We start from the raw sequence: 237,500 nt of genomic DNA on the forward strand, positions 1-237,500 counted from the left end.
TGCGACAGATGAGACCGTAGAAGAAAAGGTAAGTTGTCTTCCTTCAGCATTTTCACAAAGAAAGCATACATAATCGCGACTAAATTTTGATACATATATATATAACGCGATGGCGTTTCTTAAATGTACACTGAGCTCAAAAACTGGGCCGACGGAGCAATTAGAGGGCCAGTAAGTCTCGATATTAATAATCCAGTTTTTTCGTCACCATTTGTATTTAATAAAAAAATAATCTTCGTTAAGTGCTTGGATATTCCCTGCTATGTTATAAAATAACCCCCCCCCCCCCCCCCTTTAAACACAACACGCAATATTTACGTTGCAAGGTTGATTCCGAGTTAGGAACAATTCGGAAACATGCTTCTAGTTCCAGATGTCGATGTTCAAATGCACCTGACTCACACAGTGCCATCTCACTTGCAATTTCCCAATTGCAAATTTCGCTCGTATACTGAAAAAGAAAGTGGTGAGAGTTGTATTGTTTACTGTCGCATTTGCGAAATCGCGAGCGAAATGGCACCATATGAATTGGTCTGTTGCAGAATCGCTCCTAACTCACAATATGACTCGCAATGTAAATTTCCGCTATTCTCTTTTTTTTTTTATTATTATTATCGTGTGCCACACGCGTTTAATAAAACACTCAAATGACCCCGCTTTGTTTTTTTGTTTTTTTTTTGTTTTTTTTTTTTTTTGGGGGGGGGGGGGAGTGTTAAGTGTTTCTTTAAGCTCAGCACACTTTCGATGTGTGCCACAAGGCGGACATTCTTAAATGACGACACAGCTTGACGCCGGTTCTAGCCCGATTGTTTGAGGAACCTTCGGTAGCCCGTGTGCGTCGACGGCGTGTTTGCCAAAGCGGGCTTTGAACCGTCAGCGACTGCTCCTCCTGAGCAGCGTCCATCATCTTCGAGTCCGCGTGTAAGCCTCGACGACACGGTTGTTGTCACTGACGGAATGAAAACGACACGGAGGTCTTTCCGTCGTCCCGCCTTTAGAGCCGCCGTCACTGGCAGCATGAGAACTGCAGGTCGCCTCTTTCCGATGTCCGACCTCCAGCACGCGCTCGCTGCCTTCGGTTGTGCTTTGGCTACGCGTGCACGCTTGAAAGCTCGCGCTAGAGGCAGGATCATGCTGAAAGACTCCGTTCTAATCCTGTCGGTTGCTATAGCTTTGATAACAACTTCGCGTCGTGGGCTTCGAGCGTGCACGCGCAACCAAAGCATAGCGGAAGGCAGCGAGCGCGTGCTATAGAGGCCGTGCGTCCAAAAGAAAAGCCCTGTCATTCTTATCCTTCCAGTGATTATAGTCATAGCTTCCCCTATACTTACAAAGCCTGGCAGTTGGACGACGGAGCCACAGAGAGCACGGTCGCAGATTTGGAGCGCGAGGATCTGGTAGCACAGAGCACCAAAGAGCCATTACTCGGGGAGCCTGGACGTCAGCGACCAGCGTTTGCAGCGGCGAGGACCCGAAACACACTCGTGCGCTCGGGAGAAGTGTGTTTCGGCGTCTCGCCGCAGCGGGGCGCCAGTCACGTGGCTCTAATCTCATCCGTTGTCTGCCGCTCCGCCTTTTTCTATTTCGGCGGCCGCTTCTCGTGGCGATCTGCCAGGCTTTGCCAGTATGTAGGAAACCATGTTATAATATTCCGGGGATCATCAACAACAACCCACTTGGGAGAAGAAATTGGATACAATATCCTGCGACTTGGGCGTATATTCTGTTACTAAAGAAAACGTCTCCGAAGTAGATAATCGCTGGGTAATTGTATTTTCTTTTTATGTTTTGAGTTGAATTTTGTAGTGATATGACTAGCCGAAGTAATTTCGGAGCAGCCAATAGTACATGTTCAAAAGTGAGAAGGTGTTTTAGAGCACATGCATCGAACTCGATAATACGACTGAGAATTGGTGAGTTTGGGAAGAGTTTTACTTCAACTTTTGCCAATGGCCCGTGCGAGAGAAAATTGTACGTCTGTTTTTTAACTATGCTTCGTTACGGTCACTCAGGCAACATCCTTCACTGAAATGGCACCCCGCTTGATTTCCGACTCCAAAAACAAAAATTGTGTTTCTTTGTTATTTAGCTGTGTCAAAAGTTTCGGTTGTGTTAGCGCACCGCTGTTCGGAGCACGGGGGACGGGGGACGGAAGCTCGCGCTGCAAAACCCGGGGATCTTGGGTTCAATTGTTCAATCCCCACCCTTGAGCGTTTCGAACACTAGCATCGTACCTGCGTGCGGTGGTGAATTACTGTCGCCTTATTCACGTTAAAGGAGCCATGAAACGTTTGTTTCTACTTTCGCGAAATACTACTTAGAATCACTCCGTAACGTTAATGACCGAATAAACTCGCCTTAGTTTCTTTTTTTCTTTTTAAACAAGTTGCAAAAAAAATTGAGAAATATGAGCATTGTTTATTCCCTCAACTCTGAGCCAGAACAAGCGGCCACCGTCATAGAGTTATTACAATAAACGCTAGAGGCTCAGCTGGCGCTAGTGTCTACGGTACTTCCGGTTGCAAATCGAAGCAGACAGCAAACAGTCTACTTTTCCAGTCTTCCTGTGTATTCCTATGGGAAAACGTGCGTGATATTTTTCTCTTCGCCGGGGAATAATAGAAATCAGCGTAGTTTCTTTACTCGTAACGGGTACTATGCAGCTTTACTCACATTATAAAAGTGTACTTTATTCAGTTAGTGACTTCTTTTTTTTATTCCTGAGCGATGTCTAAATCAGCGAAACTTGAGGCCCAGGTCTATGTTCTCCAGCATGGTATGTCAATACAAGCTATCATTTTAAGCAAGAAGAACAGCAATCGTATTTATTTCAGAGCAACAACACTCGGTTACTGCTTTATTTTGATTACTCATTCATAGTTGGTTGCTAATACAATACTTGTTCTTCATTCCGTAACATATTCCTCATTCTTGTCATCTGGTTTTATTGTTTGATTTGGCATATATCAGCATCCTTTTGGTGTTTTGTCGAGCTGATTCACTCTGTGTGCTTCAGAGTAATCGCGATATGCGTAAATACGTGCCCTATAATAGCAGTCTGCCACGTCTACACATATTATGCATGTGCATTGGGCTATTTTAGTGCAGTGTTCAACGCCATGAATTCTAAAGAAAAACCCACTGACACATATTTTTATACATCCGATTGTAAAACGTTCCACACTTTTGATTCTGTCACAACACTAAGCAATATTTGCTTTTATAATCAAGCGCGAAAACGTTTTCCGATAGGAATGCATTACCGGAAGTCAAATTTAGACTGGTTGCTGTCTGCTTCAAAATGCGACAGCACACAAGCGCCACCTGAATCTCTAGCGTTCATTGTGATAACACTATGGGCTCCGGGGGGTCCGTGGCCGTGTGGGCTAGCGCACACCAGCTCGGAGCACGTGGAGCGAAAGCTCGCGCTGCAGAACCCAGCGATCTTGGGCTCGAGCCCCACCCCTGCCCGTCTCAATCTGGATGAGCATCGTACCGGCTTGCGTTCGTGTATCACTACTGCGTGGCGCACGTTAAAGACCCCAGGCTAGCGGCTGTACCGCACTGGCTAAATTGCTCATATACAGTGGGTAACAATGTCGCCATGTTCTGGCAGGCTAACCTCCTGCTGTATAAACAACTAACGACTAATTTGACTTGATTTGTCTATTGTATGGACCACGTGGCCTGGTACCTATCCTATACCGCCAGCGTTAGAGCCACTAAATGAGCTGTGCTTAGAGTATCGACACTCCGTTTACCGACATTGTTGTGGGCACCGCCATTTTGGTGCTTGTGTAGAGCAGACGCAGCTGCCGATCGTCTTGATTCAAAAGTGCAACTTCCTCAGCATTAGATTCGGTATTAGGAAACTCATGTAATATTGATTTACTCTGTCGCGAACTGTTTAAACATTTCTGGAGGACGGAAACGGGTTTCCTGTGATTTCAGGTTAAGGTTATGATAACTGGCCACCATGGTTTTAAGGCCATTATATGGAAACGTGTCGTTACTTTGAAGCGTAGCTTATTTAGTGAAACTAGCCAGCGTTAATCATAGCCACGCTCTGGGGTTGGCGAAGTAGAAGAAGCGTGCTGAGCGCCAGGCACTGCTAGAGTTCGTCAATTCTCATGACCGCAGTGGTTGGACACGAGCCACTACCGGAGTGTCCGCCGAGGCATCGATTGTTACGACCCGAAAGTTGACGGCTCACGCAGTTCTCGTGTCCAATCCATGAGCCGCGCTCGACCGTCGTCAGGCGAGTGCTTTCGATACAACAATCACGTCATCGAGCTTTGCAAAGGCAAGACTGAAAGATATAGTGTCTTTTTATCCTCGTAATTTCACCGCGACAAAGAGGCTTCTGAATCAGTGGCGGTCTGCGCGAGAACACTCGGGCTCAGACTAGGACAAGTACGGCTATGCAAAGTCCCAAATATTGCAACCCAATATCTTTTCATGACCCCTTTCGAAACGCCAGGCTAGCAGCGGTATACTGAAGTGGCGAAATCCTTCTCATCTACAGCGGAAACGCCGGACGCCCACCGGGGCTAACTTCCCGCTGGCAAAACACACACACAGCACGATTTTACGAAGGTCCCTACCTTTACAGGGACATTGACAAGGCCATATTTGTGTAAATTACTTCCGAAATGCAATTTCCTCAAGTATGGTGGACGGCCCAGGGGATTAAAGTAGAAGTTTGGGCTAGTTGGTATTTCATTATTAAAGATTAAAACAGCGCAAGGACACGGACAAGAACAAGAAGGTAGACAAACAAGGCGCTGTAGCAAAACATTGAAAAGGGCCCGATGTATTAGAAATGAAGTTGATTAAAGTAGAAGTTTGGGCTAGTTGGTATTTCATGATTAAAGATTAAAACCCATCGGCTTAAAGATTAAAACCCATGGAGCCCATGGAGAGATTAAAGATTGAAAATTAAAAATTAAGAATATTAAAGATTAAAACCCATGGGATTAAAGATTAAAACCCATGGAGCCCATGGGCTCAAGGCTCGCGCTACAGAACCCAGGGATCCCGGGCTCAATCACCACCCCCTCCGATCTCGGAGGGTTCAAAAAGGGAGTCTGGTACCTTGAGATGGACCGTCACGGACGCGACCAGCCATTCCAGCCAATCAAGCACTGCCAACTTGTCACGTGACAGAGCGCCCTACGCGTCGCTGTGTCTCTGCCGAAGCCCACGTGACACTCAAACGTCATCAGGCTGGTTCCAATGGCTCCTCCTAGCGTCCTCTGCCGTTCATCGTAAGATAAAAACGCAATATGGGGACGCTGGTTGTCAGCAGACCGTCAACGGCTGCGCTACGGTGGTGCGACTCTGACAGACAGGAGCATTCCCTAGCTCGCCGCACGCTGGTCTATGTCTCGTGTTTGTTTTCGCAGCATGAAAGCGTGAGAATGAGTGAGAGAGAGAGTGAAGAAAAAAAAAAGAAAGAAGAAACACTCACCCACGCAGTTTCATTCGAATGAAAAGAGCTTCTGTCAGCCTTTGTATGGCCCCGCGACTACCAGTTCGCTCCCTCCCCCTTTCCGCCCCCCCCCCCCCCTTTCCCCCAGTCCAAGGTTGTCAGAGATAGAAATCTTGTGGCGTCGGTCGACGACACCATAAAATGCGGGAACGTGGGCCCGTCCAACCACAATGGGCAAAAATATAAAAAAATACTAGATGAAAAACAATCGAAAATTACGACCGCTACAGTAGTAAAAATAACAATGACGCATTCATTCATCGCGTGCACGTGGCTGACAGCTCACAGTAACGCCTGTTGTCAGCTGTTTGTATGACCGGGTCACGTGGATACCTCTGAATGGTGAGCGTGATCATGCGTACTCTTTTTTTTTTTTTTAAATACAGAATTGCTTTTTATTGATGTAAACTCTGAAATAGCTTTGGAAAGGGAGGCATACCACTTATGAAGAGAGTTCGCCGGCTGCCAAACGCATGAACCGCAATTCATAAGATTGTCATCCATATTTTCGCATCGCCAGCCTCCCGCTTGCTCCACGAGTGGTAACTTTAACGCCCCCCCCCCCCCCCCCCCCCTTCTTGCTTCATCAAATCAAATCAGTTTATTTTCACCTTGTACAAAGATGAAGGAGCTGTGGAAAAAAGCTGCAGCATTGCAGCTTGACGAGTCCACAGACCCTTAGTTTTGGCAGCTAAGCAGCATCCTGCTAAAGTACTTACAAAAGAGAGAAAAAAAAAGAGAAAAACAAAAGAAAAAGGCGGGAAGGAAAGTAATCTTAACAATACATTGCAACAACACACTCACCAAAGAACAAAACAAAAATATATCAAATATATATATCAAATATACGGAACCTATAGTTTTCGATGACGCTACGCAAGTTTCTACTTCAAATCATATGTATATTATCAGTAATAAAACGCTAATTAACAAATATTAGTTATTGTGGCGGTTAGCCGCGTATATCATGTCCCTCTGGCTGTATCGCTGCACCTGCATAAACGGCATTTGTATGCATTAACTAACTTGTGCCAAGACTTAAAAAAAAAATGGTGGTGTACGCTGTGCATGTCGATCCAATGCAGTATTCTTCACAGTCCTGTTGAGCACGTCAAAATATTTATTGGAATGGGACAAACCGACAAATCAACACGCATTAATTATCTATATTAATTCGTAGACAAACACTTCAATGCGAAAGTTGTAGAGCGTGATCAAGAACATCCTCCCGCGCGGATTCCATAAAGGCAGCCCTTGTGTGCCTAATTGTCTAATGGTCTAAAGCTTAAAGGGAACCTGAAACGGTTTTGAATTCGGTTAAAAACACTCGGATTCTTTTTAATCCCATTTCAAGCTTCACGAATATCATTAAAATTAGGCTGTTTCATGCCCGTATTATCTGAAAATACGCCTTTGAAGTGGCGTTGAAACCAGGCCTTTCCCCGGAAGCCGGAGAAGGGAGCAAAAGGAGAAGGTAAAAACATCACGTCACAAAATGACACTCGCGCGTGCTAATCGGCTCGCAGAGCGAGCGTCGTGCGTAAACGATACTTGCTGCGACTCCTTGTAGCTGAGCTAGTTGGTAAATCATGTTTCTGAGAGATGCCAGCTGCACGTAGGAAAATACACAAAGAGAGAGAAAGAGAGAGAGAGAAAAAAAATAGATATACATACTGCTGGACTAGCAAACATTTACTGAAGATATATCTTTTCTTCTTCCACGCCCATTCGTTTCATATCCCGGAACTAATGGGTATAGAAAAAAGATGATTGATTTCAGTAAATTGTTGCTAGTGTATAGCAGTGTGTTTCTTCCAAGCATCTTTCTATATGCACATCCGAGGGGCTCACTCGAAGCGTAGATGAAACGAGGTAAGGAGTGCGAGTCGATCGTTCTGCGAAGGATGCACCTTTTATGACGTCACGACTCGACCAACTAATCACGTCCGGTGGCGGCAAGCGGCTGTATGCTTTTCCATTCTTTTTTTTTTTTCTTTTTTTTTTACGTTTAGTGTTGTTTTGAGGACAAATTATGGTGATATTTAGATTCTCCTGGAAAACATTCCAACTGAATCTCGATATCCAGATGCAATGTTTTTCACTTTGCACGAGCTTGCGGGCACTATGGGACCCAGGTATACTCGCACGCCACGTCACTGACCAAAAAGAACCTCTTTGTTGCGGTGTATAATGTCAAGAGCAAAAGCGAGTGTTTTCTTTCCATCTCTCCTTCGCAAAACGTGATGACGTTGTTTGGAGGTCGTAGTGTCTCCCAGTGACGACATTCGAATGCGGCTCATAGATTGGACCCGAGCATTGCGTGAGCGCTCGATTTGGGCTCGTGATAGTCATTAGATCGACGAGCGTTCGGGTAAGTGGTCCGTGTACGATCACCGCAATGACGAAAATAGCCGAACCATAACATTGTCTGGAACTCAGAGCGTGTCCTGGGCTTTGCCGACCCCAGCGCGTGGCTACGATCAACATTTGGCAACGTTTACGTAAATGCGATCGTAGTACATGACATCGGCGTGGAAAAAAAAAATTGTTTTTTCAATTTACAAAACTTAGAAAGAAAACATCCTGTACACTAAATGTGGGTGGGTGAGTTGCGATCGAGCTCATGGAGCGAATGACAAGGCAAAAAAATGTCGGCGGAAAATGTCAGGAAATTGACACAGGTGATACCATAGCCTCCTCTATACTCACAAAGCCTGGCAGTTCGACGACGGGGCCATAGAGTGTCCGGTGGCAGATTTGGAGCGCACGAGGATCTGGTAGCAGAGAGCACTCCTCGGGGAGCCTGGAGCTGCAGCGCCCAGCTTTTGTAGCGGCGAGGACCCGAAACATGGTTTTCAATTTTCAAACCCGACGACAAAAGAAGCGGTAGCGCGAGGAGCGCGAGCGGACATTCCATCGCTCGGGAGAAGTGTGTTTCGGCGTCTCGCCGCATGGGGGCGCCCGTCACGTGGCTCTTCTCTCATCCGTTGTCTGCCGCTCTCCCTTTTCACTTTCGGCGGCCGCGTCTCGTGGCGATCTGCCAGGCTTTGCCAGTATGGAGGAGGCTATGGTGATACTCATATTGATATCTCTCCGTGTGCCCAGAAGAAAGTTAAGGCGCGGTGTGCTCGTTCACTCCTGAACCGACGGTGCGGTGAGAGCTACGTACTCGTTGGACGCCTCGGACAATATCTGCCGACTGCCTTTTGTATGAACAGTGTGTCCGCATGTTTAGGGGGAACGGAGTCGAGGCCCGCAATACTTGATCGTGCAATAACGCCATGTGTCACTCAGATGCAGATAGGATCAGATTTTAATGGCGCAAGAACGCCCAAGGCTATATACTTTGTGACAAAGAGGCGTGTAGCTATGACAACCAACATAACCGGCGTCTATTACTGAGAGACTATTAGAGCCCCCCTCTCTCTCCCTCTCTCTCTTGAATGGAATAAGCAGTATGTTTGAAAAAAAATGAAACCAAAAATTCAATTTTAAGTTTTTTTTTTTTTTTTTTTTAACAAAGCAAGTGTTTGTCTTTGTCTCCCTTCGTTAAAAAGCTTTTGTCTATTGAATATCTATACCAACACGATCTAAAAACTATCCTCGTTTAGGAATTTTTGAGATTATATTGTCCAACCCCGTTAAACGTCTGTAATGGTTTCCAGTTTCCGAACCTTCGAATTGCGACACAAATACAACGCAAGTTCGAGTGGAAATGCTGCACATGTTCCTCGAAAAAAAAAAAACACAAAGAACTATTGGACAAAAAGCATTTGAAATAATCACGGTTCAGACAATCTCTGCAGACTGTAGGGTGTATTAACAGTGTAACCACGTGTTTATTTCTGTTAGGTACATTGTCTGTCATGCGTTCACACAACCCATTCGACGGCAACAAAGAAACTGTCCCCAAAGTTGCGTGGTCAAAATGCCAATGACACAACGCCCCCGTAAGAAAAAGAAAAAAGAAAAAAAAAATTGAGGGAATAGGAGGGAGGATTTTTGGCAATTCCGCCGCAAAAGCCAAATCGGCACGCGCTCGAGAGCGCGTCCTGATCATCGTCGTAATTAAGCTGCTCCGGACGACGTGCTTCATGTTCGCGAACGACTAATGCCCAACAAATTATCGCGTACTTATACTAACGAGTGAGCGTTCGCTTCGGCCACGTCTGTTATCCCCACCGACCGGCTGCGTCCGTGCGGGAGTCGAACTACGCTCTCTGTCCACCCACGCTTTTGTCAAGTATACGCCTCAGCCTTGGTTAGCTGGCATCGGAATTACCCCATTTAAATCTTGCAATCCCCCCATACAAAAATCATCTATGAGTTTGAATTGAGTTTCTATAATGTTCTCTACAAGATTACAATAAAAACTCAATTGAAACTTAATGATAATTTTTGTAAGGACGCGTTACAGCTCACTTCCGTTTCCGACCGCTTCCCAGCAATGCGCCTGTTTTCCCCATAAAAATGACATCAAGCGGCGAAAGCGCAAACTACGATTGGCGTCCGGAGAAAGTGAGTTGCGCTACCTTTCCTGCCTCCTCCGCGACTCGTCTGACTCTCGCAAGAGGCGACAGGTAGCGCAAATCACCTTCCTGAGACGCCAACCGTAGTTTGAGTTTTTGCCACTGCGTGGTAAGGGGCCGCGCATGCGCAGAACTCTTCTCGAGGAAGGACCGCTGGAGCTAGCACAAGGTCTGCGCGCGTGTGCAATCATATACGACCCGCGGGCGCCACCATCCTGCTGCACGGTGTGCCTGAGGTTCGTCTGAGAGTCGAGACATGAACGGATAGATGGATGGATGGATGTTAATGGCGTAGCGGGTGGTAGCTTGCGCCACCTAGCCTAAGTTTAAAGAAACAACCATATGATTCCTCCCGCCATTCTAAGCCAATTTTCTCCCCCTAACTATCACCGGGCAAAGGTAACGTCGTTATTTTCTAAGGGCGCGCCCACTGTTGCCAGGTTGGTGTCCCAACGAAGCGTTTACCACCCATTGTGGCCAGACTAGAAACGCAGGGCGTGGTGAGTCACGTGCATCTAATTACCGATCCGCATCCGATGAGAAAGCACAAGAACCAATCACGAAGCAACAAACTTGAATGCAGTATGTGTACGGCCACTAAATAAAGAGGGAGGTGCACTAATTTTTATGTAAGCAGTTTTGCTTTTTTTTAAATTTCAATAACTCTTTTTAATGACAATGGAGCACTCGGCTACATTGTAGATTGGTCAACATCTCCATTTATTTAATATTTTTTCCCCATAGTGAAAATGAGATTTTGACTGAGAATCGTATAGTGCAGGGGAAACTGCAATCTTTGAAGCACGGTAACGCATAATGATTTGGTGTTATTCAAATGGGAGAACGAGCGCTACTGCCCCCTCGGGCCAATCGGAGCGACGAAGGCGGACCACGTGACCGCCCTTACCAAAGGTAATTAGAGAAGGCGACAAGGAGGACCTTGACTTTTGCCCAGGCTTTCTTTTGTTTATCCAACATCTCTTTTCTTCACTCGAAACTCGAACAAAAGTGTTTTCCCTCTTTCACGCTCGTAGCAACTGAACGGCACAGCGCGCACTTCGTGAGATAGAGTAGGGTCACGTGTCTCCTTCCAACGCGCTGATTGGTTCGCTAGGACCGTAGCCTTCGACGTCTGCCAAGTTACCACGAAGGGGAGTACAGAAAGAGCTCAAGCACGCCGCATTCTATTGCAAAATGGCGAGTGACTCGACAAAACACGTGCCGTATTACAAAACGCTGACGATCTCATGAGAGCGGCTGCTTACACTTTACGCTGCAGAAAACCAGCATCAAATAAGTTACTTTAAAAAAAAAATAATTCTTTATAACATGACGACAAATAGCGCACGAAGGGCATGACCACATCATACCGTCTCAATGCCAACCGGTCCAAATCACCTCATTGCTGCACCTTAATTCGTTACAGTTACGTTTAGAATACAAATTGACAGCGACCTTTACCATTCAATGTCTATAATGCGTGAAATGCATTACAGGACTTTGAATTTTCATTTTTTTTTCGCTAAATTTAGCGGGGAAACTACATTGGTGTATAGTTCACGTGAGGTTAGGTTACGTGACATCAAATTTCCCGCCAAATTTAGCTGGCAAACAGAATTGGAGTATAGGTCACGTAAAATCAATTTCCCCGCCAAATCTAGCTGCGAAATCGAATTGGTCTATAGGCCACGTGACGACGGGTCTCGCGACATAACCTTTCTGGCCAAATTTAGCGGGAAAACTGAAACGGCGTATAGCTCGTGCGACGTCAATTTCCCCGCTAAATTTAACGGGAAATGCGCGTACGGACGGACAGAATTTTGGGATATGAGGTAGCGATAAAATGCATTTCATTCTTTAAATTGAAGGAAGCGACGTTTCTGTTACAGGTACCACAATGAAAAAGTAAATCGTTGCTGTTATAGTTACTTTTAAAAAAATAATCGAGCTTACCTTTTAGTTGCTCTTTATTCCAGGTGCGTAAAAAAAAAAAGTTTGATTCACATAGCGCGATTTCGCATCTGCGACGTCGAGGTCCGCAGCTTCCCGCACGTTTTTTTTTTTTTTTTCTGCCGAACGAGCCGCGTCGCAACAGCGAAATCGCAAGTGAAATCGCATCAAGTGAATCAGGCTTAACAGTAGAAGTTTTCGCGTCAAATTCACACGTGGCTATAGCCGGGCCGGGACTCGTGAGAAACTACGTATTCGCCAGTTAGCGCGGACGCGAGCATGACACTCAAAATGTCGGAACACGTCATTTGGAAGGAGAAAGTGATCGCTAGACCGTATGCTCGTTGAACGATATCTTAATCCTTAAAAAACTGCAAAAATTGACGGCAAGGGTAACGTCGCTACATGCATCGTCACTTGAGAAAAAGTAAGAGAACTACCAGTTGCTAGTTACATTATTACAACAAAACAAAATTAGCTATATTAGAGTAACATTGTAGTGCGTTGCGCTATCCATGTTAAACAGATAGCCACAAAAGGAACCCTCCAAAAGTGGGAAAGCAACATTTCTGCGAAAAATCTCACTTCGGTGCGTAGAATAAGCGAGGAAAAAATAGCCACGCGTGCGCAAATACGTTGCTGCCTCATCCTGCCGTTGGTGGCGCATCAGAGATGTGACACTTCGAACGCACAAGTGATCAATAGCGACTCTGAGCTCATTTCCATACAATGCTAGAAGAACAGAAACGCGGTAACAATATATGCTGCAATAACGATCGCGGTTTCATGACCTCTAATTGCTTTCCGCTCATTCGCAAAAAAAAAAATAATAATACTTATTAACTTCAGCAGTTATTGATGTTCATCTGTTCATATCGGGAACCAGAACCCTTCAATGCGAACAGATAAAAATTATGACTATTTACCACTGCGCGCGCTCACACACCCAAACGCGCCGCACACGTATGCGTACACACAAAAACACACACAAGAAAACAAAAAGAAAACAACGTGTAAGATGATATGTCATTTGGATGGCGTTTGATTCATCTATATTAAACTTTATTTGGTCAGGCGTGGATCATCCGAAGAAATATAGCGTTTAGCAGTTACCGATGCTCACCATGCTCCTATCAATAACCACAACCTTTCACTGCATGCAAGTATAAACTATAATGATTTAGCAGTGCAAAAGACACAAGAAAACAAATAGACAGATATGTAATTTTGGTGAAGCTCAATTTAACTATCGGAAATCGTATTTCATCAGGCGTGACTCATCCGCCAAAATAGTATTCAGCAGTTACCGATATTCACCTGTTCCGGTGTTGTACGGAACTGAGTTCCAAAGAACGACGTTCCTTTTTAAAAGGAACGGCGCTGTTCCATCTCGCATCGGTAAAACTGGAGCGTGAACTCGTTACATAATTGAGGGAATGGCAGAAAAAACGGCCTTCCTTTTTTTTTTGGTCGATATACCTGCAATTTGGACCCGAATTTAGTAGGCATCTAGATTTTCTATTATCGACTATTTCAATCTACGACTTCAAATTTGGATGGGGAAGTTCCAGGGGGATAGCACAAAGAAAGTAACATGGAGCAAATGTGGTCGTGGCGACACTTAGGTCTACGTGGATGTTTCCCCTTGCTCGCTTCATTAAAGCATGAAATGCTTTTTAACGCTACCCCCAATGCCAAACCTTTGTCCGTCCACCCGCCCGTTCGTGAATTTTCCGCTAAATTTAGCGGAGAAAGTGGCGTCACGTGTGGTCACCTGCCGTCACGTAACCTTTACTCATTAAGAAGATTGACTGCACGTGACCTATACGTCAATTCAGTTTTCCCGCTAAATTTGGAGGGAGATTGAGGTCATGTGACCTATAGACCGATTCAGTGACCCGCTACATTTAGCGAGAAAATTCATGTTATGTGGCCTATACACCAGTCCAGTTTCCCCGCTATGTTTAGCGGGGGAAATCGACGTCGCGTGACCTGATGTCACGTTACCTATACAACCATTCTGTTTCCCCGCTAAATTTAGCGGGAAAATATAGGTCACGTAACACACCAATTCCCTATAGTGCGTTTCATGGACTTTAAAGATTAAGGTCTCTGCCAATTTTTTTTGTACTTACGAATCATTTAGCGCAATATTTAGTTAAAATGCGTAAACATAATTTTAAAGTAACGAGGCGTTCCAATTTTAGAAACGCAACAGGAACGCGCTCGTTTAGAACCGCCGAAACTGGTAACGGGAACTCGTACCAAGATTGTGAAGGGAAAAGAAACAAGTTTTTGTTGCTGTTTTTATTTTATTTATTTGTTTTCTGGATTTTATTCATTCGCAGAGGGGGTAGAGATAAAGGCATGATACCTGACAGCGCTTCTGACCCCTGCAATTTATAAAAGGGAAATAACATTGCAACAAGTCACAGTGAGAATAAATAACAAGACAGCCATTGTCATAAAAACAACTAGAAACAGTCGTTATAGAAATGTGTACAACACATTTCTATGGAACGTGTACGACACCGATCTCTTCCTATCGGGAACCAGAACCTTTCCCTGTCTACTGGCATAAACTATGACTATTTACAGCTCCCGACAATTTAAGAAACGCTATATATAGACCAGTACGCAGTTAACAAACAAGTCCACGTTCGCCCACACCAAGTGGGGACACTGCTTGTGCGCACAAGCCAGATCTGGAAGAAGGGAAGCTCCTGCGCATGCGCGGTGCCGACAGCAGCGCCGCCGCAGTCGCGTGACGTCATAGAGTTGAGTTGCTGCATATAGCACCGCACAGAAACAAATAAACAAATCGTGAGCCATTCCGCTTTGTGAAGGTGGACGACCAGCCAAGCTGTTTAGCAGACGACACAGACCCGCCCCGAGGAGCCGGTGGAAACTAGACACGCGCGACGGGATCGCCACCCCGGGAGAGCGGAAAGAAACTAGGCACCCAAGCGCTTGGAACGACGACAAAGAGAGGGCGGTGCGAGCGTATAAATGGCCGACGCGGGTAGCACAGCGGCTAATCTTTGAGAAACCTTTATTATCTACTTGAGAGCCTACTGATAACTAATCTACTGAATAGACCTATTGCTAAATTACCCAAGCATCAAGGAGGACGTAGGGAATGGTGTTTCCACGCGCCGCACGTGCCGGCGTCTGCAACAGTAACTGTTCTAAAGCAAAAGCCTAAAACAAATGGCATATCTTGCACGCGCGTTCGTCAATGTTTTATTTCGGTTATTCGAATCTTTAAGGCGTGCGCATGCGGCGCGTGCGTCGGTGCGAGCGTAGAGTTTTTAGTCACTGCACACGAAAAATCCACGGAACCCATCGCCATAAACAGCTTCGCTGTAAAACGAATAGAAAGGCCTGTAATTTCGATGTAAAGTTTACTTCATCGGGCGGTACAAATTTAGCAGGCGCGTTCATTAACACCGTGCGCGAGGTGCCATCTCCGCGTGTTTACTCGACTTGCGCAAATAGAATGCGCGAGCAACCCGCTGACTCGGAAATGCGTAGTAGTGAATTTTAGAGCAGAACGCTTTCCTGCCGGCGGAGATTTCCCGACGCCATCCACAGGAATTATTGAGTCCGAGTGAATTTGGTATTGCAGTTCTAAATCAGGCCCATTCCAGTTTTTCGAGGTAGCGTACAAACTTTACGCCAACACTCTGTATTACACCATGTGGGGCTATATATATCTCCGGATATGCATGAACGAGCATGTTGGGATCCCTTTTCGTGAACTGCTTGTTGTTGGATGGTGTACGGTTATGGTGAGCGGCAGCGCGATCAAATCTTAGCTTCAATTTTACTCTCCGCGTGAATTCAAGCAGATAACGCTGACGGTTTTTTCGTTTAAAATGGCCGGACTGTCGTATTAAGCCAAAACAGCGAGAAAGAAAAAAAAGAAATATGTTAGGTTTTTTTAATCTACCATACACTCCAAAAAAAAAAAAGAAGCCTGGGCGTCTACTTTCCCGCACATCACTGGAGAGCCGATCACCGCAACTTACGGAGACAGCTAAGCGAATCACGATGCGGAAACATATGTTTAGTCCGAAAAACGCAGTCTGAGTTGTGACATTAAGCAATGCAAAACGTCAAGCTTGAATTCCTTAATATCACAACTCAGACTGCGTTTTTTTGGTCTAAACATATGTGTTTCGGACTCGTCATTCGCTGAGCTGCCTCCGTAAGTTGCGGTGATCGGCTCTCCGAGTGTTGTGCGGGGAAGGCTTTTTTAGATTGTACGCTCTACGAAATGCCTGCGCGTCTACTTAACCGCAAAACATTCGAAGAGCCAATCTCTGCAATCTACGAAATCAGCTCAGCGAATGATGAGGCGGAACATCCGTTTATACCTCAAAATTAAGTCTGCTCTGTGGAATTACGCAATGCAAACCGTCATGCTTGCATTGCGTATTGCCAAAGCGCAGACTTCATTTTGAGGTCTGAACGGTTGTTCCGCCTCATCATTCGCTGAGCTGATTTCGTAGATCGCCAAGATTGGCTGTTTGAGCGTTTTGCGAGCAAATAGACGTTCAAACATTTCTTAGAGGTATATGTTATTTACCAAAAGTCGGTTCGCTCTCGCGAATTTTTTTTTTAAATTTCCCAATTGCATTGTAAAATAGAAAATTTAAAAAAAAACTAGCTTTGCCAAGTATACCGCTGTAGATAAAATATGCCACCCAGAGTAATATTGTTTCCACTACCAAGTATAACTACCAAGTATATATATATATATATATATATATGCCTTTGGGGAGCAGTTTACTTGCTCTACATACTTCGAGTGCAGTCTCTAACTCTCGTACAATACCTAACTCACACGTGACTATAGGGACCCTAACATTGCTGTTCGCTAACCGATAGCCACTTAAAATGTTTTTAGTCGTTTTTTTTTTGTTTTTTTTTTAAATCTCGCACACTTTTGTCAAAGATATAAAAAATAAAATTAGAGACGCGAAGTCTACCTTCAGGAAAGCGACAAGATGGGACGTTTCTCAGCACGCTCCGCAACTTGTGTACCGAATGATTTGCGCGCAAATAAATATTTAAAAAGTTTGCTAATAAATCTGTATTCATTGGCACGTCGCACAAATGCGTTGACTCGCTCAGTAGAACTATGAACGGTACTGCGTTTCTTGGACAGGCCTGCACTGGTACATGTTTTTTTTTTATTAGTTTAAGTCTTGAAAGACGTCCGCCGCAACGCAATGTATACTCGACTGGAATTGCCTCGCATTATTACCATTTAGTCGGGGTAACCGCAAGTGCACACTAACCTAAAACAACGTAATCCCCCTTCTTAAAAAAAAAAATGGACAGTGACTTTTTTCTGCGAAGTCATATACTACATGAAATGCGGTATTCAAGGAGAGATTGTTTAGATGTATTTAAGGCATTAAACAGTATTTTCAGGGAATGAAGAACCTATATCTTTATGATTTTTCTCACTAAATTTAAGGGGGCGGGGGGGGGGGGGGGGGCGGAACTGAGTTGGTATAAGAACAGGTGACGACAGTTCCCCCTCTAAATTTGGCGAAAAACTAAATCGGTGTTCTTAGGTCACGTAAAATCAATGACCCCGCTGAAAGTAAATTGATCTACTATAGGTGTCGTGACGTCAGGTGACGTCACATCAATTTCCCCGCCAAATTTGGCGGGAAAACGGAATTGGTGTGTGGGTTAGGTGACTTCAAAGTTCAATTTCCCCTCTTAATTTAACGGAAAATGCACGGACCGATGAGCGGACGGACGGGAGCACAACAATTTTAGATTAGAGCGGCTCTGTTAAAAAAAAAAAATTTCATGCTTTAAAAATCCAGTTTGGAGCGTCACGAACCTCGTGTACAAGGCACGCTTACACGACATCTTCAAAATTGTTTACCTCATTCCGGTTTTTTTCCTCAATGATTATTCCTTCATTTTAGTGCGCAGAACAGGGAGTAAAGATAATATTCTTCCGATCGACCACATGACAAATACGAGTCAGGCAATTGCAAGGCCGCGCTTACAGCTATAGTCTTTGCAATTGGTTTTCGTTTCATACGAAGCACGAACGTTCCGGTAATTTGCGGTTTATCTCAACGTAAAGCAGTCAAATGCCACTAAATGCTATATACTGTGTGCAGTCTTAAGTAGTAACGCGTTACTAGTAACGCGTTACTGTAACTTTGTTACTTTTTTGGTAACTTGCAACTGTAACGAGTTACTTTTTAAAAATGTAACTTGTAACTGTACTTCTATTACTTTTTCTGAGGTAACGATGAAAGAAAAGACGTTACTTTTGGCGCTACTTTCGAGTTGTTTTATGAATAATATATTATTGACCGAGTAAAATCTAGCTATTCCTTGCACTTTCCAAATTGTCTTTTCCGACATTTCGAGTGTCAAGTTGGCCTTTCACGCACTTGTAAATACGTTTTTTCTCGCGAGTTACGACCCGAATATATCCACGTGTAGATTTGATGAAAAAAAAAGAATCTAGTTATCGTTACGGACGCGCTTGTATTTTGTGACTGAACACTTACATCTAAGTATCTTGAAGCACTATCTATGTTGCGGTTGTTGCTTTTTCTGTGCAAACGCTTTTTAATCGGGTGAATCAACCGTGAATCAACAATACACGCGGAGGGCTCTGCACATGTTTCGTATTTTGGCTAACGTCACTACTGCGCATGTTTCGTATTTTGATGTGCGCCACTACTCCGGCGTGGTGTCAACAGTCGAGGCAAAATTTACCGCCGTTTGCGCGGGTTTCTTTTTCTTTTTTCTTTTTTTTTTTTCTGGCTTGCCGGGTACAATCTGAAATATGCCCAGCAACTCTATGAATCCAGCACAACCGTCAACGAGCTAGCAATATGCTAGTGCTACCAAGGATAGGGCATTTGTATTGAGTCCGCGTTTGCAATTCCTTCCAGCGCGCCAGTTGAGCGCCTGTTCAGCAAGGGCAGGGACGTGTTCGCCATCGAACAAGGGGAACTTTCAGACAATACTTTCCAGAAGCAACTGCTGCTAAGTTAGAATATAAACTAAAAACTTGGCGAAGGGCGTTTTCTAGTTTTCCCTAAATTTTTTTTTGTAGAAAAGTAACTGAGAAGTAACGTCGTTACTTTTTAAAAGTAACTGTAATGAGTTACTATTTTATTGCGGTAACTGTAACAGTAACTTCGCTACTTTTTCTGAAAGTAACTGTAACTGTAACGAATTACTTTTAAAAGTAACTTACCTAAGACTGACTGTGTGAAGGGCCCTTCAGACAAAACTGGGTTAATGTGGCTTTGATAGACCTCTGCGATGCCGTTACGGAAACTGTTCCCTGCTGTGTTTTCCATTACAAAAAAAAAAAAAGAAAAAAAAATAGCCCTTGAAAGGTTTTTTTACGCCCCAAGAACTCTTTCAGTTCGTGAAGAACGGTTTCGCAGCAAGCACTATCGCTCCCCGGGGCCTTAGAAAGACAACTGGGCGATAAAGAAGGTTTTCGATTAAAAAAAAGCAAGTTAAAAGAACCTCTTATAGGTTTTTCACGAAGAACCCTTTTGGGAGGTGCTTAAAATAACTTTTTTGAGTGCAATATATAAGTTTTGGGAAGTACTTGAAGCACATTTTACTTTGACTATTACTTCAAGTAGACGTAAAAAATTGTTTTTGAAGTACATTTTCTGAGTGTGTACTTATACTTTACTTTAAAAATATTGTTTTTTTTTTTTTTCTGGTAAGTGCATTTCCCAAATTTGAAAACAAAAATATTGCATACCGTCATGTAAAAACCCACTGTTGTCTTTCGAGACGTCATCTGGGCTAATGGCGGCTATAAGACCGATACAAATGAGTGCATACGTTGATTATGTTCAATAGTTCATCAGCGAGAGTAAAACGACTACTCAGCGGCAACTTAACTTTATACAATATTTGCCGCCGTTTACGCGAATAACTGATACACCCCCATTAACCCTGGGGCGATGCATACCAGATTGAAAAAGAAAAGGTTGTATACGGAAATGAAATGGCATCATGAAAGATTGCGTTAAAAAGTATTTGTATTTTACTTTGAAGCTACACTGTACTTATAGCACTTTACTTCTGGTACACGTATGTCTGGCGTACTTACAACTTTACTTGAAGTATACATAACCTCTCATTTACTTTGTACTTCACTTTAACTAGTTCTTATATGTAAGTACAGTGGTAATCACACTTGTCTATAACGCGCGAAGAACACATTAATTCTCTATTACTGCCAGTTTTTTTATTTAAATTGTTTAGGACATTTACGCCGGCGACGGCCGATACAGGCCGCAGCTTCGATATTGGCGAGAAGATGTAACGACAATAGGAGGCGCTTTGTCTACCTTGTTTTCCGTACAGCTCGGTGTTATGGGTTTCTCCTATTAGGCTTATGTCTCGGAAGTCCAAACTCCGTGACGTGACGCTTAACCGCGCAAGCGTGTTTGTCATCACCAGACACGTTGACGACAGTAAATAGTACTATGCACATGACGGACGCTTGCCGAAGTCGGAATCGTGTGACGGTCGTACGGTCGGTCTAAACCAGGGTGTAAGATAGACAGGTGGGGAAACGAGAGCCAAATGAGTGACCGCATTGTGTCCCCATCGGTTTTCTCTTTTTCTGTGGCGCCATCTATCTGGAGCACCGCAAACTCCCACTCCGGGCGGCCGAACGATGGCGACCCGCTAAACTGACGAAGAAGATTTCTCGCGAATTTTTAATAGAGGGCTGTCGTGCTCTCGGTTTATTTGGTGCGCTCTCCCATAAAGTTCCATGCAAATTCGATTCCATTTTTTTTTTCTTCTTGCCGGAGCGCCATCTGTCGCAAATCGGGGGTACCCGCAAGCAGACGAGTACACAATCCGGTCACGGCGCTGCGGTAGGTTTCTATGGGCCGTTTCCCCACCTGTCTATCTTACACCCTGGTCTAAACACGGGCCGTCCAATAGATGGTCGCGTTTCCCCCGAACGTTCTGCCCCCCGGCGCGTTCCAGGCTCCCTCGCGAGATAGCCGAAGCTGCCGCGCCAGGAGCCCCGAACCCACGGGACCCTTTCCCGTGGCTCTCGCTGGCCTGTTGGAATAACCGGGGGCTATAAGTGGTCAATAGGAGCGAAGTTGCCCGTTCCTATTGTTCGGGGATTCGAGGATGTTCACCCGTAGCGGCCAGAGGGGGGGACAGGCGACCAGACGCGAGTGTCATATGGCAAGAGTTCGGAACGAACGTCCCCCCCCCCCCCCCCCCCCCATATACACACACACAGTGTTTACCGAACACAAGGCACGTGAGCTGGGTTTTTCACGTCACGTTCCTCAATCCAGTGCGTAGCAGTAATAAAGAAGACTGCGCCCGTGTTTGTTTGGGACTCGTGTATACTCGGTGCTTCGCGGATCGAACATGAGCTCTGGACGCTTACGTAAACATCGGCCACGTCAGCCCAGCGCTGCCACGGAACACAACCAATGCCATAGCCTCCAATGCATATTGTTGTCTCCGTGGGTTTAATTTTCAACTTGACCGCTAGAGGCGGGACGGTTGAATCTGTTCCCCAAGAGAAAGGTTATCACGACACGGGGTAAAAAGTAAATAAATAAAGCAAAAAAAAAAAAGAAAGCTGCTGCGTCTTTTTTTTCTTTTAGTATATCTTGTGTCAGTAAGAGCTACATGGCACGCCAGACCGAACCAACCTTTTCCCTCTCTCTGCGCGTCGGTAGAGGGGCGGGAGCGTGATCACGTGGTGAAATATCGGCGTATGATTGGTCCAACGAGCGCTTACCTTCCGCTGTATAGACTCAGCGTGACGTCAATCCGCCATTTTTATTGTTAGATGTCAGCGTGATGACACTCGCAAGCTTTTGTCTCTCACAGATTTGGGAGTGTGATGTGAATCTTTGGGGCGTTCGCCTTCTGCGCGCGCCAGGCTGCTCGTAAAAACGAAATGGTGGACGAAATTACGTCGGCAGAAACACCCTATACAGACGTTTTCTGATTCCTGTCATCCTCAGTCGCGTGGTTTCCGTATCTGGTATGCGGGACGAAAAAAATAATAAAACGTTTCAACCTGGAATATGCGACAACATATAGGGAGGCAAGACAAGAATGTGTGACAATCACGCATTTTTCGCAAACACCTTTCAGAGGCCTGGAGAGATGATGTTTTACCGCATAGCAGAAGATAGGACACTCAAGATGGCTGCGCCCTTGAGAAAAAGCTGTATGGCGAGCGCCCGCCTATACTTAGTTTCGCTTTAGGTCCTGAAGACGCTGAGAGCTGATGTGACCAATCAGACGACCTGAAAAGCGCACAGTCATGGTGTCTGTCATATTTGAGTACCCGTTTTATCATCACTGAATCAATCATAAACAGAAAAATCCGTGTGCTTATGGCGCTGCTTGATTAATCCCATTACATCGTAGCGTCGGGTGTGTCAGGACTTAAGCTGAAACGAAGCATACTTCGTTTCTAAGTATAGTCTAAGTATAGTCTATAGTATAGCGTGGTCTATACACTATACTTAGTTTCACGTCGAATCCAACCCAGGGTGTAAGGTAGGTAGGTGGGGGCACGAGAGCCGATTGGACGACTCGATCGTGTCCTCGCTTCAGGGAGGTACGTGGCACTCCACATAGATGGCGCCACGCAAAGGAGAAACGAAAATCAGAGTAACCTCAATACTTTTCCAGTGAACGCGACCTACTGTCACTTTATTTCGTAAACTGTGCATGGACCACGCAAGTTTAATCGAGAAAACTAATATATTTAAAGGAGCCATGAAATGATCTTTCTACAAGTGTTGCTATGTTGAAAGAACTGTGCTGTCTGTCCTTGTCCCTAAGTGTTTTTATTCTTTCTTTGACTCCTGTATTTTCACCAACACGCTCTTTCATCTTTGATCTTTCTACTTTCGCAAAATACTACTTAGAATCGTTCACTAACGTTATTACCCGATTAAACTGGCCTTAGTGTTTTGTTGCTGTTTTTTTCTAAGCAGTGGCAGTCGTTAATAAAATTCGAGAAATATGAGCATCGTTTATTCCCTGAACTCGGAGGTAGAACAAGCGGCCACGTGGCCTGGTGCTTACCCTATGCCGCCAATGTTAATCATAGGCTAGCCACGCGCTGGGGAGGGCAAAGCAGAAAACGCGCGCTGAGCCAACACCACCTAGACAGAAGGCCTCCGCATGGTTTCCTCTTCTTCTATGAAACAGTCGGATCGCGCTCGGTCGGATCGCGCTCGGTCGGATCGCGCTCGGTCGGCTATTGGACCCGAGCCCGACCTTCGACGCGCTGGTTGGCCACGAGCCGCAGCCGAACACTGACGCAGCACTCGTGCGCAATCTCTCGCCTAGATCGATCCGACTATGATCACGCGTCTGGAGGCCTTCTGTCTAGGTGGTGTTGGCTGAGCTCCGGGCATTGTTAGAGTTGGGCTCTTCTCATCACCGCTGTGGTTGGACCCGAGCCACTGCCCGAGCGTCCGCCGAAGCATCGATTGTTACGAGCCGAGGTCGAGCGCTCACGCAGTTCTCGCGTCCAATCCACGAGCCGCTTTCGACTGTCGTATCAGGCCGATGGTTTCGATCCCACAGTTACGTCATCGAGCTTTGCAAAAACAAGGCTGAAAGGAATAGTCCCAGCACCAGTACTTCTTGGTAACGCAATTTCAGCGTGACCAAGAAGCTTCTGAATCGGTGGCGGTCCGTGCGAGCGTATACTTGGGCCAGACTATAAGACCAGTTCGCTTCTGCAAAGTCACGAACATTCCAACTCCGTAGTTCTTACATTACAATTTAAAAATAACCGAAGGGGAGCGCAGCGAGACCAAATGAAGGCGAGCTGAGAAATCAGCCGAGGCGTGTCGTGAATGCGCTAACAGCATCGATTCAACTCCGCCTGCAGATGCATGTGTTCGGCGATCTATAGCTATAAGTTTCTGCTGTTTGCGGGCAAGCGAGCTATAGGTTTTAGTTCGACGTGGCTGGAAGCCAGTGGTAATAAAAGTGCATCGTTGCGGCGTCCGTCGCCTTTGTACGGTTGCCATCGCAGACAAATCCAACCATGTGACAGTTGAATACGCGCGCGGCGATTCCGCGCTTTCTTTCTTCGTGTGGTTGGTTTGGCCCATAGCCCCCTGTATACTGACAAAGCCTGGCAGATCGCCACGAGAAGCGGCCGTCGAAATGGAAAAAAAGGTGGAGCGGCAGACAACGGATGAGAGGAGGAGCCACGTGACTGGCGCCCCGCTGCGGCGAGACGCCGAAGCACACTTCCCCCGAGCGAACGAGCGTGTTTGGGTCCTGGCCGCTGCAAACGCTGTACGCTGACGTCCATGGTTCCCCGAAAAACGGCTCTTTGATGCTGTGTGCTTCCAGATCCTCAAGCTCCAAATCTACGACCGGGCACTCTATGGCTCCGTAGTCCAACTGCCAGGCTGTGTGACGTCATTAACGAATCGCCGTGACGATTCGTCATTGACGTCACTGGATTGCCCCTAGTAGATCGTAGGGTCGGCTCCAGTGGTGCGTCCTCACTTCCATTTATCCGCAACGGAGTCCACAGATTGTGTACGCGCGTCGTCTACAAAACAATGCGGGAACGATTAGGCTAAAAATAAAACCTGGCGACAGGACGGCGTCGTCGCAAGTCGGCGGTGCTAACGCGGGACACAACGCCTTCAGAGATAATCAAAAGCGCACGGACGCTGACGCCAGAGACGTTCTTTTGTCTGCGAGCGGACAACAAAGGGGCGCTTTTAACGATCTCAAAAAACCAGCCATTTGTCATAGTCCGCCTGTAAACAAGTCGCCGGCAGGACTATGAGCCTATTTTCGTACGCCACCGCGCACAAGACGGCCGATTGTTTTGGGCACGGTTAACCGCGATCGTGTAGTCCTAATTTTGTTCGTTTTAAAGTCCCGCACACATGAGCGTAGCTCGTTTTCGCCGTCGCATACATTCCAGCGTATACCTAAATATACAGCCGAGGTGCAATGCGGGAAGGTGACGTCTTTCGAACGTCAAGTCACGTGGGAAGTGACGTGGATGGGCCGTCTTTGATTGGCTGCAGCTCGTCCGCTCGCACTGGTCTCTATAAAAATAGCTAGCCTTGTATTGCGTGCGAAAAAAACGCTGTAGCTCCACTGAATTAGGTGCTCGTTCCTGGTTCCTACACTGCGCAAAAGTGTTAGTGCGAGCACGACACCGGCGCTTTTCCTAATTTATTTTTCTAAAAAAACATTGTAAGGAACGATGTCTTACCTGTTACATTAGTGCCCCGATTTTCCATGTTTGGGTTTTGCACCAAACCATTAATTTTGATAGCTTCCCTTCGATGCTAGAAACAAAAAACGAAAAAAATGGCAATTGCTTGTTTATGCTAACAGTCTTGCGCTATTTAATGCATACATAACAAAACAAAATAATAAAAAAACTGAGGTGGACAGACGCAGCAACAATAAAAAAATTAATAAGGTCGTACTTTTTCATTATTTAGGTTCAGTAAAAAGATGAAATATTAAACTTAAGGCAGTGATAAATTGCAAGATTATGAAACCTATTTCAACCAAACATTGGACGGATACAGATACACACAGAAGGAACAAAGCAAATTAAACGCAGAAAACTACAGAAAACAAATCAATCTAAGTAATTCGTGATTCCCGGCGACTCCGTGGCAAAGCGCCGCCCTACGAATCTTAAGGTGTCGGGTTCGAATCCCGGCCGAGGTTCCCGCAATCTGACGGAGGCTAATTGCGGAGAAGGCGACGTGTAGCCGAGATTTCGGATGCGGGCGAGAAATGAATCCCTCAGTCCTCCAGGTGGCCTTGGTTGGTAATCAAATGTATATTTGACTTTACAAGACGACCGGCGCGCCAACCAAACGAGCCAGGGAGGACGCTTAATAATCATAAAGACATCATCACTCGAGAGATCTTAGAGGGGCGTGATATGCGAAGGTTAGGGCCACAATGTGCTTAGCGCACACCCACTGTTGTTGTCGGACAAGGAACCTGTACACGTATATTTTAGCCTTTTAGCTGGTGTGTTGTTTATGTTCCTTGGCTCGTTTTGGTTAGCGTCGTATAGTAGTTATGCCGGATTCCTACAGGAATAGAGCTTCGGTTGTAAGCAGCATCGTGTTTGTGTCCCTCTCTTGCAATGTCCTTGTCTCTTTGCGCTGAATCTTCTGTTTTGCTAGTCCTTAGTTCGAACGTTTTTGCCGACTCACGCTCGCGTATGAACGGAAGGTTAGCAGCTCGTCTGTTAACAGAGAGCGCTGTATAAAGGCCAGAGCGCGATGACCAATTAAGTGACGCAGTTCGACTAATAATTCATCACGATTATGACAACGGATAATGAGCTTTCCTGCCGAACACTGTTCTCCTCCCTGTTATTCTAAAGCAGGAAAACAAATCCCCATAATCTCTCCGAGCAACTGTGCCTATTTTCACCCAAGTTAATCCCCTCACCTTATCCAAGTCCCAACATTATAATAACACCTACAAATGCACGCACACATAAATGAACTCCCCTTCGTCCGTCCCTGCAATCACAGTAGAGAGCCCCGTTTGGAATGGTTGACAAATTTCGGTGACGTTTCAAACAGTCGCGTAGGTTAATTTTTTCGCAGACTTTTTCACCTACGCTCCCCTAGTGAACGAAAGCAGTTGGTTCGTTAGCTTGCTGGACTAAATCCCACCAAATCCCAAACGTCAAGTAACGCGCTTTAAATTATATACAGAGTTCGGAGCTGGGTGACACTCGTTAATTATCGACTCGGAGCAAGAGCATTTATTGAGTACCGTCACAGTCTCGTGTTTTTTGTCGGCCGAGCGAACCCACGTACAGTCTTGCCGCCGTTAATGGGGACCCCTTTAATGTGAATGCCTATACAATGTACACTAAACCAACTCTGTGACGTCGCGGCACTAAGGTGGCGCTGCTGTCGGCATTGCGCATGCGCAGGTGGTTTATCTCACGCGAATTTGATTTCTGCGGACGCACGGTGCCCAACCTGCTGGTTTAAGCAGCGTGTCGGCCGTACATACAAGGTTTTCAAGGACGAACTCTGTAGATTCAGGCATTTCTGTCTCCTTATTACCGACTAATCGTTTAAAAAGCGAGAAACAAGACACGAAGACAACGGGACAAGCGTTATCGTGTTGTAGCGCCTGTCCTGCTGTATTTGTGTTTTTTTTGTTTTTTTTTCGGTTTGTTCCCGCTTTTTAATGTCACAACGCAGTCTCAGTTGTGACATTAAGCAATGCAAAACGTCACGTTTTGCATTGCTTAATATCACAACTGAGACTGCGTTTTTTGGTCTCAACATATGTTTCGGCATCGTCATTCGCTGAGCTGCGGTGATTGGCTCTCCGAGTGTTGTGCGGGAAAGCAGACGCACGGGCTTTTTTTTAGAGTGTTCGTGTCGAACACGGGGGCGCCATAGCCGAGCAATAACCGTCAAATATCTGCAACAAATTGGACACTTTTAAGCCTTAAGCTCCCGATGAGCTCCGGCTTTGGTTCGAAGGATTACACGTATACCATGGCAGAGTGAGCACTCCCAAACGCAATCACTCCCGCTCGGATCGACAAACGTATACTGCCGAGGTAAGGGGGTAACGCCCCACGCGAGGTTAAATTTGGCTCCGATTGCGTCATGCGTGGCGCGACAACGGCACCATCTGCGCACGCGACGCATGCGTGATCGAGTAATGACTTCTTTCCTCTACACAACAATACCAAAGTAAGGCGCGCGGGTAGTACGGTTGCATAGCTATGGGCGATATTAGTGTAACATGTTCTCGCAAGCAACTTTAAGAAAAAACCGTGACTAAAATCTAAAAAAAAAAATTCGCGTTAAATAATTTTACGACAATTAAAACTTGTAACGTTCAGAGGGGTCCCAGTTGTTTTCAGGTAGAATGGAAATGTTGAAATTCTCTCTCTCTCTCTCTCTTTCTTTCTATATATATACATATATATATGACTTTTCAAGTCCCGCTTGAGGAAGAAGGGTCCCCCTTCGAAACGTCGCGGTTCCTGTATAGCTTATACAAGTTGAATTAAACCTTCGAAGTTTGTTTGACCCTCGGTGGCTTCTCCTGTTATAAAAATACGCCTACAGCCTGCTTAGCCCCAAGATGTCCTATTTATATATATATATATATATATACATAGAGAGAGATAGAGAGTGAGAGAGAGAGAGAGAGGCACACAGGTCGATCTAGAGAAGGCGGTATTCAGCTAGCAGCTTGCACTCGTTATTTTAACTATCACCCTGCATATACAACTAAAGTGTTCAATTTTTTAATTAAAACGTTTATTTTTAAAAAAAAAAGAAGCGTAAAAGGAACACTAATGCCGTTTGTGCAGGCAAGTTATACGTCCAGGGAGACATTATGGAGGCGGCTAATCTTCACGATAAGTTCAATGATTACGTAAACTCTCTTCCTTAGCTTTTTAATTAGTGAAAATACACCTGTATGGTTTCAATTAGAAACTTGCTGAGCGTCATCAAAAACCAAGAAATTAGGTAATTTTTACGGAGATTTCAAGCACGTGGGAAACGCGGAGCTGCGCCAAACGCTACCCCTCGTGGCACGTGCACCAGCCGCAAAGCTAGCGGGAGGGAAACGCGATTAGGTTATCATCCGCGTTTCCCCACCGTAATATTTTTTTTTTAAATACTACCTAATGCATTTTTTCGTTGTTGTTGAAGTTTTATATATGGTATGAGAAGCTCTACTTGCGACACTGAAAACGTGACGTTAAATGTTGTACAGTTTTATGGTGTCAAAAGAATGCTAGTTAAATTCACGCAAGGAAAAAAAATGTCCAAAATACTGTGTTCTTTTCAGACTGCCTGCGTGACTTGCACGTTATACGACATGTGGTGTCACCCGACTGGAAAACCTTAATGTTGGTTTCGGCATAACTTTCATTTGCCGATCTTGAACTTAGGAGATAATAAATAGCATGCCGGGAGGTGCAAAGCATGGGTACTCCGAAAATGCGTTCATTAATGGGTAGTTTAAAAGACATCAGGTAGCTCCCCTTTAAGAAAAAACTGAAGCAGTTTGGTATTAGGAAAGGAAAAAATAACCACTTAAATCGTCTTTTTTTTGGCCTTCAGGATTACGAATATCAAAATTATATTTGTGACAAAATACGCCAAAGCCACAACAGCGCTTTCAAAATTGCACGGAAGCCCCTCCTCCCGGCGCGTTCCGGGCAAGAAGGAAATCATGACGTATCATACAGGAAGAACTCAGCTCTGTTACGTCACGGCGCGGTGGTGGGGGCGCGTCGGGCGCACTTCCGGTCTGAAGCTGTGGGCCGAAGTCACCAGAAGTCACCATGCGGGACGTGCGTTCCTGTGTTGCTTCGAAAGAAACCAGACAAAAACCTACCTTCTCGTTAAAACGCCGCGACTGGCGCTGTACCAAAAAAAGTCGGGAAAGGTTTGAACGTCAGCTTTTACATGTTTTCTGCCTGCTTGGTTCGTCCGAGAACGTGAATAGGTGCCATGAAAAGGGGGAACCAGATGCTGTCGGACCGCGATTGCTTGTGCGGGAAGCACTTTGGGTTGAATTCATGAATACTTGTGGTCGTCCGATATATTAGTTTTGTACCAATGTCAACGCGGGAAACCGCCAAGTCGGACCACCTGCGGTCTACGTTCAGTGCGTCTTCAAGTTTAAACGGCCGCCTGATTGTTCGAACTGTCGTCTGCTCTTACAAACGTTTCTGCATGTTCAAACGAGCCGATCGTAGACCACACGTTGACCCGGTACTTGCGATAAGAAGTTCAGGCCTCAAAAAGCATTCCAGTTTGAAAATTGGTTGGGGTAAGTATTGGCTCGGTGTAAACAGTAGATACAAAGGGATGTTGATCATTGTTACCAGCGGCCATGACCGACCTGCTATGCCCGATTCACTTGGTCCGATCCTGCTCGCGATTTTCAGTATCGACGTCGAGCTACGGTTCACGCTTTTGCAGCCCGAGCGACGTCGCGACTGAAAATTGCGAGCGGAATCTCATCATAACGTCCATTCTGCGGCGTCCACGCCGAATGAATCGTTCCGTGTCACATTACTCACGCGAAGTTTTGCGGTGTAACGAGCCTCTTTAATTTCGCTGAGGCCGCTCAAGTAGACAGACATTACCAGGAAGACGTAGAATTAACAATTCGAACGCGAAAAAGAGCACGGGGACTCACAGCGACGCCGATAGCATCGCATTCCAATGGTTTGCTCATGGGCGACGGCGAGCTTCTTGCCCACACTCCATAGCGCATGCGCGGCGACGGTGGCGTCCGCTAGGGGCGCTCCGGTTCAATTGTAAACATGAGTCGGTCTATACAGATATCTGAACATTTCCCGCGCTTTCCGCAAGCCTTAGCCGAGCAGTCAACAGCCCTGCACGCGTTCCCTCACAAGCGGCCCGCACAAGAGACTTGAAACTTCTGGGTGTGACGTCACACGCAGCAGTTGGTATTCCGGTTTTTCTCGCGTCTTTTGATAAGTTCGGCTAAAATGCTTGTGATACTCAAATTAACTGGCAAATAATACGCAGGAATGCACCTCTAACTCTTTTCGTTGGTTTTCAATCACCTCTTCAGCTTGCTTTAAAACTGTCAGGGACGATAGTCAGCTCGCGCTGGAGGCGAGAGTCTGCCGGACCATTTACAAATAAGGGGCCTTATTTACGAAACGTTTGCCGCGCTCTCAGGTGTACGCCGCGGAAAGCTTCCATCGAACTGATCTCGAGATGCCGCCGCTTTCTTTACGCCGATAAAAAGATCCGGAGAGGTGTCACTCTAACCAGCGAGCTTCGCGTCGTCCGCGTAGTGTCCGAAGGTGCGCGCTACACAAAGCGGCAAGCACCGTGGGAAACTGGAGGCGGAGTCAACGCCTCCGTATTCGGTCATCCCACGCCGTCTGAAGCGCAAACATTGGCGGCGCATAACTGCGCTCCCAGCTGCGTGCTTTTGTGTTTGCGCACGACGCATGTCCAGTAGCCCGCATGTATATACGCTATATTCTGCTGCCCCGCGAGACAGCTAAATTATAAACAAACCAGAAAACAAGAAGGAGGAGGGAGGCGGTTACACTTATGAGAGGGGGATTATACGGGCAAGCCGCGAGAAGATGTAGCCTCTATTCCGTTTCACGCATCTAATGACATATTTCAACGCCCGCTTCTTTTATTTTTCTTGTTTTTAGCGGAGCTGTTAAGGGTTAGTTTTTCCAGGATCGTGTCCCCCGCAAAGAAATGAAGACGCCGAACTCCGGACACCTAGCGCCATCTATGAGCGACGGCGGTAAGCTTCGTATCTGGTTGCCGCCGTCGCTGGCGGCAGCCTTTCCACACTGGCTTGCCGACTTGCGCCCGGCCATTACTTTGCATTGAAGAACTCCGCTGGTCTTCCTTCTTCACCACAGTAAAAAAACTGAAAGTTTTTTTTTTTTGAGAATAATTGCATGGACAAGTTGTCTGATTATTGTTGATAGCTCAAATATAGAAAACGTTCGCCGCAAATTTAGGAATGGCGCCCTCGTGAAAATATTTCGTAACCGATGAAGTTATTCCTTGTTAGGTGATTTTATAACGTGAAACATTCTTCGGCTAGTTACTCCGGGAACGTTCTTCGGCTAGTTACTCCGGAAATGTTCTGTGGCTAGTTACTCCGGGAACGTTCTTTGGCTAGTTGCTCCGGATTTCTCGAGGTCGCACATCGTGAAGCCGTGGATTCTGACATTCCATAATGCAACGCGCGCAGTGCTGCATTATGGGACGTCACAGACCTACACTCCAATTCAGTTGCTCCGCTAAACCTAGCGGGAAAATGGACGTCACGTGACGTACACGGCAATTTATTTTCTCCTCTAAATTCAGCGGGAAAATTAAAGTCGCGGGACCTACACACCAATTCAGCTTCCCCGCTAAATTTAGCAGAAAACTGGACTTCACGTGACCTAACGTCACGTGATACCAGAACGTTTCTCGTATGCGATGCAATGCGGTGAGCAAGTCGTCTGCTTCGTTTGCAGCAGTTGTGGTGACGTCAGAACGACGGCAAGCTCTGATTGGGTTCGACTGGAAGGATAGTGGGTTGACCTCAATCCTACAAGTGCTTCGAGGTCTACCCACTATTTTTTTTTAATCGGCCAATAATAGCTAGGGGCTCTGATATCATCGCAACCCCTGTACAAGAAGCAGACGAACTTAGTCTTCGCATTGCCCAGCAATTCGCCATACAATTTCTATCTTTATTCCTCGTTGTATTTCCGTTCCTAGTGTGTGTGTGTTTGTGTGTGTGTTTGTGTGTGTGCGTGTGTGCGTGCGTGTGTTTGTGTGTGTGCGTGTGTGCGTGCGTGCGTGTGTGTTTTTGCGTGCGTGCGTGTGTGCGTGCGTGTGTGTGTGTTTTTGCGTGCGTGTGTGTGTGTTCTTGCGTGCGTGCGTGCGCGCGTGTGTGTATGTGTGTGTGTATGTGTGTGTGCGCGCGTGCGCGCGTGCGTGCGTGCGTGCGTGTGTTTGTGTGTGTGTGTGCGTGTGCGTGTGCGTGTGCGTGTGTGTGTGTGTTATTGAAATAAGTGTTACTGTGCAGGTGAGCTCGTAAACGATCATAGTGAAACAAAAATAGTTAAGACTAGGGACTAAAATTCGACAGTACAACTACATCTCAAATGACAGGGTGTCGTGTTCTGTTGTGCAGTTTTTGTCCCTATATATGGTCCCAATGTTTCACTTTTTTTTCTCTCACGATGATGTTTTTTGGGTATTTTTATGCTGTTCACTCATGCTTGAACACGGAAGAGTCCGCGGTATTACTGAACACTTTAAACGACTTTACTTTCGCGGGCTCCGTATTTCGCGGGCTCCGTATTTTGCCCATTTGGGGAAGTGCGGTTTTCCGGAAACGTTTCGCTGGCACGAAATTTCGCAAATCGGGGTGGTATACATGCTATGTGTTTGCTACCCTAGGGTTTTGAAACCTGGGCTAGTTGGTAGTTGTTAACCACAATGATATAAAACAACGCAAAAAAAAAGGTGCCAAAGGAAGAGAGAAACATTGTCACCGTTCTGTCCCATGTCCGGTTTGTCTCTTCCTTTTGTACCTTTTTTGCGCTCCTTTATCTCATTGCGTTTAGCTACCATAGGGAAACATAGTGGCGGGACCTATTTTTCGCAACATTATACAAGTCCCAAAGTCCACGAAATTTAGTTGTCTTTACAGTAAAGAAATAAACAAAACCTTAGTTCTGACTGCAGCCAATAACTTCGATCCGGCGAAGCCAAGGAAGGCCTACCAAAAGAGCATCGTCACCGAGTAAACAAATCACACACAGAAAAAAAAGAAAACAGCATTACTGTAGGTGATTGGTTTACTCGACGATAAGAAAGGCACAAAGGCACAAAGACGATAACCGCCATGACCATGCAGTTTTGCAATGCTTGATCGGCACCTCGAACAGTAGCGTCGTCTGCGCGTCGGACATCGGTCAATGCGGCAACCTCATTGGCTGCCATGCGGGCCAATAGGATGATCGGGACATCGTCACACCCCTGTAATTGCTTTCATATTGCGAAAACAATTGCTTTTTATTCTTATTTTTTTAGATGTACTAAAATATGAATTATTGCTTCCGCGGACAACACTGACCAAATGTCGAACTTATGTCGAACCTTAGCGAAAAGGTCGAAAGGTTCGCCGCACCTTGCGAACCTCACTTTTCGACGTGGAATCCGACGGCAAGCTCTAAAGCGCTTACGCATTTGCTAAGAGAGGGGGAAACAAAGGAATTTTGAGTATTTGATAGGCCTGAAAGCGGCATGCTCAAATTCCTATGTGGTCACGTTTCCCGTCCATTTCGGGAAACGTGGGCGTATTATTATTTTTCTTCCGCGAAACAAACGCGTGCACTCCCATTCGACGACCCCGATTATTCTAAAATCGGCGCAGACAATTTTTTAACGTGACTGAACAAGATGCTCGTATTTTTTTTATTTTTTTTAACGTTATATGTAACGGGTTACACGTAGACGTCTGGGGCTTTTGTTTCTGCGACGTCTGAAAGAAGCGAACAATTTCAGAACATTTAAATACTGGGGGATTCGGATATCCTGTCTGATGTCGGAAACGAAATAGCCGAACCAATTAATGGATACATGGTATTGTCGCAAGCTAAGGGCTGGTAGCTTATGCCACATAGCCCGCTGTGTGTGTGGGTGTACCCACGCAAATTTGTGCGCGCGCGCGTGTGTGTGTGTGTGTGTGCGCGCGTGTGTGCGCGTGTGTGCGCGCGCGTGTGTGCGTGTGTGCGCGCGTGTGTGCGTGTGTGCGCGCGTGTGTGCGCGTGTGTGCGCGTGCGCATGCGCGTGCGCGTGTGTGTGTGTGTTCATAATGGAACAGCGCGAATTTTTGCAAGGACAGAAGAAGGAACTGGACAGGACGAGCGCTGACTAACAACTGAAAGGTTTATTCTCAGGAAACCACGAAGAAAAACACATAACACGACTCTCTAATCACGATGGAAGTGCGCATGCGCCTCACAAAATTGGGTGCTATCAGTTACACAATGTTACATGCGTCATCCCCGATCTAAAAATTCGACCTCATTGTCCAGCAAAATCAAGGAAGCCTGACTCACGCAGGCTGACCCCTCCTTCTTTATTCTATGAGCTTCAACAATCTCTCGAGCTTTTTGGTCCCGGTGTTTGTACAAAACAACGGCCTTTTCCAGTAACGGGGTGCAGGCGCAGTCCCTGCAGTGTAACGCCAAGTGGGAGCTTGCCGTACCTGTTAAAGAACTACGGTGTTCCCGCAGGCGAATGTTGAGGCACCGCCCCGTTTGTCCGATGTATACCTTCCCGCAGGTGAAGGGTATCTTGTATACTACACCCAAGGTGCATGCCACGAACTCAATGCGGTGTTTTATGCCGCACGGGCTCTCCCCCTGTTTCTCTACCTTGTTAACGCGCTTTTCCACTGCAGAGCAAATACTGCTTAGCTTGTTACGTGCCGAGAACACAACATCTACCCCGAACTTCGAGGCTGCTCTCTTAAAGCCGTGTGACATGTGGTGCACATACGGGATGACTGTGACCTGCTTTTTTACTTTTGTTGCTACTTTTCCCCGTGCCTCACCCTTAATGTTCTGTCCTTGCAAAAATTCGCGCTGTTCCATTATGAATCCATACCAACTCGCCCAGTTATCCTGTTTACTATGTGTGTGTGTGTTTAAGAAACGTTTTTTACGAGGTTGTGACCGGTTACATCTGGTTATATCCATATACCCGTGGCGTTAAAAATACCTTTTCAGCGTGTGCTTCGGACTAAAATTCCAGGACAAACGCGCTGTGGCATGAAAACAAAAAAAAGAAAGAAAAGCGACCATCTCTCATAGCCATGTCATAGATTTTATCTCGGAAATACCGCGAAACCTACAGTGTAGTTGTACGCAGATCGTAGGTATGTGTTCTAGGCCTGCCCGATAGGTGGCACCAGTGTGTGTTCTTTGGCTTTATTTTTTGGTCGCAAGCGGTTACCAGGGGCAGCAGTATGCGTGGTTGCGCTCACATGCGAATGTGTGAGCCATTTTTAAGGAAAGACACTACCTTAAAATTGTTTTGCTGGACGTTTTCGAACTTTTTGTGAAAAGTGCGACAAAGGTTCGACTCAGGTTCGACTTCTATGCGCATGCGCGACAGGCTGGCCAGTTGGCTTCGGATTGGATAGTGATGGCTAAGGGATGAATTAAGGGCAGCACTGACTGGTTATTTCCGTTTATACAGTAAATTTATTTATTTATTTATTTATTTATTTATTTATTGATACCCTTCAGGGCCCGAAGGCATTACAGAAGGGGGGTGGGCATAGCAACAATATACAAACAAAAGAAATATACCTAACTAGTGAGTTAAACAGGACAAAAATATAATTTGAAACAATATATACACAAACAAATTCACTTAACAAGGGAGTTATAGAGGATGCAAAAAATAATTGTAGACAGCAATTCGAAAATCAGAGCTCTCGGCAATCTCGACTACAGCTGCGGGAAGGCGATTCCAGTCCAGTGACGTTTTGGGCAAAAAAGACTGAAAAAAACGTGATGTGTGACAGTGAGCAATGCCAACTTTATATCGATGGTCGACGCGCGATGATATATAAGACGGTTGTATTAACAAAAGCTGGCGCATTGACGTGTTAAGATAATGGATCTTGTGAAATAAGCACAAGCGTGACACTTTCCTGCGAAGAGAGAGATCAGGTAAGCAGAGATTGAATTTCATTGCTGATACGCTGGATGTTCGGTGATAGTTATGCAGTATGAATCGAGCAGAACGGTTTTGAATGGCTTCAAGTGATGACGCAAGTGTTATACCAGGGTCCCATATATACCAGGGTCCCATATAGTAAAATAAAAATTAAGTTATTAACTTCTTCAGTGATTAGAATAAGTTGATGTGAATTGCAAGTGTTCATAAGATAAAAATAGCCCTTTGAGTAAAAAATATTCTCCAAATTCAGACATGCCTGTATCAAGGTCTGGCCACACTGTACACAGAGTCGAATTAGTCGAATCTGGTTAAAAGGTCGAAGGTTCGTCGAACCAATCGAACCCTGAAAGTTCGACCTAAAAATCCGGTTCGGCAAAAGTTCGCGACATCCCTAGTACAGAGAGAGGCGCGGGCAGAGCCAGGGCGTGCACCAGACGCAGAAAGAGGGCTTGACATGTAATTTTGGCTAACCAGAAGCCGAAAAGAATCCCCTAGCGGTGGTTGCGAGAAACAGTTTTGATCGTTTTAATAAGCGCGTAAGAATTAAATGTAGTAACCCTTTATGGTTGAAAATAGGGTGGACGGGATGTTTCGATTATGATAATGTAAAAAGATGTAAGAAACGAATGTGGCCGCTCAAATCTGCTTTGCTCGAACAGAGTGTGACCTCTCGAACGGCAGATTCCCGGCCCTTGGCGCTTGGCGTACGGATTATGTCGATCGTTTCGCTAGTCGCGCTCTTCCACCGTGATTTTGCATGACCGCGATTGAAACATCACGTGCATCATATTTTCAGTCAGCGAGAATTACTCCGACGCACTTATTAAGTTTGTTTATCGCGACCCCCGCCAGGGTATTATTTCCGGATTCTGGTTGGCCCCATTTGAATTTGCAAAAATGTTCCAAAAGCCGGGTGAATTCATGATTGAAAAGGTTTACTCCGACTTAACATAACAAATTAATAACAAAAGGTATATAGGTATATTGTGAACGAAGAGGAAAGAAGGTGATTATTGAATTTATTGCATTAAAGTTAGGGAAGGGAGCTGGCGAAAAATTGGGCCAGGAGCTCCTGGCCCAATTTTTCGCCAGCTCCCTTTCCCTTTCCCTAACTTTAATGCAATAAATTCAATAATCACCTTCTTTCCTCTTCGTTCACAATATTACCACGGCTGCACTTGTCAATCTTCACTCATTCCCATTATATATATATGTTATCTTTTTTTTTTGCTGGCGTTAGGTTGAAGATTGAAGATACTGCAGCTTTTCATAACGAAAGACCATAAAATGCAGGAACTATGCCCACAGCCGTGTTCCTTACAGCATTTCAGTACAGAAACTTCGAAAACTTGCTTCACACATCAATTCATTACCATTATAATTACCAAATCCATACCATTATTATATTGTTTGTGCTGACTTTTTTTTTTACATATACTGTAACACATATACTGTAACACATATACTGTGTTTTTACATATACTATATACCTATATACGGAACGTCTGCACCTTTTGTTATTAATTTGTTATGTTAAGTCGGAGTAAACCTTTTCAACCATTTGAATTTGTGAAGACGCCCTGGAACACGCCCAGCACGCTTTCGGCGAATGGCGCCTTTTGATTTGTCTCGTATACTTCCCAATGAACGGCCCAAACTCTCTACATACATACGGCTCTGTTCCATGGGTGCCGCCATGTTTGTCTATGCTGACGCTATTCATGACACAGTCATGAATGGCGTCAGCATAACAAACTGCGCTTTTTCCATGACTCAGTTTTCTTTAGAAACCTTCACACATATAGTAGTGGAAGAACGTCAGAAATGTATAGTCACGAAGCTTCAAGAACAACACCGATGCCCAGAATGCTATAAAAAGCAAAACAAGAAACAAAACAAAAAACTTGTTTTATGCGCAGCTTCGCTCTTCATCTTGGAGCCTGCGTTTCAGATTATCATATCTCATTTTTTATCGCAGGTGGTTAGGATATCGAGCACTGGTCTATGCTTTTATCGGCTGACAAATATCATCATGGATGCTATCAGGAAATTTCACACTCTAAATGAAGTTCTTCTCTTATTATTAAATGAATTATTTTTGACATGCCGGAACGATCTAATGTGCAGCTTTCTGAACTTGCAAACGCGTTTATCTCAGTTTCACTTTTTTGGCATCGTATCTTGGTTAGAGAAAACTATGTCTAATTATTTATTTATTTCACGTAACCTTCTCAGGAAAGGTACTACAAAAAAAAAAAAAAAAAAAACTCCTGTTATTAAAAAAAAAAGTCAGCACAAACATTATAATAATGGTAAGGATTTGGTAATTATAATGGTAATGAATTGATGTGGGGAGCAAGTTTTCGAAGTTTCTGTACTGAAATGCTGTAAGGAACACGGCTATGGGCATAGTTCCTGCATTTTATGGTCTTTCGTTATGAAAAGCTGCAGTATCTTCAATCTTCAACCTAACGCCAGCAAAAAAAAAAAAAAAAAAAAGATAACATATATATATAATGGGAATGAGTGAAGATTGACAAGTGCAGCCGTGGTAATATTGTGAACGAAGAGGAAAGAAGGTGATTATTGAATTTATTGCATTAAAGTTAGGGAAAGGGAAAGGGAGCTGGCGAAAAATTGGGCCAGGAGCTCCTGGCCCAATTTTTCGCCAGCTCCCTTCCCTAACTTTAATGCAATAAATTCAATAATCACCTTCTTTCCTCTTCGTTCACAATATACCTATATACATATATATATTAATGATCTTGTGCTGTATTTTTTTATCCGCGTGAAACAGGTGTCATACTTATACTGTATGTTTCACCAAAAGAACTGGTCATTAGCCTTACCTTTTCTAAATGATAGTTTTTCTCAGGAAGCGCAATGTTTGTTTTATGTACTTTTGCGTAACTCTTTTAAGGATAAACTCACAAAGTTAAAACTTTGTCATTCTCTTTCCCAGCTACGAATATGCCCCGCAAACGTCATACAAATACGACTAAGGGACAGGCACGTAGCCAGGGGGGCGGGGGGGGGGGGGGGGGGGGGGGGCTCATGGAATTTGCCCCCTCCCCCCCCCCCCCCCCCCGAAATCTTCCATTTTGCTGGGACCTCCTCTCCCCTTCCCCCCGAAACAAAATCCTGGCTACGTGCCTGCTAAGGGGTAACATTTTCACCTTCCCCGAGTAGTGTCATAGCGCACACGAAGACACCCTTTAGAGCGAAAGAAATACAATCTCCGATGTGATCGAATCATCAAACGAAGTGAACCTTGTATACTGAACGCTCCGATCGACCCATGCGAGGTTCGGTTAGTTACACTGGCTTCCGCACCCCTCCTCATGTACGTGCGCACGACACTCGGACATTTGTGCGGGAGATCACTGGGAACAACGACGGGGTTCGTTTGTTCAATCGAACCGCTTCGGACGTCAGGCATCGAATACCGGTTGCATTTCGCCTTTAGCGTTGCGCTGTGGCGCCATCTCACGGGCGCGACGAGAAACAATGTGGTTGGCCTCGAAGTGCAGACTGCGCACGCGCAGTCGGATCTTGCAAAAGGCGATCGCCTTTTGTGTTGCGCTGTGGCGCCATCTCACGGGCGCGACGAGAAACAGTGTGGTTGGCCTCGAAGTGTAGACTGCGCAAGCGCAGTCGGATCTTGCAAAAGGCGAATTGCAGTCGCACCCGTGCACCCGTCCCCGCTGCTCAGACGCCAAGAACGGTCGGGGTTTCCGCAACTTTTAAATATCGGCATGCTCGTTTTCCCAATGCACACATCGACGTGTCTCCGTCACCTGTAATAAGCCCCTGCCCTGACCACTTGGCATTTGTAGACAAATGAAATATTTTTAGTGCACTGCCCAGCGTCAGCGATACCAGTATACGGTCCATGCGCAAAGGCGCCTTTCTAAAACTCCCAAATAGGAAACGGAGAACACAGAAAAAAAACTCGAAATAAGAATCTATCCGTCCACCCTTCCTCGTTTAAACCCGCAACCAAACATCGCCCCAAACCGGTTCTTTTTCCTTTCTTTTTTTAAAGACCTCAAAAAAAAAAAAAAAAAAAAAAAAACGTGCCACGATGTTTGGTCGCTATTTTAATAGGAAGAAAGGCCACGCGTACGATCGTGATTTTAATAAGCCAAGTGTAGGTTCATTTTTCGATGACGACTGCGTATTTTCCGACACAATAAAAACGCATAAAGTCGACTGAAAACAAACAAAAAAAAACACCAACAAGTAGTTAATAAATTGTGCGTCGATTGTTAGACTTAAAATCAAATCCGTCTTTCTGTTTGTAATGATGAAAAGCAACCATTTTGGAGTTACGATGACTGTGGTATAGAAGGCTACAAGCTCTATAACGATCGACGAGCTGGGTTCGAGTACTTAGGGTCACCTTTCCCTAATGATTTCCGTTGGAACACAGATGTCGGTAGCGCATCATGGAAAGTCAACACGACATTCTGATGCATGTTCAGTTTCTCAAAAGAGACAAAAAATAACGCAGCATTTTCCCAAAGGGGCACTTAAGCCACTTTCTGCGATAGTCTATTTATGGCCAGAACTCAACCTATAGCCTCTAAATATCCGAGAAAAAAAAAACACTACATCCATGCAGTATTTTTTTTTTTAGGATGTTTAGAGCGTATGAATCGGGTTATGACCACAAATAGACTATCGCAAAATGTGGTCCAGTGCCCTAGGTTAGACCAAAGTCCCTCGATGCTTGTTTTAACAAGTAACGACAACCAATACTAATGACAAAGTCCCTTTCGCTGAAACAAAATGGCATCATTCAGTTCAGTCCTTTGCTTTGCGCTACAATTCGCTTCCTAAAACACTGCATCATCACGCAGTCGGCGCTTTAAAGAATGTCGCTACTTGCAGGAAGCTCTCATCTGGGAACTTTAGGTAAGACACGTTATTGGATGATCCAAAATAGCACGGGACTCACAGTTAGGTCTATTTCCATTAGAGTCCCCCAGAGCTCCAGAAACGCAGAGCGCGGTGAACCCCGAGCTTCTTCTTCTCACAGCCAATGAGATTGAAATCGCGAAGCCACGAGCGAGAACATGTATAAGCCACACCCTCCGCTCCTTCAACTGTGTGCGTGACTCTAGTTGAGAGAGAGAGAGAAAGAGAGAGAGAGCAAATGGCGGCGCGTTCTAATCGAGAAACCGCGACATCGTCGAATAGCCGTTGATAGCGCACCAGCGGGCTTACCTTTTTTTTTCCCCCTGTCGCAGGTAGTGTCCCTAGCGGCATGCCTAGCCTCCAGAGCAACGGACGCCCGCAACAACAGGTCTCCGCCCAAGAAGCACAGACGCATCCTGTGAGTATATATACAGAAAAAAAAAAAAAAAAAAAACTCGCTTGTTACAAGCCGCGGTTTTTGAAAGAGCCCGCTCTAGTTGGAGGAGTTACTGCTAATAACTCCAACAGGAGCGCGTTGTATATTAGAGCTCCGACTGGTGGTAAAACGAAGTTACGGACCATGAAAACAACCGCCTTCCGCGCGGTGCACCACCTGGTGTCTACTGGGCTCAGTGAAAGGCGTTTTGAGCGAGCGCATTTTGGCTCTCTTCCGCAAAATATCAAACGCCTGGTAGGCGCCCACAGCCAAGTGACTCGGCAGTTTTTGCCTGACACGTTTAGCGCTGGAAGGGTGTATCATATCGGATACATTAAAATGGACCCGTAACTAAAGCAGACATTGTACGGTACTGAATACGAGTGATCAAATTACTTGTAACCTATTACTTTCTGGAGTGATTTTGTAATCATTCGAATAGGTGCAGTCACCAGGCCCGATCTAAAATGGACCATAGAAATCGACGCCTGCACGGAGCAATCTAAACTTCCTGTCAAAAGTGTATTTCACAAGTTCGTTTTTTTTTTTTTTTCTTAAATTACGAAGCGTGGCTCCCATTATGTAAACAATAAGGCCAAAAGTCTTGACACGGCCAACGGCGCGCGACGACGCAGACGACTGAGTCGAGCGGCGGGTCGCGTTTGGCGCACGTATTCATAGACGGCGCTACCTCCTTAACAGCTCGCGACGACCGTAACTTACTAAAATAAGGATGATCTTTTTGTAGTGTACCTTTGTTTTTTAAACATAAATCGGGAGAATAAAAGCAAAATAAGTAAGTCAAAAAAGAAATGCGGGCAATAAAAGCAAGACTTGAAGAAAAAAAAAAAAAAGCGGTTACCCGGTGGCATAAAGCGCGATCCAAACCAACGCTTCTTTTTGCGCCTGTAGGTCGTGCGGCTGCGGATGTGACGCATTTCCGTGACGTCGCGCCGCTTCTTCGCTCCTTCCGGGCGCGCACGAAGAAGTTGGATGATTTCAACTTCTCTCTGGACGCGCACAAAAACGCGCGGTGACGTAGCAGGGCGCGCCTGTGTCCCGGCCAATCGGTGGAGGGCAAGCTAGTTCCGGCTCCGCGTTTCTCGCCGTCTGGCTACCCTCTCCCCCCCCCCCCCCCCTTTCATTCTCTTCCAACATGACAACGCGATCTCTCTCTCTCTCTTTCTCTCTCGCCGTCTGGCCGGCCAGTCTGTCGCAGTTGCACTTTGCTTGTGCGCTCGTGCCGAAGTTTCGCCCGTCCAAACCAAAGCGCACGGTTCTGACTCAGAAAGCGCGCCCGGAAACAGCAAAAACGCCACGAAATGCGTCACATCCGCAGCCGCACGACCTACAGGCGCAAAAAGAAGCGTTGGTTTGGATCGCGCTTAACGACGGCGTTCTTGCTGCCGACGGATTTCGTCTGCTTTCTTTCGCTGGTCGGCTACAGCTTCCGACGTAGAGTACCTCAATGTTGTTGGCCGCACGCGCAGCGGCCAACAACATTGAGGTACTCTATTCCGACGCAGGTCCCGACGCCACCTATCGATATGCGCGCCAAACGCGCCCCGCCGTCCGACTTGGTCGTCTGTTTCGCCGTCCGCGCCGTTGACCCTGGCAAGTGTTTTGGCCCAATTTTTTTCTTTTTTTTTTTTCTTTTTTTACAGAAAGGGAGTTACGTTTCGTAATTTTCCTGGAAAAAAACGACCTCTGCAAATACACTTCTGACGAAAAGTTTAGATCGCTTCGTGCAGGCGTCGATTTTCAAGGTCTATTTTAGATCGAGCCTGGTGACTTTAGACACCCTGTATTAGGAAGTAATTCCGAGGGTAATTCGATTACTTTTTGAAGTACTTGTAACCGTTGTTATTTGTTGCTTCCCCTTTCTAGTGACGTCCTTTGTTCGTACAAGTTTCCTACCAAGGAATTCTCGAACCAGGTATCTGACAGGATGGTTTACGAAAATTGGCGGAGTTAAAAGATAATTAGTTCATAATACGGTGGTTCTAACCCAATAACGGAGAGTACAAAAGACACGCTTTCAGACCGGTCGATAACCCTGTCGTTTTGAACGTCTGAAGTAATCGAAAAAGCCACGGTTATTTTTTCAAGTAAGGGCCAGTTACTTTTCTTTTCAAGTAATTTGATTGAATACTTTTTAACCAAGCTTCATTCTAGTCGATTATTTTTTCGAGTGACACGTATGAATATAACCAGGTCTCAAGCGAGCATAAAACCCCACTGCCAATACATCATACAAAAGACAGTCTGCAGCCAATAGCTGCATTCGATGTACCTGCACCGGTGCAGAAAGGTGTAGGGCAGTCTACTTCCGGTATGCGTATTGAGACAGGACCGGAAGTACACCGCCCTACACTTCTCTGCACCGCTGCAGAAGGTACAGGTTAGTCGAACGCAGCCACTGTCTGAAGCGTGTTGTTCCTTGGACGACGGTTCTGTCACATTGACCATAAGAAAACATTCTGCAGGCATGATCGAAACATACATACGAATTAAAAAAAAAAAAAAAAAAAACATAATTTGAAAGTGCTAGAGCGTGGCCTCATATATACTGACAAAGCCTACCTGGCAGATCGCCATGAGAGGCGGCCGCCGAAATAGAAAAGGTGGAGCGGCAGACAACGGATGAGAGAAGAGCCATGTGACAGGCGCCCCGCTGCGGCGATACGCCGAAACACACTTCTCCCGAGCGAACAAGTGTGTTTCGGGTCCTCGCCGCTGCAAAAGCCGCGCGCTGACGTCCAGGTTCCCCGAGAAATGGCTCTTTGATGCTCTATGCTACCATATCCTCGCTCTCCAAATCCGCGACCGGGCACTCTATGGCTCCGTCGTCGAACTGCCCGGCTTTGTGAGTAGAGAGGAGGCTATGCCACGACGCGTGGCGTTAGTGGTGGCGTAATGAAGCTGGCTGTGAGATCGGTTTGTTCTGTCATCGTGTCTGTAGCGAACGCCGTGTCGTTTGTACGGTGTTTAAGCGGTATGACAGCGGCTTTTACGCTCTTTGAATGGAATCGCTACACCCAGGGACCTGCCGATGGCGTGGGCACGGGCCCGGAGACGCGACCCTTCCCTGTCTCCGGTCATCTTCGACACGATGCCCTACTCCAGGCCAAGCGAGTGCTGTCCCTCGGTCACCGAAGCCATCCAACCGCTAGGCGGCGTCTCCATCACCGGCCGAATCCTGGAGCTGTACCGGGAAGACAACGCCACGCAACGCTTCTACCAGACCTCTTGCAGGGACCACGTCAGGGGAAGGCCCTGCCGGTTCATGCGCTCAAAGTACGAGCCCCACTCCCGCTGCGTCCAGACCTACAGCTACATGTACGCCCTGGTCCGAGAGTTCCAGTCGGACGCGCCATGGAGACTGGATTACATCCGATACCGGAACGGCTGCACCTGCCAGATACAACGGCCCAGGACCTACGCTCCTGGTTCCATGGGTAGGCCTTGATGGCCGAGGACAAGGCCGCTTCGTGGGGGTAGTGTCGGGTGGTGATCTGTGAATGGCTTCGTCGTGGTCGATGATGTAGAAGCTGACGGGAGGTCTACGGTAGTGCACGTCGAGTCGTGGTGACCTGAAGGACATATTTCAACGCGAAGACTGACTGCTACTCGTGGGGGTCAACGGTAACGATGTCGAAGCTGACGGTACTTTCAGTTTCACGGTAGTTTACGTCGAGCCGACGTGACCCGAAGAACGCAGTTCAACCAACATGAGGACTGACTGCTACTAGAGAGGATCATGGGAAACGGGGCCTCCGAAATCAGGAGACCTAGCAGACTTCAATGGCAGGAAGAAAGGACCAGGTCCCTGGCGCGGTTGAAGACTTCAGGCTGTTCGCGACCAGACTGTGTTATCATGATAGCCTGGTGACGTTGTCACGAATACATTCAAAAAAGTCTATCATTGAGGGTTCGTTACCAAATTTGTTCAGCGTTCGATCTGGTGATTGTAAGCTCTGCGAGGACCGAACTGCGGACTGTGATGACCAGAAGAAACAAAAAAAAAAAGAAAAACTTTCTAAAAACAACGTCGATAAATTGTTTTTCATTATTTTTAAGCTTTTGTTTCAGCGGGTGATCAGGAAGAGCACGGTCGTGTGTGATGTAGATTTGTGTGAATAATGTGAACTTCAGGACCTGGGTGCCCCTGCGTTTTCTGAACCTCACTTCCTCAACGGTGTTACCTCCAATTAAGAGCCAAAATGAACAGCCCCAAAGTGTGTGTATAGATGTGCGTAGAAACTCTCCACGCTTGCTGTTCGAAACTACTTTCTGCAGCAGCGCGGCGCATGTCGCGAGTGCGCCACAATGACCTGTGATGTAGGGAACGTCGTGACAGCGTCCTGTAAAAACCGAGCGAGTCCACAAAGTGTTCAAGTTCATGAAGCATACTATACCGATCAGTGTTTCAAATAAAATTGACACATTTCTTTAAAGCGTGTGTGCGCTGTGAAGCCCTGAGCCTGGACAAGGAAGCGGCCAGAAACTTCTCTTAGGTTTGTGTTTAGGTCATGTTGTTTGATTGCGGTCCGGTGCCTCCCGTTAGAACGTATCTACGGTAATGAATATCTGGAGGGCGAGCCGTTCGTAGTACCAGCTTCCGCCGCTAGCAGCGCTTAGCGGCACTTTTCCGACTAGGTCTGCCAACTGGCATCGCGTGTACTTAGGTTCTAGCGGCATGTTGCGAATTATATTCTCAGACGCATCAAAATCATTCTTTTTTTTTTTTGCAATGTCTGACTTGAAGGACCTTTTACGTCCACATAAACATTTTTCTTTCTTGATCTTTTTTTTTTTTTTTTTCTCACGGGGCGAGGTTTGGTGAATAGGAGGGATGGAGAAGCAGTGTTGTTCAAAAATTGTTGCACTGACATGGCAGTTGGGTCATTGTCGTGATGGAACTACCACTCCCTCCTCTCCCACAAACCGGGGCATCTCTGCCTGACTGAATTGCGCAAGCGTCGCGAAACTCCCAGGTAAAACACCTGATTCGTAGTTTCACAAGGAGGTACAAACTCGGTGTAAACAATGCCCGAATTTTCTCGATGTTGTCATCATTTGAGGGGGTTGAAGATCGCACTGAGCGAGGTTGGTCGTCGATCAATAAATCACCGGGCTTGACGCGAAAAAAGTACTCGCAGACCTGCGATTTCTTCGTAGCATCTTTTTTATAAGCTGTCTGTAGCGTTACAAGGGCTTCCGCCGCCGTTTTCTCTAAACAAAGACAGCATTTCACGACCGCACGCTGTTCCTTCAAATCAGACATTGCAAAAAACGAGGAACGATTTTGAAGCGCTTGGGTAAAAAAGTCGCAGCATGCCGCAAGAACTTTGGCAGAAGACGCCGGTTGGCAAACTGGGGAAATGATTTTGAAGCGCTTGGGTAAACAATTCGCAACATGCCGCTAGAACTTTAGCAGACGACGCCGGTCGGCAAACTGACTCGGAAGTGGTGCCGCTAAGCACTGCTAGCGGGAGCTGGTACTTCAAACGGCCCGCCCTCCAGAAATTGACCCCCCCTACCCCATCGTTTAGAAGCTTCCAGGCAGCTGTCATGGACGCCGCCATAACCGACCTTCAGTTTTGTTTCCTCTCATTCCGTTCGCTCCACTTTATCATTGCCACAGCAGGACGTATTGCCACTTTAGGTGCTACTGTGTCCTTCTCTGCATAGGCCTTCGTGGAGGCTCCTCAACGTCCGCCTCAGTGGCTCGGCATATCTCGGTAAAGGCGCGTTCCCACCGGCGATGCGATCTAGTCGCGCGATTACTTTCATCGCAAAAGCGACCATCGCGGGCAAAAAAGCGACGCGATTTGAGCAGTCGCTTCCTGACCCGACTTTTTGCGATGCGATCTAGTCGCGGAGCGGTTGAGCTAATCAACGGCGTTCGGAGCGAGAGTTTTCGAAAAACGAGTCGGCTACGAAGGCGTTGGACTCGCTCATCGCGCACGCCAGTGTGACCATCAAATTTTTTTGCGATGCGATCTAGTCGCATCGCGCGACTGCTTACATCGCCGGTGGGAATGCACCTTAAGACAAGAGAAGGTCGGCAACGGCGGCTCTAATCTGGCACGTGTTTAAAGGGCTACTTCAACGAAATTTTAAATATGCCAATCGTGTTCAGAAATAGGTTGAACATGATCCACAATATCCGTAAATGGCACGTTTGTATTTTGAGCCTGGATGGCTGTATTTTTCGTTATAAACGGCCCACTCTGGCAAGCGCTCGGAGAACATCCAGCGGACAGCACGTGACATCCGGCGCAATCTGTCTCGGGATGAGCAAAGCTGCGGCTAGGCTGACGTCGGCAGGATGCCCTAGCCGTTCCAGCCACCAAAGCGGTCGAAGCACGCCAGCCATCGGGCCACTGCAACTAACCGCAAAGCTGCTGCTTGTGTGAATTTTGAGTGGCGGGTGGTTTTGAGTGGCGGGGCTTCTATAGACCTTTTGTACAAGGGCGCCGCCATCTTGAATTGTCGTCACTTCCAGTATGGGCGAAAACATTGTTTCGCCGTCGCCACGCTAATAGAAGACATTTAGGATATAAGCCTAACCGTCACACATTTTCGTTTTGGCTCCCCTCTATTTTCTTGCTAGTTACAGGTTGAAACGTTTTATTATTTTGTCGTCGCCCATACTGGAAGTATGGGCGATCCAATTCAAGATGGCGGCGCCCCTGTGGACAATGTCTATAATCTTGTAGAGGAAGAATAGCGACGGTCTGGGGCACACTCATACAGTGGCCCGATCGCTGATGTGCTTCGGCTGCTGTCAGCGGATGCTACGAGCCATCGGGGCCTATCCAAGGCCTCGTGAATGTCACGTGACCTTGGAGAGGGTGCACAGCGACTCGCGGAAAGCGTATCACGCGCTGCGTCCGCAGACTGGGATTGGCTGGGATAGCTCGCAGGCGTCCGCTGCGTCCGGACGTAAGGTCCCGAGACAAACTACGTCACGATTGCGGCGGATGTGACGTGCTCTCCACTGGCTGTTCTCCGAGTGACAGAGTGGGCCATTTATAACGAAAAATACAGCCATCCGGCTCAAAATACAAACGTGCCATTGTCATTCACGGATATTGACTGGGTCATATTCAGCCTCCTTGTGAACACGACGGGTATATTTCGAATTTTTTTCAAGTATCGCTTTAAAGCGTCTATAAACTCACCAACACAGCGCGCTGTGGAGATATAGCATTAGCCACCATAGTGAAAATTGCCAGCTGCTTGCGCTTCCGTTCGTGGCGATGCTAGTGGTCAACCTAAAGAATAGAGAGGATATTTTTTCCCACGGTAAAACCGAGGGGTTACACTGCGTGACACTGTTAGCGCAAACAATTCGGCACTTTTTCGCTTATTACTTTGAAAAGGCACTGGCTGATATCAAAATTTGCACTTTCGTTTACCCCAACAGAGCACATCCAGCGCTATAGTACAAGGTGGGTCAATGGGCTCAATGGCTGTTTGAAGGGACCGCGAAAATCGGTTTGTGAAAGCATTGAGGTACTATCGGGGAAAAATGAAATGCGAACAGAGGAGCGCGTGGCTCGCGGTACAGGCTGCGCCACCTGGAAGTGAGCCTAGGGGCAAGGGTGCGTGGCCTACTCCGATATGTTCACGCCCCTCGCTCAGGGCTCCCCAAGCTTCTGCAGTGCGCCCCTCAGTGCGTTGAAAGCTATCACCGCTATCTTTGCTCGCTCGGCGTGCGCGGCGAGCTTCTTCTCACCGCACGCGCTGAGCCAGCAAATATAGCAGTGATGCTTGCAGCGCACTGAGAGGCGAGCTGCCGAAGCTTGGGGAGCGCTGAGCGAGGGGCGTGAACACATCGGAGTAGGCCACGCACCCTCGCCCCTAGGCTCACTTCCAGGCGGCGCAGCCTGTACCGCGAGGCACGCGCTCCTCTGTTCGCATTTCATTTTTCCCCGATAGTACAATTTTCTCCAGAGGTTACCGAAGAACGTGCATTACAAATATAAAATTTTAACAGAACCAACTGACCTCAGTAAAGAGGTAGAAGTAAAGAAACTTGAAATCCCTACCTGCGGCATCCGTGTGCTAAGGAAAGGCGTCTGATTAGTAAGCCAGGTGAGCCAAGGCACTTTTAGATCGGGGCGTGTACTCTGGAAGGGTGCCTCTGGTTCCGTAATAGAATAAAAAGGTTCATTTCTGAAGTCCACGACCGTTGAGAGGTTCCGTATTGCCGCCACGTCTTCCCCACATTGGCACCGACAGATGGCGGCACGTAAGATATCAGGCGGCCATTACGGGCGCTTCCCTCGATCTCGGTCTCGGCCATAGCAGACGACGTTTCTGAGCCGGAAGCGATGCGTTCTTTTTCTGTGCAAATTGTCAGGATAGGATTATTTTATTCTACTAATAAAACATAAAAAGATAGGGTAAAACGAGAACAACGAAACAGATGTGTTCTCTAGTTGTGTGTGTGTGTGTTTTTTTTTTTCGACAATAATTTCTGGCTACATATGTCGCCTGCTTTGCACTGTCTGGTTGTTGCCATGTCTCTTTTCTTGTCTGAAACTTTCATCCGTGCTGTTTTGGGGTGCGAGTCATTTCTCTCTGGGACGGGGAGTGCCATACGACTAGGAGAGGCCCACCGACGTTTTCGGGAGGAGTTTCGGCAGCGACTTCAGAGCTCCTCGACAATCCTATGCTGGGCGAGGCGTTTCAACGAGAACGGAAACCCTGAAAACATGCCACCGGCAACAGAAACCGTGGCTTCATCACCGGAGCGGACGCTGAAGAACGCGGTGCTCGGTGCCCTACTTGTCGACGTGGAAAGCACTGCCAACATCTTCCGGCTCTTGCGCCAATCAGACACCTCTGGTTAGCACACGGCCGCCGTAAATAAAGATTTCAATTTTTTTTTTTTTTTTATTATTACAGCGAAGCTATATATGGCTAGGGTTCCATGCATTTTGGGTATCCATGTGCCAAAACAGAAGCCAGAAATTGCACGTAAAAGCACTCCATTGTATGGAAATCCATATACGCCTGGTCACTTCGATATTCATTTTGAAAAGGAAACACGTCCAACCCTGTGATAATGGAGATACATCCGAGACAATGGACCTTCTTTTACTCAAGTAGTCTGACGTTACGTCACTGCTTTACATATCTAAAAGCAGCCGCTTTTATATATGTAAATCACTATATGTACAGATTTAACTTTAGCAAAGAATCTCGCCACAGTTGTAATGGAACCCACTAGTGTATATCGTAGTGATCAGAAAGCAATCGTCACCACCGTTTTAAAATGATGTATATGTATATAATGAAAATAAGCATTTGGTGAAGTACTTTTCTGTGTCTCTTGGTGAAACACTTGTGGTGGTGCTCTACAGCTTCCCTGGCCCACCACCATCCAAAGAGTTGAATGGCTCACAATTTCTTTTTCTAACTTTTTACTCAGGTAGATTTGTTGAGTGAAATATGTATGCCCTTACTGTATGTCCCTCAGCCACTTCTGTGCAAAGCCTTAGCACGATACGTTCAGAAACCGATTTATTCCGTCCCTTCAAACAGACATCAATCCCTTTGACTTACCCTGTAATTATAATGATGGTCTTCCAAGACTGTTCGCGCTAACCGTGTCATAGATGTACAAAGGTCAACAACCGTAACACCCCGTCATTTCAGATTTTTTTTTTCTACGGTTATGTTCTTATGTGTTTTTTTGTTGTTTTTCGATTTCTTTTGCTCTGAATGGTTGATTACGGCGGGGATGGTCGGAAGCAAACGTCATTCCATTCGGGGTCCGACCGCAACGGCGGAAGTACCTCTTATCAAAGTGGCGTCGCGGTCTTGGCGTCCGCCAGCGACATCCGACGCATAAACGCAGGGAGAAGCACACCGTCAGCTCGTCTCGTCGTGCCGCAAGACCAAACGGCGTGCTGCTTACCGTTCTCACGATGGCGGAAACCAAACTAGACGAGCGAGCCGGTAGTACTCCGGCACCGATAAGAGTTCTTACTTCACGCAAGAACGCAAGAACGCACATAGTGTTCCAAAGGGCGGGTTAGGTAGCACCCGAAGAGCTATTTATATTCCGTTTCACGCTAAGTTTCAGCGCAGCCGACGATCAGACGGAGGCTATCAAGCGTCCCAAAAGGTGCAACTTCGCGGCGCCCGTGGTTTCTGTCAACGAGCTCGAGTATTACCTTAGAGCGGTAAACCGGAACCCATGGCCTGCAGTGGAAATGGCACTCTTGGGTAAAGGTCTTGTACCCGTTGCGTTCGAAAACCTACCCGCGTCCAGCATTGATGTATCTGTCTTGTCACGTGACTTGATCCACAGAAATAACTCCGATCCATTTGAGTAAGATTGGAATAGAACCCCAGAGGGCCCATCTGCCGACCATGATCATGGTCAATCTGATCTGGCCCGCCTCTGGGCGCAGCCATCTTAAAGGGGCTCTGCAATCATGTTTAAGCGTTTACCTTTTTTGCGGTTTCCACGTCCCTTGGGGTTGGGGCAAGCCAGCGGGCACGGAGAGAGTAACTAAATATCAGTGCGTCATATTTTAACCGGACGACGCGGAAACCTCCTCCACCTGGGCGACCCGCGTTGCCGAAAGCGCGCGAAATGTGACGTCTTTGGTCCTCGGCTTACTACTAGTCAAAGCCGCTAAAAGCTTCTTTTAAGTCGAAATACAAATTATAAGTGGCGCGAGCCGTTTCAATTATTTATAAAAGTAGCCTTTGTTCAGCATTTTAGATCAGAAAAGAAACAAATGGAGTTTATAGAGTATGGAAACAAGAAATTACCAGTCGACATACCCGCCACCAAGCGGTGGAAAAGGCGGCGCATACTAGAAAGGTCTACTGGGATCAGGCACCGACGAGTAACGAGCGTAGAAAGGTCCCGGATGTACGCGGCGGCGCTGCAGTCGAGGAACCGACCGGTTCCGAGCGTTCCGAAGGCCTTCGGCGAGCAGCTTTCGCTTGCGGTTTGGCCCTTTGGCGGTATGGCAGCGCGAAGTGGCTCCCGTTTTCAACTCATCTTTACCGCCCCCCCCCCCCCCCCATCCCCCCCGGTTTGCTGTCGTTTGTGGCCAATGAAGTGTCATGCCGAATTAGTTTACTATGATCGCGCAGCAAATGCAATGCGAGCCGCCCTGGCTGCCCGCTTCCTACAGCTTATCCGGAACATGCTTTAGTGGCGCCCTCTCGAGCCGTCAACACGGAGTGCTACAGCCGTGAGCGCTCGCTGAGCTCACTACCCCTCCTCTAGTTCACGGCCACTCAAGCAACCAAGGACGTCATGAAGGAGGGTATTTTTTGCTCGTTTTTTGTAATTTTAATTTGCTTATAACTTTTAAAATAAATCGAAATTCGAGAAGAGAAAAGTTTCATTAGGTTACTACGTTCTCTGCGCTCAGGTTCGGTGCAAATTAAAACCAGTAATAAAGTCCTTGCAGGGCCCCTTTATCGTCGCGTGATCACTAATGCAGCAAACAGGCAAGATGGTGGCAACCGGGGGGGAGTGCCCATTTTTGGCCGCTGGTCTACCGCTCTAAGTTTACTCAAGCTCGTTAGTTCTTGTGCGTATGCTGGATAGATGGATGGATGATATTGGCTATGCCCTTTGTAACGGTTGGTAGCTAATTGCGCCACATAGCGTGAGAAAATGCGTTCCTCCCCCACTTAAATACACAATTTCTTTCCGTCTACATCCCCAGGGGCGGATGCAGGAATTTCCTGAGGAGGGGGGGGGGGGGGGGGGGGGGGGGTCAGCGTACAATCTGTTTCGGAACCCCCTTCCCCTCTCCCTCGTTTTACGCCCTAAATTTTACACGTGCAGACATCAAGAGGGGGTCAGAACATCCGGACCCCCCCCCCCCCCCCCCCTCTCTCTAAATCCGCCCCTGTACATCCCTGCAACTATCACAGGGCCAGGGGAACGAACCACCAGGCTGACCTTTTGGGAGATAGAGAAAATACAAAAGAAAAAAAGAAAAAAAAGGAAGACGCAGCCCCGCTGTCAACGGCTAAACCAGGGCCTCGAAACTCGTCCAACACAAAGTTGGGGCCGAAGTTGACGGAGCGCACCGATAGGCCTACCACGACGACGACTTCACGCTTTTTTCGCCGACGTCCAGACGGCGCGCTCCGCGAACTTTCGCCTACAACTTTGGGTTTGACGAGTTTAGGGCCCCAAGGGTGACCAAAGTGCGACTCACCAGCCGCGGGTCCAAGCGCCACTCGCCGTAGAAGGAAAGAGAAGAAACACAATACAAATAGTCCGGACTGCCTCGTGAAGCCGAGCAGCTTGCCGGCCAGAAAGTTCGATCGATATTCGGATACTGCCGCGAGCCACCCTCCTCGGCAACGTGCACGCGGTAAGATCAAGACAGTATGCAACCCCGACGGACAACAAACCCGACTGAATAGACCGATCTCACCAGCTAGTTTGAGTACGCCACCGCTGCCGCCATGCATCGTGGGAGCTGTAGTCTTTCTGCATGCGCAACAACCTTGCTGGAGGTCTGCGCGAGCAGAGCACGAGGCGGCATGAGCTGTCGCGTGAACTGGCGTCTGCCTCCTACGAACTACAGTTATGGCGGCGTCACGCATGCGTGGAACGCTTGGTGAGATCGGTCTACTGCTCGGGACAGCAACGACGTCATTCAACCTCAAGCAGCTTGTTCCGAGAATAAAGAAACACACACAAAAAAAAAAACATAATGACCAATCGTTTTATGAGTATAAATCGCTGCAGTCATCAAATAAGATAAAAAAAAAAACTCTCACGTCTATTTTTTTTTTTTTTTGCCGCTTTTTACTTAGAATTGTTCTCTTTTATGGCTCTTTAGCCAGACCGTGACGTATGGCTTTTACGGCCAAACATTCGTCTGGCCATCCCTGGGTTAAACCAATCGCGCAGAGTAAACGGGCCGTCATCGTGCGTTTCTGTCGTGCACGGATTAGGTTTAGCAGGTTATAGCAAACTCGCAAAGACGACAGGCGCCGTGATGATGCACTTTTTGGCGCGCGGGTCCTGAATTGCCTCTGTCAGATCGCAACGTAGGCTGCGCTCGAACGCATCGTGAAGAGGAGTACAGCGATGCTGCGTCAGCCGATAGTGGGCTGCAACGCTATACGCCCCGATGATCATTCTGACGATCGATTATTTATGTAGAGTGAGTACCTCGCTGGGGAGACCCTAAGTTGAACCACACACTGACGGGGATAGTCGGCGAGTGTTCAGCACGCTCCCAACTATGTCCCCCGCTCTCCCTCGGTGAAACACTAGAACTTCCAAAATTTTCCCTTTTTTCTTCTTTTTTTTTTTTTTTTGTTATGTTTGCCGGGTAACAACACCGCCCGGAACACGCTTGAACGAGTACAGGCCTCAGGTAATCAGACAAACAAAAAATGTCGCGAGTGTTTCTCTGTTTATTTCCGGCTTGCCAAAGTAAACAAAAAAAAATTGAAAGACGTTTACAATTCCCTGTAATGCCGAATTAGAGCGCAGCTCTTGAGGGGGAGGGAAGGGTACGGAGAGGAGGGTATGGCCTCTCCTCCCCCTCCGTGCCCTCTCCTCCTCTCTCCTCCTCCACTCATTCACCTCCCCTCCTCGTCCCTTCCCTCCCTCCCTCGTGAGGCCACTTGTGAAGGCCTCATGAAGGTCGTGACCTTCACTGTGAAGGTTGTGACCTTCCTCGTGACCTTCGTGACGTCACTCGTGACCCTCGTGACGTCATTGTGGGAACGTCCTATAATACAGCGCGCGGTTGCATTATGCGACGCCGCTCAATGCGACGCCGCTCAAGCCGGAAACGAGCATCAGAGCTGAATTGCCCAGAGATTCTTGAGATATGGGAACAAGTCAAACCATGGAGTGCGGAATTCGTTTGCAAGAGGGCCTTTTCAAAGGTACGCGCCATCACTGCGTGGTCACGTGCTCTGAGCATGATTTGGACACGAATGCTGCCTCGGCGTTCGGCGTCAACTCGGATCCAATCACGCGCGCGCCGCGAACCGGTAGAGGTTCGAGTTCGACCAGTTTCGGCTTTTTCGAACTTTTTGTGAAAAGTTCGACTCAGGTTCGACTGTTATGCGCGTGCGGGACAGGCGTGTCCGTTGGCTTCGGATTGGATGGTGATGGCTAAGGGATGAATTAAGGGCAGCACTAATTGGTTATTTCATTAAGATAGTAAAACAAATTTAAGTTATTAACTTCTTCAGTGATTACAATTAGTTTATTTTAATTGTAACTGATCATAAAATAAAAATAACCCTTTGCATAAAAAGATATTCTCCAAACCTAGACATGCTTATATCAAGGTCTGGCCACACTGTCCACAAATTCGAACCGGTCGAATCTCGTTAAAAGTTCGAAGGTTCGTCGAACCAGTTCGGCCAAGTCGAACCCTGAAAGTTCGACCTAAAAATCCGGTTCGACAAAAGTTTGCGACACCCCTAACTATGGTATACTAGAGCTGGGCAGTGTGTCGTCCGCGCCGAGAAGCAACGGAGGGAGGAGGTCGGCGCAGCGATGACGGCGCGCGAGGAGGCCAGGGGGCGCTGCGGGTAACAGGCGTGCTCCTCCCCGCTCGGATTGCCGTGTGGTCGTACTGCTTGTGATCGCGTGGTTCGCGTCGTCACCTTGTTTTGCTGCAGTTTTTTTTTTTTTTTTTTTTTTTTTTTTTTTATTATGGTTGAGTGAAATGGATTGTGATCGGTGCCGTTCAGTAAGGTGTAGACAACGCGTGCAATGACAGAAAAACGGCGGGACAAGAGAGACGGGACGTGTTTTGTGTCGGGGCAGTGATTTCCCTACACCCCTCAGCGGGGGTGTACTCCCCCCTTGTTTTTCCGAAAGCACCCCTTTAATTCGCAACGACTCTTATATTCTCAATGCCCCCCCGAACACCCTCCCTAACCTCAATTCCTGGGGCCCGTGCCGGGTTGCAACAGTGGCTACCGGTCCTGCAATGAAGCCCGTTCTCTTTTTCGTGCCCCTCTCGAGTTCAATCGGCGTCAGTCGTCGTCCCGCAACATTAAAAGGAGTGACAGGGAGACTGTGCTTCATGTAAGGCAGGCTGTCATGACAGTCGTCCTCTACATTTTTTTTTTTCCGGACTTTTTGCACTCTAAAGTATCTGCTAAATCGGTTTTATAGACACTGGTTTGGGCACACCGAAGGGTCCTGTGCACGCTGACTGCATTAGAAAGGCTTGGAGAAGTGACTGTGAAAATGTGACGTTAAAGGTTATGGCCTCACATGAGCAAATTATTTTTTTTTCCTAACGGCTTTAAAAATATGAGGGTTGGCCCAGCACTCCGTCTCTTCAATGAGGAGGTGCTAAGAGGCCTCTTTCCTTTTTTTTACCGCAAGAAAATTGAAGGGTCTTATGGCCCAGCGGAAGATACTGTCATTTATCCTGAAGATGTCGAAGCTCATCAAGATCATGACCTCACGTTGGAGAATGCAGAGGTACAAAACGCCATAGGCGCCGACTACGGGGGAGCTCGGGAGCCCCCCTCTCCCGAGCTCTTGGGAAAAGCAAGTACCATCGCCTCCGGAATCCTTGGGTGTACCTCATTAATCTCATCTGTGCGCTGGCGCCCAGTGTATAATTAAAAATTTATCTGTGTGCCCTGGTGCCCACACATATTAATATAGCTGGTGCTCAGTGGATAAATAAGGATATATACACTGTGGTTACTACCAGAGCTGGTGAGTGGATACATTTTCCTAACTATTCGCACAATCCTGTTTGAAGTCCCCACGTAGTAACAGCAAATACGATAAAGGCTAGTACTGGAAATTCCATCGAAAGCCCGTGGAAGTAGTTGCGTGAGTCGGCAGTGGCACCTCCATGCAGCCTACGGAAGTAGACGATATAGCCCGTTTTGTAAGCCCCATTTTGTTTTCCCAAACATTGAAACAATTCATTAGGGTTGTGAGCTTCAACCCCGGAATTCATTGATCACAACTACAGTGACAGCGAAATTATAGGGTCACAAAAGCACACATTTGTTTAGGTATCACGCCATCAGCATGCTTATCCTACGTTATCCAGGGGATTACACACGTTTGGGACGTCTCTTTCAAGAGACTTCCCCAACGTTTCCCTGGGGGATGGATTTCCCGCAGCTATTCAGAACGCAACATTGTCAGCGCGAACAAGCGATCGCCGGTTTTTCTATGAGAAACCAAAGGATCTCAGCAAAGTTCGAATTGCTGAGGAAAAAGCTCATTCGGGTCTATAATGCAGGTGATAAAAGTTCGTCCTCACTAATACTCTTTCGAAGTAAATCCGAGAAAGCGCCAATGTCTTGTTCGCGCTAGCAGTGCCGCGATGTGTACTGTGGCGTCCTGTCCGAAGATGCACGTCTCGGGTAAAGCATTTGGCAACGAATTAGTGCGATAAATATTATGTGAAACAGCAGAAATAAAGAATACCGTAAAGAGTTAGCCAAACAATACGAAACAATCGAACCCGTGCGGAACGCCAAGCCAGCCAAGCGCTACCGCTGCCTGCGCTCCGCACTCCGGCAGCACGCCTACTACACGTTGCGCCCTCTCGCGGCCACCGATCCGGTCATCGCTGAAAGAGCCCCCCCTCCGCCGGCGCTCGCTACACTGCCCAGTCTTCTAGTACACCGTACCCTAACGCTCTACTTGCCCTACAAAATGGCGACCATCAATGTTGCTCGACAGACTTTTGAAAAAGGCTATATTTAACGGCGGACGTTTCCAGCGAATATAAAGTTAAAAACTGAGAAAACAAAAAGTAGGCGAACATTGAATTAGTAAAAAGGAATAGACCGATCTCACCAAGCGTTCCACGCATGCGTGACGCCGCCATAACTGTAGTTCATAGGATGCAGACGCCAGTTCACGAGACAGCTCATGCCGCCTCGTGCTCTGCTCGTGCAGACCTCCAGCAGGGTTGTCGCGCGTGCAGAAAGACTACAGCTCCCACGATGCATGGCGGCAGCGGTGGCGTACTCAAACTAGCTGGTGAGATCAGTCTATTTCGACGGTCAGCGATGACTCGGGTAGTCAACGCCAAGATCTTTCAGTCAACTATTGAAAGTACCGATTGATTATGATTTTTGTTTCCTCCATATTGTGCTGTTTACTGACCCTGTATTTTGCTGTCTACTACTTGCGCTTAAATTGTCTGCAGTGTCATAAAAAAAAAAAAAAAGAATGCGATTTACCGCCAGAAAAAAAAAAACAGGAATCCAAGAACTTGAAGGACGCTGGATGAAAACTGACAAAGCAGCCGTCCCTGAAAATAAGCGCCACTGAGATTGAAGTTTCCAAGATTCGGAAACTGCGGAACCAGCGGATGTCGTGAACTTTACGGACGATATGCTTACGAGTTCACGCCAGCAGCATGACTGCTGTCATGACATTACAAACATAGTTTAGAAGTCGCCACCCGAGTTAAACAGTTCAGCCGAGCGGAAAGTTAGAAAGATTCAGCCTGAACCATCCGTCTTTCCTGTATAAAGAACTAATTATCAGCATAAAAAAAATTGCTAAACGACTTTCATCATTAGAGTTCCGTCATATCCATGGTACGTATTATTTAAGCGATCGTATAAATGTGTTTCTAAGGCCACATTAGGTTGTGCTTTCGGGAAGTAACGAAATATTACTATTGTCTATTGATTGGTATCATCCCCTTCAACAACATGACACCATGCACTGCGGGAGAGTACCGGCACGTGAGCCGTAGTATGAGAGGTGGGGCATTCACCTTTACGCCAGCTGGCACTTCCGGTACACGCGCCTAATGCTAACTGCTGGTACTGGGAACACTGGCTAGATGGCGCACGCCTCCGCCCGATTTGTAGGGTTCAGCCGTACGGATCTACCCGTCTATTCTGCGGCAGATTCAGAAATGACGACAATAAATTCACGACACCCCGGACCACTGGTCTTCACAAGAGGCTTGGATGGCGCATTGAGAGAACAGGTATGAAGCCACCGGAAGTGAGCGGGTTGCACCGGAAGTGAGCGCTTGATAGGCTTTCCCACTCTTACGAGCGGTGGTCGAAACAGTGTCCAAGGCGCATGGTTTGCTTTTGTTATGTCAAGAGATGCAGGCCCGAGAAGTCTTCCTGGAAGCCATCTTATGTGTGATAATCTCGAGATTCTCACACATGTATTACATGCACATAAAATAAAACCGACTGCTGACTCTGTCCCCGCCGTACCTGCAACCCTCCAAACTGCTAATCCCCAAACGCCACCCCCCATCCCTGAAAACAAACTCTTTTTATTGCAAGATATGATTTTGATTTCACTAATGCTGGGGCTGTGGAGGAGGGTCCCAGACTATCCGTTAAAATGAGTGGGGGGTTCGAGACCCCCTGAGACTTCCCACACTTTAAGCCCTGGTGACCTTTGCTCGAAAGAAAAGCAGAAATCCTCTTAAATTGTCGGCCATGGCCCGGCAAATTCAGGCAATTTATCAATTAGTTCTGTACTATTTTTACTAAGAATTGTTTACAAATTGAAAATCGCTCGCTGAGAAGCACATCACGCATTATGGGCATCTGGGTCCGCAGAAGTTATACATACAAAGGGTAGTAAATCATAGCAGGTGTATTCCTAATTTTTTGGTACGTTGAAGTGTCACCGACTTACTAGACTTAGGACTTCGATCGCGAGGGGGTCTCGAACGTTTCGCGTAGACCGGAAGAATAAACAGGTATTCAGTTAAAATGATTCCGGAAGCCAGCCACCGCTTCTTTCTGCCAGTTATTTTGAGGAAATGCTCGTTTACTGGTTAACGAAATTTCAAAAGGAATCAACTCCAAAATAATACGACACCAGCACTCACAGAACACGTTGGAACCAATAGGATGCACGGAGTCATTTTCACTGAAGTGTTTACTACACACGCGAAAGGTTGTCGAATTTCGCTTTCCTGTTTTCAATTTAATGAGACATTTCTTTCTTAGATTTATTTTGTTCGAATCATAATAAAAAATACACCTTATTCGCCGTGGCAGAAGTAGTAGCGGGATAAAGTGCTGGATATTCTATTTTCATCGTCCAGCTTTTTTTTTGTACTGGGGTGAGAACAGCACAGGAGCATCCCAGTGCTTCGACACCTCAGTGCCAAAGGTGTTTGTTAGCGCAATTACGCGTTCCACGGTTTCAAACTTTGGTAAAATGTCTTACTACAAATATCACTTCGCCAAATAAACACAACGCGTGAAACCGGCTTGGTCCGCGCGTCACCCAAACAGCACATGAAGCGAGCTGACGAGTTTAGGGATCCAAGATCTGCGCCGTCTAATCCAGTATGTCCTACCCGTGACGTCATAAACGATGATGATGATAGCTAGAGAAGCGCCCTCTCTACTTCGCACACGCCGCCAAGAGTAGAGGTCAGTGCCCCCGACGCCTCAGATCCCGCCCGGCCCCACAGCCTTGGCTGCAGACGGGCAGGACGCGAGCAGAGGCAATACCCCCTAAAAGACAAGGCCTCCCCGTGACATCATCGTTAGTGGCTCCCGACCCACCTCAAGCGGCAAACACGCTTCGACAAAAGTACGCCGCGAAGCAGCAGGCGCGTTCGGTTTTGAGCGTCGCCGTGCTCTAGCGTCGCGCTGGCAGCGACGCTGCCTGAAACCACAACCGATGACTTCGGGGGAGGAATGGTGCAGGCCCTGTCTTCTAGGCGCGTTGGTTCGGCGCAAGCTCGGATAGATCCTCGCCCACATACTACAATCCGTTCACCCCTCTAAGCTGACAGTGCGATGGAAACTACGAGCTCGGTGGACCAGTCATACGTGTGTATTTTGCCACGTAATCCAGCTCTCCCCTCATACCCTGTGCAGGGATGTGTGTTCCGTGGTGAAAGAGAGAGATAGGGAGGAAGGGGGGAGGGGGGGCATGACCTTAGGGGGGCGAGTGCGTAGGCCTTCACCTCACTGTCAGCTTAGTGGTCAACTTTTTTTTTTTTTTTCGAATATTTGAAGGGCAGAGAAAGGGGCAAAGCAGCTTGGCCTTGTTCCAAGCTGAGCCTTTCACAAAAGCCCCGGACCCTCCCGGAACAATCTTCTTTTCCCCAAACCACTCATCGCACTATCACACCTGTACTACTGCGAGGCAGCGTGTCACACAAACTGGTCTCGACACACCCCTTCACAATCCCTCCTTATAAACGGAGTCATAATAAGCGGAGGTGTTCTTCCAAACGATTTTGACAATGCGGGGTCTATCTAGCATCCGGCCGCTCGGTTTTTCACGCGACCACTTCTGTTGCAGACGACACCTGGGTTAGCGGACGAACGGCACCGGCGCCATGAAGCCGCCATGTTGGTTACTCCACGTGCAGCGGCGCGTCTGACAAGTTCGCTACTCGTCATTCTTCTCGTCGCAGCGGGCGTCGAGACGTCGCCTAAGCCCGCGTGCTCCAGGGCGACCCGCGAAGACCTGGAAAGGCTTCTGGGATCAGCGTTCAACGCCCGCTACATGGCCATCGACAAGCCAGACCCGGAACCGACGTCGAGTCGACTCACTGCCCGGCATTCGGAGGACCCACTCAGCGACCAGGCCGACCTAGAGGCAGGCGGTTTTAGCGTCGACGCCGACTTCAGACAAGACTTGCCGGGTGAGCGAAGACGTGTACGCGAGAAGAGGTCGGAGACGGCCAAGCCCTGGGGCTGTACATCCAGACTGGAGTGGGAAGACCTCGGAGACGATCGGTTCCCGAGGTACCTACGGAACGTCAAGTGTCTCGGAGGTGACTGCTGGTTTGGGAAGTTCCGTTGCAAGGCGCGGGCTTTTACCGTGAAGGTGCTCAGGCGCAAGAGTGGCAAGGAGAAAGATGGCGATTGTGTAGTGAGTGCGTCGACGGCTGATTTGCCCGCGGAGCTTCGGGAACACTGGGAATTCGAGGAGCGCGCGGTGGCGTTCTGTTGTGACTGTTCGGTGGACGACTGAGCCCTCTTCTTTGGAACTGCCTTCTACGATGACTTGCAGTTTTCATTGATCGGGCGAAAGGATGTGTTGCCCGCAGTGTCCACCAAATACACGGTGGCATTCTGACCTGTGCTCTAGAACTGTTTTCTTGTTGGGCAATTTGAGCGGCGTCTTCTGTGATGACTTGCAGTTCTTAATTACGTAAAAGGATGTGTTGCGAGGTCGTCCGGAGGGTGCACTGGGGGCCGCTTGTTACTTTTCCTTGAATAGGTATTGAAGGGCCAATTTCATTTTGTGCTTCGTGCGTGTCCTTTTCTTTTTTTTTCTTTTTTTTTTTTGGGGGGGGGGGGGGGTAATTTGTGCATTGAGTAGTCACGTTACTGGTACCGCGAAACTGTTAGAAAGATTAGCCATCGATCTGCGTGCCAAATTTCGATGCAGTTTAATAAAAAGTATACTGTACGGTGCACGACTCATCCATGGTGTACTATGACCTGCGAAGAAGTACTGCATGCTGGTTTTCCTGCCTTACCCCCGAATTCATAGATGTAACTTAACTTGAAGCCGCGTCTCGACTTGCTGAAGACCGCCTCAAGACCCGCCTTGACTCGAACGCGCTCAAGTTGGCTTTGCAGTCTTTTAGACCGTAGAAGCACTAAGCGCATCAAACTCCTCGTACTGCTTTCTTTTTTCTTTTTTTTTTTCAGCCTTTGTTTTAGGGTTTAAGTTGTGACGTCATAACTTACCGATTGCTTGTGAAGCTTCCACCCCAAGCGGAGGCAAAGACCTACCTTCTGAACTGAGCGCTAAAGAAGCATGAAGCCTGAGACTTTAACTGAATGACGGCATGGATGGATGGACTGATGCACACGGCTGAGCCCCTCAAATCGGAGGGCCGCATGCGCCATCTAGTTCGTGTTTTTAATAACATTTAAAAAGATTGTCCAGTAATTCTCTTTTTTTTTTAGAAAACAATAAATAATATTCATTGCTTTCAGGAATATCATCCGCACAATATCCGAATTTTGAATGTCCCGCCGCACAAGTAATTCGGTTTTAAACAGAGGCCAATTGCTCAGATTGCACCTGCAAAACACAGCGTTTTCGTTGGCAACAGCGGAATCTCTGACGTAACATCGGGCAAAGAGAGCCACCTCAGCGTTTGACTACTGTCTCAGTAAAATAACTTCGTTCTAAGAAAGGCGAGATTTACGGTATTGAGGAACGCTCACTTCGCCAACGATCTTTGTACGCACCATCAACCATGTTGATTAAAACCGGGAAGAAACCAACGCCCGCGACAAGGGGTGTCGCCAACTTTTGTCGAACCGGTCGGCGAACCTTCGAAACCAGATTTGACCGGATCGACTTTGTGGACATTTTGGCCAGACCTTGATACAAGCATGCCTAGGTTTGGAGAATATTGTTTTTTTATGCAAAGGGTTGATTTTATGAACAGTTGCAATTATAAAAAACTAATTCTAATCACCGAAGAAGCTAATAACTTAATGGTTTGTACTGTATTAATTGAAATAACCAATCACTGCTGCCCTTAATTCGTCCCTTAGCCATCACCATCCAGTCCGAAGCCGACTGGCCAGCCTGTCGCGCATGCGCATAGCAGTCGAACCCGAGTCGAACTTTTCACAAGAAGTTCAAAAAAGTCGAACCTGGTCGACTTCGAACCTCGACCGGTTCGCGACATCCCTACCGCGACCCTCACGTTCCAGTGCCTGATGTGACGTCACGACTCACGACACGACCATTCACGCATACTTCCGACATGTGGCGTGAAGTTTCGTATTGATGTTCATAATTGATTCAACGAATATTGGGGCGTCTTTTAATGAAATAAATATCACGTATGACTATATATTTAGGCCTTCTCTATGTGACCAGCGCAAAAACTTAGCAGGCAGCTTTAGAACAGCGCACGCTGAAGCTCTTGTGTAAGCATAGAATAGCGTCGTCGCAGCTGCGTATGCGCCGAATGCTAACTGCGGTTTGCGCTATTTTAGTGTAGGCTATTTTTTCCGGAAATTGCGTGCGTACGCAAAGAGTCGTTGCGCTTTTCCAAGGAGGAATCGGGTTCAGAAGTTGGCTAAAGCCAAGACGAGCACATTTAAAAATGGTGGCACGTGTAAGCCGGGTACGTGCGGGAAGGAACACGATATTTCTCTTGTCGAGGCGACGCAAGCCGACACGACCTCTCGCGTCGCATTCTCACATTTAAACATATATGTAAAATGTTACTCCAAACTGAAAAAAAAACAAAAAAAAAAACATTTTTTTCTTTTTTAAAGTACAATTATTTGCGGGTAAAATAAAACTTGTTATTGTAGCTTGGTGCCGTTGCAAGCGCGAGATGCTTGGGTTTTTGCGTCGCGGCGCATGAACGCTATTCTAAAACTCTCTTTATTAGGAAGCACCAACGCAAGCGCTAAATTTAGCGCTAGCGTGCGCTAAAATTGCGTACGTTATTCTAAAACTCCCCACTAACTTCCGGACATCACAGGACAACCCCTGTAAGCTAGCATATAGAACGTTCATAATAGTAAAACTCCTACAGCAACTCTGTCACTCTGATGCGCCAAAGGGCGACGCATTCCTCGCAAGTTGTAACGCACAAAGATGTTCCCACTCCTAATAAAACACTGCACATTACTCCGGAGGGAACGATACCTTTAATGATTATACTATCATCGCTATCACACTAAAGGAGCCTCATTGACGGCCCTATCTCGGTGGGTCAGTGTCCTCGACGACCAAACCAGAGCACCTGGCGCAACAGCCCCCCGCGGCCACCGAAGTGACCGACGAAGCATTCCTTCTGACGGTCGACGCCTCAAGAACAAGCAAGTTTTCCACACGTGCTCCGTGGCACTAGCTGCGTGCAGCACAGGCGAAGGCAACGCTAGGCGAGGGTAGAAAGGGCCAGCACTAGGAAGGCTAGGGAGGAGGAGAGAAGAAGCCTTACTGTCCTCCCTAACGTTCGTCCCCTCGCCCTTTATAGCCCTTCTCTCCCGGCCAGCCTTCCTAGTGCCAACTAGTGCTTGACCTCTGTCTCTTCGCCCATGGCGTTGCCTTCGTCTGCGCTGCACACAACTAGTGACACGACTAGAGAAGCATCTTTTACATAAATTCGTTCTTTATAAGATAACGAAACGATGTATTTTGCGTTTGGGTAAAATAACGAAAATTTTTTAAAATCTTAAATGCGCAGAAGTATCTTAACTCATCACATAAGGAGAATATCAGTAACGTTCCGCGAAAATACGAACTTCCGAAAGAGGCACCGTGCCGTTCTCATTCTGCCATTGCTCTCGATGCGGTACGGGTGAGCGGCGTTTGGAGACTTCCGGTTCATTAGAAGTTTGTTTCACTGTTGACAAACGACAGCGATGAGCTGCAAGCCTGCGCAAGCATAATTCTGAAAGCTCCAGACTGTAGTTTCCAGGACTATGCTTCTACTTCGTTTTAAGTCCAGACGTAGCCGATGCTACAAGCGCGAACATGTGGCCCTGAGAAGTGCTTGCAATGCACGAGCGCGTGTTTTAGGCAGGGACGTTAAAAGCCCCGAGCTCGCGCTTGGAGCATCGGCTACGTCTGAACCAAGTACAGACAGGTTTGCAGATCATCGTCGTCGTTTGTCAGCAGCTAAACAAAATTTTCTAACGAACCGGAAGTTGCCAAACGCCGCTCACCTACTCAGACATTATCCAGTGCCGCAAAGAATTCGTATAGTCAAGGTCTCCTGTATACTCACAAAGCCTGGCTGTTCGACGACGGCGCCATAGAGTGCCCGGTCGCAGATTCGGAATGCGAGGATCTGGTAGCACGGAGCATCATGCAAAGAGCCATTTCTCTGGGAACTTGAACGTGAGCGCGCAGCTTTTGCCGGGCAGAGCCAGGGCGTGCACCAGACGCAGAAAGTGGGCTTGACATGCTCCCTTGGACAACCAGAAGCCTATTGGCGACGTGCGCGACCGAAAGCGTCGCTGTGGTCGGCCTTCCACGATTGGCCCAAAAGCTGACTATGACGTCGGAAAGGGTATACCATCGACGGAAATAAGAGGAATGAAAGAACTTTAATTTCGACGGTGTTGGCAGTGTTGCTTTGAGAGCGCAATGATTTCAGGCTTCCACCATGCTATTTACAAACACCATCGAACTTGTTGTTCGCAAGGTAATGACGTCACAAGGGGGAACCATAGGAGGGCGCCACCAAAACATCTCGCCGCTAATAGAAGAATCCCCTAGCGGTGATAGCGAGAAACTGTTTCAATCAAAGGTATATGGTTTTAATAAGAGCGTAAGAGTGAAGTGTAGCAACCCTTCATGGTTGAAAATAGGGTGCGCGTGATGTTTCGATTATGATCATGCAGAAAGATGTAAGAAACGAATGTGCCGGTCAACTCTGTTTTGCTCGAATAGTGAGTGACCGCTCGGACGGCAGATTCCCGGCCCTCGACGCTTGGCGCACGGATCATGTCGAACGTTCCACTAGTCGCACTCTTCCACCATGATTTTGGATGACCGTGATTGAAACATCACGTGCACCATATTTTGACTCAGCGAGAGTCACCCCGATGCACTTATTAGGTTTGTTTCTCGCGACTATCGCCAGGATATTATTTCCGGCTTCTGGTTAGCCGCATTCGAATTTGTTGAGACGCCCTGGAACACGCCCATGCAGCCCGCTTTCGGCGAATGGCGCCTCCTTATCTGTCTCCTATACTCCCCAACGAATGGCCAAACTCTCTACATATACGGCTCGGCGAGGACCCGAAACACAGTTGTTCGTTCGGAAGAACCGTGGTTCCGCGTCCCGACGCAGCGGGGCGCCAGTCACGTGGCTCTCCTCTCATCCGTTGCCTGACACTCCACCTTTACCATTTCGGCGGCCACTTTTCGTGGCGATCTGCCAGGCTTTGTCAGTATATAGGAGGCTACGCTGCAGCGTACGATCTACTGTACCGCAGCCAATGCCACAAGCACGAGTGCTCGAGGTCGCTGCTTTGAAGCGTTCTTCCGCAAAACGAGCGCAAGCTAGCTCGCGTTTTAAAGTTTCAGCTGCAGTCTCAACTTAAAGGTAAACGGAGTATAAAACTATCTAATGCCATACAAGGTATCAAACCGCAGGAATGACCACGCCGTTCGTCCCTCATCGGCGTAGCGTGTGTGCATATGTGAATCGCCACCACGGTTTAATAGTATCGACATCGATGAACCAATTAAACCGTAGGACCACACTGTGTGCAAGGTAAAGAGGAACAAAAATAACATTCCAACCGATCAAGTGCATAGCCGGAGTGTCGCGCGCTTTAGAGCTCTTTCAGCACGTCCCGAAGTAGAGTTTCGACGTTCCGCAAGTACATCAGCTTGGCCAGTGCGACGCAGGCCCGTTCCAGGTCGTCCTTCTGGAAAAAAGAGTCCATCTGCTCGTTGAGGAGCGAGATCTCGACGCGGACCGTCTGCAGGAGTTCCCTGGCCGTGTCCTGGTCTCGGGCTGGGTCCATGTCGGCCACCCGCTCGTTCAGCTCCATCATGCGGTCCAGGAACGGCGCGTCCAGTTCGATCGCCTGCAGGTCGATGCCGTGCAGTTCGAGCAGGTAGCGGGCCCGCTTCTCGGGCCTGGATAGGATCTGGTACGCCTGATTCACCAGGGCGGACAGGTCGTCCGAAAGGTCTTGCTCTTTCTGTAAAAAAGGAAAAGAACGTGGGAAAGAAGTACGAAGGAAAGGTCAATATATTTTTAGAGCGTATCTCTTAGGCGCCCGTTTCCGGCTCGCCGTCACCGTCGGCGTAACCGTGCGGTGCATTATGGGAAACGTCCCATAATGCACCGCGGTGACGCGCGTTTTGCATTATGGGACGTTTAATATAACGCACCGCGCGGGAGGGAGGAGGAGAGAAGATAGGAAGAGGAGGAAGGGGGAGGAGGCGAGGAGCACGGGAGGAGCAGGTGAGGAGCAGAGGGTACGAATGAGGAGGAGGGGCATACCGTCCTTCCCGTACCCTCCCCATGCACCTCCTCCTCCTCAAGAGCTGCGCTCTAATTCGGTATTACAGGGGGCTCTAAACGTCTTTCATTTTTGTTTGTTCGTTTGTGGGGAGAGGGGACCCTTACTACAATGCGCGGTTTAGGATAGTCTAACGACTTAGAAAATATATAAGGTGAAGGAAGATCGCAGTTAAATCGTACAGAATTCGGGACATGTGACAATAGTTCTGTCGTGGTAACTCGCAGGAGGGGGGTTTGCTGGATTCCCCGCGGCGCCCGAAATTCGACCGGTTCGTCTGCAAGCTGGACACGCAGGGAGCCCTCGCCTGGTGCTCAAGACCGGCCTGCTAAAAGTCAGCAGCACATGGTGGTCTCGCGAAGACCGCTTCTAGGCATAAGACTCTTCAGCGTGTTTACCATTCCGTCATCATTATCATCATCATCATCACTTTCATAATAATAATAATAGGTTAGAGCCGCCAACGCTACGAGCCAATAGTGAGTTTTCGTGGATCGTTTTCGCCGCCCCGCAACGCTCTCCGCAACCGATACCCGGAACCCTACAGCCAAGCCCATCGGCGCGCAGGCGCAGTAGCGGCTTCTCCATTGCAGAGGGGAAAACGCGGTCTACGAAAACTCCCTTTTGCGTACGCACATGCTTTTCGAAAAATAGCGTATACGCAAAAATAGCGCACGCAAAGCGCGACACGTGGTTAGCGTTGGGCGCATGCGCGGTGGCGACGACGCTATTTGCGTCGTCGCCTCCGCGACGAGGAAGTTGCTACTGGTATCGTAGCGGGTTGCGGAGGGCGTTACGGGACGGCGAAAACGAAAACTCCCATTCTTAGAAGCTTTCTCGGAAGCTTGATTGCCCCTTATGGGGTGCTAGGTTTCAGACTTTTTTCTGTTTCTTTGCCTGTGTTACAGCCGACTGATATTTCCTCTTTCGCAAGCCTTCTCTCTCTCTCTCCCATCAAGAGGGAAGAATCCATCGTGATGTCACGTTTTTGATGATGTACTGTATGTTCGTTTTTGCGCTGCAACTAACATTTGGGACTGATTGATTCCCTTCTTTAGGGGGCAAGGAAATTAGGAAACGAAAATGGGGTGTAGTAGATCAGTCTACCTTATTTTCTCCCCTCCTTTTTTTAAAGGGGTAGGGAAGCAATGATTGCCAGTTGAAAATTAAACGTCATTAACTGGACTGTCCATGCTATACCGCTGCGGCGGCATCATTTCGGTGTCAGACCGAAACTCGATAATCTCTCCTTCCCTCCTCCTCCTCCTCCTCCTCCCCCCCTAGCTTAATAAACAACACCCCTCACTCCTTGAAGTGATGTTGCCTACGTTAGAAGCACATCGAGTTTAACAAACACTCCAAAGGAGAATCTCCAAGGCGGTTCTACGGGCATTCAATTTGCATTTCTCATCGGAGGCCTTCGCAAAAAGAATAGCGTATGCAATTAGGACGTCGCCTGCGCTACACCTACATCTTTGCTTCTCGCACGAGCGCTCGCGCAGAACGCTCGGACTCGTGCAGCCCGCCTCAGCCCAAACTATAGACACCACTAGACGCCATATTTATGGGGGCTGTTTAGAGCGCATGCTCAGAACGAGCTCACATCAATAGGCTGCTAAGACCGGCAATCTTGATGGTGCGGAATGCACGGTGCAAAAGAACTGTGCAAGCTTGCCATCAGCACGCGCTTAGCATTCGCGCACACAGCTATGGCCCCCAGTGAATACTCCCTGTAGGCAGGCACAGATTAAAGTCACTTTAGCTCAGACTTTTCTGCATAGCCACAATGTGACAAATTGATACAGAAATCTCAGTTAAAAGCCTGGAAAAACCTCAAAAGAAAAACAGCAAGAAACACTTGCCCTCGATTTGGAGGCGAACCTGTCGGGGTGTAGGCTCTTTTGCATCTCGTGCAGCCTCTCTTGAAGTTTGGAAGCATCGATGTCGTAGCGTGGCGTTTCACCCATAATCTCGAAGTAATTGAGTTTGCCGTATGTGTCCAAGAGGCTGTCACATTTCTTGCAGACGACGTCGGTTCGTGTCACCGGTCCGCGGCAGTTCCAACAGACCTGACCGAAAGGTCGTTGCTTGAAGCGGACCGACTGATTCCTGAATAGTTGCTCGCAAGATCCGCGAAGCTTCGGTTTGAGCATGCACACCGAAAAATGTCGATTCGCGAGCGGCGAACTGCAAATTACGCTTGGTTTAGCGACGGAAAAGGAGGAGACATATTTCGAAAATCCGGAAGAAAGCCCGGGTTTCTTGAAAGCAGCCGACAATCGCATGGAGGCCGCCATGTTTCCGCGTGCGATCGTCGCGCGATAGCGGTGGCTACAAACACTAACCAGACCCGTAAACAATCGAAAGCCCGCCGGGGTTTCGGAAGATTTAACTTCGTATAAAAGTAATTTGTATAATTATCGCTTGTAAAACAATATAACCTATTATGTATTCATCCAAGAAGCTGTAAATTATATAATTATTACAAAATCGAGTAAAGTTTTCTGTTATACAAAATCAAAAACAAGATAGGGGCGAGACCAGACAAGACTGACAAGATATTTGCGTGCGTCAACAAAGTTGATGCGTTCTTTTAGTGACTGCATTTGAGTAACCAAAGTCATCGAAGCGAACAAAATGTCTTCGAGACCATCTAGACCAGCACCGCCTCCGCCTAAGCCAGGTCAGCGAAAATCTGTTGATTTTGCACTTCGCGCACTGAAAACGGTACCCCCTTGCAAATGTTTGAGCTTGATCGCTGCGCTACATCAATGCAGTAATAGTTAAATGACCATAAAATTGTTCAACGATATGTCCACCGGTGAAGCTTGTCGTCATCCAGTATTTCTGATGAGTTATAATTCTGCAGAACAAATAAAAACAAGCAGTAAAAGCCACGCCCCGTGCCAACAAAAAGTAACGGTAGATCAGACAATCTATTGCTGAATATTGCTTTGCAAGAGTTCTTACCGACTATTTTTTTGTTTGTTGTTTTTCAGGCAGCGTCAAAGTGTTCAGGGCACTCTACAAGTACACCGCACAACAGGTAGACCTGGCTCTGATTCATTTCAAACTGTAATGTCACTGCCCAATTTTCTAAGCATTCACTACCAGAGGTCGCCACCCTAAACCCACATACCCCTGAGATCCCACAATGGGGATTGGGAAGTTTAATTGGAGTTTAATTGAGCGAAAATTGCTGTAGATCAAAGTATTTTTATAATGTTCTACAAAAGTAAGATATGCTAAGGGTAATGATCTCTGTAGAAAAGGAACAAGGGGTACAGAGGACAAAAACAAAGCTATTTTTGGAGACTATGTTTGTCCTTTTTTCGCCTTGTTCCTACTCCGAGGATTACTATCATTATTCTTGTCCAGCTCGCTGCACCTTTGCGTAAGTTGAATTGACATCATAACCTCAAAAAGCAGGTGTTCATCTTGTTGCTGTTAGACTGGTGGAAGCTGTAAAAACCCATTTGCTCTACTGATGCCCAACTCCTTGTCAGGTCAGTTGGTAGAGTGCTCCATTGAAAGTGGAGGGGTCCCTGGTTCAATAACAGGACTAGGCAGATTTCTTTTAGTCACTTAGCTGTGTTTGGAGATTTTGTGTTTGTCCTTTGTTCACCTTCTCCAGGGATTATTATCATTATTCTTGTCGAGCTCACTGCACCTTTGTATTAATTACATTAACATCATGCTTAGGATGCCATGGTACCTCTAGGCAATGGCAGAGATTTCTGAACTATTAACAATTTTTCTAGGTCAACTCAGTTGTGTAACTCCCACAGGCGGGAATACCCCCTTTGCCCCCCCCCTCAAGCTCGCCACCCGTCGTTTGAAATGGCATCTAGAGGCTGTATTTCAGAACTGTATTCTTCGGAGACAGTATGGTGAAGCACCATCTAGACGCTGCATGTGCTTCAAAACTAAAGCGACTGTAGTTACCGCAGCAGCCATTCCCTCAAAAAACGGTGGCACATAGAACAACGGAAGGTGGACGATGGAGCAGAGGGGGTGTACTGCTCGTGGAAGCACGTCTATGGGCAGTTCCGTAACTGAGTTATTCGAGTAACGTTGACTATAGAGTGCTTTCACGAGACCATTGTGTTCGCCATTTTGTCATTATGTTCTTGAATGCCAAATTGCAATGAAAACTTTAAGCCTCTGTGCACTATGTATTTGATAGTGTGAGATGCATCTTTGGAATGCTTGCCATTTTGTTATGAGCGGTCTGGCATGTGCCAGACCGCTCATAACAAAATAGTGGAAATAATGAGATCAATAAAAACTCCCTATAGTTGGTGATAATAAGAATTCAGTGGATACGCTGCCTCGAGCGCGAGTTGTCTGCCTTTGATAATGCAGGGCATATGCAGCCAAAGCCCGGCAGAAGGCAACAAATTCAGTACCTCGGCTGGTGGCCAAGGTACTGAATTCTACCCAATTCTTAGCTTGTCACCACCGACTATGGTGCATGGAGTACATGGATATTATCTTTGCAACTGCACAGGTGTCGACTCAGGAGTAATTTTCTCTTCCCAGATGTCCTATGAGGTTTGTAATTTTGAAGCACTGATACCAACCTTACTTTTGCAGCCGGATGAACTCTCTTTCGAAGAGGGCGACCTCCTCTACGTCTTCGACATGACCTCTGACCCGAACTGGTGGAAAGCACGATGCGACCGAAAGAGCGGGCTTATTCCAAGCAACTACGGTTAGCCTAAATTTTATTCTTGCGATGTACAGTTCACACTTGAGAGATAGTTGGAGATAACACAGACTATGGAATCACAGACAGGCATTAAGTGACCGGATCTATTGAACAAGGTTGGTTCGCTTTACTGCAAACACCAATGAAACGCCTCCAGTTTTATGCCGTGGACAAGGTGTGGCTGTATATCACAACTCACACTTCGTTTTGCCTTATTATGAACCATAACTGAAACTGTGGACCTTCGGCCCAGTCACGAACGAGTTAGAAACTATGTGGTGTAGTGCTCCGACACGTGTAACATTATGCCGAGCGGCACTAATATGCACCTCGGAGAAATGTACCGTGTGGTTTATAACGGGCTCATGATAATAATAGTAATAATACTAATATTTACTTTATTTTGGGAGAGTCGCAGTGCCTCAGTAAGGCGAGTAGCTCACACCAGAAAGGCCTTCAGGCGCCACATCTCGTGGCAATGCAATGAATACTATGCACAGATCGCCTTCATGTACTTGTTGAAGCAGTAAAGCAGTCAAAACTGGCGACCTGCAGCTTTGGCGGTAGTTTATCGTAAAGTTGAGTGAATTATAGAATGATTGAATGATCATCTGAATGATCACAATAGCCTCAGTGATGGCACACAATAATGATAGGTTAAAAGTAAAGGAATAATTTGCATTCTGAAATATACTAAATTTTGAAGGAACCACAGTAGTTTATCGTAAAGTTGAGTGAATTATAGAATGATTGAATGATCATCTGAATGATCACAATAGCCTCAGTGATGGCACACAATTATGATAGGTTAAAAGTAAAGGAATAATTTGCATTGTGAAATATACTCAATTTAAAGGAACCACAGTACGGGAAAGATACAAAAGGAATGAAGACAAGACAACCTGTCTCATCCAAATCAAGATCTCTCCTTTTCCTAAAACAGCAAAATGACACAAACAAAACATTGGACCGATAAAAAAAAAAGGATTGTTAGATGAAGGATGGTGTTGATCCAGTAACATACTTGAACTAGCTAATGTCCCCAGATGAACGCTATGCGAGGTAGCAACAAGCCCTCCTTCCCTGCCCTCCTCTCCTCGCTCCTGTCGTCTGCTGGCGCGCGGTCCACCACGTTCTTCCCAACTCACCCACCCTGGTTGTTTTCGAAATCTTCCGAGTTATTTCGGCGGGTCATGTCTCGTGACAGTCCAGATAGAGCAACGCTGGACACGGGCCGGTTTTTGAATGCTAAGGTACCAAACCGTTACGCGACAGTAAAGTTGAATCAAATCCCGGGCACAGACCAACAGGAGAGCGCGGCGGCACATCAATCAATGTCGCTATTTAGCGGAGCATTAATCAAGGGACTTTAGAACGAGCAACGTCCCAGGCGAAAATTTCTAACTGGGACCAGTTGGCACCTCAACTGGTTTCAACTGGGACTAACTGGTCCCAACTGGGAATCAACTGGGACTAACTGGTCCCAACTGGGAATCAACTGGGACCAATAGGAGTCCAACTGGGGCCAGCTGAGGGGTCAACTGGTTTGAACCATTCCCAATTGGGAGACAACTGGTTTGAACCATTCCCAGTTGGGAGTCAACTGGTTTGACTCCCAGTTGGGAATGGAGTGCACTGGAACCAGTTAGGGAAGTAACTGGTTGGAGCGATTCCCAGTCGGACTTCAAATGCCTTTCCCGTTCCCAGTTCACACTGGGCAACAATTTGGACAAGTTGGGGGTGTATCACTAACATTTTTAGATTTATACAAATAGGGAATTTTTAATTACTGGGGTATATTTATAAAAATAATATAAAAATTTTAATCAATTAAATAATTTTTTAATTGGAAAATATAATTAGTGACAAAATGTGTTCACCTAAATGAACATTTAGTGCATTATTAAAATATATTAAAACATTTATTTAAATACCTACAGTATTTTTTTTTTCTTTTAATAAATAAAGTTATCTTTTGACTAATCAGAGCTAGCCGGCCGCCGTGGCACGCGGGTGCGGATTAGTGGTACGCGCTCTCGACAGATGGCGCTGCCTATGCTGACGCCGGTTAAGAATCTCAGTTAAGAAGAAAGTTAAAGGGATACGGAATCGAAAGTTGAAATATAGAGAAAACATCAAGAAATGAGTTCAATATGATCAGCTAAGCCTGTAATGAATAATCGCACGGTCGTATTTTGAGCAGATGGCTATATTTTATGCTCTAAATGCCGCGATTTTGGCGAGCGCTTCAAAATCAGCCATGGAGGAGCGCGATGCATCTCGGGAGATCCGGCAGACGTCTTGACGTCATCATGCCTCGGACGACCAAGCGTACCGTAGTGACGAGTTTTGCCACTTGGAGGCGTCAACGCGTTACAATCTCGCTTTGTCGAAGTACCCAAGGGCTGTAGATATCGCGGGGCCAGCACGCGCACCAAACCTGAGAACAACCGAAGCACGCGTTTGCACGTCGCGCGAGAGCTGAAACCAAGGTGGCTCACTTCGTTTTGGCTCTTTCCACCAAGACGCCTCGGTATTGCGTTCAGGCCTAGGCAATCTATACCAGTGAGCGGACATACCGCTGCGGCGCTGCTTTCAGAGGCATGTTGTCGTCGTCGACATTCCATTGAAGCTTCATAACCAACTACCAGGTGGTTTTTGATTATCGTTTAATTCACTTTAAAATATGTTTTCTTGCGTTTTCTAGCGCAATATTTATGTTTCTGTGGCTGTGCTGCTACCTGCGTCGTGTTGAAACAAAGAAATGAGCTCCAGAATTTGGTTTCCGTACCCCTTTAAGGCCACAGAAAGAGATCGGTGGCTAGAGGGAATGCAGACAAAGACTGCTCTGGAAAGCTATAGATTAAACAAAAGAGTTATTGCCAAAGAAAGCATTTATGACAATTCTAGGGGAAGCTCATTGCTGTTTGAGGCAAGAACGGGTGTTCTGCGAACCAGAACATACAGATTGAAGTACCAGGAAATGGATACAGTGTGCACTGCTTGTGGAGAGGAGGACGAGACGGCTGAGCACTTGATACTCTACTGTAAAGGGCTTCACCCTATGCCTACCGAAGACAACATAGATTTAATAAAGTCATTGGGTTTTAGAGACAGCGAAGGGAGAGTGGATTTCAAGACTGTAGAGATTACCAAGCAAAGATTAAGTGAATGGTGGCAGAAATCGAGAGAAAACTAGGTATTTTCTTATTCACTGATGGCAAGGGGGTTTCATAGCCTCACTTTCTTTGCACTGCGGAGTGAATATAGATTTCACATTTAAATATTCTAAGCTTAAATGGTAAAACAAAATGGCTAGGTGGCGTAAGCTACCGCCCGATCCAAAGGGCTCAGCCGTATTCATCCATCCATCCATCCATCCGGAGTCGGACGGACGCCACGGACGCGGTAGAGAAGAGTCGCCATCGCCCAAGTTGGCGTCGTTATGAAAATGTCAAAACTACAGCTGCGCTTCGCCACCGTGGTGTGTACACACACCACGGTGGCGGCGGTGAACTTCGAGGATGGAAAGATGCAGTTCAGCGATCGGAGGGCACCCAGGAAAGACCGGACGGAAGAGAACACGCCGCGGAGAGCACAATGGCGAAAATGGCGGGAGGTCTACCTCGAAAATGTTCGACTGTTGTGACAGAGATTGCAAGGTGGGAGCGCTACCGCATCTTATCAGGACTTCACCTGCGCAACGCAGGATCACGGGTGAGCACCTTTCTTCGCGCGATGGGAAGAGAAGCTGAGGATGTCTTCACTAACAGACGCCAGCGGCCGATCTTCCTTCATCTCATGATATACCACCTCTGAAAAAGCGATTTAACCGTCGCAAGCAAGTGGCTAAACCCGGAGCGTGTACGTCACCGAACCTATTTAGTTTCATTCTCCAAGTTTTTGACAATAAAGTCTTGTCAATCTTCCATTTTGTGCCGTGTTTCATTGTTGCTGGAGTTGGTACCAACTCCAACTGGGACCAGTTGTAACTGGGACCAATTCCAACTGGGACCAGTTGCAACTGGGAATTGTTCCATAAACCAGTTGCAACTGGGACCAACTGGTCCCAGTTGGACGACTCCAACTGGGACCAGTTGCAACTGGGAATTGTTCCATAAACCAGTTGCAACTGGGACCAACTGGTCCCAGTTGAAAATTTTCGCCTGGGGTAATTGATGAGATCACTGCATTGATCCCAGGATATTAAACAAACATTTGTGGAGAAAAACAAAAATGAGACGGATGCATTAACCAAACGGCAACGGAAGATTTAAATCCTCACTAATTTTCTCAGTGCACACGACACCACAAATACGTGGCGTGAAAAAATACGGACTCTATTCGGCCGACAAATGTAGGGCTTGGCAAGTCCCCAAGCATCTTATCATTGCTCGGTAGCCAATCAATGTTGGCGGAGACAAGGGGAAGAGTTGTCAGATGTAGCTTGACTTGCCCCAAGACCCAAGCCCCTCCCTGCGTTGCTGTCAGTGACACTTTCTTTTTACGTTGTCCTCTTGTTTGTTCGGGACAGCTAGAAACAACCATAAAAGCGAAGCACTTAACAAAAAAATATATTTCAGTCGAAGAAAATGCCGAGGAACTGCTCCACCCCCTCCACGACTCCGCCAAGCGAGGGAATTTGCACTTCCTGGAAGAGTGTCTCGCCAACAAGGTGACTCGCTCATAAGAAATCTCGCTTCTGTTTGTTGCTTTGCACAGAGTCTTAAATTTACGGTACAGTGACGTAAAGAGCTCGACTATTACTTGGGGGCATTCGAGTGTTCGGCGAGGTAAGAAACGTAGCTCGAGTTGCAGATCGCCACAATCGAAAGCCAACACCAGTTGGTAAACTGTATCACTTCGTTTGTGCTCCCGCTCTACTTGTATGTACCTAAAACGACTAAAGTCGCCAAGGGGACGAGATATGGGAGGGCGTCTCGGATGCCCGGCCGAGACGTCGCCTTCCACCGGTTTTCTACTGCACACGCGCGCTCAAAGCTCACGAGATGCCAAAGCGTCATCTAAGGTAGAAAGCTCGCGCTACAATAATCGTCGTTCCCAATCGGATGCGATTTGTGATTGGTCACACTTCGGTGCCTGCCACCACCAAACAAAATCTCTTAATGAGATCGAGATGTAGATACCTGCAAGAGTCGTTCGCACTTGTACCTCTATGTTTTTGATTCTAACTTTTCGGGGAATCTTCACGAACTTGAGCTTTGCATGCACGCTGTTCTCAGATGCCGCATTACCGAAATAGGCGTCTCAACTAGGAGCGTGCACATACTGCTTCGAACTGAATAGTGCGGTGTCGCTCCTAGCTTTGCCATTGCAGAGAGATGATGTGATCGATTTGAGCCGAAAGTGAGAAAGCACTCGTCCGTTTGTAGGTTCCCGTAAACAGCCTCGACAAAGCGGGCTGCACCGCGCTACACTGGGCGTGTCACGCCGGACATGTGGAGTGTGCCAGGATCCTGCTTTCTGTTCCCGGAGTACACATTGACGCTCAGGTACGTACGCAATCCACGCAACATCATTGCGTGAGTACACGCGATAGATACGCCAGGACGCTCGAAATGTCACGGGAGATGCCGACCCACAGTCAAACACAAAGTGCGGAGGAACCTTTGAAGCAAGGCACCCCGCGACGCGGCCCACACTTTAAACCGGACGGTCTCGCTGAGTGTCGGCAAAGCGCGTGTCCAGGTTCCGAGGTTTTGAGGTTTCTGGAAACGAATTTGTTTGATTGCGTCATTCGTTGGCAGAGTTCAGCCTGCTTGAGCAAAACTTTAACGAGACGCACCGCGTCTTCTTGCAGAACAAGCTCGGCGACACGGCACTCCACTCAAGTGCATGGAAAGGACACGCAGACATCACCAGAATGCTTCTAGCATCAGGCAGGTTTCCTCAGTTTCCCTCGAGGTTTTGGGGTACCATAGTCTATGACAAGACGAGAACCGTGGGGTGGCCTCCTGCACGTGCTCACTGCCCTTCGCCGTGCACGGCTTGCGAGGTGCTGAAGTCTTATTGAAGCTAGGAAGCACGCACTGCAAGCAAGACGCTTAAAGGAGCCTCCTGCTGTCCCCATCTTGTCGGCGACTACGGCGCTTAAAAGAGGCACCTTTTGGGAGAAATCTGACACTTGGACCTTGACAGGTGCCGACAAGACCTTGAAGAACGGGGAAGGAAGGACTCCCCTGGAACTCACGACCGATCCCGAAACCGTCGCTCTTCTTAGGACGTCGACACGGAACTGTGAGCATGGTGCCCAGATTCGGCGGGCGTACCATTTCGTAGAAGCGTTATAGTGAACGAAACTTTTGGGCATTTATGACAGCAACGCATGAACTGTTTAAATGTTTTACCTTCGAGCCAAATATCGACGTTTCTGGTCAACCCCATAGACCGATCTCAAGAACTGTAGTCTGCAGGAAGTGGGTGCCACTGCACCAGATGGCTCTTGCCATCGTGTGCTCTGCTCACGCAGACCCACGGCGGGGTTGTCGTGCGCGCAGAAAGACCGTTTCTTACGACGTGCGGCGACCGTGGTGGCGTAACGAGACTGGATGTGAGATCAGTCTACTTGCTTATTATGAAATTTCTCGGTAACTGAGTAACTCTACGCCGTGCCAAGCCTGACAACCACGTTTAACCATTAGCCGTCTCTAGAAATAACCATCCCCGTTAAAAGAACCGAGAGAAGAAGAAACATGTTCTGGATTGCAGTCACTACGGTACTTCTCAAAACTGGAATGACCCAAGTTTGTTCAGAATATGAAGCTTGGCATGCAAAGAAAAAAAAGTTATTTAAAATGACCGTTCACTCAACGTCTGCCGTCTCATTTTCAGCTACGTCCGCAGATGCCGAGGAGTACCTGCAATCTGACGAAGACTCGAGCTAACCTCGCGCACCTTGCACCTTCAAAGAGGGACCCAGTCATTCCAAGAGCGAAAGCCTAACTATATTTTTGTACTTTCCCTGTCTCCAGAGTGGGTCAAATTAAATTTGTTTTTAACGAGTGAATTGTATTACTCAATGCTGGGGTGAACCCAGTTCAAAAATAACCCTTTCATTTCATTTGATTACCTTAAAGACCCCTGGAGGGGTATTGCGTAAGGGTTGGGTATAGACCAACACGAGGCCGTGATGTCACGCACCTGTGGTGGCGCTGTTGACGGCACAACGCATGGGCAGACGCTTCGCTTCACGCGAATTCGGTTTCTGCGCAAGCGCAGTGCCCACACCTGGTGTGGGCAAATGCAGTGCTTGTTTGTAAACAGCATGTTGGTCTATATAAATGGGGCATAGTACATAGATGCCAAACGATTTTAAAGCCAGACATGTGTTGTTACCTCTTCCATGAATGTTGATGGGCAGGTGATTTCAGTAGTGTCGCGAAAAAGGTTGTTCAAGTCCAGATCGGCTCGGGAGGAAAATGAAGCGGAAAAGGTAGTAGTGCGGCTGCTTGGGCGGGCAACCGGGAGGGAATGATCGGTGCGCTGCGATAAAGCGGCAAATGAAATATCTTATTGAACAAACAAAGGCTGGTGCTGCGGCAACGACTGAAAAGAGGCGGGAGCTCCGATTCAGCTTTTAAGGATGATATTGTATGAATCAACCAAGTAGCACGATTTTGAACAGCTTCGAGTGCTTTGGTTAGATATATTTGGCGTGGGCTCCAGATTACAGATGCGTATTCTGGCTTTGACTGCTTGAGCAATTCATAGGAAAGTACTTTTACGTGCTGCGGGGTGAGGTCTGGAGATGACGCTTCAGGAATCCCAGCGATTTGTTAGCGGATGAGATGGTGTCAGTAATACGCTTGCAAAAGGCATAAATTGCTGCGCAGGATGCGACCAAGTTATTTATACGATTCGACTAATTATACGGGGGTACGAGTGATGGCAGAGGGGAATAGGAGGCGGTTACGGCAAAGGTGGAGAGGCACAAGTTTGCATTTACTGATGTTAAGTGTCAAGAGCCAATGGTGGCACCATTCCTGAACATCGTTGAGGTGAACTTGTATGGCTTGTTCGTCTGAAACGTGGATGACAGAGTAGTAAATAATGCAATCATCGGCAAACACCCGGATATGAGAGGAGACATGAAGTAGTAACTCATTGATGTGTATGAGGAAGAGAAGGGGACCAAGGACCGACCCTTGCGGGACACCTGACGGTACTGCAGATAACTGGTTATTAATGAGGACTGGCTGAGAGATTATTCGAGAAATCTTTGATCCAATTTAAGTTATAGGGATTTAGATTCAGTTTGAAAGCTTTAGAAGGAAACGTTAATGAGCTGTTTTGTCGAAGGTTTTTGTCAAATCAAAAAGCGAAGAATCTTTGTTACCCGATTTAGAGACTGGAACGACTTTTCCCATTTTCCAGTCCTCTAGAATGCTGCCTGTGAAAAGTGACCGAAAGAAAATTAAACGCAGATATGTGGCGGCAATTTGCTAGACTTACAGCCCCCCCCCCCCCCCCCCCCCCTTTCTTTTAATGCCACTATAGTGCACTCAAATACATATGCAAGTGGAAGGGACTTGTCAGTTTCAGATTGCGTAAACGAGGAACAACTGAAAAGTATTTTTAGTAAAATTCTGTCGAGGCATTTATGCTATTGCAAAGACAACTTAATAATTCAATATCAATCTAAAATTTCTAGTTACATTCCACGCAACAGACCACGAAAGATGCATTTTTTCTATGGTTGGTGACAGTTTAACAACCCAATAATGTTCTGGCCCCAGCACGTGCTCATAACTTTATGCTTGGCTACACTTGTGGCAAAGTGCTCAAAGCGGAGCTTTTACTGGGTCCTTCACTCGACTAAGAATTGTAGGAGGCCCTTGTAGAAATAAGTCATACTCAAATCACCTCACTGGCAAACGAGCTTGTTACCTCAAAGCCATCGATGAAGCATACGGGTAGCATACAGCGTGCAAAAGAGTCGATGCTAACACCACGTCCGCACGTTACTGCATTTTGCATCGAAAGGGTATTGGCAAGCATCAAAAATTCATCATTTGGGTTTGGTTCTTACGCGAGCTGTATCGATCTTCAGCCAAGGCTTCTGCTGGTGCAACGCTGGTGCACGGTATCATTGAACAAGTGACCAACAGTTTGATTGTTTGACCGGCTCATGCTCTTTCGAGGATGAGAGTGGCAGCCCCAGTGAAGCAGCCCCAACTGAAGAGATGTAGACGGACAAGATGCCGGTCTACTATTTTCTTCAGACTTCTACAACTGGTGCAGCCAGATGCGACAAAGCAGCTGTTGTGACCATGCACAGCACCGGTGGCAGGCCACCAAGCAGGGTCACATCAATGCCGCCCTCCTTTTTCGAGTGCAGACCCTCTCACTCCAAAGGTATGCACGGAGTCAGAAGCGTAATAACTGGCTCATAGTTCTGCGACACACGGGGCAGCGAGCCGATTCCCCGACGAGCCTCGTTCCAAAGCGCCCATACTCCGCTTCACCTTTCAATAGACCACAGAAGATGCCCCGAGCCACCCCAGCAAATCCAACGCTGCGAACTTATTGCGCGATAATGGGATTTGCGCAAGGGTTCAGCCAATCAAGGAATGGTAATGCAGCCAGAGTCTTCATTCCTAGAACACAAAAGGAGCAGAATTACCGAAAACTCTAAGTAGGAATAGGATGAGGGTGTTCATTCCGCAAAATTTGTTCAAAGCAAGCGCATCGCTGCCCCAGATGTGCGGCCTGGAGAAGCCGGCTGTCGTCCGCACACCTCGGTAAATTCATTCGTGAACTTCTCAATCACCGTCACGCACAATCGTGCACGACTCAGAAATACTTGATGAACTTGGAAGAGTAGACCATTCAGAAAAATCCCACAAGGCCTCTTGGCAACCCCACATTGCACCGCACGGTGCGGGGAATTATGGGGTCACTTCGATGTATGCTCGGGCAGACTTGCAAGCTCCGCACATACTGGAAGCGGCACAATCCCTTCTCCGTTATTGCTGAGTGTCCAGTGCACAAACAAAAGAGAATGAACAGATAACAAAGCCAACACATAACTTATTTTGTTATCATCCTACCTTCTCTGCATTCCAATATAGCAAAATGCTTAACCAATATGAATTACCTCTGTTCACGGGTACTCTTTTACGAACTATACGTTGGACTGCCATGATGCATCGAGACAGTGTGGGCGCTGCATATTTACCCGATTGTCTCTTCATGCGACAGTGAGTTACTCCGTGAGCTCGGAAAATTTACAGCATGATAACGACTTGTGAACTCCAGAGTTTGCTGTGGTAAACGACCTTTTGAATTTGGAATCAATAATGATGTGGACGAGTCCTTGATGCTGATCAACTTCATGTGAAGAGCCCAGGCTTCTGCATGTCAGTGAACTTTATAAATGAGATGCAAATGAATGTGATGGGCTTCAGATTTAGTGAAGTCGTGGCTTGGAGCAATGTTCTCAGATATATCGTGTAACAAGCTCTACGGGGGAGTGTTGTTTGAAAACTGTTGTTTGTTGCCTGCATGTTAGCAGGTCCAGGCAGATAGCATTCCACCAGTGGCAACAGACAACCCTTTTCCAATGACACTCGTTTTGCGCAAACTTTACCATAAAAACCACAAAAGAATCGGTGCCAGGCATTCTGAAAGTTTGTCAACACACTTCGATACAGCAACGTTGGCTTGGAACCTATGGTTGCTCACTCCAAAGCCCCAGAAACTCCGGATAGAACTCCAATTCCCACCGAAGTACCACCTTTCCGGTCAGGAGTATCAAGAAACAAGCGTCAAAACTACTTTTTGGTTGTGGTCGTGCCACATACAAAGGTCACGAGCATCTAAGGTACCAAGTTGACACGAGATACTTTCTGGATCTGTAATATTGCATCACGCAATCAGACACTAAGGTAATCCAAGCACAAAGCAGAGTAGAACCCATCCGAGAGGTTTTATCCCATTTATTTTTACGAGAGCTCAGTTGCGCGGTCCACCCCTGAAGGGTCCCAGTGGTGTTGTCTGGAGGCCGGGGATGTTGTTCATCTCCTGTAAGCACAAAGAGAAAAAAAGAATGTCAGCTAGAATTTTGATTATAAACACCAACAATGAAAACTTTCTTGCCAAGACTCTATGGAGAGACTGAGTAAATTATGATCAAAGCATGCAGTTGGGTTACCTACCGTATTTGCACGAATATAACGCAACCACGAATATAACGCGAGGGCAGGTTTTGATGCCCTCAAAAAGAAAAAAAATAAATATTATTACTATTATAACGCGAACCGATGCCGCGTCAATTTCTCGCACTCGGGGGCATAACAGATGTGAAAAGTCAATGGAAATAGAAAAAATATCAGTTTATGTTTTGACTGCACTCATCCTCACAGCTCAGGTCCTTCCGTTTACAATCCACTTGGTGACTACGCAGATAAGCAGCAGCACGGCACCTGCTTGTCTGGTAGTTCCTTTTTCTTATGTGCGAGCTCCTCGGCAGCCCCCAATCCAAACAAAACACGAAGAAGAAGCACCAACACACAAACACCGGATCACTCTGGAGCAGAAACTAAGCAATGCGCAGCAGAAAAAAAGACTGCTGAATCCGATACACGATCACACTTCTTGTTCTGGTCCCTCTGCATAAACAAATAACTCGTTTTCCCAGTTTTGCACGATTGCGTAAACCTTAGCGTAAACGCGGTTAGTGGTCTTGGCTTGGCTTGACTTGACTTGGCCCGGCTGGGATTGGCTTGGCTCGAATTGGCCGGTGCCCGCATTCCCGCATGGTGTGTGCGCGCGCGCACGCGCTGAGTTTCTGCGGCGTGCGCGCGTTGTACAAACACAAAAATGATAAAAATGCTTTTGTATGTTTTCTATTCGTCCCTTCACGTGGCCCAATAGCTAATAAATTCCCTTCCACACTCCCACTTCTTTTCCCACCGGATATTTTGCATTGAGCCGAAGGGATGGCTTTCTGCTCTGGCTTTCTCCAGACTCGCGCGCCTCGTGGCTGAACTCGATTCCGAATATAACACAAGGAGCGTTTTGGAGCACGTAATTTCGGAAAAAAACTCGCGTTATATTCGTGCAAATACGGTAATACATATCAAAAAAAAGAGCTGACACAACAAAATTGTTATTTGAAGGTCGGCACCTCACGATTCTCCAACTTATCCTTGCACTTTTGCGCCGTTTTTGTTTTCACAGTGAAGTCACTCCACACACAGAGAACTCATTGATACTTAAATAGAACCTATGCGATTGGCAGCAGCCTTACTGCTTACACCTATAAATTTTAGATTTACTGTAGCCTATGAACTGAAGATGAATGAGCAACAAGGTAAAACTAAAAAGTGGATGTGGGATACTCCACAGATTTATGCAAGTGAAACTTGAGAGGTTACCACATTTCCTGACATTTGTATATCCGGTAAAGGTTCAAATCAATCGCACTTGTTGCACCGCTGCATGAATCTCGACTAAGCGCGTACAACATCTACGATCTGCGAGGCTGCGAGAAGCTGCGTTGTGCCGGGCAAAAACGGGTGTTCTCACCAGAGCCTTCATCATCTCCATGGTGTCTGGGTCCACCTCGATCACATCCTGTTCCAGTGCGGACACCTGCAGACAAACATACGGCATCCAGTGAGACGAGTGGAGAAGACAAGGCTTTGAATTTAATATCAATACAAAGTGAGCAGCAGGAACATAGAGGAGCGAACATGTCGCAGCCACGCCAGTTGGGGTGCATATCGAAAAGGGAGCGATGCCCTGTTACGGTGGCAATTATGCGAGCAGTTGTTGCCGTCAAGCGTAGACCTCTTAGTGCATGCCCGGTTTGTAAAACTGCGGCAAACAAATAACCCCCAAAAAGCTATCAACCCGATAAAACTGATTGCTGCGAACGCAAGGCACAAAAGATTTAGGACCTATCGTCTGTTGCAGGTAGCAGGACAAGTTCTCCTGCAAAGCCTTTTTCTATTTCCACTTTAGCAGAAAAAAAGCTGGAGAGGAGGAAACAACCAATAGGTTTATCAGAAAGCTTTGTGGGAGGAGCTTTTCCCACTAATCCAAACCTGCAACAGAATATAGACCATTCCACTAAGCGCCGTTTCCACGCTCTCTGGGAATTTCAACGGATTTGGCGGGGTAAAAGAGACAGAGCGCAGGCGCGCAGACAACAAACCGGCTGTCCTCAACATTTGAGTAGTACCTGTGGGTTGTAGCAAACATCTAAAGATCGCTCGCTGCTGCCGTTGTGAAATGGTTCGCATTTCTAGACGATATGTGGCTACCCCAGGATGGGCCTCTTGGGCTCCGCTGTTTTATTTCAGTAAATGATCAGCTAGCGTATCTTCGTTCAGTTACTTCAATAGCAATAAAGTCAGCCGGCAGTACTACCCTCAACCGCTTTGTATGTTGCATCCACAGAAAATAGAATCCTAATGGTACAATTTACTTTGAAAAAATATTGCTTGGCTTCTGTGAAATGCCGTGCAAACCTGCTTACTTCGAGGTTAGGAACAATACGACGTAGAGCAGATTTCCTTGCATGTTCCCAGCTATGGGCGATAGGATTTTGTTGGGTAAGGAAGCACCATCACATTGAGATTAGCTGCCTCTTTTAGTGTACAACTTTTGCCGAAAACATGCTGACGTTGCTAAGTTTTCGGCGGTGCACTAAAGTCAATTGCACACCCATTAGTCGCTTCCCAAGTACCACATACGCGTAAACATCACATGTTATTCTAGTTACAAATATCCACCACAACAAATACAAATAAACCACCACAAATATCAATCACAATGCAAGCCCTCTGACGTCTTTATATCAAAGGCTAAGCAGGCAACAAATTCTGCGCCTTCATTTTTCACCTAAAAAAGAATATTTCCTCTAGTTGATTTACTATTTAATAAGCAGTTTTTTTTTTCCAACATTTTTTACAGTTGCTAAAGGCCTAAATCATTGCGAACTTCTATCAAGAAGTTGCTACAACTGCACAGACTTTTTGTCAGAGACGACACACCGATGGCAGCGTTTAGTTGTTTTCCCTTTTCGTTTTTGATATGCAACGCAGCTGACAGCCGAATTGTGTCCGGTTACTCTCTTTATCAGGTATAACAATGTATGATAACCAGTGTGTCTAATTATCAATTTGAGGTGCAAATTTTGCACCTCAAATTGCCAAAACGACAAGATGTTAAACTGTATTTGCACGCCAGACGGGTGTATGGTACTGCCCAGTCTACGGAGCAGACGACGCGCCGAGGTGAGAGAAGTCATTTGCCCCTCTCTGTACTACACCGGTGGAATGGTCATAGGTGACGCAAGCTACTACCCCTTTCAAAACGTACAGATGCAACCACCTACCCCATACAAGAGAGAAAGGAGGTTCTTACCTCTGGGACGTAGTTGTCCCTTCGCTCCCTCTCCTCTTCCTGGAGCTTGATGGAGATGCCACGCACAGGACCACGCTGGATGCGCTTCATCAGATGAGTCACAAACCTGCAGAAGAAAACAGATGCCAGCATGAAGCAAACATGCACATCACCATACAAAGCTTATTCCGCAGTTAGAACTGGCAACGACACCGTCCCACACGTGCCCTGCTTGATGAGATCGCACCCAATACTGACAATGTCAGGCAACGGCAGCATGGCTCCGGGTGCTATGCACCTAAATTTGGATAATTCAACTTAATGTCTGCTTCGGTGGAAGCAAACTTGCGCAGTGGACAGTGGATAGTGTTAATAAAGGACTGGGGTTTCTATTGCAGTGTTCAACCTTTTAAGGGTACACAATGTTCATTTCAACAAGCCCCCATGTTTAGAATGCAAATGACTGGAAAGCAAAGTGATGGGTAGCACTGCCTTCACACCCCATGGGCCACATTTGCTTTGCCCAGTACCCCCTGAACATACTTCACGATGGGGTTTCCGTTTATTACACAGCAATGCAAACTAGCATTAACAGTGGTCATTGATGACTCTTGGATACTGGACGTGCTGATATAATTGCAAGATTTGCTGTAGATTCCTCCAAACTTGCTTTACATAGCAATGTTCTACCAAATACGACTATATGTTTGTGGCTTCAACCTTGCATCCATGTGTACGCTTTTCCAATGCATCAGCACAGTTATCGCTCAGTGACAAAAGTTCTCCCGGTATCCAACAACTGTTCCGAAGCACAGTGACGCATCAACTACACCACTGGCTGCTAATCCGCGACAAGCTTGTTTGAAAATCTTCATCATTAGCCCGTTATAACAGCAGTCTGAACGTGTATGGATGTTACCGGTGAGTGCAGATGACCAGTGGCCAACGATAGCACGGCATGCAGAGTCGGTTGTTAGCGCTTCTGATTCCAAAAATTGGCACAAAAAAAGAAAAAAAAGAGGTGCCACAACTCCAAGAGCATTAAGAGCAAGAGATTGACATGGTGGGTGTAACAGCTTCAAAAAACGAGGAAGAGAACTTGAAAGACCGCCCGAGTTCTCAAGCAGCGTTAGGATTTCTCGCAGAAGACATGGACGCGAACTGCAAACGCATTCGGCTCTGTAGGAAGTTAGACGACTTACCCGGCGATTTTGTTTTTGAGCTTTTTACTGGGCACAGCAGCGATCTCCTCGCAGATCCTCTTGTTCGTGTGGAAGTCAAGGGTCAGCCGTGTGTAGTACTTCTCGATGATGAGGCGCGAAGCCTTCTTCACGGTTTTGGTCCTGACACGACCCTAGAAAAACCAACATACTACCGGTTAGAATGAAATCGAGGGAGCGTCACAACATGCACAGCAGCCGCTAACAAGAGCTGCCAACGAAAACGCCGTGATCGTCTCACCATGCTTGCAGCGGATGAATTTACTAGTTTATCTGCTTAAGTTTCACGGAAACTATTAATGATAATGAATGGGATATGTATCCGAGAAACATTCGACAAAACGACAAATCAATATTTATCTTATTAACGGCGATTAAGCGCGATTGTTGAGATGGATTAGGAAGAAAATACCAACCATTTTTGCAGCTCGGAGAGAAAAGGCCTCTTGTTGCCAACACTCACGTGGGATTCCGTCGTTTGAACTACAAAACCGCTAAAAGCAACTTTGCTTTCTTTATTTATTGGTAAAAACACAAAAGTAAAGTTAGCTTCAATCAAAAGCAGTAATTATTTAAATTCACGCTTTTTAATTCTTGGTAACAAATATAAAAATAAATTTAGGAGTGATTATCAAGCATTGCAGTTTGATCCTTAAAAGAAACTCTATGGACGTCCGTTAGGGCTCAGAAATACATGCGTCCGATTAACGAATCAGCAATGGACTCGAGTTTGGGTTTCAAAATGGCGGCTGAAGTGTGTTTCCAAAAAAGATACACAACACATCGAGCGATTTTGTTTACCTCATGCCAACTGTGAACTGAGTGAGCAAAAACCCTGCCCGTGAGTAAAAGCCGGAGCCAGCCCCAAACGAGCGACATTGCACGGGTTGCCGACGCGTCAAAGGCACGCTGGCGCGCGTCGTTCCAACGTTGATCTTCGGACCGCGTTAGGCTTAAGGGCTCCTAGTGTTCCTGCGATGCCGTGAGCGGGCAACTACCACGTTCAACGCTGCAAGAAAAAATAATATCCAAAGATTTTACAGACGCTGTATGCACGCTTATCTACGTGGACAGTCCTCGAAATTGCGATCGGGGTGCTGCTAGTTTATTTCCCGCCGTACACGAACGCGGTCATAGCGTCCGAGGCACCGACGTTGCGGTGAAGTGGTGATGCGTGAATCGTGATCGACTCCGCTGTGGCTGCGGCATTCGAAAGAAAAAAGTAAAACGTGATCTTCCGATCCCGAAACCGCAAGGATGGCCCTCAACGAACCAAACCTGGTCAAGAAACTGACGTCCGTGACGAACACGCAAGACAGTGTTCAAACGTTGGCACTCTGGATTATCCACCATCGTGCGCACCACCGAAAGATCGTGGACATTTGGGCAAAGGTGCTCAAGAAATGTAAGCAGGCTATTTTTGTATAGTCCAGTCTCCTTAAAAGAGCTGACCTTAAGGTTCGATAGCATTGCATGAGATCGGCTGTAAGGCAGTATGAAAGTTCTGGCGACCGGGTTCGGGCCCCTGCCTCGATAACCCAGCAGACATCGTTTGCTAGGCACCAAAATATACGAGGCTGCAACGGGTTTTATTGCAGCTATCAGTGGCGTAGCGTTTGGTTATTTTGTGGCGCTTACGCAGTTTATTATCTGTAGTCTTGCGGGGAAGCTGTCTTCTCAGTCATTGATTCCACAAGAAAGAAAAAAAGGTATTGGATAATTCACGTGGAAGTTCTTTGCTATTCGAGGCGAAAGTCGTATAGGGCTAAATTTCGAGAGATGGACACATTATGTTACGGAAATATTCTCTGGAAAAGGGGAACAAAGGACAAACACAAATTTCCAAACACAGCTAGGTGTCTGGTGCGCGACCGAAAAAATCCGCCTGGTCCGGGTATCGAACCCGGGACCTCTCCGTTTCCAGTGGAGCGCTCTACCAACTGACCTAACAAGGAGTTTGACGTCAATAGAGAGAACGCGTTTTAAAAGGGATTATTTTCGTCATTCTTGTCCGGCTCGCTTGCACCTTTGCATTATCATCATAACCTTAAAAATGCAAGGCATTCACCCTTACTGGTGTTGAACTGGTGGTAGCTGATAAAACCCGTTTGCTCTATTGGCGTCTAACTCCTGGTTAGCTCAGTTGGTAGACCGCTCTACTGGAAACAGAGAGGTCCCTCGTTTGATACCAGGACCAGGACACTGTCTGGTGATGGTTACAAACAAATGCAGAGGGGAAGCAAATTGGCTTCTAAGGTGGATGGCAGGAATAATACTTCTGGTCTGTAGGCAAGGTGGCACAAGCTACCGCCCAGTATAAAGGGTACAGCCATTAGCATCTGTCCATCCATCCTTACTGCGTCGAGCAAACACTCGTAATATTAAAGGGGGGAAGGGGGGGTGTTGATTCGTAAAACGTGTGCAATTAGAACATTGCCTGATCACAGTTGTTTTGTTTCTCGTCAAGCTTATGTAGTTGTCGGTGGCACACGCAATTTAAATTCCCCCCGCCCTCCCCCCCTGAAAAAAAAAAAAAAAAAAATATATATATATAAATTGTGTAGGTGTTAACTTATTAGCCCCGAGAGCGAACACAAGCGTCGCTGCGGTCACCGCGCCCTGATTGGGTGAGGTGTACCGTGACATCAGGGCGATGACTCCGCTCCGCGGTCTCGCATCGGCTCGCTTCCCAGCACCGGTTTCCTGGTTTGCCGTTGTGTGCCGCAAGCTCTTTGAGGAGCTGGACTTCGTTTACCCGGTGTACAGGACGTTGAGTTGACATGCTTGATATTGCCGATATTGACATGCTTCCGTACATTTTATAAGCCTGCTGGTCCCTTTTACCTTTAAAATTGGGTTACAAATCCCGAAAGGTAGGGGCGGAGCCTATTCCTCCGGTGAACTTCCCCGTCCGTCCACACCACACAAGGCGATTTTGCGAGGGATTGGTGAAGCGGTGGCGCAAGTGTTTCAGACGCTAGAATTCTGTTCCTTGCATGTTCATGATTTAGAAAGATATTACATCCCGCTTTCAAGGCATTTGAAGGGGCATTTATATCATGGACCTTTGGGCGGTCGGCAAATTTGCTCGCGACCCCGACTTTGCGCTGCCACTCTGCATGCGCTGGTTCGCAGATGTTTTAAAGGCCCTGTGTCTGATTATCTTTGAAGTGCTCGTGGAACAGGGGTGTTTCACATAAATGTAGCTTCTTCGTGAATTAATTATATAGTTTATACACATATGCAGGCATACTTAGAAAATGCACAATTATTGGAAATTAGTTTGTATAGTAGCAAAAACGGCCGAATTGCCCCCAGTTGCCTCTATGATATGTATTGAACTGCCCAAAATATGCACAGCAATAGTGCCAAAATTTGGAATGTTTATACTTTTTATGGACGTTTTTATTCCAGCCTTGGGCATTCGGAAAATACACTGTTTAGTCTGAATTCTCATTTCCAATTAAAAGAGACACTGGTGCAGGTCTCCAAAAGCTTCCTCAGCCTCCAAACTTCCTACAGCTGGACTCTCTGACAACAGAGGAAAACAGGAGTAAAAGCAAGCATTCAATTGTCTGTCCAGTAGTAGATACAGCACTAGTAGCATAAAATGTGGAACCTGTGAAGGGCGACAGTCTGCGTGAGAAAAGCTTCTGGTATTTTAGCTTTAGGACAATTCGATTTAAGTAAAATCTCAATTTTAGGGCTTAAGTGACTAATAATGAGCTAGACACCTTCGATTACGTTTGTTATACATTACTTGAGGGTTGATATAAACAAGTCCACAGATACCACCCGTGTAGTCCATTGAAGTACTATCCGAATCCAGCAAAGGTCAAATGCGAGCAATGTATATAATAAATGTTCCTTGTTTTGTTTTTTTTTACTTTGCCCGTGCACTTGGGTTGTCTTACTTGTGATTATCTCCCCATGGCCCAGACTGTATTTAGCATGTTGCTCGAGCAGCATGCATCTTTTCTGCTTCGGCGATCTTGTTTAAAAACAGAGATAGAAAAAAATAGTATACATAACCTGCCAATTCACTCAGACCATCAGCAGCATTTATTGTGCGAGATGTAAATCTATAGTGATGCTCCTGCAATTGTGGCCGTATTTCTTTATTTTCATATACCACTCCGATTCATGCGTTGCCTGCCCTGTCAACCATGCTTAAAATGTTGGTTAAAGTTTCGCCTGTAGCTACAGGCTATATATACCTCAATAAAGGCACATATAAAAATTTACACTTCCTACGAAAAACACGCCAGAAAAAATTAAATAGAAACGAGCGCGCCGACAGCTAGCGTCGTCACAGCCTCCACAGGGCGAGCGGCGCGAGTTGGGGAAAAATTCTCTCCTCGCCGTGACGTCACCGCGGTTTGCCGTAAGGGGGCGCCACGCGAACTTCTCGGGGCTAATAGTCTCACTAGTAGTTGCCACACGTAACTCGTGTAGTTTATGTGACATGACGGAACCTAAGAGAGGGAAGGGAAAGGAAAACACGTAAAAAGAGGGGACAACACACTTCCGTGGTCTATGGCTGCTTCACGCAGTAAACCAAGGTACCAATTTTTTTTATGAGATCTTTGCCTGAAGTTGCATGGCGTCCTCCACATTCTTCATTGCCTTTTGTCTCTCCCCCCCCCCCCCCCCCTTTTCCCCCTTCAAAATGTATAATTTTGAATAACATTTACAACTCATTGCACTTTCCACCTTGTTAGTTTTGTAGCGCAGAAAACACGTAGACGTCCGGGCTACTTAAGTAAAAACCTATTTAATTGTCATTACAAATTCGGAGCTAGCTAGCTGACCGAGCGCCGAGATCAGGTGGAATGGGAATGGCGGTTGGTCAGAGCACCAGCTTCAGAGGCGCGTGTTCATGCCCCAGTGGTCTTTCTCTCGTGCAAAAGCGCACTGATGCTTGTCGGCAATGTTTCTGCTTTACTGCCATCTGTTGGGCCTTTTGACTGCCACAGTTTTTACACCATTTGTCTGGCCTAAAAAAAGACAAGCTTCTATTAAAATACCCTTTGCATGATTAAAACAAAAAGAAATTGTTTTTATTGTAGCTGTAACAAAAAAATATTTTGTTACAATTGCAAGCGATTCTTAGAATGATAAACTTTAAAAGTGGTGCTTTTACAATGGGCAGATTTTCAATGATATAAATTTCATCAAATCAGTCAATTCTCAGACAAGCATCGAGAAAAGCTAGCAGGTGGACGGTATTGTACGACGGGCGAGATGTCGGTAAAATTCTTACAGAGCCAGTGCTGTTCACTAGAGTTCTGGTATATGCTCACAGACAAGCTCCAAGCATGGATCGTATTGATTTCTCCCCCTCTTTTCCAAAAAAATTCAAAAACTCAATTTTCCCTCTCGCTCCTCTGTTCAGAATTTGTGAAAACTGGCATAAATTCCCAAGACATCCAGGCCTGCCTTGCTCTGTTTCACGTAAAAGTACAACCAGGGAACAAAGACTTCAGGTGCACATCATAGTTTATCACTACTTATGACACGACGTGGTTATGGGAGCCGCAGTTCGTGCAATGAGAGAATACGGGGAGTCATAATGTGATGCGGCCAGTCACATAAAAATACCAATGTCTGAATTAGCCTTCATGGTGAGACCGAGTATACCTAGACTAGATTTTCCTGCATCTAATAATGAGGAAAGTCTAAATGTTTTTCGGCACTTATTTATTTTTTAAAGAGACAGCGTATTTCGGTGAGTTGTTCGATACAGACAGTAAAAACTGTGATATCTGGCAAAAGAAAACTAATAAAAAACTGAGAGTTTGAGTTTATTTCGCGATTTGAATGCTTCTTCAGGAAGCTTTATGGCTCTCGTAATGCAACAGCACTTGCAAAGCACTGGCAACAAGACCGAACACGGACCAAAGTCCGAGTGCTCTTTACCATAGTTGTCCGGAGCTTTTAGTTTTTTTCGTATCCTGCTAGAGCTACTGCTCTGTGTGATGACACAAATTGAATTTTTCTTGAGCGCAATGTTTCTGCCAAGAGGAAGGCAAGCAGATCTTGCTTCTTTCGCGAGATTAGTCCAGTGCCGACCGTCGACGTACAGTCGTCCAGCTCTGATCTGAATTGAGCAAAGACCCTGCGACCATTCTTGTTGACCGCAGGTTTGTTTCACTTTAAGTCTGACCGCAGCCAATACTATTCGATGGAGCCAATGAGGTAGTGGCAAAAGTTCATGGTCGTGGCACTCATTGTCTTTGTGGGTTCGCCATCACCGGCCAAACCAGTCATGCGCAGACAAAAAACGCAGGGTCACGGAGGAGAGAGGTTGTTGTTAGCAAGGAGGAAGTAGGGGAAGTAAAGGAGAGTCAGTCGTGAAACGAGCCTCCACGTTGGGGCAGTTCCGGCGGAGCAACCCACCGTGACTGCCCAAACGATGAGAATGGCCAGTGCCCTTTCCCTCTTCTATCCCGCCAAATTGGCTGGACCGTCCGCGCAGGATGGCCAGTTTGTCGCTGGGATGGGGCACATGGCCTTCCTTGCTTTTATCCTGACAATTCCGTCAAAATGTCTAGACGGCGTCGCAGTCGAAGAAAACGGCGCCGCCCAGAGAGCCCTTAGCGGAACGGCCTACAGCCAAGCTCAACAGATTGCTGTGGAGGTTCGGGACGTAAACGGCTAGTTTGGCGCGACTCCCCAGACGTAGGAACGGTGAGCGAGCGTGCGCATTGTGCCCGCAGCCAAGCCCAGCCACCGGCTGACCATGCTGTACCTGGCCAACGACGTGCTGCAGAACGGGCGGCGCAAGGGGGTGCAGCAGTACATCGAGTCCTTCGGGGAGGTGCTCCCCCACCAGGTGCCCCTCTTCCGGGACGAGAAGATCCTCAAGCAGGTGGACCGGGTCTTCACCATCTGGAGCGAGCGCTCCGTCTACCCCTCGGACTTCACCCTGGGACTCAAGGACATCCTCCGTAAGTGCAGTGCCCGGCGCGTGTCCCCGACCGGCGCGCTTACCGCTTTTCAAAAAGTGGTCCTTTGATTTCTGTCAGCTCGGTCTCGTTGTGCCTTCTCGGTGCGCTTTTCTCTTTGTCGGCTTGCAACAGAGGGAAGTGCTCGTAGATTTTTCTAGTGCTTTCTGGCAATTTGCCTCTCAGTCTTCATTTATAATTTTGTATAGACGGAGGCTGCCCCCGTCTGGCCGTCGAAAACTGATGGCTAAAGTGCAAGCTGCTGTAGAGACAATTTGTCGTCGTTCCTGCGGCGTGCTCCGCAGATGGCTGGATAGTAGAATGTACTGTAGCCGACTTAGTTTTAACGAATTCTCTATGATTTGCCAAAAATTCATGGCGCTAACAAATCGGGCAGACTTTATTTTCTTGTAACGAGAACCCGAGGACGGCACTAAGGAAGTGCTAATCTGCCTTTCATTCTTCCAGACAACAATACTTCTGTGGTTGAGCAAAAGCATGATGCTCTATGGAAGCGTTTGAAAGCCTTCTGCACCTTCCGTTTCGCAAAATTTAGTTTAAAAAACTTTAGCTTGGGCCGTATATACAAAATGTTAACCTGGGGAAAATATGTAATTTGGATTACTACTTAATTGCCTCATTTTACACCAGGCATGTTGCAGGTCATCAGTTTCTGCCTGCCTGAGGCATTTACAGGGTTACTTATCAAAGCATGGTTTCCTTTTTTTTTTTTTTCGTTTATTCTGCAAAAATTAAGCTCTTGGCTACGAACCGTCACACTTCATAGGTCTTCATCATATTGTGTTTTATGGTCCCTGTAACTTTAAAATCTACTCACCGAAAGACTTCTCGGCTTCTGGACACGTGATGTCCAGAGGCAAACAAATTCCGTGCACCGGACAACCATTGTCCTCCACAGAAGAAGATTGTAGCACAGGATGAACTTGTACTTACCATCTTGATCTTGTATTTTCTTTTTATCTTTCTCAGACAAAAGGACTGGCGAAAAGCTGCAGCAGCATCACCACCATCATCACCATCATCATCACTCTTCTACCGGTGATGGTGAGACTTTCCCTGCACAGCAAAACTCCTATAGTGACGGGCCGAATGAGAATGGTAGGGCATGTCTTTCAGATGCCCGGCCTCCCGTAAGTGCTTCGTGTCTTCCACTGTGCTTTGGCTGCGTGCACGTGCACGAGACGCCGAAGCACTGTTGAAGGTAGGAAGCTCGCGCTGGAGGAAGGAGAGCTAGAGGTTCCTCCCTGCCATCCTTACCCTGTCAGTGATTGTAGCCAGAACCAACTTGGAAGACCTGTCTTGCACCGGCATGCAAAACGGGTCCTTCCAACAAACGGACGTCCTCATCGGGTTCGGTTTCCAATTTTCTCGTTTCAGAAGGAGCTCAGCCAGCAAAGGAGCCCAGCAGAAAAGGTGAGGTGGCAAAAACGAACAAAATAAAGCCAGGCAGACTGCTAACTGACGCAATTCTTGCATCGCAGATAGCGGCAAGCTCAAGACTCCAGAGGTGGAGAAGATCATCCTAGAGTTCAAGGTGAGAGACGTCACGGATAGAGCCCATCTTTGTTATGAGTGCGTAGTTGTAGATACAGAGTGTTTTTGTTTCCCTTTTGCAGCCCGAGAAAGTCATTGAGAAGATCAAGAAGTTGAAGAAGGTGGAGAACGACTCTGTCATCAAGTTGGCGGCGCTGACGAGTCGCAACATGGACGTGTCCAGCTCTGAAGTTCTGCGCAAGTTCAAAGGTAAGTTGATATTATGAGGGCGCCACAACATATCGTGCCTCTGAAATTTTCGGTGCAGTGCGCAATCGACCATAGGGGACGACGACTGTCGAATAGAGAAATTTCTGGGAACTCGTAATTTAAATAGTAGATCTGCAATAACTTGCCCGTATATTGGTGTATTAATTGACAGGATAGGACAAGAACGACAGGGCATGCAGGGTTCACTGGCAGAGAGCAGTAGCGAGTTTGTTTCACAAACAAGTAGTTGTGAGTAATGCCTGCTTGAGCGCAAATGTGCAAATAGATAAAATACAAGTTGATCCACAGAGTCCATCTTCAAGACTCTGATCTGCATCAAAACTACTTTGTGCCAATGGGTCGTGCAGAAAGTCTGTTTGCTGCTCATTGGCGTCGAAGTTTAAATGTCCTTCAGTGCGTTTGTCACAGGCCTACGGCCGGTTATTAGCAGATGAGAAGTTGTGATCCATTAAAAAGCTCTAGATGTTTGGATGGAGTCATCCATGTATCGTTTTACATTGTTGCGAATCTGCAGAGTTAACCTGGAAACATTGGTGACAGTTTATGAAGAAACCATAGAATTGACTGGGTTTGTTAGTTTGTTGCACTTTGGAGCATCTGTAGCAAAAGCGAATGCTGCACAACCCTGGGATCACTCCTCAGTTCGATCCCCGCCCTTGCGCGTTCTGATCTGGACGAGCATTGTACCGAAGTGCGGCCATGTAATCACTACTGCTTGATGCATACTAAAGACCTCAGGATAGCACGGTGAATAATTGGGTCAGTTGATTCGTCACAATGTTTGGGAACAGCACTGTTAAAGACAAGGACTAAGTAAATTGAACGATACATGATCCCAGGTTAGCAGTCGTAGTTCAGTGGCTAAACGGCTCATTTACGGCTTGAACTAATGTTGCCGTACCTCAAGGGCAGATCAACCTCACGCCGTATGCTCATCGTCTCATTTTTCTTGTTATTTTTTTTTTTTTTTGCCTTGCACATGTGGGTGATATTTTAATGCGTGTCACAACTGGAAGTAACAGCTGTTGTCTAATCTACAGAATGGCCGTTTCATTATGGAAAAAAAAAATCCAATATGCATCGTGTATTATGTAGGGAGTTGTATGATAAAAACATTTTCTAAAAATTGCTATAATAATTATTTTTTCTGGAAAAGGGGGGGGGGGTGCAATTGTAGCACAATAGTATTTAGCGAACAAGGTAACTTCATAGATATAAATTTTACGAGGCACATCCTAATTGGAGGTTCGTAGTGCGCCGTCAATAGGTTGTGGCAGTTGTTAGATTCCAAGAAAACCAAATTCTGCTTTGCACTAGTTAGCGTGGAATTTATACTAAAGAGCAGGCAGCGTGCAAAATCCCCACCCCAAAATCTTGGTTGCAAATGTGCAACCCAAGGATATCATATCACTGCTAGACCCTAGCAAGCTTTGTTGTTTTTGGGGGGCAGGGCTTTTATGCATCTTAGTTTTTGTATGGTGGGCTACTGACAGCCAAGGCTCGCCATAGAAAAGTGTGCAGCAGAATGTAGTTCTCAGGTATAACAACCGTTACGGCCTATTTCAACAGTCGCCTACAGATTCCTTGTTGGCATGTGCCAGCTAGTATGAATGTCTAAGAAGTTAATGACGGGATGTGAGGTAATTACTAGTTTGCTAGCTGTCACATTATGCTCATGCAATAACTTCTGTCAGAGATATATTCAAAGGAATCATTTCTTTTTCTCATGAGTTCTATATCTAAGAAATCATTCGAGTAGAAAAAAAGTCACTCCAGGATACATCCTACTCAAACTAGTTTCCACCTCTGAAATCAGACTTTGTGTATGCTGGGAAACCAGTGAAAATACACCAATCTTTTCAGAACAGATAACTAAAACTGCTATTGTTTTGGCTTTTTTGTGAGCTCCACAACTCCCGAGTTGAATTTGAGCAAGCAGGTGCGTCGGAGCTGTATTTGGCACTAGAGCCCTGCATATCCGTGGATATCCGCAATCAAGTGGCGGATGCGGATAAAAATGAATCCGATTTGGCAGATTTGCAGATCTGATCTGTAATTGGGTCCAAATCTCCCCCGTACCTAGACCGCAGTCACGGACAGCAGTTCCAGAAGGACTTTGAAGACGCGACCCGCTGCCTGGAGGAGTACATCAAGGCCTTGGAGAGGGAGATGGCCGAGCGCACCGAGATGACGGAGATGCTGGAAGAGGCCAAGGTGTACTACGACAGTCAGCACGGCGAGGCACGCATCGTGGCCACGGTAAGCAGCCGGAGTGGAGTCCCTTGATGGAGAATCGATGCCCTTTCTGCTTTATCTTGTCATCCAGCCGTCGTATTTTAGTTTTATCATTTAGGTCAGTGGTTCTCCAACCCGTTTTCAGGGGTCGCCTCAACCCTCAACCCCCCTTTTTTTCTATAAAGGAAATTACCTTGCCTAAGTGGCGCTAGCTACCGCCCGTTATAAAGGGTACAGCCGTTACTATATATCCATCCATTGATCCTTTTACTTGGTGCTTCTCACTTCTCTTGTCTATAAAATAAAAGTAAACGATGCCCTTTCCACACTGCAATGAGTTGAATTATTTTATACTCCCCCCCTCCCCCTTCCACTTCCCCAACTACTACTTCCACTTCCCCACTTCCCCTAGGGGTCCCCAACGCATCCATGCTTGAGAACCGCCGATTCAAGTACATTGCAAGAGTCATTCCGACTTGGAAGGGATTCTGAATTGTGCTTCTATTTCGGGGTCGAAGTCTCGAAATAGAACCGTGTTTCATTACCTCCAATGCAAAGTGTGTCGCGCGGCATAAATATTTCACTAAAATATTGTTTGTCTTTTTTTGCGAGAAGAGTTTATTTTGTGACGTAGGTGTCCCATCAAACCGGGGAGCTCAGTGTACCTTTAGAAAACTATTCGTAAAGAAACTTCAGCTCTCTTTTGTCCCACCCCGTTCCCAAAGAGCCGTGTGCTGTCCCACTCCCCCGGTTTGAGGGTGCGTTGACCGTGCAGGCGTACAAGAACTTTGGCAGCCGGGTGAAGGGTCTGAAGCGCAAGCTGGAGGCCAAGATGAAGACGCTGCCCAGTCCCGTGCCCTCCCCCACGCCTGACGCCCCCTCGCCCACCAACTCGGACGACGACGCCCTGCTGCTGCCCCCGCCCCAGGACACAGGTCAGTCCCTCCATGGCTCTCACTTCCAACAGACGTTCTTGGTTGTGTCTGGAGACTCCGAGACTCGCAGAACGTGTCGCAAATGAGCTAGGCACGTACTGTAAGTGTGATGTCACGTGCTGTGTGCTTGACGTCACACGATATAATCATAATCAGGTCACAGAGTCATACGGCGTCCTTATATCGCAGGACACTGTTAACATCATGGCCGTGACGTCGCTTGGCATTGGAACTTGATGTCCTGTTACAATACCGTGCGATGTCAGAGTTGCGTGACATCGGGGATTCACGTAACACATCGACATCAAGGTCATAAAAGCAATATAGCCCCTATGGGGCTATATTAGTCGTGTGACCTTGCCCCGTGTGTCGGTTCAACGTAGCATGTCGCTTTGATTTGACTCCTTTATTTGCATGAGGTACTGAGTACATGACACTGAAGGCGTGTGAAAAAGCCGTGGGAAGGACAACTTTTCTCCTAAATCCGGCTGTATGACTCATTTCGCGTGAATAGCTACGTTTATGCCTGCCATAGACAACCTAAGAACGGGACACGTCAGATGTTGTATTCTGGTGTTGGGATTTGCTTACTGGCGATGTAGCCTTCGGCATTTGCAGTGTTAGCGTTGCAACCGAGTATTGGTGATTTCCGTCGCATATTTTTGGACCCGCTTTCGCAGCTTCGTGTTTAGACTGCCAGGCACTCTGAGAGCTGGTAAGCGAATCTACCACAACAACTCTGTTTTCAAGCTGCAAGGTGCCGTCGATTTCGCAGAATCGGCCAACACACCTTTCCATAGCTCATCACGCTGGCAAAAAACGCCAAGTGACTGAACAGTGGACACTTGCGCGACAACTGGTCTCCCTCAGGAGAAAGCTACCGCACGTGCTTAGAACGTGCTCCAATGCCCAGTGGGTAAGGATGGCAGCATGAAGAAGGTCATTATTGGAAAGGTCTATAGCCCCCTCCAGCTCGGCCGACACTGTCCGAGAGAGGTGGCATTGGAATGGACAAGGAAAACTTGCTTCCCCCCCCCAATTACTACCGCCATCTCCCGAACAGTTTTGACGTTTCTGTCCGAAAGTGTAACGACGACCGGACGATTTCCAGTTTGAGCGGCGTTTCCGTTCTAACCCGGGTGGCTTCCTTGACGGTGCAGAGTCCAGCCTGGCTCCACCCCTGGCGGAACCGGTGGTCGTGGACAACGGCGAGGCGAGGGCGGTGATGGGACTGGATGGCTGCTCCCCGCAGTCTGCCCCGTCCCCGGAGGGGTCCCCGGTGGGGCTCAGCCCGGTCCTGCCCGGGAACGGGGCCACGAACGACGTGTCGGGGGGCCCCGACGGCGCCGAAGGGGGCGCCTCCGCACTCAGCAGCTTCATGTCCCAAAGTGAGTGCTTTGGAAGGTGGCACGCCGGTCGTTGCACGCGGCAGTTGCAACCATTGATCTCTATTGTAGTAAGGTGGATCGAGGCTCGTATCGCCGGGGTCAAGTGGCACTTGACGCCGGCTATTGTATGGGACTCGACGGGAGAAACGGGGAAAGCCGAAATTTATTGCCTCGGTAGGTTGCTCTCGACAATTAAACTTTTATTGCATTTTTTGGGAATGACAGTTAATGTTCTGGGCGCAAATATCGAAAGCGTTAGAATACCGTTGTTACTCTTACTCGCATAATGAACACTTTTTTTTTCCCGAAAAATTTACACTTATTTGGGGGGCGCGTTCATTACGCGAGGTAAAATGTTTCCGTTTACACACTTCATGCAAATGTCATTGTGGGTGCCAATATGACACGGCAGGGTTCTGTGGCACCTCTCCACTGATGGAGGTGCACCCACGGCTGGTCACGGGCATGCCACAGTGACCATGCTTTATAAATTGCAAACCTTTTTAGGGTGCTTTCGGCGTGCCTTTTGCCGAAGGAAAAGCGTCCTACGATGCTCATTCGGCACGGAGAGCAATGCGACCGTTCTTACGCCTAATCACTTTTACGATTTCCCTGTCCGAAAGCGGACCGCAGACGACGGCATGTTTGTTGACATCAGTGCATCCGATAGGCAAAGAATGTGCGAGGCCGGGCAATTTCTAGACCCAAGCTTCGTCAAGTGGGCTCGCCCCTCAGTTTCACAGTTGATCACTTCCGCCACTAAGCACTTGCAGCCATTACGAGAGCGGCTGGGCTTGGCTTGACTTGGCCCGGCCGCTTGGCGGCAAAAGAAAATTGGCTTGGTGGGCTTGGTGGCTAGCTAAGCTGGATGCAATTTGAGACTCGCGGAGCTGAAAATTGGAGGTGCGTTCAATACGCGAGAGAAAAAAAAGACAAAATATTGGTACCCGTTGTGGGGGGTGCGTTCATTATGCAAGTAAATACGGTTTTAGCGCTTTTCGATAAGCGTTTTGCGGTTGAGGGTCAAGGGTCGCAGCTTTGTTGGGCGTAAACTGTGATGCAGTTCAATGAGATGAGGGTTGCCGAGCGTCAATGCGGAATCGTTTGTGATCTCAAAGTCCTCAGAGCTTAGCGGACGATAAGTTAGAGCGCACTTACTGGGGGCATTCGCATTGTTTCAAGCGCTCGTTCAAAGCCTTTGCTTTGAACTGTAGTGAGGGCCTCTTTTGACAAACTAAAACTTGGAGTTCGTTGTTTATTTGTTGTACAACTCATATATTTAGCCACTGAACCAAGCGACGCAGGCACATTTGATTCTTTTTTTATTCGGTGTTCGAACACTTGAATAATATTGATTCCATCTCCAAACACCCGATATAATGATCACAGCACTTCTTAAGATACTTGCCTTTGAGCACCACATAGAAGCTTCGGTATTCCTATTTTTGCGTGTTCCTCCCGTGGACTCGCATGTATTGCCTGGTGTCAAGCAATGGCCGCCGGCGGTGCCACCGACGGGCTCCCAATCCGCGATTCAGCCTACTACATTAAAGATCAGTGGTTGCTGCAGGCGTGTCTATCTTATCCCCTTCACATAAGCCACCTCGGCGGTTCCGGCACAAATCGTCAGCCTACAGAGCCCCCAGGGGCAGGGTTGAATCCCGGTCGCAATCCGACAGAAGCTTATTGCGGAGGAGGCACTTTGTAACCGAGGTGTCGGTTGCATGCGAAAAAATCCCCACGTAGTCTAAAAGAGCCCTCGCCCTTAGCTTTTCTGGCACGTAAAGCCCCCAATCTTGACCTTTATCCCTGCCCTGTCATGTGCGTGTGTTTTGTTTTTCTTGGTGGAGAATAACAGTTTATGCCGCATCGAAACGTTAGAATGATGATGGCAAGCCCGTCATGCAGCCAGAGATAAGGTAGTTTTTGATGCGAGCTGGTCCGATGTGCAAGCGCTAATTTTCCGGATATGTTTGGCATGCTAAAAAGCACTTGAAAATGACTACACACAGCCACCAAATCTACATGGAAATCTTAGGTTGTTGTAGAAAAGTTAAGAAGAGTTGATATATTTGTGTCTGCACATTTTTTTACCTTTCCCTCAAAACTTGGATATTCCATCCTGCAATATACAATAGGTACATTAGGCTCGTGATAATTCGAACTTGGATATTTCATTGGATATTCTATTCAAATTTCAAAACTTTGGTTGTCCTGCTATGTTTATAATGTATTCATAAGCCGCTTTAATTCGAATAACTCAAGCAGGGCAGACGTGCTACGAAAACGGGCACCATGCGGGAATTTCCGTGGCAACTTGTGCGGGTGCTGCGACGTGGCGGCATGGCATGGGTCCAAGTCACAGCATCCGTGCAAGTTGCTGGGAAAACTGCCGCACGGTGCCCGTTCTCGTTGCTCATGTGTTCTCCGCTTAATAGTTCATGTAAGACAACTTCTTGGCCCGATCAACAAACTTAAATTTTGTTTTGAGTTGTCATGTGCTGTCTAAACAGTTCACGATAAACATTTTTGAGGGATAAAGAAACTTATGTCATACATTTCACAAATGTTTCATGTGCGGCATACCTGCTTATGATCAGAGGAAATCATGAGATATCTGCTTTCTACAAGTAGCCATTCATATGGCAAATCATAATTTTATCTTTCATCATACTTTTGAAGCAGTTTGGAAAGCTGTGCACATGGCACTCATCGTTTCATCCATTATTTACCGAGATCCACACCTTAGCTACCGTGCCTGCTAAGAAACACACTTTGTCCACTACGTTGCTCGCACGTCACAAAGAGTTCTCCACCCAGGCCCGTCTCTGATCTCCTCGTGGCTGGACGCCTTCAACCAAGAGTTCCAGGAGAGCAAGGCGGCCGACACGCTGGGAGCTTCCCTGTCCGGAAACACCCTCCTCTCGGTTCCCTCGCCGTTGGCTGCCGCAGTGCCAAGCACCCTGGAGAGCCGCCTGTCCAGCCTGATGCAGAACATGAGCCACCTCCCCAGCGGCCTCTTCTCCTCGACCAGCTCGGCGAGCAACACGCCCAAGGGCCAAGACTCGCCGCTGCCGTACGCGACCGCGGTTCAGCCCTCGCGAACCATCCCACCGGAGCCGCACAGCACGCCGCTGAAGGACGAGAACAGCGGACAAGGCACGCCAGTCCTCGACGAGAACCTGGCCGGCAACTCGGCCAAGCACCCGGCGAAGAAGACGGCTCCCGTCGCGGACACGGACCTACGGATCCACCCGCCGACGGGCTCCAAGACGGACTCGTCGGAGTCTACGCCGACGCAGTTCGGTTCGGCCGCGTTTGGATCGAAGATCCCGACGTTGGGCAGTCCGGCGAGCTGGCTTCCGGAGGGGTCGCCGAAGACGAGCGCTCCGGCGTTGGCGCCTCCGCCAATCCCGCCGGCGTTGCAGGCATACCTCGAGCCGATCCGCACGGTGACGACGACGGGAGCGGAAGAAGTGGGCGCGGACCTACTGCCGTCTCCGTCGGCGGACTACCTCATACCGGTCGCCGAGAACTTCGACGTGACGGATATGGAGCTGGACGACTCGGGGGACGAAGGGGACGGGATGTCGCACCGAAAGAAGGCTGCGACTGCAGCAGCCGCTCTGGCGGCGGCGAGCAACCTGATTACGTTGGTGCAGCCAGACAACGCGGCCACTCGTACGGCAAAGGAGGAGAGTCTGGAGAAGCCCAGGGAAGAGCCGAAGTCGACCACTCCGGCTTCTACCCTGGCTTCGACTTCGTCTCCGGCGCTGAGCTCGGGGATGGCAATGGGGGCGGCGGCAATGACCGCGCAGGGCGACTCCAGGCACCTGCGCCAACTTGCAGAAGGTGGAGGGTACCCGTCTTCTCCGCTAACGCAGCCCTCGAAGATCGAGACGGTGCAGACGAGGGCAATCGAGAGGTCGCCCCCACCGGACGACGTAAACATCTGGGAGAGGAGAGACTACTACGACGTGCTCTCGCGGTCTCAACAGCCGCCCCCGCCGCAGCACCCGCAGATGAGCAACGGCGGTAACCGCATGCAGGGGAGAGGAGGCTACTACGGATACGAGATGCGACCCCAGCCTCCGCCAGAACACTTCCGCGACGACTACGACGGCTACGGGAGGGGCTACGAGCCGGATTGGCAGGGGCTGCCACCGAGCCCAAGGTACAGGCACTTCAGCAACAACGGTCCCCCGCCACCCCAGCAGAGACCGCCCTACTTCCACCCGAGGTACTGACGTGCGCGAGGACTTCTGGTTTCGTCGCCGTATTCGGCGGAGCGTAGTGTACATAGTCACGTGGGTTCAGGGGGAGGGAAAGTCGCAGGCGCAAGGAACGTCCTAGGTCGAGGATGCTCGCACCACGGGCTTGTGACGAAGGGAAACGACGAGTGCTTGTTTTTGCGGAGTCCGCATAAGCAGTGCGTGTATTTCGTGTGCGGTACGGAGGAAAAAGTTCAAAGCGAAGTTTAGCATCTGACACAAGGCCTTTCATCGTTTTTACATTTTGGGAGCACCCGCTTTGAGTTTTGGGAGAGGGGGAGTTCACAAACTGTTCGAAAAGTTGCGATTGAGTTCGTGTCGGGTCAGCGTCTGAATTAGTGAGCACTCGAGTCAGTCATTTCTCTCCGTTTCGGAAAAAAATTTTCGTCGAAAGATTCGGGGTGTTATGCCTGCTGCCATACAACAAGCTTTCCGAAACGTCTTTCGCGTCCACGGGGTTGGAATCGAGTCGTTCCGTTTTCTTCGGGTTCCCCACCGACGACCATGCATCTGTGCGTTGCTTTGCACCCCTATCGTTTGCATCATGCCCCTCGAGTGTCGTTTTCTCTGTGCATAGTTCTGCGGACTTCTGGTTTTTGTTTTTGCAGCCACGAACTGATGAGGCAAGTCGGGTTGCCATCGGACACTCGAGAGAATGCAGCGCTTCTCTCCCTTTCCTTGCTGTGTATTACACAGAAATACAAGTTGTTTCTTCCATTGAATTTTTGAGTTTTTTTTTTTTCTTGGGAGCCATCGGACCTACTTTATCCCAACCTTTTCCTTCTCGCTAAGTCACACCCGATTTAATTTTGTTCCATTGGGCTTCATGCATCGATCACAACGAGTCTCAAATACATTGCTTGAGCTCTGTACTCTGAATGCGTTACTTTGTATATACTTGTAGATAAGCTGTTTAGATTCATTTTTTGTTTGTTTGTTTGGTGTGTGTGTGTGTGTGTGCACGCTTCAGATGTATGCGTTATTTTGTGGGTTTAGTAAAAGATTCCCTTTTGACCTCTTTGGGAAATTAATTCCTTTCCGCAGTGCTGCCGACACCGCATTCAAGTATACAGGGATGTCTCGTTAATATGGCCAGCTCCATTCTTCCGAAGATTGTCCCTAATGAGAGTTGTGCATGATAATGAGACAAAAATGCATGTATTTGCCCACTTCGCACCGAAAAGATGTCTGCATAGTGAGGTATCCCTAATGAACAAGACACGTGCATAGTTCTGCCGACATCTTGCACCTTATATCTCGATTCTCCAACCTGCTTGGTTTAAACTCGTAAAAGATCTTTTTGTTTCATTGCCTGGTTAGCACACACTTCACAAATTACACCCCCTAGCCCCCTCAGAAAAAAAAATAAGTGCAATTTCATTTTACGAGTTTCATTTTGAGTTGGGAGCAGCCTTGGAATCTGTTTCTTTTTCAGGAAGTCGACCCTGAAATACAAGCTTGCTTTGGAATTTCTCAAATAAGTTCCAACGTTAATATTGTGCTCATCTTTTTTCCTGGGGAAAGTTTGTTTTGTTATATACAGAGTGTATACTTTTGGAAGGGGGTGAGGGGGATTCAGTATGTGGCAAAGCATTTATGCACTCCCAAATTTTGACAAAAAACCCACAATCTAAAAAAACTGATTGAAAATAATGTTTTTTCACAAGGAAACCGCAACACTCACTCGAAACCTCCCTCACCCATTTACGCAGCTGTGAGTGATGGAGGTACAAAACTCGGAATATTCGAGAAGTACCTGTACATTGGTGTAAATAATCGAATCCATGTAACAGTTTTGGTGACCATAAAAACGCCAAAAACACATCAATATAGAGGAACTTCGAATGCGTAGTTGTGGCAAGCGAAAGGACCCAAGTGACTCCCAGCAACCCCGGGAGTTCCCGGCATCGCATTCCTCCCAGGGGATCCTCTGGATATGGTTTGGCCTTGTACTTTTCTGAACAAATTACATTTTGTACAGAAGGGCAACGATGGTCTGCTGCAGATCAAGAAACCGGGAGAAGCTCCTTGCAAAGCCCTTCACTCTTTCCACTTTAGCAGAGCAAATGCTGGAAAGGAGGAAGGTGCCTCCTCACCTCCTCTCCAGTGTGCACTTTGCAAAAGCACTTGTCCCAATTTCTTAACCTGCCATCATTCCTATTCTGTACGAAATGGGATGTGCTGCCGTTCCAGGGACTCGTAATCTTCCGATTAATACGCTAGGAGTTGTTAGTATGTGTGCACACCCATCTGTGGGTTTGCCTGCTAGATGCATTCCTTCTGCCGCATTAATTTTACATGCCGCAAAGCCACTACTTTGTGGCCAGAACTGAAGCACTCTGTCCGAGACTCGTTCGAGGCTTCCTAGGTAGGAAACTAAGCAACAAGCAGTGCCACTAGGCAGGGAAGGAGAGTTTGTGCAAACTTGGCTACAAAAGCTAAGCCACGACGGAAGCAAAAGCAACGTGTTGGGAGTTCGACCTAGGTCACTGTAGCTCGATGGAGTTACGATGATCTGGACTGAATCTAGCCTCGTAGCTCAAAGGAATGCTCGCACTCGCTGGGGCCACGCCCACACAACTTTGTACCGCGAAACTCTCAAACCGGGAATTCGGAAGACTGAAGATTCGGACCCGAAAGGGCTGCCGAAGTGTTTAGTCATTGACGAGGTGGGAATGGCGGGACACCTCTTTCGAAAGCCTGTGCTCCAGCACGCGGTCGTTGCCTTTATTCGTGCTTCGAGTTCGCGTGCCTGCTCGAGGCTCACGCAATGCCGAAGCACTATTGAAGGTAGAAGCTGAAGATGGAACTGAAACTCCTCCCTGCAATTCCCATCCTGTCAATGACTATGGTGGACATCACTGAACATAGGTCAGAAGACACTTTAACCGTCCTCTGTTATACATTCCTATTTCGTGTTTCCGCATCTCTATCAACACGCGCCTCGTTTGTAGCAACCTTGTTTTTATAGAACGTTCCACAATGGGCTATGTTACACTATAATACACGCGAGAGGGGGCGCTTCACGGCGTTGACGTCTCCATAGCAAGTCTCTTCACTTCCCCAGCAAGCTCCCCACCCTGCCTGCCAAAGGACAAGGGAGCCCTGTTCAACTCCAGCCCGTACCACCTTCTAAGGGCGTCGCGTGCCGCCATCTCTTGAGCAATCTCCACAGTCTCGCCGACGCTCGAACCAAGGAGCTTCTTGTCAGAATAGAACCCGACGCAATAGCTCGCTTCCAGCGTGGTTCGGCCCGAGTCCCACAGTAGTCTAGGTTCAGCAGGACTCATCCCCTGCCCTTGAAGTAGAGAAGCGAGCCTCTCAATCGGCTTGTCCACGACCCACAGTTCGTTCACGTCTTTGCCGACCAACTGCGCCAGTACGAAGTCCCGCACAAACAAACAGGCCCGGTCCTTCCCACAGTCGCGGGCCAGTCCGCCGACCAAAGCCATCAGGACGTTGGCAAGAGTCGTCTGCTCCGGCGGGAAGTCGGCGCAGAGGATCAAATCCGAGGTCCCGATGTTTTTCGAAACGTGCGACAACACTTGGTCGGACATTAGGTGCTCCTTCACGGCGTTCACTCCTTCGCGTGGGAGTTGCGGAAACTCTCTAACCAAGTATTCGTCGGCGTAAGAGTCGCAGAGCTGGCGGCCCGCGCGGGCGAGGTCGGTGTTGGGAGTTAGGCTTAGCGTTCCGGCGTCGCCCAGCGGCATTCCCAGCTCGCGACGGTGTTCGGCTTCGCGTTCGACGAAAGACTGCTGGACGAAGGCGGTGCGCAGCGTTTCGTCGGACCAGGTTTCGCCGAGACGCTTGGCAAACGCGTAGATCTCGCAGTCGTAGTTCCACTCGACCCAGACCGAGCGGTGGCGTAGCGGCTCCGGTCCGGCCTTTTTGCGGCGTCTTTTCATTTCCATCAGCATGGGAGGCAGTGACCTTTTGTAGCCGTACGTCTGCATGATGCTTGGTCCCGTTCGTGCTGTCAGCTTCGGCAGGGTCTGCGCTGCGCCTCGCAGCAGAAATCGTGCAAACGAAGCCATGATTTTCACGTGCTTCGTGTTTGTTCGAAGAGCCACCGACGATGAGTAGGTTCGCTCGGGGGCTTTCAAGTTTCAACTGATTTTTTTGTACACACCCTGAATGGATGAAATTTATTCTGTGACGTCACAGATGTAGGCGATAAGTCGGCAAATAAAAGCTTAAAAGAGTCACTCTTGGTGCTCTTATTAGCCACGGATATACCTTGGCAATGTAAAACGCACTGGTTGAATATGCCGAATATGCATAAAATAATTAATAGATATAAAAGGCAAATAAAAAACAAATCGGGCAAGGATGAAAAAAAAAAATACAAAAACAATGTGAGCGTTTGTACCACTAGGGCCGCTAGTGTTTCTGTCGGCCACCTTGAATACAGGTCAATATGTAAGATATTATATTATCTTGAGGTTTGTCCGTAACGCTTGCGATATTAGACGGCAAATAATTACTGACATGCTCAAAAATGACGTATTGAACGGTGAGCTCAAAATGTTAACAACTTGATAATTGCGTCCAATCGTAGCGGCGAACGTCGCGCTTGATTCTGACGTCATCTTGCGGAGTTGGCAGTTGGAAACCGCCAAAACGTGGCATGAGCGTAAGAATAACACGAACAAATCGCCTCAAATCGCTAAACACCTCCCAGCAAGATATTTTCACACGTTGAACTTTATATCTTACGACATCCTTAATACCTCACTAGATTCAAGCGCTTTAATGAAGCGTAAAGCCACTGACGACCTTAAAAACCTCACTCAAATTTTTGCCTCTCCTTTTGAGACGGCAGCAATTTCTTTTTCTCTCTTCGTCTTTCTTTTTTTACATGTAAACAAAAATTGTTTGGCCCGTGTTGTTCCGTGAAATAAGTGCACCACAACGAGGACAACGCACTCGTCTGCAAAACACTGAAGCTACGAGGCTCAATAAAGACTTAGGAACAGCTCCCCCCGGTAAGGAAATTCCCTTACAAGAACATCCACTCGGCGCCTGTACTCTTTATACAAGGTCGCAACAAAAAATTAACTGGGTTAACTACCGTTCCCCGTTAAAAACGAAAAAAGTAAAAAATCTATTGTCCTTAATCTTTTTAAAGCGAGACATCAACAACTGGATCATCCTACGTCGAGACTTCGACGCTAACTGATCAACATAACCCGTTCACTTCGCCACACGCCCCAAAAAGAATTGATATGGGTTGCGCGGCTTGCTGAAAACCCTCGCCCATTGATTCGACATATCCGCGTAACGAACATTATTATCTGCTACGAGAATCTCCCTACTTCACGTTTGAAGTGTTCGCGAATTGGGAATACCTTCCCCAGTGTGCAGGATCCAAACTTTTACTCGTCATATCTCGTCGTTTCGAAAACTACTGACAGCGATTTAACTTCGCGAATTTTTAACAAAAAAACATATGGGTGGGATTCGATGCAACACGTGTGGCGGTGATAGTGATGTTCCTTGTCGGCGGGTTAGACTCACGGGATCTGTCTTTTAACCCACAGGAGTCTGCTTTCTGAGGGTTTAGTAAGCCATAAACTCCGTCATGTCGTTCGGAGGCACTCTCAATTTCCTGGACTTCTTCGAGAAGGAAGATCCGTTCCTCAAAGACAGCGGTGGATTGTTCACCGGCGATCTGCCTGAAACCACCTTGTTGGTGAGTCGGACATCTTTCTACTGTTGGTCGGTGTCTTTTTGATCTGGTCTATCATGCTAGACTTTATTGTTTTTGCACATAACGCATTGCTGGTCTGCGAAAGCCGGCGCCGACATTTTCTCTTGATCGAAAATGCCGCATTGCACGTGGCTTGGTTGGCGACTGTTCTTAAATTATCTTGTTTAGGTCGGTTTCTCAAGTTCGGAGTTTTAAGTGCTCGATATTAGCTGATCGGTCGAGTCTTTAACTGGTTATTTTTAAGGAGCGAATACTTCGATCGCGGCCGGCGAAGGGCATGTTGGTGGCATACTCGCCAGATGTTGCGTCACGTGGAGAAGGATCGTTCGCTGTTACAGAGCAAGATTAATGTAATATTGATAACTGGGTCGATCGTATCTTGATTACAACATTGCTTCATCGAAATTGCCCAATAACCACTCGTGAGCACGCAAAACGAGCCCAATGTGACCAAGTGTAACCATTTTCACATGTTTGTATGAAATGCCCAGCAAATCGTGCTAATAAACTCCTATTGACAGTTCGCAGATGTCCGCATGTTATGTGATCTGGTCACTGTGTAGTCGCACCCAAGAGGTACCCCATGTTGTTTATGCAAACATGCACCTTTGTAATTCACTTGAGAGTAGGCCCCGAGCTGACCTCATTCAAACCACATCAAAATTAGTACATGCAAAAAAAAAAAGATTTATCAACTGGCACCTGCATAATGCAGTTAGCATGAGAAATACATTGGTACTTTATTACGAGGTAGTGTCAAACCAGTTTTTACAGCCTTGTTTGGTGCTTTGGACAAGTGTATCCCCCACCATACTAAATTTTAATAAAAACAAAACAGTAATTTCTTGCTGATATTATTGGTATCATACACTTAACTGTACACCTGAGGAATTTGGAATGTAAAGCGTCATACCTGGTATGGTGGTAGTGTTTACCAGAGTTCAATGCCCCCCAGTGCAGGCTAGTTAAATAAAAAAAGTGATGCGCAAGTTCTTTCTTTTCTTTTTTGTGCAATTTGCCAAGGTGTAAGTAAAAGTAAAAGCGGGTAGTTGTAGATATGAGTGCCTGCAAAAATAGCTCGTGTCCTGGCATATCAGTGCCACGTTTGCGTCTTTTCTCCAAGTGCCTTGCATACAGCTTGAAATGTCATTCGTTCTGAAGATGTACCTTGCTTAGCCGTTGGGTTTTTCAACCAAAATAGCACGAATTTCGTCAATGTTTTTTTTTTTAATGACACATAAAAAACATGATGTAATATGAAATAATTTTGCGTACTTACAGGCATCTTACTCGCACACCTTAAAAAAGTAAAATTTAAATTTTGAGAAGGTGTGAACCCGCATATGGCGTGGAAATTTGCTACGATGCCAGATATAACATATTGCTCATGTTTCAATGACCTCCATTGTTACGCTATAGCTTTTTTTTTTATGAGTACAGAGGTCTTTCTATTATAATGTTCACACACCCAGAACTTTTTTACTCCAATCGTGCAGACATTGCGCATTGCATAACATGGCAGTACATAAGCTATGAATGCAAAGACGTGCTCTGCAAGGCATTTGTGACTGTCCCTGTTTGTAATTTCAGTTTATTGTGTGCTACACGAATAGTACACAATGTTGCATGCATTACGTCAGAGCTAGAAATATATATAAGGAGAGCACGTCTTTTGTGTTGTAAAGCTTGTAAAAGCTTTACAAGTAATGAAAGCTTAAACCAGGCAGTGTTTGCATTTTGTTGTAATAAAACAAACCTAAGGTTGAGTAGGGCTGTTATAATATTGAGAATACCTTATAATACCTAGCAGAGGTAAAGGCAACGTCTACACCAAGTTCCAGCCCAAACAAATGAATTCTTGCTGTGCAAACAGATGAAACAGTCAATGAACTGATCTTTCCGGTGGCTTTGCTCAGGTTAGTGGGGGAGAGAGGAAGCCTTTTTAGACTTTATTTTTAGACACCTGCCAAACTAGGTGGGGATGTTATATTTCTCTGATTCCAAGCAGAAGTTTAGGTTTTGGGTGGCTCAGCTAGTAGTTGTGTATTTTGCTAAATAAATATTTGTCTCAAATTATTTCTTAAATGCAGCTAGCATACTGAGCTTCCTAGTAGGAAGTGAAAACCATCATCTGTAGGAAATGTTTATTATGTTTTAAAGCGACACTGACGTGCCAAAGATATACTTTTTTTTTGTGCAAAAGCTTGGTTACGGTGTTAAGATGCTACTCAAAACTTTGTGGTCATAAATATTATGTTTCGGGGATTTTATTTCTTGTATTCGTAACTATATATGCCTTAGATGACTTTTCGGGTATAAATCGTGCACTGTGGCCTCAGCATGGAAACGAGTGTGGAAGCAGACCTGGAACACCGGATTCTTAAGCGGCAGTTTTCATACAGAGGGAAAGCCAGATTTTGAGCCGCAAATGTAGGGTGTCTACAATGAACCTTGGCATCGTAAAACGAGCCTGAACAATTGGCAGCCGCGCTGAGAAAGCTGTGACGTTCACCGAATGTGACAGCTTTCTTCCTGTGACAAATGAGGCCAACAAACTTCCCAACCGAATACAAGGATCTGTTTGTCAAGATTGTTCATTATGACGAAACGCAAAGAAATTTTGTGAATGGCAGAGTATGCAAATATATCAGCTTGAACTTTAGAATTATACTTAAACATGAAGAAAGAAAGAAAGGGCAGGATATATTTACAAGGATGTACTATCAAGCTCAACTCTTAAACGTTAGAGTGTGTTATTGATGATTTATGTTTGACAGGTTCTTTTTGAGTAATAAAGCGGGCATTTGTCGATATTTGCCGTGTACGATAACTGTTACATGCTGACTAGGCACTAGGTGCATACTATGTATCAAATGCGAACAGTATAAGAAAAGACAGATTTTTTTTAGCAGAAATTTGCTTTTGCTGGTTACATCCGGGGTGCAAACTATAGTCCAAAAACTATGTCGTAGGGCTCTCGTAGATTGTGTTTTCATTAATTTCTTTTATTATTTATTTTGGGGCCCAAAAGCATTACAGAGAGGAATGGTTGCTGTAACATAAATATAAAAACATTGAAAAGGCATGAAATAGGTACGAAAAATGATTTAACAAATTGGTAATCTCAATTCTAAAATGGGCGTCGTCGGTGATTGGAGTTATGACCGCGGAAAGGCGATTTAAATCGGTGCAGTCTTGGAGCAACAAGGAGGCATTAACGTGCTGCAGCGGGGAATCCTAACTCTTAGTTGACGATCCATGCCGGATATGCAAGATGGTTCCGAAAATAGCGATTGGGGAAGTGTTGTGTTAGAGCAATAAATCTTGCGAAACAAACATGGGCGAGATTTTTTTTCTTCGAAGCCAAGGATAGGCAATGCTTGCTGTGCCGTGACAGTTAGAAAGTAAACATACCAATAAGCAGCATTAACGAGGCGAGGCGAGCTTACATCTTGCGTGCCCATCCGTTTCGCACAGCCCGAATTGGAGACGGAGAGCATAGACTTCTGGACCAAGTACCTGATCGGAGACACGACCCTGCCGACGCTGAAGGATGACCTCGTGGCAGACCTGGTGCCCGACCTGTCGTCGATGTCCCCCGCGTCGCCCTCGCAGGAGCACAGCTACAGCCTGTCTCCCGACGGGAGCGTCACCAGCCTCCTCTCCCCAAGGGGCGGGCCGGGCTCGGACTGTTCCGACCTCTCGTCCACGTTCGAGGGCCCGCAGGTGAGGGACCACCCTCGCGCAACTGCGGGAATTGCGGCGGGTTTGCGTCGGGGAGTCTGCTCATTAAATGCTTGCGTTCCGTCGAAAAGACGAGGCTGGTTTGCACGGCCAGGCATTAAAGGGATACTTCAACAAAATCTGAAATATACCCGTCGTGTTCAGAAATGGGTTGAATATTATCGACAATATCCGTAAATGACAATTGCACGTTTGTATTTTGAGCCTGATGGCTGTCTTTTTCGTCATAAATGGCCCACTCTGGCAAGCGCTTGGAGAACGGCAAATGGAGTGCCTGTGACATCTGCTGCAATCGTGACATAGATTGTCTCGGGACGAGCAAAGCTGTGGCGAGGCCGTTGTCGTGAGGATGTCCTAGCCGTTCCAGCCACCGAAACGGCCGAAGCACGCCAGCAGTTGGGCCACCGCAACTAACCCCAAAGCTGCTTTTGTACGAATTTTGAGTGACGGGTTAGTCTTGTGTAATTTTGTAGAGGGACAATAGCGACGTCTCGGACACACAAAACAGAATTTTTGCGAGAGGGGAGTTCCTCTTCCCTTCTTCTCTCATGGTGGCCGGAGGCAACAGTTATCGTCACTACCTGTCAAGGTTCCTAGATGGGCATTACACACGAGGAGGTAGTGACATCCACGAGGTGCTCTTTGCTAATCGTATAATTTGTTTTAAAATGCCTTTTCGTGTCTTTTTTAACGAGAGATTGGCGTGTCTCGTGTGATACTGCTCCCTTGAACATGAATAGACCAAGAAATAAGCGCCGAAATTTCGTTGTACTCATCCCTTTAAGATGTGATGCCTGGAACGCTTCTCCAACTGGTGCATTTATCGCATCCTTAAAAGTGGACCTGAGGAACCTGGGCAGGTCTGAGAGATGTCACGAGTGTCAAGTTGCAGTGTCACGTGACGTCGTGGCGTCGGGTGACCTCATCGTGTGACACTGCGTCACATTCTGCCGCTTTAGAGGTGTAGGGATAGTAATCTGGGTACTTCAGACTTAGATGTAAATCAATTTCGATCCTCGGGGTGTGTTTTAAAGTTCGCTGGTCTGTCGGTGTCATTGAGAATTCTAGATCCTCTAGGGACTACCGTAGCTGGGGGCTCCGAACCGCCGTCGTGGCACGTGGCCCATCACTTCGTGGAGACTTTTGGAAATCAAGCGTACGTGATTTTTTTTGTTTTCAGGAGGAAATTATGGAGTTTGACGACCCTTTGTACGTGGACGTTGTCGGAGTCACAGAGACGGAGTCTGGTCCGGAGTCTCCTCTGTCCGTCATCGAGCAGTGCAGCAATTCGAATCCGTCGACGCTGGATGACATCGGTGAGCAGCACACTCGTCCTCTTTCACGCGTGATTGGGCGTAGTATGGGCTTCTTCCGTTTGTGAATATCATTGCTTAATGCTGTCACTGGTCCACACTCTGATTCATTTCTGTTCAGCGGCCGACGTTGTGGTGGCCACTTCCGACTTGAAAGAGGAGGAGGAAGAGGAGCCCGTCGTCGTCGTCGATGTAAGTCCAACACTCGTGCCTGTCAGTGTCAGAATTGTCGCAACTTTCATATAATTATCAAATGTTCCGCAACTGATTTAAGGGAACGGTACAGCTGCAACGGAGAAAGATTAGCGTGACTGACCGACGACCAGAGCAACAAAATCGCGACACGCGGCGCTATTGTTTTCGAGCACGTCAATAGCGAGAGTGCCAGTCACATTCCATGTTTCAATGCGGGAGTGGTTGGCAGAAAGCAGCCCATCTTAAAGCCCGCATTTTGGAAGCTATCGTATCCCTCAATTTTCTCCCAGCCACCCCACGTTGAGACATGAAATGTGACTGGCACTCTCACTATTGGCGTGCTCGAGAACAATAGCGCCGCGTGTCGCGATTTTGTCGCTCCGCTCATCGGTCACTTGTGCTAATCATTTTCCGTGCCCCCAGTTTCCCGTGACGGGTTAGAATCCCAGCCAAAGTTTCTGCAATCTAACGGGGGCTTACTGCGGGTAAGGCTGCACAGAGATTTCGGTTGCACGTCAAAATCTCCGGATGGTCAAAATGAATCTTCCCTCCTCCGCTGGGGCGTGGCACGTAAAACCCTCGTATCAGTGAGGAGCGCTCACGTGTTTGCTCTTTCAGTGCTTGCACAAAGTAGTATTACAAGTGTAACTGGGATCATAAGGAGAAAAATCTTTGTAAGCTGGGATTCCATTGGCAGTTATGAAGGTTTGAGTAGTCGGTTGTAATGCCACACAAAAATCTCTTGCAGGACATTCTTGTTCTTCCCGAGGAACCCAAGAGTCCCTCGGTGTTTTCATCCTGCAGCTCCACACACAGCTCGCCTGGCGGAGGCACAAGGACCTCAAAGGTGCCTTCCATTGCCATCACCTATGAGTAGCCTCAAAAGTTCCTATGAGTAGTCTCGAAAAGGAATTGCGCAGACCAGAGGGGCACAAGTTGAATAATTCGGGAATGCCAACCAACTGATTGGGGAGGTGCATTTTCGGTCTGTAATGCAGTCGCAACAACATTGTGGTTTCTGAGCAGATCCATTTTTGCATGTTCCACTACTGTAATTAGGTACTTCGAAAATCGTCCGGCCATCGATAGACGATTTAGGACATGTCGGTATCTTGGTAATGTCTGGTTAGTCACAGACAATCATTGTGTTAGTTGTGCAGTACGAAAAAGGTCTAAGAGGGTGACTATGGTTCAAACTTTAAATCCTCAAGCATAGGATTGTGTTTTCTCAGCATGGTGCCTACACCGCTTTCACCTCCTAGAGTTAAGCAAGCTGTCTCAATTGAGAAAATTTCTGAGGCTTTTAGTCTATATGTTACCTTCTTGTCATGAGAAGACTTGATAAGTTGTGGCTCTATTGGAACAGATATTTGAAAGTAGGTTTTTCTTTCTCCTATAGAAGTCTGATGAGGTGCTTCAGCTCACCGAGGAAGAAAAACGCCTGATGCGCAAGGAAGGCATCATGATTCCTACAACAATGCCCCTTACCAAGGTTTGTGATCAACTCCCAAATTGCTTCACCTTCTTTATCGAGGCTCTGTTATAGAAGACTGTGTCCATAGTACAACATGCACAGTCCCGTTTTATGTTAGAACGGGTTGTGCCTCTTGTGCTACGACTAAGAGATGACATATATTGCGACATGCGGTAGAGGGCGATTGATACATTCCCAGTGGTTCTGACCATCACTGCCGATCCTCCTAGGACTAATTTATCACTTTACTGTGCTGTGTGGCAGTTTTTGGGTTTTCCAGATCATTGCATTTAGAATATGACAAGCTTGATTCTCAAAATGTGAATATCAACAATTATGAAACTCGCCTTGCTCGTGATGATGGTAGCCCATGGCTACTGCAGCGTCTGGTGAGACACCGTACTGCTTGACACCAACTGGCTGAAGCCAATGGAAAGTGACTAGTCATCATGACAAAAACAAAAGGTTCAGTAGTTGTCCTAGGCATCCATTAGCATTCATGATTCTTCCAAGTTTCTGTTGATTTGATTTTCACATACCCTGTATTTCGTGCGTTCAGACGTCTACCAAAGATATGTGACGGGTCAAGTAGTAACATCATTTCTGCATCTAAGTTTCTGCTGTGCAACTTTTTAAGCATTCTTTGGACGTGATGCAGCCTTGTCCTTTCTATACCTGCAGGCTGAAGAAAGAGAGTTGAAAAAGATTCGCCGGAAAATACGCAACAAGGTGAGTGGCCAGCTTCGGTCAGCAAATTCTTTTTGTTCATTGTCCGTTCATATCAAGTTAATTTATGATCACGCTTACCTGTAAGCCATCATAAAACCTCGGTGAGCATAAATACCCTGTCAGTGTCCCTTTAAAGTAAAGCACAAAGTAAATGAAAGGTTGTGCATTTCAAGTAAAGTAGTAAGTACACCAAGTGCCATGTTCTTGAAGTAAAGCACTGTAACTACAATGTACTTCCAAAGTAAAGTACAATTACTTTTTGACAGAATCTTTCATGGTGCCATTTCACTCCCTTATACAGTGTTTTTTTTTTTTTTTTAAATTGGTGTGCAGTTATTTTTTGAAACGGTAGCAAATATTGGATAAGGTTAAGTTGCCACAGAGTAGTTGTTTTACCCTTGTTAACACCCTATTTAACATAATACACTTATAAGGCACTTATTTGTATCGGTCTTATAGCAGCCATTAGCTCACTCAAAGAAATGACCAGGTGACGTCTCGAAAGACAATAGCGGGGTTTTACATGACGATATGCCATGTTTTTGTTTTTAAATTTGGGGAATGTAGTTTGAAGTTGGAAGTTTTACTTTCCTCAGAAAGTAAAAAAAAACAAAAAAAAAAAATCATAAGTAAATTACACACTTGGAGGGTGTACTTCAAGCAAAGTACTAGTTTTCTAAATCTACTTTAAGTAGTATTTTAAGTACAATGTACTTTAGGTAGTTCCCAACATTGAATGAATGGCTCAGATCTTTCTCAAATTCTTAAACTGTATAAAAAAAAAGTTTTTTTTTTAGAGGACAGTTGAGGAAATTCGAGAGCTTGAGGGAACCCAGTCTGGGAACCCATGCTCCAATCGAAACAAGCCTAGCAACTCGGGTGCGCTATTTCAACCGTAGAAGACATACTCATAGTGTTGGTTACAAGTCACTTAGTTCTGTTAACCAGGCGCAAGAGGACTAATACATATGTTCACCCATTCATACGTTCCAGCAATCTGCCCAGGACAGCCGAAAAAGAAAGAAAGAGTATGTGGATGGCTTGGAAAGCAGGTCAGTTGGACGACAAGTGGCAACTCCCACACTTCAGAGCTTGCTTTCACGCTCACCGACTCTTTTGGTTGTTCTGCTCATTCCAGGGTGAAGTTATGCACAGCTCAAAATGCACAATTGCAGAAGAAGGTGGAGCTTCTCGAGAAACAGAACGGGCAAGTTCTACTTTGTTTGTCCTTGACCGAGTTTCTGGACGTTCGGAAGGTTCTTTTGGCCACCAGAGTGGCCTTTTTACGTTACATCTGTTTGCATAGCTTTAGGTGACTGCAGGACTAGCAGCGTGTCATCAAACGAAATCGCACGGTTTCGTTTCCTGGCTCAGCCGTGGCCATGCAAAGATTCTTCACCAGCTTGCCTACTTCATTACTCTTATTTCAATACAGTCACGCCCCACTGACATGGACGCTTCCGTTTCCCAGACAACTCGTCTACAGTAGCGACTCAAGGCAAAGATCACAAATGACACGGTTCACTTAGAAGGAAAAAATGCTGAGATTCATTTGCACACACACTTTGGTGTTAACAGTTAGAAACACAATCTGCAATAGGTTCGAGAGGGGAGACTTGTTGCTCCTATTTTTATTGCTACTTGTGGTCCACCCAGTATGCAGTACAAATATATACTGCATACTGTCTTTGTTACATTTTTTTTTTTTTTCTGAGTACATAATTGAAGTTGCTGAATAGCACTATTCGATTCGAACTTGGAATATTTGGAAGTTTTGAATACTCACACAAATCTAGATATATGGTATGTTTTCTTCGAATTGATTTCCCCGAACTCCTGGCTACCTCCCGAACATTTTATAATTTATTTTAGTGTCCATATAGTTCCTAACATTAATTTTTAAAAGCTCCCCTTTCTCTTTGGTGGCACCGTAGGAGCATATTCAGTTGCTAAAAGTTGGCGGTGTGCGTCGATACGCTTTGTTGTGCAGTTCCCTCGTGCTCCAACTGAAGCGGCTTCAGACGTTGGTCGCCAACTCCTCTGGCCGCAACGCACAGACGAGCACTTGCGTCATGGTGAGTCTCTGTTCCGCAACATCCGCAAGTCTATGTTTCGCCATCTTGAGAGTGAGAGCTTGCTCAGTGTATGATGTCCAAGCCAGCTCGTGATGTCACGCTTGGTACTGCCTGGTAGAGGTCGCAGCTGATTACTTGGGCATGCATTAGCTGTACCTCTCTCCTCACGACGCTTTCGTACGTATTGGTAGGACCGCAGCACCAGAGTGCGATTGAGTGGTCATACCAAGTAGCTGTAATGAGAGGTTTAGAAACTGACCTATCTATTGTGTTGATTTTATTTTGTACGTTCATTCAAGTGAAACAAATGGCTGCGGCACTTCCGGGAAGGATTGAAGGGGTACTCTAAAGTCGATTGTGAGATTGTCCGTTTGTGGTGACAACTCAGTCTAGACGCTCTAAGCATCTTAACGAAACTGAAATCACAATCGTGCATAGCTCATAGCTCCTCGCTAAAAGCGTATTCAAAGATCGCGACACACCCTTTTTGGGAAGAATTTTCTTCAGAGTGAAGTGGTTGACAAAGGGCGCTTGTCGGCGAGTTGCAAGCGATGGCTTTGCCCGTGGAGAGAAAGAGGAGTCTTTTCCAAATGTGTACCTATCGGACTCTCTTCGAAACAAGTTATAATAAAATTATGCGGAATCTGGTGTATCATAGGGCTTTCATTGGTCCACAGTGTAGTCCGCGAGAAAAAAAAGAGTCCACATGTTTTTCTCTTGCCCCGAGAGGAATATGCGGTTTCGTAATATAGGACTTGGTATTTGTGGGAATAACACCTTTTAAACAATATAAGATAAAAAACAACCTTTTTCAAAAATGACTTCAGTGCCCCTTTTATAGACCGATCTCTCTAGCCTGTTTTGTTATGCTGCCGCCACCGCCGGCATGCACTGTGGGAACTGTGCAGTGCCTCCTGCCTCCTGTAAACTACAGTTATGGTGGTGTCTTGCATGCATGGAATGCTTAGTTAGATTAGTCTATTGTTCTGCATATTTTTTCTTCTTTCCAAAAACACTTACCGTAAAATACCGGGCAAGCATTCACTCATACTTTGGAGATAATCACAAAAAAAGGGGGGATGGGGACTTGTCCGGTCATCAATTTTACATATAAATGTACTATGCGTCTTTTCTCAATCTTACAAATTTGGTAATGGGCGCTTAATGTGGAATGGGTGGATGCGCGGTATTCTATGGTAGTATAACTACACCTTTTTGCGTATAGCGTAGACGACTTCCCCGGTTTCTAAGAGTGCCCGAGACTTCGAGGACGATCCCATTGATGTGGGGTCCATTCAAGCGAGGGCTCTTGCTGCGGATGCGGAAGTTCCAACCTGTGGTCTTCTCACTTCTAGGTTCTGTTGCTGTCATTTGCTCTCCTGATCTTCCCCAACATGCGGACAAACTCTTCAGACAGCAACGCCGATCTCATCCTTCAGTCATCCTCGGAGAAACTGGCTCCGATATCCGGTAAGTCCCAAAAACATTGGTTGTAATTGGTCGATTGCGCGCACAGTGTTCCGGGGTGCTGCTTTGTGCCTTTTCTCAATCGTTGGTTGGTACTTGCCGGCAATAGCGTGCCCTCGTGGTAGACATACGTGGAAATGGCCGGGCTAGATTAAAAAGACGCACTCTCGTACAGCCTCCAGATGGGAGGTAGTTTCTTTTCGGTGGGGTCGTTGTGACCTCACCCCTTCTACCGTTTTATTCCTTCTAGAAAGGCACCCAAATCTCACCGTGTTGGCCTCGTCATCCCAGGGTCGAATTGGAAAAATTTCCAGACTAGTTAGATCTACAGGCCTCGAGGTCACCTGCCTGCAGGGACTTAGGCAAAACAGCTCTTGCACTTCATCTTCTCAAAAACTAATTTTCCGTATGAAGCTTTTGTCGTAAGTGCACTGCAGTTATTTCACGAACGCATTGGCGCACAATTTCAGTCGCGGTAGTTGGAGCAGTTGTTCAGGGTGGTTCGGCGGTATTGGAAGGGGGTGGCACGGGCGCGTCGTCACGCGGCTAGGATAAATTCTATTACGTTTAATTGAGAGCAAAGGCCACAAGGAATCCGACTGTTTAACTGGGCTGTGGCTTGGGGTGGAACTTACCGTAGACAGCAAGCATTGTGCAGGGACAGAGTAATTGCACTCTACCCAGTGGCTTCACATGTGCTACGCCGCTCCAAAGGTGGCAGCCTTTGTAGTAGCAGCTTAATTTAAAGAATTGAAAATGGTTCCACGCAGTTCCTCTACAATGGCTCATAATGAGGCTGGAGGTAATCTCTCGCTGCTTTAGGTAACCCGTTTCGTTTCCCCCCAGGTCGCTCCCGCTCGTTACTCTACACGGCAGAGCCCAGCTCCTTCCAGCAGGAGTACTCCGACGCCGTGAAGTCCGGCCAGTACATCGAGGAAGACATCGACACCTCCGACGACGAGGGCGACAGCCACAACCGCTGGGCACCCTCGCCCACCAAGTCGACTCCCGCCAGGGGCTGGGGCTTCGGCTTGGGACGCGGCTACAAACGACGCTGGGACACGGCCGAGGACAAGATCTCGGTCGTCACGGCAACGGTGCCACCGGACAAGAAACAGCGCCACCTGGCCAACTACAGCGCAACGGCACGACCGGTGGTGCTCCAGATGCAGCGGCAGGCCTAGCGGGGTCATTGCGATTCGGCGGGGCGGGATCGGACGCGATTTGCGATCGGCGCCAGTCACGAAGGTTTGCATCGTAGCGAGTCTCTCGCGATCGGTTCTTCGAGGTGGCGGTTTTTAATTCGCGACGCGTTTGACTCGGTCCCGACTCTGAATTGGGTTCATTAAAGTCGTTAAAAGCCTAGAATGGGCGGCTCAAATGAATGCCTGATGGTTTGTTGAGAATAGGAGAGAAAAACAAAAACTGAGTCATCTCCGGTTATAGGAAGACAACAATTTCTTTTTTAAATTACATTTAGAGTTAGAAGGGAGTTTCGTAAGGTATGCAATGGGATATATGATTTAAATTATCGCCGTGGGATATCAAAAAACGACATCGAAGGAAGATTGGCCGCGAGAAGTAAAGCAAACGTTTTGGTCGAGGAGTGCGGTAGCAAGCTGTATATCTACACACGTTGAGATCCCGTCATGAATTGGTTAATACTATCCACACCTTGCTTTACCCTCCCCGAGTGCTCGAGACCACAAAGTCAATTTTTGAAACTTCTGGAATGAAATGATTTTTTTTTATGCTTTTTCGTGAATGGTAATTGTGTTCAGAATATTTGATGAGAACTGTGTGAACATTATACACATTTTTTTCCCTATCGAAGCTCACTGCATGCCAGCCAGGATGTTATACACAAAGCAACTAAGACGTTATGCGCTAACGTAGCTGCACTGGATTTTGCACATCACTGCAGCCAAGTTCTTTCCCTCTTTAATAAGGAAGGAAGCTGACTTCTTCATTCCTGACATCCCTCCAACTTTTCTTGCATCGTCTGCTTAATGTACCGTCGTCTGCTCCTCATTCGTGACGTCTGCTAGAATCCAAAGAGCCAGTTTTTTTTACCTTCATAAAATTTGGGCTTTAGATTTTCTATTCAACCTATCGCTTGCGTGGCACGTCTGCTTTTGAAGAATCCATTCTCGACGTATGTGCAATGTACCATTAGTAAGCAACGTAGCAGACGGACCTTTTTGCAATCTCTGATGTAAGCAACGACGTGTTTGTCTCCTCTCTAGTTTGCTAGGAAGAGTTGCGTTTCGTGAAATAAATGTGCGGGTTCTTGTTGCCATTGTCGCTTGGAAGTTCCATTTTGTGCCGTCATGTTTATGGTACTTCTGTATGTTGACTTTATACCCTTTTTGTTTAAATGGTTTACTGGTATGTGTGAATGCTTCTGTGGCATATATGACTGCACTGAATTACAGACCAAGGGTTTGGAATAAACAAAGTTATTGTATACCGAACAGCTGTGTGTGTGTGAAGTGCATTGCTGAAAAATTGCACAGGGCACTGTTGATGAAATAAATGCAAAGTTGACGTTTAATTACCCGGTTTTAAAATCTTAAGCGATGGGAGTGCTGCGCTGCTTGCGCCAAAATGCGCCAAAGTGCCGTTTTTGCTAAGAATTGCACCCCACCTGTGTCAAAATGAGCTTAAAAGCAAAAAGTAAACATTATTTTATTATTGGTCGACCCTCATATTCAGTAAAGCAGGAGGAAAGAAAGATGGTACAAATATGTATTTCGAAATATCTCTACTCGCCGTATAGTTTGTTAATTTTGGTCGGAGCACCAGTCGAAGACTCCAACACGTACAGCATGAACACACACCCTTCAGTTGACTCATTAATTCAAAGTCCAGGAGTCCACAGACTTTAGTTTGAAATATCAGAAGTTTAAATGATCAGAAATTCATCTAAATATTATGCGAGGCAAAGTAGCCATTTGCTATAGAAATAGCTGCACATACCAAGCAAATTTTTTTTACACTTTTCTCTATACAGGCTTATTTATAAGCAGGCACACACACACAAAAAGACACTGGTAGAGGTTGAAGCAAATAGTTGTTTTGGCCAGATATTTTTTAATCTAATATCAAATAGTTTCCAAGTTTTTACTACAGTTTTCCCGTGCTGAAACGAAAATTCATCCTAACTCTTGAAGGTTGCTCCCAACCTTTGATTTGTCCATTTCTAAGTTCAGTTTTAATATAACTTCCCTATATCTATAAACCGTAGCCTCAGAAAGTCCAATGCCTACATTGGGGTGGCATGCAAATGACAGATTGGACATAAAATTAAACCTAAAGAGACGCCCAGCAATTCCAATCGAGGGGATTTATAAATCTGCTTTCTATGTGCAAATACTTTTTTTAAATCTCGAATTTAACGTCCTCAGAAAAAAAAACAAAAAAAACAAGCATGAATAATGAAAGTAGATTGTCCGTGCAGTTTTGCTTTCCATCGAGCGTACTTCTCACCGAGCACCTGCGTGCGCACTGCAAAAAAGCAATGACTGCGAGCTTTGCGGGTATTACTTTCCCGCAGTACAGATGTGCTCCTTGAGAAACGCACTCAACGGGGCTAACCCGCTGCGATCAACAAATAATATGAATTAAGCGAAAACGCTGGTTGAATTAAGCGGCTTATAAATGCATTGAAAACACAGCGTGACAATCAAAAGTTTTAAATTCGTTCGAATTAACCGGAAGTACGAAATATCAGGGTTTGAGTTATCACAAGTCCACAGTAAAAGCGCAAGTTACGGGACACGCTCTGCACTTGATTGGTTTCGCCAACGAAAGAACATGCACAGGCAAATGAACAAATGCCACAATGTTGCGCTTTGATGCTGTTCGGTTGGTACCATTGGCCCATAGCGTCGACTGCACTTTAAATTCTGAAACAAGGTATAAAGATTGCTCGTCAAATGCCCTGGCTGGTACCGCCGACGTCTACATTTCCAGGCGATGTCGGCGACGTCGGGAGCAAAAAGTTGCGAGAAAATGCAGCAAGATAGTAGGATGGCAGCTACTGTGATAAAATAGAGCCAGGGTCTTGGACCCCTGATGAGATCACTTGATTATCATGTCTGCCATATGCCTGCATGCCGCCTCTCATCAGCGCTTGCGCGTTGAGCTTCTCCACTTTGCACCGGAGTGCTAGAAGCAGCAGCTGACATGGGTGAGCACCTGGGTTAGCGCGGTAGGCTCAGAAATTATACTCGGTACTATTACGAGTCTACCTTCTTTGGTCTTGATTGTAAATTGAGATCTCTAATAAAAACATTAAAAAAAATGTGCCAAGAAAGAGAAAAAAAATCTGGGTCTATATTTGAATAAATACGGTAGTGGAGGTAGTTTCCGTGCCGCTGTCGATCGGAAGAGAAGCAAACTTCGACTTTCCTCTGGTTCCAGCGCCGCTGAAGTGCAATGTCACTTTTAAAGCACAATTGTAGGTTTTCGTAATATTTGTGGGTGACTGTTTTTATAGTTTATAATATTAGAGTCTTGAGTTCGGTAAGTTCATAAAACTTGGGGGGTGCATTTTTATCGAGGCGTGTTAGCAGATGTGCTGGGTTTTGCTGGCATTTTATAGAAATTATTTATGAGCTAAATAAAATACCGGGTGTAAAAGTGCGAGAGGAGAGAGGCTTTATTCCAATTAAGTGGTGCACTATGATAAATTTTTCAACATTTTTTTTGTGATAACGTAATAAGGTGGGCAAGCTGGTTAAAGGTAAACATTTCTAAAACACAAGATGGAGGCTACAAACAGAGGATAAACACAAGACTGTCTCAATTTTTTAGTGCCCATTGTTTATGGAACTTACTCTGACCGGAGCTTTATTTATGAAAGGAAGGCTCTGTGTTTTTTTTGCACCCTATCTACAGGGTCGTCGAGATAAATCCAGACTTTTTCCAGATTTCGTCTCTCAACAATACAGTGAAGCTAACCGGCTGTATTGTGCTTATGCGGTCACATGATTCGACAGCGGGCCATCGCATGACGAAAAATTCCCGACTTGCTCAAAAAAGAGCAGGGAATACAATCGGAGGGCAGCAATACTCGGATCACTTCACGCTGGAGAGTCACCTAAAAAAATTATTGCGTGGTGTGGCTACAAGAAGACACAAGTTTACAGCATTGCCAAGACATTTAGATAATCTGTCAGCCAGGACGATGTTACGGCAGATTGAGCTAAGCACAGAAAACGGTCAATATTCGTTTCATCTTTGCCTCGGTGCGTTTTCCTGAATACGATGAATTTTCCATATTTATATCGACGACCCAGCATTCTTATTACAAAAAATAACAAGTAATATGCTGCAGTATCAAAGAGGAACCCTCCATAATTATCAAAGATGAACTCATCTGGCAATGCAATCACTTTTTCATTTTCAAGTGATGAGCTAACAGATGTTGGCATCTGTTCCAAAAGCATCAATAGCTGCTCCAAACCAGTATTTCGCCTGCTACAGAACCTGCTACGAAAGGTCAATTGCCACCTCCATCACTAAACCTTTGGTTATAATTTTTATTGCAGCAAAAAAACAAACATTCATGTACCACAAATGGCAGTACAGAACGCAGCAACACAAAGTCATTGCTTTAGGAACACCTTTGTGAACTTTTTTCTTAGTGACTGTTATTCATTGTAAAAAAATATTTGTGTCACAAACCATTCAAACCGGGCACTTTCTAAAGTGCAAGGAACTTGTGGTTACTGTCAATGAGTACAGATGCCGAGTAATGACTATCAAACTAGACTAGACCAAGACTAGACCAAGACTAGACTACTTGAAGATATTTAGGTCATTCATGGCCGGACACCTTGTAGTGAATGTCGGGCTGCTGTCGCAATGTCGCAGCTGCCTAGAAAGGAAAAAAAAAGTACCAAAACTATTTTTCTTTTTAACAATAACCAAATGCACACAAGCTCAGTTCGATTCACTTTAGCATAAGACGTGTGCCACTGAGAGGCTGGGTTTCTTGCTGCAGACCGAATTTTACGCGAGTGAACTTGTACGGTGAGTAGCTTGTAGGCTCGTGTAACAAAACATGTCACATTGCACGTTTAAAGATCACCATGGCATACCCCGATTCATCTCATCTGGCTCATCTATCGTTGGGCATCACGGTCCCTTCTAGTCGCAGGCACAAACAACTAACAAGTGCTTTCTGGAAGTAGTGCTCATGCACCTAGTGCTGCTGGACTGACCTTGTTCAAAGCTCTTTCGCATGCTTTTGTGCGATGCAATGCATAAAATAAGAACTGGGCAAGATCTCTACAACTTTAACATTAACAGTTACATAGTTCTTTTTTTCACCTGTTCAGGAGTGAGATCCCGTTGAGGTTGTGCCAGCATTTCGTATCCGACCATGAACTTCTTTACGGCTGCCGAACGAAGTAGTGGAGGCAGGTAGATAGCATGCAGTTGCCAGTGTGCCATGTCTTCCTTGTCAAACTTGCCAGTGGGGGCACCTAGAACGCACCATGTGTTTAACAGCGTTGCCTCATACGTGTCCGTTTATGTTCGAACATGCCCATCCATGTTTAGGTATCGGACTAGCATGTGGCCAACTATGCGTACAAAAGTAATAAAAAAATAAGCCTCGTCACAAATCCGCTTGCTCCTCCAGCACTACCCACTTGGTGATTACCATGAGGTATTAAGGCTTGTTTACAGTGAATAACACTGAAACATTGCACGATTGTCGAAGCATTGTCTCTTGCCATGCGCATGGGAAGAATTGACCAACAGCGGGGATCTAAGGCACATGGAAATGGTCAGGCAATCTCAAAACGCAGTCATTATTCGCAGTATCAAGATCTTGGTAATCAATGGATGATCTGGTTTTATGTCCCTCATCTCCAGTCATCTGTTCTTGTAGGAAGCCTAATCGACTTCATTTTCATGACCATTCCTTCTTTTTCAAGAGAAAGAATGGGACATAGCATATACTTTCGGTGTGTCAATTTTCTCTTTAAAAATTGATAAAATTGATCAGTGTCTTTGTCAGGGAAGTTTAGTGAAGCTTGATTTTGGTGCAATGTTCATCAGGCTTTTCCTCTCTATGCACAAATAATTGTTTCAAATTTTATAGCAATGCCATGTCATCAAAACTAGAGCACACTGTAAGCAGTTAAAAAAAGCAAAAAAAGAGTGCAGTCACCGTGCCATCCCATGGAATATGGAAACGACACCTGAAAGAGGTTGTCGTATTTGGTCAGTAACATCTTCATGGCATCTGCCAAGTCTGCACATTGAGGACAACGAAAAAAGAAAAAAAAAGGAAACATGAGCGTCAAACATAGCTCTTTCAAAAGAAAGCTATAATGCTTCTCAAAAACTGGGCCGCACCTGATCTCTCGGCAGCATCCAGATCGAACAGCCTGGTCACGTGTCGCTTTGGCACCAACATAGTTTCGTATGGCCATACGGCCCAGAAGGGGACGACTGCAACCCAGTACTTGGTTTCAATGACAATTCGTTCCTACTCGGACAGTTGAAAATGATGGTGTCGCATGAAAAAAACCAAAAAGAAATAGACACGTATGAATTGGTTTTCACCTTTCACGAGGAGAGATACGTTTAACTGGTATGTGATTACTAAACCGTTTATTGAAACTGCCCCTACTAGTAATATGCGGTGATAATGCTCATGTATCAATGTATCACTTGCATCGTGCTAACAAAATTGTTCTTCTAGAGCTTAACCTGTTTCCACAACAAAAATAAATATATACCATAAAAAACCGGGGGAGCACTTCTTTCACTGAAAACTGGGATACGCTAAGCGCCGGTCAAATCAGGCACTTAACATATAATTTTCAGAATTCCCAAGTTTGGGAAGTGTTCATCGGGGACTGCAACGTTTTCTTTGCAGTCCCCGATTTGCCTGAAAATTTGTTAAACACACCAACAAACATCGCTGAAATAGAAACTCAAATATTGGGCCAAAATTCTTTTTTTTTTCTGCGAAGTTATTGAGAAGACTGAGTGCGCAAGCGAGCTGGTAGTAGCTAATAATGCCATTTAACACCTGAAACTGGTGAAGGAAATTAATAACTTTTAGTTGATGGAACGGTTCTGCATAAAGAATGGAGCATAAAGAGGGTCGTGAAAGATACAAAGAAACAATAAGGATAATGTCTATCGGAAACTACATAAGCCAAGCCTCAATACAGCTTGGAAGCCGCAATAAAAAGTTCTTCAAATTATATATAAAAAAAAAGACTTTCGGTTTTTAAAAAGAGAGAAGGGTATTTGAAGCGGTGTTAATATTTGGGAAGCTTTGCTCGGGTCGGGGTACAAAGCGCAGCAATTGCAGTGTTCCAGAGGTCGCCCAGATGCAAGTCCCGGAAAAACCTCCCCCGTAGTCCTTGATGGTAAGGCATTTTACTGTGGGTTTGACCGTGTGGTCCCTTGTATATGTTCTTTGTATTTGAAAATGATCTCTGCATAGAAGGTGGTTGACAGTGATGGTATTATGGGTTTGACCACTTGGTCTCTTGTGCATGTGTGTTTTCTTTGTATTTGAAAATGTTTTCACCAAAGGAGATCTCTGTGTAGGTGGGTGAATATACATAGGTTGCTTGAGGAATAAACCAGTTAGCCGAGTTCGAGACGTTCCCTTGTGTGTCTGTTCCTTCGACTAGAAGCTATTGAATTTACAATTCTGGTCCTCACCGTGTTTTTCAAAGTGAAAGGCTCTACTGGCGACGATGAAAAAGTGACATCAGGGGAAGGCAGGGGTTCACTCTTTGGGCTGTAGATTTTGTTAGAAACTGATTACAAATAGTTTCATGATGTCAAATAAATGCTTTGGAAGCTCGCTCTAGCTCCCGCGCAGCAGCACCATGAAACAAATGCTTGGCATAGTGCCTTTTAGGTTGACCGCTCGACCCGCAAGCTTGCCTTCCCCCGACATCACGGCATTGAAAAGCACGGGTATATTTGAACCTTGGTTTTGGTGTCATTTTCATTTGCCAATTTCACAATAACTATTCTAAATTTCACGATAGTAAATAGCATGCCAAAAAGAGTAAAGTCCAACGATGTAGAAAATACAGTTGGGATAGCTCAAAAATTCGCCGGAGCATCTCTTTAACAGTGGGCACTTGAACGAAGTGGGCGCTTCCATGGTAGTTTCCAGTAATGTGATGCCTGAACATTAAATTGCAATGATTTTCACATCAACTATAAATCAAAATGTGGTGTAAGAAAAACACCCCCACTGTTCAAATAATTATGCGAAGAGATTGTAAAAAATGAATATCTGAAGCATACACAAGCTTCACATTTTATCAAGATGTAAGAAGCTCTCATGTAACATCCTTTCCATGTTTGCTTTGATTGAGCTTCATTGTAGTTAGTCGATAAAGAGTGCGAAAGAAGACACACGGTGGAAGACTACTCTTTGCACAAGCTCAGCAGCATACACTAAGACTATGGTAGCCAAGACATTGTATGCAAACACCCCCTCTTAAAATGAAAGTGTACAGAAAAACCGAAAAAAAAAAAAGTAAAATCGTTGTTTTACCACATTTTTTTCTTTGTGTCAACGAGATAAAAAAGTGAACTTACTCGCTTCACCAATTCTTTGCTAATGTAGTCCACGAGAAGTGGCTTCCCGTGCTTTTCATAATACGCTCGTTGGGTTCTGTCCTTTATGCGAGGTTCATTCGGCAGAAACGAGCTTGCCCAGATCTAGACCAAACACACAAGCGTGCTTCAAGGTGAATAAGAGAAGAGCATTGGAAAATGAGCCAGAAAAGTGTTGCATGATCAGGGGCACTACCTGACAGTGAGGGTGGGGATTGGAGCACCCCATAATGTCTCCCTTGTTCTCAAAAACCTGAAGTCGAAAGAAGACAGAATGAAAAAAATTGTATGGCAAATTGCTAGGCAATTGTGTTGCATATGTAAAACATTCCAAAATCACAAACATTCAGTGACACTCTGAGTTTTCAGGGTCTGCCTTAAAAGATTTGTTTCAGCATATCATATAAAATGATCTGCTTCTTTTTCATTATTTCAAAGCACTTGCGGGTGAAGCGTATGTGTTTGCTCATTAATTGTGCCTGGCTATTCCTGTTGTTAGTGCTTGCTGGTTTCTGTATTATCAAATCTTTCATTTGTAGTGTTTGCTTTTTTTTTCTCAATATGCACTGCTTTTACAATGTGCATCAATATCTGAAGTGCAAATGTGTCTCCTTTATTTGTCCTAGCTTTTTCCTTTTATTTTTGCTTTTCTTTGCATTTTTTTATGTTCTACCCCCCAAAAAGGGGCCCAATCCTACAACACTTTCTATGAGAAAGTAGTATCTGTAAATGAATGAATAAAAAAATAGAATAGAGCAATACTAGCGCTAATCGGGCTGATAAACCTGGCGATCTTCCAGAGCCTTCCATACCCTCGAGCCCCTCTCCCTCACTCCCTCAGCGTGCACAGGTGGTCTAGCTCCTCCTCGCCTACCTCACTCCTCCTCGCCTGCCCCTCGGTCACATGACCTCCCCGTTAACAAACTGGCGTCAAGCACTTCACTGCCCCCCCCCCGTCAACCAATCAGTGTCGAGCGCAGGCACGCTTTTATTTAGGCTTGAGCAAAAGCCGAACACCCAGCCAAAGAATATTTCACAATAAAGCAGGAACTTAAAACTTCTACACTGCTGACAGCATGCCCATCAATATTGGATACAACACCGACAACGGTGTACGAGTAGCTCGGAAAAAAAAAAGCGCAGAGCAGCGAGGCCAGTTTAATTACATGTAACATCATTCATAGTCTTTCACAAGATGAGAATGGCAGGGAGGAGTTTTAATGATCCACCCTTCAGCACGCGCATCCTACCTTCGACGACGCTTTGGCGCCCTGTGATCCTCAAGCGTGTGCATGCAGCCGAGGTAGGTGGGTGTTCGAAAGAGACACCCTGCAATTCTCACCTTGTCAGTGACTATAGTACCTGCAACTAACTCCTTTTATTTTTGCTTTGAGGCTGTCAAAGTGCAATTCATCATATTTTACGTGCAGAAACGCTGCCTCGAAGGTGACGAAAAACACGACACACAAATATCATGTTCCAAATCTCGCCTGGCATTAAATGAAACGAGCATGTTCCGCTTTCATCTGTCGCGTCTTCCTGGTTAGCTTAGTCTGTCAGAGTTTGTTGTAGCGTCTCATTCGATGGTTGAAAGTATGCCGTGACTGCCACTAGTAGAACACGTACCAACCTGAACCCAGGTGTACTTCTTTCCGAGTTCAGCAGTCTGCGATGCCCATTCATCAATAACCGTCTCAACTTCTTCACGAGCCATCAGGGGCAATGTGACGTTGGAAGATGGGTGGAAGCACATGACAAGGCAAGTTCCTTTCGCTTCCGCCATTCGGAACAATTCGTCTCCGTCACTCTCTATGTGGACAAGATTTTGTTCTTCATTCAGTTTTCTTTTATCCGTGCCGTGGACAAAACAATATTGCATTTACAAAACTATGTTTTCACGCTATCAAAAAGTGCAGTCACCCTATTCCACAACTATTTTGTTCACTCAGTATCGTTTAATTGTACTATTATTACCTCTCTTTAGCTAGGGATCGCACTTTTGTTTTGTTTTGTTAGGTCACACCTGTCCTTTGCATGTCCAGTTCATGCAAGTGTAGTTTTACCTGCTTTGCTGAATGTACCATAATCTCTAGCCATCAGAGAAGTGTAAACAAAGCATAAAGCTAACACAGAAGAAGCTCAGGGACTTTGGATGTCCAGTACTAAGTCCCTTGGCAAAACGTGAACTCTCACGGTTTTGAGGAGGTAGTTTCTTCAGTAACCATAGATGCAAGTTAAGCTTCACAGAAAAGCTTGTAAAAAAACAAAACCGGACAGAGAAAAAGAAAAGGGGACTTACTGGGCCCAGGGGCATCCTCAAGAAGTGCGGGGAAATCATTTTTGAATGTAAAGGTGGACTTGTATTCAGGATTCACCTACAGTTTCAAGCATAGCATGCTGTTCACTAGCAGATTGCGACACGATTACCGCAAACTCGGCACACTAGTAATTCAAAAGCCAAAATAATATGAAAAGATGTGCACAGAGTTTGGCTAGAGACTATTGAAGGTATGAGGTAATTTAAAATAGTTTTCAAGTGACTTACAAAAGTTTTAAAATCTGCAAGCATTTATAACCTCAAGAAACCAAAACCTCATCTAGGGAGGTCTTATGAAAGGTTTTTCACCGCCACCAAAACAAGCTGAGCAACAAGTAACAGCTCGCAATCACGTGACTTTGGAGGCACCGAGCAATGACACGGGTAGATTCTAACACTATTGTGCTAATATCCACCTGTACTACAGGCAGATGTAGTAATAAAAAGAAGAATAGAAGCCCCCCCACCCCACAGAGGTCTCTGCTTGCCATCATTGTTGGCTTCCTCCTGTCCAGCATTCACACTAATGAATGGAAAGAGTTTCGGCAGGGTGTCGGAACGAAACGAAGAAGAATGGCATTTTTGGACGGAACGAAAACATAATTAAAAGATTACTTAATATTTTGTTCCGGAGTGAAACCGAAAAAGTTTCTTATCGGATTTTGGTTCAAGGGGAAAGTACAGGTATTTCAGTATCTTTTAGATTCCGGAGACCCAGAAGATGCCTCGAAGCATTTCTGGATCAAAAAGAAGTTCAGGCTGCACCCTCATCTGACAAGGGAGCCAGGCCCACTGGACGTAGCATGCTTGCTCAAAATGCTGGATAAGAACCTTGAATGCATCCACGATTTGGGAAGAACGAAGAGAACTTCAAACGGAACTGGACACATTAGCGCAAGTAGCCGTTGCTGTACCATCCACGTAGGCCAGCGTAGAGCGGGCATTTTAGGCGCTCAAGTTGATTTTATAGGAACAGAGGTCTCAAATTTCCCCTAGTGCACTTGAGGACGCGCTGCTTCCGGGATCATGCTCAGTGCGTCGAGTCATTCTTCCTGGCAGAGTATTTTACCCAGATTCTTAAATTTTCAATAGTTGCAAAAGCTTGCTTTTGTTATAACTTTTTAAGGACCTACATTTTGATCAAAATTAATTATTTGTTTTTTTTCTTTAGTTTTGGTTCTAAATATTTTGGCATGCAAACACAAACCAATACAGACCATAATATTTTTTTAGAGCGCAGCGCTTGTTTCCGGCTTGAGCGGCGGCGGCAACGGCGTAACCGTGAGGTCATGTGACCCTAATGACGTCACATGACACACGTAAGGTCACATGACCCCCGTGAGGTCACAAGGGCCATGCAACGTCACACGGGTCATGTGACCTCACGGTTACGGCGACGCTGCTCAGAGAGTAGCAGGCAGGATGAGAAAATGAGGAAGAGGGGTATATCCTCCCCTCAGTACCTTTCCCTCCTCCTCCTCAAGAGCTGCGCTCTAATTCGGCGTTACAAAAAATTGTAACTTTTTTTTTTTTTTTTTCATTAGCAGAATTTGAATGGAACATTGATCTATAGAACTGAAACCAGAAGAAACAAAAAAAAAAAAAAAAACTGTTTGGGCTTTGTGGAAGGAGCACATCTTGCTGTTCTTAACTTTCTATGAACTATACATCTGGTTAGATGTCCGAATAAGGTCTCAAAACAGAGGAATGAGTTGTGCAAACCTTCTAAGCTCTTTCACAATATGTGCTAAATAAGTGCAACTCATCATCTATTTTGTGTGGTGTGCAGTCACCTCTCCGCTTGCCCTCCGAACCCCGGGGCAGAGTGGGTTTTCGGGATCGAAGGCAGGCATGGGGCGCTCAACCGCCTTTTCCGTCTTTCCCGACCAGGGCCGTAGCGTTCTTTGGGGGGACACCAGCACCCATTCATCTTTCAACGGGTTGTATCGGATGTGTGGGTGTTCTATATTTATAAAAAAAAAAAAAAAAAAGTACACAGCAATTTAAAATGTGGTCTACGGAGCCGATTTTTGTATTTGATATTGCCTGGAATTATTACCAGAAAGCACCTTTATGAATAATGATTGAAGACAAAGTTGGCAAACAGGCGAGCTGGTTTAGGCCTGATATTTTAAACCGGAGACAACAAACCACCATAAAGGCCCGTTCACACTCTTGCGACCGAGTACGACTGAGAGAGACGAGATCTCTTACAACTTCTTAAATGTTTCTAAAATGAGGGAATACACTGACATTGTGGCGCCATCTATGCGGTGACCCTAGAACTGCATTTCACAAAAGCGAAGGTTTTGCGGGATTTCCGAGGTCAAATGTGCGTAATACCCATAGAAAGGCTCGTTTATAACATTGACAAAAGTTTTTCGAGCCAAAAAAGAAAGGATATTGCGCGAGAAATAAAAAAAAATATGCCGGACCGCCGAGTTTACACTGCTTCCCAATAGATGGCGCCAGTGTGTTCTCTGGTTTAAGAAGTAAGGAACCCAGGTTTAAGAGGTCGCAAGCAGTCGCAAGAGTGTGAACGGGCCTTAAGAACCAATCATGCCTCAAATATTTGCTCTTTTGTGAGACTTTGTAAACTTGTCCTAGAATGCAGTAAATTAAGACTTTCAAGAGCAAAATAAGGACTTTCAAGAGCAACTGAGTGTAGGCCAGGCTAGGTCAGGTTCAAATCTCAGTCCCGGCATTCACCGTTCAGAAAGTCCACAAACAGGAAGAAAAAGCGAACCAATGCTTTCGACCTTTGAGCCCAGCTGACGACGTAGCTGTACGGTCTGCTACGAGTTTTATCATGATTATGCTACACCCGGGGTTTTGCTTTTTCGAGTCGTGCTGTACAAACACGACTAAAATTAGCGATAACGGACGTGAATACAAGCAAAATACCTTTGGCAACGAACGTCATATCTGGAAGTATCGTCCAAGACACGAAGTAGGCGAAATCGCAGAATCGCAGAAAACCGCCCTTTCCTTGCTTTCGTCTCGTCGTTCCCCTGGCGTCGCAATGGGGAACACGTTCGGTGTTCCATTTTCGGGAGTCATTAAACCAACGTATTAAACCGATTAAACCTCGTGAAATCCAAAGAACATTTACCAATTTGTTCACGAATCGCTCGCGCTTCGTTCACTGGGTAAAACAAAGCGTTGATAAACCGTACAGAGGCAAGATGCAAGTCACTCCGTTTGTCGTCTGCAACTCGCGCTCGGCAAAAAAAAGATAAGATAAAGTTAACAATAAAAAAAAGTTTTCTAGGCATTTTTTAGAGCTATATGTAGCCATTGAATACGTATAAAAAGTTCAGTTATTTTTAAAGGCAAGTTTGACTCGCACACCGCAACTATCAGTAGCAAAAAAGTCGGCTCACAACAATGCGTTGTCCGCCATCTTGAATATTTGCTCTTTCACGTTTACCTCAAAAAAGCTTGCGGGTTGTCGGCAACGTCGGTCCCCAGATTGTCAAATCGCCGACGGTTCAAAGCCGCGCCACAAGCCCCACCATGGCCCCGAACATCACGGTAAGGGTCCATCCCGTAGTACTGTTCGCCATCGTCGATTCCTACGAGCGCCGCAACGACGGCGCCGAGCGAGTCATCGGCACCTTGTTGGGCTCGTACGAGAAAGGCGGCGTCGAAGTCACCAACTGCTTCTGCGTACCGCACAACGAGTCCCAAGACGAAGTCGCCGTCGACCTCGAGTTTGCCAAGAACATGTTCGAGCTCCACAAGAAGGTGAACAGCTCTGAAGTGATCGTGGGCTGGTACGCCACCGGCCCAGATGTCACGGGACATTCTGTCCTCATCCACGACTACTACAGTCGCGAAGCGACAAACCCCATTCACCTCACCCTCGACACACTCATGGCGGACGGCAAGATCAACATCAAGACGTACACGAGCACGCCGTTCGGCGTGCCGGGCAAAAACGTCGGCACCATGTTCTCCCCGTGTAAGGTTGAGGTGGTCGGCTACGACGCGGAGATGGTCGGGCTCAAGGTGACGCAGGGAACGAAAAACAACAAGCAGAGGAGCGTGGAGTGCATCGCTGACTTCGACTCGGTGAGCAAAGCGGCCAAGGAGATGCGCGAGATGCTCGAGGTGGTGATCACGTACGTGGACGACGTGCTGACCGGGAAGACACCGCCGGACAACCATGTCGGTCGCATGCTGCTCGACATCATACAGAGCGTGCCGCAGATGGATCACGAGAAGTTCCAGAACATGCTGAACAGTAACATGAAGGACTTGCTCATGGTGGTCTACCTGTCCCAGCTCACCAAGACGCAGCTGGCTCTGAACGAGAAGCTTAGCATGCTGTAGGCCGGATGGGTCTAAGCACTCGTTAATAAAGACAGGTCTGTGAATTGATGCCGGGAGCGAATCGTGTCTAGTCACTGTTCTAAATTTCGTGCTGCAGAAGCTATTTGCTTTCTGTTGTCATAGGTGATGAAAACTAGTCGCTGACAGGACAAGAACAGCAAAGTTGGGTTTCGGTAGTCCCGCCTCCAGTGCCGACCCTGTACGAGCACTAATTTGTCGCGAGTGAGGGTACGAAATTGGTACTGAGACAGCATTCAAAGCGCCGAGGCAGCATGGACCGATCGAGCGAATCCCAATGGCGGTCATTCGTAGACGGCTTTCACGCACTCTACAATAAGGTTCGCGAGTTTGACTTCCCAGATGTCGTCTTCTACTGCATAGAGCGCAGTTCATGCCGGGCAACGTACAGTCGCGTATTCAGTTCGACTTGCACTGAGAAACATCTTGCAAGGAAAAACATTGTGGGTTTTGCAGATTGTGTGCATACATTGCGTGGGGAGTTGGTAATAGGGTGCAAACCAAATACACCTATCTTTCTGCTGCAGTTTTCACTAGCGGGATGAGAACTGAAGGGCCTCTCCTTTGCTGAAGGACCTGAAGGGCATATCCCTCAACTGAAAGACCTCCTTATTGTTCTTAACGTGTTTGTGACTATAGTGTGATTGACTGTCTCATGATGACGTTTATTTTGGCAACATAATTTGATTCTAATGGGAAGTTCTGTTGGTAGCTGTGGAGTCCCACCCTGGGGCGATTGTGACTGTCTGCTTTGTCTATCGGTGCATTGGAAGTACTACTGGCTTTGCAGGGTTGGGTGAAGTACATATAAAATATACTCGAAGCAAAGTACAAAGTAAATTGGACGTTATGTACTTCAAGTAAAGTTGTAAGTACACTGGGTGCAACGCACTTGAAGTAAAGTACTATAAATACAATGAACTTCCAGAGAAACAATTCTTTTTAGCGCAATCTGTCATGATGAAGAGAGCATGACGTGAGCCCTGTAGCTTCTGCAAGCAATCCTCTCGTGGAGGAGTGTCCTCTTTTATCAATTATTTTTAACCTCTTCGCTTGCGCTAACAGAGCGAGAAGTAGTGCGAGTTTGAAATGCTGCAGGTAAGCCGCCGCAGTACAAATGGAGCGATGCATCCTCTGCTCATGTTTCTGGTGAGTATTTCAGAATTGACAAAGCATCATTTCATGATACAAATTTAATAAGACCCAATTTAGGGAATCTACTTTGAAGTTGGGAGTTGTACTTTCCTTGGAAAGTACCACGAAAAATACTTTAAGTACATGTTTTCTAAACCTACTTGAAGTATCACTTCAATCCAACACTGGCTTTGTGGCATTACCAAGAAAGTGGAGAAACATCTCTCCCAAAAGCGTCCGCAGCAGTCGCCAGAAGTGGAATCATTGACAGGGAAGTGCGCTCATCCTTCATTGTTGATATCCACTTACAATGTTGGTGGTCAAGTTGGATTTCTGCTCTCCTGCCTGGATTACTGGCTTTGTTGAGGATTCAGGTCAATGGTCAAAAATGCATAATTGAATTTCTAGTAAGGAACAGCCCATTAAATTTCTAAAGATGACTCATTTATTCTTGTGCAGAACCTTATCTGGTCACATGATTAATTTGCTCGTTGTAAAAGGAGTTGCAACGCAATTCAATAAATACTAGTCACCTAGATTTGATAGACACTTGCAATGTACAGCAATACAACTTGGAAAGCTCCCCTCTATGACACAAGATTTCTACAATACCCCCATAAAAATAAAGTACCAGTACTTCCATACTGCGCACTTCCTTGTTTCTCCCAAGCTATCATGACACCAGCCATAAGTTGAAGTATGACTAAGAAACACTTCATGCAACAACTGATTCACATGGTTAGATCTAATTTAAGTACGCACATGCCATCATCATGACACAAAACTTCGAATGATACGAGTGAAATCTTAGCAACTGAACAACGATAAATCACCAGCTTGTTGCCAAACAGCCGCAGGAGTGTGACACGCTGAAAATTCAGTAAATGCACCACCTCTAGCACGTGCTCATTGCATCCCGCCGGTGTTTGGCTGCACATGCGATAGTGTTATCAAAGGCAGAAAGCTCGCGCTTGAGGCAAAGCATTCACAGGATTCTTAACCTCAACCGCTGTCATGCGTCCTATACCGGCCAACATTGTTAGCACATGGTCGACGAATGTCCGGCTCATAGTCGTTTGCTTTTCTGTACAGTCTTTGGCAGTCGTCACAGGGCAGGTTTTCTTCGCAGCACTTGAACCTGGGCAGGTGCGCCGGGCAGCACATGAGCACTGCACAGGCGTCCCAAGAGTTCCACTTCAACCTCCGTGCCTGGTGTTGTCAGGAAGGTAGGGAGGTACGCCATGGCCAGGCTCTGCCTGACCTGACACCCATAGCTTCCAGATGTCGTGTAGCCAACCACCTGCATTGAAGATGAAGCGACAATTAGTGGAGCTCGTGATGGAGCAAAAAAAAGTTCACTTCGATAGTCACAGGTGGGGCTAGAACGGCAGAGAGGTTCTATCCGGCCTCCAACAAGAGCTTTCTAGCTTTGGTAACGCTTCGGCATCTTGTGAGCCTCGGACGTGCATGTACACCAAAGCGTGACATAAGGCGACGAGCGCTTGCTGGACGCCGGCATCAGAAAGAGACGCCCTGCTGCTTTCGCCCTGTCAGTGACTATGGAAACTTCCCTGAAATACTGTTCCTATTTGGGCTATCGCGAGTGTTAGATGTACTAAAGATAGGTGCGTAAACAGCCTGAAGCCCAAGGGATGTGTTTCACTGTACAGTGAGAGGTCTGCTTCCTTACACTGCAGAGATGCGCTGCTGGGAAGAGTGCTGCCAAAGCTTGTGCGGGCATATTAATGCTCGCCAAGGTTTTTATTTTTAGATGACGCATGAGAGCCCAACTACCCAGAAAACAATTCGCGGCTTGAAATTTGTTTTCTTTCAGCCCAAAAACCACCGGTCGAGAACTGGCCAGCTTGAATTGCGCTCACTCTCTTTTTTGTGGTCACATGCCAATTTCTATGGTTTAGACACAACCACCAAGTATAATCAAAGTCGTAGGCCCTTGAACGCACACACAATATTAAAAATAGAGAATAAATATGATACCCATTTTTTGTGGCTTCAAAAAAGCTGCAAATACGATGATTGAAAAAAAAAAAAAAGTTGCAGAAGCCACATGAGTTTTGGTATCTTTCTTTTTCTCTATATTTTTTCTTCCTTCCCAGTCCAGTTGTGGTTTCGAGTAGTTGCGTTTTTTACTTTATTATAATATATGTGACAGTTGCAAAATATTGACTGAGTAGTCCTCCGACACCATAATAAATCCCCTAACAAAAAATAAAAAATAAATTTTGGAGGGTTTCAGAGTCCCTTTAAGGGTGCTGCACACAGGGGCATAGTTATGGAGCTTCAGCTTTTCATAAAATCCAGTCTCCCCCTCCTCCCTCCCCCCCCTCCCTCCCTCCCTCCCTCCCTCCCTCCCTCCCTCCCTCCCTCTCTCTCTCTCCCCCCACCCCAGGAAAAGTCCTGGCAATACCACTCTTTGTTTATATCCATGTTAAGGAGGAATTCACTTACATTTGAATAAGTAAATTATAACAATTGCAATGTTAGTGAACTCTTCACTATAAATTGGTTGACTCTTCTAGGAGGCTCATTTTTAAGTTGTACAGCTTAGAGTAATGCACTGAGGAGGTATTGCACCCTCTGCCCAATTTTTGGCACAAACTGAGAAACTGTCATCAAACAGCTAAATGAAATATTCTACCGTTACCATGCGCTATAGACGAGATCTTTCGTAACGGCTTATTTTTTATTGCCACATTTGTATCCAATTGCTTCTATATCAATTTTGTGTGTTCAAGATTACACAAAACCTTCCACCGATTAACGCATGAAGAAATATTGTCTAAATTAGCTCTGAAAGAACAGTCTCTCGCCTTGCCAGAGCACCAGACAGTCTCGTTGCCCTCGGGATCAACCTCCGTCGCGTCAACACTGAGATGGACCAGTTTTTTTCTGAATCCTTCTCTCAGCGACTTTTGCAGTGCTTCCTTCCCAACAAAGTCTGCCGGTTTCTTCATTCTGATGAAGGGACCCAAGCCGGCTTCGAATGGATTGCTGTCCACTGTCATCTGGAAACAAAAGAAATGCAGCCTGCGTACTCCCTTTCATCTGAGGATGTACCATAGTGGAGGCTGCAGAAGTTCAGCCCACAGCTTTGGCAGACTCTTGCCGCTTGAGAGTTTGTGCAGCCGAGGTGTATCTTTGAGCAAGCTCACACTTATAGACTTTGCTGTGGTGCATATTAGGGTGAGACAGTATAGGTGAAATTCTCTTGTATGATTGTGTTGTCTGCACAGCTTGAAGATAACTCACATCAGCACCCCAGAGTCTGAACCCTTTCTCAATGCGCAAGCTGTTGAGCGCGTAGGTGCCGAAGTCCCCGATGCTGTAGGCTTGGCCAGCGTCCAGCAGTGCTTCGTACAATGCAGAGGTCTGTGTCCTGTCATGGTACAGCTCCCATCCAAGTTCACCTTCAGGGAAGAGCAAGACATAGTGCAGGAAAAGCTTTCAGTATTGCTGAAGATAACTGTTCTGACCTTAGAAGTACATTGTGTAAAGTGGCAGCAGTTGAGTAACTGCAATGAAACAAACACTCAGACAAAAAGCCAAAGGAGCATGCTTGAGGGTTTACTATGTCATACAGGTATTGCTGAACCACAAAGCAATCTGTTAAAGACTAAAGATCATGCAGCAAGTCTCCTGCTGTGATATGTAGCTTCTGAGACCTGCCTTCCAAGGTCTGTCTTGAAACTCTTGTTAGACATACCTTGACATACAGACCTGTCTTGTGACCTCTCTTGAGACTTGTTTTATAAGTAGGCATTTGTAAAACCAACCTTATATGACCTTTTTTGTGATCGCTGTCCTCTCATGCTTGTGCTACGAGTCCTTGCATCCTATGAATGTAATTTGTGCAAATTTTATAAACCTGCCCAAGGGAGTCATTTCTCGAGACAATTTAATTACCAAGGGACTTGCAAGTTGCACAGTTCTCAAAATACTTTGCAATTCTTTTTTTTCTTATTTAAGACAGTTTTTGTGAGGTTAGTTATTTTTAAGGCTATGGTACAGGGGCACAGCAAGGAGTAGCACCAGGGCCGTAACCAGGGGGGGGGATAGGGGGTTCTGACCCCCCCCCGAAATTTTTTTCTGGGTACGGCCCTGGTCGGTGCGCTGACAGCCAGCCGATTTTAATCTCCACCTCTGCGCACGCGCAGTGGCGCCAGTCGGCTACCGGGTACCAAACCGGGACCGGTTCTCCGGTTAGCTGTAACTCTCCATTATATGCCACCGATGCACATGATTCATAGGCGAAAATAAGACAATAGACACTTTCAAAATGGCCGCCGTTGTCCCCGAAAACCCCCCCCGAAATTTTTTTCTGGGTACGGCCCTGAGTAGCACATCCACAAAATTAGGAGCAAGGGGCATATATTAGTAAAACATAAAATAGCACAAAAAAGAAAAGGACAAGAAGTATGCAGGACAGGCACTAACTTTCAACTATGGTAGTTTTATTCAGGAAAAGTAAACATATATACACACACGACAGGCAAAGCAGCACCACGTAAAGGTTGATTAATTTTTTATCCGATCATTCAAAAACTGAAATTCATTACAATGAAGTACAATAGAAGTGTCGCTGACACATGCCCTCCCACTTTTTTTTGATAAAGAAAGCTTCCAATAGCTCTCGAGCGACCGTCTCTGGGCTTCTTCCTAGTATCCTTATCTGCTGAAGTCGCGGAACACAGCCACACGTGTTGCAATGTATTGGCAAATGCGAGCCATATTTATTTTTTACTGATAATGCGTGCTCCCGTGCTCGGTCATTGATGCACCGCCCCGTCTGGCCAATGTATACCTTTCCACAACTCAGTGGGATTTCGTAGACCACACCCACTGTGCAGTCCACGTAAGGGGTGACATGTGTCTTATCACATGGTGCTTCTGTATTCTCATCAGAAATGCGGGAGCACAACCCAGCCAACTTCTTTGGGGCAGAAAACACAACGGGAACATCGTATTTGCTTGCAACTTTCTTCAGATTGTGGGCAACCTAGTGGATGTATGGAATAACTTCTGGTCTTTTTGTTCTCTGCCTCGTTGGGACCTTTCTTTTCAACCCCTTCATTTTTTGTAGGGTGGTCTCCGCCACAGAAACCCAGACCGAACATATATTCCTTACGTGTGCAACTTGATGCACTTCTAGTGAATTCCTGACACCATAAAAGTAAAACCAACCTTTTTCTAATGCCCAAGCTTTATGCCTCAAGTCCTTACCTGTGTACGAGATCCGTAGTGCAGTGACAGGTATTCCGGCAACAGACATTTCTCGTGCATGCAGGAATGGGAACTTGTCGTCGTCCAAAGACACATCAGTCAATTTCGACAGGACATTGGCAGAATGGGGTCCTGCAATACCCAAGGCTGCTATCCTGTCGGTCACGTTGTTGATTTCCACATCTATCCGCCATTCCCTCACGTGATCTTCCATCCACCTTTGTGGTGAAGAAAGTGCAAGGTAACTGAACTCACTGCGGCAGTAAAGGCTGGTTCAGACTTTTCTGTTTGAGTGGGATTGACTGTGTTGCAATCGGTTAAAACTGCTTCCAGTGGTCTGAGAACACACTTGCACCACTTATCGAGTTTCCCTGGACCACTTCCACTCTATATTTTATGCATCATTTTTCTTTGTGTGCTTGAAATCATTCTTACTATGCTATAAGAGACCACTTTTATAGATAGTGCATAGCTTTGATTCCGCAAATACCGTAAAACCTTTAACCCAGTGCTTCAATAAATGAAAATTTATGTGCAAATATTGGAGTTTGAGTTGGAAGCGAATTCGAAAGGGATAGTGTTTTTGGCTGAATTTTCGAATTGAATATTGAATAGTTTCTTCAGGTCTTCCACTACCGTGCACCATGCTTAAATGAAAATTCAGCTGAACTCATGAAGGTTGTTGCCAACCTTTCACTCGTCCACTTCTGAGCTCAGATTATTTTAATAAAACTATATTGACGAACTGTGACATGTAAACAACAGATTTGTCACAGCTATCCCAATTGAGAGGATTTATCAGTGTGCTTGCTATATGCAAATATTCTTTCTTCTACTTCATATTTGACAAAAAAGGAAGAAAAAGAAAAATCATGAATGATGAACTCAGGCTGTCAAAACATCGCCGCTTAACATACTTGTGCATAATCGCGGCGGGATAGCCTCGTTGAGTGTGCTTCTCGCCGAGCACCGGTGCACTGCGGAGAAGCAATATCCGCAAAGCCCGCGAGCTCCGCAGGTATTGCTTCCTCGCAGTACACAATCGTTCGCGGAAAAACCCACTCAACGGGGCTAACCTGCCGCGGTCAATAGTATGAATATCGCAGTTCACCTCAAAGTGAATTTCGAATAAAACATTATTCGAAACAGCTGTTCGAAAATTCGAATATTCACACAGCACTAGAAATTATGTTTCTCGGTGAAGACAAAAGGCGGTTGCACTACGGCATGGCCCAACACGAAAACAAAAATTGAAAAGTTTTACCGAGGCCCGTTTTCTCCACATAGGAGACTATGGATCTCAGTAGTTAGAGACTTCTTTCGGAATCGCCTGTGGATTTTGTCTATGCTTGTATATATATATATCTTTCGGCTTGTCTTGGGAGTCTAGAGTTGCCAGTGCTTCATCTAGTATTTATATATGCAGTTTAGAAGTGTTCCAGATGTGCCTGATAGGTGGCGCCAGTGTGTTCTCTCATTGTAAGCGGTTGAGATGCAGTCAGTCACACTCAGACGCAAATGGGTAAATCAGCCTCAATCACAACACTGAAAGCCGTACGGTTAAATGCGGCAGACGTCATACCTGAGATCGTGCAGCTCAGATCCTGATCCCGTGATAACAAAGTATTTGTCTTGTGCGAGTCTCGTCACCGTCACCTCGGCATAAACTTTGCCCTTTGGCGTCAGCATGTGACTGATGTTGATCGAGTTAACCTGAAATGCATTTTTTTTAAATTTTTGTTGGAATGGGTGTTTTAGGGTTTCTAAAAACAATCAAACTAACCCCAAAAATCCTGCAGTTGAAAACTTTGAATTTCAACCGATTCGCAGGAGCACTTGAAAGGAAGCCAAAATACAAGAGAAATGCCTACAGAGACGACTTGCAGGTGACGGGTTTTAAGGGTCACTGGTATGCCTCACTCCAAGGATTGCAGTCTCCCACCAGTCGCCTTAATAATACCAAGGAATTTCACACACTTGTATCGATTTAGGATTTTGATAAAACTGCACTTCGCTCCTATATTCTGTTAAAATGCTGTAAGTGTTTGAGCATCTTCAATTCCCACCGATTAATATTAAAGTCGAGTGCTACAAGCTATGTTCCAAGACAATTAACTGAATAGAATGCATACTGTTGCAAAAAAATACTTCACTCCCAAACAAATTTTTGGCACAATATTTAGGTTACGAGACTGATTTTGTGTATCATAACATGCTTCTATTGAGGCTTCTACTTCGTAACACTAGTGCATGGCATCACTTCTCACTCAGAATGAGTCGCAAAATGTAAACATTGCGCTTAATTTTGGTTTTGTTTCTCTGGCAATGTTTATTTTGTGACATGTATGTCTGCACTCCAGGTGCTTCAAAATATATATTTTTATCAATTCAGTGTCTTTAGGAACGATCCTGAAATATGCTTCTATTACGGGTCAGTGTGCCAAGATGTCAGAATCTGTTCTGGGAATTCGGTGTCTTTTTAATGTTTGTTGGAAGCAGACTGTCATGGTGAGCTTAACATTAAACTTAATAGCCTTTCAGAATTTTTTTTTTACTAATAGTGAATGGGATTATTGTAGGTGCTTCGTTCTGATAAGAAACATGTGCTGACAGAGACAAACAAAGCAGACCTTCGGGAGCTTGTTGGCAAGCAGCCTGTCCAGGAAGATGTTAACGTCCTTGCCCGTGACCTCCAGCTTGGCAAATGGTGTCAGGTCAATGATCCCGACGTTCTCCAGGACGAGCCCACATTCTCGCCGAACAGGCTCGAACCAGTTAGCTCGGCGAAAGCTTGGACTGTAACAGCCGCTTTCCGCTTCCGTCGCAAACCACGCTGGCTGCTCCCAACCTTGAAAGCAGAATCAAACATAAAAGTTATTTTATCATTATTTATTTATTTATTTATTTATTTATTTATGTTATACTGCAGACCCAGAGGGTCCAGGCAGGACATACAAAAGAAAAAGATGCATACTTGTGAAGCATTATGATGCAGTATCGAAAGTTTAAGAAAGTTATATTGCCTAAGCTCTCTTGTAAGGATTGCTGACATACAATTTCGGTTCTCAGCAGGCAAGATCTTTCCTTTTCTCCCAGAACACGAGGGCAGGAAAGTTGGAAAAAAGAGAGAGGAGGGGAAGGTTCCACATGCATTCTGCTACCATGAGAGGGGATGATCAAACTTTGGGGAGGGAAAGGGTGAAGGAGAGAGAGAATATATTTGAAAGGACAAATTGAAGAAAAGTAGAAAACACAAAGTGCGTGCTGTAGCTTTAGGCATAATTTCACTCACAAGTTACTCCAATCACATCAAAATATATCATAATGTTTAACATAATATAGATAGGTATGCATGAGATCATAGAAGAATAGGCTGTAACATTGTCTCAAAGTCAAGTCACTGCTATTGCTTTGTTGCTTAATAAAACACTTTTTTTTCTCTAGTTTGCTCACTTTATCAGGCCTGTAGTGCAGGTGGAGACATACTCGATTAGTCACATAACTTTCTCGAATGAGTACAGCAAGGCAGCATAGCTTTGTGACATAGAAAGATACCATACTAAGAAGTCAGCAGGGTCGTAAAGTATTCTCACCAGCGTGAAATCCCATCTGTGCCCCCCTGTCCAGATGCCGCTGGTAGATCCCGCTGACTCGCTCGGTGGGGCGCCCAGTCCACCGTTCTTCCTTGGGAAACGTGAAGCTGTTGTTCATGCCGTATGTTTCCTTCGCCTTCGCAAACAGGTAGGACCTAAAAGAAATGAAATATCTCTTAGTCCTGCAGATAAGGTTGGAAAACACAAAATGGGCAGCATGTTTTCAGTTGCGCTGACATGCGAATGACATCACAGAACACTGTGACATCACATTAAACTATCGTGTCCTGTTACACTGCATCACATGATGTAATGTGATATGAAACCATAACATCACTTGACACCATAGCATCATATGATATCAGGTGTCACATGACACTGACCTGTCATGTCACACAGACACAAATTTAGCATGACAGATTTAGTGCTCTCACGAGATGACGCCATGTTGTGGTGTCACCCAGAATGGTCACAGGACATCATGATGTCACATTGTTGTATGGTGTCATGTTACATTGCATCACATGACGTAATGTCATGTCACATCATGACATAACATCACTCGACACCATAACATCATATGACACTACAACATGTCATGTCACGTGGACAAGTTTAGCAAGACAGATTTAGAGCTCTTAAGAGATGTGACATCATGTTGTGGTGTCACCGGGTGCATGTGGAATGATGTCACAGCTCATTGTGATGCCACATTACACTATGGTGTTATGTTACATTGCATCACATGACGTAACATAATGTGACACCATGACAACATCATGACATCATGTGACACCATAACATCATATGACACCAGATATTACATGACACAATGACAGCCACACAGACGCAAACTTAGCGTGACAGATTTAGTGCTCTCATGAGACGTGACATTATGTTGTGATGTTGCCGGGTGTCACACGGAATTCCGTCAAGGGACATTGTGACCTAACATTACACTATGGTGCCAGTGTCAGATTACATTGCATCACATGACATAATGTCATGTGACACCATGACATAACATCATGACATCACTCGACACTGTAACATAATGTGACATGTCAAATGACATCATGACAGGTTATGTCACATGGTAAAGTTGTCAATGTCCCATGACGCAAGCACCTGATGGTATTTCGTGGCATCATGTCACACTTTCTTTGGATATACCAGTCCTATGAACACATTCTGAATTGATATTAATTAGGATACATTACACCACATGTTTCGAATAAAAAAAAAGCCTCATATGGTGCATGCTGAAGACACTTGCAAAGCATCTACCTAGTGACCCATTTTCCAAAACGACCTGGATCAGTCTCGATGAGGTCAAAGGGCGGCTCTCCATTCACAATCCACTCCGCGAGGTACCGCCCCGCTCCGCCGGAATGGATGATGCCATAGCTGCAATTGCACACAAGTGGAAGCATACTTTAGCAATGGAGAAATAGTGTTAGGTGTTTTTGAAGTTTGGAGTTTTTCTGAAAGTATATTACTAATCTGTCATGTCATTCTGGAAATTAACTTTTCTTTACAAAAGGTTCTACTGTATTTCTTTTATAGATATAGTTCCTCTGGCCACTGCTGAATATCATCCGTTTTTAGTAATTGTGTGAGAAATATTGAATTCTTTTGTTTATATTCATACCATGCATTGGGTAGTGAGATTTACTTTATAAAAAAGACATTGTGATTTGTAGTTATTAAATTTATTTTTCTGTTTAAAACTATGTTTTTCAAAGATTCAGATTTTATATCAATCTATTAGTTTGTTATTTTACTGGAAAATTTGCTTTAAAAACTTTCTGGTATAGTGCTACTAATGGTACAGCTTCTTTCCCCACTAGTGAATGCCACCAACCATTTAGTGTAGTGGTTCTCAAACTTTTGGTCATCACGGACCCCTGACACACTTGTTCGGAAACCTCCAATTCATTCTGCACCAGAGATATTGTACAATGACATAGGAGGGTTTTTCTTTTTTTGGAGCTGTCTTTTGACTTGGCAAGGACCACCTCCATGGATGTTCTCGAGGGCCCCTGGGGGGCGCAGTCCACAGTTTGAGGACTGATGCTTTAGTGATTATGTGAGAAGTATTGTAAGGTGTTGGAACTATTTCAGAGATAAAAAGAGGGAGGGGGTGCATTTTCTTCCCCCCTCCCCCATACAGCTTACTGGCGGTAATTGAAATGTCAGTAAGTGACGATCGCCCCCCCCCCCCCCTCCCCATTTTGACAACACTGTTGCACGTAAGATAAGCTTAGAGGGTTCACAATTTCCAACAGTGCATTCATCTATTGTTTTTTCTGAAAATTGTCTCTGCATAGAGGGGTCCTACTTGTTTGGGCTATAATTTCTCTCACCACTATTAACTTCCATTAATTATAACAAGTTCAATGGGCATGCAATTTAGAGATTTCACAGAATATCAGGACTACTCACGCAAAACCGACAGCCACCCAGAAATTCGGAGCGTGGGGCATTGGTCCGATGCAGGGTAGCGAGTCGGCCGTGTACATGATGGGACCAGACACCGTGGTCCGTATCTGGGCAGTATGCAACGCTGGAACCAGCTCCATGGCAGCCTCAATGTGGTCCGAAAGGCGCTCCAAGTCCGGAGTAAAAAGTTCTTTCCCAAAGCCTGTTTAGTCGAACAAAGAAAACTGTGACGTGACTTCATTAGAGAAGTCACGCAACTATGTCTACATTTTACATTTTTAATTGATAGCTTTATGACTCTAGGATGAGTGTTTACATGAATCAATTTCTATAGGCACAAACACAAATGAACATTCAGAGGTTAGCAAAAGGTGATATAACTTCTGCAGTGCACTAAACATAGTTTTACTATATTCTGATAGTGTCCTGAAAATTTTATTTCATCTGAAAGGACTATGACACTGAAAAGTATAATTCATACTGTATGTGCCATAAGTACAAACAGCTTGATTCCATTGTCATAAATTTGAACATTCCTAATTAATTTTTTATTTACATATGGACACAATAAATCACCTCTCTGTTCAACAGTCCCACTGAGTGAGCAAACAGAAAGGTGAAGGGGAAGTGAATGTTGCATCGTGTTTTTCTGCAATATTAAAGCAAGACATAAAAGCCAGTAATTGACACCATTTAGGTTTTTTAGATTCAACAAGATTCTTTTAAGGTCAGTGGCATAGAAACAAAGGGGGAAATGTCTGGGGTGATCGCCCCCAGACATTTTGAGTAAAGGACTTGAGGGAGGGGAAGGGAAATCCTTCTGCTCCCCTCCCGTTGTCTCCCCCCCCTCCCCATCTCCCAAATATATCTGAAGCCACTGTTTACAGCCCTATAGAAGAGATGAGTGGAGAGGAGGAATCGGCCAATCGTAGTGAGCAGAGAGCTTTGTGGGAGGGGCTTGCCTTACTTACCTTAACCTGGAAAGGACTATAGTTAGAACAGCATAGGTGAGAACGGCAGGGAGGAGCTTCAGTTGTCCTGCCTTCAGCACGATCACGCTTTCTACCTTCAACAATGCTTCGGCATCTCAAGCAACCACGAGTGCGCATGCACAGCCAAAGAATGGTGGAAGGCATGGAGCGCATGCTGAAGACTGGGCGTTCAATGGACACGCCCCGCCGTTCTCACTCTGTCGGCGACTGTAGCTCGTCTTCAGTCGTTCAAAACTGATGAGCTCGGAAACGCACCAGGCGGCACCCGATCCGTGACCCACTCGTCGCAGATCTGCATCTTGTCCTGGTGCTCGTAAGGGCCGACCAGCATTCCGTCCCTTTCTTGGCGGAGGTAGAAGCCCCCTTCCAGGTGCCGAATCACGGGGAACTCCTTCTGCAACACCGAGTGACATGCGGCAAGGAGCTCAATAGACCAATCTCACCAAGCGTTCGACGCATGCGCGAGGCAGCCATAACTTTAGTTCACAGGAGGCAATCGGCAGTGCACCAGATTGTTCGTGCCCTGCACGCGCAGAGCTCCAGCCAGATTGTCGCACGCGCAGAAAGACTAAAGTTTTCTCGATGCATTGTGACAGCGGTGGTGTAGTCAAACTGGCTGGTGAGATCGGTCTATTAGGAGATACCGATACCTCCTTAGAGAGAAAGCTATTTCTCTTATCTGTCCCTATGTATAAGGTTGTGCGAATAGTGGCTCGAATCGAAAAGCGCTGCGTCATTCATACCCTTGACAATGCAAGGGAAATCCAAGATGGCCGGTTCTTTCAGCAGTGCAGAAGCTAGGGATGGCGCTGTGCTATTCGATTCAAACCACTATTCGCACATCCCTATCTATGTACAATATATTTGAGTAAGTATGGCTTTTGCCTTCAAACTAGGCAGTTGTAGCAAAGGAAAATTGAGTCCTTTGAAGGCGCTTTACGTAATGACTCGTATATTTGAGTATTGGTATGGTGATAACCCAAATGCAGCAGACTGCTAAGAACCATTCATTTTGTGATTACTTGGCATGGTCGGGTGTTGACTCGGGTTGGGTGGTACAACAAGTATTGGCTCCAGCAGAATCAGAAAAGTTGTGCTGGAGCCAGTACCTTACATAAATTTAAAAACAAAATATGGGCTTCTGTTTTGTGTTCCCTAGTCCATGGGTTATCAAAGAATATCCCTAGTGTCTTCAAAATATGTCCCTAGGAACTCTTTCCCTGGAAGATTTCAAAGAGGAAACATGTTATGAGATTTTGAACAATATGTTTTGCACTACCTTTGTCTTTTGGAGCTCCGGAACGGAGTTTGTGATGAAGTACTGGTGGTGAATTGGAACCAGTGGCAACTCGACACCAGCAAGGGCGTTGACTTCGTGGGCCCAGAAGCCTATTAAAAGAGAATTTTATTAGCAAAGAATGTTATAACTCAGCTTTTACGATTTGTGGATATGAAACTCTCTGGCTTTGCTAGAATTAAAAGTAAATAAAATGTATAACTATTTCTAGGGACCTTTTGCATTCTATTTGCTTTAGCAGGTTGTTAGGAACCAGACTTGTGCGTAACACGTTACAAATAATGGATTACTTGTAATCGATTACATTTTACTGTAATTTTGTAACGCTTCAATTACTTCCTTTGACGAGTAACGATCCTTGTAATTTAATTACTTCTTTGCTGTAATTGATGACAAAATTACCCATTACAATTTTCTCAATTTATTTATTTATTTATTTTTTTGCAAGAGGGTTTAGAAGTGCTAGAGTCACTCAGTTCTGGGCAAAACTGGTGGACAGGTTAAGAAATATCTGCGACCTGGAGAGGAGGAAGCAGACGAAACCTTGGAAGATAGAGCAGATGGAGTCCCCGACACTCGTAAGCTCCAAAGTCCCTGAGGGAGAATGAAAACCGCGTTCACACCAAGCCGTTCCCCGCTTCGCGTAACCTGAGCGCCCCGTACACGAGGCGTCTCTTCTTTAATTTCGTTTTATCTTTAATACCCGAGAGCTCAGTCTTTCAGCCTGACTCGGGCACGAAAGGTTGTTTGTGTGTCAGGCACGTAGCCAGGTTTTTGTTTCAGGAGGGGGGGGAGGGCCACCCATGACAAAATGCTGTATGAGGGGAAGGGGGAGAGGAGGCTCCAGCAAAATGGAAGATTTGGGGAGGGGGGCCAGGCCCATGGGCCTCCTCCCTGGCTACGTGCCTGTTGTGTGTTCTGTTCGCCAAAATGACCTGAAACGAAACAGAAAGGAGATACCGCCTCTCTAGTCCAAGCTTGCGTTTGCTTTCTCCTCTCTTCCTCATAAACTTTTCTTAACCTGTTACTGATTTTAAGAGCGCAGCTCTTAGGCGCCCGTTTCCAACTTGAGCGGCGTCGGCGTACCGCGCGGTGCATTATGCGTAAATTTCCCCGCTAAATCTAGCAGAAAAAATTGCCCCGCTAGATTTAGCGGAAATATTTCCCCGCTAAATCTTTCGGAAAATTTTCCCCGCTAAATCTAGCAGAAAAAACATCCCTGCTAGATCTAGCGGAAAAATTTCCCAGCTAGATTTAGCGGAAAAATTTCCCAACTAGATTTAGCGAAAAAATTTTCTAGCTAGATTTAGGGGAAAAATAATGTAGCGGAAAATTTTTCCCCGCTAAATCTAGTGGAAAAACTTTCCCCTCTAAATTTAGCGGAAAAATTTCCCTGCTAAATCTAGCGGAAAAATTTCCCCGCTAAATCTAGCGTAAAAATCTCCCCTTTAAATCTAGCGGGAAAAAATTTCCCTGCTAAATTTATCGGAAAATTTTCTCCTAAATGGGAGGCGAGAAGGAGAGGAGGAGGCTCATAGCCTCCTCTCCGTACCTTCCCCTCCTTCGCCTCAAGAGCTGCGCTCTAATTTGGCGTTACGGGGAGTTGTAAACGGCTTTCTTTTTTTTTTTCTTACTTTTTATATAAGATTCGCATCTAGACGATTTCTATACTCCGCTTCACCTTATGTCCGGATGCAGCGGACGCCCTACAAGCTATCCCAGCCAATCCCGCTCTGTGGAGGTAGTCAGTGATACGCTTTCCGCGTGTCGTGTCGCTGTGCCCCCTATCCAAGGTAACGTGACCAGAGCTGGCAGTAATGCAATTACTGTAATGAAATTACAGTAATTTAATTACTTGTTCCAGTAATTAGTAATGTAATTCATTACTTTTTGTAGCAGGTAATTTAGTAATGTAATGAATTACTCCAGCGACGGTAATTGTAATTAAATTACCTAATTACTTTTTCGCACCAGGCATATTGTTTTTGTCCACAATACACAAGAGCGCTTTTCTTTTTATTTTACTTTTTCCTCTACACCTTTCCAAAAACGCTCTTTGGCCGCCGCTATGTTGCTGATGCTAATGCGGCTGGTGCGACTCTCGCGCGCGCTATCAGCTAGACATTTTCTGCCACTCTCTTGAACTGTGAAAACCCGCTCAGCGCGATTCTCTACCTATGTTTTGCGGTTTTGCATTCGACGTTTTCTGGCCCATCTTGAAAGTTTCCGCTTACTTTTTCTGATGCATACTGTGTACCCTCTCTGTGTTATCTTCCACTGTGAGAAATAGGGCTGGTAAGTGCCTTCCATTCGAGCTTTTCTGCTCGACATTCTCGGGAAGCGAAGGAGGGGAAGTAGGTAGAACTATGGCCCCTGGTGGAACGGCCCTCGACGCGATTTTGCGAACAATGAAAATTGTTCTCCCCCTCCCAGAGATAATCCGCGTAGGGTCCTCAGTCATCTCCAAAAATAGTTGTCCGGGTTGGGGTGGGAAACGGATCAGTCGCGTGCGTTCCTCTGTCCATCGGTAAACATGCAACAGAGAGTTCTAGCTGTGTGCCATGAACTGTGTAAATAATGTAAATAAAGTTATCTGTAAAAGGCAGTTATCAATAGCTCCTTTATATTTAAGTCAAATTTGGGGGTTTTACGTGCCAAACCAACGACGGGCATTTGGCACGCCCCAGCGGAGGACTGAGGATTAATTTGGACCACCTGGGGATCTTTTGACGTGCAACCGAAAGCTCGGTTACACGGCGCCTCCTCCGCAATGAGCCTCCGTCAGATTGCGGGCACCTCGGCCGGGAATGGAACCCGCCACATGGGAATCCGTAGGCCAGCGCTCTCGCCTCGGAGCCACCGAGGCGGCTTCCTTTATATTTAAAAGTATACAAAAGTAGTGCGAAAGTAATGTCATTACTTTTAAAAGTAATTTGTAATGGTAATTAATTACTTTCTGGCTGTGGTTATTTGTAATGTAATTTAATTACATTTCAGCAATTTTCAGCAAAGTAATTAGTAATGTAATTTAATTACAAAATATGAGTAATTTGGCCAGCTCTGAACGTGACGCCCACACGGCCTTGGATTGGCTCTGAGTGGTCATAGCATTCACTGTTGGCCCGCTGTCTTTTTTATTTTTTTTATTTATTTTTTCTTGTATCCTGTTGTTTTCAACTCCTCTTCAGAGGAAATTGATGTATCCAATTAACAATACATTTTTTGCACATGTCGGAGGTGACGTGCTGTTCTCGTTGTTATAAAAATGAACGATAAAATCAATGTGTTGTTCGAGTGTTTGCTTTGTCGGCCACTACTCAAGATTCTTTTATGTTCAAGGGCGACCAACTCCAACATGCATACGCACATAAAGGTAACATGCTTTTTTGTTATGTTGATCATTTTACTGGGCATTTTTAAAATGTTTAATTATAACACTCTAAATTTTTGGGATGCTTAGAAAGTTTCGCTCGGCAGCTTTAGGTGACAAGCTCTAGTTTTCTACTTTTCTACGCATATTTCCAGCAGCGCTGTTGTTCGTCTACCTTCTCATCCTTGTACATGTCTTTGGACTGTTTTTGGCTTTTGACGAGGAAACAGTTTGTATTCAAATTCATGAGCATGCTCCTACAAGTTTTTGACTGGTTTAGGGGGTATCACTTTTAAACATTTATATTCTTAGTTCTTGTATAGCACATTTCATTGAGTTTGTCAAAATTATGTCTCCATCAATAATATTTGTTCCTGAATAATATCCCTCCATGAACTCTGCCAATTGAAACTAGGAGCTCTGTTCATGACTCCATGATTCGTTGGCGGATGACCGACGGAAACTTCGAGATACAACTGCAGATGAAACTCAACAAGGTGTAGAGGACAAAAAAAAAGAAGATATGTATAAATGCAGAACACCTGTCTAAATGTGTATATGTGCTACCGTAATAAAAAAAAAAAAGTTTTATTAAAAGTAACCTGGGAAGTAATCGATTACTTTAGAGTAAGTTTTTGATTACTTTTTTGAGGCTGTAATTGTAATTGTAATCAATTACTTTTTAGATTGAAGTAATTGTAATTGTAATCGGTTAATTTTTTTCAGTAACGTGTACAAGTCCGCTAGGAACTCAAATGCAAGGTATTTGTGAAGATTATATATATATAATAGTCGAAGGAGACATTAATTTTAACAGGGTTGAACGAGGACAGCACATAATATATTTTTGTGGCAGTTTTCCACTAAATCATCTTTCTTGCTATTTACACATCTGTATATTTGTAATTCTTATTATGTCGCAAAATACAGAGCACACCTCTATATTACAGTGAACATACACCCACACAACTAGTGAAACGTTTTAAAAATAAGCAAACAACAGATCAAGCGCCCACCCCTATCCTTCTAAGGTAAGCCATTCTGGCTAACCGAGATTCTCCTCCGTGTCATCCGCTTCTCCGAAAACACCGGTGCAAAGTGGTGAAGCTTGACACGCAGGCGTCAAAGCAAACGCCGTGAAGCCCACCTACCTTGTGCCCCTGTGCATTTTTATTCGCGGACCCTTTCTCCCAGTTTTTCAAGTATATGCTCGGTATTTTACGGCGTCTGATAAGATTTACTGCTTATTTGACATACAAGCTCCTTTATCCACTGGCTTACACACCAAATAATCAGTTTGCCAATAAACTAAATACCCAATGACGTGAACAAAAATAAGCAATCAGATCAGCGAATAATAAATGTACTTGTTTCTAACTAAATCAATCAATCAATCGCTAAAATCATGTAGGCAAACAATGGTTATAGTGTTTTTTTATAAACAAATCAATTAATCAGTACAATCATGTAAGTTAACAATGATTGTGCTAATCCCTCGCTAATAAACAAATAAATTATTTAATCGCTACAAAAATAAATGCAAATAGTGGTTGTACTAAATTTTTATAAATAGAAATCAATTATGCAATCATGCAAGCAAATAATGGTTGTCCTCATTCGTAAACAAATTACATAATATCAATCAGGCAATTAGCACAATCAGCTGCGAGTGACTGACCAGCACAGTTGACCACGTTGGAGGCCCTCACGGTGCCCTGGTCAGTCTCGACCGACCAAGAGTCCTCCCCGTGCCTTCTCTTCAGGCCCCGCACTCCCGTCTGCTGGAAGATGCGGGCGCCAAACTTCTTGGCCTCCGATGCCATTGCCATCGTGAGGGAATACGGGTCGATGTGTCCGTCGGCTGGATTGTACAGACCTCCCAACACCTGGACAGTCAGTGATGGAGGGAAATTGGAAAGGAAAAGCTGAGACAAGTTCCATTGTCCAGCTTTCAGATTGACCGATTTTCACCTGGATCAAGCTCAATGATATGATAGACCTTCTCGCTAGAATACTAGACTGCCAGGCCGCGGTAATGGAGGGAAGAGGAGCAGCAGGCCAGGGGTGATAGTTAGGGGGAGAAAATTGGCTTAGAAGGGAGGGAGAAATCATATGTTTGTCTTTTTACACTTAGGCCAGGTGGCGCAAGCTACCACCCGTTATAACGGGTATAGCCATTAACATCCATCCATCCGGGTATTGATTTTGAAAGCAGCACCACAAAAGCCACAAAGGTAGTGGCCGTACGACAAACCACCTATTTTCTTTTCTTTTCTTTTTATTTTGGGAGAATTTCAAGATTTTGGAGTTTTCAGGTTGTATCAACCAACAATGTGTTTGTAATCAAGTCCGCGTTTGCCCACACCAGAGTGTGGGCACTGCGCGTGCGCAGAAACCAGATTAGCGGGAGGTGGAGCGTCTGCGCCGCACCGACATCAGCGCCACCGCAGCGGAGTGACGTCAGAGCCAGGAAAGTTAAAAACAAAGAAAAAAAGTGCACTTTACAAGCGAGAAATTATGCGAAAAATAAGTGACTCATTGTTCAGACTGAATCAGTCGCTGCGCTTGTATTAGGACAGATTTGTTTTTGTGTCAAAATAGTTACAAGACTAGGGATGCCGCGAACTTTTTTCGAATCGAAGTTTCGATGATCGAATCAAGCGGTTCGAAAGGTTCGAAAGATTTCGATTTTTTTAATTGTCTACATCGTAAAATTCGACGGAAGTCGAAATTTCGAACTTGTTGAGCTAAGAAGTTCGACGCTTTTCGAAACCGTCGAACTTATTATGCTAAAAAATTCGATCTTTTTTGAACTTTCGAACTTATTGCGCTGCAAAGTTCGATGCTTGTCGAACTTCCGAACTTGACTGACCAAAAAATTCGATGAATTTCGAACTTTCGAACTTATTTATCAAGAGAATTCGAAAAGTTTCAAACTTTCGAATCCTGAAAAGTCAGAATTTCGACGAACTTCGAACTTTTAGGGTAAAAGTTCGACGTTCGTCGAATTCGAAAGACCAGTGGACGGTTTCATTTGAATTCAAGTAGTGAGGTACATTCGTAGTTTTTTTTTTCTCTCGAACTTTTACATGCGGCGCTGCGTTCCTTACGAAAGACAATGGCGTTTGTTTCAATGTTCTGGCATGCTTAGTTTTAAAGAAATAAATTTCCGAAGGGGCGAGGAAGGACGACGGGTTTTTGATGATTATCGTTTGTGCCAGATTTGAAGCGCGCTGTAACCGAAGCTATTTGTGGTAGAGATGTTATACTTTTTTAAGAATGATCTATGGATAGCCTAGGTAAGTGCCGTCTTAAGATGTGATTATTGTTAGTCAACGTGAGTTTCGAAGAAATGTCCAAACATGTATCTACATGCAATTATGCCCTAAACTTGATATTTATTTTTGTCTAAGTTGTTTGAGGTATCGCATTTAAATTAACACCACAGACAGTACATATCATTGCCATCTGCAGAATACAAAATAATGTATTCATTGTTTTTTCACGTTAAGGAATAAATTAACTCATGGGAGAAGATTTCTAATAGTGTTCAAGTTCAGCACGTCATTAAAAGAAAACTTTTTTTTTTTTTTTTTTTCGCTTTACGATCCTGGGACGTGTTTCTTTTAGCCTGTACACATCTTGGTAAAAGAAACTTGTTTCGAAGTTCTGAACCTCTGAATACGCAAGAATACAAAACTTCCGGCGAATTCTTGATAGTGTTTTTTTTTTTTTTCTCTATCTTTTTATATCCGCATTTATTGTTAAGCTTATTTTGTTCATTAATGGCACAGTTAGGTCGAAAAGACATAACTTTGAACTCCCGAACCACTAAGCATGTGACTAGTGCCTTTTGACAACGAGCTTCCGACAATGACCATCTACGCGATCTTTTATGCAGTGAAGAGCGACAGTAGCTATACATATGCATAAATAATTTCGGATTAAAATACGCTCGATCACGCCCTTTTCCCCGTATTGTTTTCTTTAACGGTCCAAAATATCTGGAAGGGAAAAAAGACTGGCTGGAGGCCCCCCTCTCCCCCCTTCCCCTGCATTTTTCCTCTTCCGACGCAACTTGTATGGTAGAACGCTCCTCGACCTCGAGTTGTGTCGGCTTCTGTGCTTTTTGCGAGGCGATTCCTCCATCCCCGAAAATAAACCTCCAGGACATTTAGAAACTTAATTTACTATATGCCAGCGTCACTCGGGCGGCGATCGATCGGATTTCTACCAACGTGCAAGGGGTGGAGAGGTAGTTTGCCAGGTCGATTCAAGGTTTTTCTGAGCCTCAACCACCTGCCCGCCCCTGGCCGTTTCGAACTGGATGAGTGTCGTAAAACAGTGCGTTTGTGTGATCACTACTGCGTGATGCACGTTAAAGACCCCCCCCCCCCCCCCCCCTTCCCCACTCCGGGCTGGCGGTCACAATTACTGATCCATGTCACACGTCACTCTGCACTGGCAAATATTCCAGCACATCCGGGACACTCGTCGCCTCATTTAATTGCATGACCAACTTCGCGGAATCTAGATATCACACCCTAACTTTTTTAAACTTGATTTTGTGAAAACCAGCGAGTCGTGAAAACGTTATTTGAAACAAACTGTGGAGGAACTTGAAAACCGGACTTCGAACTTTGAAAACTTGGACTAGAAAAAAATTCAAAATCTTCGAAGTTTTTTTTTTTTTTTTTCGAATTTAGCGTTAAAAGAGAATCGAAACCTTCGAACTTTTCGAACTTTATGCAGAAAGAAATTCGAAAACTTTGAATTGTTCGAACTTTATGTCTATAAAAATTCGAAGCGTTCGAAGTTTTCGAATTTTATTTCCAAAGAATTTCGAAATCTTCGAATTTATCGAACCTGCAGTAAAAAAAATATTCGAAATATTCGAATCCGAAATTTTAGAAACCGTGAAAGCTTCGAACTTTTCGAATTCGAAACTCCACTGTGATCGAAAGTTGCGAATTTTTCGAATTCGAACCTCGGTCGGTACGAAAAAATCGAAATTTTTCGAAATCGAACCTCAGTTCGCTTCGCAAATATCGAAACCTTTCGAAATCGAACTTGGGGTGGTTCGCGACATCCCTATACAAGACTGCGACTCGAAAGACCATATTTCCCCCTTTTGGAAGGGAAGGGTGAAATATGTTTCGATAAAAGATGCTCCGGTTGCTAGTACTGGATAAAATTGGGTCTTTGCCCAAGAACAAAGCATAATGTATTAATTAAGTTCTCGGCCATCTATAAATTTAAAATAGCACTGTTAATCGTGGTCTTCACTGAAAGGAACGCGGCACCCTCACAGAAGATGTTTTTTTTATAACAGCTTGGTTACGACATGTATGTAAAAAAATTTGTTTTCCCATGAAAATTTAGAAAAAAAAAATGGTCATGCAATATTTATGCCAAAAAATAAAATCTAGAACAAAGAACCATTTATTGATTATTCTTTAGATCATGTATCACTTTCAACTCTGGTCTTTGCGTCCTAAAGGGACACTGCACCTGCACTCGCTTATCACATTTTTTCAAAAATTTTTTTCTTATTTTCTTACATCTGCTTGGATAAGACGCGAGTATAAAGATATATCCTTTAAAAAATAATAACACAATATTTATGCTTTTCCCCCGGCAGCATCCGAGCTGCCGAGAGAGATGCACAACAGCGCATGCGCGAAGAACAATGGCGCATGCGCTGCTGCATGCTGCTGCGTCTCCTGCAAAAAAAAAAATGATGGTCGCTTCCCGCTGTTCATGGAAACTTGCTCAATCACAGAGTCATATTTTACTTCAACGACGGAGATTTTTTAAATATAGTGTTCACTGATGAAGATTGAAGGTCATACTTTCAACTTCGTTTTCCTGGGTAAAAAAAAAAAAAAAAAAGAAGAAGAAAACACAAGCTGTGGTTGTTGTGTTTATTCTAAAATTATGTACCTTGCCGGTGATTTGTACACTTGCCTTCACAGACTAATCCTAATCCCCTCCTGTTTATCCCCTCCCCCTGGGGCCGGTTTTCTGGTGAACGCGGGTATCCCTCCCGGCGGTTAGCTGCAAGAGGGATTTTGAACTCACGTGGCCGGCTCCCTAAAAACTAAAGGTTTCCTTGCGTTCGGTTCTTCAAGTCCGACTTTGTGCGCAGAAAGAGGGCGAACAGGCTTGAAATGTGAGTGAAATAAATCGCGGTCGCGTACTTTAGGAGCGGTATGTAAAGTTATATTTCTGGTAAAGATCATGTTAAGCGAGAATCAAAGAAAAACGGAAGGCATGGCTTACATCCGCTGAGCGGAATCGGCTTGATTGCTAGATACTAGGGAGTTTTAGCGAGTCGTTTTTCAAGCACACGGTTCCGAAATCACGAACGGTACAGCTGGTCCGTTCCGTGAAACCGTACGTCAAATTTCACATACTTTAGCGAATCGTAAAAGTGGCGCGACCGTGTAAACGATGATGATGATAGTGCTTAATGGTGGCGCCATCTTCTAGTAAACATGTGAAACATTCTGCAACGTGTAAATCCGGGCCGACGGTGGCGGACACCGTGGTGGCGGCTCGTGTTTCCGGCGTACGACTGATGTAAACAAGACGGCCGACGTAACATTTGCCGGTCGGAATTTCAAGAACTCCGAAGCTAGATAGAGTAAAAGGTGTCTGAACGACCGTAAAGGTATGTGGTGTGTCTCCGTCTTCTTGAACTTGAACGATCGTTCACGTTGTGTGCCGTCAAACCAAATCATTTCGTCTGCTCGCGGTCGCCACGGCAGCTAGTCTGCCCGCAGATCGCAAAAATTTACTAGCATGCGCAGTTTACAGCATTCACGATCGCTTACCATTGTGAGCAGTCCTCGAAATGATTTGGTTCAACCTCTCAATTGAAGCAGACTAACAGGACGGCAAATCACCTCCCGGTGTCCTAAGCCTAACGCTCGGTTGGGTCGGCGAAGGCGGTCGCTGAACCGACCGCCATCTTTTTTTTTACCCGAGTCGTGAACGGTGCTGGCTGCGTTGCGGTGACGACTCCAGCGGCCGGAATGGGAGAAACGAACGAGAGGAGCCTCCCGACTTCCCGAACGACTCGCGCGCGCATGCGCAGTGGCGTCGCGGATTCGTTCGAGGGCGAACCGTTCGTGTGGAAACGACCTGCTAAAACTCCCTACTTTCTCCACACGGAGCCGGTCACGTCCTCTCTTCTTGGGGCTATTTTAACCGCCCGGGAGAGATAACCGCATTTATCAGCAAACTGGACCAGATTGACGATCCCGGGTACGTGCACGCCCGTGATATTGAATTAAACTTTTTCCAGAAATACCGGTAAAGGAATTTGGAACACTCTCTCCTTCCTTCCGGCCCAGTAGAGAGAGAAGATGGCTTCTTTGTATCACCTCCGGGGCCTAAAATAATCTACGATGGGTACAAGAACGAACTTCGGAGGAGCCGTATATCTTGGTCGCAGCATCTCAATAAGCCAAACGGGGGGAAGCGCTGACTTTTTTGGGTGTCAAACGGGTGGGAGAACACTTGCGAGCGCGATGTTTTCTAGTCACTTTCTGGTCAAGAACCTAGTCGCGTGTTCAGGTGGCAGCACCCATTTGGGAAACAGGTGTCAGGGTTCCTTACCCCTGCCTTGTCGACGTCAAGCAGTGGCACGAGTTGCTTGACCTCGTCGGGGCTGACCAGTTTCTGCGGGGCGTCGTGCCAGCCCTGCCGCTGCATCTGGTAGCGGAATTCGTCCATCCGCGTCGGACTGGAGGCCAGTCGGAGGCTCCCAGGACGGTGAAAGCTCAGATCCTGCGTACAAAAGTCACCGAGGTTCGTGTCATAGGACTGGAGCGAAACGATTGTAGAGAGTTTTAGGGAACTGTGTTTGCATGTTACATGTTGCATGGCCTTCTAGATACTATTAATTAAAAAAAAAAGTCTCAGTTCTTATTTCTAAACACACCCGTTTTGTGTCCTGCTCAAGCTGAGTGAAGAAGTTGATGCTGTTGTAGTGAATCTTCTTCATGTTGATTCCAGGGTTGTACAATGCCAGAAGACCAGCCTGCAAAATACATATTGAGCGTTGTTTAATAGAAAAGGCAACACATTCATCATCATCATCATTATTTTTCGTTGAAGACACACAAGTGGCATACTTATATACAAAATAACATTCAACGCAACTTAAACAAACTCTCCCAATCTTCAATTTCCATGTCTGCATTCCGAACACTTACCGTTCGCGCTAAAAAAAAAAAAAACAAAAAAAAAACAAGAATGAGGTTGCGAAATTGAAACTGTTCATGATAGAAACACAAGGGAAATTGAACAAATGACATTTGTGAGTACCAGCAGTTATGAGGAATTTCACCTTAATTAATGCACGTGGCCTCTTCTTACTTTTAATTTAATGTCCTACAGATTAAACGCAATGCAACGAATATAAGACAAGGATATATATCAAACTTCGCAATAGTATCCAAATTGCGAGAAATAAATTTATGACTAGTCGGCGCTAAATTATTTGTGCCGTACGCACCTTTCCAGTGCTTATCACCCTGGCCAAAAATGCCGAGTCATTGAGCTGCATGCGCGGCGTCTGATATTCCACAAACTACTGCGCAAGCTCGAAAGTCAGAACATGTCGTCTGCTTTTTGCGCAGGAGTGGCGGTGACGTAAGAACGACGCCGCGCCCTTATTGGCTGATTGAAAAAAAAAAAAAAAAAATAGTGGGTAGACTTCAAAGCATCTAGCATTGAGATCTACCCACTATTGTTTTTTTCAATCAGCCAATAAGAGCTCGGCGTCGTTCTGACGTCACCACGACTCCCGTGCAAGAAGCAGGCGACGAGACCCCTTTCGAAAGACTGCCCTCTGTTGGCAGCTTTGCGATCCCTGCACAATGGCGGACTAAAACCACAATGTCACGGCAAACTTTATTGTTTTCTTAGATTAGAATCCCAAAATGCACCCACGGAAAAAGGTGGTGATTGCAGGGACGTTGCACTTTCGACGCTGTTTGATTGGTTTGTCGGTTCCTAGCGGTGGTCGTGCTCCTACGTTCGCTATCTTATCGAATGACTTGCACGTTCCAGAATGTCCGTTGTTCCGCCATTGTGCGGTGGTTCAGCCCTTCTAATAACCGGCACGTGACTTTCGAAAGGTGTCCATAGATGGTGGCTATATATAAATTTTAACGGGGGTATGAATAAATGAGCAACTGACGGCATGCCAGGTAGATCCAGCGGTGAGTTCCGATTTCTCAAGCAAGACCACCTTCTTGACACCAAACCTGGCGAGGTGGTAGGCAACGCTGGTACCGACGGCGCCACCACCAATGACCACCACGTCTGCACTGTCCACCCACTGCTGGCTGCCCTCCTCTGAATTCTGTGTGCTGAGAAGAGACGAGACGAAGTGAAATCACTCATGCGTATACCGGGTGTCCCATATAGCGGCCAGGCTCTTTAAATCGACCGCAAAAATCGGTGTCTTAACCAATCGCGTTACGATTTTGTCTAGTGTTGATCACAGGTGGTGCAGTTTTTCTATGAAATTTTCAAAGAGCGAGCTTACCCGAGGAAAAAGTAAAAAAAGAAAACGGCTTAATTCCCATGAAAACGCAGCGAAGCTACCGGTCTTCAAACCATATGGCGCCCAATTGTTTCTTTGTTTCTTTGTTTTACTTTTTCTTCAGGTAAGTTTGCCCTTTGCAAATTTTATAGAAAAAAAATGAACCACCTGTGGGCAACGCTGCACAAAATCGTAACGCGATACGTTAAGAAACCGATTTTTGCGGTAGAGTTAAAGAGCCTGGCTGCAGTTTGGTACACCGGGTAGAGTTTTTTGCTGTTAGCTTTCTGGCTGGGGACACGCCGCATGGCCCATGTGCCCGTGACCATGGCGCAGTACTACGTCTACAGGGTTCGACTAAAAAGGTGAAACCTTGGTTTTCGGCACGGATAAATAAACTACGCACCGCAGAAAGCTAAAACTCCGTGAATATGTGCATGGTGATAGAATGCGAAAGCTTGCATGAGAACATGACGTTATCATGACCAAGAGATGAGATAGCTAGGAAAAACAAATTTCTCCTTGAGCGCATGCAACGTAAGAGTATTCGTCAAAACAAGAAATCCAATTGTGGGCATCTGTAAAATTTATTTCAAAAAAGCCAATTTGTAAAAAAAAAAAAAAAAGATTTTTTTTTTTGACGTTTTTATTGGAATAGATGACCCAGACAGGCGCCCACTAGCCATTGTTTGTACTGACGAATATTCGGCCTAGGTAAACGTCGACTCATGGAGAATTTTTTTTTTTCTGGTTTATCATTTTGCATTTTATCGCCGCCGCTAGCGTCCTATTAATGATAAGTTTCAGGTTTCTGCGATGCGTAGTCTATTTATGCGGTCCGTAAAACAAAGCTTCGTTTTCTCAGTCAAGCCCTTTAAAGTTCTAAAAAAAGAATGCATGGTATTTACCACGTAATTACGGTACCACCTACCTTTGAACGGGGGTAACGTGTCCCCCATGGCGATGCATCGACTTCACACATAAAGATAACCAAAGACACCGACCGAACGGAGCTCTTTGAAACTCGAAACCTTTGTACATTAAAATAAAAAAAAAAAAAAAAAAAAAAAAGTTGATAAGTTTAGTAATTATGCCCTACGTGCCTTTTTGCGGATTCTGAACGCGCCCCACCATTCCAGTGACGCGACCAAGCTTTAAGTCCTGTGAACTCGGGAATGAACGATGGAAACATCTTATACTTGTGACGTGGGGGTGAAAAGACGGGCAAAGGTAATGGAGCGCCTGAAAACAGCCACGGAGAAACTTCGTCTTTCTTGAACGGTTCCTCAGAAGTACCCGATTGATTTTCAGGGTCTTTAGAACGCCGTCTGACAAGGGTATAAAGCACCTTGATAAAGGCCTTTTTTTCTTTTCAACCACTGTTGTGGAAACGCGCATGGCGCGTAAGACACGTGCCACTAGGGTGACCACCTTTCTGCTAGCGAAATGCGGGACACTGGAGGCGGGGAAGGGGGAGAGGGGGGGGGGGGGGGGGGGGCGAGTGGAAATTTATTAACACACACACCACGAACCTAGGCTTTGTTAACACATTTATTATCATGTGCTGTTTATACACTTGCTAATTGTATCGCAGCAATTAAGCTCAATTAAGTTTCACTAAGAGTGAGGTATTATTTATGCCAAATCTGTTATTAAATGTGTCGAAAACATATAAATCGAATGGAAATAAGAAACAGTAAATCTTTATTGGGTTGTTTTCTGCCAACGCCTACTTTTATCAGCATTGTCCTACACAAATTTTTAACATTATGTTCTTTTTAGACCGTTCGGAGTTGCAGGCTTTCTGCCTTGTGTGGCTGTGTTCACTAAAACGAAGATCCACAGCAACCCTTTCGCATTGACAGAGCGATATCAAAATAATTACAATATTTTATGTTGAAACTTTGGCTAGCAATTTTTCTTAGAATATTTTGCCACCAAGAGGAGACGCACAACGGAGCATGCGCGTCGGGTCTCCTGCAAGAACGGCGGTCGCTTCCCGCAATGCTTGGATAAAAAATGGCGCACCATTGCGGCGACCTCCGCGCTTCCCCGTGCCCCGCTGTTCGGCAGCTTCACGAGTTGCAGAGTGAATTTTACTACACTATGAAATGCGGGACATTTTGAAGATTTGGGAATTTTTTGCGGGACGCTGGACACGAGCCCTCAATGCGGGACAGTCCCGCGAGTCGCGGGACGGGTGGTCACCGTATACGTGCCACGAGCGGGTGCTTCGGCGCCATTAACTTCCAAGGGCCTCTCGTTTCAGTGCTGCGCCGCCATTTGCTTCAAAGGGCCACTCGCGATACGGGCCTCATACACTGCCACATTTGGGACGCTACTTCCAAGACAAACGCAAACACATCGAGGGGATTTATTCCGAAGTACTTGGATGATCATCGTACCGGCGTGCGGTCGTGCAATCAGTACCGCGTGGTGCAGTTTAAAGACCCGCGGATGCAGGCTAGCGGTTTGTGCTGCACTGCATGACTAAATTTCTCATCTACAGCTGGAAGACAAGTCGCCCGTTGAGGCAGACTAAGTTGTAGGCTGTGTAAATATACACACAACCCAATTTCTTTTTTCTCCCGAAGTACTTTGTTGGAGAGTTTGCGGAGAAAATTTGAAATAGATCTTGCTTAACTACCCACATACCAAGCAGCATGCTTGGTACGTGGGTAGTTCCACGAGCAGCACGTGCTGGTGTTTGCAGCAGTAACTGCCCAAAACAAATGGCATCTTTCACGCGCGTTCAGTAACGCCTTATTCCGGTTATTTAATTTACTTCGAATCTTTTATACAGGAAAGGCGAGCTCGTGCGGCGCGTAGACCTACATTTTCAGCATTCTCCTTGATGCTTTAGCAATATATATATTCAGCAAATAATGACCGTGCTCCATAATTTGCTCAATCTCACTCTAGGGTAAAGGTTCTGTTCCTTGGCGTTCGAAAACCTACCCGCGTCCAGCGCGAGTAAGATTTGGAACAGAGCCATGGTATATTACCCAACACAAGCACCGAGGAAATTATTCGAAACGAACGTAGGTACACTCGCTACACGCGCGCGCTTTTCCTCTATGAAACATTCGAGTAAAATTGTTAAAATAAGGCGTTCAGGAACGCACGTGCAAAATATAATTTGTTTTAGGTGTTTGCCTTAGAAGAGCTACTCTCACAGGCTCTAGCACGTGCAGAGCTTTTATTAACATTCACTCACGCCGTGCTACGTGACGCTTGGGTAATTAAGCAAAAGGCCTATTCTTTATAAATGATTTCTCCGTCTGTTTATCGACGTGCTAAAAGTGAATACAGGGAAGAAATGGCGTCTAAATTATTTTCTCAAGCAGGCTTTACTTCTTTGGTTTGTTTCGTGTGCGTTGCACAAACAAGTTGCGCAGCCCAAAAGGCTGCGAGCTGCAGTATGCACACGTCTTTCGCAATAACATGAGGTTTGTCGAAATATTTTGTTACTGTTTCTGCTTGGGCTTAGCCGAGAAAGCTGTTAATAATGGACCTTTTCCGAGAAGCGTTCTGCGCACGCGCGAGCGCCCGATGCCAAGCGGCGGAAGTCGGAACGAAAAATCGAGGAAATTCGGAAGGAGGCTGTATATCAGCGAGTAGAACACGTAACTGCAGCATATATATAATTGCGTTACACAAAAAAAGAACGTCGGCGGAAAGGAAAAAACGACGTTTGGGTGGACGCTACGGATGCCCCTCTTTAAAGGGATACTACAACGCAATTTCGGCGCTCATTTTTTTGGTCTATATCTGTTCGAAGGAGCAGTATCACATCGAACATACCAATATCTTGTTAAAAAAAGTCACGAAAAGGAATTTTAAAACGATTTAAACGATTAGCAAAGAGCACCTGGTGGATGTCGCTAACGCCTCGCTTGTAATGCCCGTCTAGGAACCTTGACAGCTAGTGACGGTAAAGCGCGATCCAAACCAACGCTTCTTTTTGCGCCTGTAGGTCGTGCGACTGCGGATGTGACGTATTTTCGTGACGTCGCGCCGCTTCTTCGCTCCTTCCGGGCGCGCATAAAAAAGTTGGTTGATTTCAACTTCTTTCTCGACGCGCACAAAAACGCGCGGTGACGTAGTAGGACGCTCCTGTCACCTGTGTGCCGGCCAATCGGTGGAGGGCAAGCTAGTTCCGGCTCCGCGTTTCTCGCCGTCTGGCTGCCCTCTCCTCCCCCCCCCCCCCCCCCCCTTTTATTCTCTTCCAACATGACAACGCGATCTCTCTCTCTCTCTCTTTCTCTCGCCGTCTGGCCGGCCAGTCTGTCGCAGTTGCACTTTGCAACTGCGAGAGGGGAAGGAGGAACTCCCCTCTTCCCGAGAATGCCTTTTGTGTGTCGCAGAACTCGCTATTGTCCCCGTACAAGATTACAGAAGATTAACCCGTCACTCAAAATTCGTACAAAAGCAGCCGCCTCGGTGGCTGGAACGACTAGGCCATCCCCTCGACGTCAGCCTCGCCGTAGCTTTGCTCGTCTTGAGACGACCTACGTCACGACTGCGTTGGATGTCACGTGGTCTCCGCTGGGCCTTCTCCGAGCGCTTGCCAGAGTGGGCCGTTTATAACGAAAAATAGAGCCACCAGGCTCAAAATACAAACGTGCGATTGTGATTTACGGATATTGTGGATCATATTCAACCTATTTTTGAACACGACGGGAATATTTCAAATATTGTTGAAGTATCCCTTTAAAGTCGCGTTGGGCAGGCGCCGCCGCTCAGAGAGCGAAGAAACTGGTAGCGTAGCTCCCATTATCGATTGGTAGCGCAGGTCACTTCCTCGATTTTTAGTTCGTGCAGCCACCGCCTGGTGCCGTCGGTATGTGGAAAAGGTCCATTGCCCAATGTGCTTAATCGTCCCAGCCAGCTGGAATGGTGCTAAGCCGAACGTCATCAGTGGATCAACGGAGCGGCGCGCCTAGCGAGCGTCAAGCGTCGCCGCGAACGCGTTTTGCAGCGTCTCACAACGAGTGACGTCATGGGCAGGCCTTGTCTTCTAGGTGCTACTAACTAACTTGCTTAACAAGTTTTTTTTTTTTTTTTTTTCAGATCGCGTTGCAGACACTTGGACCGCAATTATATCGGCAAGACGCATTGAGAGTCATAATAGGTGTGGAAGCCGCTCCAACGCAATCAAAAAGCAATGGTTCTTTCAGGAATGCAAAACGGCGCTTATATATGATAATTTTCAGTAGACTCGGTTGTCTGTTTCATGCATTTCATGGGGGAGAGGATCGCGGCTGAAAATGGTCGGTCGCTAGACTTTTGTGCAACATTAGAATAATCTCTTTATTTTCTTTTATATAGGAGTGAAGAAAACAGGGCAAAAAGCTGCGTGACTCTCAGCTTGGCGAGGCCCTATTCCATATGGCAGAAAAGCACCGGAAACATTTCAGACAACACAAGCAGAAAACAAGTTACAGAACCTTACTACATCGATCAGCTACAAAAAAGTCGTTATCATATCACATTTTTAGTAATGTCATTATTTTCACATTCAAGCTCATTTAAAAGCGATTAAAGCAAGGCAAATTGTTGTGTGTATGTTTATACAGCCGGAAGTTAGTCTGCCTCAGTGGGCGTCTGGTGTCTCAGTTGTAGACGAGCAATTTAGCCAGTGCGGTACAACCGCTAGCCTGGGGGTCTTTAACGTGCGCCTCGCAGTAGGGATACACGACCGCACGCCGGTACGATGCTATGTTCATCCAGATCGAAACGGGCAGGGATGGGGGTTGAACCCAGGATCCCTGGGTTCTGCAGCGCGAGCTGTATTTTAACGAGGTTAATCCACAATAAGTACAGGGAGTAGTAATTCACACCAGTGCTCTCTATGTCTAGTTTCATACGTCTGTTCTCACCAAGCCCGACAGTACGGCAAGAAAGAAAGTTGTTATTTTGTTTTACTGCCGTATTGTAGACTTCCATCAAACGATAGTTGTCGAAATGGTTCATTGTCACAACTTTATGTTTTCGAAAAAGATTCTCGGAAGAATGCAAAAAAGAAACACGTTCAATTATGCGAAATACTTTCTTCTGTCTCAGAAGTAATCTTGCTAAGCTTTGTTTCGCTGTTTGCCCCCAAACCAGGTGACAGTACACGCAATGTGTGTAGAGAAGAATACGAGAGCAACTTCACTCGCGCGGGAAACATAAAACGAGCTTTAGATATTATTTCTATCGCTTTGCAAGCTTTTCGGTGGATATACTCAACGTGCTCAGTTCAAGAAAGTGACTCAGTAAAAATGACACCAAGAATTTTAACCGATTTTGTAATCTCTAAAGAAAACGAAGTCATCGTGATGTTTAAGGGCATCGAAATTTTACGATTCTGTGGCCTGAACAGTACGCATTTTGATTTGTCTGTGTTTAGTTTTAGACCTGCGACTTGCGTCCATAATTGTAGGTTTTCGAGGACAACTGCCGCCGTAATTTCTAACCACAAAAATTGTTTCGCCTTAAAAAAAAAAAAAATGAAAAAAAAATGAGGGTTATTGTTTGCATATGAAATAAAACTAACATTTGGTGCGTATGGTTCGATATCGTTTATGAATATTATAAACAATAGACGCAATTTCTTTGGATGCTGAATTAGTTATTTATGCTAACAAACAAACTGCGTTCGATATTCCAAGCATGATTCAAAAAGTTTAAGTCCTGTTCCTTGGATACCATAGTGCTCTAACTTTTTTAATAGCATGTTATAATTGATCATATCAAAAGCCTTAGAAAAGTCAACATACACACCTACAGAATAAACTCTTTATCCTCGACAGGCTTTAATATATACACACACACACACACATATATATATATATATATATATATATATATATATATATATATATATATATATATATATATATATATATTACATTAGCGGCGCTGTTTTAGTTGAACGCTTGTTCCGAAAACTGTGTTGAAAATTAGAGTGTATGTGTTGTTTTTCTAGATAACAGGAAAGTCTGTGGTGAATTATTTTTTCGAGACCTTTGGGAAAAAAATATAATAAGTAAATCGGTCTGTAATTTTTAGATATGTTCTTATCGCCGCCTTTAAATATAAGCACAACTTTCTCAGCCTGCATAGCGTTTGGAAAACAACCAGTTGGAAGGGACACGTTAAATATATACGTCAATACAGGCGTCATTATGCGAGTAACATACTTTATTATTTTAATGACAAACCATTAACATCGCGACTCTTGCAATTTCTTAAGTTCTTGAACACGGCACGGATCTCTCTTTCATCTGTCGGATGTAAAAAGAAACTCTGTATCATAACGTTTGATATAACTACAGGGACCAAGCTCATTTCCCAACGCCGCAACGTCATCTGCTATGCTAACTAAGTAATTATTAAAAGCATGAGACAGAGAACACCCAGAAAGGGTACCTTCTTCACGAGTTACTTCATATACATTATGTTCCTCCATATATGAATTAATTACGCCATTAATTATTTTCTAGAGTATTCCTGCTTCTTTGTTATCTTCCTTTTTAAAGAGGTTTATGTAATAACTGGACTTCGCACGTTTCTGTAGATTAAGAAGTTTATTTCCATACGTTTTAAAAGTCTTTAGATCATCTAGATTTCTTGTTTTCAAGAAATGCTGAAACAGACGGATTGTTTTCGTCTATTTTGTTCAAAAACGTTTTTGTTATCTGAAGCATGCGAATTCTTTTACACTGTTTGACCGTTCTGTGTGAGGAAACTCTCATCGTAAAAAATTTTGAAATATCTGTAGAAAGTTTTTATACGGCGAGGTTCGTGTTTTTTTGCAATTAAACTTGATTCCAGTTAGTTACACTTAAAAACACTTTAAAGATTTCTATAGTGTAGTGTCTGCTATTTCTTGAATTTGAAAAGCGCGCTGCGCTGAACGTTGCTTAGGTTTATGAGGTTTGTTTATCAACATAAATATCGGCAGACGATCACTGATATCGGTGCTAATAACGTTAGCGGCGATAAAAAAAAACGCATCGTGGTGGCTAAAAAAAAAAAAAAAAATCAATGAGTGTAGACGTTGTGCATGTAATTCTTGTTGCTCCGGTTGCCATAATTTTAAAACCATTAACGGCAGTGAATGAATGAAGTGATTGTTTATAAGTTGTATTTTCAAGCATATTAATATTGAAGCCCCTGACAACAACAACAGCAAAAAATTATATATATACAGTTGTTTTTTACTACAAAACTTAGGAAGGCGTCGGAAGTTTATAAAATTCGCCACGATTCCAGATGGCGGACGCTAAACCACAGCAAATATATACGTGGCACCCCCCCCCCCCCCCCCCCCCCCCCCAGTGCAAACAAAAAAATTCAACATCACCCGTAACATGACTAAATTCCGATACAAGTTCGCATTTGTAGACATTTGGTACAAGCAATGACACGGCACCACCTCTTCTTTTTTTTTTTTTATCACGGCCAAGTGACCCGGCAAAGCAAAAATGCAAGATTCATCTGTATACCAAGTTTCCGAGAACATGATAACTGACTAAGAAAAACCAAGACGATCAAACAGTAGATGCAGACTGTCATCTTTTTCTGGGGCTGACAGAACATTCAAGTAAAAAAAAAAAAAGCTAAACAAATAGGTTCTTTGGATGCAATATAGCATGCAAAGTTATGCGGAGCGATAGCAACTTGGGGCTGAGACACAAGGCGTCCAGTGATTGAAGTAGCTTTACTTCCAGTAGCTCATCTAAGACGGGCAATATCGTCCTCGTCTTTGACATGAATCGCTCGTGCTCCTGCAGCTTTTCGCACAAAAACCTTTCCGTCTGTGTATCATGGAAACGCAAATTCTTTTTTTTAAGGCGAAAGCCTTATATGTCTTATCGTTCAGTCGACCTTCAAAGTCCTCGAGCGAAAACACGTCGGCGACTCGAAAGGCACTAAAACGTTTACGTGGCCACTCAGGCGAATTAGAGGCAATGAAATTAAGGAGGATGACAAAGCGAATTAAGAGGAATCAAAGTGAATTCATAGACGCCGTCCTCTAGGCGTCGTTCTCGACGTCGTCCTAGACGTCGTCCTAGACGTCGTCCTTGGCTGGCTTTCGCCTTCCTGCAAGTAAGCAGTCTTAACGTGTAATTTTTCTTTTGCCTGATCTTTCGATTTTCGAAGCGCAATTATACCGAAGCATCGAGGATAATTGCTGGGCACGTAAGCAGACGCGCTGCACGCGCTCGCTTTATCACATGTATGAAACGTTCGAAGCAAATATTAACCGAAATAAAGGGTTAACGGACACACGTACAATGTGACTTTTCTCTTTTCCAGAAACGCGGGAACCTTTCGATGAAGCGAACTTTCGGCGAAACCATAAATCGGGGAAACGTCGTTCGCCGAACTGCATGATAGTCACCGTTTAGTTACACAAGGACGCGGTTATCGTCAAGAAAATCTGCTCCATTTTTGGACAGGGAGCTTCCTCAAGGCCCCTTGCCCTCCTCATATTCCTTGAAGGGGACTATCAGTACCTAGAACGTCCCATGCAAGGCGCCACCTTCCTTGCGTCAGACACGAAGCTCTGCAAGGGCACCGACCATTACGTCAGATAAAGAACACGATAGCCGCGGAACGGGGGTTCGCCACGGAGCCATGGAATGCGTATCGCGATCGACGTCTCGCGTGCGTAGACCACCGCTTGCGTCAAATGAGAGACGGAGTTTTAGCTTTGTGCGATGCGCCGTTCATTTCGGCGGGCTGAAAAGCATTGTTCCTCAGAACATAAAATTCAGAGCAGAGCGGGAGCAGACAGAGACGCCTTTTTCGGAGGTCGATACGGGGCAGAGCAAAATAGCAGGGTAGCAGTTTGACGGCTATGACGTCATGCCCGGTTTTCGTCAAAATAGAGCTATTTGCACCCTTTTGGTAATTGTTACCTTGACATCTTCACCCCTTCACCGCCTTCACTTCGCGCACACCTCCGCAGTGTGCTCCCAGCGCGTTCCTCCGAAGTCAAGACAACTGTCATAGTAAAAGACGGCGCGTGCCAGTCGTTTGCAGCGACGTAGATGGAAACATATCGCCGCGGCGTTTTTCGCGGCCTCGGAGATGCAGGAGCGAGCCGACAATAAGAGTTTCAACTACGAGACTGTCAACAAGAGCCAGGTAAATACCTGCGCACACTCGGAGCGGACGCGCGCGTTTGATCGAAGTGCTTCGGGACCGATCTTTTACGATTACCACTCGATACTGACGCGAGACTCGGCAAAGAAAGGTGGGACCGGCGTTGCGTAGCCCTCACAAATTGTCGTAGCTCGACAGTGACGTACAGTCGTATCAGAATAAAAATGACATACCAATAACAAACGGTACTGTACGTACATACCGTGTTGCGAAGGTTATCCATACGGCGGTTATTTGAGCTCCATATCACACAAAACAAAGAGATAGAATCGATGAGAGTCCCTTTTCGACGACAGCGTTCGTCACCGCTGCCTCGGAAAACAAGGAGATGACAAGGGGAAGACGTTGACCTCTTAACCTAAAATTGAGGTCAGCGATCAAACTATAATACGGGAAGGGTCCACAAGGGTAGCGCGGGCGCGTATTCCATTCAGCAAGCACGCGGCCGGTCGTGGGCAGACGGTCTTGGCCATGGACCGTCGGAGCAATGCTACGCCGAGTCGGAGTGCCGGCTAGGCCTAAATTCTGCCGAGCTCGCTGGGTCGGTGTCATCGTTGCCGTTGTAGCTTTTCCCGGGTGTTTGTGGATCCAGCGTTCGTGTTCGTCGTGGCCGGTGTCGAGTGCTTCCTTCGTTTTTCTTGCTACTTGAAATCGGGACCCGCGAGAAGAGCACGTAGAAAAATAAATGTCCGTTGGTCGTCCCGACCAAGTAATTACTGAGCGACGTTGTCGGTCATCTTGATTTGATCGTAAAAAGACGACTCCGGAGCAGTTGTCATACGTACATTTTTGGCGCAAGATCGTTTCGTGAATCTGGCCTCTTTTCTTTAGCGCATGGCACTGCAACAGTAGAGAGTTTTTGTAAAGCGTTTCCGCTGTCCCGCAACGCTCTCCGCAGCCAGCTACGCTAGCCGAAACTCTACAGTCAAGGCTATCGGCGCCCCGGCGTAGTAGCGGCTGCTTCGTTGCGGAACGCTTAGCGGAGGGGGAAACGCGGTCTACAAAAACCCCCTAGTAACACACCGCAACCGCCGCCTGCCCCCGCCCCAACACTGGACACAAACAACCCGCAACAAACTCTCCGCAAAACGTGAAAAAAAAAAAAAAGTTATTTATCTTTGCTTGTTTTCGCGTTTCCGGCGGTGACGTCCCGGACGTTACTACCCCGTATCGACTCCCGAAAAGGGCGTCCCGGGAGCACAAGTGACCTGGACCCAGTGTTGTACACGTTCCTCCAAAAGAGACCAAAGCTCGTTTACCGTTCCTTGTCAACCTCGGAACGCATTCCCCTTAGAAGTTCCAAGGGTTTAAAAGGAACGCGTTCCTGTTACATTCCAAAGATATAAAGTTTTTAATTGGAACGCGTATTTTAATAAAAGATCCTGCTAAACAATTCGTAAAAAAAAAAAAAAAAAAGAAAAAAAAAGAAGAAGAAAAGAACGCGAACAAGTAAGATTATTTACATCGAACTATACGTGTCGAGTCGTCTTTGTTTTCGGCCGACTCTCGGACATCCCTTCATCTTTCGAGGTGGCAGGTTGAAGGAGTCGTTAATGAAAAGCATAAATGCAACTTGCAAAAAAAGAAAAAAAAAAAAAAAAACTTCTTTTTTTTGTTATTTCCTTGAGAACGTAACGTGTTCCCGTTTCAGTTCCACCGACGCAAAATGGAACGGCGGCATCCCTGCGTCCCTCCTGGATGGAACGCGTTCCACGAACGACGTTCCGCACAACACTGCCTGGATCCCACATAAGGGAGAACAGGCATCACCGCCAGGTCCGAATTAAGGTACGAGCTAAGGGGGATGCAGACCAGGGGCCCCGGCCCTCGGGGGGAATCCCGTGCCGTAGGTCGTAAAAACAGAAAAAAAAAAAAAAAATTCCTGTAATAAAAAACAAAATATTTTGGAAAATATTAGCACAACATTCAGAAAAAGAGGCATGACAAAGATAATGGCACTGCAAGCGAATCCAAAGCACACTTTACGCGTCGAACTTTGGATGGTCTTTCCCGCCCTGTACTTTACAAAATATTTCTTTTTTTCTTCTTTTTTTTTTTAGCTGCAGCAATTTTTTAGGTTAACGGGGAAGAAGCTACATGAATGTGACAATAGAACAGTCTTGGCTTACGACTGCCTCAATTTTTTTACTATAAACATATATCTTAATCGCATTCATTAAAAAGTGAATTAAAGAATTTTAGTTAATTCACTCGATAATAGTGATGGTTATATTCCCATCTAATGACCGCCGAGCCATAAAAACACGCAATGAAAACGCCATTCATAGAACTTTTTCCCCTTTATTTAAACATTTGGTGCAGCTAAATAAAGTACACCCTATTTGTGAACGTCGAGCCACGGAGAACCGAGCTCTACCGAGCACGATACCGGCAAAAAGATTGTTCAACGCTTCTAACCCAGAGTGCTTACTGAAAAGCCAGTCGTGACAGTCATTAGATGAGGGCATTCCGTTTGCCTATAAATGGGAATATACTCGAAGGGACCGCAGAATTTGACCGTTTTTTGAGCGATGACATTGCTCGAGGCACAAACGTAAACACATAAAAATAACTTAGACTTTCTAAAAAGTACCGTGTTAACCAGTCATATCACCGTCGTCGTTGTTGCTGTCAGGGCCGTACCCAGAAAAAAATTTCGGGGGGGGGGGGGGGGGGGGGGCGGTTTCGGGGACTACGCCGGCCATTTTGAAAGTGTCTATTGTCTTATTTTCACCTATGAATCATGTACATCGGTGGCATATAATGGAGAGTTACAGCAAACCGGAGAACCGGTCCCGGTTTGGTACCCGGTAGCCGACCGGCGCCACTGCGCGTGCGCAGAGGTGGAGATTAAAATCGGCTGGTTGCAAGTGCACCGACCAGGGCCGTACCCAGAAAAAAATTTCGGGGGGGGTCAGATGACCCCCCCCCCCGACAGGATGAGGACAGCAGGGAGAAGTTTCAGTTGTCCCTCCTCTAGAACGTGCATGCCTAGCTTCGATAATACTTCGGTGTCTCGTGGGCTTCGAGCGTGCACCCCGCAGCCGAAGCACGGGGGAAGGCGGCGACCACGTGCAGGGTGCCGGGTGTGCGAAAGAGACGCCCTGGTGTCCTCATCTTCAATGACTAAAAGTGCACCTAGTCGTACCTCGACGATAACGGCTACTGAACCCGGCACACGATAAGCAATTCTTGTAGATCGCTTGATCGACACACGCCTTTCCGCGTGTGTCGTTATATCGTTATCGGAGTGCGAAAACGATCTTTTAGGACTCCCTAACGAGGACGTTAGAGTGCAACACCGCCATTTTGATACAGTACAATGCACCTCTCATTCAACGACGTGCGATTGTCCGAAACACTCGAAAGCTATTGCCGTGAAGAGCGTAAAGGATTTCTTATCCGATATCAAAGCAGATCACACAATGCTTATATAGTGGAAATTGGAAAAGAACCGGATATTTCTGGCAGGAAAACAAGCAGCCCTAATAAGAAATAATTCCTGGTACGTTAGGACGAAGTCCAAGGTCACACTGCTCATACATAGTGCAAAAGACATGCTGAAATTCGCTGCATACGTGACGCCAGACATATCACGCCTCATGCATTCTTGTGGCATGTTGGCTTCATACATGTGCGCTTCGAACATGTCTGCGGGCAGTTGTTGTATGTCCAATGTCAGGACCGTCATAGAAGACTTAAAGAGAAAGAGGCACTGACGGGTATTTATGCGCACCGAGGTTTTTAGTTTTACTTGACATACGAGAGCCCAACTACCCAGAACACAATTTGCGGCTCGAAATTCGTTCTCTTTCCACCCGACAACGGTCGATCGAGAACTGGCCGGTTTGAGTCGCGCTCAGTCTCTTCTCCGTGTGGTCACGTGCCTTTTTTCATAGTTTCGTCACAATTACCAAAGATAATGAAAGTCGTGGGTCACTGAAGGCACACACTCAATATTAAAACTAGAAACAAAACATGATACCTATTTTTTATGGCTTACAAAACTGCAAATACGTTGCTTGAAAAAAAAAAAAAAAAGTTACTCAATTGCGTGATTTTTGGCAACCTCTCCTCCTCTATATCTCTTCTTCCTCCCCAGTCCAGTTTCGGTTTTGGTTTCGAGCAGTTGCGTTTTCCTTTTTTTTTTCTTAAAAATATACGTGACGTTGTAGGCAAATATTGATCGGGTAATCTTCTGACACCATAATGGATCGCCAAGGAAAGGGACGCGGGAGAGAAGAAAGTTGGCAAAAACGGTTTGAAGAGTCATCAAATTGATGAGGGAGAACACACGAGCGTGTGCCACTCACTACAGGCAGAGCACGTGTGCAGCGCTGGCTTTTCAAGAACCGGAGACCAACCAATGGGACTAGAGCCACTAAATGAGCTGCATCAGTCCAAGCAGTCCTCTCCTCCTCTTACATGGTGATCAAAAGTATGCGATGTGACGTCAGTGCAGCCCATGTGTATGGGCAAGTATCGTTACTCTGAAGCGTAGCTTATTTAGTGGCTCTAAATGGGATCACTCGAGCAGCGTCAAAAATGCAAACCACTGGGCCTTTTTTTTTACGATTGGTTTAGCGATGACAGAATGCGTACAGAAACATGACCATTATGGTGCGTCTTTGACGCTCTCTGATTGATCCTATTGTAGTACCATTAAATAAGCTACGCTTCGGAGTCACGACACTTGCCCATATTGTGGCTTAAATATTACGGTTGCCAGTCATCTGAAGCTTTATCTGAAATCACAAGAAACGCTTTTTCGTCCTTCACAGATGTTTAAAACAGTTCGCGACAGAGCAAAGCTATATTGCATGAGCTTCGTAACACTTAAACTAATGCTTAGGAAACCGCACTTCTGAATAATGACAATCAGCAGTTGCGTCTGCTCTGCAAAAGCACCAAGATGGCGGCGCCCATAAAAATATCGGGAACAGAGGGCCGATGCTCCTAGTGTAGCTCATTTAGTGGCTCTAATTGACCCCATCGAATCGCAGCGTGTGCCGAGTGATCCGAGCGCGCTTGTTCCCTCTCTCAATTCTTATGACTGCACAGCACTTGGCGGAACGTTTTTGGGAAACTCCCCGCGATTGTCTGCCGTTGTTATGTGCCACGCTCTTCGCACTATCTTCTTGGAGCAGACTTCATCCTTGGCCCACAGATTAGGACGGAGTATACGTCGTGCATGTTGTTTTAGTCCTCGCTTTGCAGTTGTTATCAGGCGGCAATTGACTCACCAACTGACGCATGGAAAGCGTGGATCGCTTTCGCGTTGGTCCAGTGCCACGCGCCGCCGAGGCAAAGTTCAAGCGCAATGTGTAAACGCATCCGCGGTGCATTGGCATCAGTCCAAGCACGATCGGTACGTTCGGTGCAACCCATGGGTGCAGTCCAGTGATCAACAAGCATCACATGCCTGAAACCAATGGCGTAGACAGACTTTTTTCTTTTCTTCAAGGGGGGGGGGGGGATGAGGCGCTTAAAGCCTGCTGGAAGCATGTTTTCTTGATACATATATATACGCTGCGAACTTGTCGCAGGTTTTGTACGCCAATCTGACAGACCGTCATACAAGGAAGAAGCACGCTTTAGACGGTCTCTATGGTCTATTGACGATGTTACCGCGGCTTTATGGACGAGTAGCCGGCTTTGTGAGCAGTACTGTAGTTGTTGCGGTGCTCACAGTATATGTGAGATACTTGTTTGTGAACTTGAACAAGTTGAACTTGAACGAGAACTTGTTCACAAACAAGTATCTCGTTTTGATGCATGAGCAATATGAGCGCGGCTTAAAAAAGTCATATCTGCGAGGTCCAGCAGACGGCAACGCAGACGTACACAAGGTCGCCAATCGAGACCCCAGTCCTCGTTAAAAATTAAAAAAACCGTCATAACGCAACGTTGGGCGTAACCCGAGGCAACAAAAAATACTTTTTTTTTTTTCTTTTTCAGGAAAAGTGCAGCCCACCTCATCGCCATGGCTGTGCATCGTGCCGGTAATCTTGCTCGTCGGAGTTTGCAGCAGGCGCCAACTACGGCAGCCATCTTCGCTCGCTCACCTCAAACAACTTAATTTTAGAACTTAAGAACACAGGCGAAACAAAGGAACGCTGTTTCAAACCGCGTACACGCGAAACGGCCTGCACCGGACACACAGCATGACAGAAGAACGTGAGTTGTGCGGTCGCAAAGCAACCCGAGGCGTCATGCGGTTCTCCGACTGTTTTTGATAGTCGTTATCGAAGACGGCGGGAAAACGGCCAAAAATGTCTCCACTCGGTTTCCCCTTGCGATGGACCGCGCAGGACGCTACGAGCCATCGCAGCCAATCAGACGCCACGCTACTGTCACGTGCGCTTCGGAAGGATCACAACAACGCACTAACCGGAATGCAGTCACGTGACTCATTCGCAATGCCCCATTGGCTCGTAGAGTCCGCTGCGGTCCACCGCAAGGTGAAAGGGTGTAAGAAGTAAGTAAGGGGGCGACAAATACGACCGGTTTGTAGCGGTTCGAGGGAGAGGAGGCGAGAGCTGAAGAAAGGAGCAGAAAGTTGGGGTTCTGAGGACGCTATCTGCCGTAGCTTTTACGGAGAATCTCGACAACAGTGTTTTGTCGGTGCAGACCAGGCAATGATGGATTGTTGCTCGGAGTTCTTCTTTCCATCTCTTTTTCGCCCCTTTTCGAAGACTTGCACAACCTCCTCCCACACGCACATGTACCCTGACAAAGAAGCCTCGCCGGGACGTGAAAGCGTCCGCGTGGTCCGCAGCCAATCAGAGGCGCGCAAACGTGTTGTGACGTCGCGGCGGCGCCGAGTTGAATCTCGCTTTCGCGCGTCTAGCAGGAAGAGAGTCAGGTTCGCACACACACACAATCGCGCGGAGGTGAGGGTGGTAAGCCGGGGTGAGAGAACATTGGACGCCGCTATGGGAAGTGCGCAAAAACGGCATTTATTCTCAGGCCGGGACCGGCCGGCAAGCTCTTTCGCGAAGTCGTCGACGCTGGTCAGCCGATTACATTTTGTTGCTCCCGGGGAACACAGAACAGAACAAAAGACAAAATGGTAAGCTTTGTATATTTTTATTTCGTTGTTGTTCGTTCTCTCGCGCTTTCTTGGAGCTGTAGGAAGAGTGCCCAGATTGGTTAAACATGATTAAGATACATTGAAAGGGGGGACTCCGCGCAGCCAACGCACGACAAAACGAAAAAAAAAAAAAAAAAAAAGAAGCGTGTGTGCGCAGTCAACGCACGACGAAAGGCAACTAGAGACTTGCGGTCGCTCCGTTTCAGCAGCCCAGATTGCTTTTGAGCTAATCTTAATCATTCCAAAGGTCAGTCCAGATTACCCTTCGCGAAAGATGCCCCTACAAGAACAAAACGAAGAAAAAAAAAAGCGTGCGCGAGAGTATAAAAGTAAGAAATAAAAGCATGAGTCCTATGGTGCTTTCTTCTGTAGTTTGAGGGAGAGTATATAAGCAAAAGATGGAGCCTTGACATTTTCGTAGCCTATTCAAGTCCACCTATAGGAGGCTGGTGTCGGTCTAGTCCCTTCTATTGGTTAAATATATTGACAGTCAGATTAAATACATTTTTGGCCCCATTGCTGGTCACCAAAACACATGAAAGGCGTACATTGGTTGTTTTTCTGTGATCAGTGCTGTTATATATTGGTAGAGTGATGCCCGCATTATTTGATGGGGCGTTAAACGTTTGTCCCTTATGAGCGGTTTGTTAATTAGCTTATTTAGACCGTTTAAGCGTTCAATACCAGAGGGAATGCTGACGTCAAGGAATCAAAGTCATACATGATACCACAGGACGCATTGTCTTGCAGCTGGAGACATCCGTTATTTCTCTCGGTATATACGACCATGTCATGATGTTTAATGGCAGGTATACGCTGGACCATTCGCAGAAAGCGTTTATGAAGTGAAGCGCTGCCAAATGTTGTCATTCTTTCAGTCACATGACCACTGCCTCACTCAAACTAAGCAAAAGACATGACGAGAAAAGACTGTAGGGCCTACATTTGTCTGTTCTAGCCAGTTACCGGCCTAAATAGGAAACCCTGGCCAACTGGAAAAGCACAAAAAAAACAACGAAAAAACACACACACACACACTGAAAAAACAAAAAAACCTGCTCTAGGCCGGCCGCTTTGAACATGGCGTCTCATAGATTCACGACGTTATTTTCACATCAATTGCAATGTCGAGTTTACTCCGCCGTTAGCAATGGTTTCTTCTCCACGTGCTTTGAGAGAAAGAAGACAAGTCGATTTATAGCCTCCGAAACGATGAGAACGACAGGAGGGTCTTTCGGAGTTCCTGCCTGCAGCGCGAGCTTCTAGCCTTCAATAATACTTCGCCGTCCCGTGAGCTTCGAGCGTGTGCGCGCAGCCAACGCACGACGAAAGGCAACAAGAGTCTTGCGGTCGCTCCTTTTCAGCAGGCCGTCCGAGTCCATTCATGTCAAAATTCCTGGGACGATGAAGATCTACGGAAATCGCGAAGACTGGCGAGGTCACACACCGAACCATACAAACACATGCTTTCAGCATTTGGGTCTCCCCACCCTCACTATGGTCCTTCCCCCTAATCCCCAAAACACCTTCTAAAAAATGCTGCAAAAAAAAAAAAAAAAAGTAACTGCCGGCCTGGTTCGCCTTGTGACATAAAAGCAACGCCCGGGCACGGCCTGGGCCCTTCACAAATGTAGCTATGAAGCCCGAGCCCGGCCCGTGGCCCGCGGGCTGGCCCTTACCCGTGGAGACCTCTACGGGTGACGCCACTGGTTGGGTAGGAATTGGATCGCATTGGGTAGGAATATTTCTTACTTTACTCCAGCTTCCTGGCACTAGTGGGACCCAAGAATACTCGAACGCAACACCACTGACCAAGAAGCGTCTTCGTTGCGGCGGAATTCAAAGGATGAAAGCGGAGCTTTTCTTTCAGTCTCTCCCTCCAAAGCCGCCTTTTGCTCCCTCGCGAAATTTGATGACGGAGCTGTGGGGACAATGGCAACAGTACGATCCCCGGGAATGCGTCATCGAGCTTTGCGGTGGCGATATTCAAATGCTGCTCACACAGTGGACGCAGAGCCGTTTATACTGAGAGAGTTTGGCCGATGGGCGGAGCTTGTTGGCCGCTAGAACCAGCGGATTTCGCGATAACACAATATGGCGTTACTTCTTTGTCTTGTTCATTCCTGTGAAATCGCGTAGAGTTCCTATGAGGCAGATCCACAATATGGCGGACGGAAGTAGTCATCCCCCGGTTGTCAGACTACGCTGCTGTGGTTGTCAGACTGCCAAAATCTCCTTAAGAAGGCCAAACTCTCTCAGTATAAACGGCTCTGAGTGGACGCGAAGACGGCGTACGCATTCAATCTGGGCTCGTGACAATCGATGCCTCGACATGCATTCGGGTAGTGGCCCGTGTACCATCGCTGCAACGACGGCAATAGCCGAGCCATAACAATGTCTGGAACTCAACGCGTGACCTGTGCTTTGCCAACCCCAGCGCGTGGCTATGATCAACATTGGCGGCATATAATCGGCTCCAGATCACGTGGCCGCTTGTTCTGGCTGCGAGTTGAGGGGGTGAACGGTGCTCGTTTTTCTTTAATTTTTTTTTTCTTGAACTTCTATTGCGTGGGGTGAAAAAAGAACGGTTCCGTAAGTGGTATTTGCGCAATGTACAAAAATTGTGGCATCGCCCCTTTGATGTGCTCTCCATAGCGACCGACACACACCATCTTCGTGGAAAATGATGCAACGTGCGCTCAGAGTTTCTCCGATCCTTGAGGCGTCGCGTAACGGGGGAGAGTTTACGCGTCGGTTACATTCTACGTCGTCTGGCAAGGAAACGACGCCCCGTTTTCTTGGCATTCCTTTTTTGGAAGGCTTATCTTTTCGATGTCAAGGCCACAGTCACTTTAGTCTTCATTCATTCGACGGAGCTATACTCTGTTTCATACTTAGCGTGCGACGCTGTCAAAGCTACTGGCGCGGGCGCGTGGCTTCCTCTATGGTTTTGTTTGCGGGAGGGCGCGTGCAAATGATCAACGAGATCAAGCCCCACGCTCGTGCCAGTAGCTTTGACAGCGTTGCACGCTAAGCATGAAACAGAGTATACTACCTATGAAGTGAAGACAAAGGAGGCGCAAAGCCTCTATCACTCTGTGTCCGCTTTGACGAACTCTCTTTACACTGAACCAGGGGTCTGAAACACGCGGCCCGCGACTCTCTGGGACGCGTCCCGCAAGTGTCCCGTGGCTGCGATGTACCGTTCCTATGCCTCGAGCGCTGCATGCGCCATGAGTGATGACCTCTTGGCGTCCATTCATTTCCACTGGGCGCGTGGCTCTGCTCTTATGACGTTTCAACATGTTTGCCACAAATCTTTTTTTTTTTATTAGACCGAGGATAGTTTTGTTTTGCATACCGTGAAGACGCAAGTATTTTCTTGTAATGCTGCTACAAAAATCACCAGGAGGGGAAAAACTACAATATGCAAGGATTTTCTTTCTAGACGCATTGAACTCGGATAATTCCCGAATGAATTGAACGATAGAATAACGATTGTGTGCATGGTTTCTAGTTCTACTGAAAAATTCTAGCCCGCTGGCGGGATGGTGGTATTTTAAATATTGTAATCACTCTAGTATAACCCCGAAGTAGTTTTATGTATAAGTCAAAGCTAAAGACGGCTATTCCTTTAGCAAATCTCTGTCTGTTGCTGAAATACTCGGCTGCTTTGGAACGTGGAACACCATCACTTTTTTCTTCTTTTTCCCTCCTAAAATATGTTAACCCCCTCCCTCCCTCTCTCTCTAACCCTGCCCCTATGTTAACCCTTGACATTCCAAGGGTGGGCTATCTGGCCCCCACACTCAAATGAGTTTGAGACTCCATGCACTCAACTCTACCTGTTGTTTCTTTATTATAATTTGGGAGCTCGATTGGCTTATACCTGACCCTGAACTCCCGTAATAGCCAATATCATCACGTGGTGCTGTTAAAGCTCCCTTTGAAGACAATAGACACGGACAGATGGAGAAGTCCAGTGCGTGCAACGCCACGAACACATTGGCTGACTTGCGACGCGGATCGCAAGTTCGTCTGCTTTATGCGCAGGGGTTGCGGTGACGTCAGGTTGCCGAGTTCTGATTGGCTCTGATTGGAAGGATAGTGGGTAGACCTCGAGGCAGCTAGCATTGAGGTCTACTCACTATCCGTCCAGTCAGAGCCAATCAGAGCTCCGCGTTCTAACGTCACCGCAACCCCTGAGCAAGAAGAGAACGAGCCACTCATCATAATGTGATTGACGGGGCTCGCCCCGCCCTTCCTTTCTTAAGCTGTCATTTACTGTACATGATAATCGCAGCCCGAGCACTATCGTTTTGACGTCATCAAAAAATGCACAGAGTGTTGGCGTCAGCGTTCGGCACTATCCGAATGTGATGACGTCACGTGGATAGGGGAGGCAGAGGAGGGCGCTAAAGTCGCTGGATTCCGGAAAAGGTGCGCCATTGCCTTCCCTGGCTGCTGACCCGGGGGGGGGGGGGGGGGGGGATATTTATACAGCGCATAGTTTGTCTGCCATTTAAAAGTTGCGACGAGTCACTTGCTGTATATGAAAAATATAGCCAGTGCAGTACAACCGCTATCCTAGGGTCTTTAACGTGCATCACGCAGTATAGTGATACTCAACCACACGGCGGTACAATGCTCATCCAGCCTGACGGGCAGGGGTGGGGATGGAACCCAGGATCCCTAAGTTCTACAGCGCGAGGTTTGCTGCACGTGCTCCGAGCTGGTATACGCTAGCCCACTCGGCCACCAATATATTTTATTTTTGTATTTATTGCGTGGAAAGGGGACAGGACAAAACGTCAAGCATACAGTTCGACAAAGTTCCATCCTTGCTTGTCGCTACTTTCCTAGAATCCAGTGACATTAGAGGAGCTGGTGTTGACTTTGACCGTTGCATCATCAGCATTTCTCGCGCATGCCGAGCACGCGCCAGACTGCCACTGCGCAGAGCCGTGCTCTTATCGCTCCTTATCGGGAGGCCTGACGCACGCAAACCGTCGCCACAATAACGACGTAATGCATCCTGCAGATAAATCAATCTCACCGACGCAGCTTTTTCTTTTGCGCGCAGATTTCGAGGCTTTCGTATAGGCTAAAGCCACTGGATCTGGTAAAGTAGCGCCATTGCCTTCCCACGTGCCTGACGGACACAAACAAATACCAACATACAGACGACCAAAACCTCTCAAGGTGATTGGCTCATCGTTGTCAGTTGCTACGGTGATCGCCATTTTGGAGCCTTTCAAGGCTTCGAAACTTCGAAAGGGTCGTTAAAACCAGTCGCACCATGATTGCTATGGAGCATCATCGTACTGAAAGCGTTCCTCGGCTTATGAGCGTCTTTGGCACTGTGCATGGAATAAACTTATCACTCGTGCTTATTTACCCATATCTCTTACACTTATGTTGTTCTTCTTGCGCGTTTCAAGAGAGTAAAAGTATTTTTCAATGCCTCCAAGCACTGATGTTGCGCATGCTGGCGGTACGAAGATGCACGGCATCAGACGCAGCGTCAGTGCTTGGAGTCATTAAAAATAATTTTACTGCCTTGAAACGCGCAAGAAGAGCAACGTAATTGGTAATAGATCTGTTGAAATAAGCATGTCTGGTGCCAAAGACGCTCATATTGGCCGAGGAACGCTTTCAGTACGATGATGTCCCATAGCGACCTTGGTGCGACTGGTTTTAACGACCCTTTCGAAGCTTCGAAAAAGTCCAAAATGGCGATCACCATGGCAACCGACAGCGATGAGTCAATCACCTTGAGAGGTTTTGTCACCTGTATGTTAGTATTTGTTTGTGCCCGGCTAGCAGGTGGGAAGGCAATGGCGCTACTTCCAGTGACTTTAGTATAGGCTAGCCAGGTGGGGGCACTGCGCCTGCGCACAAACCAGATTCGCGGGAGGTGAAGCTTCTGCGCATGCGCCGACAGCAGCGCTACCGCTGCGGCATGACGTCACAGCCGCCTTCTGCACGCTGCCATCTCTGTTTACTTTTGTCAGTAGAACGCACTCTAGACAGGCACCGTATAGCTTTCTCCCGAGGGATACAACACATTAAGCATGTAGTGTGACTCAGCTGCATTAGCCTAAGTGATGAGTTATGAAAAGGTGCATAGGCTTGTGCGGATACTGTCTATATAAAAAAGTCGAAGCGTCACCCCTAGCTTCAACACTGTTAAGAGAGTCGGCAACTCAGGGGTTTACCTTTCTGTCAGGGCTGTTCGATTCGAAGCACTCTTTGCGCGCCCCTATAATTCAGAATAATCTGGGTTCGTTTAGAAGATGTCACCTCAAGAACGCTGCGCGGATGGATGGATAGTAACGGCTGTACCCCTTATGACGGGCGGTAGCTTGCGACACCTAGCCTTAAAGCAAGAAAATCATGATTTCTTCTTTTGAAACCGATGCGTTTCCGTAACTATCACCAGGCCATAAAGGTGATCGCCAGGCAAATCCTCAAAAAAATCAAGCAAAAAAAAAAAAAAAGCCATTTTAGGAAAATGTTACACGTTTTGCGCTTGAAACATGTAAGCTTTGATTAGAGAGCAGATAGATCTTAAATGGGACGTACAGGTATCTTAAATTACCCCGGCCAAGAGAAAATCAGTAACACGACGCGAGCAGCTGGACTTCTTGTTTACTCAAAATGTGTTATTTGTCTGGCACATATATAAGTTTCCGGGTTTGCACCCGTGACGGAAATGACGTCACGCGAGGGCTACGTCAGAGTTCGGCAATGCTCGGCTTTAACTCCGGTCATCACTGACTGAACACGAGTCTCAGCCGAACTCTGATGAAGTCCTCGCGCCCTCTCTGATTGGATACGACGAGTGTCAGCCGAACTCTGCCTTAGAACTGGGGCTCTAAGCTGGACACTTGGCGAGTAAAAAGTCGGCCAGGAATCCGGCGGCCGTGATTGGCCGGCCGCGCACTTGACCTTGACGCCGTCCAATCAATGGGATCATACTTCATCAGTGACTTTTTCGTCAAGCTTCTTCATCGGAGCCCCTGGTGTCCTGTCGGCCCCTAGCGCGCTGGCCTGCTGACTCAAAGAAACTCCAATCGGCCCGTTCCCACTGCAGCGTTTGACTACGCTACGTTGGCTGCTTTCGAAGTGTGACTCGCGTAGACCTGATTGCTTGATTTTTTTTTTTTTTTTTTCATATTGCGGTTTTTTTAGGTGAAAAGAAGTAAAGTTATTTGCGACTTTAGCAAAACGGATGGCACCTTGTGGGAAAGCATGCACTTAACAGAACAGGTCCCTTCGCGATCTCTGCTCGTCCCTTGTGGCTTCTGCGATTGCTTGTTTTCGGCGGTTGGCGCGATGGAACAGTTATTTCCATGACTTTGTTGTTACTGTCGCATCAGTGCGTTGCCCAGGTCGCTCTTACTCAACCTACGCTGCTGCGTGAACCAGACATTGTGCGTTTATCAACGTTTAATCATCAGCACCGCAGTCCTTCCGTCACTTCTTCGAAGAAGGTCGAGCCTCTGGAAGCTCGCGTTACTCCAAAACATTGCCGCAAGTTTGAAACGCTGCGAATAAAAATCGGGGCAAAATATTTTGAGTACAATGCTCGCCTGCTGAAACACGAGCGCTGCGCGCTGAGCTAGCACGTGGCACGGCACGGCCTCCTTTAGACCGCCATATCTGCCCGATAGTGGCGACCTCTGTTCGCTGTAGACGCGAATACTGCAGCATCTCGCGCACGCTCGTAAAATAACAGCTGATTGAAATTTGTTCACTACTAATATTGAGCGTGAGGTCTTCGACCTTTCAACCAACGGCATCGTGTCACCATATCGATGACACTAAGCACACGCAGTTCCAAACTAGCACCTCCAGAGATTAGCCCAGCGCCGAAGAGAGACACCGCCACATACTACGCCGTTTCCCGGAGGAAACTAGGTCAAGGTGACAAGATGAGCTAACCGAACAATCGCCATTCTGTCAAGACGTGTTGCTGCCGTTTTAGGTACAGGAGTTTGTATTCTGCTCCCCGCAGGGATGTTTTTTTTTTTTTTTTTTGTCTACGATGTATTGGCAGATCTATTGCCAATAAATTACGCGTTATCTCGGCAGATACCTCATTTGCGTGGTTGTTTCCAGCTCATTTGTTCCCCTTTAGCGAAGTGTTTGTTTGTAAATGAATGGTGCAAATTTTCGCTTCTTTCGATTCTCTTGGGATGAAGGCCACATTGCGACGTCGCGTCGAGACGAATCCCAGACCTTGAACACGATGACCGGTAGCGCCAGACATGAAGCGGTTATTAAGGGTGATTTTTCCGCTGCGTAACCTCGAGAAGAATTAATGTGCAGTTTAAGTGTTGTTTTTAACCACCGATTCTTCTTTGAACTGGGGGCAATACCCGCGATCAACACACACACACTCACGCACACACAATATCATGCTCATACAGAACGAAAGGCTTTGGTATGTTCTAGATTCTATCAGTCCAAGATTGTGCTTCTGCGACAGGGTGGAGAATGATATATGTAGAGTGAACAGCATATATTTCGCGGTGACTTAAAATTATATATATATATGAAAAAAAAAACGATGATTGTTAGATCATGTGCACTCTCTCGATCGTAAAATATTACTCTGAAAATTGGCATTTTAGAAACTGTAATGCTGAAGCACAGAGAGCGTCAGAAACATACCTAGAAACACGCGTTCAAAAGCTATTTTTATACTTTCGTAAGTGTGATTGTTTTTTATTCGTTTTTTTTTTAAATCTAGATGGATACGCGTACGTTTCCTTGAGTTTCTGCTGAAATATAGACAACTTTCTTGACGTACTTCAGGGTTTGCTGTCGCATGTACATGATCTAGTTTTCTGGCAATACACTATCGCCAGTTTTATATTCGCTGAATTTGTTTTCACCATGACTTGTATATAGATGGCACCGCCACTGCCAAAGGAACGTTGAACACAATTTAATACATTCGTAATTACTGTGTTTTACGATAAACAGCCATAAAACATCTGTGTCTTTCAGAAACATTTTCCAAGTTCTTCCTTTTTTAAGAACGTGCTTTCAAGTGCCTAGATGCCAAGGAAAACGAAATGTTAGCTCTATCATTTGTCAACTCGGGGACAACTTTCTGTTGCATTTCCGACGCGAGAATCAAAAAGGGATCCGGCCAACTCATCGAAAGCCATCTCGTCGACGGCCAACTTGTCGACGGCCCATTCGTCGAATAGGAAAATTCGTTGAAGGGCAACTTGTCGAAAGGAGCAATTTGTCGAAGGGCGATTCGTCGAATGGGTTGAATGACGGTCTAGCTGAGGTTAAAGTTCGTAGTTCCTTTTTACCTTTTTACCTAAATTTTTATTTGTGTTTGGACACAGCGCCCTTCGTAGGTTGCAAGACGGAAAGAAAAATCACAAGACTTCGAAGACAGGACAGTATCTTGAGACAAGTTGAGAAATGTTCACTTCGGGATCGTCCTTTTGTTTGTTTGTTTTATTACTTTTTGTAATGAGCCCTCGCAGACTGTCGCCGCGAAGCGGCGTGACTGATGGGCCAGGTGGGTTAGCATTTCTGTTATGAGCCGCCGTAGACTGTCTCTGCGAAGTGGGGTGAACGGGTGGGCGGTGTAGGTTAACACGCGGCTCAGTGATATATGCGCGACGTAGTGATCGCCTCCCACTGCACCGTGAAAGCGCCAAATCTGCAAGTTGTTATCTTCGGCAGGAAAGAGCACACTGAAGGCTATTACCGTGCGGCGATATTACGCGTTACTATAGGGCAGGATTTGCTTCGAAATTTCGGGACAAATTTATATGTTGTGGCTTTGAAACAGCGGCGACCAGTTGGCCTCTTCGACAAGTTTTCCTTCGACGAGTTGCCCTATGACGAATTGGCCTATTCGACGAATGGGCCGCCGACGAGTTGGCCTAGACTCAAACGAGGAGTACCCGTGCACTAAAGCTCCTCTGTCCTGGGAAAAATGGCGCCATTCTTTGTTGTGGAAATGCTCGAGACACGTGCCGCGCGCCACCTCTGGGAAGAACATGGCGTCTGAACTCTAGCTCAGTGCTGCGCTGTGCCGCCATGATCTTCCCAAGGGCTGCACGTTGCACGTGCCTTGTGCATCGACGCAGCTACACTTCGTCTCACCTTAGCATGGACTATTTTTAGCCGCACATGCTAAAAGCGCGAGCTAGTCTTTGGATGAAACCTCGGCAGCTGCACGAGCGCTCGTGCAGCGAGTGCTCCAGTCAAGGCAGTCCAGGCTAGCCGCTCGCGCTTGCACAGCATTCGCAGCTGGTCCAAGCTAAGGTGAGACGAAGTATAATTGCGCTACTTTCAAAACATAAAGGGGCTTCACCGTGCACGGCTTTAATCAGTGCTCCAACACGTGCTCTGTACCTCTCCACTGCATATACGGAATGTTGACTCTAGTTGTTCTACAACAGTGCTAGGAACTCTCACTAGCGCAAACTTGGACAAAACGGTCCCAGGTGAATTTTGCAGCCTAGCATTCTTTCTATTTTGAAGTTATTGCCAATCCGACGTAAAGAAAATAAAATGTTCTACTAAATACTTAGCCTATAAAACGTTAACCATTTTAAAGTCGATATATTCAATCTAAAATACACAGCAGGCCAGCAGCAGTGCCAAAAAAATAAAGCATACTATAGAAATAATATAAAAGTACATTTATCAAGTACCGTATCTGTACTTTGACGCATTCAGCACAAGGGAAAAAAAGGTTGTTCCACAACACGCCATCACATATATGTAGAATGCGCATGATAATATTTTTTATTCATCATGGACGGCGTTTTCTTGCAGCGCCATTGCCTTAATTCAATATTGCAACACTAATAGAGTCACGGGCTACGAGCTGATAGGACCAACCAAGCGGGGCTAAAACAAAACTATCTATTTATAATGGTTTAATATTTTAGACAAAAACCCGAGACAGGGGGAAGGAAGGACAACACTGCTTGCTTTTGCGCCCCAACTTTTTGTTCGTTATAGTACGAATGGTGTTCGCCCCCACTTTTTGTGTTTGTTATCACCCGGCTAGTCCAATCAAGAGCAGAGTGCGTCGCGACCTTGCGCTTCCACAGGTGTGTATAGAAGAGTCGTGGCGAATTAAGGGTGTTGCCTTCAGAAAAACACCCCCCCACACCGCCCCCTAGGGGGTGTGTAGGGAAATCACTGGTTGTGAATACCAGGCTGTACAGTGCTCTGACTCACCGAACAAAAGCCTTATAGAGCCGAATGATAGAAATAGAAATGTAATAGATTCCATGACTCCCTTAGTTGTTCCCTAAACTTATACCACGAAAAGCTTGAATACATCAGAGTATACATTACACGTGTGTTGAATAAAGCTTCGTAGTAGTAACGGCTTAGTATCAGAGATCGTCCAAACTGTCAAAATAAATGTATACGGGCAGAACGAGCGGGTTGGTGTAGGATAATTAGACTTGAAGAAGTTTGTGGTTGTCCGTCCTTTCTCGTTTTCTTCCTCAATTTTAATTATTAAAAAAAAAAATCACTTGGGACTATTTTACCCGCGTTTACATTTGGGTCAATTTTGTACGGGACGATTTTGTCCGGGGTTCTTTTGTCCGGAGGCTATTTTGTCTTACACTCGGCTGTAGCAGACGACGAAGACGATCTTCGAGGCGACGGAAGTTATGCAGACGAGCGGGTGACGCCAGGCAAGCAACTGCACTGCCCTGTATTCTCTCTTTCTTTTTCGCTGGCTTCAGTGCCACGTGGTAGGTTCTGCGGGAACACGGGAGAATGTACGGGACCTTCCCATGATTCGTAGCGTGCTCCGCGCACGGCTTTTCGGGATTTTCGCAAAAAGGTCTGTTGGCGTGCAAAGCGGCATGCGGTACGTGTCCCGTCCGCCATTGAAACGTGTTTCGCGGTCACGTTTCATCCAGCCCGAGAAGCAGAGCTCCAATCTTATCGGGGCAAGGCGCGTGCCCTCGAGCTGATTTCCCCGATGCAAACATCCGTCGTCGCCGGGAGGCGCAAGGTTCCCTTATCAGTCACGGTGCGCAGTCTGCAGATTTGACGAACTTTCGGTTTATCTCGGTCGCTCGTACATTGTGTTCAAACGAACGCGGATGTGCACGCGATATCTCCTCGATGTAGCACTTTTCAAGTACAATTTTTCTGGGTTCATTCACCGATAGGGGGCTCCTTTCGGCTGGCTCCTGGCGATTTTCATCGCCTGGTTTTGAACCTACTTTCACGGCTTTGTCTTTAGACCTCTGGGCGCTATGAATATCTGGTTTGCTCGAGGAGGCCGGCGAGCGAACCCGCAGCTGTGGCTTTCTCTTCTAGCCGCTAGATGCCGTAAATTTCGCCGAAGTCGCGAGTACTCAGCGTAAACTATTTTGTGCTACGTTGTCGAGGCTAGTAAATATTGTTCGCCGTACCTCCACCGTTTGGCGTTTTGCTTTGCACGAGAGTACAATGATGCGGAAGAGAAACCCCCTTGATTTCGCAGCGGGGATACCTACTACCAAAGTCGCTGCATGGATACCGGGAAAGTAGCGACATTGCCTTCCCTGCCTGCTAGCCGGACACAAACAGATACGGGCTACCAGAAGACCGCATGGCGATTAATTAATCGTTTTTCATTGCCATGGCGATCGCCATTTCGGTGCATTCAGATCTTCGAAATTTGGAGAGAGTCGTTCTAAACCAGTCTCACCAAGATCACCATGGATGGAGCGTCGTACTGAAGGCGCCTTTGGTATTGTGTATGCAATCAACTTATCAATCACACACATCTCCACGGATGTCTTGGAGTGATATTGTTCTTGTTGCGTATATCAAGACAAGAAAATTAATTATCAGTGCCCCAAAGCACTGGCACCGCATGTGGTGGCGGTGCGAAGAAGTACTTACGCTTGTTTTGCTGGTGTGTGGATAGCGAAATCTCGGTATACAAGAAACGTCTCTATAGACGCTTTGCAGCAGCTGTGCATGGGTGCCGCCATAAGCGACTTTCAGATTTTGTTACCTTTTATTACAATTACTTCACTTCATCATTACCACAGCAGGTCAGGTTATTGCCCTTTTAGGTCCTGCTGTGTCTTTCTCCACAGCACTGACCTTTGTGGAGGCTCGTCAACGCCCGCTTTAGTTGCTTGGCATCTGGGAAAGACAACTGAAGGTCATCAATGGCGGCTGTGATTTGCCGCGTGTGTAAGGCGTCTATAAAGCCACCCGTCACCGGCGAATTTAGATTGGTTCACCAGGAACGGAGAGGTCAAGGAGAAATGGCTTATTTCATGAACCAAAATGGCGACCATATATACACGGGGGGCTTGGCGCTACTTTCCGAGGATCCAGTTACCTCGAGGAATACGGCACTGTGGAAGATGATTCGCCTTTACAACATAGCAATAAACAGTTAACAGCAGTAATCTTCGTGGTAAACGATTAAATAGTCAACAACTAACTCCAGTGCTGTTCTCAGGATCGAGTCCGTGTCACTTGTACATTTCCGAACCCATACAAAATAAAAACTTCGAGCGTTTCTTTTTTTTTCAAAAGGTTAATGTGAAAGGTTTTCTAAGACTTGTATACAAACAACGCTATATTTTTCGACAACCAAGTGAGGCAAATCCTGGTGTAATTTTTTTAGATAAAAAAAAAGGGGGGGGGGGGGATAATGCAATAAGCCAATCAGCTCAATGCGTTTTCACAAGCAGCACCTACTGCATGTTCACCTTTTTATCTGCACCTGTAACCTCTGAACATAATCTAAGCAAATCGAACGATGAAAACCCCTTTTCGCGACCAACACGGTATCTGCAAAATCAGAGCCTCCCCATACTGAACACCAAACCTCATCGGCATACCGAAATCATGAAGGTTTTAGAGTTTCAGTGGATCGTACACTGCGGAAAGCGGACCCAGCGGGCACGTGCTCAATCTATACCTCAAAGAGACGGCAGGAGGTCCCGCTAGCAAAGTTAGAGTTAACTAGAGGGGAACTAAGTGAACCTCTATAGTTCGCTTTAGCAAAGCGAAGCTCCAGCGAAAAGAAGATGACATCTTGTCGTCAGCACGTGCAATATTATTCCCAAATTAAGATGGCCGCCAGGTAGACGTTCGCGTCACGACCTAGACGGGGTCGTTGGCGTGGCAGAGATGAGGCTCCAAAATTCCCCTATAACAAGTATCGGTGCATCCCAGGAGCGAAAGAAGAGGCATGTCTTCAAGATCTTCAAAGTCTGACGTGGCTTCAGCTGTCGGTGAGGTCTTGTGCTTGTGGCAACAAGGAAACCTACGTTGAAGCGATCGTGCAGTATACCAAGAGTGCTTGCGTAATTTATCTGCGCGGTTTTGGATACCTTGTCGTTTTGGGAGTGGTTGGTAGCCAGCAAAAACGCATTAGTGCGCTGTAAAAACGTTTTGTCCCAGTAGAAAGGTTAGGGGCTGTAAATGAGTTAATAAGTAACTAATGTCAGGGGCAGAGACTTCGTCAGGGACCACGCCTTCGTCTCTGACCCGTATCCCATGATCCCGCGAAACAAATAAGCAAAAAAGATATCCTCGTAGTCCACCGGCCTTAACTACCTTCATTACGCACGGCTGTGGACAATGCAAACCAGAATCCGTGCTGCAATTGCGTTCATCAGCCCTAATTGCTAGTTGTCAAGCACTAAATACTGAAGGACCGATTTGTGTTTTACGCCTTGTACTCTCTGCTTGTTCGCTTTGTTTTCACGTTCGGAACATAACATATGCCAGCATCCGATCAATGATTTCGTTTTAAGTGATTAAATCACAGCGTTTGCACACGTTGGTCGAACAACCGGTCGTGCAAGGCAGCTGCACAGGAAAGCCCAGGCATGCAATACACAACTGCTGCAGTGACACACTAGTTACATAAAGTTTTCACTAAAGCACGTTAAATTTCACGGAATGGAGCAGCCGCACCCTTTCATTTCGGAACCATGTGCTTAAAAGAACGACTCACTAAAACTCTCTATTACATAACGTTGAACAGTTCCAGCGGTATGCATCACATAACGTCGAAGGGTTGCAGTGGCATGCATTACATACTATTGATCGGTTGCAGTGGCCTCCATTAGAAAATGGTTGCAGTCAGCGCGCTTATTTTTTGACGGAGAATCGACTTTCATCTCTCCTCCACCCCAGTGTCCTCAACCCCAGCGACTCCAGCGAAATCCAAAAGTCGTTCACGCGATTCAAATCCAGCCTCCGACACCGCCGGACATGGGGTCAGTAAGCAGTAGTTTGGCCACACCTTTGGTGACAGTGTTGTTGAATACGTTTAATGTTGGTGGCCACTGGATATAGTCTTCTTGTCATTATTACATTGTAGTAAAAAGAACAACGATAACGCGCTCTACGTTTTTATTAAAAATGAGGTGCCGCTTGACTATTGTACCTGGAACGCGTTTCCGGCCGGTGTGTTGATCGCGCCTTCAAAAGTAGTTCCTCGATTTCCTCCCGATGACGTCACAAAAGTGTGACACTGCTGCTGCTGCGATCCTGGCGGTGGTAGATGTGCCAGATGTTCATACCCCGCGCGAAGTAGTTCTTACAATATTTGCTTCTCGGAGGAAGAAGCGACGATTTTGGCGTTTGAAACGTGTATGCCGTTGTAAGATGACCTATGTTTAATCTAAAATACACCTAATATACCTTAATTCTCCACATAAAGGGCTGATTAGTAACACTCCGCAAAGAGCCAGACTTTTCTTTTTATTATGGTTTTTAATGTAATACCAAGTATAGAAGCGCAACGAGAGAATGCACGAGATTTGAAAGGTATTTGTCCGTTCAATTTCTTTGGGAAAACAAGCAAGCAAACAAACAAACACACAAACAAACAAACAAACAAAACACTTCGACAAAGTGTTTTCGTGTTTCTAATTTTAATACAATTGAGAAAATAATGGTTTGAACATGAACCCGATTGTTAATTACGCAAATAAACAAATATAGATCATCACGTCGCATTCGTAACAATATTTGGGCTAGCCTAAACGCAAACTGCAACGAAATGAGTCTGCAATCGCGAACTCGGATCTTGTTTACCCACTGAGGAGCATTTATTCAAAGGATATGACTCATATGAGCTCACGGCTGAAGCTTACACGAAAACTTTTCATAAAAGTTTTGCAAAAATTATAGTTCGGGAGCAAGCTACAAAGTCACCGCTTAAATCAAAAGATTAGTGAGCATTCCTCATTCGTGATCAGAGTGAAAAGAGTCTATTACGCAGAACCATGTCGACTTTAAAGGGGTACGGACACGAAATGTTTGCACTCTTCTCTTTGTTGCCGGCAGCCCAGAAACACTAGCGTAGACAAGCGTTTCTGGGCTGCAAGCAAAAAAAGTCAAGAAAACTAATTTTAAAACGAAGTAACAGACTTCAAAATTACGTTTGGTGGCGGTCTATCACGTCATGAGTTTCGAAGGAGCGCCGCGGCAGTGCTCGCTCCTGGAGTTACTTAGTCCTAAATGTGACTTGGCGGAGTGCGAGCTCTTGTGGATGTGGCATTGGCTGCATTCTCAGCTCCACGGTGCTTCCGCAACGTGCATCCCACACCATCAAGACCGCCGTTCTTTGCAGACGTTAGGTAGGAGCTTGATCTGAGGATGCGGGAAACCTGTGCTTGCCCCCCCCCCCCCCCCCCCCCCCCCCCCCCGATGCACTGTGAATAGCGCGCTCAAATATGGCGCCCGGTGAATACCTTACTTGCAGGTGTCTCCATTGCTGGGTGATAACGGTTATTTCTACTTACTGGTTCCCTCGAGCTACTACTTCTGCGGTGTGAAACTAATACGCGGTGAAGCGAACGCTCGTGGCACCACGCGTTGACGCCACCAAGTGGCACGGCTCGCAACTACAGTACCCTTGGCCGTGCAGAGGCAATTGACGTCACGAGCGCGATACGCATTGCGCTTCTCGCTGGCCGATTTTGAAGCGAGGGGTAGAGAGCTCGCGCTCACGTCATTTCGTTTCCGCATAAAAATTTCTGTTAACGAAATGCGAGGTCCATGCGAAGTAGCGTCTTTTTTCATCGCAAAGTGTGCGTGTAGTGTACAAACAATACTCGTTTCCATCTCGAGAACCATAAAAAATGAAAGTCTGACTCCTCGTAGAGTGCTACTGAGATTAACATAAGTAATTTGGCTAATTCATCAAACCATACCGTTTCAAATTACATTATTTTTTTTGTCCGACAGCTAAACTGTGTGAGAACTACTTGGCACAGCGTATGAACTTTGCGCAAGATGTTCTGGTTTTACTTTTTTTGTTAATTTGCTCGGCAGCACGAAGATTTTAGCAGATGATCGGCTACAGGCACTTTTGCTGAGTACAGCACATTTATCTGTTCGAGGGCTGCACATGCGCAACTATAGCGTCTGTCTAGCCGCTATAAGCACCCTTCGCTGAAAAAAAAAAAAGACGTACAGCTTTTATAATTGTAAAGATTCTAACCAACATCATCATCCGACGGAACATACTCGCGTGGGTCCTTCTTCGCGCATGGTGTTTTTGGGGTCCTGCAGGAAGCGTACCAGGGTGCATCGACCCCGCGTAATCGTTCGTAATTGCTCCTCAATTCGTCCTTGAGCCCTCGTGCTCCCCCGAGTCAACGGGGCCTTCGGATCCGGTGTCAATTATCCGCACGTGGGTGGGGAGGGGGCGACCGGCGTCAGGCATGCTCATAATGGCGACGCTTCGCCACGCTGTCTGCAAGCGAGTCCGTGTTTGCCGACACCGGGCGTGGGCGCTGCGCATGCGCAGAAACCAGAGCGGGTCACGTGATTGAAGGGAAGCGGTTGATTGGTCCGGCGATCGCCATCCGCACTGGGTGAACGTTAAGTTACGGGAGCCGGGGAAACTAGCGCCATTACCTGCCCTGCCTGCTAACCTGACACAAACAAATGCTACTAACATACAAACGACCAAACCACGCAAGATTATTGGCTGGTCTGTCTCAGTTGTCATGACAATCGCCATTTTGGTCCGTTTGAAATCTTCGTAGCTTCGAAAGGGTCGTTCTGCACCAAGATCGCGTCAAGGTCACTACAGTGTGTCATCGCACTGAGAGCGTCCCTCGCCAATATAAGAGTTTGTGGCACTCTGCATGCAATCCACTTATTAATCGTGCTTATTTCCACAGTTCTCCTAAGCCGCGTTTACGCTGCCTATACATAGTACCGAAAAAAAATAAAAGAAAGCAGCCCGCATATAGATTTGAACGCGAGTCACTGAGAGATATGTGCGAATTCGAATGCCACATGGCAATCAGTTCGAGAAGAAAACTTGGCACGCGGCATTCGAACCTCGTATATTGCGGTGACTCGTGTTTGCAGACTGTTTTTTGTATGATGCATGAGCAGTGTGAGCCCGGCTTTACCCTGGTATTGTCGTTCTTGCGTATTTAAAGGCAGGAAAAGTATTTTTCGACGCCGCCGCATGTGGTGGCTGTGCAAAGTGGTGCCTTTGTTTGGCCGGTGCGTGGATAACGAAATCTCAGGATTCAGGAAATGTCTTTATAAAGCAGCCTGTCAACGGGAAGTTTGAAGGCTTCCTGGAGGAACTGCTCATTTCTTGGGCCAAAATGGCGGCCATACAGGGAGCTTGGTGCTACTTTGCCAGAATGCACTGTACTGCATTCTCCGTTCACCTAATGGCATGACATTAGGTGAACACCTAATGTCGTGACATTAGACGTTCACCTAATTATGACATTAGGTGTCATAAATCGATTAGGTGAATGGTGTGTAAAAGTTTTAGGCCTCCGCCTAAAACTTTTACACTATTTTCTACGAAGAATGCGGTATAGATAAAATGAATTACTTAGCTCTACATCACTTCATTTTTCGCGAAAAGTATTATTTAAAAAAGTCAGGCCTTCTTAATTTTAAACTTTCCTTTCTTTGTACACCACTCTGAGCTGGAATGAGTAACACATATAGTCTAGCAAAAAAAAAAAGAGAGATCTCGCAAATTGTTTAAATTTTGTATCGTTTTTTAACACTCCATATACTGTATATTCTATTCTGTGATCTTTTTCTTTTATAATTATTTAGCGCATAAGCACGTGTTTCAGTGTTCCCTGATTTTCGAGATCTGTGTTTTGCTGTAGGCAGCGCGTGCTTCCTTTGATGTGTTGTGGCGTCGTTTACTTGTTTGCCCCTCCCCCAATGCCGTCACTGGCGCTGCGGAACTAAACCTGAAATAACCAAATCTATAAATTTAAGTAGGAAGAGCACCTCGAACCATGGAGAGTGTTTGCAATTTAATGACGGTCGCCACCTGCACCGAAACGTGTGCATACGTTGGGTTGTCGAGCGGCTGGGGAAAAAGGGGGGGGGGGGGGGGGGGGGGTGAAAGCGAGCGGAGATACTTGCAGAAGATCGACGCCTTCGTCACCTCCTCACCGCACCCCGTGACCTTGATAGAACAGTTGGAAACGCCTTGTGATCCAGGCACACAGTACCCAAAACTAGGCTCTTCCAACACCTCCTACACAACTTTCAAAGCCTGCGCGTCGCGTGACATGACGTCACGTCCGGGAGGCCTGCACGGGCGCTGATTGGATGCGTGTGCCGCGTCAGCCTTCGTGTGGGGAATATGATAGGAAACGAGTCCCACGCGAACACGCTGATACGGCACTCGCGTCCAATCAGCGCCCGTGCAGGCCTCCGGGACATGACGTCATGTCACGTAACGCGCAGGATTTGAAAGCTCTCTAGGAGGTGTTGGCTTTTCTCCACAACGTGCCGTCCGTCTCGTACTTCACGGTAAATGGGCGTTAGCCCTCTATCTTTTCCTTTTGTTACCTACCTCCATGCAGCCTCATTTGATTACTTAAAAAAGGGGAGGGGGGTTCATTCAGTCGCGGGACTAGTTTTTTTGAGGACTAGAAACATTCAAACTATAGCTCTCTTTGAATTACCTTATTCTCATTACAGAGGTGATAGAAGCTTGATAGTTACGAAAGCATTATCCCGTTGACTTTTGCGGTTTCGATTTCATCGTCTAAGGGGTCGAAATTTATAAAATAAATAAAAGAAACAGAAAACAAGTTTTGCATGTTGCGTACCAACTTCAAACGTCCCTTCCCAATTACTCCTTATGCATAAACGTTGTGCAAGATATACTTCGGATGTGTACGCTTCACAAAATATGCCCCTTTGGTGGCTGAAGTACCTAACCCATTCGCAACATGTTTATTTTGTCTAATTTTGTTCCCGTTCTGTCGACGCAGCCCGGCAAAGGCCTTCTGGAGCGCCTGGACAGCGGCGTGGTCCTCGGAGACGGAGGATTCGTGTTCGCCCTCGAGAAGAGAGGCTACGTCAAGGCGGGGCCATGGACCCCCGAAGCCTGCGTCGAACACCCCGAAGCAGGTGACCAAAGACAACTTTTTATTATGGTGCCTGGTGTGTTCACCGCATCCTCAAATCCCTCGATTTCCGTTGACGTCTTAGGAGTTACAAGTGTCAGGTTGATGTCTGCCGCGATCCTGTCGGTGGCACATGTCGGCAGAGGCGGACGTTGCAGACGCCTGTCCTGCTGCAGGTCGCGCTCTCCGTCTTGAGAGTCCACGGAATCTTCAGCAGCCGAGAGTTGGAAGGCCGGGACGAGAGCGAAAACTCGCGTTTGCTCGTACTTTTAGCCGTATCTACTACGAACAATCGCCAAGTCGCGATGGCCAATAACATGGCATGCCGGCCGCAGTCGACGTCGTTTGTTCCCACTTGGGGACCATTCTAGATGCACACACCGATCGGAGACGTGTGTCAAGCACCGTACCGTACCTTTCATTAGTCGCAGCCAACGTTATTAGATTCGCTCAGTTACGGAACTCTCATGGACGCTGCCGGCACGAGCAGTACCCCCCTCACCCACCACGACTCGCCTCCCGTCGATCGACGCGCCACACGGCTGCTATGGTAACTGCAGTGTTTTCTATGCAATGAGTACGTTTTGAATCACGGCGTCTAGATGGCGCTTGAGCTCTGCTCTATGGAACGCACAGTTGTAATACGAAGACATAGATGGCGCGTCAAACACGGGGGGGCGAACTGAGGTAAGTAAGGTGGGGTTCTCCTTTCACGGGAGTACCCCACCTTACTCACCTCAGAGGTATTCTGGTGACGTTGGACGCAGCTAATGTGCCTGGTCGTGACGTCACAGGAAGGAAACATGGGAGGGCACCAACGAAACATCTCGCCGCCGATAGCTTAAAAGAGCATAGGTGTGTTCATGAATTAGAAATGGCCTTATCGTGTTCTAATGCGGAACATGAATGCTTTGGTTACAGTGCGGCAGCTGCACCGGGAATTCCTGCGAGCGGGTGCGGACGTGATGCAGGCGTTCACATTCTACGCCAGCGACGACAAACTCATCAACCGCGGAAACGAGGCGGGCCGCAGCTTCTCTGTAAGTTGTTCTCGTTTGTAGGATGCATCATACTTTTAGTTTTTACTGATTTGCTGTTTTTAAGATATGCGAGAATGATGTTTAGATCTCCAATCGAAGTGATAAATCATGATGCAGACATAAATCAGTCTCCCAAGTAAATTGGGAATACCTCAACCAATAATTCCTATTACTCTAACCTTCCAACCGAATCGAGACGTTTGAGCCAAACTGAGACTTCCAAGACTTCCAACAAAGCTAAAAATTTTGCCAACCCGAAGCATCTGCTCGGGTTGGAGATTCTAGTCAAGTTGAGCACTTAGCCGAATTGGAACGTCAGGCTAGATTGAACCTTCAGCCGAACGTGTTATAAAAAAAACGCTATAGCGAACTCGTTATAGGAAATTCGTTATAGCGAACTCGTTATAGCGAACTCGTTAAAGCTGGTGCCTTGTTTGATCAATGGGAAAATATAGTATGCCCTACATAGCCTCACGAAGCGAAACTCGCAGCATAATGCAGGATCGAGCGAGTCCATTTCATTGGCACGATTCTAGGATGTTCCACGCAAGTCGGCCCAGCGTCGTTTTGGTGCTGATGGTTCTTTGAAACCGGGTGCAGGGGGCCGAAATCAACACTGCCGCCTGCAAGTTGGCTCGGGAAGTTGCTCTTGAGCAAGACGCGCTGGTGGCCGGCGGCATCTCACAGACGCCCTCGTACCTGAGCGGATGCACCAAAGAGGAGATCCAGGCTGAATTCAAAAAGCAGATCGACGTCTTTGTCGCGAACAAGATGGACTTCCTTATCTGCGAGGTGAGTGGCGAATCTGGGAGTCGTGTAGTAGGAAAACTAAAATCGCCAGAAGAAGGTGTACGAGAGACATCACGCATACATTGTGTTGTAGATTTTACTACCGCAGTGTGTTAGGGGGCTGAGTTTTATTAAAAAGCAAAACGTTACGTTCAAGCGTTACTCTCAACCGACGCACGCGTCAGGGTCACTTTGTGATGTCTCGTCGCACCGCGACGTCACTTGGCACTCGAACTTGACGTGTTGATGTCGCGTGACGTCAAAGTGCAACTGACACGCGAATGCTCTGCCCAGCTCATTCGCAACACATTTCGTGCATCTCAGTTTATCAGGTATGATTAAGACGTGCTTTAATTTTGTTGAAACTGTATCGACTAGCCCATTTTCGCATATTGATGCCATGTATATCGCTGCCACAACGGCCAACAGCGAGGCTCTCTTTCAGCGTATTCCTCGCTGAGCTATTTAAGACACGACACCTGCAAATCAGTTAAGACCTGCCGATTCGCTTCTGCTGAGCTTTGACATATTGAATATTGTGAGCAATGACACGCTTAGATGAAACCACAAGCCCTTCAAGGGCCAGTACAGGAGTATCGCGTATTGCAGGCTGATATTTCAACTGATTTTGCTGCAATTTTGAGACTCCTAACATTTCTGGGGAGCCCCAGCATGCCTCTGAAGACGCCTCAGAACGTAAATGATTGAACTTAATCGGTTTGACGTGCGCTCAAACATACCTGGAAGCGCCTAAAACGTTATATCCGGCCGCCAGACTTGCCGTTCCAGGTGTAGCATTTGCCGTTTTGCGTCTCAATCTGAGCAGACCTCCATATTAGGTCTAAAGCCGGGCTCTTCCATTGAAATACAGATTAATTTCTGCGTTGGACCTGACATGGCAGTGAAGAGCGCAAGCGATCATCTCTGTCTGGGCGCCGCCATCTTGTGACCGGCGTGTGTAGATCTCGCCTGATAATCGAGGCTGGAGCCACAAAATATGCTACGCTTCCGAGTATAAGCGACACTTCAGCCTTCTTGGCGCTTAATATCATGGTTGCCAGTTATCTGAGCTTTATCTGAAACCGCAGGAAACGGTTTACCGTCCTCCATAAATGTTAAAAGGGTTCGCGACAGAATAACACGATCTCACCTGAGCTTCCTAACGAGGTATATATAAAGCTAAGGAAGTCGTGTTCTCGAATGGTGACGACGTCTGCTCTGAACTAAGCACCAAGATGGCGGCTCCCACAAGAAAATCGGGGAACGGAGTGTCGATACTCTAAGCGTAGCTCATTTAGTGGCTCTAGTCGAGCCTGGATGTATGAATACACGTTTGCAAGTCCAGCCTCAGGGCGCCGCCATCTTGCTCAGTGGGGTGCGCTCTTGGGCGCGGCCATAATCCGATTACAACGCCCTGGCAAGGCTTCGTAATGGGATTACGACGACGTCCAAGCGCTCCCCAGCCGAGCAAGATGGCAGCGCCCAGAAGCCGGACTTGCAATCGTGTTATACACGATTGCAAGTCCGGCTTCTGGGCGCTGCCATCTGGATGCGGATGGCTGTGTACCCTTTATAACAGGCTGTAGTTTGCCGTTGCGCCTCCTAGCCTAGAAACCAAAAGTATGATTCATCCCCTCGCCCCCATTCTAAGCCGATTTCTCTTCTTCTTCTGTATTTTCCTAACCATCGCCACGCAGTGAGGGATATTGCCGGGATTACCAAGGCGCCCCCAATGTTTCCAGACTGGTTCCCCGACAAAATGTTTTTTTCCACCCGAGGTGGCCAGATTGTGATGTTGAAGCGTGGCTGCTTGCGGGCGTGCCTACCGACAACTCTGAACGCTCCCGTGTGTTTCCTTAAAACGCAGTACTTCGAGCACGTGGAAGAAATGGAAATGGCGATCGAGGTCTGCAAGAAAACGGGCCTTCCCACAGTGGCCTCCCTGTGTATAGGTCCCGAGGGAGACATGCACGGCGTCTCTGCGGGGCAGTGCGCCGTTCGCATGGTCAAGGCCGGTGGGTGTCCCCGTCATACTGGATCGGTACATCGATGTAGAGAGCGCATACCGTTGGGCGTTCGGTTTAAGAAAGAGCAGTTTTTGTTACAGCAAAAGATAAACCACGGGCTTTGTCAAACACTCAGCCTCGCACTCTCAAGAAAAAAAGGGTGTCAAAAGTTGTACCGTTACACCCTTTGGCCCATATAATACACCCCAAAATTTAAATTCGACGTACAGCGCCCTAGAGTCGAACAGACGGCCCGAAATTTCACGAGGGGCTTGATAGCCATGTGGTACAACATTTTAAATAGCTAAGGTACGTATCAAAGACCACATAAAGAAAACACCGAGTTTTTACAGTAGGGCCAAGAAAACCCCGATTATTTTTTCTGTAGTCAGCAAAACGTACATTAGCTGTTTTAATAAGTTGTACCACACGGCTATCAAGCCCCTCGTAATATTTCGGGCCGTCTGTTCGACTCTAGGGCGCTGTACGTCGAATTGAAGTTTTGGAGTGTATTATATGGAACAAAGGGAGTAAGAATACACCTTTTGACACCCTTTTTTTCTTGAGTGTGCGGTCCTTATGTTGCGCTAGCGGTTTAGACTTGATGCCAATGTTTAAGGACTTGCCGTTATATGGTTCTAAAGCTATACGCCATTTTTGAAAATTTCCTGGGAGGAAATATCACCCGTTCCCGGCATGCAACACCGCTCATCTCTGTGCATTCGCAGGCCTAATAGGCAGTTTTTTTCTCACTGCAAAATTTCGATAATGTCTAATGACTTTTGATTAAGATAGAAGTAACGTCTTCAACTATGGCACTTGGTCACAAACACTAGCGCTACAGCTGGGAGAAGACTGAGCGTTCAGCGAAAGACTGCCACATACCGAGGCATTAAATGCTAATGCATTTAAAACAACTTCAGTGTGCGCTAAAAGGTAGCGCTGAGCGGCAATTTTACCACAATGGCCACTGATCTGAGGTCGGTGCAAGCCACGCATAGTTACGATTTATGTGTTATTACACTGTCACGACAAGTAACGCTATCAAGAACCTCAAGCACACTCCTCAACTAACGTTCTACACTATTTCTGTTCAATATAACTCTTCTTTTATTTTTTTTTCTTCTTGCAATGCGCAGGTGCCCATGTTGTTGGAATCAACTGCCACTTCGACCCTTTCGTGGTTCTGGAGACGGTCAAACTGATGATCGACGCCGTGAAGGAAGCGGGCCTCAAGGCTCATTTCATCGCCCAACCCCTCGCGTACCACACCCCTGATGCGGGCAAACAGGGCTTCATCGACCTGCCAGAGTTTCCCTTCGGTGAGAAACCGCTAGTCCTCCGACTTCAAGGTGCATTTATGCACAATGTATTAGCGTTGGAATTCGCAGATTACTCATTCATCAGGCGGAAATCGAGGGACTACTTTTTTTGGACGCGGTAAACAGACCAGTTGGAGACACGTTCCAGGCGCCATAACCTTCCTGCTTGTTTTTCTGGGGAAAAATTCTGACGTATTGGGAGAGGGGGGAGGAAGAGAGAGAGAGAGAGGGCCAATATGCAGAAGAGAAACGAACTTATTTCCGTGCACCCGATTTGTAGACATTTATCGGCGAGTGTTCACCGGACGAAGCAAGTGGTGTTGTATAACATACGTATTTAATTTATTTGTACGTAAATTTAAACCTAGCATATATACATCGATAATTTAGAACTTAACGTGTCGCCAAATTATCGTGCGCAGCATTAGAAATTTTTACTGTTACAAAATATGTGATGCCTGCGACCTTCATCAAGCTGCAATTCAGCACCTTTTTGTACTAAAGTTTGAGTTGAATAAGTACAATGTTAGTTGATTTAGTAAGATATCCTCCTGGACGACCTAAACGCGATGCCATCTCTCCGCAGCCCTAGAGCCTCGCGTGTGTTCCCGCTGGGACATCCAGCGCTACGCCCGCGAAGCTTACGAGATGGGAGTGCGCTACATCGGCGGCTGCTGCGGCTTCGAGCCGTACCACGTCCGCGCCATGGCCGAGGAACTGTCCCCCGAACGAGGCGGAGCCCTGCCCAAGGGATCCGAGAAGCACGACCTCTGGGGAGAGGGCCTCCGCATGCACACCAAGCCCTGGGTCCGCGCACGGTAAGCCTATGGTCGTTTTTCCACATGGGGTTTGGTGTTGAACGTTCAATAACTCGAAAGATTCTTTGGAACATTATCCTGAATCGCTGCTCACCCTGGCCACACAAATAGAACATAATGGTGGTCAAAGTTGGTAGGAAGAACTCGGGAAGCTAGGTCCCGTATAGCTAAATCTTCAGTTGCCACTCTGAAGCTTCGAGCAGAATCTTTCACAGTGAACAGCCGACGTGTACAGTGCATAAGTATGTGTCAGCCTTCTGCCGGTAGTCGAGCTGCCATGCTTGAGGTCCGTACCAACCGGGAAGTCAAGCCACCTGTCCATAAAGTGTTGTGCTTATACGTAAAAATCTTTCCATCTTGCGCTAACTAAAAATAGAGACAGTACTGCCTTTATCTCTTTCCCAAAACACATGGTCGTAGCTTTTTGTTTGGGAAGAACCTCGGTATGGCTGAGGAGGCCCTTTAAGGCGTCGCTGAATTTAAAAGCTCGTGGCAGTCGTACTGTACTGATGGACGATGCGCTCTTTGCTCCAACTATTTCCTGTCTCCGTTGTACATGACCATTGTTTTCTTTCTCTTTCCCCGTTTCGCTTTCTGCTCGATCATTCCAAAGTCTTTTCAGTAGGAGGCCGCGCCTTTCACACGCCCTGAACAGGGGTCCTCCAGTCGTGCTTGTCCACCTGGCGTCACCTCGCTATCTGGACCGATCATAAAACCCACATTTTCTGTATGTCTATATAGACATACAAGATGTCCCATAAAACGATGAGTAGTGTCTTTTTTTTTATCAGAAAAATAAGCCACGTATGGTCGAATGTTCAGTCTTCGTACAGATATGTAGCGCAAGCGGTTCGGGTTGAGAGCCAAAGATTCAGAGCTTGCCGCTATTGGACTCAAAAGTTACGAGTAATTTTCTGAAATATTCAATGGGAAAATGCCGACCGACGATGCACCCGAACATATCGATATAAATGGCGTCAGCAACAGGGAACAGGACCCAACGGGCCCCACGTTTCCATTGAAAGTTTCAGGAAAAGGTACTTGTAACTTTTGAATAAGATAACCGTTAGTTCTGAAACTGTAGGATCGGTCCCGGACTGTCTGCGTTATATTTGGACAAAAACAGCGTGCCGTGATGCGTAGTTTTTTTTTTTTTTTTTTGTTTGTTTGCAGTAAAAATAACGCCGTATTTTTTTTTCTTTCGGGGACACGCCTTCTATTTTTGTTTACCTTTCTTTCTTTTTCTCTTACATTCTGTTTCTTGGTTACACATCTGACAAGCGTCTCCGGTCATTTAGCGTGACCAACTGGCGACCCGGCCTAGATGGCCGGGTCGCGAGTCGCGAGCTCTCCCGCTTCCATATTGATTTGCCTAATCTATTAACTCAGCATGCATCAGAGAACCCCGTACAGGACAACACGAGCAAGTGTTAATGTGGCGACACATTGCCTCATTTACAACAAGCGACGTGTCAATGAACCGCGTCGGTCACGGAAGAGAGAGTCCGACGAGACATGTGCGGTTGTGCTGGATGCCGACTGCCACGTGGTCGCACATTGGTTAAGTGGCCATCAGAGCTATTATCCTATAGCTAGCCTATTGGTAGGATTTCGTGCTTTCGGAGGAGTGTATCTCGTAACATTCGGAAGGTGTTTTTGGAAGTTTATTTTTCAATGAAAATTTATGGTTTATCGGAGTTTATTTTTTGGTAGATTCCGAATGTACTGGAATTTGGAATTTATTTTACTGTGTTCCCAAATTTTCAAATTCAAAAACAAAATAAATAAAATCCCGGTATCATGACCCGTTGTCCTGACAGGAAAGATTGCCTCAATGTTGTTGGCTGCCGCAGCCGGGTGGGCGGCATCTGCGGGCAGTACATAAAAAAAAATAAAAAAAGATGGCTGCACCTACAATTCTAAAATCGTAGGTGCAGCCTATACATGGGAAATTTTTAAATATATATTTTTCGGCTTTTTTTTTGTTTAAAGTTAAGGGTGCGGCTATTAGACGAGTGCGGCCATTGCACGCGTATATACGGTAGGTTGCCTTATGCGTTTATATAACGTTCATGAAATCCAAGGTTTTCTTGAGTTTTTTATACGTATATTCTTGCCACGGAAATGCTTGTTTATAACACCTGTGTGTGTATAAGGCCTAGAGATATATTATATAATTTATTGGAGTCTGTTTCGGTTACTACAGATTCTGAGTTTACATTCGCTGCCAAAGAATACAGATCCCAATCAAGCTATCATCAATTTTCCTATGTACCACAGGGATTCCGTTTTCTTCTACTCGGGTATGTCATAAAAAGTAGATGTGATAGGGGACAACCCTGCCCGAGTCCTCTTGATATTTCTGCCGGTTCTGTTGATTCTGCTTCCCGTGTTTGAGGCCAAGAGGTAGCTACCACCAATGTTGCTCGATGAACTTTTGAAAATGGTCTATGTCAATATCTGATAATTGGCTACATTCCGAAATTGAATATATTTGATAATTAGCCGTATTAAAAATTTCGCCGTATAACAAATTGCTGTAGCCCAAAATTTACTGTATACGAAAATTCGTGACATTGAAACCTTTGACACATAAAAAATGATGCACGAATCGCTGCAGTCGCTACGCCGATTCTCGACGAAACCCGTTAGCATTTAGCGCAGGGGTTCTTACTCGGGGAAGGATGGGGATTCAAACCTCGCAACGGCCCGCATACAGTTGTGTTCAGAGAGCCAGTTTGTTTTCGCGGGCGTCGGTTTTGAATGCAGCCCCACAGCTTCCTCCCTCTCCAGCAGTGCGTCATTGGAAGCGTGCCAGAAGACCCTTTCCTTGTAAGAGGGAAAGTGAACGGAACGAGCGAACGAACGGGAGCGAAAAAGCGTGGCAGGAACCGAGCACCGCGCCGCGGCCTCACGAACCAGTCCAGTTCAGTCAAAACCAATTCGAAAAAAAAACGGCTGCAAGTACCAAGGAAATAAATGCTGACGCATGGCATGCGTTGGCAGTTTTACATGGCAAACATTTGCCATGTAAAAAAATACAGCATTCGATAATGCGCTGCATTCGATAATTCGCTGCATTCGATAATTCGCTGCATTCGATAATTCGCTGCATTCGATAATTCGCTGCATTCGATAATTCGAGGTATCCGATAATTCGAGGTATCCGATAATTCGAGGTATCCGATAATTCGAGGTATCCTAGAATTCGAGGTATCCGAGAATTCGAGGTATCCGATAACTGACCCGTATTCGTTATAACAATGTTTGTAAACATGAACACGTGGAATTTTTTTCTTCTTTATTTCCAGAGCGTACCGCAACTACTGGGAGAACCTGAAGCCGTCCACGGGTCGGCCCTTCTCTTCGTCCTTTTCGCAGCCGGACAACTGGGGGGTGACCGCGGGCGCCAACGAACTCAAGCAGCAGGCCGAGGCCACCACCAAGGAAGAGATTTCCAAGCTCAAGGAGTTCAAGAAGGAGTGACCGCAGTATCGGGTGTCTCAAGCTTCGCTTTGTCTACGCTGAAACACTCAACATGTTTTTCCTCGTCTTTCCTGACCACTCTTTGATATTCATTGACCTCCCTTTTCTCGAGCATATCAGAAAATAAAATCAATCTCAACTGCCAAAGGTTAACAGTCCCAAGCTTGATTCCTCTTGACTGGTAGGTTTGTTTCCAGGGGTATCCGGGCTAGAAGGAGACATGTGACGATCGCTGGCCTCTTCCAGCGGCCGAGATCTGTCCCACACTTCGTGCTTCATTCATCTATGCGTTCCACATTCAATGCTCGGAACCAGCTTCACGTAAGCAGAAAAGGTACTTTTAATTGTTTTGCTTTCTCGCACTCACCCACCATAATGATTGTCCCAAGATAGTAGCCGGCATTTCCACACTTGGCTTTATTAGGAGTCAAGGTGCAGTTCAAGGCTAAAATACACGCGAATGGATGCGCACAGACTACAAGGTCATTATCATGGTCCGTTTTCTGGTTTTTTCCGTATTGGCCGTGAAGAGCCAACAATTTTTAGAAACTTGTCTGAGACGAACGCTAATCGCTAATACTTTGGACACCGTGTGTTAATCCTCCGTTGGAAAAGGAAAACATCGACCTTCGGTTCTCCGTTAAAGAAATTGGAGTCTAGACGCAGGCAAGCAGGTGACGAATCACAGTAGAAAAATGAAAGCCGTTTACAACTCCTGGTAACGCCGAATTGGAGCGCAGCTCTTGAGGAGGAGGATGGAAGGTTACTGAGGGAAGGGTATACCCCCTACTCCCTTCCTCTCACCTCCTCATCCTGCCTGCTACTCCGCCATGGGGACCACGAGGCTTTCGTGAGGTCACGGGGATCACATCACCTCAGGGGGGGTAACGTGACCTCAGGAGGTCAGGTGACCTTGGGGGGGGGTCAGGTGATTTCTTTGAGGGGGGTCACGAGGACGTTTCGGCACGGTGCCGAAACGTCGCCGCGGTTACGCCGACGGCGACGCCGCTCAAGCCGGAAACGGACGCCTAAGAGCTGCGCTTTAAAACCCAGAGACAAGGAGCTAAAAGGACAGAACACCGCCACAAAACCAGCACAACAATTATTTGATTTGACACCAGTCTTCCTTCTTCTCTTCACATTCCCTGGTCATGAGCAGACGCAACTGCCGATCGTCATGATTCAAAAGTGCGACTTCCTCAGCATTAGATTCGCTGTTAGGAAGCTGGCGTAATATTGCTTTGCTTTGTCGTGAACTGTTTAAACGTTTGGGGAGCACGGAAAACGTTTCCTGAGATTTCAGACAAAGCTTCAGATAACTGGCGACCATTATTTTAAGCCAGAATATGGGCAAGTGTCGTTACTGTGAAGCGTAGCTTTTTTAGTGGCACTAACTAACACAGCATAACAAAGAAAGTGAAGCTCGTCTAGTACGATCTGGGCACTAGCGCTTCGCTCTGACCAGTGCGATAGCCTTTCTATGCTCGCAAGGCCTGGCAGCTCGACGACGGAGCCATAGAGTGGCCGGTCCCAGATTTGAAGTGCGAGAATCTGGTAGCACCGGGCACCAAAGACCGATTTCTGGGGGAACCTGGACGTCAGCGCACAACTTTTGCAGCGGCGAAGACTCAAAACACACTTGTTCGCGCGGGAGAAGGGTGTTTCCAAGTCTTGCCACAGCGGGGCGCCAGTCACGTGGCTGTCCTCTCATCCGTTGTCTACCGCTCCCCCTTTTCCGTTTCGGCGGCCGCTGCTCGTGGTGATCTCTCAGGCTTTATCAGCCTTCCTTCCTTCGAATCTTCAACATTTTTGGATCAAAAACAAACAAGAAAATACGGTTTGTCGTCCCCACAGTTGAAGCGTACCACTAGAGGCGTGACTGTTCGACCTCCTCCCATACTGAAGACATGCCTTGACGACGGGGGACGCAGCGAAAACGAAGGCCGTGGTCCAAAATTTACTTGATCTTACTCCAGGAGAAAGGTTTTGTACCTTGGCGTTCCAAAACTTACCTGCGTCCAGCGCCTTCCAATCTGTTTCGTCACGTTACACGACCCGCCAGAGTAACTCGGATTCATTTGGGTAAGATTCCGAACGCAGCCGAAGATTCTTGTCTCGCCTCCGAACTACTATTACTCCCCGTCAGACAGCCAGATGGAGCCACGGAGCCAAACAAACAGCGCGAAAAGTGCTTCGTCACGGCGCTGGTCCACTGGCCAATCAAATAACGCGCGGAAAATAATGCTCAGGATCAGGGTGGTGCATTGGCAGCGTCCGATTAGGTCGGCCGGTGATAACAATGCCAAAAGACGGAGAGCGCTATCATGACGATTGCACTTTTAGCGCTACTTGATTTGCTCCGCCGGACCGCGGTGTCGGCTGTGCTTGAACTTGCGAAACGGGGTGTAGTGGGGTGTAGTAGCCCACAACGCGTCAAGCATTCGGGTGTCTCGTTTTTTATTAGCTCTTTTTTATTGGTTGCCTGGCGTCCGTTAAAAACGCGTCGCTTCGTCCCGTGCGTTAATTGTCTTTTCCTATTTCTTACTCTTCAGTTGGTCAAATCGTTTTAACCTAAACCCCGTTCCTTTCTTCGCTGCTTTGGACAAACGGAGCGGGGATGACGACACGTAAATAAATAAATAAATTAAAACAAAAACAACAAAAAAAACGTAGCGTACCCGGCCAATTTGGCAAGCATCGTCGCAGGGGCTTAGCGGTCGAGACCTTCCCCTGGCACTCCACACTCGGCCTACGAAAAGTGACGTAGTTGGCGTCACAAAACAGAGTGGTGTGCACGATTCTTAGCTTCTAAAATGTGTTACCCCCCCCCCCCCCCCCCCCAAAAAAAAAGAAAAAAAGAAACTGATGCAGGAAGTTGTGACGTTTTGCTTCTGGCGTTTCTTGCGTCACTCTACACGAGCCTTCACAACGCCATCTTAGTCGTTCACTGTATGGAAAACTTGATTATTAAAAAAAATAAATACGGCTTGAAAAAGGTTTAAAAAATGCTGCCAAGTTCGCTCATTGCAAAGCGACGTAATAACCAAAGAGGTTTACGTAACCTCTTGCGTAAACGCGTACCAAACAAAAAGAAATCTAGCGAGCGGGAGATTAACCTGTCAAATTAAGTGCGTTCTTCCCAAGTAATTAATTGTTTTTTTTTTTTTTTTGCAGCGGAAGTGTTGCTGAGATTTTTGCAGGTACAGTAGGGTACAGGTCTGCCGACTTAGATACACTACTGTCAGGATTGCAGCTTCAAGTCAGACAAATAGGACACTTCTAATATTTAACAAACTGACAGTCTACGTGCAGTCTAACCATAAATAACCGTAAATAAATCCTGACAAAAGAGTAATATCAACTCGACAATTCGGAGCATGCTGCTAAGTTACAAGGACAACATAGAACATCTATATGCCGTTTTTCTTTGATCCCTATAATATCAAGCGTCACCAATACTGTGTGTTAAAGGGGATGTTTGAGATCGTCAAATTATTGTCATAACTCAAACTATGGGCTCTAAGCATCCTAAAAGAAAAAAAAAAAAACGGAATTACTTTTAAGCGCGGCCGATTTCCCTATTAAAAATCCAATCAAAGATCGCGCCGCGCCACTCTTTCTGCGCAGAATCTCGGGGGGCGCCACCGGACGGGAAGGCAGCAGGGCACAGTACGCGTCAGCCAATCGCGACTGACGATAATCATCCCCGGAGAAGGAAAACAAGGTCCCTGGTTCGATGCCAGGACCAAGCGGATTTTTTTAGTCGCGCACCAGTCACCTAGGTATGTCTCGAGATTTCTGTCTGTGCTTTGTCCCCCTAGTTCCCCTTCTCGAGGGATTATTTCTTGTCCAGCTCGCTTGCACCTTTGCATTAACCACTTTATCATCATAACCTTAAAATGCAGGCCGTTCACCCTTGTTGTTGTTAGACTGGTGGCAGATGATAAAACCCGTTTGCTCTATTGGCGTCTAACTCCTGTTTAGCTGAGTTGGTAGAGCGCGCCCCTGGAAATGGAGAAGTCCCTCCCAGGTTCGATACCAGGAGGATTTTTTCGGTCGCGCACCAGTCCCCTAGCTATGTCTGGAGATTCGTGTTTGTCCTTTGTCCCCCTTGTTCCCTTTCTCTAGAGATTTTTATCGTCATTATTGCCCAGCTCGCTTGCACCTTCGCATTAATTGCTCTATTGACTGTCGTGTGCCCTCCCCTGCTGCCTTCCCGTCCGGTGGCGCCCCCTGGTGTTCTGCGCCACGGCGCAGAAAGAGGGCGCAGCACGATCCTTGATTGGTTTTTAATAGGGAAATCGGCCGCTCTTGAATATAATTTCAGGTTTTCTAGGATGCTTGAGCCAGTAGATTGAGTCAGGACTGTAAATAGGCGATCTTAAACTATCATATAACTTTGAACACATTAAGTGCGAGAATGTATTCACGTTGCTGATCTTCCCAGTCTTGGGCCACGCTCCGGTACTCTCCGGCGCGTTGTTATTCGCTTTGGGCTAAAATATTGCCTACGAAGCTTTTTGCAGTGTCCCACGAAGTGTTACAATAGAATAAACAATCACCGAAACATAGATCGCCACGTGTTGGGGATTAGTAATCGCCATGAATAAGAAACCACACAACAGCGACACAAAACGCAGCACTTTATTTCAAAACAGTAAACAAAACGCTTATTACTATTCACACGGGATGCACGCTGGGGTGTCGAACTCCAAATTCCATCACCTGACTGAAGTCATCCGCTATAATAGTAGTTCCACCAAACCTTTAGCTGTAAAAAAAAAAAAAAAAAAATAGAATCGAGAAGACACTTAACATTGTCTACGTATAGAAATGAGAAAGCATTCCTACACGGGTAGCGCATTCGAACAAGCAGATCGCGCCACGTCTTCCTTTCGAACACGGCGCTCCGGCGTTGACATCACGCTCCCCTACTGCGCAGGCGCGGCAAGCCCCGCCGGCTTCACGACGGCTTCCGTGACGAAGCATTGCGTTGCCCTGCTTTTCTTTGCGTTTTATTGGCAAGGAAAATTTAGTAGCCGTTTCGCTCAGCCAATGTGAATTTAGGCGCTCCTTCGCTCAGCCAATGGGAATTTAGGTGCCGTTTCGCTCAGCCAATGGGAATTTAGGTGCCATTTCGCTCAGCCAATGGGAATTTAGGTGCCCCTTCGCTCAGCCAATGGGAATTTAGGTGCCGTTTCGCTCAGCCAATGGGAATTTAGGCGCCGTTGGCGACTGACAATGCTTTCAAGTACATAGAGCTGAATGGCGCCAGTTACCGAAAATGGGCGAAAACTGGCCCCATTTCCCCACTGAAAATGTTAGAAAATTGCTAATCAATTCGCTGTCGTAATTACATGATCGCGGCTGCTTCCGTCAGCGCATTGAGGGGAGCTCGTGTTTTCAATTATCCTTTAAAAAAATCAAATTAGCGCCGACCGTGGTTTTGAACGTTTTGTGTAGCGCGGCGCTCAGGTAAATCTACATGCATTAGAAACTACAGTCTTGCTACCACACACGATGTGTAGCGAAATGCTTCTGCTAGGAGCCTCGCTGTGGCGCCACTGTCAAGTCGGACGCTTCCAATACGAAAAGGCGCGTAAACCTGCGACAGTCGGAGATCTTAGGAATGTCACTTCTAAGATGATATCGCATTCTAGCTGCCTAGTTTAACGCCTCCGAGAATCACCTGATAAACATCCCCGTTCGCTGCAAGGGACGTGACCAAAACAGCAAAGAATGCGATCTGCCTTTTTATGTTTCTATAAAGTTTATAATAAGCTACCGTCGACGGAGCAGACCATGAGCAGCCTGAAAATCCACCGCCCAACCGTCCGACGGTGCGATACCCAGAACCACTAGAACGCACTTCAGCGTATGGGGGCTCCAACTCCATTTTCTTGCGAGTGTGGCTATTTTCGTGCTTAGTGCAGAGCGAGCGCAACCCACACAAAAAAGGTCTATGGTTGCCTATGGAAAATTCTATGGCAGGCTATCACACCCTATGGGTCGGCCGTAGAAATCCATATATATTATACAGCCAAGGCCAACTATAGAAAAGTCTCTGGCCCTGTGCCTAAGGGCTGGGGACCAATAAATTGTGTTTGCTCGCCTATAGAACATTTTATGGCCCCGAGTCTAAAGACTATGAACCAATAAATTTGATTTACCCGCCTATCAAAAATTTTATGACAGTGTCTAAAAACATAAAACCAATAAATGTTCTTTAACCTGCAATAGAAAATCGGATGTCTCTAAGCTATAGGCATGTGACCATTCAACTTTCTTTAGCCGGACATAAACAAGTCGATGCCTCGAAAGCTATAGACTAGTGACCGTACTATTTACTTTAGCCAGCTGTAGAAAATTTTTTTTCAATGCTATAGCCATGCAACCAATCAAGTTTCTTAGGGCAAACAAAGAAACTTACACGGCACTGTCGACCATGAAGCTTCTTTGGCAGCCTAAAGTCTTGAATGTTTGTGCATTGAAGCTATAGCTAGTTGACCCAATAGCTTCGTAGCTGCCAATATTGCAGCTAAGAAGTTGTACATTTTCATGCATTCGAATTACCAGGAGCTTTCTACCATTGAAATACACAAGAGTTGGACTGGATCCGCATGTTAGCTCAACATGCGTATAATCTGCTGTACGAATTATCGAGATCGTACTGTATTGAAACGAAGCTACTTTGATGAGCTAATAGAACTCTTTAACTGAAAACTCTTTGATGCAGCATTTGTTAAATTTTGGTTCATACATACCTGCAGATGAATGCTTGTTTTTGAGACGCAGCAATTTGTAAAAATTTGTCTATGCGTTTTCATGAAACACGTGCAAGAAGTACAAGTACACTAAAGAGTCAACATTGAGGACGTCCCTGTTTTCCATGCTAAACAAGCTGGAAAGAAGCCGTTAAGGCTTCCTTCTAGCAACAGGGACACTGCAACACTGATCTTCAGCGCTCGACTTTAAAAAAATTCAAGGTCAATTTCCTATAGACGACGGCATAGAACTTCACAACCATCCAATCAATAAGCCGGTGATTTTTATATCAAAAACGTACATTTCCAAAGCAAGAGGCACAACAAGCACACAACTTTTATGAGAAAGCTGTAGATTCTTTATTGAATACAAGCCACTTCTTACAAAAACAATCTCAGACTAGAATTTTTTTTCCTGGAACACGGCTGTAGAAACGTGATGCAATCGCCCTATTGGCATCTGCACTCACCTCATAAAAAATGCTTTGGGAACAACAAGGAGACAAACAAAACCAAAAAAGAAAACTTCCGCGGGTCTGCTTTACCACTAAGTAACAAAAAAAAACTAACGATAAAAAACACATGCTACAAAGTCTTCTAATGCAAGTATTTACAGATGTGCATGCTACCTAAAATCACCGCTCCCCGTCTCCAAATTATATTAACCTCGAAAACTGAACTCCGAAACAAACATCATGTATAAAAATAAAAAAGCAGCAGCCACGCTTGGACGCAAGCTACGTGACCGACAACTCAATGTCTCCTTAACTACGCGAGGGAATTCTCTGAAGATGGACAGGGCTCGAGACGTGGCTTGACCTACGAATAGAAAGTAAGCACGCTGGTTTGGTTTCCCCGAACCAAGAGGAAGGGCGGCATGTCCTTCGTGAGCATCTCCAACCATGCCATGTACATGGGCGCTGTGCACGTGCCCTTGCGGGGCATGGGCAACGTCCTGCAGGGTAGAAAGAGCGGGATGTTTACACGAATGCAATTCACACGGTAGAAATATTTAGTGCTTCAATTGCCACTACCCTTACAGTTTGTTCATTGCCCCTGGAGATCACAGTGCCTGTGCCACTAGGGTAACTTTACAAATAAAAAAGCACAGGTCTCCAACAAAGACGTTAAAGACCAGTGCTTCTAGGGTAGCACAATGCACGGCACCGACGGGCATCAGCGCACACATCTGCTCCTGGAAATTCGGCGCTTCCGGTTTTTTTAGAAATGTCTAACATAAGCCCCCACCTCGCCTGTCTACTCACTATCTTAGATAAGCATGCACGGCCCCTCGCTGGTTAGGACTTGAAATTTAACGCATTGAGGTGCATTGAGGTGGCGCGACCTTTGAAAAAAGTATTTGTTTAGACGAGCATTCACACACTAGACTTGCTTTACAAGGACACTCAATTGCTGCCTTGCTTTGAAGAATGCCGCAGAGAACAGGAGAGTTATCGAGCGACTTACATGACAACCAGTGAAGCATTTGTGGAGTGCTCCCGAAGTAGTTCATGAAGACGAAGATTTCGGTATGTCTGCAAGGTGAATAATAAAAATGGCGTTCTGAGCAGTCATTCTCACAATGCATATCGGTCCAGAGTCAAACGAATAATAACATTACTTCTAAACATGCTCTTCATAGATGTTTCGGTGTTCGTTGAAATTTCGCCCGGTGTAACGTTGTGTAAATGGTTTACTTTAGTTTTCGCTGATTATTAAGTCTGCCAAGATCGTGAGGTTTCCGTAGAAGACTTTTCAGGAAAAAAATATTTGCTGCCTGTATCCACCATATAAATATTTGAGGTCTATAAAAGCAAAATTTAAATAAAAAATAAATCAAACAAAAATTTTCTCCCAGAAAAAAAAAACAAAAACGGAAAAAGCCCTTTTTTTTCAGCTAAACACAACTAAGCGGAAAACAGCTTAATACCAACAAAATGTAAAGACTTGGTTCTAGATAGAAGGCCCCAACCCCTTTCATTTACTGTAGGCTGTATTGCATACTCTTTGAACATATTCGGGAAAAGAAAACCTCAACATGCTAAAAAGAAGTTACCTTGAGTCAATCATCGATGGCTACTATTCGAACGTTTTTGCTCGTCCGCAATATTACCGCTCAGTTTCAAATAAACAAAATGCCTTGCGACTATTAGAAAGAAAAATAACGTCTCGGTCGAGAGTTATTAAAGTCTAACGCACCTTCTCTTTCACTGCCAGAACCTCCGAATCACTGACAAATGGCGTGGTCAAGTCCTTAGCGTCCACATCTTGAGAGGACCTTCTCCACGGCTTCAAAATTCTGTTGAACTCGGCTTTCCTAGAAGGAAACAAAAAGCATCGTCCTTCAGATGCGAATAGAAGCTTGCAAGTGCAACGCAAATAAAAAAAAAAAAAGATTAAACATTTTAAATAATAACACGAACTTACGTCGACTCCTTGGGAGGTTTGACGATGTCTGGAATGACCGTGACGTCGGAATATTCTATCCGGAATTTACTGAGAAGAGCGGCCATGCTGCAAATAGAAACAGAGATGATATCGTTCCTCAGACTTTCTCGAGTACAGCTCGCCGCGATTAATGACACAGATTATAGCAAGACCGACGACAGGATGATGTAAAAACTTACTTTCGCTGTTCTTGATCCAGCTCGTATTTTTTGTTGGCAAGTGCAAAGACCCTGAGCTTGCAGCCGGAGAACTGAGACCTCGTTGAGAGCAGGTAGGGAATCAGCATCGTCAGACCTGTCGTGCAAACGTAAAAAAAAGAAAAAGAAGAAATAATGTGGCACGGCCCGCCAAATTCTGCAGTGATGCAAGATGATCCAGGTAATTCTTCCTGAAGCATCGTGACATTTTTTATACAGCACCCTCATCATAATCCAGATTCACCCTTTCCTTAAGAAATGTTTTTTGTAAGTTTTTCGCAGACCGCACTGTCCCACAACTGAAGCCGTCATGTGGTTCAGTGTCTCAGACTAGAAAACGACCTACTCTCCCCACTTCCCAATTTGCACGACCCATGGCACTCACCCGTGGCTCACAGCTTCACGGTTTACAGCCGGGTAGCTGTCATTGATGCTCCTACTACACAAGCGCTCAAGCATTGCGATCAAATAGAAGGAGCTCGTGCTAAGTTCCCTCTTCAATTAACCCAGGTTAAGGTGAGAAGTACAGAGCCAGCATCTAAACCAAACTTGCTACCATAGTCACCGTGTTGCAAACACATGGTTGCTCCAGTAAGGGCTGTCCACACCAACACGAGTCACAGATTTGGTACGCGTGCAAGTCTTTCTTGGCGGACAAATACGCTGTTTTTCAACGTCGTTCTATCGGTTATAGCCTATAAAGTACTCGGCATCAAGCGATTTCCCCAGCTGCCAAAAATTATGATCGCTAAGAAACGTTTGCAAACGACAGGACGTGACCACGAAACGTCATAACCATCCGCCATAAAAGATGAGCGTTCGCAGCGAATCCGTCACACGGGCCTGCTTGATAGTTCATGAAGCAACGTTAACCACAGTGGCACCGGTCTAGGTGCGTTCTCTATTTTCACTCGTAACCGAGTAACGCTGAAGCGACAAAGAGAAGCAACTGACACCTACAAACCTCAGGCACGGGCAGCACGCACGCGAAACTTTGGCGAGCCTTTTTTCTCTTGGTGTTCGTGAAGCAAGAACGAGTGATTGCAAATCTGCCACAGGTACCATCGCGTGCATGACCTACGCTCTCGATAGGGAGTATTCACTAGACGCCATATTTGTGGGTGCTGTTTAGAGCGCATGCTCAGAACGAGCTCATATCAATCGGCTGCTAAGACCGGCACTCTTGATGGTGCGGAATGCACGTTGCAAAAGCACTGTGGAAGCTCGTCATCAGCACGCGCTCAACATTCGCCCACACAGCTATGGCCGCCAGTGAATACTCCCTATACTTGTCGGTGTCGGCTGTTTGCGATTGCCACCTTAATGCCACAGTCCCACTAGAGCAACACACAGCAATATCCGACTCCGACAAGCCTGAAGCCCATGCAGCGCGCACGCGAATGTATCTTTGGCAGGAATCACTAACGCTTACTTCACGAACATGGGAAGTCTGCAAGCCTGCCCAAGGTACACTCACAGACAATGAGCGGAAACACGCTATTCGGACGATTGCTGTGCCACAGTTCCCTCGACCTCCACTAATCCTCAAAATATCATAGCGTTCAACGAAAGAGACCTAAACTTTCGGTTTGAAGTCAAATTTAAACCAAAACTTTTCCTTTTTTTTTTTAAGAACGGGCAGGAAAGCTGAGGAATCACAGACGCCTGTCTCGGCTCACATCGCCCGCGGTAGTACCCTCGCGTGTGCACCGTACGGGCTTGAGGCTTGTCGGTGTCAGTTGTTTCTGTTTGTCGCTCCAGTGGGACTCAAACATAACCAGACAAGGAGATAAAAAAACTTTCAGCCTTTCCACGCTGGGGAAGGAAGACCAGCGAAGCTGCACGATGGTGGGAATGAAGTAATGTCCGGCTGCGAGTCGGCAAGCCAGAGTGGAAAGACTGGAGAGGTTGTCGCCATCTATGAGCGACGGCGGCAACCAGACAACCGGCTTGCATAGATGGCGGTAGCTGTCCGGAGTATTGTGTCGACATTTATTTGCTGGCAGACATGATCCTGGGGAAACTAGCCCTTACCAGCTCCGCTCTAAAAAACGCACTCGACCGATTCGAGTCGTCTACCCACCTCCATCATCGTACAGCCACCAGACATCGACGGTGCCTTTCTTCTGCTTCCGCTGGAACTGGTTCACGGAGAGGAGCACGTTCTTGGGCACGGCGCGGGCCAACTCGAGCGCCTGGGACGACGTCCGCCGGGTCCAGCGCTGGAGCACCGTCGGCGACGTCGTCACATTGCGCCGGAACGTCACCGTCGTCGAGATCGACCCCGCCACCGGGGCCTCTGGCTCCGCCGTCACGGCGACGCTCTCCGTCGTCTTGCGGTACGACCCCAGACCGGAGTCTCGGTTGCCACGTTCCAGAGTCGGAGTCTGGGAAGGCGTCTGGGTCGGCGTCGTTTCGTCGTCGTCGCAGGAGCTGCCGGCTGCACGAAGGCAATGTCGTATAGTAACTATAGAGTTCCGCGATTTCGGTGTTTATTCTTAGGATTCGGAGGATTTTTCATTTATTAACTCAGAACGTATTTTTTCAGCAGACCTCCACGAAGACACTGACCCATTCCAGCGTTTCTCATACTTTATAGCCATCTATAACATTTATAAGCCTCTTCGGACGCATTTTCTTTCACGTGCGAACTTAACGCCGGGGTGCCATGCGACATCATGACTTCACGCCATGGTGTCACGTGATATCAGGCAGTCGCATGGTGTCATGGTTTCAGGTGACACACACACACACAGACACATGAAATGTGTCCAGGTTATTCACAACGCCACAAAAGCAACTAACGCGGAAGACAAAAGACAAGTAGAAGACTGAACAGGAAAAGCGATTGTTCTGTCCAATCTTCTACTTGCTGTTCACACGGAAAGAATAAAAACACAGAAAATATACGAGGGACAGACACACAGCTTTTTGAACTGTTTTTATTCTTTCCGTGTGAACAGCCGACACAAACAGCAGACACCAACAAGTATAGGGAGTATTCACTAGACGCCATATTTGTGGGTGCTGTTTAGAGCACATGCTCAGAACGAGCTCGCATCAATAGGCTGCTAAGACCGGCACTCTTGATGGTGCGGAATGCACGTTGCAAAAGAACTGTGGAAGCTCGCCATCAGCACGCGCTCAGCATTCGCGCACACAGCTATGGCCGCCAGTGAATATTCCCTGTAGGGAGTATTCACTAGCGCCATAGCTATCATGCGCAAATGCTGAGCGCGTTGCGTCTGCTCTGCACAAGCCCCAAAATGGCGGCGCCCACAACAATGTCGGGGAACGGAGTGCCGATACTCTAAGCGGAGCTCATTTAGTGGCTCTAGCTCATACTTAGAAACGAAATATAGGTCATCAACTTCTATTGCTACAGTCACAACCCATTCCGCACTCTCCAGTCCTTGACATCGTGATCAAGCTAGTGTAATGCTTTCTCAGATTATTTTTCTTTCTCAATTTAAAGTGTAGAAAAGAAAAAAAAAAAAACAGCGTTTACTAGACACGTAAAAAAAAAGTATAGTAAAAAATATTTTTGTTTTATTTTACAAAACATTGGCGTCGGGCAAAGAGACCTTTCCCCACCTCAAGACCCAATCCAGAATGGCAGAGCGAGCTCTCTACAGCGGAGTATTTTATTTCCGCGAAATGAGTGCGCGAGCCAAGCAAGTATCGCGAAGGAGATAAGCGGGATCAGTGAAGCAACCGTTGTAAGTGAAAAAAATGAAGGACGAGCAAAGAGGGCGTATGGTCACGGAAGACAGAGGGAAGGAGAGGTGCCGGGTGACTGACGAGAGAGGACGTGACGGCACAGTGCGCGAGGTGTATAGTGAATCCTCCGAGAGGAAGGAACTCACCAGCGATAGTGAGAGCCGCCAGAAAGGCCAGCCAGGATGCAGTCGGCCTCAGGGCTACCGTATCCGCGGCAGCAAAGAAAAGAAAGCGAGTGCAGTGCGAGAAAGTGGACAGAAGAGAGAAAGAGAAAGAGCGACAAGATGAAGCAGGTGAGAGAGTTTCGGATCCCCGCCCTTCACCACCCCTGTGCAGTGCTGTGGAAGGCCGACACCACCTAGAATAACCTCCATGTAAACGTGAACGCACTCGGATGGGCGGCAACTCAGCATTTGGTCACGAGTCTGACGATGTGCGTCCCTCGACGCGTTAACTGGACATTCTACGTACAGTAGAACACGGACTCAACATCGTTTGTCCATCCTGTGTGCGCTCCATCTCATCGCGATGACCTACCAAATGCTAGTGTACAAGCTTTGATTATTCTAGATGGTGTTGTGAAAAGACACGGACGCGAACTAGCGTTTTTTCTTTCCGTCTATACAGGTTTTTTTGTTTTTTTGTAAGCTTTACATATTTGTTTTGAAAAGGCCGTAATTAGCTACTTACGCGGTTAGTGCAGGTGAGTTATACCATAGCCTCCCCTACACTGACAAAGGCTGTCAGATCGACACGAGACGTGGCCGCCGAAGTTGAAAAGGTAGAGCGGCAGACAACGGATGAGAGGAGAGCCAGGTGACGGGCGCCCCGCTGCGGCGAGACGCCGAAACAAACTTCTCTCGAGCGATGGAACGTCCGCTCGTGCTCCTCGCGTTCCTCGCGCTACCGCTTCTTTTCTGGTCGGGTTTGAAAACCATGATTCGGGTCCTCCCCGCTGCAAAAGCTGTGCGCTGACTACAGGTTCCCCCAGAAATGCTCTGTGCTACCGGATCCTCGCGCTCCGAATCTGGGACAGGACACCATGGCTCTGTCATCGAGGTGTCAGGAATTGTGAGTATAGAGGAGGATATATGGTTATACGGTCAGGGGGACATAGTATAGGGTTCTAATCGTAACGATCAATCGGATAATTAATTAAAAATTGTTAATTAGCTTTGTAATTAGTGAAAATATATACATGGTTCCGAGCACTAAACGTGAGCTCTGCCGTCCGTACCTTGGGACAACTGAGAGTTGGAGGCGTTGCGGGCGAGTGTTTCGGTGGAAGAAGCGTCGTTGTTCACGCTGCCCTTGGTGTCCGCGGACAGCTGGTTGGTCCCGGCGTTGTTCGGCGCGGTGGGCACCGGCGCGTCCTCCTCGACCACGGTGTACTTGGAGTGGTCCAGGCCCTCCGCGAGACGCATGATCCCGAGAGACATGTGCGAGTCGAAGGCATGACTGCAATGCGCCGGTTCGGTCGTCGGGTTAGTACGGTGTCACTTGCAGGTGCCAACCAACAAGAACCTTTGGTAGCAGGGAGCCAGTCCTTTCAGAAAGCTATACACTAATACCATACTATTGCTACAGTTTTTATACCACAAAAATTGACGCTTGGAGTACACGTCGCTTAAGCTAAGATATAGTTTTAATGTCGAAGTATACTTTTAGCATATTTATAGTATAGATTTTTTGTATTTTTTGTTTGTGATGCGCCACGCGCATTGATAAAGTTCTGCTGCTGCTGCAGGCGATCCAATGCAGACGCCAAGGTCTGAAAACACACTTGAGAAAAGAAAAAAAAAACTTTAGGTAGATTTCCTGTAAATATACATGCACATTTCGGTTACATTCAGTGTATTGCTTTTTGCCAGCAGAGAGAACAAAGTAAAAGAAACGTCACATATGCTGGACGTAGGCGAAACGCAAAGTAGTACACTAGCTTATTTACTACTTGGGAAAAGAAACTATTTGTAAAAAAAAAACACTAATGATAGAGCTTTCCAACTGGAGTGTCGCCAATTGAAGTTTGATAATTTCTGGTCGTCGGTTGGGTCTCCTCAGCACTAAGGGGGACCACCTGGGAATCCACAAAGTGCCGATGGTGCATAGTAATCAAACTTTCAAACGAATTGGTGACTTTTTCTCTGTGTTTATCTTCGCTGCAACATTCGTGTTCACACAAGCTTCTCTGAATGGGTGGTTAGTGCATTATCAACAGCCGAAACCCGGGATCTAGTGGTGATTCAGTGACCAAAAATGCGATTCCCACAAGGAGTGTGACTTGGTTGAAGCATCTACGCGGAGGAGGTGCACAGGCTACGCCACCGGTCAGGTAGATTAACAAGTTAAAACTCGCTTCGGTCATAGTTCCATAGCTCAGGACTACTCACTGTATGGCGTCGAAGTACTCTTGTAGCTCCTCCCTGGGGCAGGTCTGCCAGTTGGCTTTGTAGCCCATGAGCACCACGTTGGGTCGCAGCTTGCCGACGCCCACCAGCTGAAGGTCGAGAGAAAGCAGAAATCATACGAGGATATTAAACATCCATTCAATTTCCCCGCTAAATTGAACGGGAAATGCATGGACGTACACTTTTTTTTTAAACAATAATTTCAAAAACAAGTGGGCAGGAAAAATAAGCCAGAAAGGGTCAAGTGCACGTAGGTAGAGATGTTACCTGAATGAGGGAAAGCACACCCCTGGAGAAGCTGGGCTCCTCAATGAGGCTGTAGAAGGCCTTCACCTTGCGTTCTTCGAAGCAGCGATACGCCTTGGCCGTCAGCAGGTTGCGGGACCGGTAAGACATCGGGGGCTGACGAAGTTGGGTTGGGAAAAGGGAAGACATAAGGCAGGAAATGGGGAAGCCAGCCCCTTTCACCTATCTTCGCAGCAACGCACATATTTTATGGCTACTGACACTAAAGGTCCGAGAAGATCATTTGTTTGAAAATTCCCCTGGGAAATTAATAAGAGCGGTAATGAGTATAGTAAAGTTCCCTTTAATTCACGATAAATTCTGATAAAATGGCATACTTATCTTGTTCAGCAAAATGCCATTTAGGAAAAATAAACTCCCCGGATAACTAAGTGATTTATGTTTTACTTACTTCATTGAGAAAAAAAAATATCGTACTCCGGTTGCTGCAGAGATATATTCTCTGACAGTTAGCGTTTTAGTGAATGGAGAACGTTTTCTCAAAAAATAAAAATCGAGTGGCAAAGAAACAGCAAAAAGCCTTAATGAAACGACATTTCGAGAGAACCAACCTGGCTCCTTTAAAGGTAGTGAAACTGATGATGGCATACGCTTAGCCAATAGACCATTTTAACCACAGACCGTGGTCAAAAACGTAAATAAAACTAATGGGTTTCAAGGACTAGAACAAGATTAAGAGGAAAAATGTGACACGCCTATCGAACTTTGGCTGCTCTCAATCTGCATTCGCCACAGGATGCCAGCTCATTTATCTATCTCCAGCTGTTCTCAAAGTAGAACCGTATAGAACCGTGTGCGCCAATATTAGATTGCGCAAAACGACAAGGAAAAGTAGAAGGAGACAAGAGAGAGCACTTAGACAACCAAGACAGGTCGCTTGACATGAGAACGTCAAGTTCTGCTTTCACGTCACCATCCAGTGACTGGACAAAACGAAGTCTCCAGGATTAAAACATATCTCGTAAAAAAACAGTGCAAACCTTTCGGATGTCCCCGCAGACCATAAGCGACAGCTTCTTGGTCAGAAGGTAGGCAAAATCCACCAGCGGAAGACGATCGGCCGGGTTCCCAGTCAAAACTAATATTTGTGGCCTGGAGCGAAAACAACAATCAGTACACCGCAGATATCCTTGGTTGAAACATTCGTTTTGTAGCAGATACTCGAGTGTGAGGTATTGTGAGAGAATGCATTTTGTTTGTTGAATGTGTGTGGAAGATATGAAAATTCACGGCACCTATAATTCTTGATGTGATCTCGCACGTTGTTGAGCTTGACGACGCTGTTGAGTGCGTCAAGGTAAGTTTGAGCTTGAGTCGAAGATCCCCAGTTCACGTCTGTAACGCAAAAAAAAAAAAAAATTAAGCATTGTGTCGACTAATGAAAGCAGACATTGTGTCAGCCGACGACCACAAACACTCGGTCATTTTAGGGCCGTTGTGTGTACTCAAAGATGCTATCTTGTTCGACATGTTATTATTGTGAACGCCTTTTTGGGCATCTACCATTCAACTATTGTAACGAGATAGAACTATAGGGGGCGCTTTGCTCAGCGTGTGTTCCACGGAGCTAGGTTTTTATCCGTGAACGAATCCAGTCCACAGTATGTCTGTGGATTGGATTCTTTACTTCACCTTCCTCGATCGTGCGTGGGGCAGATTTGACGCGAGCGTTGAGTGAATGTTCGATAGAGACTCGCGCTCAATTGGTGCGTCATTGATCGAATGCGAGTTCCACACTGACGCAGCATTCGAGTAAGTCAGTCAAGCGCTCCGTCAGAAAAAGAAAAAAAAAAGTTATCTCCGTGAGTGCAGTTCCCACCGTAGCCGCTAGGTGCGCGACAGTTTTATCTCCTCTCCAATATTTTCGAGTTACGCGATGCAAATCCTCAATAACGGACTCCACCTTTTTTTGTTTCCTCCCCAAAAATGTACACTAAACAATTACATCACTTGGAACAGACTGACCTGGTTTTCTGTTGTAGATAAAAATATAGAGTCCCAGCACTATGGCGAAGGTCCCCAGAGCAGTTGGCCAGTTGGTGATGAACATGACGCTGAGGCAGAGAACTGCACCCAGCAGACTGGCCCACAGGTTGTAGTAACGGAACGCCGGTCGGAATCCTGTCGAGGAACAAATCGGTAGCAATCAAGGAAACCATTCTCAAACTTGACTATACTCCGTTCACCCTTAAGCTGAGACTAGAAGCTCCGCCTTCCCCGTGAGCTTTCTTCCCTTGCTAACACAAGTGTGAACGCGCGGGCACGCGCAACCAAAGCACTGCCAAAGCCAGCGAGCTCGCGCTGAAGGCGGAGATTCTACTCTCTAGCTTAAGGGTGAACCGAGTATAGGCATCGAGATTTCTTTTATTTTTGTTTTACGATTATGCATCTACAAACTTCATCATTTTATTTAATTCAGTTTATCAAAACCAGCCACCGAAAAACAAAATGCGAATCTCGGTATCTAATGTGCAATTAGCAGAATGTCTTTTGAAAATACGGAGTTTAATGGAGGGAACTAAACGAAAACAGTACTACTAGCTTTTTATGTTCTAATTTGACATCCTTCTCGTTGCATTTGTTTTCAACATGTAAGGGCGCAAACGAGCTGGTTTAGATTGAACTGGCCATAAATCCCGAGACTACAGGCAAAAAACGACACGAACACAAAGGTCTGGTGTTGTTTCTTACCTGCAGTCTCGGGGTTTATGACATGTATCTCATGTATTCTGAAATCCTGCGCTACGCCTAGAACAGAAATTTAAAGCACCAAATATGGTGTATCCACAAAACATTTTCAAGGGGCACCGTATACTACAGCCTTTAGTTAACTTTAGCTATCTTCGACTTTATATTCTCCTTCACCACATCACTTACTTGTCAACAACCTAATGCAAACATTTCGATTCGGGCAAGACCACGTGCGCATAAGTGCTACAGGCTATCTGTCTAACCATGCAAGATTAGGCGTGAAACCTGTATGGCGTCTTGCCTATTTCAAACGCTAACATGTGAAGCAATTAAAACGAACAATTTTAAGGAATGAATGAACGAGCAAATAATCAATAAACTCACCCGGCATCCTAGTGAACGAGGCGTGGAAACAGGAGAAGTTGATGAGGCAGTATGCGGCCAGGAAAAAGTTGGAAATGATGGGCGCAATGGCGTTCAATTCGCCTGGAGAGAAAAAAAACAACACATCCATGAGATTACCTACTTTGAATGGCTTAGCACGACATTCACGTTCATTATTGAAAGCTGCCACCATCTTAGTCACTACGGTTCCGCGTTTTCGATGCCTACCGATCGATACTCTCTCAAAACTGACCCTTTAACCAACAGCTTGTTCACGGGTGACTTGTTTGGCTGGGTGTTTGTCTTTCTTTCCTCCCTGTCGCTGCCGTTAGAATCATATTTTTCTGACTCTTCGAAGTTTGTGAATACAAGTGCTTGGGAGGGTACCGATCGACCGGTTCAGGTTGTTCTTTGTATGCTGAATACGCCACGATTCTAAAAAGGAGATTTTTTTCTAGTTTCTTTTGGTGTCCAGGACGGGACTACTGTCGATGACGTGGACAACACGTCTTCGACTCCAACAGCAGTTCCGTCCTGGACAGCGAAAACAAAACCACGGTAGTGTTAAGGTTTCTTCAACCTATGCCCGCGATATGCACCAATTTTGTCCGTCACCAAAAGTCGAAAAAAAAAAACAGGGAGTCTACAGGCCAGCTGGTGGATGTAAATCATGATCATGAGCTGGTGGATGTTGATCATGACCAAAAGTAGACTCCCAAAAACAGCGAATCGGTTAGAAAAATTAATACAAAAAATAATACTCAGGAATTTTTAGAAAGTATATAGCGAAAGAACGGAACATTACATTGTGACCGGAAAATACTCACCAATGGCGCAGCAAGCGAGGGAAATGACAAAGGCAAGCACGTAGCCCCTCCGGGGTTCGTTGTTCTTGCCAAAGCCCTGGCCAAACCAGTGAATGTACGGGAACAGCTTGTCGTTGCAAAGGGCCTGGAAAAGAAGGGACCTTTTCATATAAGAATTAGAAGAACACCACTTGTGCGTTCAGGTTCAAGGTACAAAATTCCCCAACTCCGCAACGCCGACGAAACACCCACGAATACATGGGAATGAATCGGGTCAGTTAACCATTTTCTTAGTATATATGGCCCCACTTAGAAGCAGAATGCTGCTTTTGTGGGCCAGCTCTTTAAATTGTATGGCTTGATTTGAAATAAAAATTGAATTGAATGATTTAAGCTATCGGGAACGAACCCTTTTCCCATAGAAAGTTTCAAAAAAATCGCGCAACTTTGCTTTCTTTGGTGGATAAGATAAAAATCCTGTCATCTGGTTCGAACAGCTAGCCCTACATTTGGGCGAAGGCTGGGCGTTCGGCGATGTGTAGTTCATTTATGCGATAAAAACAACAAATATTGTACCTTTTTCATTTTTTTTTTCGGAAACACACTAGACAAAGGGACAGCCGAGAAAATTGAATAATGTTTTTTTTTTTTTGCACCGCAAAAAACTGCGCATCGTCAAAAAACCACCGGACTTCAATCAATTTTGTTTCGTTGTTTATGTGATCGGAATTGCTTTGCGCGATTCCACTGTCGGCAGTGTGGCCCGTTTATGTATTGAAGGCGAATTCTTATGGCTTGTATTTGCTTGCTGTCAAAGGCACCTGCTTTTTTTTTATAGCTACACAACAGCATTTTATTTTATTTTGTTATTATCGATCCACCCTGCCAGGTCCTGCAAGGGCGCGTCGTATGTTGCAAGTAAATAACTAAGATAGGACACTAGCAATATGGATAAGATGTGAATTTTAAAACTTCGGGTTGTTCAATTAAAAAGAAAGAAAAAAAGCTCTATTTTCGATGAGCAAATGACGGCCAACACCAGCTCGGATATAAAATGGAGAAAAAGTCAGCTGTTAGGAACTCCACTTTCTTATTAAAAATAAAGAAAAAAATCGTAGGTTTTGAGTTAGGTAGCTTTAAGTTCAGACACTGATGTATTAATTCGACACCTAGCACAATATTTCGAATGGGTCAGCTTTTGCTGAAGCGCAGTTTATTTTCCATTGCGAACAAACTTTTTGTTACTTACTGCTTTTGCTGCAACAATCTGGATGACTTATTTACTTGGAAATATTGGTGCATACAAACAGCCATGAGGCCCTCTTAGTTAGGAATAAGGCTATTAACAAAATGCATTACTGTAGAAATTAACACACAAACAAACGCCAAGGGAAATTCATAAAAAGAGCGAGGTTAATAAAAACGTTTACGAATAAGACAAGGCAATATATTCATTGTCAATAAATTCACACAAGAACAATGTAGCACTTCTGCATGGGGTTTATAGGCTAGAGAGCTATCCAAATCCGCCATTTTGCATTTTCGGCGTGAGCTCGGCTCAGCTCGTGTCGAGAACGAGTGCTGCGTCAACGTTCGGCGAAGACTCTGATCCAACCACACGCTTCGTGCCCTATGGATGGACGGTAATGGCTGGCCTTTTTTTAACGGGCGGTACCTTGCGCCACCTATCATAGAAATTAAGAACCAAATGTGTGATATCTTTCCTTAGCCAATTTACGTACCTTCTGCAATTTCGTAACCCAAGCAATAACGGCCTCCAATTTTGCTTGATCGAACCATACAAAAATTATCTTACGCAAGAGAAAAAAAAAGCACACATGAGTTAAATTAAAGAGGATATTTATGCCACCTACAAACAAGCTCATACATGGCCAAATATGATATATCGATATAACGCGACTCTAACGTTAGCAAGTCACGACGTTCCCAAACAATTCTGGCGAACCGAAGAAGTTTGAAAAAAGTAGCATGAGCTTCCACCAGGGACGAAATATGATTTATCATAGACTTTCTTCTTTAGCTGAACTCCATAAGAAATGCAAAGCGCGGCCATTCCCAAGTATCTTATTATCGCTCAGCGGCCAATGAGGTTCGCCATTAGGTCAACCAACGACTCGCAAAGGAAAAAGCGTGGACATAATGAGCCCAGAGTTTCTTACGCTGGATGCATGGATGCGTATTAACGGCTGTACACCTTATAACGGGTGGTAGCTTGCGCCACCTAGCTGCCTATGAGTATAGGAGGGACCAGGCCGTAAACTCTACCAACCTGGAAGACCTTGGGTGCGCTGACCAAGCTGGCCAACGCAGAAGACAGGGTGGCAGCAAACACGCCGGCGATGACCAGGGGGCCATAGGCGGAAACCATCTCCATGACCTGGCAGGGAAATTTAAATTGCTTGCCGACAACGAATGATGGCATACAAACGTCCTATTTATGACATTCCAGTTTTAAGTTGGCACCCATTGTGGTAGTGCAAACACAATAAAAATGAAACCACGCAAAATTAGCGCCGTGTTCAAACCCGAATATCTAAGACACTCATTCGCTAAATAAAAAAATAAAAAAGTGGCGCCATTTTGCACTAAGAAAGGTTACATTGAGTTATGTAGGAACATGTGTACAATATACTTGACGTTATGCGTCAAATAGTACAACTTATTTGCGCGTAACATTCATGTATTTGCCGGCCACATTAAAGAACTCGAGTTCCACATTTAAAGAACTCGAGTTCCACATTTAAAGAACTCGAGTTCCAAATTAAAAGAACTCGAGTTCCAAATTAAAAGAACTCGAGTTCCAAATTAAAAGAACTCGAGTTCCAAATTAAAAGAACTCGAGTTCCAAATTAAAAGAACTCGAGTTCCAAATTAAAAGAACTCGAGTTCCAAATTAAAAGAACTCGAGTTCCAAATTAAAAGAACTCGAGTTCCAAATTAAAAGAACTCTAGTTCCAAATTAAAAGAACTCGAGTTCCACATTTAAAGAACTCGAGTTCCAAATTAAAAGAACTCGAGTTCCAAATTAAAAGAACTCGAGTTCCAAATTAAAAGAACTCGAGTTCCAAATTAAAAGAACTCGAGTTCCAAATTAAAAGAACTCGAGTTCCACATTAAAAGAACTCGAGTTCCACATTAAAAGAACTCGAGTTCCACATTAAAAGAACTCGAGTTCCACATTAAAAGAACTCGAGTTCCACATTAAAAGAAAAAGAAAACAAATTCCACGGAAAGACTAATGCCGAGGTCACACTGTCAATACAACGTACAAATGACAGTCTCCAGAGACACTGCCCGATGCGTGGTTCTTCCTTGTCCTGTGCAGACGCATTCGAGGCATGTACTAAGCAGGCATGCTTCTAAGACGCTGGAGGCGCGTCCGCACATGTTTGCACACGCACATGCAGCGATTACACCGTGTTTTTTCTAAGAGAAGTGCAAACAGACGGCTGCATCCAATGCAGCACAGTAGGTTCGAGAAACACGCGTGGGAACAATTCAACGACCCCACTAACCTGATGGTTGTTC

At 46.1% G+C, this 237,500-nt stretch overlaps 13 protein-coding genes across 17 annotated transcripts in view; 7 read left to right on the plus strand and 6 right to left on the minus strand.

The window, feature by feature from the left end:
* Positions 1-41,451: 41,451 nt before the first annotated feature.
* LOC8023780 lies at positions 41,452-54,074 on the plus strand. Its single transcript, XM_040206217.2, has 5 exons — positions 41,452-41,457; positions 41,546-41,631; positions 44,692-45,091; positions 53,634-53,709; positions 53,968-54,074. Exons 1-5 carry the CDS (start codon positions 41,452-41,454, stop codon positions 54,072-54,074), a joined length of 675 nt encoding a protein of 224 aa, XP_040062151.2.
* A 7,907-nt stretch (positions 54,075-61,981) lies between these two features.
* On the plus strand, positions 61,982-62,614 carry LOC115310234 (protein trunk). Its single transcript, XM_029968561.4, has one exon. It carries the CDS (start codon positions 61,982-61,984, stop codon positions 62,609-62,611), a length of 630 nt encoding a protein of 209 aa, XP_029824421.2. The 3' UTR covers positions 62,612-62,614.
* Positions 62,615-67,019: 4,405 nt separating this feature from the next.
* LOC115310230 (co-chaperone protein HscB homolog) lies at positions 67,020-70,940 on the minus strand. The gene is made up of 2 exons (XM_029968551.4): positions 70,476-70,940; positions 67,020-68,289 (listed from the first exon to the last, which is right to left on the minus strand). The coding sequence occupies exons 1-2, from the start codon at positions 70,908-70,910 to the stop codon at positions 67,915-67,917; spliced, it is 810 nt and encodes a 269-aa protein (XP_029824411.2). The 5' UTR covers positions 70,911-70,940; the 3' UTR covers positions 67,020-67,914.
* Positions 70,941-70,948: 8 nt separating this feature from the next.
* Positions 70,949-80,351, plus strand: LOC8023770 (osteoclast-stimulating factor 1). Its single transcript, XM_029968560.3, has 8 exons — positions 70,949-71,296; positions 71,613-71,659; positions 73,210-73,327; positions 77,908-77,999; positions 78,718-78,837; positions 79,146-79,224; positions 79,484-79,582; positions 80,177-80,351. The coding sequence occupies exons 1-8, from the start codon at positions 71,251-71,253 to the stop codon at positions 80,227-80,229; spliced, it is 654 nt and encodes a 217-aa protein (XP_029824420.2). The 5' UTR covers positions 70,949-71,250; the 3' UTR covers positions 80,230-80,351.
* Positions 80,352-84,267: 3,916 nt separating this feature from the next.
* LOC8023771 (40S ribosomal protein S17) lies at positions 84,268-89,429 on the minus strand. 2 transcript variants are annotated; one of them, XM_029968576.4, is made up of 5 exons: positions 89,334-89,429; positions 88,900-89,051; positions 87,719-87,824; positions 85,874-85,939; positions 84,268-84,367 (listed from the first exon to the last, which is right to left on the minus strand). In XM_029968576.4, exons 1-5 carry the CDS (start codon positions 89,334-89,336, stop codon positions 84,299-84,301), a joined length of 396 nt encoding a protein of 131 aa, XP_029824436.1. In that variant the 5' UTR covers positions 89,337-89,429; the 3' UTR covers positions 84,268-84,298. The 2 variants fall into 2 exon arrangements, with proteins under 2 accessions (XP_029824436.1, XP_029824437.1); XM_029968577.4 differs by having other exon boundaries at positions 89,159-89,335.
* A 207-nt stretch (positions 89,430-89,636) lies between these two features.
* LOC115310242 (regulation of nuclear pre-mRNA domain-containing protein 2) lies at positions 89,637-107,200 on the plus strand. 2 transcript variants are annotated; one of them, XM_029968575.4, is made up of 10 exons: positions 89,637-90,322; positions 95,637-95,867; positions 96,855-96,929; positions 97,263-97,298; positions 97,367-97,419; positions 97,502-97,628; positions 99,733-99,908; positions 100,660-100,819; positions 101,980-102,207; positions 105,028-107,200. In XM_029968575.4, exons 1-10 carry the CDS (start codon positions 90,175-90,177, stop codon positions 106,452-106,454), a joined length of 2,661 nt encoding a protein of 886 aa, XP_029824435.2. In that variant the 5' UTR covers positions 89,637-90,174; the 3' UTR covers positions 106,455-107,200. The 2 variants fall into 2 exon arrangements, with proteins under 2 accessions (XP_029824435.2, XP_040062154.1); XM_040206220.3 differs by having other exon boundaries at positions 97,266-97,298.
* Positions 107,201-109,425: 2,225 nt separating this feature from the next.
* On the minus strand, positions 109,426-110,596 carry LOC8023779 (39S ribosomal protein L44, mitochondrial). The gene has a single exon (XM_002402958.5). The coding sequence runs from the start codon at positions 110,513-110,515 to the stop codon at positions 109,502-109,504; it is 1,014 nt and encodes a 337-aa protein (XP_002403002.3). The 5' UTR covers positions 110,516-110,596; the 3' UTR covers positions 109,426-109,501.
* Positions 110,597-111,110: 514 nt separating this feature from the next.
* Positions 111,111-125,662, plus strand: LOC8023773 (cyclic AMP-responsive element-binding protein 3-like protein 4). Of its 2 annotated transcripts, XM_029968549.3 has the most exons (13): positions 111,111-111,466; positions 112,022-112,173; positions 115,669-115,917; positions 117,116-117,251; positions 117,370-117,440; positions 118,192-118,290; positions 118,843-118,935; positions 119,599-119,646; positions 120,640-120,698; positions 120,785-120,853; positions 121,637-121,721; positions 123,077-123,191; positions 124,035-125,662. In XM_029968549.3, the coding sequence occupies exons 2-13, from the start codon at positions 112,063-112,065 to the stop codon at positions 124,370-124,372; spliced, it is 1,473 nt and encodes a 490-aa protein (XP_029824409.2). In that variant the 5' UTR covers positions 111,111-111,466; positions 112,022-112,062; the 3' UTR covers positions 124,373-125,662. The 2 variants fall into 2 exon arrangements, with proteins under 2 accessions (XP_029824409.2, XP_029824410.2); XM_029968550.3 differs by lacking the exon at positions 111,111-111,466 and having other exon boundaries at positions 111,513-112,173.
* A 944-nt stretch (positions 125,663-126,606) lies between these two features.
* Positions 126,607-138,155, minus strand: LOC115310231 (galactose-1-phosphate uridylyltransferase). Of its 2 annotated transcripts, XM_029968553.4 has the most exons (10): positions 138,028-138,155; positions 136,917-137,086; positions 135,106-135,181; positions 134,437-134,615; positions 133,003-133,059; positions 132,789-132,911; positions 130,563-130,695; positions 130,375-130,458; positions 129,528-129,682; positions 126,607-129,072 (listed from the first exon to the last, which is right to left on the minus strand). In XM_029968553.4, the coding sequence occupies exons 1-10, from the start codon at positions 138,044-138,046 to the stop codon at positions 129,013-129,015; spliced, it is 1,056 nt and encodes a 351-aa protein (XP_029824413.2). In that variant the 5' UTR covers positions 138,047-138,155; the 3' UTR covers positions 126,607-129,012. The 2 variants fall into 2 exon arrangements, with proteins under 2 accessions (XP_029824413.2, XP_029824414.2); XM_029968554.4 differs by lacking the exon at positions 133,003-133,059.
* Positions 138,131-139,506, plus strand: LOC8023775 (eukaryotic translation initiation factor 3 subunit F). Its single transcript, XM_029968559.4, has one exon. The coding sequence runs from the start codon at positions 138,640-138,642 to the stop codon at positions 139,456-139,458; it is 819 nt and encodes a 272-aa protein (XP_029824419.1). The 5' UTR covers positions 138,131-138,639; the 3' UTR covers positions 139,459-139,506.
* Positions 139,507-141,032: 1,526 nt separating this feature from the next.
* Positions 141,033-183,516, minus strand: LOC8023776 (dimethylglycine dehydrogenase, mitochondrial). Its single transcript, XM_029968552.3, has 16 exons — positions 183,240-183,516; positions 166,757-166,928; positions 165,494-165,592; positions 165,169-165,339; positions 159,224-159,431; positions 154,158-154,267; positions 153,134-153,272; positions 151,890-152,088; positions 150,732-150,851; positions 149,445-149,599; positions 148,482-148,699; positions 147,434-147,564; positions 145,852-146,069; positions 143,881-144,038; positions 143,442-143,636; positions 141,033-141,910 (listed from the first exon to the last, which is right to left on the minus strand). Exons 1-16 carry the CDS (start codon positions 183,314-183,316, stop codon positions 141,716-141,718), a joined length of 2,565 nt encoding a protein of 854 aa, XP_029824412.2. The 5' UTR covers positions 183,317-183,516; the 3' UTR covers positions 141,033-141,715.
* Positions 183,517-184,023: 507 nt separating this feature from the next.
* Positions 184,024-214,377, plus strand: LOC8023777 (betaine--homocysteine S-methyltransferase 1). The gene is made up of 8 exons (XM_029968585.4): positions 184,024-184,337; positions 204,632-204,770; positions 205,688-205,806; positions 206,407-206,598; positions 208,463-208,610; positions 209,741-209,923; positions 210,510-210,741; positions 214,053-214,377. Exons 1-8 carry the CDS (start codon positions 184,335-184,337, stop codon positions 214,225-214,227), a joined length of 1,191 nt encoding a protein of 396 aa, XP_029824445.1. The 5' UTR covers positions 184,024-184,334; the 3' UTR covers positions 214,228-214,377.
* Positions 214,378-221,327: 6,950 nt separating this feature from the next.
* LOC115310235 (solute carrier family 12 member 2) overlaps positions 221,328-237,500 on the minus strand; it is a 32,189-nt gene continuing 16,016 nt past the window's right edge. Inside the window, exons 8-23 of the mRNA XM_040206218.3 lie at positions 237,488-237,500; positions 236,242-236,349; positions 233,973-234,096; positions 233,146-233,247; positions 232,036-232,191; positions 231,306-231,405; positions 231,051-231,162; positions 230,032-230,166; positions 229,747-229,853; positions 228,594-228,814; positions 225,720-226,076; positions 223,619-223,733; positions 223,419-223,505; positions 223,191-223,308; positions 222,459-222,526; positions 221,328-221,946 (exon numbers count right to left, since the gene is read on the minus strand). The exon at positions 237,488-237,500 is cut by the window's right edge and continues 206 nt beyond it. Coding sequence (XP_040062152.1) covers positions 221,811-221,946; positions 222,459-222,526; positions 223,191-223,308; positions 223,419-223,505; positions 223,619-223,733; positions 225,720-226,076; positions 228,594-228,814; positions 229,747-229,853; positions 230,032-230,166; positions 231,051-231,162; positions 231,306-231,405; positions 232,036-232,191; positions 233,146-233,247; positions 233,973-234,096; positions 236,242-236,349; positions 237,488-237,500 — 2,059 coding nt within the window. The 3' untranslated portion in view covers positions 221,328-221,810. The remainder of the gene's footprint in view (positions 221,947-222,458; positions 222,527-223,190; positions 223,309-223,418; positions 223,506-223,618; positions 223,734-225,719; positions 226,077-228,593; positions 228,815-229,746; positions 229,854-230,031; positions 230,167-231,050; positions 231,163-231,305; positions 231,406-232,035; positions 232,192-233,145; positions 233,248-233,972; positions 234,097-236,241; positions 236,350-237,487) is intronic.

This window comes from Ixodes scapularis, unplaced genomic scaffold, assembly GCF_016920785.2.
Source record: "Ixodes scapularis isolate PalLabHiFi unplaced genomic scaffold, ASM1692078v2 PGA_scaffold11__112_contigs__length_91849675, whole genome shotgun sequence".
NCBI lineage: Eukaryota > Metazoa > Arthropoda > Arachnida > Ixodida > Ixodidae > Ixodes > Ixodes scapularis.

Excerpts from the sequence above, each read along its gene's own strand:
- LOC8023780 (XM_040206217.2), top strand. Across the intron at positions 45,092-53,633 it reads TACAACGGCCCAGGACCTAC|AAAAAAAGAAAAAAAAGGAA; the intron begins GCTCCTGGTTCC and ends AAAATACAAAAG. Across the intron at positions 53,710-53,967 it reads CGAAACTCGTCCAACACAAA|AAAGTTCGATCGATATTCGG; the intron begins GTTGGGGCCGAA and ends CTTGCCGGCCAG.
- LOC115310234 (XM_029968561.4), top strand. The coding sequence starts at position 61,982 with ATGTTGGTTACTCCACGTGCAGCGGCGCGTCTGACAAGTTCGCTACTC.
- LOC115310230 (XM_029968551.4), bottom strand. The coding sequence starts at position 70,910 with ATGGCGGCCTCCATGCGATTGTCGGCTGCTTTCAAGAAACCCGGGCTT. Across the intron at positions 68,290-70,475 it reads GGTTCGCCTCCAAATCGAGG|AAAGAGCAAGACCTTTCGGA; the intron begins GCAAGTGTTTCT and ends CCTTTTTTACAG.
- LOC8023770 (XM_029968560.3), top strand. The coding sequence starts at position 71,251 with ATGTCTTCGAGACCATCTAGACCAGCACCGCCTCCGCCTAAGCCAG. Across the intron at positions 71,660-73,209 it reads ACAAGTACACCGCACAACAG|CCGGATGAACTCTCTTTCGA; the intron begins GTAGACCTGGCT and ends TTACTTTTGCAG. Across the intron at positions 73,328-77,907 it reads GCTTATTCCAAGCAACTACG|TCGAAGAAAATGCCGAGGAA; the intron begins GTTAGCCTAAAT and ends AATATATTTCAG.
- LOC8023771 (XM_029968576.4), bottom strand. Across the intron at positions 87,825-88,899 it reads CTCAAAAACAAAATCGCCGG|GTTTGTGACTCATCTGATGA; the intron begins GTAAGTCGTCTA and ends TTTCTTCTGCAG. Across the intron at positions 85,940-87,718 it reads GGGACAACTACGTCCCAGAG|GTGTCCGCACTGGAACAGGA; the intron begins GTAAGAACCTCC and ends GTTTGTCTGCAG.
- LOC115310242 (XM_029968575.4), top strand. The coding sequence starts at position 90,175 with ATGGCCCTCAACGAACCAAACCTGGTCAAGAAACTGACGTCCGTGACG. Across the intron at positions 97,299-97,366 it reads AAAGGAGCCCAGCAGAAAAG|ATAGCGGCAAGCTCAAGACT; the intron begins GTGAGGTGGCAA and ends CTTGCATCGCAG. Across the intron at positions 97,629-99,732 it reads AGTTCTGCGCAAGTTCAAAG|ACCGCAGTCACGGACAGCAG; the intron begins GTAAGTTGATAT and ends CCCCGTACCTAG.
- LOC8023779 (XM_002402958.5), bottom strand. The coding sequence starts at position 110,515 with ATGGCTTCGTTTGCACGATTTCTGCTGCGAGGCGCAGCGCAGACCCTG.
- LOC8023773 (XM_029968549.3), top strand. The coding sequence starts at position 112,063 with ATGTCGTTCGGAGGCACTCTCAATTTCCTGGACTTCTTCGAGAAGGAA. Across the intron at positions 120,699-120,784 it reads GTGGATGGCTTGGAAAGCAG|GGTGAAGTTATGCACAGCTC; the intron begins GTCAGTTGGACG and ends TGCTCATTCCAG. Across the intron at positions 123,192-124,034 it reads GAAACTGGCTCCGATATCCG|GTCGCTCCCGCTCGTTACTC; the intron begins GTAAGTCCCAAA and ends GTTTCCCCCCAG.
- LOC115310231 (XM_029968553.4), bottom strand. Across the intron at positions 132,912-133,002 it reads ATCCCCACCCTCACTGTCAG|ATCTGGGCAAGCTCGTTTCT; the intron begins GTAGTGCCCCTG and ends TGTTTGGTCTAG. Across the intron at positions 129,683-130,374 it reads ATATTCCATGGGATGGCACG|GTGCCCCCACTGGCAAGTTT; the intron begins GTGACTGCACTC and ends GGTGCGTTCTAG.
- LOC8023775 (XM_029968559.4), top strand. The coding sequence starts at position 138,640 with ATGGCCCCGAACATCACGGTAAGGGTCCATCCCGTAGTACTGTTCGCC.
- LOC8023776 (XM_029968552.3), bottom strand. The coding sequence starts at position 183,316 with ATGGCTGCCGTAGTTGGCGCCTGCTGCAAACTCCGACGAGCAAGATTA. Across the intron at positions 159,432-165,168 it reads TTGACGTCGACAAGGCAGGG|GTGTTGGGAGGTCTGTACAA; the intron begins GTAAGGAACCCT and ends CTGACTGTCCAG. Across the intron at positions 141,911-143,441 it reads CTGTCTGGTGCTCTGGCAAG|GTGGTTGGCTACACGACATC; the intron begins GCGAGAGACTGT and ends TCTTCAATGCAG.
- LOC8023777 (XM_029968585.4), top strand. Across the intron at positions 208,611-209,740 it reads CGTTCGCATGGTCAAGGCCG|GTGCCCATGTTGTTGGAATC; the intron begins GTGGGTGTCCCC and ends TGCAATGCGCAG. Across the intron at positions 210,742-214,052 it reads AAGCCCTGGGTCCGCGCACG|AGCGTACCGCAACTACTGGG; the intron begins GTAAGCCTATGG and ends CTTTATTTCCAG.